Source organism: Pagrus pagrus (genome assembly GCF_965226575.1).
Source record: "Pagrus pagrus genome assembly, chromosome: 10".
NCBI lineage: Eukaryota > Metazoa > Chordata > Actinopteri > Spariformes > Sparidae > Pagrus > Pagrus pagrus.
The window spans coordinates 29,448,636-29,736,993 of record NC_140194.1 but is presented as its reverse complement, the minus strand read 5'-3'; the positions used below and the strand labels follow the sequence as shown (position 1 = coordinate 29,736,993).

At 40.3% G+C, this 288,358-nt stretch overlaps 5 protein-coding genes across 13 annotated transcripts; 1 reads left to right on the top strand and 4 right to left on the bottom strand.

The window, feature by feature from the left end:
* Positions 1-72,275: 72,275 nt before the first annotated feature.
* Positions 72,276-186,471, bottom strand: kiaa1549la (KIAA1549-like a). 6 transcript variants are annotated; one of them, XM_084364242.1, is made up of 26 exons: positions 186,376-186,471; positions 184,384-184,757; positions 139,873-140,613; positions 137,287-138,093; positions 136,473-136,588; positions 131,871-132,093; positions 128,104-128,237; positions 127,016-127,184; positions 119,390-119,449; positions 118,255-118,415; positions 116,258-116,429; positions 112,453-112,613; positions 110,172-110,207; positions 102,028-102,096; positions 100,917-101,110; positions 93,542-93,687; positions 87,812-87,936; positions 85,821-86,038; positions 84,561-84,693; positions 81,935-82,176; positions 81,508-81,676; positions 79,703-79,800; positions 77,637-77,782; positions 77,392-77,546; positions 77,208-77,280; positions 72,276-75,787 (listed from the first exon to the last, which is right to left on the bottom strand). In XM_084364242.1, exons 2-25 carry the CDS (start codon positions 184,634-184,636, stop codon positions 77,251-77,253), a joined length of 4,758 nt encoding a protein of 1,585 aa, XP_084220368.1. In that variant the 5' UTR covers positions 184,637-184,757; positions 186,376-186,471; the 3' UTR covers positions 72,276-75,787; positions 77,208-77,250. The 6 variants fall into 6 exon arrangements, with proteins under 6 accessions (XP_084220368.1, XP_084220367.1, XP_084220369.1 ...); XM_084364241.1 differs by lacking the exon at positions 186,376-186,471 and having other exon boundaries at positions 184,384-184,887; XM_084364243.1 differs by lacking the exon at positions 186,376-186,471 and having other exon boundaries at positions 81,508-81,673; positions 184,384-184,887.
* Positions 186,472-189,991: 3,520 nt separating this feature from the next.
* On the bottom strand, positions 189,992-223,345 carry hipk3a (homeodomain interacting protein kinase 3a). Its single transcript, XM_084364656.1, has 18 exons — positions 222,978-223,345; positions 218,352-219,388; positions 217,887-218,078; positions 217,598-217,779; positions 208,861-208,984; positions 206,344-206,463; positions 204,606-204,692; positions 204,181-204,365; positions 203,837-204,002; positions 203,095-203,218; positions 202,845-202,939; positions 202,220-202,374; positions 201,703-201,852; positions 201,251-201,616; positions 200,476-200,637; positions 200,113-200,387; positions 195,440-195,588; positions 189,992-194,570 (listed from the first exon to the last, which is right to left on the bottom strand). Exons 2-18 carry the CDS (start codon positions 219,384-219,386, stop codon positions 194,031-194,033), a joined length of 4,107 nt encoding a protein of 1,368 aa, XP_084220782.1. The 5' UTR covers positions 219,387-219,388; positions 222,978-223,345; the 3' UTR covers positions 189,992-194,030.
* Positions 223,346-226,232: 2,887 nt separating this feature from the next.
* tcp11l1 (t-complex 11, testis-specific-like 1) lies at positions 226,233-234,154 on the bottom strand. The gene is made up of 10 exons (XM_084365198.1): positions 233,714-234,154; positions 233,246-233,386; positions 231,344-231,476; positions 231,140-231,260; positions 230,719-230,939; positions 230,310-230,446; positions 229,679-229,857; positions 229,356-229,537; positions 229,007-229,179; positions 226,233-228,854 (listed from the first exon to the last, which is right to left on the bottom strand). The coding sequence occupies exons 2-10, from the start codon at positions 233,376-233,378 to the stop codon at positions 228,643-228,645; spliced, it is 1,491 nt and encodes a 496-aa protein (XP_084221324.1). The 5' UTR covers positions 233,379-233,386; positions 233,714-234,154; the 3' UTR covers positions 226,233-228,642.
* A 1,149-nt stretch (positions 234,155-235,303) lies between these two features.
* On the bottom strand, positions 235,304-242,766 carry LOC311263980 (DEP domain-containing protein 7-like). Of its 2 annotated transcripts, none has more exons than XM_084364452.1 (12): positions 242,681-242,766; positions 242,137-242,316; positions 241,846-241,987; positions 241,656-241,751; positions 239,889-240,073; positions 239,533-239,734; positions 239,080-239,231; positions 238,697-238,906; positions 238,377-238,519; positions 238,128-238,253; positions 236,851-236,926; positions 235,304-235,769 (listed from the first exon to the last, which is right to left on the bottom strand). In XM_084364452.1, exons 1-12 carry the CDS (start codon positions 242,745-242,747, stop codon positions 235,558-235,560), a joined length of 1,791 nt encoding a protein of 596 aa, XP_084220578.1. In that variant the 5' UTR covers positions 242,748-242,766; the 3' UTR covers positions 235,304-235,557. The 2 variants fall into 2 exon arrangements, with proteins under 2 accessions (XP_084220578.1, XP_084220579.1); XM_084364453.1 differs by having other exon boundaries at positions 238,697-238,888.
* Positions 242,705-264,827, top strand: ccdc73 (coiled-coil domain containing 73). 3 transcript variants are annotated; one of them, XM_084364448.1, is made up of 22 exons: positions 242,705-242,770; positions 243,251-243,402; positions 245,451-245,562; positions 246,026-246,166; positions 249,119-249,190; positions 249,330-249,401; positions 249,500-249,535; positions 249,725-249,799; positions 251,918-251,956; positions 253,103-253,238; positions 254,399-254,478; positions 255,640-255,762; positions 255,902-255,961; positions 256,178-256,282; positions 257,332-257,442; positions 257,566-257,706; positions 258,459-258,678; positions 258,871-260,618; positions 261,477-261,576; positions 261,766-261,917; positions 263,284-263,372; positions 264,146-264,827. In XM_084364448.1, the coding sequence occupies exons 3-22, from the start codon at positions 245,518-245,520 to the stop codon at positions 264,315-264,317; spliced, it is 3,717 nt and encodes a 1,238-aa protein (XP_084220574.1). In that variant the 5' UTR covers positions 242,705-242,770; positions 243,251-243,402; positions 245,451-245,517; the 3' UTR covers positions 264,318-264,827. The 3 variants fall into 3 exon arrangements, with proteins under 3 accessions (XP_084220574.1, XP_084220575.1, XP_084220573.1); XM_084364449.1 differs by having other exon boundaries at positions 242,706-242,770; positions 245,473-245,562; positions 261,766-261,893; XM_084364447.1 differs by having other exon boundaries at positions 242,706-242,770; positions 245,473-245,562.
* Positions 264,828-288,358: the final 23,531 nt, after the last annotated feature.

Here is a 288,358-nt window from a genome sequence, read left to right as displayed (position 1 = left end):
CAGTCAAACAGAGTTGTTGATGCGACAGATGATTGTTGAATGGTGAGGCGGAGGGTCCAACAGCAGAGGATCACATCCCTTTCCCTCAGGGAAGAGGAGCGCTACTGTTTAATACGTTTCAGGTTCTGGCACACCTGGCTCTTAAAGGGGATGGCAGGCGACACTCGGATTGGTTTGATTTATGTTCCGCCCAAAACACACACATGACTAATTCAGAATCTAAATACCACCTCTTTGCACCATGCGCCGCACTTTGCGGCCCAGGTTATTTAGCAAAATGGACTTTGACACCCTCCTCAACGCACTAGCGCCCTCTACTTTAGACCATCAAAATACGGCCCTCTATGTTTGAACTGCATCATCACAGATGCAGGTGTTAAACGTTTTTTCTGCTGTCCTCTGGACTGCTACTTCTTCATGTAACAGATGAGATGATGATTGGGGCGGATCAGATTTATTTCTAGAATCAGATCTTTAAGACTATCCACACTGTTGTTTGCAAGTGATCAGACTGGATTTTTGTATCCAGATGTCACCAAGCAAGTCAGTAATTTCATACGCTGGTGAAGTGGCTTTCCAACAGGGTCTTCCCTTCCAAGCAATCACCCTGTCATCCACAGACGGTTGTTCTCTGTGTCGTCTTCCATGGCGCTCTGCTAGTAGCAGCGTGGATTCTACTGAGTCGCACTTCCATGACTCTGGATTTGATGTTGTGGTTGTGTGTCATGCTGCAGATGACAAAAAAGACACTTTCAAATCAGATATGAGTGACATGAGTGGCATTTCATTCACATTTCATTCACATTTCATGTATTTTTTTGAGCCGGTCCTCATCCAGAAAATGACCTTATAGGTTCAAAATTAAAGCAGCTTATTATGACCCAAAATGACGGTTGTCGTTAGGTGGCGACCTCTAGCAGCTGTGCTAATTATTACAGCTGCAAAGGGGAAGTCAGGACAAGCAGTATAGAGGGCAAAAAATGATTCAGGAGACTGCTGTTTGAGTTATTTTAGGTGAAGCAATGTCACGTACATAACATAATGCACTTTCTGTTGTTTTCTACCTAACCAAGTCTTTGCAATTATACAATGCAGGTCGGGTACATGTGTTGCTGGTAAGCTGCAATGCTCATGTTATTTTGGTAGATGCGGACACATTATGCAGTTGTTAAGGTATGAGGACGTGTATTGTTTTTTGCCGTCTGGACCCCTAAAATCAATCTGGATACAATCTTACTATGCCCAAAAAAAATGGAAGGTGGTAAAGGTCTGAACATAGCCTGTGTGTGTGCTTTACTGAGAACTAGGAACAAGGCCGAAAAGAAACACAACAGGTCAAACAATCATGTCTCAAAGCCATACGGTTTTATATGTGGAAACCAAGGGAAATGGTCAAAACTACCCAGAAACTATTGGCTCATATACCACCAGGATCATCTGACTGCCTGTGTCTCTGCTACACTGTAGTGATGTCACCATGTTCCTGGATCTTGTATTTTCAAAAGGCCAAAACTACAAACTTATCTAATAAACAGCTCATCCTTTAAGTTTGCTACTCAAATAAATGATTACACAGCAATCCCTCTAAGGTATTTGATAAAGTTTGGGGTTCTTGGTTTTAAACGCATGAGCTTCATGCAAATGATTTGTTTTTAATTAGTGACAAACGCAGCAGGAAAATAAGGAGGGGAAACGAGGGGCCAAGAAAAAAGAAGCATGGAAGGAAGGCAGGAAATTAATTCAGCTTGATTTAATGATTGTTTATGTGCGACTAGAACGTTAAGTAGAATGTTATTTTCTCCACCATCCCTTTTAAATAGCTCTTGTCTTCACACATTGCTTCATATCCTGCTGCACAGCTGTGGTCTGTCACGTTGCTTCAAAAGCTTCCGTTTAAACAAGTGTGTGTTTGACTACGACTTGGATATCCAGTGCTACAGATGGGTCTCTTTAGAAATGTTCTTCCTCTGTCACAAGGCGAAAGCAAAAGACTTGATTTCAGCATTGCTCTGTCATGATGCTTGTTGTCCGTCTTCTGTTTGGATGATCACTCAACACACTCATCATCCAATAGAGGGGATCAGTATCAAGACTGTTTTGTTAAAGGTGATGAAGGCCTGTCTGACATCAGAGTATTCCCTGGTCTTCCTCAGTTCCCTCATTGTTCACCACATTACAATCTATGCAGGGATGTCTGTTGGCCTTTCTATTCTGGAAACAACTGATGTGATTTTTACATCAGGGAGTGAGATCATGTCAGAACCAGATTGTGTGATTTTTAGGATAAATGTAATGAGAGGAAAGAAAACCTGGCTATATTTCTACCTGTACTATTGGCAGCAGTTCATATTTGCTGTTTTTTAATGTGTGAAATTGTGTCCTGCAGGCCTCAAGTGTGAGTTACCTGTGAACAGATGGTGCCCTTTTTTCACACGACAAGTTTCCCACAGTACAATTTGTAACATGTGGTGTTTACATGTTAAACCACCGCGCTGAATTACTTGTAACTATACCTCCTTTTTTTTGTACACATATGGGCGAGCAACGTCAAGTCAATTAGGCTTTGATCATCCAGGAGACAGAAGAAGTGAACAGAAGGAACAGAACAGCCTAGAAGTATAAGACACTGACCAGTAACTGAAAGACGACTGAATGATAGTTGGTATCACATCTACCATGCCCTTCATCTCTGCCTAAAATGTTCTAGACCAAGGCACTGATCCCCAAAACTGCTGCATGGAGTTTGCACTTCATGCTACTCTAGGCTCTGACACAAATGCATATGTGTGAGGGACTGTAAGCATGTGTAACTACTGTAGGAGAGATATGTGAAACAGCAATTTTTAACCTGATAAATTGCCTCTAGTTATGTCACTTAGTAGTTAACTTGCATTTTGGGTAATGTAGGTGCTAGGTTTTTTGAAAAGCAGTCCACTGGTCTCACACTGGTGGACTCATTATGGACAGTTTATAAACAAATGATCAAAATCGATAAAGCAGAACCAGAGCTATTGTTACGGTGGGGAGTTCTCTTAGGACCCAAATGCAGACATCAGAGACAGGAAGTTGTGCAGAACGGCGACCAAGGGACAGGGACTGGATTCGGTCGTGCCTCAGACCGAGGGACTGGGACTGGACTCGGCCGTGCAGAGGCACCGGCAGGACCGCCGACTGGGGAGCAGGAACAGATGTCGACCAGGCCGCCGACTGGGAGCCCCCGGCAGATGTCGACCAGGCCGCCGACTGGGAGCCACTGGCAGATGTTGACCGGGCCGCTGATGAGGGAGCAGGAACAGGTGTCCGCCGGGATGTCAGCCATGCTATTAACGGAGCGAACCCAGCAAGCATCGGCTGGGCCGCCGACACTGGGGCTGGGGCTCTGGGCAGGCATGGCTCTGGGGCACTGGACAGCAGTGAAGACGAAGCCCCCGGATTCCCAAGAATGGATCCACTGGGGGCTTGTCTGGGGTTGGGGCTGAGGCATGGGTTTGGGCAGCAGCGAAGACAAAGCCCCGGTCAGTGGCGAGGAACAGCAAAACAGGGAGCCAGTCTTCATGGAGCCAGGACGCAGCCGGGAACGTAGCTTTCTTGTGGGGGTACCTTGTACGCCAGACGGGTTCCCAAGAAAGGAGATACCTGGGGACTGGTAGCCCCTGTAGCTGGCAGGAGGCTAGTAGAGGGGTGGCTAGCAGGCACCTGATGATCCATACAAGTGGGCTTCATCAACATGTCCTGAAATCAGTAGATCATTTCTAGGCCGGGGGAAAGCAGGTAGGGAGAACTGAACACAAAAAAACAACAGGACTGCCACAGTAGCACCGTGACAGATATCACCTTTTATTATTCAGCACATTCTTCTTTCTTTTCCAAACCTGGCGCCTACATTACCCACAATGCAATGCCATCACTGGGTGACATAAACTGAAATTCTTTTCCCACGGGTTGGTGGAGAACAAAACAGAGCAAAAACAACACGTTTTGGACTTCACACTCACCAAACAGATGCTAACGCTGCTCTTTGTCTGCTGGATATTTCATTGGCAAGTATTTGCAAATCTATTATTTATACCAACCTTATACAGTAAGGGCATAAGGCTGTATGGTTTTTCCAGGTTGTTGTAAAGTTCTTCTGCCCTCAAGTGTCTAAACCTATCAATAGTTGCAGTTGTCTGAAGGAAAAAAAAACCTTTAAAGCACCGACAAGTTGTTTGGAAGCAAGACTGAAAGCTACTGTAGCTCAGATTGTATTGAGGGGCAAAGTTTCTGTATCACCACAACTTTCTCTTCCACTCGGCAAATGGTTATTGTGTACTTACTGAGGATTTATCTGTATTGCAGAGAGAGATAGAGGCACAAGGATAGAGAAGAAAAGAGACAACACGATTACAGAAAGAGGAAACTTGAGGATGATACACAGCTGTAATCTGTCAACTTTTTTCAGTATCTTTATCTTAAATGTTTCTTGTGATGGTTTGAGATTTGGTTTCGTTATTTCCTGTTTTATTTTGAAGTTCTGTCCTCATGTGTCATGTTTTGCTTTTCATTTCCTCCCTTTGTCTGTTTTTCCTGCCCTTTTTTGCTCCTCACCTGTGTCATATTATTTATCACCCCCTGTGTATTTAAGCCCTTGTCTTCCCCTCTCTTAGTCAGTTTGTCTGTTCTGTTTTACCTTTGTGTTCCATTGTGTGTTTCCGGCTTTTGGTTCCTGATTCCTCACGTTATTATTGGTTTGTACTTTGCTTTTGGTTTGTGCTTTGTTTCGCTTTTGTTCCTTGGTTATCTCAGGTTTTGTTATTTTTCTTTTGCTGCAACATTTTTGGATTCTGGATTTGGATTTTTAGCTTTTTGTTATTATAGCTCCCTTTTTTTAATTTACTCGCCTGCCTGTGTGTCTGTGTTTGGGTCCCCTTTGTGTAAACCCGACAGATCTGACAAGTAATGCTTTTAATTGGTGCAGCTGTCATCCAGGAAGTGAATAATGCCATATGACTACATGTATGAAAATCACAGTGGTTCACTCCAGTTAGCTTGAAATCAAATGTGGAAATGGCTCCTGTAGTGACAAGATGTTTGTAACCTCACCAGCTGCCATTTGAGAGCAAAATATGAGTGGTTCAATTTAGTGACTGAGAATAGAATCACTATAGTGTAAGAAATCACAATGACAATCTTAATTACAGTTTCCTCATAGCACTGTATTCACATTTTTTTCTCCTCTACAAAGCATGTTGTCGAGGGCGATGGTATAAAAGTACACAACATGCAGCAGATTGCCTTGAAAAAAACTATTAAATAAATTAGTCTTGCAAACAAAATCAGAGGTAAACATTTATTATAAAAACGTATATAATTCTCCACATTCAGCACCTGATGAATGCATTAAAGCAGGAAAGTACTTTGGCAACAACAAAAACACTATTTGTCTGTCTCACACTTGACCCACAGTGACCGTGTATTCCTATTAAGTAAACCAAAAACCAATTACAGCTGCAATTATTCTTGTTTCTCATAAAAGCAGCAATGAACACACACACACACACACAGAGAGAGACACACAGAGAGAGAGAGACACTCTCACACACATACACAGAGGAATCTTACATAAATTCCCGTCAGTGTAATAATAAGACAGTGACACACAGTACACTTGTAAACGTCCCCATCCAGTGTTATTTTTTCCATTTCTTAATGATGCTTCTTGTGTTGCAGTAGAAACACGGTATATATACTGCAAGCAATTTGTCTTGGTTTGTTAATCCAGATTAATTATGTTAGGAAGAGACAGTGTTTTATTACCTTGTTTCAAAACAGGACTAAAGTATTTTTCATTCAGCCTCGGTTCAGAAATGACATTCTGTGTTGCTTCAGTATGTAGACTCCTGTGTTGTTTTTTAAAACAAGAGGGACTCTGTGGCAGTGGGCTGTGTAAGTGAATCTGTCATTCAGTCCCTGAATACCTGATGAAATGATAGTGTAGCTTGAATGTCTTTTTGAATGTGTGATAATGTCGGCTATCAGCCAACTGTTCTCAGTTTAATTCATATTGAAGCTCTCTCCATACGCTCAAGCAAAGACTCAACTGGGCATTTGGCAAAGTTTCAAACTACTCAACATTTCTTGCTGTACAGTATTCGATCAAGCGGGGTGTTGCTAGGTTACGGCACTGAGATGCTGGGAGTTAAGTGGACTTCCAGTGGTCACTTCTTACCCTAACCCTAACCCTTCTCATAAAGGATTTGTTACATTAAATTCTATATCTATGGAAATATGGTAATAGGACTTGAACATATGTGAGAAAAGAGCACCAGTGTCTGCATGGTTTCATCATCACAACATATCATTACTCACTTGGCCACTGCTGTCAATGATTGTGGATACAAAGGAGGATGGTATTAAAAAAAAAAAAATGTGAAGGAGGATCTGGATGAGAGGGTTGATACTGGAGAATGGGATCAGGCAGCAGCAATGCAAAGGATGGGTTTTGGAGGAAAGGGCTGTATCCAGACTTAGCTGCTCATGCAGACATCTGAACCGCAAGTTCGCAAGTGCTGAGGGCTGTCCAAACCCACAGTTCATCCAGTCCTCGAGGGCTAATAATAGTAATAATACTAATAGAATAATATGCGTGCGTTCTCTCCGGGTACTCCGGCTTCCTCCCACAATCCAAAGACATGCACAGTTAGGTTAAACAGTTACTCTAAATTGTCCGTAGGTGTGAATGTGAGTGTGAATGGTGTTTGTCCCTGTATTACAGCCCTGTGATGAACTGGAGACTTATCCAGGGTGTACCCCCCTGTCGCCCAATGTCAGCTGGGATCAGCTCCAGCCACCACCACCACTACCACCCCCCCCCCGTGTCCCTGAAAAGGATAAGCAGTTTCAGACAATGGATGGATGGATAATATTAATAATAACAATAATAATAATGATAATAATAATGCTCAAATGAAGAAAAAATTCGCGTCACACTACTCATGCAATTTTGATTGCGATGTCGCATCTAATCACGTCTTACCACTGACTTTGTATGTAATCTAATCGCACAAATTATTTACATAACGTTTGGTCTGAACACAGCATTACTTGTGGCAGTACCGAGGATCTCTCTGTAAGAAGTGATAGAGAGACAGACAGGCGAGGACTGGGAACACAGGGAAGGGAAAACAAGGAAACACTAGGGAATCCTTTTTAAAATACGGCCATGACAGTAGCAGGATTTCCTCATCGCGGGCAGCTGTGGTTCAGGAGGTACAGCTATTGTCCACTAGTCGGAGGACCTGCGGTCGATCCTTGGCCCCAGTCTGCATGTCGAAGTGTCCTTGCTGCTGGTGGCTGTTACCATCAAGTGTGTAATGTGAACAGTTACCGCTCCTGGTGAGCAAGTGGCGCCTTGTATAGCCTCATAGGTGGGCTGCATATGAATGTGTGTGAAGAATGTTGACTTGTATTGTAAAGTGCATTTACTATTCATGCTTTATAAAGCTAACTGTCAAAGTAAGTTTCTCTCTAAAGCTTTTTTCTTTTTATTTATTGATGTATTTCTCCCTCTCCTTTCATTTTGTTGGTTTCCTGCTGAGTTTACTTGACCCTACCATAGTAACCCTTAGTGTGAGGCCATGGTCAGCACAGATTGTTGGGCTGCAAACCAATAGTTCCCCTGCTGTTCAGCACTAAGCACCAGCAGCAGACTGTGCAACTGAATGTGTTTTTATAGAATAAACATAGTTTTTGCATTGATGTAAAGTGTTTAAAAAAGTGCTATTTCGATAAAGTTTTACTAATAAAAATAAACATTCAATAACATTGTAATTTATGTCATATAAGACCTACAGTGGGGTCCAAAAGTCTAACAAGTTAGTTCTGTTTTGCATTTGTTACGATATAATGATATTGTCTTCATTGTGATTGATAATATCAGCTTATCCATACAGTATGGGTGTTAGGTTGAGTCTTGTGTATCTGTGATGAAGTTGCTCTTATATCTCTCAGGGAGCTCAGCTTGATGTTGATCTTCTGATGGTGTGGTCACTTTTGGTCTGCATGATCGTGCTTTGGATACAACGCATCAAATTTCTGCAAAAAGTGCCAGACTTCCATGCACCGCCCTCTTACCCCTTGATCCCAATGGGCACCTCTCAGTTACCTGGCGTGTACCACGCTGTTTTGTTCTGAAGAACAAGAAGCCGAGCATCATGCCTGCCTGATGTTGATTTTTGTGCTTCTTATGTGGTTGAGGAGGCAATGTAGTTAAATCATTTAATTATTTGTCTGTTTTAAGTGTAAATATTTCTGACTTTGTTGTGCTGTGGAGCCCGAGTCTGCACACAGTGTTTTTGAATGCACGATGCCTTTCCGCTGTATGACTTCCTGGCCGACTCGATATGCTCTATGCAGATTGAAGTGGCTCCAGTCTGTTTCCATCAAAAATAGACTTTTCTACGCGGAGCAGAGCAAAGAGCTGCCTCTGGGAAGCTGCTGGAACGTGCCGTGGTGCAGCCGGTGGAAACACGAGCATTGTCTAGAGATCAGCTCGGGCGACCGTATTGTGATTTGATGCTGAGAAAGTGTGCTTAGAATAACAATTTTACTTCCGACACTTTCACTTACTCTCTGAATCCTCAAACTTTCTAATTATTTCAAGGTTTCTGTGACAATATCAGAGATTTTCAATGTGGTGTCAGACTTTTGGACCCCACTATATATTCTCTTTTAATATGACATACTACAACTGTGACTGCCTTCCAGAGTCCCTGTCACCTCCTCACTGAATTCTCATCTTGACTCCACTGTCCTTTCAGATTACTAGACTTTTATTAAGCTGTATTTAATGGTTGTTAAATTGTGTTTGGTCATGTAAATGTGGCCTGTAAAGCAGCTAGATATTTAAAAACAGACTTCTTCTTCTTTTCTTAATGATCAGTACCTCCGTCAGAGGGTGTATTGCACCGCTAATTACATAAATGGTTACACACTTTTAATTGGCAAAACATGTATGCTCCTTCAGCTGCTTCAGGGAATCCGAGCTGTAGCTCAGGGTTCAGTGGTGATCACAATAAACCTCCCCAGGGCTGAACAGAGACAAATATCACTCTGGTGTAAGATACAGAGAATGCACAAAGCAAGAGAGGCCGTCAGGAAGTATGACGGTAAGAAATAAGACCAGAAGGAACCAGGTTGGTGGACAGACATCAATCACAACAGCCAGAGCAGAGCTGGTGGTAGTATTTTAAATGTTTTTTTCATCATGCTTTAGACTTTCATGAAATAATGGCCTGTTAAGAAAAAATATAGTTATAATAGCTCATGGTTTATTATTGAACTATCCTGCATGTTTACTCTTTAAAAAGCAAGAAGATGATGTAGACTATATTATTAGGACTTGTACAGTACTGTGGTCACCGAAAATAATTCAACGACACTTCTGGACAACTCAAATCATAGTTAAAGCTATAGGTCTACGATCTGAGAAAGATTTGAAAAAAGCAACAATGCTAGCATAGAGGCTAACGTCTCCGTCGAACAAATAAAGAAGTGTTGACAATACTGCAGAGACAGAAATAGTCTCGACACCGTCTAATAACACAGAAACAAACTAACAGCAACTCTCACAGTCATAAGCCAGCATCGGCATGAAAGTTATCTGTGTCACAACATCCACAATAAAGACGAAAGATTACCTGTTCAACAGAAACTCCTCTGTATCAGCATCACTTTTCAGGTCCATATCTTCACGGAGCTTTGCCACCGTTCAAACGTTGACCCAATGTTTACTCGGGTTTGAGACCTCTTTATGTCACATCTCCGCTTTGTGTCTTTTCAGTGACAGACTTGCGCTTTCTTTCAGCCTTTGCCGGTGGGGCAAGCAGAGGCCGCTTGCTGCTGTCACTCTGTTTTCCCTCGTAGTTACAAATGCGGTAGTGGGTTGGGACGAGATGTGAGCAGGAGCAGGAGAGTGAGCGAGGGGATTGGATGGAAAAATTGACCAACAGGAGCCATGCGGGCCACGTGGCTCCTATTGGTCAATTTCTTTTCAGTTTTGCAGGCACTAGAGAGAATGGATTTATTTGGTTCCTTTTACTCTTCACATTGTGTAGGTCGTACTACTGGGCCATAACCACCATCAATCTTTCAAATCGTAGACCATAGCTTTAAGTCAATGTGCAAGGTATACTGTAATAGACTGCTGGTAACCATAGAAACCATTCCTCAGGTTCGTGGTAAGTTATCTCTTAACTCTCACCAACCCAAGAAATCAAAGCTCTCTCGCAACTTTACTTTATTTCAGTCTCACAGCTCTTGTCAGTCTTCTTTCCAGCTGCAGCAGGCACCTATCGTCTGACAACCCCACTGTACACTACCTGCCCAACACCAACAACCACTGACAATTCAGCAAATCACTGGAGAAAAGAGTGAAGCATTAAGCAGCTAAAGAAACGGATATATTTCCCTCAGGTGTTGATGTAGACACATGACACCAAATAAATGCCAATGCTGCTCCATGTCTGCTGAATGTTTAGGTCAAGCTACAAGGAATAGGGCCCGGGACCCAGGTCTCAAGCCAATTTAACAAAGTGGCCAACAATTGTAATCTAATTCACTTTCCTTTAAGATTACTAAACTTAAGCTTAATGCCGTATTGCACTATTAAATGATTTTATCCCCATTCAAGTTCAACCAGTCAATGGTTTTGGCTTCATGTGCCACCAAGCAACCTTTAAAGGTGACATATTATGCTCATTTCTGCTTGTTGACATGGGTCCTTGGTGTCTAAATGGAATGTTAGTAACATGGTTTGGTCAAAAAAAACGAAGGATTGAGCACAGCAGGGTTGTTTACACACCAGTTTCACAGCCCTGCTCTAAGCGGCCGGTTTGAGTGCCTTTCCCTTTTATGCTAATGAGCCACTGTTGTGCGCCGCCCACCTCTTCTTGCCGGGCGGAAGACGTGAGGACGGCATCGCATGACCAAGGCAACGAGCAATACACAGCAACTTTCAATAAAGTTGGAAAAAAAAAACAAAAAAAAAAAAAAAAAACAACAACAATGAGCAATACACAGCGCGACGCAACTTTTCTGCCCCTGTCTCCAGCTCCAAAACAAAGTAGTGATTGCTTTACTGCAGATAACGTTTTGGTACTCTCAGGTCTGGTCTCTCATGCCAGCAGCTAATGCTACACGTAGTTAGCTGTAGCGTTAGCTGTGTGTATACCAACACACAGTAAGTCGTACGACTGCCAAGTTACTCCTGGGCATCTAACACACTGTCCTTTAGCACAACATGCTAATTAATCATCGTAGCTCACTGGCCGTGAATAACAGACAATAACAGATTTCATACCGTCTCCTCTGCGTGTTCAACGTTGATAACTTCCCATGTAACGTTAGTTCAGCCTCATATTTACATTGACGGTTAGCGTTAGCTCATGTGCTAAACGGCCAAAGTAACACAAACTATACTGTTAAATAAATACTTACAGTTCCATCATCAGTGTTGTTGCCAGCGTTATACTGACCCTGGTTGCTGAAACAGTCCGGCGTGAAGAGACTGGCACAGACCATAACGCTTTTGCTCACTGAAGCTGGGACGTTTCCCTGATAAATGAAATGTAGCCACTTAGCTCTGATATCCTCTTTGGTAGGGAGGCGATGTAGCGAAACATGAGGATCCGTACATCCGACGACAGAGCAGCAGTGCTTGGCTTTCGGGTTGTACATGGTAGCGGTCAGGCTGTCGCGTACAAACGAAGCGAGAACGAGAAAATGTAGGATCCTCGTTCAGGTAGCTGGTGTAGTGTGGGAGGAGATAGCCAGCGCGAGGGCTGGAGTATTCAAATCACCCGGACTGTTACGTAACAATCAGGGTGAAATCCAAATGGCTCGTTTAGAGACTCAATTCCTGACTCTGGCAGGTACAAAATATTGACTTAGTTGTCGAAACTCATGCCTAAGGGGTGGGGAGGCACTCCGGATATGAAAATATACATACTAAAGCAAGGAAAAAGTGAGTTTTGCATAATATGTCCCCTTTAAAGGAATGGGGCCTCCACACCTCCCACACCACACCCAGATGTCCCTTAACAGATCCATTTAATTGGCAATTGATTGCTAATGTAAACCATAACAACTTAATAAGGTGATAATACCATATGTCAGAGTATTCACTATTTATTTCCGCTGCCACCAAGTGGCCAAAAATAAATAAATGCAGATTAAAAAAAAAAACTAAAAACAGTTCATTTGGCAAATGTTCATTTGAACTGCTTTCTTTCTGTTTTAAGTGTATGCATCCTTTTCATCATCAATTCATGATTCGAGAGCAGCTAATCTTTTTATGTTGTAAGAGAAGCAGAGTAGTGGTTTCTGGCACAACCTCCAAGATACATGGAGACAGAAATAAAGTCTAAAGAGGTCAAAAAACTGCAGCAACACGACACGTTCCTGCTTGTGGCCTTAACCAATACAAAGAATATTATATGCAAAAGCAAAAGACAAGGAGTTGTTGTAGTGTGTACAAACTAGTTAAATGATGGTAAAGTATAAAACAGAAATTGTGTATCAGTGAACTGATTTGCAGTTGAACTTCTTGAGGATTCTTTGTCCACTTTCAGAAAGTAATCAGAAGTAAAACTGGAAAAATGCCATTGTAAAAGTATTTTATTTTCAGACCCGCTCGCCAAATTGCAAATTTCATGCCTAGTTACAGCCTCCGTTAACAAGTTTTCTTTCTTTGTCTCTCTCTCCACACTCTTCCAGGCCTCATGTAGTGTATCTGTCCCGCTTCATCCACATTAATGAGCTCCTCCTGCTGTAAGCTCTGATTTACACACCACGTTGCTTAGGGCTGAGGCAGCACAATTCTTGCCCATCTCCACCGTTTCTGCTCAATAAAACAAGAATAACACTACAAATATTCATCCCAACAGTATTTTATCCATTATGGAAAAAGAGGGAGAGAAAGAAAGACAGAGGATGGGAGAGAGACAGTGAAAGAAAGATAAATGGGAGAGTTCATTATGCATTATGAATGACTACCTCGGTGCTTCCCTCTATTCAAAATCATTTTTATAGCATCACAGAGTGCTGATGCAGTAAAAGTGTACTGTGTGTCTTGAATGAGCAGGGCCAGTCTTGTGAGGTGGTGATGTCCTTTGTGTTCGCTCAGTAAGCCCTCTGAGCAGCCGCTTCCAATAGGTGCTGCGGGAGCAAACGGCAACTTAAGAGTCCAATAAACAAAAGGGGCGTTCGAGAGCGACTTGTTTTTGCCTGGTGAACACAGGTTGTAATGAGATGTGTAATGAATCATGTTGATATTACAAACTGGTTACTAACACATGGACACACTGTGTTAACACGCATACTCGTCCGCTGAGGTTGGCAGTCGGTACAGTAACCACAGGCAGAGGAATGATGATCTTTCAAAATAATGAACCTTATATGACAGTTGCTGGCAGCCTCACTGGAAACAGTGTGTGCATGTGTGTCTTTATGTGTTGAGATTTCATTAAGGCTAAAAAGACATATGAGACAAGTTTATGAATTTATAAATGTAATAATGTAAGGTGAGGTTTCATTGCCCCGAGGAAGCAGAAAGTCTTTCTGAACCCTCACAATTTCACATTTATAAATACTTACATTTTTCTGTAATATCTGAAGACATGTTTCTGATTATCCAAATAAGGAGCTGGAGAAGAAAGCCACAAGTGGCACAGAGCCAGGAACATGTCAGATAAATTTAAGTTAAATTATTCTATATTGATCCACGTAGGGAAATTCCTTCTCTTTGCATTTAACCCATCCTAACCCAAGTATTAGTGGGAGTGGACAGCTGCTGTGCAGTTCTGGACCAACTCCAGTTATAAACTGACAGGAGAATTAACATTACAGCATGTTTTCGATGGTAGGGGAAACCAGAACACCCGGAGACCACCACTCACCACCTCACATTTTTATCAAGAACATGTGCCGACCACCTCTGTTTCATGATATAAAGGAGCTGTTTTCTTTGGATCCACACAGTAGAGATAAGGCGAAGAGTATTCAGTCATGCTGGTGGCAGTGGGAGGCTGTAGTCAGGCACAGTGGTGCTTTGACCTGAATGCTAATGTCAGCACAATGTTAACAATGTTCACCATCTTATTTCAGTTTGTTTTGTGCTAATTTGACTACTTAGCACAAAACAAAGTACAGGTGAGGCTGATAGGACTTTCAGGTATTTTGTCATGAATCAAAGCATAATGTAAATTGAAACATTGACCTGATGATGTCGGTACATGAAGGGTCAGGACTGGGGTGGACTGTCAAATAAAGGCTACCCAGGAATTTGCTGTCAAGTGGCCCCAATGAGATGCACAACATGAAATGCATGAAACATGTTTGTCTGTCAACTTATCATTAACTATTAAAAAAAACAAAGCACAATCAGTTACTTTACAGTTTACTGTATTGTTTCTGATTGTCTATGCCTCAATTACTTTGAAACTCTGTTGTTCACGTCCCTGCAAACTTCCACAGCACTTTCTCTTTCTGTCGTAGGTTCATCTGTATGTTATAAAATGCATAAAACAGACATCACTTTGACTGTCCGAGCATCAAATATTGTTGTATTCTTTAAACACATAATAAATAGTCCAACCTTGACATAGTGAAATCCTTCACTTCCTGCCTGTGTGAGCCTCGGTCAGGAGATCATAGTTATCACAATTCATCCTCTGGGGAACATGAATGCATATAAGTAAACTTTCCAACATAAGGGTGACATATCTCACCAAAGAAAAAGAAAAAGCCTCATGTTGGTGCAAGTATGTGTGCACAAAATTTTATGCCAGTCCGTGTAGTAGTTGTTAACGTGTTTCACTGAATAAGTGAAAACGTAGACCTGATGGTGGTGATAGAGGAAACATCACGGGATCACCAAAGTCATAAGAATTGAACCTCAACTTATATTCGATTGACCTTGAATATCATGACAATCTCTCCAGCAGCTAGATAGTACACTCTGAACCACAGATGTTACCTCACAGTAGCACTCCAGGGATAAGTCCAGGACTCTCCAAAGTCTCTTTTTACTAAATTTCATGGCAATCCTATGAGTAGTTAGATATATGTAGGGCCAGGTGATCAACAGTTCTATTTCTAGAGCCACACCGCGAGCATGGCTAAAACCAGAACATTCATTTGAATTTGTTAAATACTTTGATGAAGTATTTATTCAGTAAGTTTATGTTACGTGCTATCACACTCACAATTATTCCATGGAAATTTGAATCTTCTTGTGTTTGTGCACATTTGGCACAAGGTTGTTCTGAGGCAACAAATGGCATCTGGTTGTGGTCAGTGTTATAGTGGGGTCTTTGTAGTAGGAGGAGGCTTTGGATCTTAATGCTTCCAGCACTCCTGACGGACCTAGTGTAACATCTTTTACTAACATTTGTGTTTGTCCCTTCGTCTCCTGTAGCTTGTAACTGTGCTCAGTGTTCATCTTATTGTCAGTGTATTTTTTTTGCATTAATGATGTTTTACAGACCTCAAACTCAAGTGTTGTTTTTATTATTTAGAGGGGACATGTCAAAGTGAGTGCTACACTGAGCTTAAGTGTTTTTTTTAGCTTTAGAAACCAGAAACGCTGGCCGTCAGTGGCCAGTTTATTACCTGCAGTGTACTAATCAGTTTCATGCGGGGCTCCATCCCGACACTGATTACAAATCTTTCAATAGACTGATGAAAGTACACTTTTTGCATCAAATATGAGGGGAGTGTGTTACGGCGGGCTTAGTTATTTGCATTTTATTGCAGAAGAGCAATCTTATTTCACGGCTGATGCTGGTGATGCATGTTAATGGAAGGTGTAAATCAGACATGGATGATGCCAAGGTGGATTAAATCTGGGTACAGGACTCATGTTATTGCAACACTCAGTCCTTCATAAACCCTTCAGGTTTTTTGTTGTTTTCTTGTCAGCATGTTGTTTCAGTCAACGAGTGCTATAAGAACTGACATATTGTACACCTGCATAGACACTCACACTCGCATAGAGACACATGTGACAAGAGACAAATTGGAAACTTCAGTCATGCATCTTCTTTTTGCCAGCGGGTTGTCATTCTCACCCTCTCTGGCTACTGCTGATATGTTGACAAGGAGCGAACTGCCTACGTGCAGCTCCTCAAACTCCAGAGCTGCAACAGAAAGGGCTACAGTCATGAACAAAGTATTTACTGAGACTGGATTTACATTTCTTCACTGTTGTCTTTCGACCTTCATTAACAGCGCTGTATAACATCAGAGTGTCCTCATTAGACAAATGACAGCATCAGTTGATGGTTGTTTACAGCAATTTATGATTCTTGTCCGTCAGAAGCAAAGGCAGAGGCAGCTCGATGTTGTCAGTGCTGCAGAATGTCGTACAGGAAAGCTCACGGTGAATGTTGGCATTCTGATTCTCAAGTTGTCACTCTGTCCGATCAGACAGCTTTACTTACTGCTTAGCTAGTTGGCTCAGTTAGCCGTGCAGCTAGCGAGCTCAGTAAAAACAGTCCTATTGATACTGCTCGGACTGGGAGAAGTTTTCACACCTCTAGCACTGGAGCTCTGAGCTTTTAGAAAGGGGGTTTGAGACCTTGGCCAACAAGTAAAGCTATCGCCATAAATCTCAGAGAGAGGTCATGCAGAGCAATCAGAGTCATGGTTGAAGTAAACACTGTAAATCTGCTTTAAATAACCTTGGTAAAAATAAAGCCGACTGAGCGTGTGGATGGGCGTATCCCTGCACTTTGTAAGTGCGTGGAGCAGATGTTGAATTAAAGGAGCCTTCGATTGTGAAAGTAGACAAATGCATAACCAGGAAATGTTGCATTCAGAGCAGCCTGAAATCTGAGACTTTTGCTCACAGGAATTACTTTTGGTATGCTCCGGAACAATAAAAAGGAACAGTGTTCAAGTCTTTGATTAGCTGAAGTAAAAGTAGGGACTGGATATGTGAAACACAGCTGTTAATACGCTAACTTTATTCTGTAAAACTCAGACAGCTTTAGCTTGCACAAAAAACATGATGCAAGAAAAGTTCTTTGTGTTGCCGCAATCTGCTGAGAACAGGTGGTGGGTTGATGATTTGATCAGTTTTCAATGTGTTTATTCAGTTATCATACTGCAATATGGAGGCACATGAATGCAATTAGCCAAAAATTGTTGGCAAAGATGAAAATACCCAACGCAGGTGCTCGTGCAGTCAGAGAGAAGGCAGGTGTTAGCTGGGCTCAGAATCACTTATTTTCTGCTTGATGGACAAATGTATATGTGGAGCCTATCATCAGTGTTGATGGAGTCATCGCTGTTACAAAGCACTGGCTTTTGCAGTAGCCATAATGGGTTTTTCCTTCTGAGCGTTTGGTTTCAATTATCTTGTTTTTCGCCTTTTTTGAAGCCAGAAGCGATTGTCCACTGTACGGAATGCCAAATTTATTAAAGTGCATTCAGGGAAAATCACTTGCAGCGCTTCCTGTTTTGTGTTTCACACATGAGATATTGGTTTACGACAATCTTTATTCCACCCCGCTTGGTTGTGGATTATTAGACTGCAGACTCTCCCTGTAAGAATAATTTCATTCTCATCCAAAAGGCCTGAACTCATTCTGCAACAGTGATCGTACTCTGAGAGGCATAATGAAAATACCAGCTGCCTCTGGCCTCACATGACATCTGTTTGAATCCAGCCTGCATACTAACAGCTGATTATGGTGTTGTGTTACTATGATCATAGTAAAACAAGTTAGGTGACAGAATTTCCAAAGAATTGCCGCTTGATTGAAAAGATTTAGACAAAAAGATTATATTACTGAAAACCAAGACTGATGTTAATGTAATGTGTAGCCTCTGTCATGCCTGGTAAACTGAAATAGTTGTTAATTATACCCATGATTGATTGCATTAATTAAAAAAACTAATTACCTCTTACCCCAGAGAGGTAACATTCCAGAAAATGGAGAGTTTTCCAGACATAAGTGATCTCTTTTTAAATAATAATAATAATAATAATAATAATAATAATAATAATAATAAAGATTTTGATACACTATAATTAAACTCAATAATCCCATTTCCAATTCTTTACCACAGCCCCATTTTGCCAAGAGCCTCTTTGCCACTCAGAGCAGAGTTACAAGGGGTGAAGGGGGACAACCCTTCAAGACGCTCATACATCACTAGTTGGTGTTGATGGCGATTCTGTAAACAGAAGCAACTGGATGTTTCCAACATGCTGTCTGCAGATGTGGAGATCTATTTTTTACTGTGGCAATGGTCATTTGTCTAATGAAGATTAAAAAAAACATTGAAATGCGTTAAAATGTCATGTCAATGTCATGTCATGCACAAATCAGTGATAACAATGTAACTTTAGCAGGCTAGTTGGCTACCAAGACATCAACAAAGCAGTAGTGATGTATGATGGTCCTCTTCTTTATAACAAGCACAAAACAGAGAGTTCTTTCTACCTTCTGAGGGCCCTGTAACCCTGACATTTCACCCTGCCCCCCTATCCCAACAAGAATCGGGACACCTTAGGCTAGCCGACAATAGCTGCAGGAGAGGCATGCTTAACCTGCTGTGGCAGAGGCATGACCAGAGATCAGAGGCAGAGCAAAACGGGTCAGTACGGGGGCATGTTCTTTAGCATGGATGAATGCTACAGAGGGAACACAACCAACATTTTTAGTGTAGCGTTATGTTTCACTTGTGATGGTTTGGTTTTGTTTAAAACACACAGTAATGATCTGTCATGCATCGCATGGGTGTATTGGGACGGGGCCTTAATGATTGCAGTGATTACATTCCCCACTCGCAGGACTTGAGTATATTCACTTCAATTATGGGAAAAAGCTACTTCAGTCTGTAGTCTTTAGCATGAACACAGCTTAATTAGTTAAATTTGCGTGTCAAAGTTTAATGTCCAAGAAAGCACGACAACAAGAATAATGTCTAGGACTTTTTCATGGCCTTACAGTATTATATGGTGAAAAGAGATTTTCCTCCAAGTCTATCAACAATCCCAGACAGTCGGTTTCTTAAGCTCAGAAACCAATAGGCCAATTAAACTCTTTTTTTCCCTTATATTAAAAGCTTTTCTCTAAGCTGAGAATCAATGGAATGAAAATTCTGCTGGTTCAAAGCAAGTCACAGCCTAAATGTTTCACCAAATCCCTCTGGCTCTGTGTGGGCCAGAGGATTTGTTTAAACACACACAAACCAAACTCAGTGACTCCTGAAAACAAGGGCTGAGCCTCAACTGATAATGAATATCATGCTACCCGGATGTCATCCTACTTGGCTGCATTAAGACAGAGATTTGGAAGCAGACTGGGATAGTTGACAAAACATGTCTTGGTCTGAATCCATCAATCAGCTGTCTCCTTCTTCGGATTTCCCTTCAGAGCACATGCTGATTGATTTAAATCTTTCATGGCCCTCTTCCTCTGCTGCTAACTCAATCGCTCTCTCCTCCTCCTCCTCCTCCTCCTCTCTTTACTTTCTTTATTAATCTTATGCTACAATATGATCCCAGGTAGGGAGCAGCTCTTATCCCTCTCCCTAATGCCAAATAAAGGTCTCGCTTGATGTACAGCGCTCCCTTAAAAGCCTCATCAGCTCTGGAAACAAAAGAGTAGAAACATCCCTCCGCAGTAATTGTGAAAGATGTTAACTTTTTTCTGAATCGTTAGAAGGTCTTTAGGTAACTTTTATTCTTCTTTCAAAGACAGAGAAAATAAAAGAGCATCTCCGGTTGAAAGATGTGATCAAAACAAATGTGAGACGAGAGCATGTGGGCTTTGATCTGCGACAGTATTAGAGCTCACTGTGTTTCATGAAACAGATCTCAACATTTTATCTGACAGACGCTGGAGAATGTTCAGGTACAGCAGAGGAACACTTCTGAGATGTGTGGAGGGTGTAAAAACTGCTGTCTCAAAGTTTATGTAGTGAGTAAGAACCAACCCTTAAAGTTGCACTAATCAATATTTTCATATTAATAATTAATAGATCTAGTATGTAATAAGGGATCGCCTGTAGACCCCATTTAAATCAGCCCATCCTCATCACAGAAGCGACCGTATAGGTCACCTCATTACAATCAATATTTACAGTTGATGTTAGGCGGCGACCTCTAGTGGTCGCAGTAATTATTACGACAGCAAAGGAGGAAGTCAGGTGACTTGGTATAAAGAGCAACAGGTCCACACAGGGAGGAGGTGGACAGATTGTTAAAACAAACACAGGACTTTCAATACATTATTTATTTAATGACAGTTATGTATATAACATACACATGTAACCTAAGTTAAATAAGTAAGTAGACCTCATTGACGTCCCTACTGATTAAAGTTAAGGGAGAAAACCCAGAACGTGCCACGGTGATACTGAAGACGTTGTTGCCACTCCCATCCACATACTTGTGTGAGGCCACATTCCCAGCTCTGATCATCATGATGTAAAAAAAAAGGCTGTTGTCACACACATTAGACCACTCTTTGACAACCTTGTGTCTGGAAATCAGACTCAGTTGTTACATTGATGGTGAGTTATTGTGTTTTGTCCAGTAGCTTGGGTTGCATTACACTTATGCTTTATGGAAAGAACAATATTACAAACCCCTCGCTGAGGGTTTTCATTTGATCACATAAAAACACATATTGTATCAACAACAGTGGTTGACACAAAAACTGACCTCATAATAAGATGTTGAAATTTGTGATCACTGGCTTGTGTCCGTCTGGTTCAAGAGCATGAGCTCAAAATAAACTTTGGCTGATGGAGAAAACCGCAAACAACAGAGTAAACACTTTTCAAAGTAAAAGGAATCCAATATCAACACATAATGCACTGTATTTTAAATCTGTTCTCTGCTTTTCAGCAAACTGCTGTGGGAAAAGCAATTCTGAGTAGAGCATGCATAAACTCATTGCAGCAGATCGATACGAATTACAGAGCAGGGCATCGCCGTCTAATAGTTCTCTTTTTAATGACCTAATTAATTGGGTACAGTACAGTGAGGAGTTTACAGAAAACAGTCAGCAGATTGTTACAAGCTTGATTTCTTGCTCAGCATTCATCTACGACATTAGTTTTCCATCGTCACTACCAGACTGCTCCAGTGCGGCTGACTTTATTGTTGGATGTACGCAACACACACGTATGCACGCATGTGAACACACATTGACACACACGCAGACTCTGTGCACTTGCACATTCACACACTCCGGGGTCGATTTATAATCTCCAAGATGACTTTCCTATAGTCCAGCGCTCCGGTTATTGCCCTTCCATGTAATTTCATTTCAGGGAAATTAAAAACTGATTGCATTGGGGTTTTGCTCCAGCCGAGCAACACACACCAGAACACACACACACACACATGGTGTTAACATTGAAATGTAATCAGCTGAGGAGATGATATGAAGGTATTCTGTATTTCTCTTCCCATCTCATCATGTGGCGGTGGCACGATGTAAACTAATCTGTCTAGTAAAGAAATCAGTTTTTTAACATGAAAGTGCCCCGTTTGATCATTCCATTAGTGTCATGTGTTTGTATATTGATAACTGTAACTGTACTTTCCCCCATCATGCACTGGTTTTCACTGATTGGACAGGGAGATGAGGAGGAAAACAAATTCCTAACGTACATCAATCAAAGTTTAATTATCTCAACTTTCTGCTTTGTAGTTGTTGTGCAGCTGTGGAACTTACAGTGTTGACAGACAGGATACATTACTTCAAGTGCTAAGCTGATGGATGCTAATGTATACCTGAATAACACCTCTGTGCTACCAATCGTCTCACATTCAAGCACAAAAAGAAAAGCATGTGTGTACTAACATTTATTCAAATGTCAGTTTATTTCCATCTGTGCAGATGTGACGCTGAGTTCAAAAGCCTGATGATTTGAAACAAGGTGTGTGGGTTCTGTACTGCATGAATATGTGCAGAGGATTTAGCATTTAATCTGGGGGGAAAAATCTATGCTATTATAAATTATTCATCTGGCAAGAAACTTGTTGATTTTATCCCCCTGAGCTGGTTGCACATTGTGTTTTGAGAGAATGAATGCTCATCTGTTCAGAGCTGTTTCTTTTAGGGAGTTATTGTGTGGAAATGATTCATTACACAACTATTTTGAAGACATCTGCTGAATGGAAATGGTGAAAGAACTGGATTGGTCAGATTTTTTTAATAATAGGTTGGGTAATGATGAAAAACACCATTTGTACTTCATATTATCAAAGTGTGCTCATGTCTTGTTGCTTGTTAATGTTCATCTCCAGCACAAAACAAAGCAGTAACATGATTTAAAAGGTAGAAGCCAGCAGCAGCTCAGGGTGTAGTTGATGCAGAGCCATGTACAATTAATAGGTTAAAGGTGACTGAACTTTTAACCCTTTAGGATGTGTGTCTTGGTGTTGTGCCACCTTTGCACTATTTTATTTATAAAACAATTACTCCACAGCTTTTGACACATTGAGTTTAATCAATTTTAGTATGAAGCTTGCAGGCAGGCTTTCTAGCTCTGCAAGTCGATCCTCTATTTGCAGCTTCACTGACAAATCTAATATTAATGCCATGCAATGTTCTGCCGTAGTGGGATTTACTATCCATGCAAAGTACTTATTGAATGTCAAAGTGAATATTGACTAATGCACACCTGGTAGCACTGAGAGGCTTTGCTCATCTCATTTTAAGTATAGTATGTATTAAAAAAGAACCAGTAGCTATGGAGCAAATGTTATGACGAGTTGACTGCTACGTTATATCAAGCTCAGGGAGGTCAACAATGTAGGTTTTCCAAATTCTTTGAATAAAATCTACTTTCCAAATGTTTGATGAGTAAGGACATGCTCCTTATGATATACACAGAGCTGTTTGGTACGAAAAACTGAATGTAAACAGAACTGTGGTTGTTTAGATGGAACTCAACAGGGTGCTGTTATCAAAGCATGAGCCTAATATAAATACATATACTGATGGTGATGTAATTGCCGTAGGTTGCATGTTGCAGTTTTGCTATGTAATGGATGTTGCTGTCAATGCTTGGTTTCATTACCCATGCCCATTTGTTTGTTGGTTTGTCAGCAACTTGGATGGAGGATGGTTGTCAGCCTAGAATAGACCCTGTTAACTTTTGGTGCAGATCTGGATAATCTAACTTTTCTGTAACATACCCCTATTCCACTGCATGGAATAGGGGTATGTAGGTGGCTAGTATCTATGAGTGAGTACAATCTGATCTGGATCCTAGATCTGGTGAGTTTAAATTATGGTTAATCAGTTAGGACAGGTGTTTTAAAATTTAGAGTGATCCAGGGCTATTGAGTGAGTGATAGCCTTGATTAAAATTTACATTTACATTTAGGGCATTTAGCAGACACTTTTGTCCAATGCGATTTACAGTAATTCATACATTCATACACTGATGGCAGTGGCTGCCATGCAAGGTGCCGACCAGCACATCAGGAGCAGTTTGGGGTTCAGGATCTTGCCCAAGGACACTTCAACATAAGTTGAACCACAGTCGCATCATTTTTAAATGAAGGGGACTGTTGGGCCTTGGCAGAGGTACGCGCTCTACTGAGTGCCATATTGTGAGTTTAATGCATGAAGAGAGTTTGTGACCGAAATTTGTCTTAAACTGTGTGCTAGTGGTGTTAAGAGGTTCACTACTGTTTCAATAAAAAATCATTCAAAAAGCGTGGACTTGTTATTTGTCTGTATTTTGTGTGGACATGGGCAGAAATTCAGACAGCATGCACCCTTGCAGCTGTGCAGAATGGGGATGTGTGATATGGGATTTCAGTTTTCTTTTTTCCAAATTTTCCAAATAGCGAAAATATTTATTTCTCCAATTTTCACATTTTGTGAGGATAATTTGTGTTTGCTGTATTCAACAAAGGGTTTTTCAAAATGTTTTTTTTAATGAACAACAAAAGGAAAGTGAAAATCAGCTTTTTTTTTTTTTAAAAATTGCTCTATCATTCACATTACTCACATGATTTCTAGTCATTTTTCGCTTGACTTTCTTTTGAAAGTGACTGAAATGTAATTATTCTGTTTACAACAACTGTTGCATGCGCTGAGGTGTAAAATAGGAGGTAAAGTGTAATCCAGTCCTCTGTTTTTACAACATTTTTTTTTCAGTTAAAAGCAATAAAAAACTAAAGCAATAAGCCTTTACCACAACACAACAAGATTGAAACCTACTGCCATTCATTATTGTTTAGACCGAGATGGTCTCAGAGACAACTAGCTCACTAAAACGGCAGCGCTGGAAGGATAACAGTATCTTGCTCAAAGGCACTTAAACTGACTGGATTGATAAACCCCATAAATATCCAGGTGATGCATTTCATCTGACTGAGATTTGATATTATATTTACTATCTTCTCATTCAAACCTGCTGGCTCTGACCTTCTTGACTGGTTTCTGTCATGAAAGCTTGGTTTTGGTATTTGAATGCCAGCATCAGATAAAATCAGTTTGATGCCTCAGTGAATACAGTGATAAAGATCAAATGTCAGCTGTTTATGACCGTTTGTTTACCTCCCTGACCACAAAAATGGTGGATCTACAGTAATCTTTCTGTTGCAGCCTGAGAAGGTTGATCACATAATGAAGAAGTAAATCACATCAGTTTATCGAAATACAACTTTGAATCTTTATTGTGCACCTTTATAAGTGCGCAATAATGTCCATGGCTTCATGGCCGGTGTAGGGAACCACTGAAGAGTAAGCAATCAAACCGATCTCCATATTATCACAAGATTTTACCCCAGAAGTTAACCATCTGTTAGGGCTGTACAGCTAGCACAGGTTGAATCCAGAGGATCTCCATTGCTGTAGTGCTCAAGTTTGATACATTAACCAATTAACTGTTGTGAATTCAGCCACTTTGTGAAGACAGTGTGTAATCCACAGAGCAGGAAGCAACATTGTTGAGTGAGAATATCAGGATGTGTGGGCGGAATCACCTTTAATGCACTCTTGTTGGTTATTGTTCTCTCATCAGGAAGGCTGGATCAAAAATAGCTAGACTCTGCCAGCAGTGAATGACAGTGATCCTTTAACTGTAATTGTGATGCTGTTTCTTGAAACTGTATTTTGCAGAAAACGTCCATAACGTCTGGACCCCGAGGAGGTGAAACAAATCTTCTGTCTGCAGTTTGAACACTTTTTAACCGCCAAGATGAAAGTTTATCTTGATGCTGACAACATAAGTAGTTAATTGGCACATTGTGCTATGAGGTATCTCTACAGGACATTTAGCATGACATGCAGTGTGCTCACTGAATTGCATTGCACTGCAGCCTTGACTAACTGTTCTGACAGTCTAAGAGTTTATTAGCGGACCAAAACCATGACAACCCAGAGATGAAACCAGGAGGCAGAGTTGCAGTCCTACATGCTTCTCTGCATTTCTATTAGAGTAGGTGACCCACCCAAACCCCCATCGAGACTTTGTCTGTCCCCCGACCACTTAAATCAATTAAATGAAAAGTGAGCAGAAGAGTAGTTTCACATAAAATCCTCATGAAAGTGAACACAACCTCTGAAATAGTACAACAAAATATGAGAATGAAATGTTGACCAGAAGATTTAATTGGCATTAAAAATAGTACACTCGACTGATTTAATTCCTATTTATCAGGTCGATCTCAGTTTATACATGTTAACAAAGAATATTCCAGTTATTCAGGGAGTTCCACACCAGTGAGCTAACCTGTCTACAAAATGTGTCCTATCACATTGACGGCACATGTTTTTTATCTGACTTTCATGTGCAGAGGCGGAGGGGATGGTGGTGGGGTTTAGGGGCCACACGGCTGCCAAGCCAGTGACCGTGGTTTGAGTCTGCATTTCAACATTTGTAAGTGTGTATCTGCTGGATGGTTTTTACAAAGGACCACAGTGTTTCAATATGTGTAAGTTGGACAGCACTGGATATTTTTAAGACAACCTCAGGACAATTTCCAGACGTGTTTGTGGTGACAACAGCCTGATATTTTTGACAAGTTGTCGGGACATCTACAGCTGTGTTTGTATTTTTGGCAAAAACATAATGTTTTCTTACCCTCACCAAGGGTTTTTGTGCCCCCAAACCTAACCAGAGCATGAGCACAGCATTGTGACAGGGGAAAATGTTGTGGTTTTAGATACACTGCCAACATTTGTATTGGCGATTGGGTCAGTTACAATATGATTATGAGTTTCTGAAATCTATGCTTGTGTCTCTCTCCCTGCCAACCCTGGCGCCAGGACGAAGTGCCTGGGGGGCTCTTAAAAATTCCAAGGGGGCGGGGTTTTTTTTTGTTAGAATATAAAATTCATTAAAGGTACAATCACCTGAAAATAGGAGTCTTGTTGTGAATTGGGAGTTGTGTTTTCATTACCTTAGAATGAGCCGTTTATATCTACATAGGGAGCAGATCTCCCTGCACGGAGGTTGCCGTGTTACACCGCCATGTTTCCACAGTAGCCCATAATGGACAAACCTGGCAGTACTGAGGGCCTTTTAAAGGGGGTTTTTAAATTTAGTGGGTGGCTGCCAGAAACACGCCGGTTGGAAGACGAAGAAGAAGAAGAGTGAGTGGCTGCTGTTTCCTGACAAAAATATGTATTGTGAGAAGTTTGAAACCACAATCTGATAAAGGATGGTGGATCATATTTATTTTGTACAAGAAAATCACAGGAGGAAAACTACGCATGTCTTAGGTGCGCTTCGGTACTTCAACAAATGGCACTACACCCCTGATTAAAACCAGCCATAATATGTATTTCCCCCCTGCTGCTAACCTAGATACTGTACAATGTATATAAGCAGTACATTAGTTTCACTGAAAAGGAATGAAACTCAGTATGACATTAAATATTAGCGCAACGTAGCCTCAGTTTGTGATTATGAGAGCTGGTGGTTACGTAGCGTTAGCAAGATTTATTTAGATTTATTCCTTGTCTGTTGCAGAAGACAACACATGGAGGGATAACTAAGATATTTAGGGCTGGGAGTGTGCCAAAGACAGTCAAAGTAATGACAAGTCCATATTTAGCAAATAAGTTTCTTGTCCTTGAGGGCCACCATAGCTTCTGGAGCTTCTCCAACATCTTCGGAAAAAGGGAGGGGTGAGATGCTGCCAAATACTCCATATATTACACACTGTACCTTTAATTTACCAAAAATGACAACACAATCGATACTGTTTCAAAATTAAAGAATGCATTTATTAATCAGAGCGTTTGAATGTAGAACAGGCTCAGTGCTACAGTAAATATTTTTTGAATGTATGAACATTGTCAAAATGATGCTATAGAAGGGGCAGGGGAGTAACACTCTGCAAGCAGAACTACACATAAATTACACGTTATACAGTCTCTACACCTGACTCAAACTGTTAACTGATAAGGTTACGTAACAGCACACACACACACACACACACACACACACACACACACACACACAACAAACAGCGCTGTCCATGGTCCCAAAACAACAGCTAAGCATTATCACTTGTATCTCAGAATAACATTTTGTTGTTTTTGGTATTTTTCTATGGATGTATGAGGCTCAAACAGAGGGGGCAAAAAATATAACTGAGGGGGCTAAGCCCCCTTGTGGCGTGGGGTCCACTCCTTGCCTGCATGTATGCACTCCCATGTGTCTGTGTGGATGCATGTTATGAGAGAAGCACCAATTGTGAGCCTTTGTGTATGAAGGAGGAGCTCAGAAGTCCTTTTTAACTGCCTGAGGATCGTTTACAAGTGGTCCAAAATGCTGCTGCTAAGTCGGTCCTCCCAAAGCTCCCATGTGACATCCATTTTGATTGTTCTTCATAGGATCCCCATCAAATACAGAATCCAGTTTCATTTAGTCTATAATGGAGATGTGAAAGCAGATAGAAGGCCAGCAGCCTTGCAGGATTGCCAGTAAGCCATCAGCTTCCACAGAGGTTTTGTGACCGTGGCAGAAAAAATAGCACAGTGAAAGCAAGGATTACAGGGACCAATCTAATGACCACGGTGTCTTGGGTTGAAACCCGGCTATTACAATCAAATTTTGCTATTGGCTGAGATGGAGACCGAAGACGTTTTGGAGGCAGCTTACATCACGAGCCACCACTGTTCGCCCCGCCCCTCTGTGTGTGTTTTTGCGTGTGTGAGTGTAGTGGTGGTGGTGTGGGAGGGGGGGGATCTCTGCTGGAGGCTGCACAGAGTGACTGGATGTGTCTTAACTGCTCCTGGAGCCCCGCCCACAATCAAGGCATTTTTTGAATTTCCAGCCCAGATGCACCTCAGCCAAAACCTAGGGGTTTAGTTACACTTTAAGCAAAAAAAAAAACACCTTACAAAAGTTTACAAACTGATTTACTAACAGTGCGCAAAAAGGGTTGCGTCTGTCAAAGGTGCAAAATAGCGCGTCTGCATTCAGTTAGTACGTTTGGAGCAATGAATATGCACAGGGCCGGCTCCAGCCCATTTGGTGCCCTAGGCGAGATTGCTCCCCGCCCCCCCCCCCCAAAAGAAAAGAACACCATCATACAATTGAATGACAAAATCTGAACCACCTGAACACTCACAACAGTTTTATTTGAACAAAAATGAACTTTCAAGTCACTCTTTCCAGCATGTGTTTCAACTAAATTTCAACTAAATTCTACACGCCTGGACTTCCTTGCAGCAAAGGCATCTATTGTGTCATTAAATGACAAGTGCCTTGACACCTATTAATCCTTCAGTAAGGTCACACAGTGATTTACAAATAACAGCACATCAGGCAATAAGCACATCTGAAGCATAAATTATGAATAACCATAGTATTGTTCAGTAATGTGACTGCAGCTGTAACATACAATTACATAACTCACCTGCTTCAAGCTGACTTTTCAGAGGTGGGTGGTGTGGTTGATGTGGTAGCGCTGCTGCTGCATGACGCCTGACTGTAGCTGTATTCAAACATAGAGTACATCCACACTGTAAAGTTTGTTGTGTCATTCTACTTCATTTAATAAATTAATGAATAAGGTTTGATATAAAGTAGGTACTGTACAAATAAACTTTATTTTATTTGCCTGAAACCTAAATTTACTGTAATTGCTAACAAGCTTGTGCCATTCAGTCACAACAACAACAACAACAACAACATAGCAGTGCATAAGAGACCACAAACAATAGGCTAAACTTACAGTCTTCAGAGAGTGGTGTGGATGCTGCATCAGAAGGCCCCTCTCCAGCAGCTGTTAGGGGCGTCTGGAAATATTTTTTTAGCACATCTATACCGATATAGAGTAGATTCACTTATTACTGTACAAGCAAAAAAAACAAACAAAGAAAAAAAAAAACTACAGCAGACAGAATAGGACAAACAGCTGTTGCAGCTTGCAGCAGATATTTAAGTGGTGTTCAACATAACATTTATAATTACCTTATAATAAAAGATTCACAACTATTTCACAATAAACAACACAGAGTACAACCTGCACTGGTGGCGCATCCGGACGGGTTGGCCTCTACTTTGATTCATGATTCATGTATCCTTCTTAGCTATCAGTGTCATTGTCTAGCGTGTTAAGCCAGCGTTGCTTTATTTCAACCTAGCTAGCAAGCTAATACAAATGAAACGTCTTCACACAAAACAGCATTTAAAAAAAGATGACATAATGTTACCTTTATATTGAGACTTCTTCTTCTCTTTTCTTCTCTTTCGGTATCGCGCACCAGAGGGCTTTGACGGCCGTTTCATCTCGCAACATATCAAAACATAACCTGTCTGTCACTTGACGTGACGTGACCTGAACTCTGTGACACCTGTCTGACCCTCTGAGGTGCGCAGCCAATGACCACACGTCACGTGACTCAGCACCACAAGTCAGAAACATGTTATTATCTGTTTCTTTATTTTGTTAATATTTATTATTTTCAAGACAGAACACGAGGGAGGGCGCCAATGGGCATCGAAAATTATTATTGTTTTTTTTTTTTTCTCCCTCTACGGTGACTGGCGGCGCCCCTCCAGCCTATATCGCGACCGCCTATATCGCCTATGCCTAGAGCCGGCCCTGAATATGCAACATGGGGCGTTTACACGCAATTGTGCGTATTGTGGGTGGAGAAAATGTAAATACAATAATTTAGCACACGCAAAGTGATTTAACAAACCTGAAAGCAATTTTGCCAATAGAAACTGTGTCTATATTAAACACGTCTCAAAGGGAGGTGCAAACGGTTTGCATGCGTAATTCCGCACACATGGCTGCAGTTATTGTTGCAAGAAGGAGACGCCGAGAACGCATTTTTCACCCTCGTGTCAACATTTTTGGGATGAATGAGGAAACTATCATTAGAACATATCGCCTATCCAGCCTTGCCATTTTGGAGCTGTTGGAGGAAGTCAGAGCGGATTTGGAGCCAGCTACGAGAAGAGTCACGCAGTACCTGCAATAACAAAACTCCTTGCAAGTTTACTATTATTATTATATTTATATTATTATACGCCAATTTTTCTTTTGTTCTTCTTCTGATGTCTTGGTATCGCCTTTTCACTTCATCCACTGTTCGCCTGTTTTTTCCAACAGCATTAACTTTTTCACCGATTTTCTCCCACACGGCGTTCCTTTGCGCGACCGTCAGATTCCTTTGCTGCAGCTCATTGAAATGTTTATTCGCTTCCTCTACCAACACTTCTAATTCCAAAGAGTCCAATTTCACTTTGCGCTTTCGCTCTCAAACTCGCCATGCTGAAAACCATGAAACACGCTAAACCCTCATTTAAATAGGCGTGTCTCCAACATGTTTGCACCTGTTGTCATTAACGCAATCACTCTTAGTAAACCGCGGTTCAACCCCACACGCAAATTTCTAGATTGCACACGCAGATTAGTACATGCAATTTGGGATCTTAGTAGATCCGGCCCTATGAACGTCCTGTCTTGTAAAGTTGCGGATTCCTTAGTTCATGCAGATAATCAGCTTAATTGTTGGAACAGTGTGATCGGGAGGTAACGTTAGCATGCTACTTAGCTACTGTTGTCGTACCTAGTTGGTTGTAGTTATTATGCCGAACACAACGTCAGCTTGCACGTTTTCATGTAGTGACTGTAAACGATGACTAACTTAATAAAACACTATGAACGTCTTGTCTTGTAAAGTTGCGGATTCCTTAGTTCATGCAGATAATCAACGTAATTGTTGAACAGTGTGATCGAGAGGTAACGTTAGCATGCTACTTACTGTTGTCATACCGAGTTGGTTGTAGTTATTACACAAAACACAACGTCAACTTGCGATTGTATTCAGTAACTCCCGAAAACATAGTTATATTTTCAGACGTTACTAAACACACTCACGCCCAAGCGTCGTGTTTTGGAAGTAACTTAGTCAGTGCAATAACTATAACCAACTTGGTATGAGAATAATTCTAGCATGCTAATGTGCTGTGCAGCCTATATGCTAACAAACTACCAACTGCTATCTCTGAATCTAGCTTGTTGTTGGCACTCGATTGAGGTTTCATGTTTTTGATGTTTCCAAACAAGGCTTCGTGATTCACCGGCTCCGTCAACAAATTCATGTGTATTAATTTTCCCCAGGGATACTAATACAGCGACAGTATTTACGACACTAGTAACAGATAATTGTGCTTCTCAACCAGCCGGGGGTAGTAATAAGTCCAAACTACCTAGTGTTGCTTTAAAGAAAGTCAGGTTTGAGTCTCAACTAAAAGTCAGTGCTGAATATACTTAGAAAGTCGTGTATGACTGAACAAGCTGTCCAAATGAAGGTTCTTCATGTACATCTTAATGTGCAGAGTAGCACTGTACACTATTGAAACCACTACTTTTTATATCACATCACATGCTGTATATAAAATTCCTTTCATCTATCTTTTTCAGCCTTTTTTGTTATTTAATGGAAACTGTGAATAGATGAGAACGCTCTTACATTAATACATTTAATACCAGACAGAATTTAAAATATGTCCTCTGCCTTGCTTTTTTGGCCCACAGGCCAAGTTGTAGGAACCCAGCAGGTCTTATCACATCCCCAGCTGTGAAATTACAATGGACTGTCCTGCTGGAATTAATTGGTTTCACATCACAAGCACACGCAGGCATAACAGACCTTTCCCACGGCGGATATTTGGACATGTCATGGCAGGGAGAGCACTGACGTTGATGATGGCTATGTTCCATTCAGCCGTGCCAGTAAGCCAGTATGCACAATAGCAGGGCCCTGGCACAGAGAACCTCACTAGATTCAGTTATAACGAAATGTTATTAGTAACACCTGTGTCTGAAAAGCCAGAAGGTTTTCTGTGAAACAGGTCTGTAACAACATGCTACATCATGAATGCCAGCAAAGCCAGCAAATATAATTACAAATCATACAAAATGTACAGGTTGGCGCTAAAGTGCATATGAAATATATGGACACACGGAAAAAAGCACAGGCCAGTGTGTGATAGAGCTGTAGGAAGGGCTTTAAGGCACTTTGACATGGAATATATCACAGTATAAATACAAGTCTACACATATGTAGGCCAGGGTTGAAATTACTTACCATCACAGACAAACCACATCTTCAGCTAGTCGCTAAACGGTTGCTGTTTTAAGCCTTATTGTGGAATGTATAGAAGAGTATTACACTTTAGCATACAGGTGGGAGCTTGAGACTCCTTTTCTGCATCTTGGAATACAGCCAGACCGTACCATGTACAGTCAGTTTTCATTTTAAGTCAACCGTCTTGTCTCTGTTGCAATTTGTTTAATTTTGCCTAATGTGATTAATTGTATACAGATAAGAGCAGGCTTACATTACTTTACTGTTACCAAAAAGACCACGCCCCCTTTTGGGTGAAAACAAACGCTGGTGCAACATTGACAAAGCTAGTAACCCCAATGCCTAAAAGTCGCTTTGCTGCATTTTAGACATTAAACCATAAAAAAACACCACATTTTACAATGTCTTCTACTTCCCTAAGAACAAAGGACACTAAAAGAATTGAACTGTGGCTTCAGGCCATCTGCAGGAAGGATGAAATACATGTTCGTCTGTGGCAAACACTTCATCACAGGTTAGTTAATGAGGTCTTTGTGATGGTGTAACTACAGGGAGAAAATATTCCATAAAACACCTGCTTTTTGAATGGAGTTTGGGATAACAGAGCAGCAGAGAGCAGAAGATATTTTAATGTCAATAATCCACATTTAACAAATGTCATTTCTCCAGTTAATCTGACCTTCTAATAATGGCTTATAAACAGCATAAAGTAACAGAGGAAGTGGGGTTAAAATCACTGTGCTCTCTACTCTTCTTGACTTGAAGTAAATGGTTGTGTAATTAGCACAAACAGCTATCAAAATGGGGACAGCAGTTCTGCTTTATATATATGTAATTAGTTTAAAGTAATGTCACATTTGACAAAATACCAAAACAGCAAAATAAAGTTTTGTAATGACAGAAAACTTGATAGATGACACACTGGATGTTCAGTAAGGTAGTTGTGTATGTCAGGTTAGTCCACCTTTGATGGACACAGACTGAAAGGACCCTCACCAACCCCTGTTTCTATACCCTTCTTTACCCCTATTTTATAATTGTTTCTATACAGTGAAGATTATCATAGAGCAACATAACATGCTTGTTTGCCTAGCTAGCCATAGGATCTGGGCTCCTAATAGCCATAAAGCAATTAGGTATTCTTATTTTAAGTTATTGAATTGGCAAAGACATCAGAATTTGCATTACAGCCATCAAATTAGAGAGGCTGCTTTCACCCAAGAAGAGGCGGGCGCGTGACGCCAAAGGCAAAGTGCCCCGGATGGGCTGCTTTCATCTCTTGTATGTTAGACCAGTCAGCAAACAGATAAGTGACAGCTTTTCTTTCTGCTGTTGCATGCTTGTATTTTATCTCCTCTATGAAGTAGTAGCAAAAGAAATAATTTGTTCATGAAGCCGCTTGCCAGAGGAAAAACTTTCTGGGTGCAATCTAAGAGAGAGAAAAAATGCTGCACAAGGCCTTTTGGGGAAAAGGCGAAACATCTCTAGAAAATAGTCAGCTACAGTGAATCATTGCGCATATATATAACCCGCTAGTGTGAAACTTTGAGTCTGTCATAGTGGTACATTTCATGACCTTTCAGGAGACATTGGATTTTTTCCAAGCAGATATCTGAATCGTGAGGCATAAAGTAAGACCTATGAACATTACTGTAAACTGCAAAGAGAGGCAGATGGGCAGGAATGGTGGAGAGGAACACATGAAGGGACAGAGGAGGAGGGAGGTGTGAGAGGGGAAGAAGAGAAGCTAGATGAGCGCAGCGAGATTATGGATGTCCACAGTGTGTTTACAGCTGTCTTTTCAAAGGAGCAGGCTTTTCTTCAGAGCACCAGTGTGTACAGGTTGGATTTATCTGGCATTAGGTACAGGCTGCCTTTCTCGTAACAGCGAGGACCGTTTCCTCGCAGTGATGAATCACATGTTTTGTCTGTTGCGGAGAGTTATGCTTCTTTAATTTCATTTGTTAAGAAATTCGTCTTTCATTTCAGCCCCTCAGGACATTCAAAGGCTGTGATTCATTTTTAAGGGCTGGCTTTTACTGGCATTCTGGCATCTGACAGAAAACGTGTTGCAGAAAGAAGCTATTTGTTTTCATGAAAACAGTGTGGATGTTTTGATTGCACAATAATTGATCGTGTAAACAAATGATGTAATCTTTGCGTGAGTGTAATGTAGATGTATGCGTGTGTTCTTTTCAGAGATTTATCATCCAAATGTCCTCTGCCGGAAGAACGTGGCTACTTACATCACGTCACGAATGACTCCTTGGATTTCAGTCTCAAAAGTAAGTGACCATTTGAAGGCCCTCAAGAAAAACTATGGTTAACCATCCAGCTAAATATAGGTCAAAGGAGGAAAGAAACACATGCAGTCAGATCCTCGTACAAGTTGTAAACAAGCATACACTACATGGTAGCTGGATCATCTAAACCTCTTCATTGGGAGTAAAATTAAAAGTCTGCGCACCATAAATGTCACTGATAATCCCGGACAAACCAGAGGTGACTGTGGAAAGACAAACCAGACTGTGTTGATGAGTTTTATTTTGTGTATGTCGAGTGTGAATGAAGTGTGTTACGATGAGTTAACGAGGCAATTCAAGCTGCTGTCAGCGTTGTTGTCACTTTAGCTAACTTCCTGTCCATTTTGCAGTCCTCCCTCCTCTCTACATCACCACAAACACACAACTCCTTTCTTTTTTTCCAAGCAGCTATCTTTGCTTCGTTCTCTCCTGCTTCTCAACAGGAGCGCTGGAATTGGCAGCTTTCCCTGTTCCGCCCTTGCAGACAAACTGGAGAATCCTGTTCCCTGCATGTTCCCCAATTGGATAAAGTGGGCAGGGATAACTGATTTTCTCTGTTACTGCATGGGCAGGGAGAGGAGAGACATGGGTTACTGATCAAATAATAGTCTATAACGGTGATTACTGTTGGAATATAGAGCTATTTAATCCTCAATTTAAATACAGTACAGTAAAAGTGAGAACGGTTGTATGTTTCTGTTTAGTAAGGAAAATAGAAATAACAGTACTTCATTTGCGATTGCGAGTTTTTGTGTTCATTTGTCACACTAGCTGGATATACCTCCCAGCTGAAACAGGGGGCTATCATCAGACTGTCGCCTGTTGCAGTACAAAGTAGCATTATGACACAGGATGGGCTGGGGCTAGCTGGTTAGCATGCTAACTCCTGTAGATATCTCTGCAGCACTATACACAGACAGCCTTCTCTTGATAATGTTAGTTCATTTTTTAATGTTTTTAAACCGAAATAGAAGGAAGAAGAATAGAAGGCTGAAAGTGTAAATTTTCTCTGCAGTCAGTGAAAATCTGATTTTAAGAGGCCGACCTATGAGAACTATTTGTGACGTCACAATTAGTGATGCCTCCTGTTCACATACACTGAGAATGAACTGTACTATGGAGGTGGGCGTGGTCGAGGTGCGGCTGCGGGAGAGAGAGAGAGGTGGAGAGGGCTCAGGAGAGCAGCGCCAGGTGAGTGATTGGCAAAGCTGGCACTGGTTTACTAATCACGGTCTCCTTTTAAATCCAGTAGCGTGCTGGACCTCAGATGGGAGATAGACAGGAGAACAGCTGGGTGAAGCTGCACACCGGCGCATGAAGACGTGATCGGACCTTTTTATTATATGGTTTATGTTGAGTGTTGGGAGCAAATGAAGATGGGCTCGAAAACCAGAACTGTGTGCATTATTCCTGCCGAGACTTCCCATGGTAGCACGGAAAAGGCTACATTTACATGGAAGTAGGAGACTGCTTGTGTCCAACAGATAAACTTGTTCAACTAAAAATAACTGCATATTCAGAGGAGAAGGGAGGAGAAGGAATAGGGGGCATTTTAAGGGTTTCATGTGATGATTATATTTTTTTCTGCAAAAACCATGTCAGACACACATTAGAGAATATTTTATATATGCCTTAATAGATGTGTGGAAGGGGTCTTTAAACTGGCAATAGACAAGTTTTCTGCTTCAACCTATTATACAATGTAATGGATACAGAATAATAAAACCATCCGTCTTTACATTGCTTTACATTGCAACCTTGCTATCACTATACAATTTTGTCTGCCACCAGGCACGCAGCCACCCAGAAAAAGGAAGGTTAACTGGTGATCCATTTCTGTTTTTGACTAAATCATTCAATAAAGTCACTTTTTGACCTGTATTGTTGTCATTTGCGAGTCTGGGGACACGGAAATGATCCAGCTTTCTTTGGGGCAGCGGTGCCAACATTAATACCTCTTGGAAATGCTGGCATCAGGAGGGGGGGGGGCTTGTCTGTTGCCACTTGAAGTTATCAGAATTATGTACTGTAAAACACCATATTCTGTCAAATTACTGCAATCCTATCTCATAATCTGTTCTGTCATTTTGTAATCAAGTGCCTCATGTAGTCTGTCAAGAGTGAGCTGTTGCTCTTCAGTCAGAATGGGACAATAGCGAAGGAGAGACAAGATGAAGTCATGAATCGAAGCGGAGCTCACAGTTTGAGATGCAGGAGATTCGACGACTCCACTATCTCTGGTCACGAAAATACATCAGTGTTTAATCAGTATGTCAGCCCACCACTACACCAACTTTGAATATCTCATCTTGGATCTTAATCTTATCTGTAATTGGGACAAAAATTGATTGTCTCTCTCCAGCAGTGAGCGCTGCCCTTTTTAAACTTTCGATCCGTACTGATTCAGATTAGGGCCGCCCGGTGGGAGAATGTTATCATCTCCTGACATATTGGATGCCAGAAAAAGCAGACTGATCAAACATGCTTTGAATCAGCATTGACAGCCTGGGACAAACTGGCTGTTTAAAATGCCATGGCATCAACACATGAAAGACCACACATACACATGGTCTTACATATTCACTGTAGGAAACACACAAATTTCACCTTCTTCACGGTCACTGTACTATTGATCTGACCTTTAGAAGAACTGTCTGGAAATTCAATACTCCCTGTGTGTGTGGAATATTTACTCCTGTGGGAACATCGTTTATCTGTTTCTAGTATGCCTCATTCAGAAGCTGAAAAAGTTCACACATCCCCAACAAACAATTCAATCAACCATTAATAATGAAGAAGACACATCTTTATTCATCACATACAACCATACAATGTTAAATATAGTGAAACTCACTCTCTGCATTTAACCATCCCTGAGGAGCAGTGGGCAGCCGGGGACAAACTCCAGATTTTTGCCAGCGCCTTGGTCAAGGGCACTGACTGCATAATTGACCTAATACACAAATTTTGATGGTAAGGGAAACCAGAGCACCCTGAGGAAACCCATTCAAGCACAGGGAGATCACGCAAACTCCACGCAGAAAGGCCCAGAAAGGAGCCGACCCAAGATCTTCTTCCTATGAGGCAATGGTGCGCCACCATGCATAAAAAAGGTTTCATTTAAGTGCCATAAAGGTCAGCATGATAGCATTAGCAAACTCTTCTAACTCTTGAATGTAACTTAAATCACATTCATTCAACTTAGTTTTACTCCATACTCTTTCCTCTGGTCATGAGCGCCAGTCCACTAATGTTAATTGGTCACTTATATGTAGATGTTCCTCACTGCTGATTAAAGCTCATGGGATGGACATGGACTGTCTGTCTGTCAGCTCCACTTTTTTGGTCTATCTGAAAAATCTCAACAGCTTAATATTAAGAAGAAAATATGAATTGGTAAGCGGTTATGACTCAAATTATAGTGTAATGTCCAACTTTTTTTGAGCCAACTAAAGTTATTAGCCATGGGCTAGCTAGCAACAGTGAAGTAGCCACCATCACTGCGAGAAAGAGGATGATGTCACTTGCAGCAAGGACGTATATGTAACAGAGAGGGCGTGCACATGTGTTGAAAGAGAAAAAACAGATCTTGGAGGGCCCATTTTCTGGACTTGGTCTTGTTTAATGGACTTTATATGGGCTCTATATAACAATGTGTCTCAATCTACATGTATTATTCACTTTTTAATTGGCCATATGTGAGTGGATTGTAACGTGAAGTGAAAAATGAAACCCTCCCTATCTCTCTCGGTTGCCCACACAAGCCTTTTTGTTTAAGTTGTTCAGTGCTGCTGGATTTTGGATTTCTTTGTGACGGACTCATTTGGATTTTCCACGACAGCCTTAAACCTGTGACTTTATGCACGTTCTTGAGGGCCTGTATAGGCCATGTATAGGCCATGTATAGGCTATGATATAACTTTGCATTCCCTGCAGCACATGTGAACACATACCAGGTACTGAGTGAAATTGATTTTTGCAAGAACAGAGGAGTTGCATACAAAGTGAAGCCTGATGTTTCCCTGACATACACTGTAGCATATTGATATTACACACTCAGCAGTCCATGAAGAACTTGCACGGACAGTTTTGCTGCCAAAAACAATGATATAGACCAAACCTAATATAGAAAGGTATTCCACTATGAGTAGTTTGTCACTTTCAGTACAATCATACCAAACAACTAAACACGGCTTATTTTGACACCGTGGTATTTACTTCTTACAAGGCTTCACCAAAGAAAGCTAATTGTAAATGGTTGTTAGCTGTCAGAGTTCCAGAAATTGTAATGTTGAAATTGAAATGTTTTTGTTTATTCTGTTTTTTTCTTGACACTTTGATATGGGAATGATTTAACTGAACCTCTGCCAGCAACTACACATAGAGAAGGGATCTTACCTGGTCACAGAAGCCAGAGAACCTGTAATATATGTAGATACATATTACATTTAGATGCTAATCTGAATTGAAATTTTCCAGATCAGCTTTGTTTATAGAGTGCTGCAGGGATGATGTATTTTTGTAGGCGAGCCCAGAAGTTAGCAGATGGGATTTTTCTATTGGATTTTAGATCACTGCAGAAAATACGCTCTGTGGCAAACACAAGTTTATGATACTGACACGTTTTGTCCAAGACTATAATCTTCACAGATGAACACCACTTTTATGTTTTTTAAAGTTTAAATGAAATCGCCAGAGTAAAAACTAATGTTAATGAACTACATCACGGTCGCAGGACTTTGATGTCATCACCACTACTCTTCTCACTACACTACACCACAGTATACACACTGTAGGACTTATTCCAGTGGCAATCTAAAGAGGCATTTTCAAAGCCAGTGTGAGATTCTGAGGTTACTAGCTTTATTTGCAGAATAAGTATAATAAATATAAACCATCAAATATGTATCAAATATCAACATCTGAACATTTTGTCCATTATGTAACATCTATATGTGACCAACACTACTTACAGCTAGGGTTGGTAAGACTGTAGAAACCAGCAAAAGCAAGCTAAAATTTCAAAGTACCAAACTGACGGCTCAGGAGCCGTGTTCTTTATGCTAACATTAGCTGCTACAGGACTGTGCTGCCGCAGCAGCTCTCTTATTGGGCTCAGTGGCTGTGTGCTTTGTGGGGCCTGGTTAGCAGCTGAACAACAGTTTGACACTGGCAGTGAACATGGCTATTGTTAGCACTCACTATTCGTCAGACGTTTCGTACAGACTGAATAAGACAGTTGGATGGGCTTATTAGAGGCCTTCAGCAGTTACTGGATTTATTTTCTTTTATCTGTCAGAGCATTTCAATTATTGATTGCTTTCAGGATGTGAAGGGATTTTCTACAAATATAACAAAAAAAATGCTTTTAAAATATTTAACCAACCCTTGCTTTAAGAGAATATGGTTGTTCATAGTGTCAGTAATTGTTGTATTAAAAGCATTTAACAAATGAAGATTTTTAACACCCGACTGCTTTCATTCACCTGCGTTAAATGTGTTGAAAGTCAGAGAGAGCAATAAATACCGTGTACAGCTTTCCCAGTCATTGCTAATTCAGATCATCCTGCTTTAAACTGTGGCAAGCTGTGACAGTTAAAACATTCCCCCCTCTTGGCAACTATCCCCTTTGAGTTGACTCTGCAAAGACGAGGCAGACAGCAAATAGACTCACAGTTCTGATGAAGAGCACACAGCTGATGCATTTATCAGCACGCAGCAGAGATGAGTTTTGCACTGACATGCTCACACACACACACACACACATATTCACGCACATCTATTGCAACTCAGTGCACTCTGATACGTACAGACGGGACATCAAAAGTACACGCACACACACACAGTTGCGTGATGAGCCATTAAAGTGCAGTGGATCATATCAGTCATGTTATTAGAAATGTCTCCCCTCTGGCTCTGTGTCTGTGTGCCTCTACAGCTGTCTGCTAGTTGTTGCCTGTAGATGTTCAGGAGTCTATTAACACAGGCTGTCATAGTGGTTCTCCATTTGCAGTTTGGGACTCTCCGAATTCTTTGTATGATTATTTTAGTCACACATATAGAATGAAGTAATGCATCTGGTGATTAAACATTGTAAATATTACTGTGAAATTAATTGTACTTCCAGCTGAGATTTTTTTTTGTTGGAACAACTAAAAAAACAACACAAAACCCAAATTAAGTTAGCACTTTTGCACTTGGTTCCCTAGAACAATGGGCAATTTAATAAGGTTTTCAGTTGCTAACAGGTGGCAATCGCAGTGCTTGTAGTGGCGTTTGGTTCCAGTGGGTCTGACTGGGTGGTCACAGAATGCTATGGGCAGTGATCGTTTGATGGTCCATGTATTACCCAGTCCCTGTGCTTTCTTTTCCAAAGTTGATGAGCGTATCTCTGTCGTAGGCCTACATGTCACGACTGAGTCCTGGACAAACTCTTACGATGCAATACGTGAATTTCCTTCCTCACTCTCCGACCATCCTGGAAGTCGCACCCTTACCTTCAATAAGATTACAGATTTATTGCAAACATCTAGGATAATGTTGGTACACAACTCAACAAAATATGTAACAAAGGTCCAGAGGTCTAGTTGTTTTTTGACAATGTCCAAATGTTACACATTGTTATAACTTGCCAATGCCAAAGCTGCTTAAGCTTAGTATGTCTGGTATATTATTTTTTTTTTATTGATTAATGGAAGTGGACGTGATTTAAAGTCAACAGATCAAATGGATGTCAGTGTTGACACAAATATATTTTCACTTGAAATGTGTGCCAGCAGCTCTTAAGAATCTTAACAACTGTTGATCCTCTTTCCAAACAGCGGCCCTAACTGCACTGGCACCATCATCTCACCTTGACATGTCTTGTTATGCAGGAATTGTCTGTATAATTATTTTTATTTTTTGCTGCCAATAACTTCCAAAGTAAGCCCTCACAAAATATATTTTCCTGCCCAAGAAAATGTCTCTGTCTGGTTGTTTTCGTAAACCCAGAAGTGTCATTCTGATCCACAACCCAACCCCGAGCTAAACTCTAAATGACATGACCAAATGAATTTGTATTGAACCAGCCCTGTGGGCAGTAAGGACCGGGTGAAAGCTGCTTATTTCTGAGCTGATACAAAGCCCACACAGAAAAGTAATAGTCAAACTCACGTAGTGAGGTAAATAGGTAAACACATCAGCACCTGCCCCAGGGGTAAGAAGATTGGTTCTGCGCCTTCTGCAAGTTTCCTCTTTAGCTTATAAGGAAGACTGTCACTAGATAGTAATTGTTCAGATTGAATCAATAAGGAGAATGTTGTCAGTAACAAATACAAGGTAGTGTCTCATGTATTATTTTTTATAAAAAGTGCGGGAGCATGTTTCCGTCTTTATCAATACTGAATTCCCAACACGACAAACTCCATAAATTATGCGTGACTGCTCCACTGGGATTATAACCATTTTTTTAAAATGAGTCAGCCTGCAGCCATTATCGCCTTGTTCTCTATTATTATGGAAAGTATAAACACATTCCTGATGTCACTGGACAATTCAAATAATTATTGTGTTTATTATGGAGGCCCCAGCAGCCTGCCAGGTCCCCTTTCATTCGAAACTGCTGAAACAACACTGAGCAAGAAAATCCAGCCAGACCAAATGGCTTAAACCAGCTGGCATTACTAATAGTGCCTTGCTACTGTGTGAGATAACGCAGTGCAGACAAGGAAGATGGATGCTCTGAACCCTCACAGCCGCTTTGACAAGACTGAAGCATAACTGATATCACAGCTGTTGTCAATTTCCTTCAGTGAGAGGAGAAGCAATGACGCTTCATTTTGCCCTGTTGCTGTTGGAAGGGATTAAATGGTGAGTTCAGCTGATGTGTTGATCAGTCAGTGCAGTGATTTGGTCCAGAGGAACATATCTCAATAAAATGGCCAGGTTTTGTATTTGATGATTATATATATTATTCTCTATTTTGACTGACCTTTTTATCAATGCCAATGGAAGTGAAAGGCCTAATCCCAGTGTCCACACTCACAGACTCACAGGCTTTGAAGCCATAGAAAAAGAGAGATTTGTCCCCCTAAATAACCTTTAACAGTGGAAACATATCATTCAAAAGTATATAATACTATCCAATGAAAACACTTGTGCTAATTAAAGATGCAGAACGATGTGTTTTTAAGTTTCCAAAGATTGGTTCCCCCCCCCTCCATATGCCTCACAGTGGTTTGGTCCACTGCCAATCAACCTGCACCCCACACACCTGTCTCTGTGGAGAGTCTGTCAGCGGGATGCTGGTGCTGCTGGTGGACCATAGTAAGTAGATATTTAGCAAAAGTTAACTTTAAAGAAAGATGACTTTTTCTCTCATCACAAAGTTTTAGGTTTAAGCACAAAAAAGGCGCGTGTTGGGTGAGAAAAACAGTGTTTTGGCTTCAAATAGCTCCCTGTTTGAGTCACCACAAACACCGCTGTGGGTGTCCTGAGGTCTCGGTAAAAACACCTGGGGCCAAATATATCAAACTCTGTGTATATTCAGGTGTAGAAAAATCAGTGTACACACATGCATATGCAGTCTTTTCGTCAGATTTATATTCACGTACCTCTTTTCCTCATATATCTCAGTCATCCTGAAATTGTAAGCACGAGCACGAGCTGCCTGACCGTCCCCACAATTCACCATAAATGGCTCTAAACACACCCCAAATGACCTGGGTTGCATATAAAGGGCCAGGATTGTGTTTAGTGTTAAGGGGGAAATGTTAGAAGCAAAGAAGCAGTTGAAGAACAGGAAGCGTAATTTTATTGACTGTGAACTTGAAGTAATGATTGATCAAACAGAAGAAAAAGGGTACTATCTGGGGGCTTCAGTTCTGAACACCCCGAGTTCAGAGCAACAGACTTTGGAGGAGTTAAAAGTGGTCTGATTTCAAGCGAGACACCAGAGATGCATCTCTGCGCACAATGAGCATGTGTGAGCTCCTGGAGAAGGAGAGAGGATCCCTGTGCTCTCAAGGTCATAGGCCAGAACATCAGTCTGGTCCCTGAAAACTCGCTCTAGCCTAAATTGTGCATTGGCAATGTCCTCTTGCAACACCAAAGCAGCTATTGTATCATGTGACACAGCAGTTAGGCACGGCTACGGCCCTTTATATAGTGCCGGTTACACGTGAAGGCAGTCTTAATCCCCTATAATACAGAAAAATAATATTTATTTACGTATATAAAGATCATGTATTTATTTGTTTATCATTATCATTACAATTATCATAATGCATACAGACAAACATATTTACAGAAGACAGTAAAAACAAGGGTAACAACTCGTGCATCACTGTGTAATCATAGTTTTTTAAACTATAGATGTAATCCTAACACAATTCAGTGGGAAAAAACCCCCAGCTCTTAATAAAACGTCACCATATATTTCACACTTTTCTTATCATTTTTGCCAACTCGCAACATCACAATAATCAGACTGAAAAGACTGCGTGCATGGTACGCATGGTGTTAAAGATGTGTACCAGTACACACAGTCTCTCCCTCCGTGGTTTTGTATACAATCAGAAATCTGCGTGGAAAGTGGCGGTGTAAAGAACATGTACCAGTACAGTCTCACTGCCTGTAGATTTTTATACATTTGGAAACCTGCGTGGAAAGTTGTATAAGTACATTTTTCATGTGTACGCATGGTTTATACATTCAGCCTCTGGTTTTGTCGCGACAAACAGGGCTAAAAAATGACCCAGGTTGTCCTTAAAAACATTCAGGTGTTTCCCCTTCAGGAATTGTTCTTCAGAATGTTTTCTGTTTACTGTCCCCCCCAACAGTGAAGTGAATTATCAGCCCTTGTTTGAGGCGAGTTCCCACTAAGTCGGCGAGGGTTTAGGGCTCATCCTACTGTCAAATCGTGGAGTGATCGAGGGCTCCCTCGCAGACATTTTGAGCCCTCCGTGGTCACTTTCTGTAAGTCTGCATGACTTTGCCCAAGGGAATTACCCATAGTTCATAGTGTTGTAACATTAAAAACAGGGTTGCCAGGGGACGCCCCCAAATGTTTAAAAAAACAACAATAATAATCTGGATTTATGCAATGTTTTTCATTCTCAGATGGAAACTTCCAAAATTACCACGTAACACCTGACGTTGTCTTCTTCTTCTTGAACTCATCCTCTACTTAAATCACTCAGTGTATTAGATAACAAAAAGTAAAGAGTCTTTGAAACATTATGGACTTTTTTCCCTGGAACCTCAAACTGTGTTTCTATTTTTGTTTATTTGTGCTCCAGGTTTTTGGATATCACAAACTGTTTTCCCATTCCTATTATACCATTTAGGCCCCTTGCAGACTCTCTCACTCAAACACTTACCAGGTGACATCAGCTAAGTCTCTAAGAGCTCAGGGTTTAAGGCCTGAGGGGCAACAATAGGATTGGGCCAAAGTGTCTCTGGTACTGTCTGTGCATGTACCCCTTGGCAGAGGTAAGCACTCTACTGAGTGCCATTCTAGTTGATTTAGCAAGACCCACAGGCCCTTTGTCCTTCCTAGTTCACCTGCTTCCTCTTCCCCTAGAGTGCTGGTTTGTAACAGTTACCCTCAGACCAAAAAGCCAACTTTGCACAAAATATCTTAAAGTCAGATGGCCAGATTACAGTTCAGTAAGAAGAGCACCTAGCTGATGATCCCATTTGATTGTAACAAGAGCATGGCCACAGAAATGCCACCCACATGACAAAATGTTTGTGTCTTTATTTTCAGCTACAGTCACTCGGTCAGGTTTAGAGAGTGTGAATCCTTATCATCAAGTTTCATGGCAATCCCACCACAAAAAAATCAGATATTTAAAATTGGCTTATTTCACCCTGTGTGTTGAGAAATGTCTTAAAAACCTTTGGTTTAATTGCCAGCCACAGACATAAATCCCAGGGTGAAATTGAACTTGTCCACTATTTTGGTTTTTGATCAAACATCAGTAAAACTAATGACATTCCCCTCAGTGTCAGCTACTGTATACTTTGTGAGGAGCACTAGTTAGCTAACCTTAGCATGCTAACATGCTATGCTAATATGGTTTATATGATAAACATTACCTGATGACACCAGCTGGTTAGCAAAGTGACTTTGTGCACGTTACATAAAGCGTGCTGAAGGGACAGCTGTAACGGTGGGTTAAAATTAACACAGACATTCAATAAGATGGTTAAATAATTTATCACATTACTCCCCACAGAGTGTGATATGCTATTTAATCGTTGCTAACATGAAGTGTGTATTACCTTGCGGAATGAGGTTGCTCTAATGCAAGTCACAGTGTCCCAGCACTGGCGTGTATGTGCCTTCATCCATCATCCTCTCTGACAACTACAATTATATCCTGAGCTATGCAGACAGCAGGTTCATACAGAAATGTGACAGCAGGCCACTGATATAATTGCATCCTCACATGTATTCATGTCTCGCTCTCCTTTGATCACATGGTCATCATTCCCCCTCTCAATACTCCAGGTGGTATCTGATCCGCGGTCCAGTTGGATGATGAAAAAACACAAACACAGTGAGATAATCCATCACAAACATGACACCTTTGTTTGGTTTGGACATGATTAAACTGAGCTGAATGTGCTGTTTTAACGTCAGTGTTAGATCACACCACACTATGGTAACTGTCAGTCACCTGACAGCAGCAACAAGTTGTTGGTGTCTGCAAGGAATCCCTCAAAAATATACCACGGTAGAAACCTTACTGTCACATTCATGTGATCTTCAGTGGGTTATCTTTTCAAGTCAAGATTTATAATGTAAGAGGCTTTGAAAAATGATGTGGTAAGCAGAAACTAGTCAGACTGTACAACAGCCAATGACACTGCACTTAACAAAACAACAAAAACTCCTCTCATAGTCATGGCCTTTCTTCATTAAATGTCTTCTCAGTGATACACAGCACTCCAGCTGTATGCTCACAAGATTTCTTTCTTTATGGTGAGATGACCTGCTGGAAACAGCAAGAATGTGGAGCAGCCAGCCAGTGCATCTCCTTTTCAATTACAGAGTTAATTAATTAATTGAATGGCAGGAGTATATGAACATCATGAAAAGTTAATGGTGTCGATGTTCTTGACAAGTCCTCATCTCTGTCATCATGTCATTAATGTAAAACATCATCAGGAAGCTCCTCAGTGTGTGATGTTCAGGGTATTCATGCAGCTATTTGGCTGTATTTTACCGTTTTGCCCACTTTTACCCGGCTTGTTAAGTAATTTTGTCAGTACGTTTTAATCCAAGTGTTTTCCTTAAAAATTGCAGGGATAGGGGTTGTTTGTTTAACTGTTTTCACATGCACACAGAAACCTTGGAGAAGGTGTCTAAAACTTAATGAAGAAAAACAAGAAATACTACAAATTACAAATAATTTTACACTTGCCTGAGGTGGAAAAGTTGGTAAATCACAAAGAAAAGGTTTTAAAGGCAGACAGAAACATTTTTTTCACTGTTCAACACGCACAAAGCATAATATTTTTACTATCACTCACTTGTAAATGTCTCCACTCCAGGAACACCAGGAAACACAAAAGTGTAAAGTATATACATGTATAAATATGCAGAGTGGCTTTTGGTTTTCTGAGGAGGTTTCGTAGAGAGAACCGTTTAATTTGTTTCTTACAGAAAAAAACAAAGATGGTATCCAAACATATTTTCCCTGAGAGAACTGGTCCATTTAGCAAAGTAAATAATAATTTCTCATTAAAAACATTTAAATTTTGCCTCACATTTGTGCATGTTAGGCTGACCTGCTGTGCACTGACTCTCTTGGTTAATTCCTTTGATTTAATGGATTGTACAAACTAACAAATCCTCCTCCCTATCTAACTACAGTATAAAGCAAGGTATCTCTGTCTGTCTGTCCTTCACATATCTCAATAACTGGTCCTTCAATCTACTTCCCACTCTGCAGATATGCTGCAGAGGACATTCAATATTAATATATCCTTTCTTCCTACATTTCCCCAAATGCTTTTTGGAAACCTGTAATCAGCCTGGTTTCATTCATTGCAAAAACTGCCATGTGTGTACAACTAAGCCTCTTACTACAATATGTCTTGCGGCTGAATTGCATTGTGGGTGGTGAGGTTGCTGAGAAATGTTCCTCAACTCTGTGATAGATTCCTCCGTGGTGACACTATAAAGAAGCTGTTCCTCTTTGATTTTTAGGGACTGACATCAAAAGCTGACATTTACATCAATGTTTGATGTTTGTTCACTGCCTGTGGCTGTTAAACATTATTGAGGTGTTTTAGGGGATTTTTCCTTTTAAGAATTATCAACAAGTGATAATCTCTGAGCAAGACGACACATCCTCCCTGTCAACACAGAAAACCCTGTATTTCATCTTTTGACATGAATATTTAAAGGCGTTACACAAAATCTTCACTATGAAGTTGTTTATTGACTTTATTTTACTTTACACACACACGCACACACACACACAGCTCAAAACGGAAGGACCCAAGCAGAAAACCTAAGGCTATGCTCAGTGATTTATTCATTCAATAACCAGCAGGACGATCGTTTTTCTCCATTTGGCTGCATTAGCCCTCAGAGGAAAAACTGTTCAAAATGCTACAGTAAATAAGAAATAGTGAATGGAGAAAAAAGAGAGTGGAACTACATTATTGAGTCTGACCTTCTACCAGCTGATGACATGATCGCCTGATGGTAAAATGCGCAGTGCACATAAATCATGCCAGACGAGAAAAAGCAGTGGGCTATGGAAATGAGGCAGGGGGAAGGCTTCCTGAAAACTGCTGAGTGAGATGCAGCTGAGTATATGTCACCTTTTTAGATTCAATTTCTGTCCTTCCTTCTTTCCTCGTTCCCTTTCCTTCCCTTCCATTCTTTTGCTCTTCTGTGTTCACCCCACTTTTCCTTCCTACCTTTGATCCATCTTCCCTACCTCACTTCTTCACACCTGTTAGAGGAAAATGTGGCACTCTGTCTTTCTCTTGCCTTCAGGCAGCTGCTTTAATACCTTCTGCTGACTTGTATGTACTTGTTTCCAGGTCATATAATGAAGTGCAGGGGGGACAGTTTGGGTTTCTGGTCTGAACCTTATTAACCTGACTGCATGGATTTAAATCTAAAAAAAAAAAACTGATTAGAACAGACTGAACACTGAATTCTCTGGTTAGAAGGTGATGAATGAAGTAAAAGGTCTTCGCTGAATCGCCAGTTCCTGTTCAGTCATAAATTGCAAAGGTTACATAGTTAAGAGATGACAATGAAAGTGATGGATTCTTAATGTCTTTGAAACTGAGTTACTCCTTCTTTAGTTAAGATGCGTGACAGTGAATCTGTTGCATGCAAAGGCACTTTTGGTTTTCATTATCTGTGGAAATTCAGGCTAAATTAGCCATGTTTTAAAATCATTCATGCAAGAATATTATTGGGTAGAACAAGATTGTTGTTTGTGTGTGTTTCCAAAACAGCGTGACCAGCGGAGGGAAAATGTTAAACTATTGTCACAAAAGCTTAAAATTATTTTGGGGGCAAATTATTATAGCGCCAAAAATGTTCAAAATGTAATGTCAACTTAAAGTGGCAATCTCGAAGATTTCTGGAAGAGGCAATTTCAGGTGCATTTTTGGACCTCACTGTTTCCCAGAGAACCAGTGTCGCATGTGTGGCGTCAGTCAGTTGTCAGTTGGCAGCTGTGCCACGCCTCCATTACAACACAGCATGAAAGCAAAAAGGGAATGAAGTCATCTGAGACAGTATTTATAACACTTACAGTGTTCTGAATAAAAAATGGTTGCTATAACAGTAACGGTATGTACATAATAGGGTAAGGAGATGTCTGAATTGGCATACAGTATGACGATGTCGACAGTGAAACATCATGATGGACGATGACATCGTTGTTTATGAAATTGAGGCAGCGTGTCCCCTCAGTGTTGTCGTAAGGCAGCAGTTCACCAGCTCACCACTGTAGCCGCCACTGTTTCCCACCGTTGCTCTGATATGAATCTCCAACTGTCTCACCCTGCAGAGGAAACTGTCTCCCGTTAACACCGACATACATCCCTATGCCAGGTTTAAAAGCATCCTTGTCCACAGGTCTGTACCTTAGCTTTGGTCAGCCTCATATGTATAAAACAACATTGGCCAACTAGCCAAAGCTGGCGGTCCATTGTGTCTGTGGCAGCAGATATATCTGCTAACTAGTTTATTCATAACAACACTAATGCTAAAACTCAGTGTATCAAATGCTCATGTCCGCTGCAGAGTACCTCTCTGTTCCCTGTCGTAAACAGCTGCAAAAATGGCAGCGCTAATAAGCTTTTCAAAAAGCAAAGAGGGAAATTAATTCAAGACACTCAACTCTTCAGCTCCTCAAAAAGTAGAACACCAGCTTCCTGCTCTGTATTCTTCTTCTACTTGTGCAGCCTTTCTGTTCTTTAGTTTTTATTTTACTGCTACATGTCAGCACTGTGTTATAATGGAAATAGTGAAGTGCACAGTGAGTCATAGTGCAAGTTAATTAGGTGACTACTTTTCTTACAGCTGCCACCCTTTCATTTATTTCTGGGTCTATTATTCTATTAAGGTTCTATTATCCTGTTAACATGTTCATGCTTTTCTTAGAAAGAATTACCAACCTGCAGCTTTTGTCAAATGCAGTCAACTTGTCAACCTCATTTCTGTGCGTTCCTCTGCTCAACCTCCAGCTGACCGCCACCAGTGTCAAGTGTCACTGATGCTATATTCACACAGCAACTTGGTCTGCTTTAATTAATGCTGGGAATACGACACTGCACGGAAAAACTGAACAATGATCAGGCAATGTGATGTTCCTATTTTTTGCAAATTATTTCAGTTTTTCTGAAATGCAAGTGAAAAAAACAGAAGTGAAGCAAATATGGTAATTAGGCTCAGTAGAGAGTGGGTGTGAGGCAGCGAGTCAGTAGAAAAACAACAGAGAAGTAAGTGAGTAAGTGAAAAGTAGGTGAGAAAGTCAGTGAAGCTACATTAACTATGGGAGGTAGTGAACTGTGAAGTCATTTTAAATCAAGGAGTGTGTAAGCACATTGACAAGTCTACAAGCAGAATATAGAATATATGCAAGAAACTGAAGGATGTAAGTGAAATGAGGAATTAGCAAGTGTATGGAGAGAGATAAGTCTCAAAATAATCCACAAACGACAAATAAGATTTACAAATGTCTAAAAATATGCGTTCTGACATTCTTTTGTATTTATTTACTGATTGTTAAATGTGTGTGTGCAAGAATACGCACAGATCAGGTTACATTTACATGAGTTTTGAGACATTTTTCACATCTCAAGATCCACAAATGCATGCTGCATTTAAGTACGGGTCAAAAACTGGGACATCTGGGCTTTCTGTGAATAGATGTGTAATTTCGAAGTGGGAAAGTCGTTTTTCTTCTCTATAGACACTAACACCTGTCATCTGCTTTTATTCCGGACTGGCTGTATTCTCATTAGTAGAACAAGTCCACCATCTAGAAGTTGCTTATTTAAAACATATACATTTATAGGCAACTGTCTAGATCCCTAGCAAACATGATTATTTTAAATCGTGGCATTCTGCCTAATTAGAAAAACACCTTTCCCCCTTTGAAATTACACACAAATTCACAGAAATCCCAGATGTCCCAGTTTTGGACCTGTAACTGCAGCATGAATTTGTGGATCTTGAGACGTGAAAAATGTCTCAAAACTCCACGTCAATCCAATCCACTTTATTTATATAGCACAATTTTAACAAACACAAGGTTTTCCAAAGTGTTGCACAACAAGATAAAACACAATAAATAGATAACACAATAGAAGCACAATAAAAAGATGAAGTACACAATAGAAAGATAAAAGTAATAAAATAAAATAAAATAAATAAAATGCCCTCCCCGCACAAGATAAAAATATGCACATACACACATAAAATCATAAAATCAACACCCTACATGGTGTCAAAAGCCAAAGAAAAGAGGTGGGTTTTAAGAAGAGTTTTAAAATGAGACAGTGAGGAGGCCTGTCTAATGTGCAGCGGCAATCCATTCCAAAGTTTTGGAGCTGCAACGGCAAATGCTCGCTCCCCTCTGAGCTTAAGCCTAGCTGTAGGCACTGTCAGGAGCAGCTGGTCAGCTGACCTGAGAGAGCGGCTGGGAGTGTAGGGGTGCAGCAGCTCAGAGAGGTAAGGTGGGGCAAGGCCATTCAAGGCTTTAAAAGCAAATAACAGAGTTTTAAAATGAATCTTTAAATGGACGGGCAGCCAGTGGAGTGAAGCTAAAATAGGTGAAATGTGCTCATACTTCTTGTGCCAGTTAAAAGACGTGCAGCAGCATTTTGTACCAGACGAGCAATGGAGGAACCACTAACCCCCATAGAAAGTGCATTACAGTAATCCAGCCGAGTGGTCACAAAGGCGTGGATTACTGTCTAAAGTGCTGTCTCTGAAGGACTGGTTTAATTTTTGCCAGCTGCCTCAACTGGAAAAAGCTCGACTTCACCACAGCTTTAATCTGGCTGAAGAATTTAAGGTCTGCGTCCACTTTTACCCCCAGAATGTTCACAATTGGCTTGTGATACTGTGCCAAAGATCCCAGATCAATTAGGGGGGTCACAGAAGTGCCACCCAAAGACCATGACTTCTGTCTTTTTTTCATTAAAATTTAGAAAATTTAAAGACATCCAAGCTTTAAGGTCATGTAAACACTTTTGCAGTGGCTTCACAGAGTAGGAGTCAGACTTTTTAAGGGGGACATAGATCTGACTGTCATCCGCATAACAGTGAAAAGAAATGTCATGTTTCCTGAGAATGGAACCAAGTGGGAGTAGATAGAGAGAAAATAAAAGAGGGCCAAGCACAGAGCCTTGTGGGACCCCACATGAGAGAGGAGCAGTGGAGGACACAGAGTCATCAAGGCTGACACAGAAAGTCCGATGTGACAGGTAGGACCTGAACCATTCAAGTGTTGTGCCACTGATGCCCACCGACTGCTCCAAACGAGCAATCAGGATGTCATGTTCCACTGTTTCAAATGCTGCAGTCAAATCTAAAAGTACAAGGACAACACAGTGACCAGAGTCAGTAGCTAAAAAGATATCATTAAAAACTATTAAAAGCGCTGATTCTGTGCTGTGCAATGTTTTAAAACTGGGTTGGAAAATCTTGAGAATATTTTGTTCATTTAAAAAGTCCCTGAGCTGAGAATAAACAATCTGATACATTCTTCTCTTTTAGAAAAGAAAGGCAATTTAGAGAGAGGCCTGAAATTTGCCAAAACAGTAGGAACCAGCCCAGGTTTTTTTTAACAAAGGCTGCACAACTGCATGTTTAAAATTTACAGGGACCACTCCAGAGGACAGACTGCTATTAATGACTGTGAGAAAAGATGGCCCAACAGTGGGGAAAACCTCCTTAAAAAGTCGGGGAGGGACAGTATCATCCGGAGAACCTGAGTGTCCTGCACAAAGGACAGGGTGACAGGCTCAAACGTGTCCAAAACAGCAGAGCAGGGGACAGACACTGAAGGATCAAAAGCAGGAGGTGAAATAAGTGCTCTGGTAGAAGTGACTTTATCAATGAAGAAGTGAATAAAGTTTTCACACACAGCAGGGGAGGCCTCAATTCCAACAGTCTGTGGTACATTCAGAGCAGAGTTGATAACTTTAAACAACACTCGAGGCTTGTGACAGTTTAACAGAACAATATCAGAAAAATATTTTCTTTTAGCCTCTTTCACAGTGGATCGGTAATGACGCCAGCAATCCCTCAACATTTGAAAAGACACTTACAGTTTGTCCTTTTTCCACATTCGCTCAGCTCTACGACACTCCTGTCTGGCAGTGCAGGTGTTTCATTCAGTCAGTGTAACCTGATCTGCGCACACACATGTAACAGTATGTAAATAAATACAAAAGAATGTCACACATATTTTCAAACATTTGTGTACAAAGGAAGCTTTTTGAAAGCGAAAATGATCACATTTTATTTTTCATCCATGGATCATTTTGAGACAAATCTCAAAGTAAAAGAACTAAGACTTTTTCTTTGCACACAAATTTGTTTAAATCCATGTTGCCAATATAATCTATCCACACAGGTGTGGCATATCAAGATGCTGATTTAACAGCACAGTTAGTGCACAGGTGTTCTTTGGTTTGCTCACAATAAAATCCCACTCTAAAGTGTGCTGTGTGATCACACAACACAATGACACAGATGTTCCAAGTTTTGAAGGAGTGTGCAGTTGGCATGCTGGATGGTGAATTGAGTGTTAATTTCACTACCATCAGCTGTCTCCATTGTCATTTCAGAACATTTGTCAGTACAGGCTTGTCCAACAGGCATCACAATCTCAGACCACGGGCTCAATGCCTCTGCATCCAGCTTCTTCACCACTGTGATTGTCTGATACCTGCCACTCAAACAGCTGATGCAACAGTTGGTCCAGAAAACCAAAACATTTCTGCACAAACTGTCAGCAAGTGTCCAGGATTATAAAGTCTTATCTGCGTGGTCGTCGTACTCACCAGGTACCCGACAGAGTGCCCCATGGTGGTGGTGGGGTTGTGATATGGGCAAGCATAAGCTACGAACACTGATCACAGGTGAATTTTATTGATGGCAATCTGCATGCACAAACATACTGTGAAGAGATCCTGAGGCCATTCATCACCACCATCCCATATTGCAGTATGATAGTGCATGGAACCATGTCGCAAGGATCTGTACACACGTCTTGCACAGCATGCAAACTTACCAGAGATGTCACCACTGAGCATGTTTGGGATTCTCTAGATTTAAGTGTATGACGTCATGATCCGATATCCAACAACTTTTCGTCCCTCAAACTGCACATTTTAGAGTGGCCTTTTATTGTGACCAGTCCATGGTGGCCCTGTGCACTAATCATGCTGTTTAGTCAGCATCTTCATATGCCACACCTGACAGATGGATGGATTAACTTAGCGAATCAGTGTTCACTAATTCGTGCTCAAAATTTGAATGAAATAATTGCTTGATTGCACATAAAGTCTTTTACTTCCACTCATAAAAGAAGAAGTGTTGCGTTAATATTTTAATTGAGAGTATACACATTGTTCTGGTGTGTTGTGTACAGTGGTGTGAATAAATGGACATGTTTGGTTGGTGGTTGCCAAGTGTCCGTATTTAGTAATCTTGGAGTTAGTCTCTAATCGACTATCTTTCTCCAGAATTACCAACATGTTTCCCAAGTGTAACCCATGTTAAAATATGACATAAATAAGAATAAATAGTTAAAAGCTGCATAAATAGTTTAAAAGTTAAAAGTGATTCATTTAATGTAAATTGATTCATCAGCGTTGATTAAAAATGTTAATACAACAATAATTTAATGTTGAAGATTAAAAGTATGTCGACCGAAAATTCATGTCGCTGCCCCTTTAAGAGACGAGTGAAGCTAGACGCGTCACCTCAGTGACGCTGCAGCAGAGACCTGAAGGAGAGAGCAGAGGAGAGATCGGACGGAACGAGCGGTGGTTAATTAGCAGAGGAAAGAGTGAAAAAGTTGATTTTGCGGTTGAAAAACATAACTTGCCTGGTCGGGAACTGACGGGGATTTTATGAAAACTAAGCCACACCGGTTTTGGTGAGTTTTGTGTTTATTGTCTTGCATATTTACCGTGTTTTCTCTGGCGGGAGCTAACGCTAAAACATAGCTGTTTACAGGGAAATGCTCCGCCATAAACAGTTAACCAGTTAGTATTGTGTGTTTATGAAGACTATGAATGTTATATAAGTGCATAAACTGTAAGTGAAAGACATGTGCAGTAGTTGTGTGGGAGACGGAGCCGTGAGTTAAGAGATCGCTCCGCCGCCATTTTGAGATGGAAAAGCACCGTAGCACTAATGTAACTCATGTAACTCAGAGACTGTGAAATAATTGTTTGTGTAATCTGAGGATTTAAAAGGAGATTTATTGTTTTTATGACCTGTTACACAGGTCAGGTTTTTTGCTTGGTTTGAAGCTCGGTCAGAGCGAGGATTGGTCTGCACTGTGCGGGCGCGCACATGCACAGACGGGATTCAAGATGGCGAGCTAGACCCAGACCTTCATCTCACCTTCTTCATCGCATCAGTGAGGAAATCTTCTGCGTATGGTGACTCGCTGCCAGAGTGGTAGGAGTATCAGGAATTATTTTTGAACTGAACCAAGAACTGATTGGATTATTATTTTTGGACTGAATCGAACTGAAACTTTTCATTGAACTGAACAATTGAAGTCACATTTGGACTTGAAATTTGATTGAAGGTGTCATACTTTTATTTGCATATTGAGTTCATATTTTGAATGTGATTTGAAATGATTGTGGTCCACTTTGATTGACTGTGTAATTGAATGGTATTCTCTTACCTGTGAAGAAAAGGAAAAAGAGTTAACTCAGGAAGAAAAATAGGAACTCTAAAATAGGTGTAACCTAAGGAAAAAAGACTGGTCTAATTGAGCTTAGATTAGCTGACTAAAATAACTTAGGTGAACTAAAGAACAAAAGAAGAGTGAAATACCTTTTCATTTATTATATTTACCTCAATATTAAGACTCTGCAGAGTATTGTTTTGTTTTGTGTACTGTATTATGTGTGTTTTTGCATTCAGTAAATTGCCGGCCTTTTGTATTTAAAGTCACGGTCTCTGGTGTAATTGTTTTTGCTCCCCACTCCTTAGAACCTAGAACTAGTCCAGTGGCGCAGTAAGTGGTGTGATACCGGTGCTACACAAGCAGGTTGTCAGATACTGACACTGCTTTGTCACAGCCCTTGACGTATCATACAGCATTTCTAACATGTGGTTGAAACAGCACTTTGGTTTGGGCTAGGTATAAAAACTAATGGGATAGCTGGGACAGGTTAGGGATACAGGACGCAAACCATGATTTCCTGGTTGAAGGTTATCAGTACTTGACACACTGGCAATGACACTGGGCTCAATTACTTACTGCACCTGGTGTGTTTACAAACAGCAACCAACAAATCCTGCAAAGTATATCTTTAAGGTTGTAGACATGAGGCTGGTAGATGGGACATGAAAAGACACTGTCATTAACTGGAGTTCAGGGTTTTGCAGAATCATCAGGGTGAAATACATTTAGGATTTTTCCCAAAAACTTCACCAATTAGTTCTTCTTTTAACAAGGGCCTCAAGCTTTCTCTAACCTTTTAGTGTTATAATCGTTGGATTATAAGCCAAAGAAGTATTTGCTTTTAATAATGCGTGCGGGTACTCATGAGGGCTGGCTCACGTATCCTGCATCTATTTGAAGCACAAATGGACCACATGAATGGTAGGAGCAGTGAAGTGCCAATGATGGGATGTGACAATCTCAGGAGTCAGTAAGCAAGTCAGCGACAACATGAGACACTCGCTAACGTGTGCCATCTACTGTTTTCCTCCAGTACTATGCTAGTATACAGGCAAGTATGTGAACAACTACGTTCACCACGCAGCTGGTTGTCTGCACGAACACGTAGCTCAACAGCATGTATATCTCCGGCCTAAGTCTTTGTGCCTAAGCAAACCTGGTAGAGGTGACAGAAATTACAAGAGCCATGTTACGTCACACATTTGGAGGACTTGCAACTATTCTGCATGAAATTGCTTTGTTTAAAAAAATTATTGACAGCTATGCATGCTTTGTTTTGCTTTTATACTAATAATAAAACTCACGTGTTTTTCTTAATTCTTATCATAAACTATCTCTTCCTCAGTGTGTTCTACTGTCTACTGAAACAACCATGAACCCACATGATAATGTCCCCCTCACCAAGGTAGCTGATGACTATAGATGGACAGAGAGGAAGGAGAGGCGACAGTAAAAGAGGTGTAGATGGAGCAGGAAAGTGAATTAGCGGCAGCCACACAGCCTGAGAAGCGGAGAGAAAGAGAAAAGAGCAGCAACACGAGAGGGGACAGAGGAAGCAGAAACAGAGTTCATGTGGTTCAGAGAGGAGCTGTGGCACTTGGATGTAATTCACTTTGCTCTCTCCAGGGGAATCCATTTACCCCCTTCCTGCAATTATGGGGCCTTGTTTTCTCTCTTAATCCATCTGAATGTTTGTTTGTGTTTGTTTCTTGTGACTATTAGAGCACACACATAAAGATGTACACACACACAGCACAAAGCCACTCTCTTCTGTAATAAATCCCTCATTACTGGCAGAAGTTGTTTTTCCTTTTCCTCTCCGCTGTGTTCTGGCAGGCGGAGTTGTTTTCCCTCGCTCTGCATTATTAGCTTTGTGTTGCGGGAACACAACATGGAGCCTTCTTCACCCCACAACACTGGGACACAGGGAGGACAGACAGAAGGGAATACAGACTCTAATTAGGAATATAATGCTACTGATGCCACAAATAATAGCTCTGATACAATAGTCACAACAACTGTTACTTAGTTGATCTTTTTCTCTGTCATACGGCGACATCAGTTCAAACATTTTACAGAGCAAGGGTCTGCTGGGAATTATGGGAGTTTTACAGACTTCAGAGAAACAGATGGCCTTTCCGCTATTTAAGAGTATTAATAGCTTTTTAACTACTTTGACAACTTTGCTGGCCATGTCAAAGGTTGGTTGGTATTTTTGCGGAGATTTTTTAGATCTCATCTCTGAGATGTCTGCCTACACAGCAGAACAATGGAGGTTGATGTCATTTGGTTTGTGGTGTTTCATTTCATTTACTTTCTGTCAGAAGAAGGCTCCCTATTAGGGCTTCAGCTATATTTTCACTCTTGATTAATCTGTCAATTATTTTCTGAATTAAAATGTCAAAAGCTGTCCCATTACAGTTGATGCTCGTTACCATTTCCCTAAAACCTGATGTACAATCTTCAAATTGCCTGTTTTGGGTGCACATTGGAGCTGTTGAGGGAAATACTTTGTCAAAGGACAACAATCAGTGTGGTCAATAAAATTAAAAGAGACATATTAGGGCTCATTTTCAGGTTTATAATTTTGTTTTGGGTTACTACTAGAATAGGTTTACATGCTTTAATACTCAAAGAACACATCCGTTTTCTCATTCTGTCCAGTGCTGCCTTCCCCCTCTGTCTGAAACACAATGTTTTAGCTCCTGTCTCTTTAAGGCCTGCCGTCCCAAATATCCAGTCTGCTCTGATTGGTCAGCTAACACACGCCTGACTCAGCACTGCTAGCAACAACAGAGCAGCTGTGTTAAATCAATTCTTACATGCCAAGATAGCTGCTAGGCATAAATTAGGTGTGATGTCACAAAGTCACAGGAGAGAGGAGCTTCTCTTGGTGCAAACTTGGTCAAGATCTTTTACATGCACAAGAAAACACTGAAGGAAGGGGAAAAAACAAAAAAGCATAATAGGTCTCCTTTACGGTGGTTAGAGATCTTAAAGTATCACTGTGAAGTTCTTCCTCTTTCTATATGGTCGTAAGACTGGTGCTGATGAGACGCTTTACTTCCTGTTTGAGTGACAACAGTACAAAGTTGACATGCTGTGCAGGTGACTTCTCCATTTAAAACACATCCAGAGTGATGAAAGAGTAAATGTCAGTTGTCAGTGTGTTTTAATTCTGCTACAGCTGTAACATGTTCAGGGTACACACACAGTAATATATCTCAGGTGAAAAGTGTTTTCTGTTTATTTTTCCAGCACTGAGCTGCTTAAAGCAGGTTCTGCTCCGATCAATGACAGCAGACTTCAGAAGGGAAAACAGAAAGACATGAGCACACTGGTTAGTTTGAAGCCTTTAGTAGTACAAATAGACTACCATTTGGTCACTATGTCTAAATTGCAGTAAACTCAATTTAGTTTTTGATCCAAAAAACAGGGAAAAAAACCTACACTGAAAAAAAATGTCTATGGCCTGTTTCAAAGGAATATCATTTAATCACACACTGACTGTTCTGTCTCTGCCTCTGTCTTTGGGGACTCAGAGTCTTATCTGACATGCCAAAGTATAATCTGCAGCTGCTCCACCAACAGTGAACACGAGACTGTGTCAACTTAAACTTTGTCTGAACTTCATGGGAACTATCAGCAGGCCTGGGCTGATATCTGACCACACAGATTTCTTGGCTGACATAAATTATTATCAGCTTTTCTTTGTGTCGTTTTGTTTTTTTAATCCTGATGCACAATTTACTTTTTTTAACGTTCAATTGTTTATGTGTCCAATAAATGATGAAGTATGGGTGGTTTCTATTTATATTCAGGCATTACAGGTTTTAGTTTCTGTTATTAATAATAGCAAGTAACTCATGTGGTTTATGCTACGTTATACCTCTACTCCACTGCATGTCAGAGGGACATATTGTACTTTTCACTACATTTATCTGACAGCTAGTTACTGGTTGCCTAACAGATTGAGATTCTACATTCATTTAGTTTATAAACAGTGATGCTTTGTAATGAATGAAACTAACCAGGACATGAATAAGCATGTAGCAGTTAAAATGTCAGATGTAATGTAGCTGCTAACTACAAACAAAACTCATTACATCATAACAGTGTTATGTGTTGAAAACTTGTATGTTGAAGATGTGTATGTAATGCTGTGATCCTCCCCTCTCGCTGAAGTTACATAGTGCAGAGACACCATTCACCCTGTTACAAGACACTGTATCAACATGTTTTGAGGCTGTTATTTTAAAGTAAAACAGTTACATAATGTTGCTGCAGCCCTCACCAGCTCTGTTGTAGATCTTCTTGAAGTGCAATTCTGGCAAGACAACATACAGTAGAGGCTGCCTTCAATCCTTCATATGAGTGTTCTAAGAGGCGATCCAGGAGCTCGCCGACTGCTCGCGGACATAACTGTCCGGCTGAGTTGCTGACTGGTTGGGGAGCCAGGAGAGCACTACAGCCAATGAGAGCAGACACTCGTCTCCCTTCTCCTTCTCCCTCTCTCCTCTGCTTGATAAACTTTTCAAGAAGGCCAGCTCCATCCTGGGATGCCCTCTTGACCCAGTGCAGGTGGTGGGAGAGAGCAGGATGATGGATAAGCTGTCATCGCTGCTGGTGAAGGAGTCCCACCCCCTGCAGGACACTATCACAGCACTGGGCAGCTCCTTCAGCGATAGACTCATACACCCCAAGTGTGTGAAGGAGAGGTATGGCAGGTCCTTCCTGCTGCTGTCAGACTCTACACCCAGCACTGCTCCCAGTAGACCTCACTGTGCACTGTGCAATATAAAAACTAAAATTTTTCATACCCATATTTATTATTTATTAATAACAACAGACTGCCACACTGTTCTAATACACTCTTCATATTGTAAATATTGTGTACATACGATGTATATATGAGCCTATTTCTATTTCTTACCTTTTTATTATATTGTTTATTTTTACTATTATTATTGTTTACTATTTGTTCTACTTGTTTACTGTCCTTTGGCTGCTGTGACACAGACATTTCCCCGTTTCGCAGGACAAATAAAGGAATTCTGATTCTGACTCTGTCATGTGTAGTAGCTCACTGAACCCAGTCTTAGCATGCATCTATTCATTTGGATACACACAAGCTTTCAATATTTGTAACTGTGTTGTCATTATTGTATTCCTTGTGTTTTCGCTGCCAATCAGCCAAACAACTTGTCGCATGTGTGATCTTGTAATGTTTGACCCCCTGTCGCTGACCAGGCATGAAGTGTGAAAACTACAACAGCTTCAAGACTCCTGATTACAAGGCAGAAAGTCGTGTTGTTTCACCAAGGCATAACTGAACGGCAGGGTGGCTAAGCCATGGCCTGCCCTCCTCTGCCTCTGATTGGCTCGTGTTGGTTAGGTTAAGGCATGGCAAATGAGATCGCCACGCCGTTTCACTCGTCATTGAAATTAATGCTGCTTCTCTGCTGTTGTGACACTCAGCCTAAAACAAATGACCCCCTTGGGTGCTACAACACCTCTTCCATCAGCTGTGAGTTTGTTGAATCAACGTTGTTTTATGTGATACAGATGTGCTGAAGATTTCAGATTGTAACTCAAATCTAAAATAAAAAAAGCTTCACAGAAGGAGTTCCTAAATTCTCGGCTGGCTCATGTTTCCTCCTGATAAGACAGTTTCCAGTTTCCTTGTGTGTGTGAACAGTTTACACAGTCTATCTTTTCATCAGGTCAGGAGGAATAATCTGAGTGTGAGTGAATGTCTGTGTGTGTTGGCTCTGCGGCGACATCTCCAGCGCCTCTTCCACACAATGCCTGCTGGAATAAACTCCATGACCCTGAAAATGATTAAGAGGGTAATGAAAATGAATGCTTGCTTTCAAATGGTATTAAATGGTTTCATAATTAGGCAGATATTTCTCTTAATTAACCCTCGACCTAATACAAGGTTACTGCCATTGATCTACTGTAAACACAGTCCTTCCGACTGAGCAACATATTCTTTAGTGTGTGTGAAGACATGCCGACCTGCCCGGGCCGGCAGTGACACCAATTAACATGATCACACCCCACGTTGATGTCAGAGCACCAGTCGACCTCCAGCTGAGGTTCACAGCTACAGAAATAGAAGAGGAAAAAATAAAATGTTACACCGATGCAAAGATTGATGGATGAAGAGAGGTGAAGGGATGGAGGAGTGACAAATGGAGGGATGATGGTGTTTGCGGTTGGAGGAGAGAGGCGGTGGAGTGGAAGGAGCTCCTCCGGGAGATCATGGGAAAATAGTGCTGGTTTATATGGTGCTGTCACAGGAGAGGATAGATTGACTGTAACATGTTGTCAGTCAGGGGGTGGGGTTGATGGTGTGGAAGTAAATGATGGCTTCACTTCACGATTTCTACTAAATGTTAGAGTTCCAGAGAAAGTAACGTTCACAGTCTCATCTTATAAGTCAAAATCAGCCTTGTATGTTTTATATCGTGTCCATGGACAGATGCGTGTACTCTCAAACGCTCTTCCTGTCTCCATTGAGCTATTTTGGAGTACGATGCAGCCTGTGTGATTGCTGTCAGTGTCTGGAGCCACTTATCTAACTCCAGGGAATTTTACACCCACTCAGAATCATTGGATAATGACACATGATGACACTGTTTCCCAAGACGGAGACCTTCTGGAGCCACACGTCTCTGCTGTTGTGTAACACGTAGACTGTATTTCTTTGTTTGTCACTTTTTTTACAGATTTGAAAAAAGAGGCAATAATGACATCTGGTATAATCAGATCTATTATAAACCACTGCATGTATTGTGTGACAGTATAAACAAGGGTTTGGGTTTGGAGCACTTTCTCAGTGGTTGATGTTGAGGTGCTGCAGGACATTTGTTACTTCTCAGGGTGTATCTCACAGTGCCATCTACTGGCAGTTTCCTGTACAAGTGAAACAGCTACCCTCAGCCCGTGACACAGGGTAAATGGAGCAGATGCCCTGAGGACCCTGAAACCCACAGTGTGTATGCAGGTACATTATAATTATAATCAAAAAGGAGCTGTTGAAATGAAAAAGGACCTCAGGGCCAGAATCGAGCAGGCCACTGGTTCCAGGAACAATGCAGAGTGTGGTCATTAAGTTACTGCTCCTGTGTGTGGTAGATTGTTCTGTATGTTCCAGTGTCGTTCTACCATCTGAGAGCATTTGTGTACTTCTGCTCTGAGGCTCTGAAGTACTTTACGAGGTACTTTACTACACTTAACAGGAGTAGGACTACTCCAACTAACGTTTTCTGTTTCTGTATGTGAGGCGATCCTCCATTTTGGCCATTGTGTCACAGATGTGACAGATTTGGATCCATCTGTAAAGCATTTTTATTCGTGTCATTTTTCCAAAGTGAATATTTTATCACAAGGGGAAAAAAGTTTCATTTATGTCATTGCACAGTCCTAAAATAAAAAAATAAGTCTCCCTCTCTAAAAACTATAACCAGGACATCTGGGTCAGCTTTTAGCTTGTCTTAATGCAGATCGTCTGTTTGGAATCATCTTTAGTTCATTTTATTGAAAATATTTGGCTTACCTCTCAGAAATGCATGAAATTTGCCGTCAGTCTTTTTTAAATGGGTTTATATATTTTTGTTTTATTTAATTTTTTAAATTATGCTAATTGATTTGCAGATTAACACGTGTCACAGTTGGAACAGTAGAGGTGATAATGGAAGTTGTCTTCTCAAGACATGAATTGTCAAAGATGGAGAAAGTGTGTGAGAAGCCTCGAGGCTGACATGTGAGGGGGAGGCCTGAAACACTGCAGCTGTGCATCCACCCATGGCATCTCACATCTCACACAGACCGCTGGTACTGTCTGAGGGGGACACAGAGTTGAGCTGACATGGGTGATTGCTGGCTGTGTCTTATTGTTATTCAGATCCTGTACTTAAGTAAAAGTACTTATACCATATTGTTAAAATCCTTCGCTACAAGTTTAGCGCTGAAGTAGACATAGAGAAGGAGGGGTGATTATTGAGTCTCATTCCCAGGTCCAACTGTCAACCTTAGCTTTAAGGCCTGCTTTCAAAACCTTTCTTAAGTCAAAGTAAGTAAATATTAACAGCTACATTTGCTTAATGTAAAGAAAAAGTAGTCATTGTGTCATAAAATCTTCCCCATTGGTGTTTTACTTTCATATCTGATCAAAAAAGCCTGTTTTCAGCTTTGTGACGATGCATTTTTCAGCTGATCCTGTAGGGTTTATAAACACCTTATATTGCCTAAAAAGTAGGGGAATCTTCTCAGCCCATTAAGGAACACTGAATCCTTCAGTTTATCACATAATTCCAACATCAACAGATCCAGAGATACGTGGTTTTCAGTGGACAGTGGTAAAAAATAGTAACCTGAAATGTAACTTAACCTGTCATAAGATATTTGCCTCTGAGATGTAGTGGAGTATAAGTATGAATATAAACTACTAAATATATTGTTGCATAAAATGGAAACACTCTAGTTGTACAGGTACTTCAAATTTGTACTTAAGTATGTGAGTAAATGTACTTAGTTACATTCCTCCCCATCGTGCCTGTGCCACTGTGGTTGTAACCCTAATAGTTCAAACCTGAGCAACTCCGTACTTCTTTGTAGAGTGTATTACAATAAGCCATTTTAATGTCGGGTCTCACCTCACAACGTGCAAAACAGTTGCTGCCACTATTTTGCGGGGGCACCGGTGCTGTACCCTGGGTTTAGCACTGCCCATCGTGATTGGTTTAAAGCGCTGACACAGCACTGTGGAGATAAGGCTGTCTATGTGAGACTAGAGCCCAGAGGGGAAACAAGAAGAGCAGCCACCATGTACCCACCAAGGCAACTGACACACATACTGGGCTGTCAGACTGGAAGCCACCCCCAAGGCTGACAGTAGGTATCTCTCTTTGCTGCCATGTCAGGTGTATTGTTGGGACATGGAGAGCAGGCTGGCAGCAGGGCCTGATAAAGATGCCAGTGGGAAAAAAAACAAGAAGCCTGTCCTGGTGTTTGGGTCATCGTATCAACACAGTCTGAATCCTCACGGCTACAGGAAAGGATGGTTTACTTCAGGCTGTGTGTGTGTGTGTGTGTGTGTGTGTGTGTGTGTGTGTGTGTGAGTGTGTGTGTGTGTGTGTGTGTGTGTGTGTGTGTGTGTGTGTGTGTGTGTGTGTGTGTGTGTGTGCCTCCCTCAGGACAGCAGAGGAGCAGAGGGCTGCTGCAAGACTCTCTGACCATCAGACTGTTGCCAAAGCAGCCTACACATGCTCAGAGTGAGGAGGAGGGAGGACGTTTGCCGGGCAGACACAGAGGATTACTGAGTTCACAGGAGTCTGAGGTGAGCGTTGGATCACCGAGTTTTATTTGTGGTGAGCATGCAGTCCTATTGTGCTTAAGCTGTGCATTCTCCATCTACACCAAATCAGTTCGTCACTGGACTTCATTCTGGACACATTTTTTGTCATTTTTGTGCCTTTGTTTGATAGAGACAACTGAGACACAGACAGTAGAGGTTAGAAGAGAGAGGGCTATGACTAAGTATGCTTTTCCGTTTATTGAAACAAAAATTCCCAGCCTGAATCAAAACCAGGGACATTTCAGTTAAATGGTTTAAAGCTTTATAAAATATGCATGTTCACTTTCTCTCCGAGAGTTGCATGGAAAGATTGATACCACTCTAATTCTCTCGTTGAGCCAGCAGACGATTAGCTCAGCAGCATAAAACAGACCTGAAGCCTCTAAAGTTCGATAGTTAACATGTCAGTATGCATCGTATTTGCTTAACCTGAAGTGCCAGATGGTTTGTTGTACAGAACCATCTGGGAAGTTGTTGAAAGAAACTGTTCAGTCACCTTTAAAAAAACAATGGTGATTGGATAAACCATCTGTTCACCATCACTGGTTAACTTCAACCAATCAGATCAACAGGAGGAGAGCACTGCCACCTGTTGGGACCCACAGATGAAGTCCTTCATTGTGGATTTCAAAATGGACTCTGAACTGAACTCAGTGTCCCAGAATTACCTATTCTTTACACCTAGGTGCAAAATTCAGCTTTGAGCTACTATTGGTCAGGGTGACAGACCCCCCACTGATCAGAGAGTCAAAAACTCCAGCGCCTTCCTTTGTTTTTCTCTTCTCTCTCTTCTCCTCAAGCCTCTCTTACTCTAAAGCCCTCCACTCCTTCGACTTCTTATCCTCAAGGGCTCCTCTCCATCTCCCCCCACGGGGCTGCCTGCCCTCAAGATCTCTTCTTCTGGGCCTAACAGCTGCGGAGAGCTGCAACCTGCATTTGCAGCAGGCCCAAAGAACTTCTCCTCACTGCAGCGACACGAGGTCCTGCCAGTATTCCTGATCAGTTAGCACCAGCAGCTGCGACGCAAAGCTTGCCAGCTAACTTCACAATCTGAGGAACATCAAGCAAGTTAGCACTGAGCTACTATTCTTGCAAAGGAAAGGAGCGAACCATTTCTTCCTCTGCTGACTTTCATCAGTCCTTGCACAGCAAGAATTGCATTCAACATTGGAATCCCAACGTTCTCCTGCAACCACCAGCACCTTTTCTTCAAAGACTGGTAACGTTGAACTGGGCTTAGACAGCATAGCATAGCACAGCTAAGCACAGGACTTTAAACTCTGGTTGATGTGATGCATATGTGTTCAATTTATGTGTGTCCACTGTTTGAGTGTTATTGTGATCTCAGGTCAGGTTATTGGTAGTTTGCTTTCCTAGACGGCTAATTTGACGTTAGTCGAATGATGCTTCACACAGACTCAGAGTCTTTGCATGCAACTGACCATCTTCTATAACCTGGCATCACATCACACACACACACACACACACACACACACACACACACACACACACACACACACACACTCCTTGAGCCTGGAGCATATCACACCCACATGTGATATCAGTGACCACCATTGTTTATTTGTTCTGCCAGACACACACACACACACACACACGCACGCACACACACACCTGTATATAGTACATGTTAGTTAGTGTGTTTTCATCTTTGTGTTGAATAAAAGACTTTTTAACCCACATGTTGTCTATTTAATATTGTACAAGAGTGAATGTTGCCAACCTCTACTCTGTCAAGAGCTCCAAAATCCTTCGACCATTACTAGCTGTTATGGTAATATTGGTTGTAGTTATTAAGTTAATTAACAGTTTAGTACCTTTTCTGAGACTGATTTGGTGAATTGGCTATCTTTTCCCTTCTTCAAGGGTGGTGCCCCGGGGTGATCTAATGTAAATTGGATCTTATTAGTAATCATAATTAATAATTATCCCTGATAATCATTAATTATTATTGATAGCCAAATTTAACCAAAAACTCCCTATTACTGTTGCATGAAGCACTACAGTATGGTGCCTCATGTGATGTGAGCACAACACACCTGTGGAGCCAGGTGGTAAATCGAACTCTGACCAAAGCCAGCCGAGTAAAGAGCAAAAATATGGTTGTTATGTGCAGGAGGCCAGGCTAGCTCACCCTCTCCTTGCTCTATCTTCATTTAGGGATGTAGGAGTGGTCTCAGTCTTCTTATATAATTCATCTTTAAAGGGATTCTGTGCAATTTGTAGCAATTTAGATGTATTAATCATGTTTTTATTGGCCATATGTGAGCGGATTGCAATCCGACGTGAGAAATGAGACCTTCCCTGTCTCTCTGTTGTCTAAACAAGCCTGTGGATGATTGTTGAAGTAGTTTAATGCTGCTGGACTGTGGATTTCTCTGTGAAGGACTCAGGTCGGATTTCCCACGACAGTCTAAAGGATGTGACTTCATGTACTTTTTTGAGTGCCTCATCTCAGTGCCTCTCTCTGCTCTGCTAACAGAGAGCAACAGTAGCTAACGTTAGATTAGCGTTGGAGTCCGCAAGGAGAAACCTTACAAAATAAGAGGCGTGACGCTGTTCCATGTTCAAGCGCCACAAGGCTGCAGGTGCAGGAAGAAAGTCAATAGCAACTGATTTTTTTTGTTGTGAGAGAAAGATGACGCATATTTTTCAAAATAATTATTCATAGTCATGGACAAATAAAAATAATTTTTAAAAAAGCTTAGCAATGATTTCTTTAAATGACATATTGCCACTGTATTGTAGTGGAGGAAGAAGTCTCAGAGGCAGATATAACACAGCCTTAGCAAATAAAAACAAAGTTATCTGCATGCTAAATGCCAGCAGAGATTAATGAGAAATCAAGTGTTTTTTCAATTTAGGTAACCCAACCCTTTAACATACAGTACATACAGAACACTGCACCTGTGGATTCCATTTTGTGTGATATGCTGGAAATACAACTCCTCTCCTCTCCTCTCCTCTCCTCTCATTTCATCTCCTCTCCTCTCATTTTCTCTCCTCTCCTCTCCTCTCCTCTCCTCTCCCCTCCTCTCCTCTCATTTTCTCTCCTCTCCTCTCCTCTCCTCTCCTCTCCTCTCCTCTCCCCTCCTCTCCTCTCCTCTCCTCTCCTCTCCTCCCTCTCCTCTCCTGTACTCTATATAGAACTGTAATTACAGTGTCTTCTTTTTCTTATTAGCAGATAAGACTTTCATAATGGCTCCCCGGAGAGCCTGTCCAAACTTAATTAACGCTGGCTAAACAGTCCCCTCTCTCCTTCTGTCTCACCCTCTTCCTCTTGCCCTCTATCTCTCATGCTCTCTCCCTCTCTCCTCCTCCTCCTCCTCACCCTCCCCTCTCTCTATTTGTCTCTCTCCTTCTTACTAGACAATGGCAGCTGCATGGATGAAGGAGCCCGCCCATCATTGATAAGTACTAGAAAGCCCTGCACAGGAAAATGAAAGCTGGACTTGACACAGGCTTGACTCAGACAACACTGAACAGCCATTGGGGGGTTATTGGTGTTGCCGCTGTGTGTGTTAATTTACACGCTGAACTGAATGGTGTGTCTGCGAGGCTCTTAATTCCTCTGAGCGGTGTAAGCCCTGAAATCGTGCTCTGATCTTCGGCTGAGTAGACCGATCTTTTTATTCCCATTTGTTTGACTTGGAGAGATTAGCCATTAATTACTGGCTAGAGAAATTGAGAACACACACACACACACACACACACATACACACACACCGGCACACAGAGTGCAGTGTAGAGCTGTTAAACAGTTCTCATTACATGGGCCTTACCACACAGGACAAAGGCACACAGAGCTGAAGCAGCATCGACTAACAGGACTCACACACACACACACACACACACACACACAGCTGGTGGGGAAACTGTTGGCCAAAAGATGCTGTTCTGGGCGAAATCTGGCAGCTTTTAGCTGAGTACAACATCAACCTCCCACATGAGAGCGCAGGGGATTAGCACCGGAGAGACAAGCTGACCAAAGCCAAGACAGGATGAAGAATATCACAAGCACAAGGTACCTGAGCAAGCACAAAGGCCGGCTGCTGTTCGGTGTTTGCTCAGAGCCCGTCAAAGCTTTCCAAAGGCCCTTACATCACGTCTCGCTTCTTTTCACACTGTCCAAATGAGTCCACTGACCCCCTGAGAACAGCAAACAATAGAACTCTGACACACAGGCGAAGACCAACTTAAAGCTGCACTTACAGTATTCATTTTATCATATTAACAAATGATAACGTGTAATGTAAAAGCAGTTGCGTGCTGTTGTTCCCCTCAGTCATACCTTTTAATGTTGTTCAGCTTGTTGTTGTAGTATTCTGGCTCGCAAATTAATCAAGCTTATTTCCAGCTGCAGCTGTGGTCATTGATGTTAAATCGACAACTTGTGTACGTATACCACCTGTTCATCACCAAATGATTGTAACTAGCTGAACATAGTGAACACAGTGGAGCTGCTAAACAGTCAGAGTCTAGAGTTACATATGTTAGGTAGCCAAAACTCAAAATGAACACCAGTGTTATTGTGTCTGCCAACAATTGTTAGCAAGGAAATTCGTCATGACAACTTTATCAGGTAATGATATGTTAACGGTTTGTTTTGAGCGCATTGCCCCGTGTTCTCCCAAGTGGCAAAAAATCAGTTTAAAGCTGCACTTACCAACATTAAAGCTGCTGTAAGGTTATTTTCTTATTGAAATTAGTGTTAAATGGCTCTACAGTATATTCCAACAGCAATCACTGTTAGTAACCTACGTCTCTCCTCCTCTTGCTCATGTAGTAAAAGAGAAAATGCATTTTCTGGTAGCCCTGCCCACTTTATCCAATCAGGACAGAGAACTCCATTAAGAGGCGTCAGAGTCCTGTCTGCTCCTCCTGTTTACCTGCAATGGCCGAACAGGGAAAGCTACCAGTTCCAGCTCTCCAGGTGACGGCTTGTACTGCCAAACAGGCCAAGTGATGAAGAACACTTGAAGAAAAGAAAGAGGCAAAGAGAGCTGCCTCAAATAAAAGAAAGGAGTGCAAGTGTGATGACGTAGACAGGAGGGAGGAGACTGCTAACTGCAAAACGGACAGTGGGAAAATAGTGGGCTGGAGGAGACCAAAACAAAGCTAAAAGGAGAGTATATTTAAACTTACATCATGCTTTGTTATTCATTTGAGGGATAGAAAAACAACTCCTAAAATCAACAAATGCAGCTTTAATTTGACAGATTTGAAAGATCCCATCCATGCAAGTGAGGTTAAGAAATAAAACAAAATACTCATTTAAGTTTAATTACTTTACCTTACTTTAATTACTGAGTCTTATTCTCATCTTGTCAAATACTGACGCTTTGGGATTGTAGGTCGGGTCGATCGCAATCCCAAAGTGTCAGCAATGGACGGGTTGAGACTCAAAAATCTATTTTTCTGATAAAGTGGACCTTTAAATTTCTTATTATATGGCGCACCATCCTCCTCCCTCACAGTTTATCCAGAATCTGTGAATATCAAACAGTTGAACTACTGATCACAAGATGTCCTGCATCAGTCAAAAATTATCATGCCAAGTTGCATACTGGACCATGATTGCTTGTGAACCAGTTGCGAAAAGCACAGAAAAACTGAAAAGTCTTCCAAAGTCAAACTCTGCACATCCATCATTCTGCACAATGACGCTCAAACATCCAACAATATCCACCAATGAGCAAAACACATTTTTGACTGCCTTTAAAAGGGATTGGCTGCTAGGTTTAATAGATTACTCTGCCCTTCAAGGTGAAGTTATCTCAGCTTGTGTTGATGAATGTACTTCATATTTATACAGCTGATTGCTTTTACACTCCAGATGTTTTCAAGCAACAAATTTGCACATTACTAACACATTCCTTTACTTTCAAATTTAGACTCTTTAGAAAGAACATCACATCACTTGAGCGATGGATTTACAAAAAGCAGTTCCTTCCTTCATTCTGAGTGCAGTAACAAAGACCAAACACATACTGTAACAACCTTTCTCTCCTCCTGAGTTATTTCCTTCATTTTATTCCAAAATTCTTGAAAGATTGAAGTATTATTCCACGAGGCTCCAGTCTGAGGCCGTGTTGTCCGTGCTGTGATTCGTGGCTGTGTCTGTTGCGATGCACAAGACTCAGTCCTCACCGCAGCCACATTTCATCCTGTTGACTAACAGTTTGCTTTTGTTTGAAGAGTCAAGGTCACTGATAGAAGGCTGTTGCCGCAGCTCAGCTCTCATCTCAGGGACGGAAATGATTCTCCAGACATGTTTTATTCATGATGCTACCGCCTCACCTTCAAACAAGATGTATTTTATTTCTTTTGCATGTGGGCGCTGGCACAAACTACACAAATATGAACAGACAAATACTTCTGATCACTTGCTGTAATAATTTACAGAAGGTGGAGGACACTCAAGGAGGGTGTGTGAAGGAGAGCTGAAGATGTACTGTATGTGTCTGCTGCCCTCTAGTGGTGTTAAAATGAGGATACTGTTCACACAGCAGTTCATTATTCATTGTAGCGCAAATGTATCTAAAAAGACTGAATGAAACACAGACAGAAAAAAAGCACGAGAGCAGAGAATTGTAATTTGTCTTTATTGTTTAAATTCACCAAAAAGTTTTCTGCATAACTACATCCAACAGCATTCATTGTTGTCATCACTGTGACCTCATCAACACCCGAGTGACAATAGTGTGACATCATCAGTGCCTGCATGACATCACAGCGTCATGCCATGGCTCAAACGGCAGAAAAAAACTACTGACAGTCAGTCCATCCCAGAGTCCGTCGTCAATAAAAGCATCTCGCCGCTACCCGTGTAAAGCACAAACATTGCACATCAACTTATAGCATAGCATCAAGTCTCCTTCTTTAAATCACTGCTTGGAAACCAAAACCCACCCACCCCTCTCTTTAACATGGAGTCAAATAAAACATGAGTGGAAGTGTTTTGTTTTTTACCATACATGGGTTTAAACACTGAGTACCATTTAAAATGTGATGGTTGCTGCAGGTCTGATGATGATGATGATTCAACACCAATAGCACCGTGTACGTTCATAATGCTCCAGTACTGTCATCTCATACCTTTTGCTTTCATTCCCCCAAATATCCACATCTAATATGAATCATGTGCAGGCCTAGATTTAAAAAGGGGAGGAATTTAAAAAAATGTCTGACCTGAAAAAGACTGTTACTTTTTACATACAGGCTTCTCTTGACAGGTTGTAAATGTTGAATGTTGCATTTGTATTTTAAATAGATGTAAATATATTGTACGTATCCATACGTTGTTTATTTTCTTTTAAATTTAAACTTTAAGTCATGAATATAGTGGCGGGGCCGTAGTCAGGATTTTAGAAATATTGAGGTCAAGAGTACAAAGTCCCCCATTGCAACTTCAAGAAAATTCTGATGAGCCACATTTCCTGTGTCAATTTAAAAGTCAAAATATATTTTCTGTAAATCTTATCTTTAGACATACAGTAACTATATGTTCTACGTGACCAAAAACCAGTCAAAGTTAAAGTATCTGACTCTTAAAATATAGCAGAATCAGGCTTTGGGGGCTTTTTCCTGTCAGATTGTGAAAGAAACTCCTCCTCAGGTCATTAAAACTAAACCACTAAACCTGCGTGGGGTCATTTGTAGCCACAGCCTTCTTGTTGCTGATCATTATTTAGCTGAAATGGGGCATTTACAATGTTTTACTTTGATTATGCATTTACAGTTTCAGGCTTGGTTGAAACTATGTCTTAAAAGTGTTTTGTAGATTTATATAATCTCAATATTTCATGCTATACAACAGCATCTTTGCATTGATTCTACTCATCTCTGTTTGGGCTCTTTATAAAAGTGCTCATTTTAAGTTAAACTATAATTTCTATCCCTGTTATACATATCTATCTATATTTCCTGCCTCATCTAATATACTCTCATTTGGTATCATCTGTCACTTTTAACACTGTATATCTTAGCTGTTTTATGTCCACTTGGTGAAGTTAATATATGGCTATAATCTCCTTTAGTACCATCTACATGATGAGGAGCCTTACATACAGTGTGCTCACAGATACCCATTTCTCCTCAGAAAAAATGAGGGTACACATATTTTAGACTGTGACATTCTCTGTACTAAAAAATTGCATTATTTCGACTATTATGGCTATATTAGCTTCGTTCAAACATAAAGAATAGTGTAAATGCAGGGTAAGATCTGCTAAACAAGTGCCCTTTTACTACATGTCACTCTAATCCATCTTTTTCTTTGTAAAATGTTATCTGTAATATTCTTTTTTTCTGTTTGTTGTGTGAGAAAAGATGATCCAGATGAGACTGAAATGTGTGCATCCCTCAGAAAGTTTCAGAAACAGTCTGACTGTCCTTAAACGCAGTGAAACTAAAAGAACGATGGCGCCAGAACAATGTCAAGCGAAGTATCCCTCCCACAGTACTTGCATAAATCTCTTCATTAAATCATCTGCTATATACAGAAATACATTTAATCATTACATATAGGGCTCATCTGAGCCCAGCGAGTCTCTTCAACAGTACTACATCATAGTCCAGTGATCAAATATTCATCCCTCTTCATCAAGACCAAAATAACCAAAAGTCAAAATTCCTTATACAGTAGAATACAGTAGACACCTTTCAAGTAAAATAACTGTTTTTCTAAGAATACTGGTGTGTTCACATAATTGTAACAGACCTGAGTCAAACCACAATTGAAATCAGTTCAAATCCAAGTCATCAAATGGTGAATGTTTTTGTCTTAAGTTTTTGCGTAGAGTCAAATCAAACCTGCAGCGACTGCAACGCTACAGAACAGAACTGCACGTGAGGAGGATTTCAATTATGTACATTTGACCCAGGTCTGCCTAATGGTTCGCAGACAAAAACTTCATAATCAGATGATGGACAGAACATAGTGACTAATTCTTGTTTTCATTTCTGAATCTGATGACGGAAAAAAGTAAATGAAGTAATTCTTTTTTAAAAGTACAGAAATGCCATCATAACCACAGACAACTAAGCCGCCGATTTCTGTTTTGAAGAATGTAACATTTTTTTTGCCTTGAAATAAAGTGAGTGAAAGGTAAACACTCACTACGTCTTTTTTGTACAGTAATCCATTGATAATAATCAATGCACAAAAATAAAAGACAAAAGCACACAAATATCCAAAAACTGAAATTGAGACAGCTCAAGACAAGAGATTTTTTTTCCTTAAATTTTTTTTTCTCACTTAAGTTTAAAATACACATATTAACCAGCTGTAGAAGGTTTACATAGGAATTTGGATTCATCAAAAAAGCACAGTTTTAAGTCAGTCCAGCTTTCCTGGCTTCATGGTTGACCTTAGGGGCAAGTCCAGGAGGGCCCAGTCCAGTCCAGCTCAGAAGAGGAGTAGACTACTGGCCATTGCTGGGGCACTACCGTCCTGTTAACGCAGCGCTGTGTGCCATCGTGTGCTGGGCAGATGGCAGTTACTGTACGATGATTGCTGGGACAGAGAACAAGTTGGAAGGTCACCCTTGTCACACTGTACTGTACTCACCCTGTTCATCCACACTGCATGTGTGTGTTATTACTCAGGGCAGCACAGTACAGCTTCACGCAGCTCAGCTCAGTTTAGTTCAGCAGTGTGAGGGGCCTCTTGCTGTACAGTGGTGGTCACCACAGAAGAGGCAGTCTACATAAATAGTGACGAGGGGCCCATGTGGACCAGTGAGGCCAGGGGCTCAGGGAGCAGAGAGAATACAGAAAGAGAGAGAATTATGGCTGAAGATTTTCACTGGTGAGGAGATTGAAGAAGAGCTTATACCAGGTGAAGGGGCTTATGGGGCACAGGAGTTCTGGAGGATGAGAATCGGTTTGAGCTGCAGATGAAGCAGGCTGTGAGAGAGGATAAACGGAGGCCAGGCCAGTGGAGAGAGGTGGAGCTGGGGATAATGTGGGGGCAGAGTGGGGTCCACTGGGGATGAATGAATCAGACAGGAGGATCGCTGGGCCGAAGTGAAGGAGAGGTGATTAAGCTCCAGAGAATTCCTCTGAGGGAGGTCATCTGCCCGTCCAAAGAGACACCTGGAGACAAACACAGTGAGCACATATGACTGAGCTGCCAATAGATCACATTAGAGATTTAGGTTGAGTTTTCACTCAGCAGTTGTGACTATTTGAGTGTCCTAAAGGTTTGGGCTCACCAGCTTTTAAAATTGCAAAATTCCCCAAAAATCCAACTTCCATGCAAATTTGTGCTGTTGACCAATAACAAGCTGTCTTGGCAGTGCTGACATTTGAACGGTGGGAGAACTAGAGGGTCCAAAATTGAGGGAGCTATCATAGCTTATTACTGTAGCTGTGATGCACCTTCTGCTGTTAGTATAAAAAAGACTCTGTTCCACCAAAGAGCAACGGTGTGCAAAGTATGTTTTTTGAATAAACTTGAACAAATGAGTTTACTAACCAACCAACCGTTATCAAGCTGATAAGCTCAGACTGCCCTATTGTCCATCTTCAATAACTCCTTATTGGATGAATTGGTGTGCAGTGATGAACAAAATGCCAATTAACAGCATACCAGCTACAGCAGTATACCAGCTAGTCTGTGAGCAGTCACTACGTCACCAATCTTCTGGCTCCACCCATTTTATGTGGACAAGTAAATGTCATTTTGTGGTGTGATTGTGGTTTAATGAAGTGTAAAATCTCATAATTCGGTCTAGAGGCTTTTTGATGCCTTGCTGACAGGAAAAGGTCAGCAGAATCAGTAAATTCATTTTAGAGACTGTTTTTTGTCAGATGCTGTCAATTTTAATCTTCTTTTCAATTACTTAGTATTTGTGAGCAAGTCCCCTTGATCTAATTTAAGGGATGCCTCGCCTGTAAATACAGTTTAATACTTTATTACTACATCAGCTTTTAATTAACCTGCACAGATTCAGTTTAAAAATCGTTGAAAGTGAATTCAAAAGGCATCTGTGCAGGTAAAGCGTTGCCTTCCGCTGAGCGCCACTGCAGACATTGGATCCTGTCAGCTTTCACCTGAAGGCTGGTCTGCAATCTGACCTCCAAAAGAGATAATGTTTTTGCTGTCTAGACAGAATAATTCACTGAGGGCATCTTTAAAAAAATATATAAAAACTGTGTGCTGTACTGAGGTGCTACTGTGCTACCATTGTGTCATGTCAACAGGAAATTTAGCTCACATGTTTGTAGAAATATTAGTCAACTTGTTAAATTTGATTATAGTAGAGGTAAAGGTTGTAGGTTGTATTACTTTATCAACATGTTAATAAGTATATAATAAGTATATCATTTCAGTATATATATTTGTTTGTTTGTTTTTATACAAAAGTAAAACATCAACACAGTCTATTGCATCTAACTCAGTGCAGGACAGATTCCAGTGAGAGGACACTCAAAAAGACAGATGACTTGTTTTCCTCTCTCACTAAACAAGCACGACAACATAACACAGCAGTGCTGAGCTGATCTGACCCACCAAGTTACTGGCTGTTTCCACTCAGTGTCACAGGCAGACGACTTCAGCAGATGGTTTCAAGATGACGTGAGTTCTGCAGGGAGAAGAGAAGGACTGCTTCACACACCGAAAAATACTGTTACAAAAAGCGTTTGCATCTTTTAATGTCTCAAACTACATGAAGTGGAAGCGGTGCGTGTCTCACCGGTGTGTCGTTCCACTGCCGCGGCAGGTCTTCTGGCTCAGGTGGGTAGGACATCCAGGACGGGCTACGGTATGAGGACGGCGGTGACATGACAAAGTAGTCTGAGTAACCCGGACGGTTGGCTGATATAGCGTACACTGCTGTTATTGGGTTTCCTGTGAGAGGTGGGAGAAGATGGATTTAGCCAATGACTTAACTTACTTTAGCTACTGTCTTCATTTCAACACACAACCTCTCTGTCTTACCTGAGTAGGTGGTGATGGACTGATCGACAGTGACAGCAGGGAAGGGGGTCCTGGACAGCGGCAGGTACGGGGCGCCATTGTGCTGCTGGGCCTGCAGGTCTGACGCCTCCGACACACGAGGCTTCAGGCTAACATCAGGGGTGGAACTGCCAGTGGAGAGGAGCGACACATGTTAACCTGATGTACAGTAGTTAGATAACCAATAAACAAATTAGCACTCAATTTACAGCACTTGTTTAATACAGCAGTACAAAACTAAATCAAGAAAATAAATAAATAGTGATAATAATAATTCTAGCTTACGTCACATAGGCTGAAACACACAATTGAGGGTCAATTACAGGTGGAGCACTGAAAGGGTGTGAAGTGTCTGAAGTATAATCACTGAAAGCATTTGAAGTTTGAGTTTTCAGTTTAAGCCCTCAAAGCAGTTGAGATGAGATTTTGTATGTGAGACCTGTTAGAGATGAAGCAGTCTGAATTTCATTAAAGAGGAGGAAATACAAGCAATTTCAGTTAAAGTTGAGGGGTGACATATTTTTGATAGTTGAAGTGTCAGTTGGTTTTTATGAGCAGTGGCAGCAGTTGAAGTGTTGGGTCAGTGGATGTGTTTCCATTCAAAACAGACACACCACCAGCAGACAGAAGACAAGACGTAGAGTACATCATGAATCATCATATTGCATTTTCCTTTTAACAAATGTGGACTAATTATACTAAAAACATTTAAGCCAAGGTCTGTAAGATTCTGCTGTATAACATGCAGTACTAATGCTTCATAAAGAAATACTGCAGTATTTATTCATATATTGTTTTCCAGCAGAAAGACAATGATCTACATTTGTTTTTTGTCCAATGACAGTAAAAAGTTTAATTGTATGAAAAGGTGTATTATTTTAAGGGTAAAAATATAACCACACACTGTACTCAAGTCAAAACTAAGGTTGATACCACTTTAATGTTATTGTTGTTAATGTTGTTAATTTTATTTTTTATTTTAAAATAAAATTAACGCAGAATTATTATATTAAAAAAAAGTATATAAATACTTTTTATATACTTATATTTTTATATAAATATAAAAGTGGTTTTATCGTTACACTTTACAACCTGTTCCACACTGCAGCATCCTGCTCTCACTATAGGCGTACTAACTGTAAATGTCACACCACAGTAAGAGACTGGAGGACAGATGATGACACTGCCAGGGCTCAAGACCATAATGCACTGTGCACACTAACGCCTCACAGTGCATACTGAAGAGGAATTAAAATGCTGCACTCGCTCTCCCCGAGACTACAGAGGTACTGATGTATGACGAGCTGACTGATTTACCAATAAAACATTTCTGAGTCTGGTTTTAAAGCAAGAACAATGGTCACACACCTATAGTTTCAAAATTTTAAATTCAAAATTTAAGTAGCCAGACAAAATACAAACATTCTGAATCTTTCATTATATCTAAGTAATTTAATAAATACATTATGTTTTTGTGTTTTTTCTTCTTGCAGTGTTGAGTTTGTCCCAGTCAGTCTGCAGTGCATCGCAGCTGGAACATGTTTACTCCTGAGTGGTATTTTCTCTCTATGTCCACTAGATGGCAAACGTGTCCCTCCACATGAGCCACAGCAGCTCAACAGTCATCACTCTCTGCAGTGCTAAAGTGCCCAGCAACATGGTGCACACAGCAACAGCATTTAAATGAAGAAGCTGCTCAGTTCAAATGATGCAGTCGAACATACGGGCCAGAGAGAGAGAAGTGAAAGGCGCAGATAGAGAGTGAATGTGGAGGGCAGTCAGTTCAAACGATGCTCATTAATATTCTGTAGCGTTTTTTCACTCTGTTCTCCTGCGTGTTCTCTGCTAGGAATTTATATATTTATCGGACACAGTGGTTAGCCGCAGAGCTGCATTTTGATTGGCTGAGAAGTCAAACAGGAATGCTTTTAAATGCCACATGTGAACATTTCCTTGAAATTTGATCATTTGATTTTATAAAAAATGTTTTTTATGTATTTTATGATTCAAGCACCTGTAGTCTGTATTTGTGTGAGTGTGGGTGTTACCGTCGTAGTGAGGTCCCAGGTGGCGGTCCTGGTCTTGAAGGGATCAGTGGCGGGGGAGACCCAATACCCATATCAGGAAGCTGTGTGAACCGGAAACCCTGCAGAAGTCACAAATGTCATTTAGACATATTTTTAGCTACCATCTGGACCCTGTAGTGTGAGTATAAAATATACTACTATATCGAGCGAAAGTCATAATTCCCAAAGTGTAAGGAAAAACAGGACAACATTGACAAATAAAGAGGGCTTCAGAATTCAGACGGGTGTCTGATCAGAGCAAAACAGAAGACACAGATTCAAGCTGCGCGAGGCAATTGTATTTGTTGGTGGGTGTTCAATCCTGTGTCGCTTTAATCTCTGCAAAGCTTCTCTCTGACTGATCAGCTGTTGGCAATGCACACACAGACAGCACTAACGACAGCTTTTCTGGATGTCCAACCTCTTTGTGCAAGTCTGTGTGCAAACATTTCACTGGATCTAGTGAGTGCTCAAACAATTTAAGGTTTTATGGAATGTTATGAATTTGCAGAACATTCAACATGTGTCTAGATACAGATAACAGGATGTGCCAAAATGCATTAAAACATATGCATGGGGACCTATATTTGCATGACTTAAACAGGCTCATAGAGGCTTTATTTTATTTTTTTGACAGTGCTATTTGACAACCTCTGACCTGCTCTGTATGGTTTTTACAAGCATAGTATTATGCTCTGGTCATTTAGTGTCCTCATGACATAAAAAGCTGTAGTGCGGATTACCTTAGCTACAAAACTTATTTGTACCTATTCACATTTTGTGCAACATTGTACTTCTACTCCAGTACTTTTTAAAAGTACAGTAAAGAAATACTGTAGAAATATTTGTACTTCTTTCATAACCTTTTAAAAACTTAGTGACAGCAACTTGGTTCCTAAAAATGAGGTACTTCACACACAAAACCTTTTATATGCTCATAAAATGTCACGAAAAGTTAAAGATAAAACTAAGCAGCATTAAAAGTTAAAAATGAGCCTGACATGGATCTCCTACATAATTTATTATATTATACAAGTTATTGTACTTTTTTTTCTTTTAAGATTATTTTTGGGGCTTTTGTCCTTTATAGTGATAGGACTGGTATGAGAGTTAGACAGGAAAGTGGTAGAGAGTAGATGAAGGCATACAGCAAAGGGCCACAGGCTGGAACCCAGGCCACCGCTGGGGACTTTTATTTTAATACTTTAAAGCTACTATAATATTTTGGTAAAAGGTGTCTGGGAAATGTGAACCTACAGAGAATCATTATCCAACTCTAAAATTCTCCTCAAATTGTTTTAGTACCTTTTAGTTAATCGTTTCAGTTTTACGACCTGCAACTTGGTTCAGTCTCACTGCTCTCATCAACCCTGTTTCCAGCAGCAGCATGCAGTTGTTTTTAGTCGGTTCTAATAAACTGTCTGTACATTACCTGCCAAGCGCCACACAGCAAAAAGACAAAGTAAGCACGTTTCTGTTGAACATAGTGGAGCATTTAGCCACTAAAGAGCCAAATACTTCCCTCTGGAATTGTTGGAGACCAAAGCAGAGCTAAAAGAGAGTGAATGTTGTTTTTATCCACCTGACAAATGTCAGGTGGATAAAAACACAACTCCAAATGAATGCTTATCTTCCTCCATTTCAACTTGAGACAACTGTTTGCTAAGACTTTAGCCACATACTGTAGACCATGTACAGCATGTATTGTTTGTATAATTTGACATAACTTCATGGATGATAATGTGAGTTTTTAAATTGTTCAGTGATCTCCTCCTCCAAGGGCTTACTGGTTTGGGCAGGCTACACTGGTGCATGTCCTCATAGCCTGTGCTCCTCTGCCTGCCTCCACAGGGATGGTTCATGGTCCCTGGGGCGCTGGTCACCCCGTCACTGTAGTGGCTGGTGTGGGATGGGTTGTAGGCTCTGTGGGCATGGTGGTGGTGATGGTGGTGACTGCTGAAGAGAAAGCCAAAAACAAAAAAGAAAAAGTTAAGTCAACAGATTCACACCTACTCTCTTTAGTTTCCCAGTGTACAGTGCATAATCAAGTCGACATGTTCAGAAAAATCTACTTTTTGAAAAACTGCTTGTGTGGGATGAACACTGGGATTTCAAATTGTGTTTCAGGGCACATCTCTTTTTTTCTTTCTTACACAACACTGTAATCATGCAGATGTGCTAAGAAATAAATATTATATGAAAACACAAGTTTACTTGGTTGGAGGAGAAGGAGGGTCATGGTCCGGGGGTGCCAGGCTGAAGGCGTTGCCTAGCAACATATGCATCTGCGTACGGACCTCGTCAATGGATGGCTGAGAGCTGAGTGTGGAGGAGTCGGAGCCGCGGTGAGCTTTCACCCCCAAGCTGCCGTTCCCAGTGCCAGTAGATCCACCTCCATAACCCAGAGAGCTCATCAGACGGTCCACGTTGGTCTCCTCAAACGGTTCTGGTTCACCCTGCAGAGCAAACACACACTCAGTTAGGGTGACAGGGATGCATTCATCATCTTGTAAATTAAGTGATAAGGACATGGAAAATGAAATCACACGTGCTCCTGACAGATCAATTCTCCATATCTGACCACTGTATCGAACTTCCGTTTTTCTAAGAATCAAATGCTCTGAGCAATATGTAACGGATTTTGGAATCGATGGTCTTATTAGTTCACGAATAAGCTTAAAAACAGACAGAAATCTCAAGAGTCAATATGTTCAGGAGCAGAAGGTCAGAGAAAACACATTACAGATCTGCAGTTTCCTGGTACATTTTTAAAAAGGGAGTTGAAACTGAACCAATTTTTTTTCCACCACTTTCTTTCTCTGATCACTAGGTAGAATCATCAGCCCTGAACCCTCTACAGAGCAGGTGCTCGTGAAATATGACTGCATGAGTATTTCAGTTACAATACAATGTAGTGCACACACATTTGCCAGTGCATTACATGTTAATGCAACTTAAACTGTATTGCATTATACAGAAATATTCTTCAGCTATTCAGCTTACTCTCACTGATGGAAACAGAGTGAAGAAAATAACTGAAACCCCTGTGAATACAAAACAATACATTCAACAGCACCTTAAACTACATCTCCAAATTGATTACAACGTTGAATCAAACGCAAAATCAATAAAACTGAACATTATAACCTCCACGAATGGAGGATTTATTGCAGGAAAGTTGTATTGGAGTGCATTCATTTGACCTAAATGTGCCATTTTACCAACTAGCAGCTGGGTGTTTTTTCATATATTCTATTGAATTAATCATGCGGCGTGTTTCCAACCTTTTTTTGTCTATAATTCAAGGACGCATGTTCAAAATGTTAACTGAATTTGATAAGTAGGTAATAGTGCTCAATCTTTAGGCTTGATGCTTCTTCTTTTTTTTGCATTACTAGTACCACATTGAGTGGCAGAAGTTTTTACCATTTATCCGCTACACACTATAGGTATTTATGTATCTTTGACTTGCCCACAAGGTGAAAATCACTGTTTGATAGGGAACGTGTAAAATGCAAAACACATTAAAGTTGTGAGCAGGTAGTACAGCTAAGTAAATACCACATTATTTTTAATCGAATATTTTCTAAAATTCCCAGATTAGATATGTTTAATGAAAACTTCAGAAACAGTTTTTCATTAAATTGCAAGGATTTATTTATTTGGAATCTGACCCTCTTATCACAAAAGGATTCCAATAAAAAATGATGTGGCAGCCTGAGCACATACCATACCCAAACATATACAATACAAAGCAGCGCACATTAACATGAAGCAGGCAATCCAGCTTTAGCCACAAACCAACATAAATATACTACTGTAAATACTGAGTATACTATAATAGGCTGCATATACAGTAGCAACGACCATAAAGCATGAAACCAAACTGAAGAAACTGAAGCTATGTACCTACAGTATGTATACACGCACACATTCATGCTCCTGCACAAACACACTCTGCTCTCCTTGTGCCGTTTCAAACAGTTTGCTGCATCCAAGGCTATTAACCGCTATCGAGCCTCCCATCTGAATCCATGAACAGGCTATAATCATATTCAGAGTCATTGACATTCAGCTAGGTAGCACGGTCGCTGCTGTTCCCGTGGTGCAGCAGAGAAACAGCATAAAGAGATTTTGCTCACACTCACTCTATCTGGCCCCATTTTATCTCCTTCTCTTCCACTCTTTCTTTCCCTTCTCCATCTTTATCTGTCGTTAAAATGAAGGAATCACTTTTTCTCTAATCTTTTTGTCATTTCCTCCCTTTCCATCTTACTTCCCCTGTCTTTATCTTTCTGTTTGCAGGTTTATAAAGTTCATCGAAAGGTGATTTGTTAATCTTCTATGTGTGAGCTGGGAGTATCAGAATGAGGGTAAAGGAAGGATTTAAATTATAAATGCTTTCAGAAGATTATTTTATTAGTTTGACAAAGTGGCAGAGCTTTACTTTGCCACAACCATCATCTATTTGGAAGAGGAAGATCCATCCATGGTTTCATCATCGCTCAGTATGACTCACCTGGTCAGAGGTCAGGCCTGAGCTGCTATATTACAGTTTATTACGGGATCCAACTCCACAATTCTTCAAAGCTTTGCATGGTCTTGCCGCTGGGTATCTTCCACAGTAAATCCCTCACATCTTCCACTCACACAACCTTGGCTCTCGTAAAACCCAAGGGTAATATAGGTCTTCAAATCATTTCTAAGACTCATCTTTAACCAGTTTTTATTCACTGTAGTTTTCCTGTATCTGACATGTGCTCCTGTATACTACTGAGTTAATTTCAGGCTCACTGACTCGCCTTTCATTAGAAGGTCCAAGATTCATCCAGTTACTCACATCATAGCCGTTGTTGCGGATGCCCCTCCTGGACCTTTCTCTCAGCACCAGCAGGTCCATCTCCGTCTCTACTGGGCTCGGGCTGCTCAGAGACTGTCGGCTCCAATAGGTAGGCTCTCGTGGGTGGGAGTACCTGAGGAGAAACACTTTAACACTAACTACAGCTCAGGGCCATACTGCAGTTATCCGTATCCAAGGACGCGCATTCAGCGTCATCTGAAGTCACGTTCGCAAGACTGCGCGGGAAATTCGGGCCCGAATTGCAGTGCATTATGCAGCGCACAGCCTGTTCAAGGCAATGGAGAGATACGTGGGTGGGCTCATTCTTTTTGGTTTTGAACGCTTCATCACCCATTAGCATTAAAACACTTAAAATGCATGTTTATTTTTTCACAAATCCTGCCCCAAGTTCCTTTAATGGACATTTAGGCAAATTATTATTTTACATTAAAATTCTGGCACTGCTTTAATGCTGTGGTGTTTCTGCAGGTTAAATCCCAGGCACCACTTGCTATGTTTACTGTGACATCCATGGATTTTCTAAGTTGAGTTTCTTCTGTGTCTGAACAGCAGATGTAAACGGATTTCATGATCTGTGCAAAGATTGAAAGTGTTTCATCAGCTAGTGACAAGGAGAAGCAAAACAGACTCTTATCAGTATGAAATGTAAAATACTAAAAATCACCCCTCACTACTCACTCACTCCTTATGTGTTGCTTAGCAACTATACTCTACTGCTACACATCTACAGTAATTCTTGGTGGAAAAGTGCAGTTTAAATATTACTGATTAAACAAAAAATGAATAATTAATTCATGAAACTATTTCATCAAAGTCAGATTCATTCTGCCAACACCAGTCAGCTGTACAGCACTCTTTTTCATAGTTTACTGTATAAATATGATTAAATGAAATTGGACAAAATTAGAATCATTTTAGACACCTCAATAATGAAATAGGATTTATCTCTGATCGTGAAATCCAATCCTCTAATTCTGTGATTGTTAAACATTTTCATTTAACTGTCATAACATCCAGTCAGATTTTGTCCCATGTCCGCCATCACCTGGACAGATGTCTCTGGTTGTTTTGATTTGTTGATTTTAACTATCTGCAGCGCAGTGAAGGCCAATGAAGCCTGTGATTAAAAGGACATTCAGACGCAGATTCTAAAAATCTATCCAGTCAATCAATATTATTTGTAATCATAAGGTACATTAACAGTGAAGTGTCGCTATTCCCACAACGTCTACTCCATACCTTTTGTGACATCCCGCGAAGGAGGCCCTCTTCTCCTCTGCAGTCATTGGCTCCTTGACCCCGTCATGGCGACTGTGCCTGGTGTCACGGTGACTATACCCATGGCTGCCGGTCTCAGACAGGGAGAATTCGCCGTACCCTTTCCTCCGAGCCTTCTGACGCAGTTTGTTCCTGTAGTGCTCGATGTCCGACTTTTGCTTCAACCCACCATGGTTTGCCTGCAAACAATCCATTCAAGTTCTGAACTCAAGAAATCATATTCTCCTGGCACCATACACTTACACTTACAGCCAATTAAGTGTTTGAATTTTTTCGTGATTAACTTTTTTATTTTTTTTGAATGTTCTTCGTTGTTTTCTTTCTCGCACTCATGCAGATCAACGTGTTTGAACAAACATTCCCTACAGCTCAATAATCAGAGAATGTGTCACACCCTGAACATGATATTTTCTGCTAATGTGCACCAATCAATTGCAGATGAACTGGAAAACTGGAGAGCCCCTGAGGGGATTTTCGGTCCTATATTAATAGATTGAGGGATAATTTATCATCAGGCTACAGTATGTATTGCTGTCTCCTCTGCAGATAGGTTCAGAGAGTTTGAGTTGGAATAAGGACAAAGAGGAAGAGAAGAGTGAGAGGTGACAGGCTGAGTGGGAGAAAAGTGAGGCGTGAGAGACTAGATGAGGAGAGGAGGCTTTGGATTGTGTTTGCAGCAACAACAGCTAAATTCAGTATCAGTGTCCCAGAGGAGATGTTATGATAATACTACAGTACAGGAAGGGCAGAATAAGCGACGCCTGAAACTGTAGAATGTAACATAAAGCAGTGGTGCACAAGCTTTTTGTCTGACAGCCTAGTCAGATGAACTGAAATACCCCTTCACCCTCACCACCCCTCATACTCCTAATGTGTTCAAGAGAATTGATGCTAGTGAATATATACAGATGGGTGTTTTTACAATTTGTTTGTCATACAATTAAACTGTCGATCTGCTTTTAGCTCACTATTTCAACCATTTACCCATTAGTTTTATCTATTACCTTGTCCGTTTGTTTGTTGGTTGGTTGGTTTGTCAGCAGAATTACATAAATACTACAGAACAAATTTCCATAAGACCTGGATGGAGGATGGGTCTCGGCCCAGAATAGACCCCATTAACTTTTGGTGTGTATCCCGAGAAAGGGACGGATCCAGGATTTTCTATCACGTTCTTTAACATTGCGAGATCAGGCATTTTTGGACATTGGTGTTAATTTCTCAGGGAATAATGCATGGATCTGAAAAATCAGTCGTGTTTAGGCCTAAAATTTGTAATATTTTTCAACAAGGACTGGCTCTGTGCCTTTCCATTAATTGATGTGAAGTTGTTGAATTGAATTGGTAATTTATTCAATACTAAAAAAAATTACCATTTATCCAATCATTTCCTAAAGTCTTTCAACCATTTCTCCATTACTTTGAATGTTTTCTCCATATATCCACTACTTTTAGTCAAATATTTGAACCATTTATCCATTATTATATTAACTACATATTTAAACTGTTACAGCTGACTCCATAACTGGATATCTTTCTCTTTATTCATTCATTTTTTTTTTTCAGACTAGTTGAGGCACAACACAATCTTTCCAAGTACCCCATGTCAACTGCAGGCGTATCCCTCTGTGGTTAAAGTCCCCATGTTTAGGAATCCCTGACACAAAGTATCAACAGTTCCCAATGAACCAAACAAGGTGACGAAAAATATCTACCACTGGAGTACCGAACTATAAAATGTTGCTATACTGTATGTATTTGTGACTCATGATGATGATGATGCTCTAGTTTTTGCTCTGCCCTTTACTGTCAACACTGTCAACTCACCTAACAGCTGAGTGTGCTACAGCCTTGAAAGTGTGTGTATAGTATTATGTATATACTGTGCGTGCGTGTGTGTGTGTGTGTGTGTGTGTGTGTGTGTGTGTGTGTGTGTGTGTGTGTAGACTCACCTCCCCGTTGATGACCACAGAGTCTTGGCTGTGGGATGAGGAGGAGGGGTAGGAGTAGGTTGGCTGGGCCGTCATGGGTTTGATGGTGATGAGACGCAGAGAGCCTGAATGGTCGTCATACGGGTCTGGTAGGAAGAGGAAGACAAGTAGGTTAGAAAGAATAAGACAGTCCTTACAGGAGGATGTGATGTTGTAATCATAGGAATTATTATATATTTGACCTGATCCTACATCATTCACAGAACAATTTCATTCAATCTTCTGAGTATAATTGCAAAATTGTGAGAAAAAGTGTGCAAATTTAGTTAATTACAGCAGTTTCTGACAAACTGGAAACTTGTGTCCAAGAAGCCCTAGAAGGGGTGTCCTACCCTCTGTTTGAATGCATGTAAGGTTGTGTTTTATGATTCCTAGAACTGTGTGTACTGCACCATTTTTATTCTTCAGAAGGGAAGTGCAGAGAATTCAGGGAAAAAAGGCTTATTCATTTTTTTCCTGAGAGTTAGTTGTGAAGATTGACTGTATAGTAACTATCAAGCTAGAGTTTTGTTTTTTAATTGGAATTATATTGTGTTTGTTATCAACCCATCTTTATGCTAAGCTAAGCTGACTGTAGCTTTATGAGAGTGGTATTAAGCCTCACATAACTCTCAGCAAGAAATCAAAAAAGTCAAACTATTCCTTTAAAGAGGGATGTTAGACAGAAGAGTGTAACTGCTATTTTGTTTTACCAAATTTTAGATGTAAGCAAAGTATGTTGCTGTAGTTTTTCAGAAAACTGAGTTTATAATTGAGCTTATTGAGGGCTGGTTGAGTGCTACAGTATGTGCATTTTCTGTTGTGGGTACGGATAATATTAAACACATGACAAGTTTGGCTCCCATTCTTAAATGAAAAAAAGAAAAACTCATACACAAAATAAGGTAAGGTAGCAGCAAAATATTTACACACTACCTGGCCTCAGTAAATGAAAAATGTGCTGAAAAGCTATCAAACAAATACAGCAAGTTCCTCAAAATGTAATAACATAATAGGACTGCACAGAGAGTGTGTATATACAGCAGGTTTGTGTGTGACAGAGAATTTCATATATCTGTACCAGGTTCATCATGCACAGTTCTGAAAGTCTGCTTTTGTCCAGGTATTGTGTCTTCTTTATGCGTATATTGGCCCTTGCTATGTTACCAAAACAATGATATTTGTGTCATAAGTCTAATGTAAGTTTTACTTGTCATGGCAAATTTAGATTACAGCAATACACTTGCAGTTTTATGTGTCTTGGTGAGGAAGCATCAGCTGTATGACGTGTCAGCTGCTTCTTACAGTATATGAGGCTCTCAGTATTTATGTTATTGTGGGGAGCAGCAGATGGACAGTGTTGTATTTTATTGGGTCCACCGTGACTCACTGCCTGACTGACATCATATGGCAGACTGCTTCGTTACTGCTTCGGCTACAACAGTCTGCCATTAACTCAGCTCCAAACCCACACTGTCACCATTCATCCTGGCTGCGGCTCAGTCTGCTGTATTTGTTGCTCTTCCTGACTGTGACAGTTGAGGGCAGGACAGGTGGCGTCACGAGCAGCAGAGGCTGTGGACCACATTGGAAATCACAGCACTGCATGTAAATAATGTATGCTCTCTGAGCACTGGTGGCTGCCATAAGGTCATTTCTACCACTGTCACAACAGATGCTGAACATCGGTCTGTTGTGTTAATTAAACATGTAAAATGTTTTTCTGAGATGGCTGAGTGGTGCTGGAATAGAGTCAACTCCTCGGGTTGCTACTAAATACATTGTACCATTACTGGAATATAATAACTTAATTTTGCAGCATCTGTTACTAAGGGCAACTTTAACTGTGCAGGAGGAGATAAACATCATGACTCATTTGACAATTTGTTTGTTGACAGTTTCTTGCTTTAAGTCTGCAGTGATGTACTTATTGCCTACAAGTATGGACATTTTTTATACACACTCATGGCTTGGGTATTATTTTTATTTAACCTTTACTATACCAGGCAACACATTAAGAACAATATCTCATTTACATTAATTCCCTGGCAAGTACCAGAAGACTCTTATAGAGGTATCGGGCTGGCATCGGGCGGCAAAGCCAGTCTTAAAAAAGAAAAAAAATGAAAATAAAAATACTTTAAATTGCATCTCACTAATTACAGAAAGGCCAGTGTCATTAACATTTAGCTGTACAGCAAAAGGCCAAGGATCAATCTGAGGATAAAGATCGAATTGAAGGTCAATGTGATCTATACTAGGACCTTTGCTGCATTTTATCCTCCTTTTCTCTCACCTTCACCATTTCTCTGTACAGTCAACTGTTAAAGGTCAAGTCCTCTGCAATGTAGCTATAATGAAAATTATATCCTGTAACACAGTTTGATTCAACTGTTGCCATCTTTTTATACTGAATTGACTTTTCAGGCTTGTCCATATCAGCATAAGGAAGGTGAGTAATAGAGACTAATCTGTCTGATTTAGGCTCACACCACCCTACAGCACTACATTACTTACTACATTATTCATAAATAATCTGACAAATAATGTGGAAGTGGGAATTAAAAACATTCAATTAAAAGTTGTTCTCAAACAGTTAAATGTGTTTCCCCCCTACAGTCTAACAGCCACCTTTATCAGCACCAAAATGCTGTTCAGAATAAAGAAAGAGAAAATGAAGCTGAAATATCATCATTAGGTTGATCTGATAGCACAGTGGAAGCACAGCTATGACATTCTCAATGTATCACAGAAACTAGCTGAAATAGATTTTATCCTTTACTGCACACACACACACACACACACACGCACACACACAAGTCTCTAGACTAACACTTGTGTACATGTGTAGAGACATGAGAATACTATCCTCTTTTTTTTTTTCATTCTCTGCTTTAAAGCAAGTAAGTGAATTTCTTGACATGTCAGGCTATATCTTTAAAAAGGTAGTTAAATGACTGATGCATCACCCCAGTTTTACCTTCAAGGACATACTGTAACAAACGCTGAAAATGTCAAACAAGACTTCACAAACAGGTGGAAGCATCTTTGTATCTGCAGGATATGCACTTGCACTGCTCTCCTGTTGTATTTCACAGGTGGTTGTTGGTACATCTTCACCTCCCCCTCCCTATTTTTTATCTATGTATCGGGTATTATTATTGCAGGTTTCCTGGATTTACACTTTTATCAAACTTTCATTTCCGTGAACAAAGCTCTAGTGTGCTCCAGACAATTTTTCTTCCGAGAAAGGTACTACTTCTGTCCATCTCTGATTCTCTGGTAACAGTAGTGAGAAAATGAAACAATTACTCATCCTCTTCTGCTCTCCTCTGGGTATTCATTCATTCGCTTGCATAAACACTATAAATCACGCAAATTACTGTGAACATTGTCTTGCTGATGCAAAAGAGATTGAAAATCACAGCGTCCTAGATTGTCACTGAACAGAAACAAGCTGCAGCGTGTGCAGAGCTGAAACAAGATCTGCCTGGTGATCTGTTAAACAAGTCGTATTGAGGATGCAGTACATTAACTGCTACCACTGATAGCAGGTACTGTAGATGAAAGCATGTGTAGCTCATAATCCTACATCTCAAGAGGAATCTTTATCAAAGTATGAATAGGGTTACAAAGTATATTCATTGGACCCTGGAGAGGGAGCTTGTAGATGAAGCAACAGCACTAGAAATTATTTTTGATTAACCAATTTATTGAACTGCTCTGACCTTTTAAGAAGACTGTTATTACAAATTAATGTTTTGCAGTAACGTGTTGTATAAATTCAGTCATTCATTTAAATCCTAGTCTTAGAGCTTATATTTCCCCAAATACCAAGTATCTAGCTGTGTGCAAAATTTCGATAATCCATTATCTTTAATGTAGCAGCCATCATAAATGGATACATTTTTCAATATATTATACATTTGATAACTTAAGTGATGCATGGACCATGCCATTCAGTGCTCCGCTGTTACTGTAACCACACCCTACAGTTTACTGACACACCCCAGACTTCAAAAATCACATCACTGCAGCAAAGTTTAACTACAACAGGTTTACTGCTGCTAAAGATACTATTTAAATCTTTCGATCGTTATCCACAACAATGGAAGCATCTCCTGCATGTTTGACATTTTCATAATAAGAATTAATTGTTGTTTTGTGTAGCTTAATTTTTCAGCTCAATATCAATTCAAGTATGCGGGGGAAAGGAAAAGGAAGACTTGAGTGACATATTAATCATGTTTCTTGCAGTATGGTCCCGGCAAGATGTGGTCCCACTTTCAAATTTGACTTCCTTTGTGAGGTTTATAAGTAATAAGTAATGAATTCGGTAGTGGTTAATAAAAAATTTAGCAATGCTTTCTCATGACCCACTATTAATGTCTTGCTAACATTCCGTCTTCTGAATAAATGGGTATGCTAGACAACTTAAGTGTCTGAAGGAGGATAAAGACCAGCTGAAACACACAAACTGGCCACCCAGATTTTACTCTCATCAATAAACTTCAGCAAGTAGCATCAGTGAGAAATGTATTCATCATTAATCAAGCTAGTAATTACAGATTAAAAGTCCTTTATAAAGAGCTTCTTATAAAAATTACCCATGCCTACCTGTAACATTTTCACTGCAGATCTGTCAAATCCTGGTGGTGTTTTTCTTTTTGATGTAATTAATATGTATCAATATGTGTTTTTCTGTGTGCTTTGTGTTTATGTTGGTTAGGATGGAAAATGTGTTTCTATATTTAAGTTGGACATAATTGGTAATATGATCCTCAATACATTTATTGAGGGGAAAAGTCATCCTTTTACTTTATTATATTGCTAATTTGATTTAAAAGGTACAAAGTGTATCAATATGTTATCTCCCAGGATGATGATTTGTCTGAGTGTCACTGATTAAACAGTGAGTACTTCTTCTAATGCATAAACCATATGCTGCAGGTTGTATGGATTACAACGACACCTAATTTGACAGTATGCTATCACAGCTTCACTTTCCACCCACGTGTCTGTCCTTCCTCTGTGATTATACTCAAAAGTAACTCGATGCGGTGCTTAAGGCACAGTTACTGTCAACTGCTGGCTTTTATCTTTATACATCATTTGAGTTTCGCATCCTAGAATGAGGTAATCTGACTTAAAACACTTGAAATACTGAAATACAAACACCTGAAACGTCTCTTTTGATTAAGAGCCGGTTGTCGACGGTTTGCGTGTACGAGTGTGTGTGAATAAAAAGACACGTGAGACTACGTGATATGAGTAACTGTGTCATCATGTGGCTGAGTCACTTTATGTGTGAGTGTGTTCACTCTAATGTGCACTTCATCAGCTCATATTAATTGTCCTTTGGTAAAATATAGTATACAGTAAGACAATGTGTGTCTATGTGTATGTGTGTATTGGGGTAACACAAGTTGTGTAAGAAATGTGTGTGCGTGAGGCAGGATGGTCCATGTGTGTTTCAGTATTTTGTGATGTACACTAGTTAATTACTGATGACAGATTTTGTGGTGGGCAAACATAAGGAGTGACAGATTTTCTGTCTTTGATCTATCCATCAGTGTGTCCGTCTGTCTGTTTTGTTCTTTACTTAATCATTTCTGTCCTCTCCCTCATTTACTCCTTCTCTCTTCTCTGTTTTCTTTTCTCTCTGATTCTCTCTTTTAACCCCTCTCTATATTTCTTCCTCATCCTCCTCACCATTGGTGCTTCTCTTGTGCAGCTCCTCCTTGCCGTTCTTGCTGCTGCTGCCGGTCGTCGTCCTTCGGGCCGAAGAGCTCTTGCTAGTGTTCAGCTTCCCAGAGCCATTGCTCGACATCGAGCCATCCTCCTCGCTTGGCAACCGCCTGTAGTATCCATGGCAACAGAGGGAGGCAACAGAGAGAGGCAAGGGAGTAAGAAGAGCGGGACGGCTTATGAGTCTCAGTCAGTACACAAACAGGCCATCACCTCACAGTTAATACTAGTGAAAAAATATCTATTAACTTTAGATATAAGTTAAGAAACTTATATTAATTGAGCTTCAAATTAACTCAGAGTGAGTGTGCATTTATGTAATGGACAAGCACATACAAATAATAGAAATTTGGCTAAAAAAAAATTTTAATTAATAAATTCAAACAATCAATTAAATTGTTGATTTGGTTTGTTAATTAAAATGCTGAAAAAACTGTGCGATCACAAACCATCGATAAATAACAGCAACTCAAAATTTTTAACAGTTTATTGAGGGGGCAATCAGGCCCATGCCACCTCTGGTGCCTCACCTCTGGTGGTCAGACAACAGAACAGGCACAAACAGTGATATGATTGTGGTTATTACCTGAAAATGAAGCAACCACATATCTTCTGTTCTACTGTAGCCTATGCTGTACTGTAGCTCAATGTCATATTTTGCCATGATAATAATTTGGGGTTGCAGTTATTTTGGGATGGATTCTTTTATTCACAGAATTCATCCCATGAAAAACATGTTACATCAAAGCATAGAAACGTTTGGAAATACAGGACAAATGTAAAGGACAAGTAAAGCAGAAACAACCCTGATTTATTTGGGCAGGTTGTTCAACAGCCAAGGGCTACATGTATGCAACTTATACACACACGCACACGCATGCACACACACACACACACACACACACACACACACACACACACACACACACACGCACACACACACACACACACACACACACACGCACGCACACACACACACACACACACACACACACACACACACGCACACACACACACACACACACACACACACACACACACACGCACACACACACACACACTTGACTACAGAAGAGTCAATAAACTCATGCAACAACATATATGTAGACCTATTTAATGTGTATTGTCTTGGTTATGTAAACCACATACAGGTCTCTCTCTCTCACACACACACACACACACACACACACACACACACACACACACACACACGCACACATACACACACACACACACACACACACACACACACAGCCTTGAGGCATGTAAGCCACAGCAGCTACACAATGTGACAGGCATGTCTACAGGTGGTGTGAGATGCACAGATCAGCAAGACCGGACATCACAGAGCCACAGGCAAGGCTAACGCCCTGTCTTTGTGAGCAGATACACAGGTTTACACACACACTGCAGCCTGAACCACGGTCAATGGCTGGCCAAGTCACAGCAAAAATTGTGGTATTAAGCAAAGAGCCGGAGGGATGGAGGTAAAAAAAACCAGTGTGTGTGTTCCAGGTAAATCTGTGTAGGAAGGCCAGAGAGAGGAGCAACAGAATCAATAATCACACTGCTGGAAATTCATGTTCGACTCCCTGCTTCTCTTTCTTCTTTGTGCCTCACACATTGTAGCTCTCTGGAGGATGCAGTGAGCAGAATAAATGCTCTACCTATAAACCATCTCTCCACCTCCCCACACGGTTAGCATTCAGTCTGCATCCGACTCTGTCCTCAGACGAGTGAACAATCTGTAGCTGAAATTATTGCTGTTGATTCTAACACTTGTTTTAGGTTTTCAGCAAACATCTTGAATCCTGCATCTTGAAACAGAATGTGCGAATCACGTCACCTATTGTGTCGAGACAATACTACAGTCTTCAGAACTGCCAACTACAATTATCTCAGTGTTTTCAGAAACAAGTTCAATCATTTTAAGAAAAAAACAAGACTAAACTGAAAAAACATTTAAGAAAAAATTGTTCCCTTGTTCACTCATTCACTGTATTAACGGTTCTTCCCTTCTCTATAAAATGCACAGCATTATACTGTGGGATGGTTAGCAGAAGGCAGCCATGTCACGGGCACTACTTTTTTTGTTCAGTTGTGGAATTTGTGAGGGCACTATATAGTGGATACATTTACACACTTAGGATTTGGACACTTTAGTTCAATTTCATGGAATGTGTATCATATATTTTTTAGATTACAGTAAATTTACGGGTAGGCCTATATTGGAAGTGTACACTGACGAGGCTTTAATAAACCATGATTTAAAATTTTTGAAAAAATTCACAGATGGAAAGTGAAATTTCTCAAGAATAAACAAATGTGGTGCAAACATTTATGTCCTGACTTGATGAATTGTTATCATGTTAATAACTGTTTGGGCTATATAAAATTAATTGACTTGACTTGACAGATTATGCCACAGTCTTCTAAAGCCAATCATATCGTTGCTGTCAACCTTTAAATCTGTTCTCCTTTCTGCTGCTGTCAGTTGTCATTTCAGTGCAATTTCACCTCTACTGTGATTCACCTCCAGCCCCACTGGTGCGAGCTCACCATAGCCCAATCCTCTTCACATTCATCCAGATCTCAGCCATTCTCTTCATCCAGTCACCACCACCACCAGTGACCCATCAGGGGAGGGTCAACATGCACGGCTTCACTGTCCCCTTAAAATATGATGACGTCATGATGGAATCCAATCGCCAAACACTATTCACATTTCTCATCTTCATTGCACACATTACTTGTTCACTCATATTACGTTTCCTTTGACTAAACTGCTTGAATGAGTCTGTCTGAAATCACTCCCTACTGTGCACTACACTGTATCTACTTGTATCTGAGTGTTTGAATCTTGAGAGTGAAATGTATGCACAATAGAGTTCCCTCACAAAGATTTCACAGTGGAACATAGCGGAAAGGAGTTTCTGCACTACTCTTTGCTAAAAACAAACTCTCACTTTTATAGATGTGGAAATAACAGTTGTACAAACTCTGTACTTGTCTGTGTTGAGTAATTTTACTCTCTTTACTCTACGTCTTCTTATAGAGTAACCTACTGAGTGTCAAATATATAAAGGGGATAATTACTGAGTAAATGAGGGAGTGATTTCAGACACAGCTTTAGGTTTGTTTTCTTGTCCGAGTCATCTGTCTTGCTCCTTTCTTATCTCCCTGTCTCCTCTGATGTCGCACACAGCGGCTGTACATTTAAAGAGAGAAAACACTTCAGAAGTCTTGTTCTCTGTTCAGTTACCACTATAAAGTCAGAGAATAATTGCTTTGTTGTTGTTTTGCTTTTGAAATTTCCCCTCTCAACCCTCGGCACTCCATACTGCACTGGTTAGCGGATGAGATACTGCCTCATTTTCTAATTAGTATACACCCTTCTTTGAAGAATGGCTCCCCATAAGATATACATGTGCTTATATACAGGTTGGTAAAGCTGATTATCACACTATGCCAGCTCCTCCAGGATTTTACACTGTCATCATTGTTACACTGAATGGCTCCCTCTGGCATGGCTATAGCCAGGGTTATAAATATACATGTGTTTATCATACTCAAGAAGCAGAGCACAACTAATCCTACCTCCATTCACTTCATTTAGTGGTGTGTAAATATGAGGCACTGTCTTGTGTGCGTGGTCCTGAATTAGCATTTCTGTGAGAAGAGGCATGATGCATCTCATTTATGACTTCCTTATGGAAAGGTGTCACCACTGAATGTGGGTGGGTGTGTGTGGGTGTAAACTGTAGTAGAGAAATGTCTGGGGAAGGAAAAGTTTGTTTAATCATTTTGTACTAAATGTTTTCTATGTTCATGTACAGAGCAGTTTATAACTCATAATCCTAGTGCAGTCTATTGGGAATAAGACTGTTTTCACATTTTGGTGAAGACATTTAAAACTGTGATTTTGACAGATGTTTACAAATCATATTCATTGCTCATGGATAAAATGTAGAAGACACTTACACCGAAGATTAGTGTAGAAAACAATGAAACAGTAAGAAAATCACAGATGAAATATATGGAAAAGACTCAACGCTCAGTTAGATGCTGAATTGAGACAGATAACAGGAAAAATGAAGATTAGCAGCAGCCAAATGCATCATCCATCTTTGTGACTTGTATTATCTCAGACATACAGAAAAATAGCAGCAAACCTGTCTAATCCACCACAGTTTATCAGTGCCTCTAATGAAAAATGACTGTCTATTAAGCTTAAGGGTTAGGTCATTACAAGGATTTAATTAGCTTTTTCATAAAATCAGAATAGAAATCAGAATGTGTCACTGATAACTGATCGGTTTGCTGGAATTTTGTCTGACGAAATGGGTGCATGTTTTCACAGACTATGAAAAAGAGTGGTACACTTTCTAATAAAGATCTCTTAGACAACGTGAATGTCCTTCACTTATCTTTGAAACTAAGTAGCAAAAAAATTCTGTGCTCTAGTCTTTATACGGCACTAACACTGGGTCAGAGGGACATCAAACTTGTTCCTTCTGAAATCTAAGACAAACTATTTTGCAGATCTTCTTAAAGATAATTATCTGCAAACTACCTAATGGTTTGTAAGTCTCCTGAAAGTCAGTCGGGGATGCAGAGTTTGGCACCAAGAATCTGTCTAATCCTATTTCATCCGCATCTTTAAAATTGTGTGGGCAGGAGTTGAGGCTGATATTCATTAGTGTGCAGGGTGTATTAAATCCAGTGCTGGTTATTCTTGCCAATCAGAGGATAGTTTCTTTTCATACTGAAAATGATGAGAAAAGATTAAAATGTTATTTAACCACAAAAATCACCTGGGCTTAAACAGGCAAATCTGGGGTTTCTACATTCCCAAATGAATTTTAACACAGCAATACTGGTGCATCTGTATTCTGATTTACACTGGAGGTGGGTGTGAAAGTTGTTGGACATAATCTAGACTGGTTTTTTATTCTTTGTTGAACTGTATCCACATGGCAAGATTGGAGGCTCGGATAAATGCAGAGTTGGTCTGAAGTGTCTTTCAAAAAAAAGTGAGAGATACTGAACAAAAAAAAGTCCCATAATCACTACGAGTGTAAAACCACCTGTGCAACATAAGTCAAGCTTTGTTCTGCCCAGTGCGACAACTTTGGTTAAAAGTTAGAGTAGAGGATAAACCTTCCTTAATGTTTGACCAATAAACCCTCTGGATCTTAATATTTACTACAATCTGTTCATCACAATCATTTACATTCATATACTCTTATAATTTGCAGGTCAAAGAAAACTTTTTCCAGCCCAGAAGAGCTATGAAACAAACAAAATTATGAATATCTCTTATGCAACATTAACAAGAACAGGACTTTCACCAATGAAGGCGCTGTGAGTGTCCAGTGTGAAAGCAAAAGTCAACAATAAGTTATTTCAATTTACTAACGGAGTTAAATTACATCACATACATGACACCACTTAGGTTTGTACCTAGCGTACCTATGTTTGTAACTGAAGTTACATAAGCAACATGGTTATTCAAACCCAAAACTCACAATGTTTTCCTGAACCTAACCAAACTGCGTAAGATGAAGATCTGGGTTGCCTGTCACTGTTACACTGCAACGGACATGTTGTTTTGGAAATGGTTACATACAGTATGTCCTCTTGGCTGTCACTGGCAATCGACCTATTCAGTCATTTATGTATGAGGTTGTGTTGGAAAAATAATAGTCATCTTTTATATTTTATAGAACAAAACTGAGAAAACAGTCATTTATAATTATTATATTCCCAGTGGAGTTTGCTGTTTCGGTGCAACAATGTAATTTTGGACAGTGTCTATGTCTGTATATATACGCATATACTGTATATGTGTGTATGTATACATGAATATATATAGTATATATAGAATATCTGCCAATATATCAATATCTGAATTTTTTACCCCCCAATATCGGTATCGGCCTCAAATCCGGCATCAGTTGAGCGCTAGATAAAATCTCCTTTTATTGTCTTCAAACAGCTCCTCGTTAACACTGGACTTATCTTTAGATCATGTCAATCTGTCAGACTCTGCGCTGCTTATTGCTGGCTTAACACTGTGATGCACAAACAAACACTGATGGCTCGTCCTGCTGAAAAGCTCGGGGTTTGTTTGTTGGCTTGCTCACTGACTGAAACAGATGCTTGAGAACTCTGTGGTTCTCCTTCACAAAGCTTCCAGCTGGGAACAGCATGTGTAATCAGCTCATTATTTCAACTCTTTACCTGTGCAGTATCACAGGCCACAGGGATGACTGGAATAAGCAGACTTGCAAAAACAGCTACATTTGTAATGAATTATATATTATGATATCAGCAGTGTGTTGGAGGCGATCTGTTCTATTGCTAACGTCTGTGAGTGGCACCTATTGCAGTTATGCATTAAAATAGTTTGCTGTAACACCCAAAAGCAAACCGTAAATCCCCAATTGGCTCCCATCCAACTGCTGTGCAGCTTGTTTTAAAGAAAAGGACCTGAATATATTGAAACAACTGACTCATTAGTTCTCTCTCTCACAGTTCCCATAACCCTTAATTTGAAGTTTGCCTCCGAAAAAACCTGGTCATGTACTCCTAACACCTCGCACTACATCTCTATCCCAACAAGGATCGCATACCTTATATATATTGCACTGTATATCTGTAAATACTTGGAGTTGTCATTGAACACTTGAGATTGTCTACTTTATTATTTTATGTTATTGTCTACTTTACTATTTTATTTATATCTTGTATTGTATTGTTGTATTATATATATCTCTTGTTTCCATTCATGCTATATTTCTATTTCTACTTTGCACAGAGCATCTGGAACAAAAACAATTTCCCCCCGGGGATTAATAAAGTATTCTGATTCTGATAATGAACGGGACACCCTACTCTTAGGCGTGGACACACAAAACGAAGGAGTAGGGCTAAGTGGTCAGGGGCAAGGGGTGTGTTGGGATTGGGCCTGAATATATGCAAATTGCTGTTCTGTAATGTTTGTAAACCAAATTAGTGAACTAGTTTTACTATCACTAATTAGTGATTGTGTTCTGTTTAACATAAGAGGTATCAGTCATAGTGAGGATCTCACAGAAAGTCATCACACAACGCTGCAGTTTCTATCAACTTGATGGGATGTTTTAGCATCTTTTAGCTAATTTTTGTTTTACTGCAGTACAACAAACCTATTTCTAGCAGCAGCAGGCAACCACTCACAGAGAATAGTGCTTTAAAACCTGCTGTACACTACCTGCCAAACACTAAACAACAACCAGTAAGAGTAAGAACACCATCAAGAAAACATGTGAACAAACAAAGTCAGTAACTGTCTTACCCTCCTTTGTGTATGTCAGCAGATGGAGGCCTCTTGCTGGCAGTCCCATCCTGGTGGACCTTCTTATCCAATGACATTGACAGTGGAGCATCTCGTACAGGCAGCCCTAGCACCAGCGTCTCCTTGGTAACAGAGACAGCCTCATCACCCGTTCTTCCCATGTGCTTCTTGGCATAGTCGAAGCCCTGGACAGGCTGGCAGAGAAAAAGATAATACAGCAGAGGTCAGAAACCCTTAAATTGATTTAAAGGTCAGAGATGCAGTATTGTTTCTTGTGCTTCGTTTTCAGTTTGCCTGTTGGATTGATTAACCAACAGCAACTTGATGCATTTATACAAGCATCGGTTTCCAGGACTAAAAGCACATGCAAAGACAGGAAAAAGGCAACACAAGATACAGCAGTATTCCACAGCACAGTAAAGTTTTACACCTTTACTACACATCACAGACTGATAGGCCAATGTAATTTATAATCAACAATAATGAGCAATGATGATAAAGCAGTCACAAAATATACAGCACTTACACCATGAAGCATGGTTTAAAGGATCGTAGCAGAGTAAAGCAAACTGCAGCTAATGTTTGCAAGAGAGTCTCGATTGTATGGAGTCACAAGAATAATTCCACAATCAAAGCACATGACAGCAGACAGATGCACATAGTGTGGATATTATTTCCCCAGACATTCTGAGGAAATACTAAATTACAATTTCTCCTGAAAATCTTCATCTTTATAGGAATTAAAGATGTATCAGGCATTATTTTACATACAAAACAACCCTATTTAATCAGCCTGAATCCCTAAGTGGTGATCCAGTTTAAGAAATGTGTCCCATTTCCCCAAAATAATACCCTGTAGATTCACAGTATTTGCCCCAACTCTGGTGTCAAGTATGATTATCAAAAAGAATCCAAAGAGGGAGAAAAGTAGGGACCAGACCAGCATCTATTCTGAACAAAATGACATTTGAATATAGGTTTTCTTATCTAAGCTTTTTTGATGTGCTGCAGCGAAACAATTAGTTAACTGGTCTGCTCTTTTCCCTAGATGTGTAAGCTTAATTGTGTATTCATATTTGTAAGTAATAATAAGAAAACTTAAGTAGAAAACCTTTGTTGTTGGGTTGTTGTTCAAAGTCTGTGGCTCTTGTTTTTCATAGCTGTTAGTAAGTGTGACCTTCTGCCAAAGATAGAACAATGAAGTTACCACAAGAAACAACTTGATTAGCTGTATGAAAGCAAGTTCTGAATAGTAACAGCATTCTGTCTGGTTGTCTGAATTTAAATAATATAAAATATACATTTCTGCCTCTTCTGCCTAATCTTTTTCACCAACAGCACAGAAAACAAACTTCCAAATTCATTTCAGTTGGACTTCAATCTAACCAAAAAAAATGTGAAAAATCAGCTTCAGAAGGAGAATCAATCTATCTATAGTTGGGGTTACATCCATCTCATCAAATACAGCAGCTTGGTCAGTGCACTTAAGCATCAAACTATGATGCTCTACCTATACCTCTAACACAAGTTTTGCATGTAAAGTGGTCAAGGTAGCAATAATATGTAAAATTATCAGAAATGTATTTTATTCAAAATAAAGCCGTTCTGACTGACTACGTTCAGTCACTGTAAGTTAGTTATTTCATTAACGTATGTTGACCTAGTTACAGACGATGACTTAATAACAAATCAATCTCAAGGCTTGGCCCCACTATATCGTGAACCCCAGTCAGATTCAGACTTTATACCACTGTACTAGAGAGGCACTTCAAGAAGTGAAGCTTGAGGGGTAACTACAGTGTCAAACTAAGAAGAGCAGGGCCACTGACCAGGCTGCTGTATTTGAAGTGCCGGGTGTGAGAACGGGCTGGGTTACACCATGATGTAATACCATCTCTCAACACAATTATGTGGTATATTAGAGAGAACTGTTGTGCATCTACCTGTGGCTATATTCATATTAAAACTATAAAACGATAAAGAAATAATTGCAAAAATACGTACTTTTGATCTTTTATGCATGTTTTGATGATTATACTTAAGTACTTTATTCTTGAATGTATTTGTACATTGATGTACTGTTAGTTTTACTCAAATAAAGACACAAAGTACTTCTTCCACCACTGGCAGTGAGTGAGTGCTCCATTTTCCAAAAGCTGTCTCCATCATAAAATCACTTGACTCTTTAACTATTTAATATATTTTGATAAAATTCACCACAGGCTGGTTGGGCTGATGAATATTAACCTGCTGCTTGGAGTTAATTGGCATCACAACACAGGTTTCCTGTTTATTGTAGTCTTAAATTCATAATGTAAATTCAGTTTTGGATTTTTATTTTCCTCTATATGTAAATTAAGATAGAGATAGATAAGCACAGTAGCGGCCATGAAGGTGAGATTTTAAAGCATAAAAATTGAAAATCTAAGTAGGGGATTGAACTGTCCTTGGTTGAACATCATATTGAGTCTATTGTTACTCTGATCTGATCAACAGCAGAAGTCCTTCAGGGTGTAGCACTGGACAGCCCAACACTGCTGAACAGATGTCAGAGTTGCTTACAGCTAACATGACACGGTCTCTTGAATATTAAAGAAAAACGTCCAGATAAGTGTTTCTTCCATTTTAGATAAAGGTAATTGGATGGACCTCCCTCCTCCGAACCAGATTTATCGGTCTCCAACCAACACAACTGGCATAAAGAAAAAAGTTGAAAAATAACTAAATATCAAAGCTGAACAGCACCTTTGAAGTCAGGGGTTTTGGCATAAACAGACAAAGAAAAAAAGGCATCAGAAGACGAGTTTTGCTAAGCCTCCCAGGCCTGGACACGTTCTTTGTAAAGCTAAATGCCTTTTAATTTACGGAATAGAGAACTAGAGAAAAAAAAGGAGAGAAAGACCCTTTTTAGGTTACACAACAAAGCAGATGAAACCCTGATTTTTTGCCTCCCCTTTTCTATTTTGAGCGGCTCTAAAATGGGACGCCTAATGCATCTGATGATGCATGCTAAATTCTGAGTGCATGTGAGGTTAGGCAGCAGCGTGGGCATCCGGCTGACGGCATTTTTAATAATTCATAGGTCATATACACCGCTGTGCCATCAGCTAGCTCCAACACACGTGGCTGCAGCCGTGGATGAGTGTTAGGAAACTGATACAATACATATAGAGAACACACAAATTAGGAGAGAGAGAGAGAGAGAGAGAGAGAGAGAGCGGGTAAAAACCATCTCCCCATGAATATATGGATTGAGTGTGCTTGTGTCTGCACACATCCTCTACCCGTTGAAGTGATGTACGATGACAGTTGTGACTCTATCGTGTGAAAGATGTATGGAGAGTGCAACAGTAATTTGCCTATGGCCACATGCTGTTCACAGGTTGAGGGGGAGTTTAGCCCTGTGTGTCACGGCAGCAGCCGAGGTTGGAGGGAGGGTTGTGAATTAAATGTGTTGTTCCAAACGTATCCCTCCACCAATATGCATTATGTGTATGGATTATTGAGAAGCCGTCATTAGATGTGCTTTCAGGGCTGTTGAACTGAGAGATGACCTGACGCATACTGCACATGGACTTTAAAAGATGTGTCATTCACTGGCTGATGGGTAATGGCTGTCGTGCATGGAGACAGTATGGATTCTCAGAAATGACAGAGCCGTGAGGCATAACCTTGAAAAGTGTGCCTGACATTTCACGACTCGCATTTTACTACACTTGCTCAAGGTCTTTCTCTCTCTTCTCTCTGTTCTTTTCACACACACATACTGTATCCTCACATTCCCTTCTTTCCCATTTGTCTCTGCCTCTTCTTCCTTTTTAATCCTCCTTTTCTTTTCCCTGTCTCCACCACCATCCCTCCCTCTCTTCCACTGTCCACTGACAGCATGTTGACTGAACAAATGGCCATCTTTCATCTTGCGCAAGCAGCTGAGTTTAATGAAGACTCTGGCTGTGGACAGGGCTTGTGGTAAAGCCTGAGCCTCTGATCAGTCTGTCAGAGATGGATGACAGTTTTCTCCACATCTATTTAGAACAGCAATGGAGGAAAAGAGCATGAGAGAAGTAAGAAAGGTGGTGACACAGGCTCAAGCTGTTTCTTTTACTTAAAGATGTCATGTGAAATGACATGAGCATGACCCCGTTGCAGCACCAAATTATCCGCTCTTATTTTCCTTGCATTCACTATCAAACAGAACCTTCTCCTCATGTCTAATTTTAACTCAGAGCAACAGCCAACAGCAGCTTGATGAGGTACAGCAGATGGATGAGATATGCTCTATTCCCCCTGCGGCCGTATTGATTTAAATTCAGCTCTAGCAGGGCGAATGGCGGAAGCACACCACAGAGCTGCATTGAAACAAAAATGTCCCCAAGAGTTGGTACAATGAGTAAAATGAGACACAAAGCAATAGACTGCGGTCAGCATGGTGCTGCACTGGTTAGGTAAACTCATGGCATGATGCAGCAAAATGCAAAATAGCTTGAGCCCTTTAAATGGCAGCCACTGCATTGTGCTTTCATTGAACACCTTACGAATGAAAAATGGATTGCTTCTGCTTTTGCTGATTCCACTTCCATTGTAGTCCAAACGGAAGCCTGCTATCTGAGGCTTTCACGCCTATACAAGAAGGCACAGAGGGAGTAAAAGCCATTTTGAAAAATGTTCCGGCTGCACACAAGACGTGCAGAGTGATGAAGTGAGCCGGACTCTGCAGAATCACTCACTGATGCTTAAACACACATGCAGACCTAGTCTAAACCTCAGTATCGATCAGCAGCTTTAGCCTGTCCTGCATGGTGACTGATGTCTGAGTGGGTTGGGAGCAGAACACACACAAACATGCACTGACACACAAACATACACACAGTAGATCAACTTGATGGAGTCTATTACACTGCTAAGGTCTGGTTAATATTTATAGAATTTTATAGTATACACGAGTCACTGCTGAGGGCTTCTGACATAGACCCTATTTACACCTGGCATTAACATGTAATCGGGATATTTGATCTGGTTAAGGAAAATTATACGCAAAAGCAGGTTTAAATACAGGCAGAATGCATTGTGATCAGAATGTAATCAATCATCCAGACCAGATCAGAGGTTTTCTGGCTCACATTCTGATTAGATCTCAGTCAAGTGTAAATGTAATCCATTCAGGGTGACCACAGTGAAGTAGTAGCACTATTTAGCAAGTCGTGCAAAAAGTGGTTTAAAAATAGACAATGCCTGTCCATGGCATTACTTCCATTGACTTGGGAGATGCTATATTTGTTCACAAGTCCTCTAATTTACATTTTGAGAATCTAATTAATATGCAGAATCAAGATAAACAAGCACAATCCAGATTACTTGTCCGGATCAGGGGCCTCATGTACTAAGACTTGCGTGGATTTCCTACTGAAACATGGCGTACGCTAGAATCCAGAAACTGTCGTACGCACAAAAAAAATCAGATGTATCAAAGTGTGCGTACGCGTCGATCCAAGCACTTTTCCTTTGTACATCCCAATCAACGTGGAATTGAGCGCACATGTAGACGTAAGAAACTCCTCCCTGTCCACGCCCGCATTTAAATATGCAAATCAATTTAAATAGGCGGGGATTCCCCTCTCTGCACCATCAGATTTACACCATGAGTAAAGGGAAGAAGCGCAACCGAGTCTGAGCTCGAAACGCTATTAAAAAAAGTCGAGATGCGAAGATCTGTATTATTTGGTCGCCTCTCGCCAGGGATAAATACCAAAAAAGAAAAAAAAGAAAAAAAGAAATGTGAGTGGGAGCGTGTGTGTGAGGCAATGAACGCTGTGGGGTCGGAGCAGCGCACACTCACTGAAATTAAAAATAAGAAATGGTCCGACGTGGCGGTGGAGGTGAAGCGGAGGATTTCTGCCCAATAGCATGTGAAATAGATTTCGTTTCCTTTGTTCGTGCACCGCTTGATTGAATCACTATTACTTTTTTCAAAAGGAATAATATATATTTATATATTTATTTTATAATATAAGTGCCACCGTTAGTGGGAAACAAACAGAAGGACAAAACAACTTCATTACAAGGATTGACGAGACGGATCACACTTATATTAATGACTGCAGAAGTGCGTCGTGGCTACTGCAGTGTGACATTTCCAACTTTACGCACACGTTTAATGACACAAATACTGAACACAAGGAGACAATAAAGGGCTTGTTAGATAGCTCTGCCGCTCTATTTTCACCAGGGAAAAACAAATGCACATATTTGAATGCACGTGCCCAAAGGCATTGTGCTGGTTTACATTCGGGGCGCAATTAAACGGATTTAGTCACCGAGAAGCCACCCATCGCGCACCGTGCCAGCCTCCAGCCTGTTACCAACCATGCTATTGGTAAGAATGAACGAGTCATGTTGAACCAGGCCACCTTGCCACGATGTTGGTGAGCTGCATTTGCGCATCACATATTTGAACATTAATTGAATGAAAATGTTTCCTGTTGACAAAAACAAATTATTCCTTTGATGGCGCTTTTATAGCAACATGTGTGCAGGGAAACCGGCTTTTGCTGCACATTGCGCTTTAATGTTGGCCTGTTCAACAGCATTGTATGGGAATTTGATGTACCGGGATGACATTCTTATGATCCCACACCTGTGTGGGCACGGACAACCCCTGGCTCCTGGCTGTGTTTCGTTCTAGGGCTGGCCGCAGCTCTGCGCACAGCTCCAGTAACACTGGCCTCGGCAACCTAAAACGACTCATGAGCCAGTTGTCGTCATTTGCCAACAGATCTTCCCGTTCTCTAAACACCCTCTCATGTCTGATATTACCATTTGCGATGTCTTCTAACAAGGCCAAGGCTGCCGTTGTTAATGGCATTTTTTCATCACTTTGCGCATGCTTTTATCATTTCTGATCCATATGATTGAAAACGTGTGTGTTAATTGTCCGTGTCTCTGATGTAATGTGCACACATTACTCTGAGGACAAATTGTTTAAACATAATTAACAGTTTCACAGCATCACCTCAGAGTGTCGCCAAAGGAACAATAGCTGTAGAAACGTGCGTACGCCAGCCATGAAGCTGGCGTGGGGCACCGCACATTTCCACGGTCATTTCACTTTTGATACATCTGAACGTTGGCGTGGAAAATGACGTACGCCACTTTTTTGTGCGTACGCAACATTGATACATGAGGCCCCTGGTCACTTAACACCAGGTTGAGAAGCAGTGTTTCACGCTCCTTCCTGGTTTTGACCACAACAGATCTTTTTTTTTTTATTACCTGGGGGTAGAGCATATAAGAATTGTGGCCAAAATCTTAGTACTCCTTCTGTGACTTCTAAAACTGGCCAAAGCCAAAGAAAGCCAAATGAATGAAACCAAATGGGTTTCTTACATTACACACATTACTTACATTACATTCTTTACAGCATAAATCGCTTTACTAACACTTCACTGCAGCTTGGCAAGGAAAACCTGACTAGCAAAACACAAAGGGGGAATTACGTACTAAAACAACCATTATTTTGGAACACATGTTGCGACAAATGGGAGCTGATGTGAGCCCCATCTCTTACACCTGAATCACCTTTAGGGAGGGATTGCTTTGAGAATCCTGGTGGCTTAGAGGTCTAAGATGATGATCATGTAATCACAATGTCCTCAGTTTGGGTATAGCTGCGGGCCTTTGTTCCCTGTCATTCCCTTTTTTACCTAATTTCCTGTCATCTTTCAGTTTAAAAAGCAAATGTTTCAAGGCCAGTACTGACTGTAGGGCCAATTACAGCAACCAGTAACTCTTTCAATGTAAGATGTGAGTCTCGTATTAAGATAGACTTGGGAAAAAAATTGACCTACGCTTTAAACAACTAGTAGTGTTTATCTCAAGTTTGCCACATTGCCACGAGCTCTTCCTAAATTAAATCCCTGTGTGAAATATTTATCTCATTTGCTCACGCATGCCACTGCTTGGGATTGGAAGAGGGTAAATACCACTGTGGATAAGAACAGTGATTGTAGTCTCAGGGCACCACTTGTGAAATCTCATTTCGGGGCGCTTTAATATTTGATGCGCTCGCGTAAAACAAAACACAAATGATATTAAATGTTTACAAACGATTGTGAAAGCAAATAAAACCTTTGATCTCAGAAATTAAAATGTTCATGTTATACCATTGTACAAGGAAATACGCTAAAGCAGGGACAACACACACACACACACACACACACACACACACACACACACTCATGTACTGTACACATTAGTGTATCTCCTACAGGGGTGTTTACTCTGTGCTGTGGTGTTACACCAGCTCCATTACCCACCAAAAATGTCCTGCTTACACCATTAATTCATCCCACCATTCTTCACTAGGCACACTTTGCTTCTCGAGGGATGATGTAAATAAAAATAACCTGTAAATCAGCTGACATGCTCCACCAAAGCCAAATCAACCACAGGGCCGGCCTCTGAATGATCCTTTGTAGTTTAAATCTTTTAAGCATTTTCTATCCATACTCTGTGGTCATTGCTGCTCTTTTCTGGGTCTAGCCATGATAAAATAGCTACCATAATCCAGTGGAGACCCTCATATAAAAAAAGAATTGGGTTGGGGGACCGTATAAGGTTCCTGCTGAGCCACTGAGGGATGAGAGTGGCTTCATCTGAGAGGATAAAACGACTGGCTTGAAAGGGAAGGGAACTGGCACAGAGGCAGTCTAGGCTGATGACACAAGCTCGGGTCACTTTTTTACGGATGCTACAATAAAAATAGATTTGTTCAGTTCACAGGTGTCGAGCTTCCTTTCTGTTATTCATGTTTATGAGCCCTGGTTAAATATGGCCTCTTCTGGCCGGCAGAACAGAGCTCATTTGCCTTTTTACGAGCTCTCTCCTTGGTAATTCAGCAAATCGACTCAAAGCTAAACAATTTAAATCTTAAGGAACGTGCTTGTGAATTTTACATGCCTATTATAGTTTTTTTCATCTTTCTCCACTGTCCCCCTCCTCGGTCCTCCTATTGATCTCCAAAAGCCAATGAAGACAGTGGAAAAAGTCATGTCCACAGCACAGCAGCTACATGCAAGAATTTGCCTAGCAACACCGACAGGCAGCACATACAGAAATATGCAGCCAACAAGGCAGTTGCACACGAGTTGATCAACACAGTCATACGTCATGTTCTGAAACAAAGCAGTAATTCATTCATTCATCAAAACAATAATTAACTGATTCAGTAATCCACCCAGCCAGTGTCTTAGTTAATACCTGGTGGTGGTAACTGCCCTCCCTTCGATATGAGGTCTAAACAGGGAGAGAGTCAGAGGGACAACGTCACGGAGGGGTTAGTATGATAAAAAAATAAGATAATAAAAAGAATAGAATAGATTAGAATAAGAAATGGGAGGATAGGATAGGATAGGATAGGATAGGATAGGATAGGACAGGACATGCCTAATTTTCATAGTTTGGCCATCATTCCAGTTACTCCTGTTACCAAATTAACTGGGAAGATCATGACATTGCTAAAAAGATGTGTGCATGGGCAAGAAACGGATGCAGTCAGATGATCAGAGAGGTTTTCAAGGCTCAGGCTTAAGTATGTTTTTTATTGTCAACATTCCCATGAACATTTTGTTAGTCTCAATTCGATGTGTGGATCTCTTGACTTCCTAACTCTGTTCAGAATGTCTGAGAGAAATATCAGATAAAGAAGACCACAGCTCAGTGTCACTGTTGTACAAAGACAATAAATATAAAATATAACATTTTCTCCAATGTAACGTTTCCTTAATAGATACTCATATAAGTAACATTATCAAAACCTTAACCAGTGTGGCTTACAGACTACAACTAGCAAAGCCAACAGTGGTCAGCCAGCTGAAAACAACAGTAACAGATTTGCTCACTAGTTGTGCTGGCTCGTTCATAATACCAAAAGTCTCCCCACAGTTTATAGACTTTTGTAGCTCGATAGACCTCCTCCTCAGTTAATTCTCACTGATGACTGGTTTAATTCATGTAATATTTAAAACAGACCTATGATTAATTAAGAGGCTAAATGAAACCTATTTGTGCCTTCCTTTGTGGCCAGATATTGCAATTAACTAGCAACTCAGTTGGACGCACCATAAATGCACTTACACCATGCAATTTAGACAATGTCGTATAGATCATTTAAATAGGGTCAACTATCTCTTCCCAGACAGCAACCTGGTGGATATCAAAACTGAAAAAAGGAAATGATGATCAAAACTACAAAAATGTAAATCAATATATATCAAATTTTGCCTACTTTGATGCAAATTTGACACAATTAACCTACAATGCAAATCAACCGTGTTCAATTGTTTCATTGAGGATAAGAGTGAATACTTTCCTGTTGATATCAGTAACTTTATCTTGGGCTGTTGGGCAGATGTTAACATCCTCGGGTTTGATCAAATTCAAGGTATCAGAAAGCTGATGCCCAGTTGCCCACTGTGGTACGAAACCATCTTATAGCTTATGGGTACATTTCTATATCAGCCTATAAGTATGATTGCTTGCTCCACCAGGATATTTGTCAGGAACATCAGAAACATTGTACAGATATTTGTAGAGCTAGTTTTTTTTCTACTACTGTTCTGTTGAGGAGGGAATATTTGCTGATAGTCAAACTTTTAAGTCGTCTTTGATCTGGAGACAGAAATATTCTGTGTATTGGTTTATTCATAGCATTAGGGAGATTCCTATGCTGGGTATCAAAAGTTTGACCTGAAAAAGACCAAAAGATGGTCAATATGTTATTCAGTGGATGTGCAGCCAATGACAGGAATTCTCGCTGCAGTGGAAGTCTCATCATGACATCAAATGTAAAACATAGTTCAAGATTATAAAATTTTGTACAAAGCGAAGCCTCATCATGAGCCTGTTTACCACTTGACTGACTGCAGTGACACAAGCAGCTGTTGTTCTGGCGTCAGGCACTGTACTGTGACCAGGATAACAACCTGAGCTGATCAAACCAGCTGCCAGCAATCTATTACACTCATGTTTATTTGAATTGATTATTCTTATTGAACCATTAATGAGTTGATGTTGAGTGAGCGCTATTATTGTGAAAGGGCCAACACTACCCTAAGGTTCACTTCCAGTACACTAAGCCCTGCCCATTTTTCCTCGGCCGATTAGCCTTCACAGCACGCATGATTAGAAATGACCACGGGCTACTGGGCAGCAACATAATAAATGATTGAGGCCCGCACATATGGGATTATATTTTTCTGACCTGAAGGAACAATTTAACACAATCGGTTTGCTGTGCAATGTGTCACTCATTCAGAGCCAAGTTATATCAGCTTATTGAAATTTCATTGTAGAGAACAGATAATATTTTGGGTTGAGACTTTACTTCGTAAGAGCGAGGCAAAAGCTGATTTGTATTAACAGTAAATGAAGAAAGAACAACTAGAAGACCAGCAAGTAGAAAGAGGAAAAAGAAGATGGTAAGGAAACAAAAGCTGGAGAAAGTAATACAGCATGATGGCATGAAGTTAAACAATCTTACCTTGGAGCGGGTTTTGAAGTTCCTGAAGGCGCCAGTTTTGAAAATGACCCTGTTCCTCTGACAAAGAATGAAGGCCACCATGCCGATCACCACAACCAACAGGAAGAGAGGCGTCAGAACGGCCATGATCCACAGGTTGCCAGGCGGCGTCTTTACCACAGCTATAAACATAGGGATATTATTCATCAGACTTTGACTGTGCATTCAATCATTCCTGAGCAGTTTAGCCACTAAGTGACCCTTCAGTGATTACAAAGACAGGCAGAAATAAATACACTACCACACATTTTTCAGGTCGGGCTGAATATGTTCAGTGTTTGTACACACTTGAAAGACTAGTGCAAGAAATATGGGAAATATGTTCATTTGCTTTCTTGCCAAGAGTTAGATGTGAAGACTGATACCACTCGCATGTTTGAACACTGTGTATGAAGCTAGTGCCAGCAGGCGGTTAACTTAGCTTAGGATAAAGTCTGGATACAAGGCAAAACAGTTTGCCTGGTCATGTCTGATCATTAAGAAAAATCCTTCTTGCCCTTCTAAAGCTCACTAATTAAAACTTTATATCTCATTTGTTAATTCGGTTCAAAAGGAGGGCGTAATTTCTGCTGGGATGGGGGGGGGCATGTTTCCCCTCACTTTTACAGTTCCGGTAGATTTAGAGAACTCACTTGAATCTTTCTACACAATATCTTCTTACTATCCATCTCTCAAAATCCAGGTGAGGAAAAAGAGGAGCTGATGAAAATCTGGTACACTCATCTGAGTTTAATTCTTCAATTATTGCTGTCCTTCAGTTATTACCGTGCACTCAAATCAATAAGCAGAGCAGCAGTGAGTGATTTCCAGACTTTAATTACCCCATGGTATCACCTCTTAGGCTACAGTCCCCTGTTTACTGACCCTTTCATTATGTGGGTACATTCCAATTCCCTTATTTGACATTTCCTCGCTTGAACCAGAAGTTGTGCTGATGCACCATCTTGCAGTCTGTCCAAGAGCTCTTATTTGTGCTCTGGGGAGCATGGAGGGATCTCCGCGGAGCGACGAGCAAGGATACATGAGAGCAGCCTTCACAGAAGTCTTTTAAACCAGCTAACATGCCCCTCTTATTGGATATCAGTTTCATAATGAAGTAAAGACAGATTAAACTCAAGTACATTTCTCCCAAGTTTTATATTCTGTTTTCTGTTTCAATATCTAGCCTAGTTCTGTGTTAACTGTAGCTCCGAACAACATTTTTCTTTTCATGATCTATGTTTTTATCGTATACGATTTTGTCATGTATGGTTTTTACTTTACTTTGTATTTTTATTTTTAAGCATACTCAGTCTATGCCTGTCGTATGAAATGTCCTACATAAACAAATGACTTGACTTGACTGTAATTTACCCCATTCACTTTAATAAGCTACGGATACAATTAAAGTCAGAGAGAGTAGGAAAGTCAGTCGGCAAGAAACACTCTAGTTATTGTAATTTCTTGGAGCACACCATTTTCATTCAGTCACATATGGGGCTGATAATGATAATGATTTGACATGTTTCATGTTAATTTCAATTCTCCCTGAAACATTTAGCACATTTAGCCAAGCAAATAATTGATATTTTTTAAAAGACATCCTAATCATATTCTGGGTTATACATTGAGATTTCACCATCAGAATATCAGTGGTTCCTGTGGCTCTGAGCAGGACACAGTGCACAGCTTCATGTGAAGTGATGTCCACTGCTGATGATGGCTGCAACTGATCACAGCTGGATAAGTTGTCAGTCGGCTTTAACAGCTGTCAAGACCTTTTGATAAATGTTGGTCTGCAAACTAATAAAGGCCCACAGTTATCAGCATCTGTGCTTTCTCTCTATAGCCTGATACCTGTTTAACAAACATCTGCACATTAATAACAGGTTTAATTTACAGTAGTATTTATACTTCAGAGGAAAGGACGTGCCATTTCTCTTAAAACATATTTCCTCGTTTCCTCTCTCCTCACACTGTTTCGATGCAATTTAGAGAAACGTGGATGCAATGTAAGGGAATTGAGATGTACTCTATGCCAGGCTGGCTATCAACTTCTTCAATACAAAAACTGCATTATAAAGACACAAATTATGATTAAAGATGGGATTTAGTGTACAACCTTAAAAAAAATTGGGACTAGAACCTGAAGTTTTTTTTCACTTGAATATCTTCTATGGAACATATGTCTCTGAGCTTGCCAAAGGGAAATGTTTTTCTCTTGAAGGACTAATTCAGTTTGTTTCCACTGAGCCTGTTACAGCAAACTAAATTAATTTTACAAGAACATTGTGTTCAGTTCTCGGCTTGAGGACTGCTAGGAGGAGCTGTGAAGGGTTGCGATGGTTCTTGGTATCTCTCCACTTTGTTAATTATAGATTCTGGGGAAATGTGAGGGAGAAAAGGTGAGAGGGAACACTTAGTGCTCTTCAGCAGCGACATTATGAACATCCGGCTGCATGGGGAAAATATTGTCTTAAGGCCTTCACAAAAAACAACAGACAACTACAATTTTCTGAACTTAACGTCATGTAAGTGTGGAAACAATTCTTCATTTTGAATTTTTGAATGTGTGGATATTTTAAAGCTTTATTGGATTCACTGGGAATTATGGAAATTGTAGAAATTTATGGAAAACCCAAATGCTAAACAATGCCACCGAAAGCCAAGATTGTTACGCTTGAGTTCAGCAAATAAACCCTAAAAAGTATTTAAAGTAGGAAAGTTTTTAGCAGACTGGCGTCTCTACATTGGTAGCTGAATGTATATTTTATGTAAACATATGTGCTGTTAGTTTAATGCAAAAAACATTGAAAATAATATAGAATATTTACAGAAAGGAATGCACATTCTGCACTATTCCTATTTTTATGCTGATTATTTCTATAGCTGGAGAAAATCAGCAAAAAATGTTAACAGTGCACAGTATATAAAGGAATAGCTCAACATTTTGGGGAATACCAGCCAGTAAGTTGAGCTTGGCCTTAAGACTAGAACCAAAGGAAAACAGCTTAGCTGGCACTGTCTAAAGCCAATCAATCCACCTACAGTACTAGCACCCCTTAGCCACACTAATTAATAGGTTGTTTGTTTAATCTGTACAAAAACCGAAGTGTTAAAATGATGATTGGCTATTTTACAGGGGATTGTGCCAAACAATTTCTTGGCCAAGAAATAAGGTTCTGGCACCTCTCATGTTTCGCATATTTCCCAAAATGGCAAAGTGGTCCTTTAAAGTATACTGTATATGACAATGATATTCTGATGTTTATCAGTTCTCCAGGTAGCACTTTTTCAAACTTTGGAAAGCTTAGCCCATCTGGAGACATGAAATTTCTTTCTAAGCGCTTGACCGATACTGAATTTGTTAATTTGCATTGTGTCTCTTGTGCCTTGTGACTTGCTCTGTTCTTCACAAAACGATACATACATGCATTTAGGGCTACAACTCACAATTATTTTTACGTTTCACTTAGTCTAAAAAAAATTGAAAACTGCTCATCACAGTTTCCCAGAGCCCAAAGCGATATCTTCCAATTGCTTGTTTTCCCCAACCAAGAGCCCAAAACCCAAAAAGCCTCTTTATTTACTTTCAGAAATGACGAAGCAGCAAATCCTCACATTTAAGAAGATAGAAACAGCAAATGTTTGAAAATGTTGCTTGAAAAATGACTGAAACAATCAAATATAAAAATGTTGGTAACAATGTTCTTTGATTGACTGATTGAATAATTGTTGCAGCTCTACCTGTATTATGTAACACTGCACAGTAAGAAAACAAGCTTACGTTCAGCCTGCACTTGCACAAAGTATCCCAGCGTCAGAGCCATGGTCTGGGAGTCCAGGCTGCTGAGGGTCTTGGCAGCATTGGTTCCAGTGATAGGTGCTCCATTCAGCTGGACGTAGTATGTCATCTCTGCTGGGTTCTTGGGACCAGGCAGTCGACGCATGCTCACCATCTGGAAAAGTCAAATAAAGTGTCCAACATCTCAAGTTGATAATAGTTTTTCTTCGAGACAGACAACATCAGCACAACATACCAACTACAGCCAGATTGAATAGAAAGTTCTTTATCTCTCCAAACCAACACTTTTATAGTCCCTGCTATATCAGTGGCCCAGTCAAAATTCTGAATTGGCTAGGCTGCTTTGATCATAACGAGCCATTTACTGCAAGATAACTGCACTTGTGGAAGACACTCGAGGATAACTGAGTCACTTGAAATCTCAATTTCCTTTCATCATACATCAAACACCTTTTTTAATTTGATGAACACATCAGACAGTTTAATCAAGTCTGGTAATTTGATTTTGTCATGAAAAAAAAAGGAGGGATGCGTCGAATTAAATGGTTGGATGATTTTTCCCCTCACGACAACCCCCCCCTCCCCCTCTCTGTCCCTCCCTCCTACATTTCTGTAGCCATAAAACTGGTCATGTGTGACTTCCCATAAAACCATGAGGCTGTGTAAAGGATAAAGCCCAGGAGGAGTCACTCGTCTTAATTTGCACAACATGGAACACATTAAATTACAAGAAAAAAACATATAAGCTTTTGTACATCTGTGCTTTTGAGTACCTTTAGCTGAAATATACTCAATTCTGTACCTTTATTCCTCTATCTGACTACTTCAATCTGATGCGAACATTGCCTTATTTTAAAAGACCATACTTTAAGAACAATACAAACTATTCAAATACAAGCTTAAGCTGAGTTAATCCATGGTTTTCATTTGACAGCCATCTGTTATATTTCAATGCTCAATGGAAATCTACTTGCATAGTCTTGAGACCTGTTTCACATGTATTAAACATTATTTTCATAATTATTATTGATTAATTTTCCTATTTAAAACCAGGGGCAGTTTAAATTGGAGTCTGCTCCCACACAGCACAGCACAGCACACAAATGTATTATATTTGGACTACAGTTAAAAATTATTATTATTATGAATTATTTAAACAGATATTTGTGATCTATCAATTATCACAATAGTTCAATAGTTTAATGGTTTAGTCAATCAACTGATTATTCCAGGTCTATTTCCAACTATCAATGTAAATAATGTTTCTGACAGTTACTTTATGAGCACTCAATTACCAAAATAATATTCTAGACCTTGAAACTTTATGCAAGACACCCACGAGAAGAGGGTGCTATCTAGGGTCCTGAATGTGGAGCTTTTTGGCACTGACAATCACAAGTTAGCCTTCAAAACAGGCTCATCATTTACTCACTGTATACATGTACATGTACATACAGACTGTATATCCGCGCTCCACCAGACATTTAGGGTCCTCAAAGGATGAATCATACTGACCTGGTGATCCCCTGACTTTTAATCCAGCACCACCAACGAGTCAAAAGCATGTGCTTTGTTTGAATTTGCTTATAACCAACTGTCTGAAAAGCCAATGACATTCACATGAATATCACTTGTACTTTCAATGAGACTTTCATGCGTGTAAGCATGCTAACACGCTAAACTAGGCTGATGACCATGGTAAACATTACACCTGCTTCAACATCAGCATGTTAACATTGTCAATGTGAGCATGCTGCCACTCTGCCATTAGTATTCAGCTAAAATCGTGCCGCTAGCATCGTTGAAGATGGTCATATTTTGTATTTTTGCCTGTGTCAACTAGTGCTGTGTGCTCTATAGAACCCTTGAAAATCAAAGTTGATCCTAATCCACTTAGTCCTAGAAAATTAAAATAGTGTAACTATTACTGTAATGTGAATGATTGATTCATTGATTCATTTTAAGTGAATGCCACCAACCTGTACGGTGTAGCCCCCCACGGTGGTGGCCCGCCGAGAACGCACCGTCCGAGTGCCCTGCCTGCCGGCCACCAAGAACAGCTCAGCCAGCCGCTGCTCCATCAAGCTGGCAAAGCTCTGATAGTTGGCCTCCAGGGAGGAGCTGTCCACGTCCTGGATCACTGTGAGGAAAGACGAAAGAGGACAGAGAAGGGATTTAGGGTGTAAAGAGGCGTTCAGGCAGGCAAAGAGGGGCGAAAGAGGACATGGCCGAGGGGATGGAGGATGGTTTGGGAACGACAACATGAGGCAGGAGAAGAGAAGAGGGAGGGACGGAGAAAATGGGTGAGAGGAGAGAATAAGTGAAGGGAAGCAGAGTGTGTAGGTGGCGTAGGTAAGAAAAGGGAGATCATTTCAGGACAGTATTGATATTGAGGAGAAAGGGAAAGAGAAAAAACAGACAGGAGATGAGTGGGATATGGAAGAGGACGGGATGATCGTCCCTTCCATTTAAAAGCTGCTCATTCAGAAACTTCTATTACAGCTGCAGCGACACACACTGTGTGTCTCATCCAGAAATAAACACAAACACATATTAGTGCAGGCACACACACACAACCACACAGGTGCTTGCATCAATCTTGTTGCTGAGTGCGTCTCTTACCAGAGGCTATAAGTGAGAAAGATACACAAACACACACGCGCGCGCACACACACACACACACACACACACACACACACACTCACACTCACACTCACACACACACACACACACACACACACACACACACAATTCAGCATCATTCACACCCGGCTGTGATGTGATGTGAAGTGATCTCTCCCTCTGCCCCAGTCAGGAAGCTGTGAATTATACATCAATAGGTTTTCCCAGGAACAGAGCGGCTAAAGACACTCTGAGCACTGAGAGCTAGCAGGCGAGAGGAGGAAGGGGTAGGAGGGAAGAGGGGGAAGAGCCAATACTATTCTGCTGAATCGGACAACAGCGAGCGCTGGGACATTTAACTAACTGCTGTTTTGTCCGATCAATGCGGCTCCTGATTACCGCTGATCACCCAGCAGCACTTCTGTATGTGTGTGTGTGTGTGTGTGCATATGTGCGTGTTCGTGCGTGTGAGCCCGTACAAGAGCAATTTACCTGTCTTCACCCAATAGTTCTTGGTTGCCATCGATGTGTTGAGATTATGGTATTCAAGGGCTGAAGAGAGAAAGAGAGAGAAGTAAAGTTACAGGTATTTGCAGCTTTTTGAAAGCCTAATTTAAGAGTTTTTGTAAGACAACCTGGATTCGCAGGACCAGACAAGTTTATAATGCATTTCCTAAACCGCACACATGCTCCCTTACTCTCCTCAGTTGAGCATAATATTCTAAAAAAGTATTTAACGTATATAAAAAAAGTTTTTTATTTTTTATTAAAGAAAACATGCATTAATGTATATCTACATAACTAGTAACAATTTAAATAAATCTATCTGCCAAGTGGCAAAACGTTAGTAAATCACATATCTGCAAAACATTTACTGACAACTTTACAATATCTGCTCACAACTAAAGCAAGATTTACAGTTTGTTTGCTGTTATGTTTAGGCACTCAGATTTAAAACCCTGAACCACACATGGGATGCAAAGCTTAATATTGGATGTCAAAGTGCTGTGCTCTCCATCCACCCTGACCAGCTTTCTACAAGTTTTGTGTGATACAAAACACATTTTCTTTATTGGAAATAAATGTTGCTTCTAAACATAATCCATTGAACGGCTACATTTTTCTCAAAAGGCAGACTACACATCACAGTCATTAAATACCCAGAGACCAAGAAACCATGCAGTACTACTGTGCTAAAATAATACCTGGCCCCAGGTTTTTGGTGTGTTAGGGCTGCCCCCTAAATGTCACTCCTTCATCAAGCCACTGAGTCAAATCCCTGTACTTTTATTCATAGGAAGCATCCTTATACACAGAACAACATAAGGATAACCAGCAGAGCAGCACCTATTACAAACTGAGTCTTTTCTCAAAACTATCCAACTACAAATCTGACGGGAAAGGGAACAGAAGTGCGAGAAGTGAATCGGAGGGCAACAAGACTTGTTTCTGCTTGCTGTGACAATGCTCTCAGCTCCAGTACTCAGTGCAGTGAAGTTGGCTAAACGTCTCATAACCTTGATGGTACCATACACTGTGACCGACTTAGGCTGACAGCCTGTCAGCAACTAGGTTGGAGAGACCCTCTGTAAGAATTTTATAACTGATCACAATTCTTTCTACAGTATTTAAGGAAAGACAAAAAACAAATCAAAATCAAATAAAACCAAAATAGATGAGTAAATGAATAAAATAAAGTGTGAATAAATCAGAAATGGATTCATTAATAAAACCCTGCCAGAGCCTGTTTGTCCTGACCTGTCCCAGTTATACCCTAATGCTGCTTAGTCCATGACCAGAAAGGTCAACCAGAGAGGCCTACCTTATCACTCTCCTTCCCCTGTATCCTTACACACACACACACACACACACACACACGGTTAATTCCTTAACTTAAGCTTATCTACATAATTTCTCCCCTTTTTGTTTTGTGGTGGTTGTCATGCCTCTGTCTGACCTTGTTATGTCTCATATGACGAAACAAAAAGATCTAAAGAGGAGGAGATTTGAAACATTGGCCCTTGGCACGGATGATAAGAATCAGATTAAATACTCCTTTTTAGGTCTCGTTATCAGCCCTTGCTTCCTCTATCCATCCACACAGGCTCTCTCCTTTACTTTCTGCCTGCATGTTTCTGTACCCACCTCATTCTCTACCTGTTTACCTGTCAGCCTATTCATTTCCTGCAATGCCTGTTCCTTTCCGTCCAGACAACTGTCTCCTTCTGTCTTTATCCAGCCATCATCACTCTCTCAGTCTGTCGACCTCTTTCTGTGTGCTATTCATCCGTCAACCTATCTATCCTTATTTCCCATCTGCCTGTTTCACCATCTGTCTTCACCTAACTCCTTCGAGCTGGCTGTCTGCCGAGAATAGTGTTTAGCTCGAGTCAATGGCATTGCAGCAGTGGTAGCTGCTAATACCAGCGAGTGTTTCTGCTCTGCACCCTGCCTGCTGCCGCCTTCCTGATGCCTCTGGACGTGAGCGAATCTACATTCACTGAGCTCGTCTGCAACTTCAACAAGCTCACATAAACACTTAAGACAAACAGCACTGAAGTGTTAAGATTCAGATGTGTTCGGTGCCCTTTACAGAATCAGTTCAACGGGCCGACAAATTCAAAGGCTTCATTTCATTAACACAGCAGCTGGAAAATGTTGTTGCATAATTCCAAAAAAATAGAGGAGAGAAAAAGCTCTTACATGCCTCTCTAACAAAAGCATGTAAGATGATAGATTTACATGATAAGGCAAATGTCATCCTATTTCTGTCCCACTCTCATCAAATACAGAGAAAAGACCGAGATCAAAAATGAACTGTCTGTCTCTCAACACTGAATGACTTCCCTGCTGTGTCTGTGGCGCTCGGCTACAACAAAAATATAGTTTCTTTTAAGAAAAAAAGGCTCCTACATGTCTTCCATCAGCTGGGCATTACATTTTACAAGTCAAGAAGGAGTAAGTATTGCATTGGTGTTTAGTTTTCAGACAACAATATCAGGCTTTAGCAACACAGGAGTACTGGAATCAGACTCATTACCTGTTAGTTTTTGTCTTTTTATATCTTTCATTAGTGGACATACTGCCAGCTGCATTCTTCTTCCATCATTGATGAAGGTAAACACTCACCTCTTGCAAGATTTCAGAGCGAGACATCTCCTTGAGCAAGACTGTTTCAGCTCACTCTTCCCAATGTTGTTGAACACTTAATCTCAGCCTTTGAGCGGCAAAACAAGCACTTTTAGCGAATGTAACTTTGACAGTCCAAGTTGCCCCAAAGGACTATGTTGCAGCCATTGCAGCTGTGTCGCAGCTGCCCGCTGAGGCAATCTACTCGAACAGTTCCAAAACTTTTGGTACGTATTTTTTACAATTATGATTAATTTACACGTGTGAAAATGTGAACATGGGGCCCAGATTAAAAAATACTGGAATACCCCTTTAGTTCTTAAAATAAGAGAATATGACTCTCTTTAATCACCCTTTTTGTAGTTTATAAATGTGTTATATTGTTGGATGGGAAGTGAGAAAGGACTGTACTGTTTGTCCTCCAAAGTACAGATGGTGAATGAATCTCTAGATCACTTTGGTACGGAGTACTAAACGGGTACATGCTGTAGGCATAGAGGGAGCTGTCCACATAGACTTGTTTGCATGTAAATTGATAGTGAAGGTCAATATTCAGGCTGCTTTGATCACATGAGAATCGATTATCCATTTGCGCTCTCATGTGTCTCTACCAGTACACGTCTGGACTATTCAGTGTAATCACTGAAGCGTCTATGTCTATTTACAGCCATTTTCCGGCCTATCATTAATCCACTTCATCATTTTAAATGATTCTATAATCATTCGCTCATTGTTTCATGATGAGTAAGTAATTGTGTCTTTTTTTAGGGAACAGACAGGGTTTCTGTGGTGACATTAAGTGGGTTTGGATGTGACCATGTGAAGTGTGATGTTTTAGCCCTATGGGTGTTGAGAGCACGCACAAATAGATACTAATCTAATCTCACCAGGCTAAAATTAGCTCATTCAGGGGGCATGGACAACAGATTGCCCATGGCATGATTCAGATGATAGGAGCTGTACAGCTGTTTGCCCTTTTAAAATCTCACAGATGGCATTAAAGGCTGGAGTGGAATACAAACAGAGCTCAAGTGGCTCCTCTATGGAGTCTATGGTCTTTTCATTGCTCATTAGGCATATGATGTAATAATGGTAAAGAAAAAAAACCTAAGCCTATAACTACTGTAGGTAACCCTCATAGCACATTACCTTAACCATTCTATATGTTGCCAACATGAAGTATTCAGGAGAACATTTTCTGCCTCTCATAAATTACATATTTATATACAATTAATATGCATTACCAAGTACTGTATGTTTATTATGCTGCCTTGGTCTCATTGTTTATCAGCATAAAAAGGGGAACTGTTTTTACTGAACTCACCTGCGATGTATTCACTATCACTTTATTTCTAAAGTCTATTGTTTTGTTTAGTCAACTCAATGCACTTGGTTAAGGTTAGGGAGTGATTGCGATTTTAAACATTGACAATGCTTTTTTGAAGCACAAGATATGTTGCTCCAATATTTAACTAAGCTCTTGATCTTTCCCTGACCTTAAAGCAGCACTTTTTGTATTGTGGACTTAAAGTTGATATGGTAAACTTAAAAATAGTTGCCTATTTACACATCCAGCAGACGTGGAGCTCCATTAGCGTTCATTTGGAGTTGTGTTTTACCTCCAACTGATGTATTGAAGTCCAATGGCAAAGTTTGATTATACTGTACAGCCTACTTGGTGTGGTAGGACAAGTGGTTGGCATATCACAAATTAATATGGCGATGCCATTAAAGCAAGGAGAAGCTTGGGAAATACAGCAAATTCAATGTGTCTTTCTCTTGCAAATAAGTCTGATGGTCAGCAAAGGCACAGTAGTATCACATTAACTCTCATTTGAGCTCATTTTTGGGCCCCACCAATTCCCGAGAAAACAATCTGAATCTTTAGCTGCTGAATACTCCACTAAGTTCATGACAATCTGTGACCTCTTGCAAACATAACAGCTAGATATTTAGTCAAGTGCTGACCTCTTCCCTATAATTTCCATGGAGCAAAATGGTGTCACAATTCATCTACTGAAAAGAGAAGATGCCAGTGAATTTAATCCATCCAATCAATCCTTTCAAATGTATTTGGAAAAGTAAATTAGCAGTACGGAAATGTATTTTGTAGGAGACATGGTTGAAATCTGAGGCTCCTTCTACGCTGGAAGCCATAGTATAGTCTGACATCTTCCTTTACCGACACAATATAGAATAATCATGAATTCCTCCTATGAGAAGCAGGTCAAACATAGGGTAGGTCATGAATCATGCATTGCCCTGCAGTGGACTCAATGGTTCTCAGTGGGCAGTGTTCATGAGGGCACCATACATATGGCTATGTAAGTCTGTCTCAGCCCAGCAGCACACTGCTACAGAGAACAAGCAGGACAACAGTTATGCAATGACTGTACCAGTCTCTTTCTGAAGTCTAGTTCTGTGGTAAGAGAAGTCCAAACCAAGGCTTGCTGGGACAGGTTAAGTCATTTTCTGTCGCCTATTCAGCTCAAAATATCTTTGTTCCTCTTGTGTCGATACTGTAATCTTTTACTGCTGGCAGTCCTCCATCCTACCTCCAACCTCTGTCTGCTAAGTCTTTCAAGACTGAAATAAAGCTCTGAATGCAAAAATCTTTTTTTAGGATTCAAGCTCAGCTCTGTACACTTGTTCCTTTCCAGCTTCTGAAAAGCTCATAAGACACACAGTATGAATGTGGGCACAGTTTCTATCCTTGTTGTTTTTTCAAGTTAACCTCCACAGCCTGAGTTTCTAAAACATAAGGCACTCTCACATAAGCTCATTAGTGGTTTAAGATTTTTTGCTATAACATTATCTTGATGCAAGACATACATCAGCAAGTCCAGGTCTATAAGTGTGGTCCTTACCTTGGAGGTGTGAAAAAATGAAGCAAATGAGGAAGAAGATTAGCTAATGTAAGTTAAAGAGATGATCAAAATTCTGTGCAAGATTTCTATGTCTTAAAAGTCACCCGTATAACCAAAAATGAATGCTGACTGTAATGAAGAGAGCATCAATCTGGGTTGTATGTGAGAGTGAGCTAAAATAGCAGCCATTAGGACAACATAATGTCAAGTAAGTAGAATGTCAACACCAATTGTGTGTTGAATTGTACTTCAGTGCACTTAAATGTCAGCTCAGATAAAACTCTTAAAATTGCAGCTGTACATAATGGGTTTTTTTCATAATTTCATGAAAATAAGCTCTTGCATGGTGCAGTGACTCAAAAAGTTGGTGTGTTACTACAGCATTAAGCTAAACAGCACAAACTGGATATTTGTGTTACACATTGCTGTCAGAGCCACGTGCTCCTCCCACAGACAAATTGCTCATTTTCACTTACAGCCCTCTGCAAATAATTAGAAATGCATTATAATTGTCCAGTAGTGCCTCTGATACGATGGCTTGGGGGAAGATCAAGTGAATGAGTATTAAGCACCCTGACTGAACTCTTAATTTCTTGGCTAGACACCATTAATTCTGAGTTAAGCAATGCTAGCCAAGTCTTTATATGTAGCCGTAAGAGCAAAGCAAGTCTTGGTTACTGTGATTGCTGAGAAATTAGCAGTGAGTGAGGGAGAAAATGCCCACAAGCGAAGATGCCAACTCATGTTGCTGCTGGCTGCTCAAAAAATCCCGACAAGTTGCCAGATGACCTCACTTGCTCATTTGCATATGAATGTGTGACCTTTCATTGTGTGGAAAGCCTGTTTGGATTAATCATAGAATTACATTTTAGGAATACATGAATCAAGTGGATTCTTGATAGCAAATCAAACATTTTCAAGAGAAGCATGTTTTTACACAAACAATACCCCCATTACCTTAAATCAGTGTTTTTAAATCTTCAAACATCTCAAACATGCAGGGCAGAGGGCCCTCGGGCCAATCCACAGGGCATTTTTGCTTGAAAGTATTTCCAAATTAAATTTTATTCACTGCCATTTTATTATTTTGGATGAAGAATAGGCCTACTATGTCTGTAAACCTGGGAAAACAAAACAAAAAGTATCTGCATAGCTAGATACCAAAAAAACACTTTTGAGTTGTTAAAACTGCAAGGAATGGGTAATCATGTGAATGAAGAATATGTACAGTGTTGAGATTTGGTGTCTTGGCTCTGACCTAGTCGCTCCCCACAGGGAAACATCAAGTTCAGCTCTGCAGGTAGTTGGGAGTGACAATTGCTTTCAGGTGAGGCAGCAAAAGTGTTTGGACAGCACTGGCAGCTTAAGTACATAGTTTGCCATGTTAATGTAACAGCATACTCGAGCTGGCTACCTAGACTGATCACAGGTTTAGCTTAATTTATTTGTTAATTTGTAAAGAGACAACTTTAGCTTGGAAAACTGTCTGCCCTCAAAGGATTGCAAGCTGCCACTTTCATGACTCAGGATTAAGAAACTTCCTCACTGAATGATAAACATCACTGACTAGAAGAACTGTTCTTTATTTAGCTGCACATTCATACTACATGTTGGTTGAAGTTATTCTGTGTTTTTCTGTTTTAAGGACAATAAGGACAATAGACTGTATTTGAGTCGGGTGAATTGATACAGATTCCTGCTGTCGGTTTCACATCATTCTACTGATCAACAGCTGTTGATATAAACATACAAAAGAACTAAGTAAAAGGTAAGGAAGAGGAAGACTGGAAGACAGCAAATATAGATTTAATCACTGCATGATTGAAAATGTAAAAAAATGTGCCTTGCATCTGTTTTATGATGAAAGAAATACATTAAACATGTTTGTTAGACCTCTAGGATAGAAACACTGAATGTAAAAGTATTTTTGGTTAAAAAACAAGAAACGTCCACAGGGCACTTATAATACGAACTCTTTTGTAAGTAACCTAGACCAGCTTAAGATTGACTGCACAGAGGGATGAAGGCAGCAGATTAACTGGAGAGCTGAGACCACACTCAAATATGTGTCATAACCAAAGCTGTCACTCATGACCTTAGGGCGCAATGTGGTTTTACTTACGCTCAGCAATGACCAGGGGTGGGTAGAACAGGAAGTATCCCACCAGCTCTGCGGTCAGCTGGTTGAGGAGGCCACTGGAAATCGTCCCATTAAGAATTGCGTCCTGATTCTTCACCACGTACACCAGAGAGACTGATGGAGTGCCCGGCTCCTGGGACACACTCTGGATCTGAAGATAATTGCAGAGATACATCATTTTTCTTTTGAATCAAGTCAGTTACTATGAGATCCAAAGGTGCAATATTAGAATATTCTTTTAATTCTTTATTTATAGCAAATAAATACAGTACTGTATACAGGCACAATGGGCACATGTATTATTCAACCATTCACACACAAATATCTCATGGTATCATACCAAATGTCCAAGATGCCTATGAAGAATGCATTACAGCACTCTAGACACAGTATGACACTTTGAATGAACAATGCTTCTTTTCATTCTATAACAAGACCTGAGTGGCACTCTTAAAATAATGTGACTGAGTAACTATAGTAAAGTGGATGATGATACGAGACACCAGGAATTCCCATCACATTCCTCCATGAGTGTTAATATTTCAGAGGATGAATTATGAATGGACCCTATATCTGCCTCTTCTTGCTGAGACCTACTTTATGATTATGATGGTGTGTGCATGTATATCCCGCAGTCATAAGAGTACCTTCACAACCAGAAAGAGAGAAAGGAGCAGAGAACAAACGGCAGAGAAACAACTGAAAGGATTGAAACCGTTAAAGCATTGTAGAAGAATGAAGACATAAACCATTAAAAGGCCACTAAAGTATCCCCTTCCTTTAAGTGTAAATTGTAATCAAGCCTCTCTGACTTTTGTGACCTTTCACTGAATAAGTTACAGAACCATTTTCTGTGTTTTGTGTGTTCATTTGCAGTAAAGCACTTGCACAATGGAGCAGTGTGTCCATAATGTAGTGAACATGTAAAAAGTGTATGGTTGTAAGTGTCCAAAATATCATTTTGAGCGTTATTATTCACATTAGCCCGATTAGCATGCCACATGCAAATATGACACAATTGGCTATCTGCACTTTGCACTAAAAAGAGCCTCCATGAGCCCATGTAGTACCTCCACAGTGAGTCTGTTGTAGGTCTCCAGCACTTTGTCCTGAGCTTCTTCAAAGGCATTTTCCAGCCTCTGCTCCAACATCTGGACAAAACTGCAGGAGTAGATGTTATCTGTCGGGCCGACGAACCTCAACACTGAGGACAAAACAAAGAACATTTTATTTAATTGATACTGAAATAGAACTTTATTTCAGACAGAATACATGACAATAACTCCCTACAAATGAGCAATTTATGATTTGTGCGGTTTTATATCTACAAATCTTAAAATATAAGTGCCTTAACTTAATAGTGGTTTGTTAGTTGTTGATAAGATACAATTCTTACAACTCTCTTTTGAAGCATATAAATTGTACTTGTTTTATACTTCCCATACTTCCACACAGTAAGTTATTTTCATGAATAATAAAGTGTTATTATCCACAATATCCAAATGTTATTTCAAATGCTTACACTGACAACTAACAAAATGGTTTAATCTGCATACAAATATAAAATGACTTTCCATATGTCATTTATGTATCTGTTATGTATAACATAGACAATAATGGGCCAAACATCGAGCCTGGAGGAACACTTAAGTTACATGCAACGATTTTTTTATTTTAATTCTAATTCATATTATTTTTTGCAACATGTTAATACCGATTTTCCAATTAGCTACTTAATCATGATTGTGCAACTCCTCTAATGCCATATCTTTCCCATTTCTTCAGCAGTGAGCCATGGTCAACAGTATCAAATGCTTTTTTCCAATGATGCCAGTGATGTTGTTCTCCAAGCTCTAAAACCAGATTGCTGTTCTCAATAAATATTATCATTATTTACAGTTCAAGTAGTTTAATACATGCATCTACAGCACCAACAACAGTAAGCTGATGTCAGAACTACTAACTGAAGCAGCTGGAAAAGAGCTGAGGAAAGAGAAATTGTTTAAAAACTCCTCAACAATCTACTTCAAGCTGTATCTGGAATGTGTATCTGGGGCTGTGTTTGTGGTATTATTGAAAGTGGCGCTCTAGATAAAGGCTGTCTCTGTGTGACTGATAAACCTAAGCAGTGAGACAAAGAAAGAGGATTATTGCCACTATCTAGAATGAGAACAATGAAAGGGTAGTTGGCTGTCAGCGTCACGCAGCGCCGCACTGGGAATGAACAGGGTAAACAATATTGAGTCCATCAGCAGATTATGGAGGATGTTATTAATGTTGTCTCAGTCCTTTTACCGTGGTCGCCCTCCATTCTCTCCCTGCACTCTGTCTTTCTCTGTTCTTTTTAAAAACCTCTAAAAGGACTGGGACACGATAGGTGGAATAATATTCTGACCTAAATTCAGACATGGTGGTGCTTATGAGTGCAGGCTACATCTCCGAAAAAAGGCAAAGAAGACTGCATCCTCCACTGGTCTCATAGTCTGCAAAACATTGCAGGCACAAACAGCGTTGACCCAGTTGGTAATCTTATGCAAATTGTGCGCTGGATGGTAAATTGGCATATACAGTGTATTATGGTTTATGAGCTGAACAAGCCAGAAATGGATTTTTGTTCTTGCCTCAAGTGCCTACTTCATACACAGCTGCACACTAACATGGGATGACTCTACTGCAGTAAACATCACACTACAAGCAATAAAATATGTAATTAGAGAGCACAGCACAGATATTAGTAGTTTCCATTTGGTGATTAAACCAAGTATGTGTAGGACTTGAAAATGTTCCACTATGACACCTACAATTGACAGTTTGTTGTTATCAGAAAGTATACTATCCCTTCACATGGATCTAAAAAACAGTAAGCTGAACTGATTGGTCAACCAAACATTTAGAGCGTGTTCAAATCAGCCCGACAGCACACCTTGCTCATCACTAAAAATATTACTCTTGCCATTTCCATGGCAACATTGGAACTGCCAGAGCTGGAGCAAAAACCAATATATACATTTTTATACACAGGGTGTGATTTGGGAAAAAAATCAAAGAGTCGAAAAGGTTTTACTCATTGAAATAAATCAAACCACAGTGGGCCTCTACAGATGTTGACCTCCTGTTTGGCTAATTCTCGTAGCTGTTAAAGTTACATTTATAGAATAATTATGAACTTAATTATAAAACTGTTACTGGTACTTGAACTTACAGGGTTACTTGACCTATAGTGTGTTTACAGGTCTTGAGGAGCACTGCTGCATATGTGAAAATGTAGTATAATAAAGCCTTTTGTGGCTCAAGAGGAAGCTGCATGTAATTTGATAAAATGTCTCCAGCGATGTCACTCAGGTTGCATTATGGGTAAAGTAGAATCCAGGTTTAAAAAAAGCAATCCACTGGTCTGCGTGCAACTCTTAGAACACTGTTGGACTCAAAAACGCTACAGCAAAATCAGAGATATCTCCATTTTTATTCCACCCATTATTCTTCATATTCAAAACCTGGTGCCAATATTACCCACAATGCAACTTAAGCATTGATTGACATCACTGGAAGCAATTGATCAGATTACATTTAGCTTCCTCTGGAGTCACAAAAAGCTTTATACTACAAATTTTCCACATATGCAGTAAATACTGAAATAAATGTTTTCAACATGTAAATGTTGAAATAAAGGAGTTAGTCTTATTTTTTCATTCAATCAACATTCTTTAATGAATATCATTTATGGTGCTGTTTGATTACTACTAGACCGCCCTGTTAATGCAGGTCAGCTTTGTGACAGTGGTAAAAATGTTGTGAAAGTGAAATGTGAAAGGCTAAATGACAACAAATATGGATTGAAGCAGCATATTTTGTTAGATTAAAACATGTGATTTTTTTTCAATAAATTTTGACTTTTGGACTTTACAACGCTTTGGAGTGATTGGAAGACAGGTAAGGATTTTTGTGTGTATATGTGTGGTTCTTATTCAGGCTGGGAAATTCCAAGATTTCTAAAAAGCATCAATGTCAGTTAAAGGATTACTCGATAGGGACTGGAACTCATCTCTGTTGCTAGGTCCTTACTAAGGGTTGGTCCACTTGCTGGAGTAGTAAACTAGGTTTCATTTCATATAGTCTATAGTTTAGTCTGCTCGCATGACTGATTGTCAGAAATAAAAGTTTTGTTATTTTGAGAGGCAATCACCTCTGTCCTGACCGCATCACTGTCGTGCCACAAGTAATGGCAAGGCTCATCCTCTCGTGTAATATTGCTTAAAAGAACAACAGAGCAAAATTAAACACTGGACCAACAATTCAAAAAATATCTTTGTTGAGAAAAGTATAGGGTTTCATATCTGCACCTGTATCTTTTAAATGACAATGTGTTAATTGCGCTGATTCTTTTCTACCCTTGTTCACACAAGACTCGATGTTGATGTGTGCCTGCGTGTGTGTGTCTGTGTGTGTGCATGAGCTCAAATGTGTTTTTTCAAAGAGGCTTAAGAGGCTGACTAAATGAATGGACCAATTTGCCTTTGCTCTGCAATCATGGGAGTTTGTATGGGATTTAGGGTATCAGAGAAGAGTAAAGGAGAACAGACATGTAATCAGAATTTTCTAATTTTGTCTCTGCTCTACTCTTCCCCTGTGTCTCCCTCCCTGTACTCTCATTGCATTTTCTATCTCTCTGCTCTCCCTCTACTCCTATTCTCCCCCTCCTCCCCTCTGCACATCTCTAACCTCTGCTTATTCTTTATCCTTTTGCACTCCAACTCCAGAATGAACATTATCAGACCCTTTTGATTCTATCACGTAAAGGTTGATCTATCTTATCTTATTTTCCATTAGCTTTCATCACCTGTTTTCAGCTGCAGGTGAATGCTTGGAATGGGCACCCAGGTTGCCACGGGAACAAGAACTGCCTTGACCAACGGAGTGTGCTGCCTGATGTCTGACAGCAGCTTGTCAAAACCATAAACATTCAGCGCCTCAACCACCAAGGAGGAAACATAGACAGTTTTGCCGCTGGTCACGTAGTAACCCAGCGTCACGTTGTTGGGGCTGCAATCATCACGCTCCACCTGTGACAGAGAAATAGAGAAGGAAATTCAAGTTGCAGCCTTGTTTTTACCGCACTTACACCTGTATTTCAAATGAGGCTGTGTAGATATATCCTAAAAACATGGTGTTGCTAGTATGTCTACATGATTTGTGTTCTTATTTCAAAGTACACACACTGTAAAGAAGAACCAGACAAACAGAATCAGGTAAACAAATCAGAGCTACCAGGTGAAACAAGCTCAGAAGCAACACTAAAGACAAGGTGTAAAGCACATTTTTCTAACACATGTTGTGCTTCAGCTATAGGTTTAGAATACAAATGCACCAGACTAAGAATATTTATGATCCTTGTTTTTTTAAAGCCAAATCTGCCTCGAGGGAATATTTCAGTATGAGCCTTCAACAGTCATAAATCTGACTAACTGTGTCCTGGAAAAACACATACAGACAACAATCGGTGGTGAGTCAAGGCTCGTATTTCTGGAACTATACGCCGCCCACCTTCCTCTACCCTCCACCTTCAACCAGACTGAGCAGCTGTGGCTGTTGTTACTATGGCTCTCTCCTCTGTCCTCATCCTTCTTTTCCTCTCCTCTCCTTTGTAAGCTAGCTGCCCCGAGCTAGTCTTTCTATAAAAAAAAAAACACATCCCTCTTCATGAAACTGTATCTCATTACCTCCCCTCTCCTCTCCTCCCCTCTCCTTTTCCCTCCACTCCTCTCCTCTCATCTTTGATTCAACAAAAATTCAACAAAACTCAGCCTGTTTTTCAAACGATACCTACCTGCCATCTTTACTTTGCCCAATTCCTGTAGCAAGCATTGAAGCTTTAGCCCCAGTTTACCAAGCATCCCTTTACTTCTTAATTATAATCAGCAACATTCTTTTATTCCAACACCTCACCTTTGGGTTTTGCATTTAATCAGAAAACAAAAAGAGAGAGCTTTCAGAGTTTTTTCATTTCAGTCTTAATTCAAATGCAATATGCAAGGAATTTTAACTATTTCTTTGTGTTTTCTTTCCATGTTTAGGTAGTGCATTATTTCTGGAAGGGACTTGGGATTTTATCCTAAAATAATATCTCCTAAAATAGTTGTACCAATCATAGTTAAAATAGCTATATCCATCATATGTAATCATAAATCTTTTTATCATTTTAAATATTTATAAACGTGCCTGGGAGTGATTTAGTCATGTGTATATGTATAAATAGTTAATGAATCTGTTACAGCCCTATAATAATAGAAATAGAAATATCATATCATTGATTATTCAAGTTTATTTAAAGGCATGCTTACCTTAATGTTTCTTTTTCCGACTAATACATAAGCAGGTATGTCTATACAATATACAACAATACATCATTATTGAATATTTGTTTGTGACCCTTCCAATATAAAGAACAGACTTACATTAAGAAATATGTATCATTATGTATCAGGTTCTGCATGAGATGCACATTAATTATCGGCATTTAAAAACATCATGTAGTGTATTAACTATAATGTCCAATCACATACTCCTGACAAGTCCTCCATAGTTAACATTATATAAGCATTTATCAGTATAAACACAGCATACATAGTGCACTTACTTAGCTATGTTACTACGACACTGTGCATTTATTAGAGCATAAAGCTGGTTTACTGAGTTATCTGAATAACTTAGCTGAGTCATCCCCAGAAAAGGCCTTTTTACATGCTTCAGTATTTTTCAGCTTCCAGGTTTTAATCTGCAAAGTTATCCAGAGTACATCTGCTTCCTGTAACAGACCTTTGTTCTAAATATACGTTTAAGTACATATACAAATTAAGTATATAAGTACACAATTGTGCTCAGCAGAAAACAACACAGCAACTTTGTTATATGAATTGGCGATTGTCCAACTTCACACCCCTGACATTCATTAAAAGTTACAGAAGGTGAAAGAATCAGTGGGTGGGTGGACAAATATAGTTGATCAATGTTTGAATTGTTTATACAAATGCCATATTTCAGGATATCCTTATCATAGCTTACTCTTAATAGTAGTAGTGTGTATTAAACATTTAATAAGTGATTCAATGTACAAATCCTTTGAAGTTTAGGGTTTGAATTTTTAATTCATAAAAAATTTATTTATAAATGAATACCAATCATAAAATTTCTATTGTATGTACTGTATTTGTTTGGAATAGTTTTAACTGATGTAGAGCACACATTTCTAAACATATACAGCAAGTTTTATAATGCATTTGACCTGTATTTAAAGCTAATGAAGATATATGATTATACGTATATAACTATACTGTGTTAACAAGCATATATCAGCTGTTTATATACCAGCTGGATACCTCATGTGAAGGAAACATACTTGTTGAAAGATAAATTACTAACACTAAATTGTTGTATATTTAATATTCTTTCATACTACCCCTGCACCCTGCAGAAGCTGCAAGGTTTTTATTTCACTTTGTTTTACATAGTTAAAAAGCAGCGGTGTACCTAATGAAGCCGACCAGACCCTGTCCTTGCCCCCTGCTGTCACTACTTTCTCCCTGCCAACATTTTAAAGCTGTAAAACTGGCAGATTTTGCAAGCAATTATGGTTAACCACGTTGCTCAATGATGCAAAACATTAAATACTGCTGCATGCTAATTTCATGCTGTTTGACTATCCCTGTCTCTGCTAAGGGCGATATTTGCCCTCTAACAATGCCTCAAAACACTGCCTACATATCATGGCTTTTTAAGCTCTGGCCAGTTTTATACCTTGTTGGTGCTGCTGCTGTGTCTCGATAGACTGATCCAGATCCCCAAATAATAGCCTACGCTATCTGATGGAGAGGCTGAAAACAGAAGAGTGTATATGTGTGTGTATGTGTGTGTGTGTGTGGCAGGGGGTAGATGAAAGTGGACTGGAGCTTAGAGACTCTTAGTCACTCTCTGTGCAGGCTCACAAACAACTGGATAAAAATAGAAAAAGCAGGCAGATGAAGACAGAAGACAGACAGACAGCGAGATGAAGGGAGGCAGGTGGACAGACAGGAAGGCGGGCAGGCACAACACGCAGACCAACAGAAAGGAGAGACAGACAGGTTGGCAGAAAATCAATCGACTTGAACCGAGGGAGCAATCGGATAGGAGGAATGGTGAAGGGAGCAATATGAGAAATGTAAATATTGAGAAACACGAAGGACGAGGGTGAACATTTCAGAGAAAGAAGAGAAACAGAGAAGATAAAGAAGAAATACAAATAGTCTCAGTTGAAAAGGAACATAAGAGAGGTTGGACAAACAAAACAGAGACAAAAACACTTCAACCGCACTGCTATGATCCAGGCAAAAGAATTTATTCTGGACTTCTTCTCCATTAGCAATGTTTGTAAGAGTGTGTGTATGTGTGTGTGTGTGTGTGTGTGTGTGTGTGTGTGTGTGTGTGTGTGTCTGTGTGTGTGTGTAACCTCTCTGAGCAATTATTATTATTCAACAGGTTATTTCTATTCACAATCAAACGCTGTCTGCATTAGTCACCTCTCTCAGTTTGTCTCTAGCACCACTCAGATCAGTCCTTGTGAGGTGAATGAGCAGGACGGGAAAATGATGAATAATTTAATGAAGGCTGTCAAATGATGACACACTCAAAAATAGGATATCTGCACATATGAAGAGCAAACACTGTGGCAAAATTAAAATGTAAAATTCAGATTATCTTATTTGCATTAGATAGAAAAGTACTTTAACTCAGTGTAATGAAGCCGAAAGACACTTGTGGTCATCTAATTTACCCCAAGAGTGTATAGACCTGTTGGAGTTGAGTATATTGAACGCAAAGGTAAAAATTGTATACTATATTCAAAAGCTCTGAAAACTATTTTACATCTGCAAATGTTCTTCTGGTGAGACAACTTTATACTAGTACAAAATGAATGTCCTCTGCACCCCTATTTACAAGCCACTGGCTGTGACCTTTATTTACATGCCGCTGACCCATATTTTCTAGCCACCGACATCCGCTTACTAGCCTGCAACCTTTATTTACATTCCATTGACAACTGAGACCGGTACTACAAAGCAGGATTTGTGCACTAAAAGGTAACTTACCCTTGGTTTTCAGAGCTATGACGTTGGTTCACTTCTTACCAGGGTAAACTGCCATGGCAACTTTTGCTGCACACCTAGCCTCACCTAGGTGTGCACTGGTGTATGTGACAAGTGTTGTAGCCCTTTCAGCTGTCAGTAGACTGGAACAGCACTATAGAAAAGCAAGTCCATCTACTAGTAAACAGTTTTTATTCCCCCTGTACCTGTTTACTTGTCACTGACCTGTCGTTATTGGCTATCGACCTGTGGTTATGAGCTAGTGAGCTGCGCTAACAAGCCACTAACCTGTAGTTACTGAACCTGTAAGAAACGCTGACCTGTGCTGAGGCTGTGGAGTCATTCAGAGCTCTCTGCAGGGCGTGGCTCAGTCCTTTAGAGAGGTTCTGTTTCAGGATCAGGTCCAGGCGGTTCCTACGCATCTCAATGGACAGAACTGTGAATCGAAAATAAAATTAAAAATGAAAATCAAAGCTTGGCGATTGTGTACAGTGTTCATATTCAGCTTGTTAAATATCTGTGACAAATTCCACATCCACCAAACCAGACTTGTTGCCTCAAATAAAAAAATATAAAGCTATACTTTACTGATCCACCCCAAGCACCACGGAGCTGGTAGGCATTCATATATCTTGCCTAAGGACATTTAAGGACACGGGAGCTTGGACTTTGGTCTCTGGCTAATTGTCTCCTTTGCCACTTTGCGAAGCTGCAGCCAACTCCAGTAAAGGCCTAAATACTCTGGTAAATGTAATCAAAGGTTACAGTCTCCAGCTTCCTATTAATCTAAGTGTTCATGCTTGAGGAAAATCTGCTCACTTTGTGCAAGTTTTAATTAATTTGTGAGCATGTAATTACATTGTGGACATATAATAGGTACATTGTGCCTGAGCTTCTGAAATGGCATTTCATGATTATTCATCATTTCTTTGTAATAATTCTTTTTTTTTTTTGACTGAGCCTGCCTGTAAATAATGTACAGTATGTTGTAGGTAATTTGATAAGGGACATGCAGGAAGTGAGGTAACAGGTTACTCGTTTCAATCTCTGTTCTTTATCTCCCACACATGTCTAAATGTCTGAGAAATACATCATTATTCTATCAATCATAGTGATGGGGTTTCAGTCTCATACCTGTTCTGACCCAGTACTTTTCGGTCACGTTGCATGGTAGAGGACCTTCCTCTGCACTGGTACTGGATGGAGGTTCTGTGGTCGTGGTTGGAGGTGGCGTGGTTTGGACGGGGATGAACACAGTGGTGGCAGGTACCTTTGTTGTTGTGGTTGTAGTGGTAGTAGTTGTGGTGGTGGCAGCAGTAGTAGTAGTAGTAGTTGTTGCAGGTGTAGTAGTTGTAGTAGTAGTGGGTGGAGTAGTGGTGGTGCTGGTGGTTGGGGCAACAGTAGTAGTGGTGGTAGTCGTGGGAGGTGTGGTTGTTGTGGTGGTTGTAGGCTGAGTTGTAGCTGCTGTGGTCGATTTGAGGCTCATGGTTTGCTGTAGGGTTGTAGCAGCAGTGGTGTTTGTTGGTGCTGTTATGTCGCTCCTAGTGGTCATCGCCTGGGTCATCATTTCAGTAGCAGTCACAGTAAGAGTGGTCGTTGAGGGCGTCGTCGTGGTTACTGTCGTCAGCTGAAGATTGTCATTGGTCACAGTGTCCTGGCTTGTGGTGTTAGAGACTGTGGTGGCTGTTGATGGTGTTTGTGCTCTTGCTGTGCTGGATAACGATAAAGTTGAGGTGGTGGTGGGTGATAGAGTGGTGGCTGATGTGGTCGTGTGCCGTGAGGTGTTTCTGGTGTGCACGGGCACAGTGGTGTTCCACTGGTGGGTGGAGAAAGGGCTGGTGACATTGGCAGGAAGTGTGACATCGTGGTCACCCACTGTGGACAGGAGCGACTCGGGGACAGTGGGGAGATCCCAGGCTGGCAAGCTGCTCACCGAATCCTCTGCAGGGAGAAAAGTAGAAAAACATTGGAAATCATGATATTAAAGGATGTCTATTGACATTCCAAAAGTTGGTCAACTACTCCCTTGAAAGACCAAAACTAACAATGAATATATCCTCTTAAGACTGTTCAACCTGTGAAGCCTGATGTATCTTGTTGATCTGTCACAGTGCTCCATTGTTATCCAAAATGTTTCTTCATTACCATGAAAACACATGCAGTAGTTATTTTGAGTCAATCCCAGATACACCAACCTGCTGACAAAACTCACTAGACCAAATGTGCATTAATCATTGGCTTAAAATAGTCCCCGACAAATAATCCAGTTTGAGTAACGTTTGCTACAAACCACAGCGTCCAGCTGTTTTCAGAAATAATTCAGCCTTTTTAAAAAAATCGAAACACTATATCTTTAGTAAGAACATGCCTGGGGATGACTGCCTCAGGCAGGGTAGGAAAGATAAAATGTAGAGAGTTGAACTAATGCATTGGTGTTTGTGGTCTTTTTATGGCATTTGTTGATAAAAACAAGATTACAGAATATTGCAAGCCATATCCTTGAACATATAAAGTATAATATCAGACTATTAGGAGACCTGGACACGTGCATTTTACCTCTGAACAACAAAATGCAATGCATCTAAAATCCACTTAAAGCAACAATGCAAAGGGATCCCAATATGAAGAAAGTAATGCAAATGAGACAGTTGGCCGGTTAATAAAAAACATGTCAAAACTGAATTGTCAGATTTATCCCCAATGATGAACAAGAAGGATCAGGAGGATTTTGTCAATAAGAAGTAGTTTGCATGAAATAGAGAGCCAATTTCAATGTGCAAAAGAGAGAAGCATTTTAATGTCAGGGGTTCATTTAATCCATCCAAATCATCTCTAGACAACACAATGAAAAATCAGATACATGTCGATGAGAGGTGTAAAGGAGGCTGGAGTGAACGAGAGAGGCAATCAATCCTTTCAGACTGAGAAAGATTCAGTTTCCTGCTTATCCTCTCCTTGTATCACTGCATGAGGACGTGTTGTATTGTGACTATGATGTGAATCGATGTGATAGGAGATACTGAGAACGGAATATTATCTTTTGTTCATTCTTGTGTCGGCAGCTAAACTATATGTGAAAGAAATACCTGATTGATGATGTCATTTTTATTCACTGGAATGACAGGAAGTCGGGAGACATGAAGGAAGTGGCATGGGACAGGACATGGTGGTGGTCATGATGATGACAAAGGGGATGCTGTTGATGAAGATGATGATGACAAAGGTGGTGATATAATGATGATGGCAATATGACAAAGGTGATGACAAAATGATGATGCTGGCGGTGGGATGATGAAGATGGTTGTTTAGGTTGCCATGCTGAAAATTACATTGTGATGACAATGGTTATTAGAAATGAAGACTGATGCAGAACAATATCATGACTAATTTCATTGCATAAAGTTGTGCTGAAGTACTGAAAACAACTGACCATTTGATATGTCCCACCCCCTTACCTACTGTTGCTACGCCTGTCAGGCTTTCTGTTCTTAGTTTCAGGTTATAAGAAACTAATGAAAATATAGTTATGAATATTACTTTTCCATAATTATAGTATAGCTCTTCTCAGGGCCCCATGCACATCCTTTGGACATGTGTTATGGATGCTAAGCCATGATTGGCCAATTGTTGTTCAGGGGAGGGGTTTGGTGAATAATTAATTACACTGTAAAAGGCAAAAGTTGAAATATCTTTAAATGACAAAACAGCCCTGAACCATACCCAAAGTGGAGCTAATGTTGCTGTTGGAGGAGTTGCTGTTGACATCAACCAGAGAGACGTTGCCTGATGCTGCTGTCTGACTCTCTCTGTTACTAGCTGAAGAGGAGGAGGAAGAAGAGGAGGAAGAGGGAGAGGAAGAGGAGGAGGATGGCAAAGAAGATGCTTTTGTTGTAGAGGAGGAGGCGGAAGAGGAGGAGGTCTTGGATGATGATGAAGAGGAGCTTTTGGTCCAAGCAGCTTTAGACAGCAGTCCTAAAGGTTTTCGTAACACTGGTGCCTGCAGCTCTACTGTCTCTGCCAGCATGGTGGGGACTGATAAAAAGGCTGCCGTCTCTCTTTGGCCCACTCGACGCGTCTGCTGCCCCAGCCAGGCAGCCGGCTCCCTGGGCATGCTTGGCAGGTCACCACCCTCTGTGGCCCTCGGTCTCCATTCAGCCCCGACTTCTGCCCAGGCGCCGGTTCCCCTCATAATCTCAGTCTCCGCAAAGACTTTGCCACCTGCCCCAGCACGAACTTCGGCTTCTGTTTCAGTCCAAACTGCTGCTCTGGCCCCAGCAAACACTTTACCCTCAGACCAAGCTCTGGGTCCAGCTCCAAGATCGACATCAGTCCCAACTATCGCATCTTTGTCTTTAGCCCCAGCTCTGTCTCCAGTCTCAGGGGTAGCTGTGAGGTGGGAGGGCACTGCGGGGTCTAGAGGAAAGACAACCCGTCTCATTGACTCATGGTGACCTCCATCAGCTGTAGAAAACATAAGGGAGAGGGAAATGGAGAAAGGAAAGCAGAAATAGTGTTTAATAATTAGGAGTTCTGGCCAGCATAAACATTGTGAACAGTCTTTGAGTCATCCACCCCACAGGCTGGACAATGACTTTAGTTTCTTTTCTTTGTGCAATTCATCGAATATGAGCCTCCATACACACAAACACATGCACTCGCACTCACACACACCGTGCACACACACACACACACACACACACACACACACACACACAGCTGAATTTCTCGAATCATTAGTCCTCATAATGCCACGACAACTGTCCAGCTGCCGGGTGATTTAAAACTGCCCTGCTTGCACTCACACACATTGAGAATGAGAGCATACGCACTTCACTTTTACTCTCGGGCAAATACACACACATATGCATATTCTTCTTCTTTCTCCCCTCTGTCTCACACACGTATCCAAAGGGATTGTGGTACAATAGTAATAATGTCTAAAGTAGGTCACTTGTGTTTTTAGAGGATAAAGCATAGGGAATTAATTTAGATGTTCCAGACAGCATAAATTAGGACACACACACACTCACATACACCCTAATCAGAGCTGTAATTTCACAGATACTAATCTGATCTGTTGGGTTAGCCATGCTAGCCTGTGGATTTATTATTCCTAGAACATACACAATCACTCAGGCTCCAGCTCAGCTAATAACTCAGACCAGTACTGATGACACAGAAATATGGCTCCTACGCAAAGTTCTGTGTGAGTTATATGTATGTAATGACAGTATTGTGAAGTCATTTTTCATTTTTTTAAATTTGACACCAAATGACTCAGATTATGGAAATGAAGTAGCAAAGATAGCATCCAGTCAAAGCATTTAGCCTCGGTCTTTATCTCCATTCTGTGAACTGTCTTCATCTTCTCTGTAGCTCAACAAAGCCTGAAGGTTTGGCAGACTTAGGCGATTATCCTGCCTAATACATTCAGTCTCAAAGGCACCTTGCTTTAGTGGGACTGAATGATGAGAAATAACAAGGCTGACCGTCTGACTGGCTCTCTGGCTGCCTCACTGGGTGGCACAGTTTGTTCCATCTGCTCATTTGTTCTGAAGTAGAAAGGTTTGGTTTTGGCGTTGCTCCATGCTGATGTTGAGTTTATCCTGTACTTGACGTAAATATCATAAGAGGGAAGTGAGTCCAAGGCAGAGTTGTTTTTGTTTTTTTCTTTTTGCTCAAGCGCACACTCATTTCATCCTGCAAATGTGTTCAGCGTGCATGTGTGTCGCACACTTCCCACGCTCACAATGTCTCTGTGGAGGATCGGTTAATTAAAAGACAGTGGTTGTGAGCAAGAGAGGCTTTATAGAACCAGCTCGAGGCTTAGCTGCTGGATATCCTCTGGACACCTGCTATAAAGCATTTAAACTACCCTGCTATTAACTACCACCACTGAGCAATCTGTCCCTTGTTATAGGATGTCATATCATATATGTCATTAAAAGAGGTAATTCATTTATTGACAGTTTATATTTCATCTTATCCACCATCTAGGTTTGTGTCAGCAGTGCTCCTTTGGTCAATTTAGGCCCAGTGGCCCAGTGTCTTGGTCAGGGAAGCAGCTTGTCGCTCAAATGAGAACAGCATGTACACTTTAGGTGAGCCTGGGTTGAAGTTGTTGCTAACTATATATACAAACAGTACAACACCCTTCATTTTAATCAGCAGTGGGCAAACATGACACTGGAAATTGGCTGTAGCATTTATTCACCAACAACCTATGCTACGTTATTCCTTAAAGGGGTTTGCTACTTATTCCACACATTTCAGTTTAAAAAGCATCCTTAAAAAAGATAACAAAAAAGTCCCCGATACTTAGGCACTGCAGGGTGTCAAATTAGGCCTGGTGGGCCACCAGTCTTGCAATCCACTGGCGGAAACCCTGCAGTTTGAGAGAGTAGAGAACGGCAAAGCTAGAAAAGGCAGGGGTAATTACTTGTACACTGCAGGGAGAGTACAGGAACATGATTGTTAAAATTAGCTGAAAATACATACATATATTTACACACATATATATATATATATATATATATGCAAAGATTGCTGCAGTTAAAGACAACCTGTTTGATATCCTGCAGCAGTATCTTCCTGACATAGTTTGGACCTCTCAGCCAGATAAAGTCTGCTTACACAGTCAACAAGATATGTACAGTCTAACTTCAAAAGCCCTCAATTAAAGCTGCACTGAAATTAGTGTACATAGTAATTACCAAACAATACCAACTCTGTTATTTATCATCAATTGGATATTAAAGCTACATTAATCAATATTTGAATGATGCATTGGAGGACTATGTGTAATGAGAATTATCAACCAATTCTGTGATTCCCCTCAGCTATGGAAGGCCCACTGTTTTTCTGGCCCACAGATACCGCTCTTTTCAGGAATCTGTTTTAGCAAGAAAGTTCTGATCAGCAAATTGTTCACTACCTGCCCAGCACCAAACACTTGTCAGGTAGACAGAAACATGACTCCAAATGAATAAATGCTAATGCTGTTCTGTGGCTGCTGAATGTTTGAAAAGGGAATCTGTAGGTACGTTTGTGACAACTAAATGGTGGTAACATGTCAATGTGGCAAAGGAAATTGCACTTTTTTAAGTGTAACTCTCGCCAAAATGCAACCTAGGCTTTTTTTGTGAACATACCCAAGTCAAACCTACGTGTAAAAGCATAATTACGATGAAAAAGCCACTTTTAAGATTTACCGTAGTTTCGTTTTCAATTGCGTGCTAGGGGCAATTGTATGGTAGCATCAAAATCGTTATTTTTAAAACACTAAGAAGACTCGACACAACATGAAACTTTGCTCGTAGTATCACCAGGGTCTCTACACATGAACACGAGCATTGAGAACATTGTTTGTGTACACAGACTTTACTAAAAACAAGGTTTTTGAACAACTCTCGTTAGCAGTAGCTTGCTCCGCTCGCCACCGTCCTGCCAGTTGAGATGCGTCGATCCCCGAGTGTGGCGTAACATGGCGCTTTCTCCTCTATGTTACGCCACACTCAGGGATCGACTCTTCTCGACTGGCAGGACGGCTACTGCTACTGATAAGGTGAGTTGTTCAAAAACCTTCTTTTTAGTAAACTCTGTGTACTCTGTGCCCCTAGCATGCAATTGAAAATGATTTTGACCCGAAAACGAAACTACGGTAAATCTTAAAAGTGGCTTTTTCTTCGTAATTATGCTTTTACACGAAGGTTTGACTCAGGTACATTCACAAAAAAAGCCTAGGTTGCATTTTGGCGAGAGTTACACTTTAAATGAAGGTCTTGCCTGCTCTGACTTGGGTATATATTTACACTACATATTCATTCAAATGTTTCTTTTCTTTTTTTCTTGGATGTGTTTTTATGTCCTAAGTGACAATGTACCAGTGATTCTCACCTTTAGTGTTTAAGTTAAGTGTGTTAAGTTTCTTCTTAAAAATTGTTCCAGCACCAATCCATGCCCTACCAAAATAATACCATAGCATACCATTACTACAATAGAAATTGGTTGATAATAGAACATATTGTCAATTTGTTTGAGCGGAGTGATGGAAGGATGAATGGATAGACGAAGGGATTACTGAATGGATTGATGGATGGTGGGATGGATAGAAGGACTGTACCATATGCATAACTGTTAGCAGTGTTTTGAGTGTTTTCTCCTCTAACAGCTAGCCACCTGCTCTGGCTGAGAGCAACATATGTGACTCTACTATCAGACCTCTGTCAAAACGCTAGGATAGAAGAACCTCCACTGAGAACAAATATGGACAGGATGGATGGTGGATGGTTGGTAGAACAGAAAGTGTGGATTAAAGATGGATAAATGTGGATCAGAGCAGGACTGACCTGCTTTATCTATTTGGACAAAACACACAGGGCATTTATTTGCCTATTTCTGTGTGAGAACATTCAGCTTACAGCAGATTATGAAAATCATCACATGGAAATGGTGTACAAAGCACTACTGGCCATTTACAAGGCTTTAGACTAGTGTCATGTTATTTATTGACCATAGTGCATTGCCAGTTGGCTTTGTGTCACCACTGAATTTCTGTAGATGCCAACACAACCCTGTAAAGCCTTGCCAGGTCACTACAAGCTTTCTGACCATTCAGATTAGCTGTTCCCAGGTGCCAGCAATAGCATAATGCTAGATGCCTACAGTCTATGGCCATGGCTTTGCCCTCCACAGTGCTGTGTAGTTTACTTGGAGCTGAGGGCCAAGCAGAGATGATCCATGTTGTGAGCAGGACAGGTGGTTAGGAAGTGGGCAAATGGTACTGAGCCAGCTGGTTCTCAGTTTTATGAAGCTCAGAGGGAAAAATGAGGGGGGGGAGTCTGGTTAGCTGAATCTGCCAACAAGCCAAGTGGTGGCAAGTTTTCATTATAGTTATAATTAAACAGGACAGATGAAAAATAATACATCTTAATCTCCATCTTAGAGCTGTTCTGGGCGCAATTTTTCTACAGAACCACACCAGACTGTCTTGTCTAATTTATATGACTGGGCTGCAGTACAGAGTCTCATGAAACACAATAATGAAGACGATGTAGATTCACCTCATTAGTCAAAGCAAAATAGTGGTGTGAGTTACAGTCACTGGCAGAAAATCGTGCAGCCTCTGAAAGTGATGAAACAAAAGAACACAATGTGCTGAAAGCTGGGCAGAAAAACAATGCCTTCACAATCTCCACTCACACCCTGTATGTTACCGTGAACACAGAATAATGTCTGTACAGATTGTTGCCATTATATTCCAAGATTTAGTGGCAGTGAGAGTCTGTCAAACTTTCAGAAATCAGGTTAACAGTTACAACCAACTTGCACTTAGGTAGCAGAAGTTGCATATCTTATCTCAAAGAAACACCAGAAAACTTTATGAGTTTGCAGCCCCAAATGACAACAAGGACTAACCAAGTGTTTTTATACTTACATTTGAATGTATCATATGAGTAACAGTGGTAAATTGTACACAGCACACTCGTCTTTTGTAACCTGTCCAGTGCTTCATACTGCTGTGTAGGATAAATTCAAGTCTCTCTCACAGTTAAATTTGTCATTTTCTGTCGGAATAAATGTGACTTCACCCAAAACAAAATGTTATTTGTAAGATATTTGACCACACTAGCATGATAGCTCTATGGATGGCAATTTTGGTCAGTTGGTCCAAACAGAAATATTGGACTTTGATATACAGTATGACCAAATACCGGAAAAACTAGTTACATTACTTTGTGCTTACTACTGAACGTTAACAAGCTATACTAATGCCATGGTCATGTAATACCTGTCATACCATGTAATAGCATTGTCATTGCAAACATGTTTGCATGATGACCCATTTGTATTTTGCCCAAAGTACAGCCTCACAGAGCTCCTAGCATGACTGCAGACTCTTAATACTGTTGACTCGAACAACTTTACTTACTTAAATCTCCGGCTGACACTGAGCGACATTGGCATCCTATTGGACTTGTGTTTTAAACATGTCCAAGTCTGATATTCACTCTATGTTTAACATTGGTTTGGTAAACACATTCCTTAGACAAATATTTAGTTTAGTTTAGTATAGCTTAGCCCAACTATAATCATCGCTAGGCTGTTATGGGGACTAAAATATGCATATAATGGCACATCAGTTATTATCTCTGAGTGAGCCCAGCTCTACAAATAATAATTTTGTCTTACAGTCATTTGACTCATTGACAATATTTCCTAACAAATAGATAGGCAAGTATATTTTTTTACATAAAATACTTGCCAATGTGTTGAAGTTCAGTAGTTGTGGGTTTTGAGTTGAGTTCATTTCTAAAAGGCAAGAAAAATAGCGGGCATACGTCCCAACCACGTGTGTAAGGTCCCTGATGAGAAGAGTGATTCGTATGAGGATGAGAAAACAGGATTCTTTTTTTCAGTGCCAATGTGTTTAAATGACTGATTGATTTTCCCTCAAGCCTTTGTGGTTAGAGTGGGAGTGCTGGTAGCCAGTCAAAGCGCAGATATACTCGATGTAGTACGAGACTCAGTGGGAGTAATGATGGTCCTAAGCCAGTAGGCCTTGTCCAACAGAGTGAGGCCATCCAACAGGATGGACATGTAACCATTTCCTGGAACTATTCAAGGCATCCATCTGTCTGTGTGGAGGCGAAAACAGGGAACAATTTAGATGGATTGTCAAACAGATGGATGGCCAGGTAAACACATCAATGGATGACAATGGAAGGAGGATCAATGTAATGTCAATACTGAAAAAATGACCAGATATTTTTCATGTTAATTTTTTTTTCTTTAGTCAGGCATTGTGGGTTTTCATATTTGCCAACAAATTAGAGTGACCAGGGCTGCTGCTTTGACAGGAACTGACAACACCAAAGTGATCCAGATTGTCCATCTGTTTGTGTGAGATGGAGCACAAGAATTTGTGTCAGGATGGATGGATGGCACGATATCATGGCAAGGCGACGTGTGACATCTATCATCATTATTATGATACCCAGGTATCAAAAACATTGTGTTTCAACTAATTTCTCCCGCTGCATGTAGAGAAGTTTTGATTCTCTGAGCAGTTGATAGTGAGAAGAGTTAAGGGGAAGTGTGCCATCTTCTCTCAGTAATGCTCAAAAGAATTGCCAAAGTGTGAGAAAAACTGCCTGACGACAACAGCTACGAAATGTGTGAACTGAATGCAACAGAACATTATGACAGTGAATATAAAAGGGAAGTACATTTTTAGGTGAAATAAGTTATATAAAATCAGAAAGTAGGTCATTTGAAGATTACACTCATAAATTTCTCTCTCATTATTTCTTTTTTTTCCACTTTTTCCTCAAAGCAAAGCCAGGGTGTGTCCTCTGCCACACCTCGTCAGCCAACGTAGCCAATTCACACACAGTTGTGTGAGTCTAAGTTGCATCATAAGCATCAGTAATGTATCCAGTTTCCTCTTCAGAGATCAATAAAGTATTTCTGATTCTGTTTCAGCATTTGAAAAGGACACACACACATACAGAAACACACACACACACACACAGAGAGATTCTGTAAATACCTGTACACTGTCACCAGACATGGTCATGCAGAAAAAACTACTGTCTTTCAGCAGGTACAGTGCGTACAGGTGTATTCATCTAAAATAATCGAGGCCCTATAGTGTGGGCTTTTGAAAACACAGGAGAAACAGGAGGAAGAGAAGGAGGAAATCTGTAGCTCAGATACGTAATATAGAAAACAAAAAGGGAAGAATTAATTTTATCTCACAAATATTTTTGAAAGATATTTGGATTTAAATATCAATTTAAAGATTTAAATTAGGGATGCACCGATACCGATACTGTCATCGGGCCGATACTGCGCTCATATACTTGTATTCGCAAAAATTCACCGAAACCACTTTATTGCATTAGGCCTTACATTGCATGAAACTGAAGACCGCGATCAGAGGGCAGCTTGTCAGTGTCTAGGGGGAGATGTCGAGCGAACCGGAATCAGCGTGGGTTAGGAGAAAGTTGAACTGACGACATAGGAAAGCAAGCATCATGTCAACAGTGTGGACCTATTTCCAGATAAGGGACGACGACAGAAGTAAGGCAGACTACAAGCTATGTGCTGCTAAGGTGTCGAGGGGAGGAAAGGAAAATACGTCTTTTAATACCAGTAATTTGATAAAACATCTGAAGATGCATCATAAAGCTCAGTATACAGAGTTCGCTAACAAATATGGGCTCCCTGATACTCTCACGGCTCACCAGTGGACACTGCTGGAGAAGACACTAACTGTTTTGGGTCTGTTCGAGGAGTTAACATGAGAAGTTAACTCTTCAGATGCCATGGCCGCAGACGTCAATCCAGCCGTCACTGTGCTGCACAGATTTCTACAAAGGAGACTGATAAGGACCATGAGGTCAAAACCATGAAGGAAACCTTAGGAAGCAATTTTCTGATGTGGAGGAAAACCCACTCTACAGCATCACAACGCTACTCAATCCCAGGTGTGTGTGTGTGTGTGTGTGTGTGTGTTAACTGTGTAATAAGTTTCATTGTTTAATTTGTCAAATTTCATTGATATTTTGTTTCATTTTGTCAAATGTGAAGACAGTGCCAATGTGGAGGCCTTTTGTTGACACAGGAAATGATGATTATTTATATTCATTTTTATTTAGTTTATTATCATTTGTTGTAACAAGCAGAGAAGAAAATAAATCCTATCTTCCAATTCAGTGCATCTGTAACCTAATAGTTATTTTTGTGGTAGAAATATTGGTATCGGTACTCGGTATCGGCAAGTACACAAATGGAGATACCTGTACTGGATTTTAAAAAAAATGGTATCGGTGCACACCTAATTTAAATAGTATATTTCTGTAATATTCTCCTAATCTTTTCATATTTAATGAGAGAAAGTTGTTAGTGCGTTCTACTCGTCTAATCTATTCAATAATAAAGCATAAACCAGAAACATTCATAAACTTAATTGTTATGAGGAGGACTTAACCTTGGCTTTAAACAAAGACTTACTAATTATTACCAATTATTCTAAACCTGACTTGATGTTATTTCTCCTGGGACATCAGATAGGAGCTGCTTTGCCTTGACTTGGCAGCTGACTTAATATTAACAACTGATGTAATACTATAATATGATGTCAAATTGAGCTCAGTGGAATGTAAATGTAAGTCAAACACTGTATGGTGCCAATTATTTCAATTTATGTGCACTAACCTCTCAGTGAAGATCCATTGTCACAACATGTAGCTAATGATGATAAACTCAGTCTGATGCCCATTTGTTTGTTTCATGAGTAACACTACAGCAACGCTGCTTCACCTGTCAATTACTATTAGCTTCTGTTAGGAATTTCTAGCTGAACCATCAGGCCTACAGTTCTTCAGTTTATGTACTGTTGACCCGTTTCTGTTTGTTAGAGCTATCAAAACAAGTACAGTTACATTAGCAGCTCAACTGCATCATGCCATCAAGGTTTTGGTCTTTTTTTTTTTGTTTGAAATTTATAGTTTTCATGAATTTGTTTATTTTTCCTGCTTAAGGTTCTGGGTTTACATCATGGTATTGATTAGAATTGATTTTTCCATTTATGATACATTTTTTTACATTTCCATTGTACCAAGCTTAACCTGATGCAATATACGATTAATGTTAGAATGTCCTACTTTGGTATGAGTTAATTTGCATGGAAGAAATGTTTATGATATAATACTGCAACAGTTTAAAAATGATTTAAAAATAATTAAATCCTGCAGCATTACAGAATATTGTCCCTTTACATGGGGCTGAGTAAATTTCTACTTCTGTGTGTGTGTGTGTGTGTGTGTGTGTGTGTGTGTGTGTGTGTGTGTGTGTTCTTTGGACTGGTATGGGGATGGGAAAGCACAAAAAGTCACAAAATGTCAAGCTGAAATGTCATTTTTCACAGCTGTTTAAGTCGAACATTCTGGGTGCTTGGGTCAATTCTGGCCCTAACATGAAAGAATTGCTGTGTCAAGCTCTGTGTCATGCAGTTTGTACCTACTGGATATTGCTAGGAGGACTGAAAATTATTGCCCCTTTTTCAGTTTCAGACATGTATTATAGTGAACAAACAGAGAGAGCTTTTTGAACCAAACATGTCCAGTTTCTACTCCAGGACACTTTCAGCATAGCAAGGCTTTAATAGCCCAATGTCTTCCAAATCAAAGAGTTAGGGAAAAAAAGTATAATGTATAATTATAATGTTCTAATCATCTGAGATTTCCAGTCTGTACCTGGATGCATTACCTGAGTCGTGCTGTGTGGGTTTTTTCCGTGCTTGGTGTTTGTTTTCCTGTGTGTGTTTCAGGGGTGCGTTCCGAGGCTGGGTGTGGTTTCCCCTAGAGGTCTTGAGCTCCTGCCTCACACACCTGCAGTGCATCTCATCATTATCTCTTGCTTAAAAACCCTGTGCCGTTTCTCAATACCCAGTACGCCAAGTTCGAACTTGTGAACTCCCAGGGGACGGGAGGACGGGAGAACGGGAGGACGGTCCGCTCCGCTTCTCGGCCACAGCTATCACGAAATGCATTCTGGGATACGTAACTTCCCAAAGTCCACACAAGTCTCCACCGATGCATCCTCGATGAAACGGGTGGGGCAAGAACACATCCGGGGTATTCGACCGTACTTGGCCAGATGCGAACTTTGAATTGGAACAGTACTTGGTCCGGCGCTGATGACGTTTCTCAAGTCCACAAGAACAGAAGTACAGAGAAGAACGCATATTGAGAAACGGCTCTGGTCTACTTCTCACTCGCTGCCAGATTGTACTCATCATGGTAGATGAATTATTTCGAGCCCAGCCTTAGTCTTTTTGCCCGCTTGTATTTTGTGACCGAATTAACTTTTGTTTATCCTCGGCCTTAACCACAAGCACCAGCCTCAAGCCACCAGCCTCACGCACCTCTGCCAACAGCCTCGAATCACCCTGGATCTCTTTGAGCCTAGCCACCAGCACCTCCTCTCCTTCACACACAGACTCCTCCGCTACATCTCCACCCTGCCAGCTCCTACACTACTCAATGCTCACCTGAGCCTCATCTCCTGAGTGAATCTACGGAGCCGCTATTCAACTCAGCCTGAGCCAACTAATTATTGCCGGCCCTTCCACTGAGTTTGTCAATAAATTCCCTTAGACCTTCTCCCACTCTGATTGGCTGCTTTTGGGTCCTGTTAAAAAGACTAACTGTCACAAGTTGCTTTCAATAAAAGATGTCAACCTATTACATCATAACAACAAATGCCATTAAAATGCCCCGCCTATCATTAGATGAAAAGAGTCAGTGCAGAGCCTGAACCTATTTGCGGTAACAGTAAATCAACAGCCTCGTTCAGCTTGACAGCAGGGCTGCTTCTGCTGCTGGGTCTCTACAGCAACCGCAGGGATGCTGTCACCAGGGTAACCATTACCATAGATAAAGAAGGAAACAGAGTGACGTCTGTCCTGTGTGTCGTGTATCGCCTCGAAATACAGCTGTAACGACAAGGTGCCATGATATTATCAAAACAATATCAATTTCACGCAACAACTTTTGTCTTTGCAAGCGAGCAGAGCACAAAATGAATTCATGTCATTTAAAAACTAGGGAGAAAATTACACTGTCATGGATTTATGGACCGAAAATATGTGCTGATAAAGTAAAGGAAACTGCAAAGATATTCTTTTTGGCTTCAAGTCAGAATAAACCACAAGATGACAATCACCCTCAGCATTTTTTCAGAAATCCGATCAGACCAACCTGTAGTCGCCTCAGTGCCCTGCATTCACACAGCTTATGATAAGAGGCAGCATTACACATCATTTTTAATGGCAGGATGAAAACGCATGCGAGGGCTTAACAGACTGTGGCAACATTTCAAAGACAAATGATAAATTGACCCATAAATTGCTTATTATTCTGTCATAATAAAATTATTATGACTGGGGAATTATGAGGATTAGTTGGCTGCATGATCACTGAACACTACAGAAAGAAAACAGACGAAATCAAAATGCAGCATTATAGCTATAGAGGACATATATTATTAGACAGGATCAGTGGTGATGTAAACTAAACTGATAGGAGTTAACTGGAGATTATATTAAGACTTCAGGCTGTATGGTCGTCTGTTTGATGTGGGCTCAGTAGCTTTGCCCCCCTACTGAGTGACCTACATCAAAATACCCAACCCTCTATCCTCTACACAGCAAGCCATCATCACACACTACTTTTCCACACATGGATTTGTTTTACTGCCCCTGAGAAATGTTTAAACATTATTAGTGAGATTAGATTTCATTATTTTTCTGCCCTGACATGTTAGCTTTCAGGCTGATTCTTGACTGGACAAAATGCTGTGTTATGGTAAAGATAATCAACAATACAACCAAACACAACAAACGGACAACATTGTGTAATTTCATGGCAATTTGGATTCAGCTGTGGTATGTACAGTACTGACCTTTTTTTTTAATGACCTGTGTTAACAAATGTTTTGGGGCAATCCATCTGACCTTGGGTTAAACACTAAGCACTTAAAATGAAAAACACAACATATTAGTTAAAAAGAAATGACCAGGCAGTGAGTGAAAGTGAATATTTGGTTTGGGTAAATGATACAGATCAGACTCGCTCTCTATACAAACTGTATGTTGCTGTGGTGAATTCCTTGATCTAGACTGCAGGGCCGATCAATGACCAGGTGTTTTATTTGAAAATTGACAGGATAGTATAATGCCGTTCCACAATCTGACTTCCTGTCTGGCTCAATCTGCTCTGTGCAGATTGATGGGGCTGCGGTCCACTTCCATCAACACTAGACTCAAATATACTAAATACTTAAATATGGCTGGACACAAGACGGGAACCAGACACAGCCTCCATGACAGACAGGTAATTTATACAGGCTCTGACCAGGACTACATCTTCAGAGACAAGAAGATAAGGCAGTCAGTGAGAATATTTTCACATCTTACTCGGTAAATTGATGATTTGTTCAACCAAACCAGTGGTGAAACACAAACCAAGACCGTTTTGGTCAGTTATATGTAATTTCTGTGTATTTTGAATATAGCAACTTGAACTCAGAGGGTGTATAATTGTTTGTTCGTGTTTAGGAAGGAAATGGGTGTAAGAATATACTGTATCCTTCCTTGTCATTCTATTTATATTGAGTTTATTTTGTTTACTAATTAGACTAAGTAGCAAACTAGCCAGCCCACACCCAGCTGAAACCACGGGGACTATTGGACTGTCATCTCTTAAGGTACAAAGCGGTTTAACAAGACAGGACGGGCCAGGTTAGCTAGTTAGCATACTAGCTTCAGTCACTCATCTCTGCAACACAGTACACAGACATCTTTGACAGATGGTCAACACTATTATTTCTTTACATGCTGTTGATAATGTGAGTTCATTTTTTTAATGTTTAGACATCATCGTTGTGTAAGTTTATATACATCAACATCATTTCACATTGCACCTTTAAAGGAGAACAGCAGTGTTGGAGGTCAAAAATAACCACAGGTATCAAACAGCTAGTGGCAGATTATTATTTCACTGCTTTCCAGGGATGTCAGAAAGTTGGCAGCAATGTAATAAGAATACCGCCTTGTAGGCTGCTGGAAACTGCCCGGTGCCTAACAGGAAGCAAACTAATACATGGCAGTCCATTGGGATATCTATTATTGCCTGGTTGGTATCTAACTGCCTGGCAGACTGCTTTGCTTCTTATCAGGCATCTGGCAGTGTCTGGCATTTTTTTTTAGGCTGCCTGGCTGCTGCCTGTTTTTGCCTGGCTCCCGGGGAAGCTTTAACATGTCTTCCTGCTGTCTGGCTGATATTGCTAAGAAACCTGTAGTTTCTCAGTGTGCTAGTTGCCTAGCTGTGGGGACCAACCGTCATGGTGTCATGTTTTGATCACCAGTGCTTGGCTCATTGCAGGAGAAATGTCCAGCAATCATCAGCTGTGTAGGAGGCTGCTGTCTGACAGGCAACTCAGAGGGAACAACAGCCTAATATGCGCTACGCACTTGTTGCTATTCATGCTTTTATTGAAGGCTAATAGAGGTCATAGATTAATTAACAGTCTCCATCTGGCTGATGTCACATTTATTTCCTGCAGTAAACACTTATTTCAACAGTGATTACCACAAATCACACTTATTTTGTCAGAACAACTATTTCAAAGATATAAGTTTGTATCTGAGAAAATGTTGAAATCTTGTTTCATAAAAATGTAAATCAAATTGCTGTACACTGAAGCAAGACTGTCTACAATTTGCAGTGGTGACTCAGTAGCTTTAAAAACTTCATTTGCCGATCTTACATAGAACAAGCAGACAGGACCACAAGCAGGAAAGAACAAATATGTGCCTATTTCTGACATGATAAAACATAGTGCAGCAGTAGCAAAAGTAGAGGTCAGTGCAACCCAGTAATCTCAGTTACATAGCAATATCTCACCAAATTTGGCGAGAACAGAATTTAAAAACAGTTCACCATTTGACCAGGAGCGGTCAAACCAGATCAGCAAAAGCCTGTAGTGTAGAGTTAAGCAAGAGCTTGTTTAATTTCTATTGAATTAAATTTTCCATTTTTAAAGGAGGAGGAAGGTGTTTTTCTTTCAAACAGTTCATTGTCTCGCTTTAAAATCGAATTATAAAATTGATTTTAGTTTCCTGTGAAGGTGCTAGTGCTGGACGAAATTTTATATCTTGATATAGCTAATTTTATATCCCGATAACGATATATATCCCGCACCAAATCTTCTTGGGGTTCTGCTTCTGTATCCGCGTCTGATGTAACGTTACTAGTAACGTTATTTTCGTCTTCCATTGTGCTCTCCTCCGTCTCCGCCATGCTGCTTTGCCTCTGTTTACTCCCGAGCGACCAGTGCCGTAAACGAGTCCTTGCGGGTGATGTAAAAATGCTACCACAAAGCAGTAGAGTTGCTGCAGTTACATTCGCCTTCATACAATGAACTTGTTTTGAACTTAAAATTAGGATACCCAACGGTCCTTCCGACGTTGAGTTGTGCTTTACACGGCGTATTAAATCACAGCCGTAGTGTACAGTACGTTAACGTTAGAGTAGCAACAGTGCTAAACAAGTAGCCTACACGTTGAAATTACGATATAAACAACAGAGGGTTATATCCTACGGTAGACATTTTTATATCACACTACGATATATATCGTAATATCGCACAGCTCTAGAAGGTGCTATCACTTAGTGCACATTGTCACTGTCCACACATATTTAAAAAAACAAAAAATCTCTCCACACAACCCTTGTTTTAGAAAGCTGTCTGTACAAATGAGAATCCAAAAATTATTCCAAGTGCTGAAACGCATCGCAAAACACATCCTCAAATGTCTGGCAAGTAGGTGGCAATAAAGTCTACATTAACGATACGTCAAATACCAGAGAAAAACATTCTGAGCATGCATGATGAGCTTATTGTTTTTAATTACACACACACACACACACACACACACACACACACACACACATATATATAAATGTATTACTATAACAAATTGTGTTTTTTAGTATGCAACAAATGAGAGATTTTTTGTATAATTGTGAGAAACAACAACCTTCTCAGACTGAGAGTCCAGATATTAGATAGGTCTAAAGTCTGCTACACCACTCCACACAACAGGATAGGTCATTTTATGGTCAGTAATAGCAAATTATGACAGACTGCTGTACCCTTCAATTTTTAAATTAGATTTTGTATTAACATATTCACAACCCTGTGGATGATGAGAAACGATCCGCACCAGTACACAAAAATGAAGCCAGGGTTTCTGTGAACAACCTGAATTTCTAGGAGGAAGTTTACCTTTAGGATTCAGTTGGATGATTTTGTGAAAACACACCGTCTACACACACTTGAACCAACAGAGCCTGATCTGAGAAGTTCAGTGAGTGGAGAATGCACATTGCTACACAGACACAGACACACACACACACACACACACGAGTAAGAAATACAACAGTATCCAGTCATGCAATAATTAAGACAAGCACACACAGGCAGGCAGAAGGCAGCATGGCGCCTCATCTGCGCTGCTCTGTCGCAGGGTCCCATGTGACTGGCTGACACAGTCATGTGACAGCTCTGGGGCACTTGGTAGGTCAGCCAGTCTAGCATAAACAAAACTGGGGAGACATCCTGGGCTGCTTTGATGTGCACGTACACACACACATGCACATGAGCACACAGACCTTAACTGACACATGCACACCCAACACACACACACACACATATAAACTTGTACAAGCCAGCAGATATTTATTCTGAGGCGTAGAAGGAGACTTCAGCACAGGAACAGTTGGCCACTCACAAACACTCAGACAGACTCACATTTTTATTGGCAAAAATAGACTTATACTGGGCACACACACTCTATCCCTGCCTTCATACACAGTTTTAAGTAGTCAAGTACACAAAACACCACTCTATCTCCACTTATTCCTCTGTCTTTCCATCTGTCACACACACATTGTAAGGTTTAAAGTATTTTTAAAATTGTGCTATAAGTCTCAAATACTTCTCAAAACAGTTTGGATTATGTTAAAACCTTTTTCAGAGAGATTCAATGCAGAAAGGGCAGTGTGTGGCAAAAGTCACATGCCAAATCTCGGCAGATGAAGATGCCTACCGATGGATAGCCACGAACAACAACTTCCAAAAAAAAACATCAAAATGTGGAAGCTTGACTCAAACATATTTGAAAGCAACATCTCTGATCTCCAGCAGGGTTGGAGATTAGCTGTAGCTGTGTAGAGACAAGCTCAGACTGAGCTGGGGCTGTGATGCAGGAGGCGACAGATTCTGCATCCATTCCTAAACACTTCTCAACACACTCCAGCTGGCTGAAGCTACTGCTGGAGCTGTGCTCAACAACCTCCCATCTGGCCAGTGTTGTAGCTGCTGTGGGAGGGAGGTGACCACCTGAAACTCAGCTCGATGCTGAACAGCCAGCATGTCACTGACAGTAGGGAGGATATTTACTGTCGGAGATGATTATCCATATTCCTCCCCAGTTCGTTGGCAGCTTTTCAGTCATTTTGTGTCTTGTTGTTGATATCTGATACACAGGTCCAACAGCACTAATAACACCACAGATGGAAACATTCAATCGACCATACACACTACACAGTCTGTTTTACTATGTATATTCAAGTATCATGAAGAAATTAAATGTGACCTTTCCTGTTACATATAAGCTGGCAATTTTCTTGAGCCAAAAAACCAAGACTATGTAAATTGGAAAGAGAAATAACTTGATCTTGGTCTTCCAGCTGAGAAATCAACTAATACAGTATTAAACACATTCCAGCTCAGTTCAACACACTCAGAGGTTTTGCTGCTAGAGTTTTACTTGACCATGACCAGTAGCTTATGGTGGCTAATGTTAGCTAATGTTAGCCAGTTTACACACATGACTTGATGAAACCTTTCATTTGTATTATTGCCAGACCATGTTTTATTTTAGCATTGGCTAATGTCTCACTATAGTACCTATACATTATTGTAACAGTCAACGCTTGTTCAGAAAACTGTTACGTTTGCTTCAATGTAATTACTGTTTCTGATTTTTTTTCCCCCCAAACCCTTCATATAGAGTACTGTTACACTTGCTTTGTCTATGCATTTACCCTGCACCCTTTGAAGCTTAGATGTGTGCATCCAATGCCTACACAAGACGGACTTAGGGACATGAACAGCGGGGGCAGTATTTGATGCAAGGACAGCACAGACTGAACAGAGGATTGCAACAAAGGCAGATCTCTTATTAAAACACTCTTCTCTGATGCCTTTTTTTTTTTTTGGCTTAGTTATGTTATAAATTGGAAGTTTTCAAAGAAAATATTCTGAATTTAGCCACATTCATCCCGGATCGAATTTTAATTTTCCAGGTACACATGCAGGCATGTAAAAAACGGCCATCTCACATTGAATCCACTTTTCAACATGTGCATGTCAGTAAACAGCAACAAGCCACAAACATGCCACAATCCTGTCAATCTCTTTTTAATAGTGAGTTCATTCTTGACCTTGGAAACGATAAAACAATCCCCACTCAAAGTCCACTTGCTCACTTGTTCTGGAGCTTGACATTTGAGCTTTACAGCTCATTCCTGACCTTGGAAAAATCAAAATTCCTAAGCCAGAAAAAGCACTAAAAGATCTACAAGTGCTCAGAATGTTCAGAGGGTTTGAACATCTACAGTTTTGTGACAGTTGCTGATGAAATCTATGTGCCACAATCAGAAAGTGGCTTGAGTAGAGACTTGTCAACTTTCAGATATTAATTTATTTAGAGTTTTTATTCTTTTTTTTTTATTCCTTATTTTATCTCAAACAACAACAACAACAAATAGCCATCAAAATGATATGTCAGACAAACAAAAAATTCTGTTCGAGAGGGAACAGGAGGAAGCAGAAAGCTTATTTAGTCCTGTCCCTTTTTTAAAATCTACCTTTTGAGAAAAGTAAAAATACCACTATTGGTTGACTCCTATTTCAGGCTTTATTATCAGCTATACTAGAAGAAATTTAGTTAAGCTCAAATCAATGTTTCACACATATAGAGCTGCCTCCATCCTAAAGGCAGACTAAGATAAAAGTTTGCAGGAATTCTGAATTTGTTTTCTACACACTGAGACTGAGCAGTCTTGGCAATGACTGTGGAGATTTTCGTTTTAAATTTATCACAGTTTTTGTGTACTTTTTCCTTTCTCATATCTTAAAAGACTCAAAAAAAACTCAATAAACCCAAAATATCAAACAACACAGATTAAAACCAAAAAAATTCAAGCATCCATGCTTATTGCTATTCATTGGATTTTAGAGACATCTCTGGCACACATGGCATATACACACAAGCTGTGGAGGCTCATGAACCACTGCCTGCCAGCGTGATCGTCTATAGTCCTGGACACCATGGGGGCCTTAACACTCGCTGTCCTGAGCAGATTCCCCCAGCGGGAGGGGCTGGATGGTGTTGAAAGCATTTAGAGGAAGCAAAAACAATTCTCTTTTTTAAAATGTTGGCATGGCCCATGGAGCAGGGAGATTATGGCACCGTCACTCTGGACATGAGTCTGCAGATAAACTGCAGGAGGTCAGAGAAGACTTTTAAGAGAAGTTTGTCCGAGACAAGTCTTTATGGTGTGTGATGTTACCTTTCTCCACCACTATCACCACACCTGTTGTTTTTCATCCTTTCAATAACAAATGTTCTTTCTATGAGTCTTGCTCTTTAGATTCATCAAATTCTCTTGCCTGTTGTTAAACTTATTATTCCTTTCTTTTCAACTTAATAAATGTCACCTGTTCATGACCAGGTGCACCTTGGTGCATGCATTAATACCATGTGTTGTGAGTGAGAGACAATTCCTCACAACTATGGAATTTTCTAAGTTGCCATGCCAAATAGGCCTACAGTATAACACCTTAAAGGGTCTACAGCCAAAGCAGCAGCTCTGTGAGACTATGCTTAGGCACAGTGCTGCTTCAGCGAATTGCTTACATCAGTATGCTAACATCCTCAAAATGATATGCTATAAAGGTGCTATACGGCTTTGGTACTTGTAATGATTACCATGGTCACCATCTTAGTTTAACATGCTATCATTTACTGCAGAGCACATAAAGGGTAATCCAAGATTACACATTATAGGTCTTGGGGAGTTTTACTGCATGTGAGAAAAAAAGTACTTTCAAGCCTTTTGTGGCTCCAGAGAAAGCTGCATGTAATCTGATAAAATACATTTTGAAAAGCAGTCCCCTGGTCTAGCACTGCACTCCTACAACACTGTTGGACTCATTATGGACAATTCTTCTTCCTTTTTAAAACTTGACACCTACATTACTCTCAATGCAATTTAGCCACTGAGTGACATCACTGGAGGCAATTTATCAGATTACATGCAGCTTCCTCTGAAGCAACAAAAAGGCTTTATACTACTCCCCAACTATGCAAAACCTGTAAATACACTTTAATGTGTAAAATTGGTGGAGTTACCCTTTAAAACAAGTCTAGCTGAGGCTGATGGGAATGTCATTAGTTTTGCAAGTACTTTGTTAGACAAAATTATATTGAATTAACTGAAAATTTGACCTGATGATGGCACCAGATGAGAAGTTAATGGATCACATTAGTCTTCATTCTGAGTGGGCAAGAATTTGTGTACTCAATCGGTGGGTACCTATGGTGATCCATCTGCTAGTTATTAAGACACTTCACTCAACACCACAAATGTAAAATTGATGGTGGAGCTAGAGAAAAGTCAGAGGATCACCAAAAGTCACTGGGATTTATCCTTTGGGAATGATGAATGTCTGCACATACAAACCTCTCATTAAACTTGCAAATCATGAAGAGGGTGATACATTATTCATTTTATAGATTAGCTTCATTTTAGTTTTGTATTTTAGTTGATTTTAATATATTTAAACTCAAAAATGAATTAATTTAGATTGACACATTTTTACTATGGGAAAATTAGTGAATGCTACGAATTCTCTTAAATCACTCACACATGCCACGTAAGAACAAACCTGTTTTGTTCTTGCACGAGGCCCATTATACTCACTGCAGGATTTGATATTTCAGATACAACAAGAGATTGAGTAAAATAAGGTCATCCGTCGATAACAGAAACAATTTATTTTGTTTTCCACGAAGATCAACTCATGCATGTGTCAACCCACAGGCGCACAAAGACACAGAGGCACAAAGAGCGGAAGGTTCTTCTACGTCATAAGCTTTCACTTTTATCATTCCATTATTAATTTACCATGTGAGGCACATCCATTTTGAATTTCATTTTCTCAAACCGCTGCTAAAAAGCCCTCGTCACTTACAATACCGTACAGCCTCTCTTCATCATGGAAATACTGTTGCTCACTGTGCTGTAGATAATGGGAGCAGAAAAGGTCAATTGATTCTCTCTGTTATCTAATATGTTCTAATCCACTCCCTAAACTGGTCATTCTGCACAACATGTGGAGACTGTGGATCATATGCATTAGAGTCTGGTACAGAAACAGAAAGCTAAATGAATTGAAAAGAATAAAAAGACTGTATTTAGCCTCTATGCTACACATTTCTGTTGTCCTTTCAGCTAAAATTATGCAAGTTGACGAAATACTGCAGCTCAGTGACTGCAGAGCAGCAGAACAATAAACCTGATGAAGGTTCAGGATGAATGATTTCACCTCTTTTCTCCAGACCAGTAAGTGATGTCAGCCTCAATTATGCAAATGTATGTTTTATTTATTGGCTGTAATGGTTGTTAAAATACACACCACTTGGCCTCGTAAATAGCTGTAAACATATTAAAATCCATCTTCAATATTGGGTGCAGCTTTCCCTTTGAGTTCACACACATTCTTTCAAAGAATAAACTAAAAAAAAAACATCTAGCTACATCATTCTACGTCAACATGAGATTCAGAATTTTTAATACTGCACTTCAAACAATTAGGGATTATGGTTTCGCTAAGCTGAGTACCTTCCTGTCGTTTTTAACAAGATGCATCTAGTGAAATTGCCTGACACAAACGCATACACACACGCACAGGCATGCACACACAAACACACACTGTACATCAGTGTGTGTTTATGTGCCACACACTGAACTCCAAAGCCTTTAGCTCATGTGGAGCAACACACAAGGGGACAAAAACTATTACATCATCTGCCTAAATCCATTTACTCAGGCACACACACACACACACACACACACACACACACACACGCACACAAAGACAATGACAAATCCAGACACATACACACACATAGAAACCCAGACACCCATGTGCGCAAACATAAACAGAGCTGGGATGGAGCGACACACACAGATGCAGACACACAAACATGGAAAATAGAGGACCACTCACACAGGAGCACAGAGACTTACAGAAGTCTCAGAACAGGAAACACATTCAAATCTAAGAAAAACACACACACATACGCGTACTCATGCATATACGCCAGCTCTGATCCCATCTCTTGCTTCATTTACCAAAGCCAACCTGCTGCTGCTGAGGCCTCGCTTGCGTGACAGCAACTCTATGATGACAGATGATGACGGATCGTTGTGGAAGTGCTCATATATGTGTGGGTGTGTGTGTGGGTGGGTGGGTGAGTGTGGGCATAGTATAAGGTGAATAAATGGATGAGGCCTTGTTTGTTTCTCTGATGGTTTCAAAGGCTTTGTCTTTTTCAGCCTTCACCTTTGCGGTCTCAGCAGCATCACAACTAAAACACTGGAGTTTTCTCAGGTTTTTAAAGAATCTTAGCAGAGTAGAATAAAACAGATGTTTGAGAGAGGAGGAAAGCACACTTGTTAAGGTGTTGATTAATCTACAGCCTGAACACAATTTTTAATCTTTTTTAAAACAAACAGGAAGCATATGAAAATACCAGGAAGGAAACAAGTCGCACATTTGGATTTAGCCAACAATCTCACAGTAGAACTGTGGACTATGTGAATCCAATTAAGTGCTGTGTACCAATAAATCTGTCAGGCAACCTGGCACTGCAGACAAAATTCATCACAACCCCAGTAGGCAAAGATTTGGATTAAAAAATGGATTTAAGCAAATGTAACTTAAAACCAAAGTGTAAACAGGGTATAATTAAAGCAGAAGGCAAGAGTTATGTGAGAAAGGCTGAGAAATTGAACTTGCTGTGGAGCAGAGCAAAGATTTTTAATTAACAGTCTGTGAAAAAAGTAAAGAAGTTTTGACATTAAAGACTGTAGAGAAAATGGAGCAGTTTTTGAAGCAGAACAGAGAACTTTGTACTGCTAACTAAAAAGGAAAGAGGAGCCCAGTGCATCATGGGTCAGTGCTGCTCATCCTCTGAAACAGTATTTTCCAGCACCAGGACCAATCCCTGAGGCTCAACAAAGCAACTGTTCAAACTAAAAAAGAATGTGGTTAAAAAGAGAAGCAGAGTAAGTAAAATAGAACAATTGTATCTGAAAAGTCTGGACAAACCGAGATTCACTCGCGTCAACAACATAAACATGCACAAAACATTCAAACAGTTAAAAAAAGAAAGAGTTTCCAAAGTTTCATCAGTGACCTAAGACCTTTCTGCCACACTGGTCAGTAAGAAGAGCACATTTTTGTGAGAAAAATCGAAAGCTGGATTGTCTCCAGTCAAATTTGAGTGTATGTTCGAGTATCGTTTGCTGCTGCACATTTGCATTTGATAGTGTAGCAGTAGTGAAGTGTTGTCTTAGTGAAGAAGAGTTTGTGGATTTATCAGAATTTTATGCTCCCTACGGAAATGAAGCCAAGTTTTGAGGGAAGTTGCTGAAAGTTGTTGATGTCAAGCTTACACTCTTTTATTTGAAGATATAGTAACTGAAGTGATGTTTCGCTTCCACTGGAGGTCTGAAGGCTACTATATAAATAATAACAATTGATGTAATGACAATGATGTGTCAAAGAAGTCAATTGAAGTGACAAACTTGACCTAACTGCACCATTAATTCTGTAGCACATTTTCTTGTTTTGGTTTAACAACCCTCAATGTTTTTGTGCACTCTTCACACTCTAATCAGGTTTGTTTTCAGATGAAGCAGGCAGCTGCTTCCTGGGAGGAAGCTCCAAAAATCCATTGGGAACTACCTGCCCGGCAACAAGCTAGTTCACCAGCTGGTTAGCACCTAGCTTGCAAAAATTGTCAAGCATTTTGCACCTAAGCAGTGTGATATTTCCCTCAGTAGTTGGAGGATTCCAAAATAGAGTTAATACAAGAATAAATCTAAGAGTTCACTAGTTGGACAGAAACGTGACTATGATGTGTGACTTGTGATATGCAATTAAGTAACTGTCTTTAGAACTTAAAATTGATAATATGTCAGCTGTTTTTTACGCTGTCCCGGAGTGACCAAAAAAACCCAAGACAAGCCACTGGGAAGATTTTCCAAGTTGGGAATCATCCCTGCCTATCACACAGCCCACAGTGTTGCCTGTTTGCTGGGTATGGTCACTGGTAGGAAATCTTCTCCGCCCACACAAAGTGACAAGTCCAATTTGTCAACTGTACTGCAGGGAGAACTGCTCTGTCCAGGCAGAACTGGGCTCCTTTATAGTCCCCTTTGGTATACACTGTTTATATCCCAGAGGAAGACAGTTTTACAGCTGTATGTCAGAAAGTGATGAATGAAGAAAGGTCCTGATGATGTGAACATAGCAAAAGCATCAAAGACTAATAAGCTATGATGGTAAACTTGAACATACTGGATGCGACTGATTGGCATCACTTTACAGAATTTCTGGGTATTGGAGTTTAAATGTCAAAAAGTTATTCCACTTGAAGTGCACATTGTCCAAAGTCGATGAACTGCTACTGTTGGTTCGGACAAACTTTGATAAGTTTGGGAAACAGCTGGCGATGTTTCCCAATACACCACACGGGTCATTGAACGCTCCAAAATACCTCTTAGTGGCTTTTAGTGGTGCTCTGCCTCCACACAACAGCACACAGTGCAGTTTGTTTTATTTTAAGGTTTCAATTTTCAACCCTGGTAAAGGTAAAATGGAGAGCCAGAGTCTGTTAGATTAAGTAGTGTCTGTTTTTGGAGCAGGGATCTGTCACTGGGGGGAAATTCAATATTGTTTTATTGAATCCGGACAGCAATATCAGAGACACACTGATAAAATAGTGTGAGAGCCTCAGTTTTACCTCATCAAAGGATTGTGCTTTAATGTTGTCTCATAAAAACAAACTGAGACCGAAAGTTGCATAAAAAAGGTTTGGATTATTGCTTGACATGCAGGTGATTTCAGGTAGAAAATTAATTTTAAATTCCATTATGTATGTGGAGATTTTAAATGTGTAAATAGAAAATGAGTGAATTTATACGATAAAAACCTATAACTTTTTATAACACATCTGTTTCTGAGACAAAATAACAGAACAAGCATACAGCATAACAAGATGTAAAAAACAGTTCCCTATATACAGATGAATGATGAATATAATTCCTATTGTTTACTCTCCTTTTAGCTCTGTTTTAGTCTCCACCAGCCCCTAAGAAAAAAAACTGGCTCTCTACCATCTAAATGCTGCAACCATGCCGGTCAGTCGTTTGGTGCTGTTCAGGTAGCATTCTGAGCTTTTATTCTGAGCTTTCTTGCTCTAAAAGGTCTCCTAAGTGCAGTGGAACCAAAACAACAAGCTACAAGGTGCTAAAACACTCCTTAGAGCTGAGGGGAACTGCAGAATTGGGTAATGAATCTCTGTATACTATGTGTATGTGTTACACATGGTCATGATCCATTGTTTGAACAAAAATATCCACACTGCCGAAGCATGAATAGAACTATAATTAATTAAAATCAGTATGCCATTACATAAACACATGCAGCCAGCAGTATTCAAAAGGCAGATCACACTATCTCAAACTCAACAATGAATGACACAAGTTTGTTTAGGGTTCAAATTCTAATTCTGGTGAAGATAATCTAACTCAGTTTTATAGATTTTCCAATTCTTAGTGTTTTTCTGTCCGAATTAACGTAACTATAATGTACAACACAAAACAAAGTACACAAAATCCACAAAATTATGTCTGTGATTTCACTCCTACCATGTCAGCCATTCATTTTTATATGGAGAGCAGATTTCAAATTACTTTAAAATCCAGTCACATCTGGTTTTGCCTTCACACAGCTGTCATGTGTTTGTCAGCTGGAAAGTGCTGCTTTTCTAAGAACATCAGAATCAGAATCAGAATCAGAATTCCTTTATTTGTCCCGCAAATGGGGAAATTTCTTTGGAAGCTGTCAAATTATCGAAGATCACCATTTCCTCTGAGGAATGTCTGAAAGGAGGACAGGCCTCTTTGTAGTGTGACACACAAAGACATCACACACACACACACACACACACACACATATACACGTCAATATTGCTAACAGGGCACTAAATTTCTCCACTATCTAAGAGGGGGCCTCTGTTTCTGGTCATTTTGAAAAAACTTAAATAGAAAAGAAAAGCTTCTTTTAAGGTCTTTTACCACAATATTACTTCAAATGTGTTCTTTTAATTTTTTTAAAGACGGGACTTGCCTTCTTCAGCGATATCTATCTATCAAAGAGGACACACACACATACACACACGCAACACCTGTACAGTCTGTATCCATGCATCAAGTCCTGCAGAGTCCGGCCCTAACACATGCTACAGTTAAAGGGAACCATCCATCATGGCTGTAACTAGACAGAGACGCAGCGGCAGAGCGTGAGACAACATTCAAAACAATCAGTCGACAGCGTGTGTGTCGTCTATCTTAGAGGAAGCAGAGGGGCTCAATTTGGAAAAAGCCTGGTAGCCTGGTAGCCCTAAACTGGGGGATTCGCTGAGGAAATGAGTCTTGTTTTCATGTTGTTTTTGCTGTTAATGATGCAGCTGGTCAAGAAAGTGCTGATTTTAAAAAAACACGTTTCACTGGCGGTAATGTCACATTCAGTGGTTTTATTTCATCAGTGTATATTTTTACAGTGTTGACTTCAAGGTTTTTATCTGTATGATACCTGTTGAGTCTGTTTTTCATTGGGTTTTGGAAATTTGCATCTCACAACTTGAAATGACCAAACTTTTAACATCCATAACTTAAAAAGTATAGAGTACAGCTGTAGGATTATACAAGGTCCCATGAATTTAATAGTTTCAACATGAAGCTTCTGAAGAAAATCCACAACATGACCAGGGTGAGCTGGCACGGAGTGACCCAAATGCCTTTTTCAGCAAACAGAAAAAACAATTATTTCTTCAGTAGCACATAATAACATCAATGGAGTATTGTAGTAAAAAGTGTTGGATGGATATAAATACTAATACCAATTTGACACTCTCCCCTCTGTCAGGAGGCTGCGGTCCATCAGGACCAAAACCGCCCGCCACATGAACAGTTTTTTCCACTCTGCAGTTGGGATCCTCAATAAGTTCCGGATCCCCCACCCCCACCCCCACTGACACTGACACTGTCTCTTGCACTCCTGCACTCAAACCCACCTCTGCCCTTGAATCTTTGCATTACATTAATGCAGAATTTTATCTTCCGTCATTCATTTATCAGCCATCCCACACTATTATAGTCACTGTTTGTTTGTTTATTGTTTATTGTCTTCAATGCATGCACCTTATTCACCAAGAAAAAATCCTCGTCGGTGTAAAATCCCTCTTGGCAATAAATCTGTTTCTGATTCTGATTCGGATTCTGATTCTAATATTTGGATGCATTTCACGAGAGTATTAAAGGGGACATATTATGCAAAACTCACTTTTTCCTTGCTTTAGTATGTATATTTTCGTATCCGGAGTGCCTCCCCACCCCTTAAGCGTGATTTTCGACCACTAAGTCAGTGTTTTGTAAACTACCGGAGTCAGGAATTGAGTCTCTAAACGAGCCGTTGGCTTGGAGCCGTTTTTTCTGTTATGTAACAGTCCAGGTGATTTGAATACTCCAGCCCTCGCGCTGGGTATCTCCTCCCACACTACGCCAGCTACCTGAACGAGGATCCACCATTTTCTCGTTCTCGCTTCGTTTGTACGCGACAGCCTGACCGCTACCATGTACAACCCGAAAGCCAAGCACTGCTGCTCTGTCGTGGGATGTACGGATCCTCATGTTTTGCTACATCGCCTCCCTACCAAAGAGGATATCAGAGCTAAGTGGCTACATTTCATTTATCAGGGAAACGTCCCAGCTTCAGTGAGCAAAAGCGTTATGGTCTGTGCCAGTCTCTTCACGCCGGACTGTTTCAGCAACCAGGGTCAGTATAACGCTGGCAACAACACTGATGATGGAACTGTAAGTATTTATTTAACAGTATAGTTTGTGTTACTTTGGCCGTTTAGCACATGAGCTAACGCTAACCGTCGATGTAAATATGAGGCTGAACTAACGTTACATGTGAAGTTATCAACGTTGAACACGCAGAGGAGATGGTATGAAATTGTCTCAGTTGTTAGTGGACGGTGAGCTGCTGTTCCGCCATGAACACGCAGAGGAGACAGTATGAAATGGTCTGTTATTCACGGCCAGTGAGCTACGATGATTAATTAGCATGTTGTGCTAAAGGACAGTGTGTTAGATGCCCAGGAGTAACTTGGCAGTCGTACGACTTACTGTTTGTTGGTATACACACAGCTAACGCTACAGCTAACTACGTGTAGCATTAGCTGCTGGCATGAGAGACCAGACCTGAGAGTACCAAAACGTTATCTGCAGTAAAGCAATCATGCAGTAGCTCATTAGCATTAAAGGGAAAGGCACTCAAACCGGCCGCTTAGAGCAGGGCTGTGAAACTGGTGTGTAAACAGCGCTGCTGTGCTCAATCCTTCGGTTTTTTCGAAGCATGTTACTAACATTCCATTTAGACACCAAGGACCCATGTCAACAAGCAGAAATGAGCATAATATGTCACCTTTAAAGGGGAACTTTAATTTACTCACTTCAGACAGACGGTGAACATAAACAGATAAATACTGATGTGAGGGGACTTTCCACATGTTTTAAGATAGATGAGTAGTTTGGCTCTAAGGATGCCGATGTCGGTCTGCCAATTGTTCATTCCACCACTTGGGTCCACACTGAGATATCTCAACAAACTGTGGTTGGATTGTCAGTAAATTTTGTACATTCGTGTTCTCCAGAGGATTCATCTTTCCTGTATTTGGTGAAGCCCTGACTCTTCACCTCGAGCCAACAAGTGAAATATCTCAACATCTCCATGATTCTGAAAAATATTGTACAGACATTGATGGTTCCCAGAGGATGGATCCTAATGACTTAAGTGATCCTTGTGTGTGAAGAGGAACGTATGTCTGGGGAAAACTGCACGGAGGGAAGCAAATCTGTGTGGCACAACAAGCCCCCTCCACAGACTGAGCCCCTCCCCCTTCAAAACAATGTAAGCATGGCGAAGCGGCCGCCCACGGCTCTGTCTAGCTAGCGGACACAACTAAACAGCTAGTAGCTGCTGTCAGCTTGTTGTGTGTAGCGGCAAGCTACGAACGGTCGCTACTTTTAAATTAAAAGCCCCCCGCTAAGAACCCAGTTCTAAAATCCAATGGGGTGCAATGTAGAGCTCTTATTTTGAAGACAAATTCGTTGTCACTGTTCACTGCCCAACTTCGTGCTTCACGTCACGTCACATGTTTACGCCTACCCCAGTGGCGGCCAAGTGGCGACTTTTGGAAAAGGAGGAATATTACGCCTCCCTTTTAGAAAGACAAGGCGGCAGATTGCCGCCCTTACCTTTGAGCAAATGTGCCACCTTTTCTATCTAAAAAGGGCTTCTGATAGGTGGGAAACTTGAAGAGAGAGTAGCTCACAATGACTAACTAGTCCTACAGCTTAAATAACTTGTTTAAGTTGCTTTTGAAGAAGTTTAAAATGTTTGGTGGTTGTTTTATGACAAGTCAACTAAAGTTTCATTACTTGCTGCTTGTTTTTGATGGTACAGTATTGAAGAAATGTGTTGTTTGTCACCTCAATAAATTTAAGTTATTTCTATTTAATTTGTGTACATTTTAGTCATTTACATTAAAACACACTGTTTTTGGTTGTAAAATAAGAGTAAAAGGTAAAAAAACGGGATTCCCAAAAATGAAAACGGAAAAAATGGAATTCCCAAAAATTAAAACGGAAAAAACGGAATTTGGGAAAAAATTTAACGGAATTTGGGAAAAAATAAAACGAATTTTATAGGGCCCTACTAGCCATACGGGCTACAGCTGCAGGTAGGCTGCCTCAGATCATCACTTTACTTCAAAATAATCATATTTACAGATACATATATAACCAATATATCCTGTTCTTTCCTTTTTCCCCAGGAATTCACCAAACTAATGGTCCAGGAGGAGGGGAAAATGAAAGAGGAGGAGGAGATTGAGAAGAAAAGGGAGGAAGAGAGAAAAAAGATGGACAATGACGAGAAGGAGATTAAGGAGGAGGGTAAGAGTGGAGAGAGAGAAATAAAACATACAAAGAGGGGGAGCAAAGGAAGAGCGAGAGGAAGGAATTACTGAAATGTTCAGTAGCAAGGAAGAACCTGAGACAGAGAGAAAGATTAAAAGAAAGAGGAGGGGAAGGAGTAAGGTTGAGGTAGATTAGAGGTAGATGAAGTAAGGGATGGATGGATGGATGGATGGATGGATAGAGAAAGTATTTCAGCAGCCAGATGGGGTTCCTGATGAGAGGTGAGCCATATGGGGATGATTCAGCACAGCAGCCTGGCAACCTCTGGTTTAACCCCCTTTACACACACACATACACACACACACACACACACACATATGCCCATACGCACACATACTTACTGCTCTATACACGTTAAACACGCAGGGAGGTTGAAATCACTAATTTGCTTATGAATTCCTATTAACTGAAGTACACCCTCAAAACAGAACACATCACACTCTCGTGTCGTCACACAAGTGAACACTCATACACACTCAGACACTCACTCACTCAGATACACACGCGCTTATGCAAAAGCAATAATCATAGTGGGTTGTTCTAGCACTTTGGCTGATGATTTTTAAACATTTGTGTGTGTGTGTGTGTGTGTGTGTGTGTGTGTGTGTGTGTGTGTGTGTGTGTGTGTGTGCGTGTGTGTGTGTGTATACAGTATTTGTGGCTGTGTGTACACAGTATTGATTTTTCAGTAAAACACATGCCAAAACTGCTGCAGGATGCACCATGTGACTGTGCACAAGCCAATAAGTGCGCTGAGTGAATTTGATTGGCCCTGAGCATCTGATGTGTGTTTGCCCTTACTGTGTCCCCTGTGGTGGCACACTCTCTATGTGTGTGTACTAGTGTGTGTGTGTGTGTGTGTGTGTGTTTTATAAAGGCACATATGGTGTGAGTACAAAGTGCCATTTCATTACTGGCTGTAGACATTAATCTGATTTAGCGTAGTCGTCGTTATCCCTAACCTGACTCATACTGTGTCATTGCTGCCTCCTCCCTATGATGATGTTAAGATGTTGAAGAGGGGGATGTTGATGAAAATAAAGTCTCTGCAGTTCTTTAAACTACAGTAAAGAGAATAAAGTCGACACTAATTAGTCTCTACCCGTTATGTAACTGTCTGAACCATAAAATCATGCACATACACAGTGTGTGACAGAGTTCAACATCCTCACTGACAGTTTTTGCCTGTTAAGAAGACATCACAGACTTCTAAAGTCTCTAAAAAAAAGTGATTTTACTGCAGAACTCAGAAACAGTACTTTACTTCATTCCTAGCATAGAAAAATTCAACCAAAGACACTGTTCTCCACTGTTTTCACCTTTCATCTTAAGGCTCTCAGTGCTTAAACTCAGGCCCAGGCTTCATAATGCCTCTGTAGCTAACTGCCTATGATCTTCACTCTGAATTTCATGCAGCCATCTGAACCAACGGGCATACTGTTTTGTTTTTTTGTGTTTCTTTTTTTCAACATTTCTCTATCACAAACCCACAATCTAATCTGGGTTGTTGAGTGCATTGGCATCTTACAGCTTCTTCACACCTAAACTAGGTCTTGAACAGCATGTATGATTATGCACAGTTATGAATATTCAGAGAAGATTTTTTTCTGCGGGCTGGTCTGTAGACAGCAGTGTGTGGGGAGGTCAGAACTATACGGGTTGACTTTGATTAAGCCAGGGGAAATAATTACCTTCCTCATCGAAAGCAATTGTTCTGTTTAAACAGCAATGCAACCTCGGTCCAGCAAACAGACATAATGAGGAAAACAAGCTGCCATGTGGAAATGGATTCACTTAATTGCTGCTGATTGCAGGACTTTGATTTTAACCTCAAATGAAATGCATTGAAACGTAATATAATTTTTTAATGATTCGACTGACATTTAAGCTCAATATAATTTCTGGATATTACCGTTTATCTGCCATCCAAACATGTTGTGGCCTGAATTACCCCGGTTTTGAAGGCGCTTAGATTTTGCTGCTATTTACATGCACTGAGTGTGCAGGATAATACACAAAATCCTGGCAGAGGTCAAATTTGGGATAAGCTGTTTATATGCATCTTCATATTCCCATCACAGAGAGAGAATATTTCAAACATCACCATGGAAACAGAAGAGACATATTGAAATAAACATGAGCTTATCTAATGAAAAAAGTAAAGTAATTTTAGGCTAATATCACCACACTGCAGCTGTTATATCATCATATTCAGATGGGTCTTTTGAGCTGAAATATGGTGTTCACGCCCTGTCCCAATCCAATAATTCATTATTGTTGTTTTGTTCTTATTATATTAGCTATGATCATAACCTTACCCAACACATACTTTGTTTGATATAGCCATAATCTATGGGACAAATACAACAGTGCTGGCCCATCCTTCAATACCAGCACGGAGGTGCTCTTGAGCAAGGCTTTTAATCCACAACTGCTCCAGAGTTGCACTGGGAAGCTTCCAGGTGTGAATGTGTGTAACTGTGTGAGTGTGATCAGGGCACTCCTGTCTAAACAGAGAGGTTGGCTCTAGAGCCGGACCGATACCGATATTAGGGATTAAACATTCCGATATCAATATATCGGCCAATTTACACACATCATGCAATGATACCTCAGATCAAACGTCACATATCTTTGTGCCTCCTTCACAAAGATATATGGAGGCAGGATCTTATCCACCATTACTGATATATCTGTGATAGGACTAATATATCTGTGAGGCTCTAGTTGGCTCTAAGCGAACATCTTTAAATTTCATTAGAAATTTTTCAGAGCCGTTTAATATTAACATTCTGTCGGGGGATAGGTTTGTGTTAAATTATGTTGATAATGACTGAATTTTGATTTTGGGGTGAATTTACTTTTTAAGCCAACAGTTTATCTAGACTACATGTTTAAACTGAAAGTGAGCACACCAAAAATGTCAATAATAATCCAACAGGAAAAATGCAACAATTTTTCCACAAGAGTTTATATTATTTTATATATTATATATATTATTTTACATTATTTTTATATTATAAAAACGGTTGTGATGTTGATAGTTTGTAGGTGACAGGAAAGAAGCATCGGCCTACCATGTCAACAACAGCTGCTTCCAAGCCCAACCATCCACCTCAACCATCAGCATTTGTCAAACCACCAATTATGCCAGCCCATAAACTGCTACACATTTTTCAGTTTGCCTTTGTTTTCTCTTCTTGAGTAGTTTGGTTTCCTACTGTGTTGGTTAAAATTTGCCTCATCGTCCAACCTTTTGTGTTTCTTGACCTGCCTGACGTATTTTTTAGTGATGTCTCCCTGTTCTCTCCCTGTTATTCAGCAAATAACTTAGTGAGTGCCTAGTTATTACAGTTAGGAACAATGACAAATACTACAGACCCAGGTTCTCTTTCTCTGAAACCAATGCAGCCGCAGTGAATGAAGCTCACTCCTGAATAGCATACTGAGAAAGGAGAAAGAAATGTAGCTGTTACACACACGCAACTGTGAGTTCAAGGCCACATGACACATCACGCACACTGATGGAAAGACACTTGGACAGACGGGTGCACACAGTGAAGGAGTAAAGGAGGGAGGTGAGCAGCTGCACTGATACATGGTGAGTTGAAGGAGAGGAGGCCAAGCAACTATAAATCCTTCTCGCTCCCAGTCAACCCTTAAGAAGCGAGGGCTGATTAAATTTTCATTCTGTCTCTCGCTTTCCTTCCCTCTCCCCCTTCTTTTTCTTTCAGATGCTACAGCAGAAACAAATCCCTGCTGCCTGTCTGTTGGCCTGTTTGGAGGCTGAAACAACCTCCTGCGGGAATGAGGAACTCTTCAATGTCTAGCTAAAAAAAAAGCCTCATCTGAAAAGGATTCATCTGAACAAATTGATTTTTCTCACAGTCATCACATGCTGGATTGAATTTCCTGTGTCCTGGAAGATTTTCTAAAGCGGCAGATTTTGAATTGAATAGCAGAACGACTTGAGACTAGGCTCAAATGAATGATACAAACACACCTTGAAGACAGGATGGCAGAGTGAGTAGCGTTGCAAAAACACAGAAGCTTTTGAAGGCGCACTCCACAATCAGTCTGATTTTATACAGTAAAAGCTTCACAAGTACAGCAGGGACTTCAGACAGAAGCAATGTATCTCGTTTTCATTTAATTTTATTTCAGGGACAGACGAAAAATTATATTTTTTCAGGGTCCGCTGGCTGAAGGCAAAAGTGTGGAAAAAAACTCTCAAGGAGTCTCAAATTCTGCTTTTATAGGCTTCGACTAAGGCCACATTGTATGAAAAGCAACATCCAGACTCTGAAGGGCGAAAAAGGACTGAGTCTTTCTTCATCTCTTACCTATTTTATGTGACTAAAATCTGCAGTTTTCATTTCTTTGAATAGATATGGCAATGAGAGGACTGATGATGACAACAGTGCTAATGATGGTGATGATGACACTGGTGTGGAGTGATGGAATTAAGTCAGGAAGTCAGCTTCTTTTACTCCATTTTCTGTTTTTGTCTCATGTTGTCAGTCTTTTCCACATTTGGCATTTGTCTCTTCACTTCCTATTTAACCAATCAGGATATGAAACTCTTACGGCGCTGTCATTCAGGCTTCGCACGTCCACCCCGACTCCTCCAAAAGGACATTTCCAATTCCAGGGTTGACACTTCATCTCTCAAGTTGTTATTACCAGGGACAGTGTGTGCTCTCTATCATTCTCCATCTATTATCTGTTGCCTGTACAGGTGGGTTCACCACCTCATGAAAATCATTTCAGGATGGGGTCATGCCTAAACCTTTTCATGTCAATTCAATCACGCACCTAGACAAAACTCCTAAAAGCAAAAAATCTCCACCAGCACTGAACAATTCTCTCAACTTGCTGGTACAAAATTGATTTTCTGACCTGATTTTTATGAAACTGACTTCTGACTTGAAGATTTATGAATAATGTCCAAATGTCCATTAGTTTCTTTTCACCTGGATCTAAAAACCTGCAGCCACCTCAATCTTGTAATTATTAGTCCATCTCGAACAATCCTTTTCTCTTATACATGTCAGCATTTTGTAATATCATGAACATGTCAGTTTATATGATAATTTATAATGTGTTAAATCAATAATATTAGCAATCAATACAGGACAAACATGATCAATCAATCTCTGCATGGGAAGATTGAACATATAGCACACTGAGCTATACACACAAAACAAAGTTCATTTTAAGTAAAATTTTACGTACTTAAATTTTAATTACCAAAAAAAGGAATGTAAATATATCGTCTTTTAAAATCTATGTATCTTTGAATTTGTTAATTCAGATTCAGATTAACTGAAAACAATAGAAAATTCTCCAATTACTCAACCATAAAAAATAATTAGACAATTTCAAAAGATGTGTTGTTCAAAAGGCACTGCAGACTCTGCAGGTGTTGTGAATTTTACTGGATGATTGGACCTCTGTTCATGAGGTGACCACACATTGTGTAGCCTACTTATTGGTCTTTATCACAGCAGACATTTGGACTCGTCACAGTAGGAAAATCACAGGTGTTACTCTGCACCACGTGATGAAAGTGTTACCGAGAGTCAGCATGAACAACACTAGGACCGTGTTCTACACTAGAACACTAGTTTTCATGGCACGTTCATTACTTTGTGCCAACAATCCCATAATGCCAATCCGGTCTATTTTATGGACGTCCTTTTATTGTAAAGTGAGTGGTGCATGAGTGAACAAGGGAGGAATTTTGCACACAGCCATAATGTAAATATATCCATATATAAATGGTTTTCACAAGATTGCAATAATATGCAGGAGGTGTTAAAAGCTGTCATACAGCTGTTAATTTAGTCTCGAAAGGATTATCAAAAAGAAACAAAACAAAAAAACCTTTGCCATCACTGTTTACCTTTTCTGTAGCACATAAGCAACCTGAAAGGTCTGGGTATCTCAAAACCTCTGCAAATAAACGTTAAACTAAAGTTATGTAAGAAATTATATTTTCTTTGCGCCAACGTGTGTGTGTGTGTGTGTGTGTGTGTGTGTGTGTGTGTGTCAGTGCCTAATTGGTGTGAACTGACCCTCTAAGAAATATCAATTTTACTCTTTTTCCTTGTTACACACACTGCAGAGGTTCACTGGTCAACAAACAGAGCAATGGAAATGCAGCACCTGTCTAACATGACACAACATCTGGAGGGAAACATGAAGCATGCACACACGCAGATGTCTCTAGTTTACTAAAAAACCTGCACACTTCTACATGTAGAAGTCCATGCTGTGAACTCTCTCTGGACACACTTTACAAACTGCATCGCCTGACTCCACATTGTGTACTGTGTGCACACATGAATGAGTTTTGAACATGAGAAGTGTTCTCATGTATAGACGCCTTTGTACATCAAAGTGCTTCTCGCATGAGACTGTCGGAAAATAATTAACCTTCCAAAAACACACCAGCGAGGAAACACGCAACCTCTTGCAGCCCCCACAGATTAGAAAAATACAAAGTGTGGCTAATTGGGATTATAAAAATCAATTTATCCAAAAGAGCTTCTGCCTACCCGTATGATTTGTAACAGGGCCCTGCCATGCATAATGTATTAAATGTACAAGCTGGGGAAATATGATCTGCATATGAAACCTCTCTCTCCCCCCTCTGACTTCCAGTCTCTCTCCATATTCCTCACTCAAACACACACACACACACGTTCCAGAAATTATTTGCTCCACAATGCAGCAGAGAGGAGATGTCTGTTACACTGATGAAAGTGAGTGCTTTGAGTTGAGAGTGTGTGTGTGTGTGTGTGTGTGTGTGTGTGTGTGTGTGTGTGTGTGTATGGGCGCGCGCATTTCATGCAGTTATGTGTGTGAAAGAGGGTAAAAGGCTGAGGTGCATAACACCTCAGATAAGGACTCTCTGTTAGACATTCAGCCTGGCTCACTTGGTCACAAGCACAAAAACAAGTCGTAACTAGAGCAGAGTCCTATCATCAGAGTTTATCTTCCTTGTATAATAAAGCTGCTTCTCTGTGTTTCTGCCTGGCAACAGTGGGAGAAATGACTGTCACCTGCAGTGACGAAGACCTCTGAGGTACAGATGTGTCATGAACGAGAACATAAGACTGACAACACTATGAGAAAATAGGAGTGTTTGGCAAAAAAAGTATCAAGCATCTTATTCTAAAACATTTTTCTTATTCAGCATCATTAACATTTATAATTTAATTAAGTTTCTACTGCATTCTGATGAATGCCTTCAAAATACTCTCACAGTTCTGCCTTGTATGTTTGCAGTAGAATGTAATAGGCAAAACTTCCATCCGATTTCTATTTCCTTGTTGGTTTGAAAAGCTCCAGCAGTGTATAATCAGAGCGGCACAAAGAAGTACAGAGTAGAGATCAGCCAAGCGGAGCGATGCAAAAAGAGCCACTGCTGCTTTAATGCCGAGAACATGTGCAGGGATGATGCAGTGCTCGCGCCCCCCGCCTCTGGGACCACATGCAGGGTCTTTGGCCTTGGATCAATTCCAACTGCAATCCTCCTCTTAGATGCACTGCTACACCTCTGATCACCTGAGCTCTTTCAGACATGGGAAACAATGGAGCAGTATGATGAGGAAAAGAAGGACAGCTGGGGTCTGAGTTTGAGTAGCTGGCATAAATTAAAGCTGCAACATGAAACTTTTATCCTTGAGGCAGTAACTATTGATCGTGCTGTTCTCCTCCCTCTCTTGTCAGGTTTCTGCTCCAACTCTTGTCACTCATCTTGATGAAATGTCTGCCAACATCTAGCATGAGGCTGAGGTAATGATACTGAGTGTGTGGAAACATTTAGCCTCGGTCTCCTCCTGTTTGCTTTCTTGATTCACATGTGGAAAGACATAGGATACAAATGACAAAGATACAAAATATTTGCTTACAAAGGGCTTTCAGGTGTTTATTGAATGAAATAGAGATTGTGGCCATGGTTTAAATGTGATACTTAATAAAAATATAAGACTTCTCATCTATAGGGACACACAATATGGATTTTTTTCAGCTGATACCAATAATGGATAATTATCTGCTTCTCATGGCGATACCGATAACCAGTAATATTTTAAAAAGAAGGGCCTAACTTTTAGTTTTTGCACACCTGAGGGTAAGAAAGGCTAAGTTGTAGTGAGCAGAAATTGATGATTTTATTCCACAGCTCTTTGTTGTGTTAAAACTTGGAGATTTTTCCCTTCTTTTTCCAAGGGTTAAGAACCCTTGCAGAACATGTATTACAAATTGCAGTCGTTGTCTTCCTCTGATACTATAAATAACATCTGCCCATTGTATCGAAATGTGTAGATGCTGCACTTATTAAGTAAATAAAAGCAATTTGGCTTCATTGGCTCTATTAATGGGCTAGAATTTAACCAGTACCAATTTCGCCGACAATATAAATTCTCAATATAAGGTAGATAATGTATCGGTCTGATATAGATCCGTGTCGTCAATTATTTTCGTTATTGATTAATCTGTCAATTATTTTCTCTCTTTTCTCTTTATTTAGTGTGAAAACTTCTTGTTCTTCTGAATAATGATCAGAACCGTACTTAACTCTTATGATTACATCTCTATGAAACTGATATTTATAGCGTATCCACAGAAAAACTTGAAGTCCCTTAAAATTGTACATCAGGAGACATCCACTCCACTACAATCCTGATTCTTTAAGGTATGAAGGATGGTTTTGTGTCTATGGTACACAAAAATGTATAACAGAATAAAAAATAGGAGAGTGAGGATCCTATGTACGGATCCTGAGTGTTGCCATTATAGCCTGGAAAACATCTCTTAGCTTTTACCAAACTAACCACAGCACTGTGCTTTATTTTCCAATTTTCAGTGACATATCCTTCTTAATACATTTAAGAGACAAGGTTTGACACAAGTGAAATTGAGCAGAAGTGAACTGTGGCTTCAGGGAACTTTGTGGAATGAATATCGGAAATGTTATTTACTTCATTGCTGAGGAGGACAGAACGGAGTGTGCTGCCATTCATTCAATTTGTCAGGGTTTCTAAACCGATGAACTGAGCGATGGTGTGTGAGTGAGAATCCTTATGAAGCAAAGTAGCTGACATCAAATAAAGCTGGTTGTAGCACAGCAAGCGTTCTCATCTGTCAACCGTCATCAAAGTTTCCACATCTGACAGTCTCCATGCATTAAGCACGAGCTCTGCACTTAAGTGCTCCATGAACCTTCGGGAAATCACCACACTTATGAGTCAAAACTACTGAAAACTGACATATGCAGAAGAATACACAGTAAAGTCATTTTCCTGTCACATTTAATAAAGCTCCGCCAAGATAAATATTTACAGATTATATTGTTTTAATCATTCAATGCAACCCCAGATTGGGTATGAGTCGTTGTTACAACATTTTTGTTTCCAAATCAGCTTTAAACACCCTGATCTCACTGTTGACTGTGTGTGTGTGTGTGTGTGTGTGTGTGTGTGTGTGTGTGTGTGTGTGTGTGTGTGTGATTGAATGGATGTGGTACAGCAGCATGCTCAAAGACCACCTCAGTGCCAATCTTTTCTTTGAGCTGAAATAGTATCGACCATGCAATCACATTTAAATTCACCCTCAGAGCGTGTCTGAATGTGACTGATTACCGGCTCTCTTTCTTTCTTTCCATCTCTCTTGTATATGCAGGTAACACAACAGCTAACAGTCACGTTTCTCACATTGCTTTTCTTTTGACCAGATGCATCACAAGAAACTTTGGGGTCTGTGTACAGACACTAAACTTTTAATCAGGTTTGTGAGAGTGCAGACTCTAAAGAGCTCTGATCCTCGGCCAACTCCTTCACTCTCAGAATCCACAGGAAACAGACAGGAGCCAGGCTACACCATACACAAACAGCACAATCGACCATTTTCATTGTTGACAGCAGATAAATTATTATAAGCAGAAGATTAAGCAATGTCGCCAGCTATTCAATACCTCACTGTCCCTTACTCAGCCAGTAAGCGAATTGCACCGTCCTTCCCAATATCATGAAAATCAAGTGAGGTAGGCGTTTGGTTTTAAACATCTTAAACTGAATTGCAGTTACAGCATCAGAGCAGTCACTGTGTTTTTTTGATGAAACACATAAGACGTGTCATCGCTTCAGGTTTCTCCAAACTCAAACAGATATTTAAGGCTGGAAGTCAAACTGAAATACTTTTCTGCTACTGACTGAAATGTGTCCGTACATTAATAGGTGCAGAAAATGTATACTTTAACTGGCAAGTGCCAAAAGATGCCATGGAGTTGGAGGGCTTGTCAGTTGCCAAAACACTGCAGGTGGCGGTTTAAAATACCAAAAATAATCACTTAGTCAATCATATAATCTTCCCTCTCGATTGGAAGGAAAAGAGGTACAATTGCAGGACACAGTAATCTAATAGGAATGTTCAAAGGTACATACACAAATGACTAGCCAATGCTTTGCCTTGCTGGATGCTATTGCATTGCATTGTGGCAAAGCTCTGAGTCAGGTTAAACTTTATATTTTGCTATTTTAAGCTCACTACAATAAATGAGGGGGGGGGGGGGGGGTACATTTTCACCAAGAGCTGTTTGTTTGAACACAGCCTTTTGTGAAAAGCCATTTTGAGCTGCAACATTTAATCGATTTGTCGTTTATGTTAAATTAATCGCCAACTATTTTGATAATTGGCTTGAGTAATTTTCAGATTCCAGCTTCTTAAATGTGAATATTTTCTGATTTTCTGCCAGCAAACTAAAAGACTTCATTTTGTGCTTTTTTGTAAAAACCTGTATTTTTCAACATTTTATAGACAGATATAAACAGATTAATCGACAATGAAAATAATAATTTAGTTCAGCCCTAAAGCCATTCATAGACTTAAATCATAATTTTAGACTGTATTTTACTCAGGCACAGTTTTTATATTGGAGAACTTTTGCTTCTTGTTAATCAAGAGTAGTTTGTAAAGAAAGTTAAAATGAAGTAACGAAAAAAGTTTTGTCAACCAGATGAAAAATTTTGATATCATATTGGCAATACCAAACATTTGTGAATAATACCCAGACTTATTTGTTTTAGTTTTACCATTACTTGCATGATCTTTTGGTTTGATGTATGTCTTTATAATTCAGCAACTGTAACATTAGATTTTTCAGATATTTATAAAAAAGCTGCCCTCCTGTAATTCCTTGAATTACAGATTTATGGGAGGAAATGTATGAAAAGAAAAGATGATCTCCCATCCTGCGACATGCTCTTGTTAATTTTTAACAAATTAGTTACTGGCTGCCAATTGTTGTTATCTTCCTATAGTCCCCAGAGCCATCTGGAAATCACTGGTAAATCTAAATTGTGGCAAGAAATGCTGTTATGCTACTGGTTTAACTTGAACTGTCTTTAGCAGATTTTGAGTATAGAAAGATGTGAGAAAAGGGTCACATACACAAATGATGTTTAATTCTAAGAAAACAACAGCACTGGATGACTCAGATGACCAGAGAGTCGGATGTTTAACAGCTGGAAGGGTTTGAGCTCGAATCTCCCTGTGCTTCAGAGAGCGCTGATTATTAGGTAACAGACTTGACACTTACTCAGATGTTATTTCAATCCCTGGCTGACAAACACAGACACACTGTGAGTAAAGCACTAGCTGCTGATCTGTTCCCATGGTAACACGGACCAATAGATCTCAGCTATTGACTGAGGATGAAGATCTCTGTAGACCTATTAAAGAAAACACCTACACACACACACACTCACACATATTCTGTGTGTGCCCGCAGACACAAATGCTCTCGCACATGTACACACACACCAGCTAGGAATCAGCCTCCAAAACATCTCTTTTTTTGTTATAAATGGAGATGCAGAATACAAAAATACATTGGGAACGTTTTCTCTACGAAGACCTGAAACAGCTGAATGCTTGAGTAACCAGGTAAGAGAGAAAAAGTCAAATCTCCCCAAGCCATACTGTGGAAAAGCTCGCTCTTAAGTGGCACAGCAGCATGATATAAAAGAGGATATGTTGAGAGTGAGTGGGCGATTTGCTCTGATTTAAACGGGTAGGCTGGGCAGATAAACTGTCTTTTTCCAAATACTTTGGCAATCTTCTCCATATTCTGTATTGCTGCTTTCATTGTCAAACCAGAGCCTCACAAGGAGACATGCGTTCAGTGCATTTGTGCTAATCATAGGGGCGCAGACATTACCCTCAAATGACACAGTGAGGAGCAGTGGCAGGAGGAGTCAGTATTTCATTATTTTCCAATTTGAGAGTTAATAAGAGAGATTGCTACGGTGGTACTGAGAGAGTGTTCTTCTGACTTTCAGACTCCCAGTGCGCAAGTTAAGCCAGTCAATCACTTAAATGCTTATCAAAATATGAAGCAAACCTGCAGAGCTGCCACTAAACCATTCAACAATTTAACCAGACTTATGATGTCAGTGTAAAACAGAAACGGGCCATTTGCTCAGCTTTTGTCCACATATTACTGTAAGAAAAATGAGGAGGATGATGTCAAAGGCTTTTTATTTTATAAAGTATTGTGGGACTGCTGGGTGGTTGTGCGCGGTGTGTTTAAGCATGATACATTGTTGTGTGGTGCCAAATTTTGTTTGCCTACGAAGGTATTATTTTGTTGTCCATGGAAGTAAATCATTTCAATAGAGCAGTCGCTTTCAGTTTATCCGTGACACTACAAGATCTTCAAATACCTCCCAATGAATAGATCTCAAGTGACATTTAGGGCCTAGTAGTAAGGAGAAGGGTATTATGGGGACCTGAGGGCCACTGCATTGCAAATTTGCCATCACAAATGGTAAACAGTCAAAGGTTTCGTTCAGGTCAGTTGAAATACAATTATTATCAAAGATGACATGAACCGTATTCACTCTGTGTGAAATGTGATGAAGCAGAGCAGAGCTTCAGCAGGAGCTGACTTATCCTCTTTGTATTTGTACATAGTGTACTTTAGAATGTAGAGTGACAGCTAACATACATACAGACTTATATTTTTCTTTTGGTTTGGTTTTTTTGGGTCATTATGATTGAGAAAAGCTGATAGATATTTTTTACTTTACTTCAGCCGCTTGATATTCATTTGTTATTGAAGAACTTGTCACAAACACAATCAGTTCAAACTTGAACCGTCCCAGATTTAACCAAGTCAAAACGGAATGCTAATGAAAAAACAGTGACGCCTGGAGGTTGTTGGAGTTCAGGTTTAAGCTGCCAGAGAGCTCAGTCAAGCACATTGCAGTTCTTTAAAAAAAAATGTGTCCCTTTAATTAAACATGTTTGTAGAGTTTAAATAATAATACATAATGACACAATAATGTCAAAGTAGGGATCAAAACTATATATATTCTGTTTTATTGTCAATATTATAAAGACCACAAACGTGTCTGTTTACTGAGGTTTAAAAATGTCTTGTCCTCTTTAAGAGCCTTAGTCAAAGCAGTATGACTCAAATATGTAAACGTCTTTGATGCTATTTTTGTGTTTTCCTTGGATGGCTGTGAGAAACGGAGATCATCAATTATTTATCCGTGCCGACTATGAAACGTCCCCTATGGATGTTGTTCGAGGTTGGCGACCTCGGGGCTCAATGCTTCATGAATGAATAAAAAGTTTCCTCCTGAATGCAAAGACACGGCCGCGGACAGTGTGTAGTGGCGGCGCGGAGCGGCGCGGCGGTCCACCGTGCGCTCCGGCTGCGTGTTTGGGGACGTGACATCGGTTAGGGCCTTTGTGCGACCACACCGATGTTTTACATGAATGACAACCATATTTAAAAGCAGTAAGAGCAATACATCGAATAACAAAAAAATATATAGGCCATAAAAACAACAACAAAGCCGTCAGAGATCACGAAAACACGCTCGGGACGCATCAAAATGACCCCCATATCTTGTACAACCCAGCTGTTGTTTTCAGCGGTTATCATTTACATCTAGGCTAACAGAGTCTGATGAAATCTTCCACACACGTATATTTTTCCTCAACTGCCTAATAAATAACTGCATTAATAATATAATATGAGGATATCAAGCCCTCTTGAGACTGAAATGGGAGTCAGAGTATTCAGCACATTGGTGTTTATGACTGGTTTGATAATAGGGAATAAAAGGACCACTCTTACAGGTTGAAAGACAAAACAGCATCAGTTTCTTACCGTCAGCGGCCAATGAGCTCTGCATCATCAGCATCAGCACCGCGCCGATGGTCACAATCCACCGGGCCAGCATCCCATCCAGTGCCCGCGTCCTCCTCCCGTTCCTCGGCGAACAGACGGCCACCATCCCCGCATTCATGATCCATGGCGCCGGAGAAGAAGAGCAGGAGGCTCCTTTATTCGGCCTATATACACCTCCAACCCGGGGGCCACTGGTGCCGCTGCTGGAGAGGGGCGCATGTTTGGGAGCCATTGGTCAACCAATTAATCCTGAATGGAAATCATCTAACGGCGCTGCTGTGGTGAAAGGCATCCGATCAACGTGTGCCCGGTGCGGACAAGCAGGGCTCCCCTCTCCATGAGCCGGCTGGAGGCTGTGGGGATCGATGAGAAGACAAAGAGATTTTTATTTTTCCTTCTCACTGTGTCTGTTTCTGTGTGTACGCGCGCTGTGAAGTCTGATGTCCCTACTGCGACCGCAGAGCGCTCTCCATCTCTGCTGGCAGCTGCATCAATACACTGAGACAGGACCGGAAACAAGCTTCTGCTGCCTTCAAAATAAACACGTTCAAGTTGTTTGAAGTGCATGGTGTGGTTAAAGAGGCACTTCACTGTCTGTCTAGTATAGGTAGCCTACAAATCAGCCTTTTCAACAAGTTGGCTCAGAGGCTGACAGATTTATAGGTCGGCCCATATTGGCCTGTCAGAACAGGTATCCATGTATGTTGTCTGAAAACTTATGTGCAGAAACTTTTTTTTGTTTTGACAGAACAAATGAAAAATAAGATGCTTAGGTAATTTAAAATGAGTAAATGACCAGCTAACTGCTTCAGTCCAGTGATGTAATTTTGGACAATAAAGTCGATTGTTTATTTGTAAGTTATCCTGCCTTCATTATGTAGCTATGTATCTTTCACACAAATGTTTGATAACCACATTTGAGGGATCATTGGAAAAAATATCTATACCAGAATACTGGCCAATATATCAATACTGGATTACTTTTTAGTCCCCAATGTCGGTATCGACATCAGCCCCAAAAATCCAGTATTGGTCAGGCTAGGAAATGGCTCTGGCATAGCTGGGAAGATCATGATGATGTCATTAGGATTGTCTGGGTTTGGAGACAACATATTTAAACGTTATCAAGCGGCCTTATGGATGTAATGTAGGAATCAGCATTTTCAGTGCACCCATATCTTAGTTTCTACTCATGTCATTTTACCCATTCTGTTTTAAATCTGGCTCTTCGGAGCACCTCAACTTTATGGAAGCACAATAACTGGAGTACTCGTTCAAGCATGATCAACAAAGATGATGGTGTATGTTTTCTGTGTGGAATATTCATGATCTAATCAGCTTACCCTCAGTGGTGCTGTCCCAAGGGAATTATTCTTAACACATCTGGATCTGATAATCTTTATGATTAAAGTAGGGCTACAATATAGATTAGCTTGTGGAATGCTGGGTGTATAGTAAGGTAAAAAGGGCACATGTGAGTTGGAGCACTAACAAGAAATGTTTGTACCCTGGCAGAAACCTTCCAACATAAATACCGTGACACTTGACTTTCTGGTGGCTTCTCACAAGAGCTCTATATGAAGCTAAAGCCTGTGAGGACAGTTACCTTTGGTCCAAGTTGTCTTTAGCACTGATTGTTAAAGGTGCACTGTGTAGTTTTGGGGAAGACACTTTAATCAAGAGAAAGATCTTCATTGACTGTTTTTTTATGCCTTAACAAACTAAATAATCAACCTGACCATAAAGGACATCACAATTTTGACCTTTACTTTTTTTATGTATCATTACCTCATTAGAATTGTAAACATATATATATTTCTATATATAGGCCTATTGTAAAATTCTGAGTTTGAATTCCTTACCAAAAACTACATTTTGCCACTTTAGATCATATATTTTTGTTCTGTAAATGACAATCTTTACTTTGTGGAAAGATAAATGGATAGCTTTCACTTTTAATAGGTAACATACCCAACTTCCGGTCTTGTTATGACTAACTGGCGGTTAGCTTGACGCACTTCCTAGCAGGTAGAGACAGCTTGCGTGTTTGGTGTAATTATGTTGAAAATGGCAGGAACAGGCTGGTCGTAACGCTCAAAGTAATTACTCCACCTCTAAAAAAAAAAAAAATTAAAAAAAAAACAGAGAAGGGAGATGAGACAACTCGCTTGAATCCGTGCTTCCTCTGTAATAAACCGTACATAAAGCCCGCTGCATCATTAAGGGACCAAGGCTCAAGACACGCAGTGACGCCAGCGCTGCTCTGCTGTAAGATTTGTTCCGGCACATCTGAGTCCAGCAGGAGACAGGCGGCCCCTGGTGGGAGCTCAGAGCACAGTCACACTGCCTGGACACCGTCACGAAAGTAGGATGACAACCATCCCCGGGGAGAAACACAAACAAATCATTGTTAGTCCTCTTCTTGTTGTGGCCTATTTACTGTAAAATAAAATAATGGTGTGATCATTATTTTGTGGCTGGGACACTCTCTGTAGGACCCTACATTCAAACACTGTGTTGTGTAATCACAATGCATTAGCCTTAAACTGCCTATGAGAAGTTATCTGACCAGCTTGTCTATAGCATCACAAAAAAGGTTAGCATACGACTAACCTTTGCCGACCTTAACAAAATGCAACAGACTAATTATAATAGGGACACACACGGACACGGACACACACACACACACACACACACACACACACACAAACAAACAATAATAGTAACAATAATAACAAGGCCCGGACAACAGGACCTGAGGCCCTGTCAGCAAAAAGCTAGCTAGAAGTTCTCCCTGGACAGTAGCCTAATCAGCTTTTATGACATTCACAACAACAGCCTGTAAAATAAATTGCTTGTTTAGTAGCCTACTTTGTCACAGACTATGCTTTTCATGGGAGACTGACAGCAATTGCTCACTGGAATGAAAATATTAAGGTTAATGTGTGATATTCAGGCCCTAGGTAAAGCAAATGTCTTACCAGCCTGTTGTTTATCTGTGTGGAGAACTTGATTGTGAGTTGACTGACGGCAGCAGAGACGTTGGTTTTGGCGCCACACGCTGTCCGCTCTCGTGCTGCAGGTGGAGCTAATGAGCCTGCATGAGATAATGCACCGCAGCTAGTCACATTAGCCTGTGAGTTACACCTGCAGATGTCTGCAGTGAAAAAAGTGTATTTAAGTGACATATCATGTCACTTAACCATGCATTCATACATTTTATTTCCTCCGTTTTCCGTGATAACAAGTTAATTTCATTTGTTTTCTCGAGATCTCGAGTTATTATCTCGAAATAAAGATAACGGGGTAATCTCGAGATAACGATATAATTAATTCGAGATCTCAACATAATGACTGTGATATGATAGGCCTGAGATTATGGAGACGCCCGGAACCTCGTAGCTGGTCAGCTATGTAGTTAACGACGACATTAGTCTCACTTGGATTGCGCCACCGATATAGCTGAAGCCTTGCTAACTGTCTTTTTAGATATACGCACACTAATGTGTATATTATCTGTAATAGCTATGCATAATGCTATTTCAGCCTGCGTCAGGCCTTGATTGAAAAGATATGTGACGCGGTGATCAATATGCTCCTGCTCCTCTGACATTGCTGCACTGAATGATGTTTCCTGCAATGATTTAATATACTACACTATCGTTTTGTTTTCTCAAGATCTCAAATTAATTATGTCGTTATCTTGGGAAAACAAAGTTTCGTTATCTCGAGAAAATTATCCCGTTATCTCGGGAAAACGGCAGTTGTTATTTCGAGATAATAACTCGAGATCTCGAGAAAACAAATGAAATTAAATCATTATCACGGGAAAATGGAGGAAATAAAATGTATGACTGCGTGGCGCTTTAGGGCTTCCGTACTTATTTGCCTATATTGTTAGATATATGTTACAGCAGCTCATAGCAGGTGTATTGGTATCAGCAGGTGGCCAACAAGTGACACGATATTGCATTAAAGACATTTAAAGGTGTACTATGTAGTTATGGGAAAGACATTCAAACTCAGAAGGGTAATATTTACAATATTGTTAAGGTAATAATACAAACTCAAAAATCTTTGTCATGAATATCTTTCCATCACTGAATAACCAAGTCCTAAGAGCGAGATCAGGCCCCCAGAACAGCGTTTGAAGCTAGAAAGGTGGCAACTTAAATGGGTCCTGCAAATGTGAACATATTACAGTATGAAATTGTGTTGTCCTTGAGGACAGTTTGTTTATTAAGTCATTCAAATCAATCAATGAAGATTTTTTTTTCTTTTCTGATGTTTAAATGTCCTTCCCTTTAACACCCTCAAATATCAAGGTCAGTATGAGCCAGAGATGTGGACTCTAGTCACTGTTCTGATGACTTACAGCTTAACTTGACAGAAAATACATGACTTGAGATTCAACTTGACTTTGATGTTTAAGACTTGTGTCTTGACTTGAGATAAGATGGCATGTTTTCATTTAAGTTTTCAGTTTAGTTTTTTTAAGTGTTTTATTTTTTTTGGTTTACCACTTTTGAAGCGATTGGTTATATGATTGAGAAGAATTAGGAAATAAATACGCTTTTATGAAATATTGATAAAATACAATTATTTTCCAAATTTTCAATGATTATATACTCTATAAGAACATAAGAATAAGAATTACATTTTTTCATAATTATAGTACAGATTAAATAAATCAGTCAATATAATCATTACTAGACAGGAACTAATACCTTGTCCTTTCTCCTTATTAACAGCAGAAACTGCAGGTGAGACTGCTGTATCCCAGGTGGGGAAAAAGTGACTTGACTTGCGACTTGTTTGAGACAAAGTCTTGAGTCACATATCTGCTATCAGCACACAAATAGAGCATCTGTAGCAAGCTTACACTCAAGAAAACAAATACTATAAATAATATGCAGACCTTTGTATTGTAGTAGCACCGTGTGCTTCTCTCGCATTTAATAGTGTTCAGTTCTGTTGTTTGTTTTTTAAGGCACATAACTGTAAATAAAACTATAGATTAAATATTAAACTGAAAACAAGGTTGGCAGTGCCTTTTCAAGCCAAGTTCTGCGTACAGCCCCAGCCTTTATAATTGTTATTGTAGTGCAGCCTGAGCAGTGAACCCCAAGGCAAAGCAGTCTTGCATTGCTCACTGGGCAACTCAGACATGTACCTAACATTATTAGCATCTCAGATCTTCTCTTCTCTGGACTTCGCCGGCTTGGCAGTAAGAGGACAAAGTTCAAAGAGATTTGAGTACGAAAAACAACCCGAAACAATAAAAGTGAGGGGACAAATGTACAATTTTGAAAAGCAATCTCTTTTAGAAATTACACCATTGACCAGTAGAACCAAAGAGGTTTTCTATGTTAATATATTACTGTACTTTCCACAAAAAGAATGTGGCAGCTTCATTTAGGGAAATAGCTACATGGACAGAAACCTTGGTGATCAATGTGTAAATATTATTGAAATAAAATTATTGACATTTAAATATACAAACATACATAACGTCTGTTAACCTCTGCCATTACTACCACATGGCAGCGGCAATCAAGAAAGTATCATCAAGAAAGACAACAGTGACTGAAGCAAAAGATCTTTTTTAATTCAAAGTGAATCTTGACATAGTACACCATCAATTCATAATTTGACACTCACCAATAAGAGTCACCAAGAAGGAACCCGCTTTTTGTGACAAAGTACATAAGGCTTGGTCACATTGAAACTCACTGAGAACTAGAGGGGGGAAAATTAAACGACCGCAAACTGGTAAGACACACATTATTACATCCAAACAATAATCATTTTCCCAGTCCTCATATTGTTGTATATTGCACAGTGCAGTTGCTACATGTCAAACTAGTGTAGCATTTAAGAAAAATCAAAACATAAAATCATAAAGCCACACAGATCTACACATATTTAGAACAGTAACAGTTTCAATTTAGCAATCATGTCTACATATTTGTGTCTAAATACAATAAATGTCAACCAGATAATTAGATAGTTGTGGTACAAAATCTACCTCAAAAGGTGTCTTAGGAGTCAAATGTCGCACTTTTTATTTTTCAGCCCAGTACCCAAATGAGATGCCCAGACCCATGTTTGTTGAGCTGGTAATCGTCATGTGAGGTCCCAGTAAAAGCAGGCTGACAGGGACTAGAAAAATATTTTCTGACAGCAGATTACAGCCTACCCTGTTAAGAATTGATGAATGTAGACTGGACCCCAATCCTTGTTTATTGCCATATCCCAAAAAATGATTCCCGTTTATTTTTTAGAGAACAGTAAGCTGAATTTCCCCCTAATGATTTACATTTATTTAACAGTCATCAGGCCTGCTTTGTTACTTAAGGCTGCTGGGCTCCATGTGCTTTTTGAGCTTTGGATCTGGGACTGTGATCTACTGGTGACTTTAAGAATGTCAGCGTAAAGGCCCCAGGGAGGCAGGATTATCTATCCCAAGCCCTCAATCCAAAGTGGAGGCGGGATCACAGCGTGGGACATGTGTTCATCTCATCACAGGTGCTGAGCTGACATAAAGTACATAGACGTATGGGAATAGAGGAGAGATGCCACACCACAGGGTGAAAAAAAATGCACATTTTCCTCAAAGTAGAGATTACTGTTCCGTGACACACACCTATCAGTTATAATTCTAGGCTGCACTCCAAGCCAAACAGTGCAGCCTCTTGTTTGTCTAAGGATCATCAACACAGTAGCATATTAGACGAGTACACAAAATACACCAACCATTACAAGCAACAAAGCAAAACCATTACAATGTAATACATTACGTAAATGAGTACGGCAGCGTACTGCTGCCACCATGACAAATTTTTTTTTACTTAAAATGAGAAACGTTAATAGTTTTTCCCAAGATCCTTTTCATGTTCTAACAAGATATTTTTCATGTTACTATGACAGATTTTCTCCTTATTACTAGATGCCAAATTACTTAAATCGTTTCTTGTAGGATCTTGGAAAAACAAGAATAGTTTCTCATGACAAGACACTGAACAAATATCTTTGTCACAGTGGCAGCAGTATGCTTTTGAAGATAAGGATGGGACAGCTTTGGACCTAAACTTTGAGTATGACTGATGGATAAAGCATTTGGAAAAAAAACCCTGACTGAAACACATAACTACCTATGGTAATAGCTGCATACAGGAACTATCAACAACCCAATCACAAAATTAGAGGAAACTCTGTGTAGCCATCAGAAATGCAACAAATAACTCATTTGCAAACCAAAAACCGTCTCGATTTCCACAAATACATTCAAGGTGTGAGAATAAAGCTTTGCATTTGTGTATATTGAGGCCCTATGTTCTTGAGTACTGCACGGTGTTCTTGGTGAGCGCAATAAAACATTCCCTGACTTGTACTTTTCTTAGGATTCTGTAAAAAAAGATTGCTTTCAGACCTCATTTTAGTCTAACAAACAAAGAACTTTGGGGTTTTGTGATGTGAAAATAGGAGTTGATCCCCTTGTAAGGAACTAGTCTACAAATTTTTCCGACTGCTTTGATATCAATGCAAGACGTCATCTGTCAGCCACATGTTTGAAGAAAGGCACTAGTTGTACAGTACGAAGAGCTGCGAATACAGTCCATGACAGAAAAAAAAGCCACATCATCAGAAGAAAACGATAATACATCAACGACACACCGGTTACAGAATCCAAGAGTGAACCCAGCCTACGTTTGAAATACTGATGCTAAATGCACACGCACATAAACAAACACACACACACCAAAAAGCAACAAAATTTAAAAGAAAAGAAACTCATAACTTCCATTACAGCAGTTTACAATCACTTCAAAACAAACAAAGCCAATATACAGAGGCACTAGCATATAGGAATAGCATTCAATATATTTTAAAATAAAACCCACTTCTATTGTATCTAGTCGTCGTGAAAACTACAATACAAAAGAAAGAATGCAGGCTAGAATCAGATTAATCCTCTAAATTCACAGCTACGAAGTGGCAGATAATCAGTACATAGCAGCTTATTATCTATACATTCCAAATACAATTTGCCAAACATAGCTCAGAAAAATAAAACCTCAACCTCATTTTTAAAATAGAGATCTCACAATATATTCCAATGTTGATAACTGCAACAGTATGCTGGAGGTGAAAGGAGAAATAGTATCGACCATGCTTCAGAAATGATTAATAAACAGTCTTTGGTGCTGATTGGAGTAAAATACCAGCTGATATGACAGGTAAAGACGCAGCTCTACTACACACTGGAAATCAAACAAAACCAAGAAAATCAAGGCTATGCATCCACCCTGAAGGAATGTATCAAAACTGAGAAACAGGCTTCAATACATGAACAAAAGGTAATCGTCACACACGAATATTTGAAACAATTATTGATACACCTCTAACACTCATAGCCCAGCAATGATACTGTAGGTTGATAGGTTATTTCAAACACTGAGAAGCATTTAGAAGTAAAAACACAACAATTTTTTTTTAGTCTATGCCACTCCCAAAAACTAAAACATAAATGCATTAATGCAGGTCTAGCCTAAATGCAAAACGATAAAAACACAGCAACCCAGAGGCTATCTAGATTGTATTGCAGTTACAGTAAACAGTGACAATACTGTTATGAATTAAGTACTATAGTGAATAGAAATCGATTATCAAAATATCAAATCACTCTTTATGTACATAAAAAGCTCATTCAGTCAAAGCCCTAAATGTGCAGCCTGTAGCTAAAGTAAATCCATTCTCTGAGTTAGAAAGCAAACTGAGTCCAACAATATTAAAACATAACCACAAGCATTATCCTCATATCCATCCAATAAGCCCGTTGTATTCAGAGTCTGAAAGTTAAGTGCTGCAAGCCCATTTAAATTTACAATCTATTAGCTCCTGAAGTAACGTCATATACTCTGGTTTTAAGGCACTAGGAGACGGCAGCAGTAAAGACTGCCTCTAACAAAGACAGGAGCGTTCAATCCTGGTTAATACAGACTGGGATGGCTTAAGAAACAGATCTGATCGGCTAGTACATGCTACAAGGCAACAAAGATAAAGGGAAGGGGAGGCTGAACGCCCTGACAGCAACACCAACAAAAATGATTTCCAGCCCCTAATTAGATCATTCTCTGAACACTACTCAAACAACAAATGACGGGAGGTAATGTGCACAGGACACATTCTTAATTAAAATTTCCTTATCGTCCTCATTTGTGAATTCATTCACTCTTGTGATGCACGCTTGTAAAGCTTTGCAGTTTGAATCAATCATCATTTCCTCTGTTGGCTGATGTGATTTTGCAAGGGAGGTCCCTCAGATCTCATGTTGCTCTGACAACCAAACACCATCAATGACTTTTGACCTGAACCTCCAGATTACAGAGGCTGTGTGTCGCCAGAAAACATTATCTTCAGCATTGTTACTTTTCGTTCTCAATCCCCTATGATGCATCGTTATCCATCCTCCTCTTTTTAACCACAATGTCATCTTCTTCTTCTCCATCACAAGTGTCCGTTATGTGCTCTGCTGCTAGCTCTACCTGCCCAGGTCGCAGCCCCACTCCATTTCCCGTTGCCTTTCCTCACCAGAAGGTACTGCTGCGGCCCCGACCTGCTCCTCAGATATAAGAGAACTGGGGGTGGTGGCTGAGCTTGGTGGGGCTCAGAGGGAAGCCTGTGTATGCTGCGGGAGAGGCCATGTAAGGATGAGGAGGGGGAAAGGGAGGCTTGAACTGGTGGGGGTGGGGGGCATAGCCAGGCTGGGGATGTGGGTGAATGGTTGGGGAGGGGAGGAGCCTGTGTGGGTGGGGAGCGGGGTGTCCAGGGTGGTGGGGGTGGGTGCTGATGCCCAGGGTCACCTGGTGAACTATAGCGCCTCCTTGGGGGTGGGAGAGACTGTAGCTGTGCTGGAGGAGAGGGGGAGGAGGGCGAGAGGGCAGGATGGGGTGAGGGTGGGGAGCAGCGGTGAGGGGGCCACTGGGTGGGTAGGACAGCAGGGTGTGTGTGTGCGGGGCGGCCGAAGTGTGCGTGGGGCTGCTGTGCTGCAGGTGTGTGAAGGCGTGTGTGTGGACAGTAGGGGGGATGTAGGCGTGCGGTCGCAGAGGCCCATAGTTGCCGTTCCACTCTTTGTTGCTGTGGTTTGAACCGTATGGCTGCACCTGCAAGACAGAATGAAGGAGCACAACGACAATCTGTGAACACACAGGTCCTACACAGTCTGATAAAGTATTGGTTTGACATACAGGTGAAACTCGAATTACTTTATTTCAGTAATTCGACTTAAAACGTGAAACTAATATATTATAAGACTATAATGTGCTTTGATACAGCACTTTGAGAACATCCAACTTCTTTTGCAATGACCTTTTGAGGCTTTCCCTCCTTGTGGAGGGTGTCAATGATGGTTTTCTGCACTGTCAGGTCAGCAGTCTTCCCCATGATTGTGAATTCTACTGAACCAGACTGAGAGACCATTTAAAGGCTCAGGAACCCTTTGCAGGTGTTTTGGTTTAATTGTAATTTTCTGAGATTTTGATTTTGGGGTTTTCATAAGCTGTAAGCCATAGTCATCAAAATTATAACAAATAAAGGCTTGAAATATCTCACTTTGCATGTAATGAGTCTATGTAATATATTAGTTTCACCTTTTAAGTTAAATTACTGAAATAAATGAACTTTTGCACGATACTCACATTTTTAGAGTTTCACCTGTACGCTTATTCACTTTCTTGCTAAGAGTAAGAGTTAGGTTTCTTTACCTCTGTGTGACAGTAAACTGACTAGCTTTGGGTTGTGGAGAAAACAAAACATTTGAGGACATCATCCTGGGCTTTGGGAAACACTGATCGACGTTTTTCACCATTTTCTCATTTTAAAGACCAAACAACTAAAAGATTAATTGACAGTGAAAAGTTAGATGCTGCCTTAAATATCCCACCTATTAATATTCGTTAATATATTATGAAGCAGTTAGCTCCAGCATAATCCCTCATCTAATATAAAGAGAAAAGAGAAGACCTGAACTGACCTGTCCAAAGCCCAGAGGGTGCTGCTGCCCGTTCACCTGCTGCTGTCGGGACAGGGGGGGCACGGATTGGAGGAGGGGGACGGAGGAGTGAGTACTGTGTTGTCCTATGAGGCTGCAGCGCCCTTTGGACCGGGACCAAGACTCTGAGACTGGAACAGAGAGAAGACAGAATTGAGTCAGGCAAGGACGAATATACTGTAAAAATACATGGCAGGCTTAGTCCACATGACCTGCAAGAGTAAAGACAGTGAAACAGACCAATGACTTCAAACACAAACAGCATGCATACCAGAGAGGAAAAAGATTCAGATATGAAAGACAAACATTCCAAGTCAAAACTCTAATCGAGGTTTTAAATCTGAGAATGTTTGTCTCTACCAAGGATTGACAGTTAATTAACATACTTTAAAATTCAAGATGTTCCGTAGCTATGGTTATTAATACGCTGTTTAAGCAAAAGTATGTTTAAATTAAGTCAAGCCCAAGAAAGTTTAATTGCCTTAATAAGGCCAATGTATAGCACTTCACAATGCCAAATATTTGTTGAAGTTAAATGTTTGTATGCTTGTGGTGACCTCTAGGAACTATTGCAAAATCACACTGAAATGGTGGGAGTCTCTGTCTACCGGTCCTTTGATTATCTCAACAACCGTTAATCCAAATGACTTCACACTTGGTGGATATATTAGGAGGGCCACGAAGTGCAGTGTCAAGTGAAATGTTGTTTGGATGAGCAGTTCTTGAGAAAGCTGCAAGAAGCAATATTTTTAACCAAGTCATGCGTCTCTTTCAAACAGTAACATTCAGAAATCACACTACCGCACTAATGATTTCAAAATTGGACAAGCACAGAATACTCATGTGTGTGCAGAGTGGCTTTACAAGGTAAAAAAAAAGTGCCTTAGAGGAAGACTCAAGAGAAGCATATGATGTGGCTGGTCCTAGTTGGTCCCAAAAGTCTGAGCACTGTTCCCAAAACAAAATATGAGTAGATAGCGGAGAAATACAAAAGTGAATTTGAAGAAAAGAAGCCAAATTGTTCTCCTTAGTGCTGATGAAGGACAACAAATGCAGCAGCACCAAACTGCAGTCAAATTGAACATTTCTGATAGGGCTGTGTATTACACAGGGCACACTTCAACAAACAAAATTTGCATTCAAAGCAAAAGCAGGAAAGGCTGAAGGGAAAACAACATCCTAACACCAGCACATCAAGCTAATCTTTATGAGACACAGCAGCACCTCCAACCGAACAAGAGCAGTCTTCTTAGTTTGAGTGCAGTCACAGGAAAACTGAAATGTAAACTTTATCCAAGAGTTTATTCCATAGAGTGGTTGCAACAGAAGTTATTAATTAACAAGGTAAATGCAACACTAGATAAACCCAACAAATAAAGTGATGGACATCATTCACTCATTCTACGAGATGTCCAAACAGAAATACCACTAAATAGTAGGGATGTAATGATACCAAAAACTCACATTACAATATCATCACGATATATAGTCCATTGCCTTTTATCACAATATTAAAAAAAGAAGAAGAAAGATGACCTTTAATAATCAATGTGATGTGTACGGCATTTATTATTTGTTTTTACTTTGACCAAAGGTCCTTCTGCTTTTCTTGCGTTCTATAGTAAAACAAAAGTAGCCAACCATGACCTACGCATGTGTAAAAAGTAGCCATGAATTGTTTTTGGCAATGAATGATTGAACTATGCAAAACAATACAGCAGCCAGCTGCCAGTAGCAATCCCTCCCTCTGGTTGTACAGCAGAACTACCAAGACACCCAGGGGGGTGGTGACACGGGCAGACAGCTGAGAGCACGCTGTTGGCCGTGGGTCCCACCGATCTCCCTCCCTCTTGTTTCCAGCAGACTACCAAAGCCACGAAAATCTCTGTCAGCGTAAATGACACGTTGTTATTTCCTAACTGTATGTTCAGGGGTTGTCTGTATGTGTTAATGGGTTGACGTTGTGTTTTTCTCAGGGTTGTCTTGAAAAAATAAACAGCCAGCGGCGGAGCTGATGCAGATGTAGTTTCCCCGCTGCTAAACACACCACCGGGGTGTCACAGCTGCAGCGTCTTTGGGCTCATTAGGTGAAGCAGATATGCTGGGTGGCAGAGCAGCCGGTCTGCTTTCTCCACCTAACAAACCTAGAGACACTCTTGCAGTGAAAAGCAGCTCTGGAGAACGAGTGAAGAGGTCTGTGTGAAGAGGTCGGAGTTACTACAGCTCAAATATCGCCGAAAACAGACATTACAAGAGCTACTGTGCGAGTTAAAAGTTTGAGTGAGGCATAGGGAATGCAACCAACAAAGCCAACCAATCAGAGACAGAGTAGGGCAGATCTTAAGCCGTTTTTCCATAACATCTGCTGTCCTGGCTCTACTCGGCCGGGGTTTTGCTTTTCCATGACAACTGGGCTACCTGCTTGAATGTGTGTCTTAAAACAATGACACACTTGTCCTGATCCCAGCAGTACTATCGAATAATCATCGCTAACAAAGTGGCTCCACTAATTCAGTTACAAACATGTTTCATTTACTATAACTTCTTCACAATAAAAGCCCCCCGTTATTTAGTAATTTAAAGGCTTTAATTATGAATGCAGCATTACAGGAAACGTTGCGTTTTTTACCAGCAGTAACTAAACATGGCTCCTGAATGATGTTTGAAAGTACAAACAGGACCTGAGAGAAAGATTTAGTTAGAAATGAAAAAAGTACTTAAAAAAGTCTTTCTCTCAGGTTTCCTGTACAGACACGAGTTGAGTATCAATTTTAGGGGGGACAGGTGCTTGTTACGGGTTGGCTGCAATCGTGAGACGTCACCGCAGCCAACTTAGAGGCGGGGCGGCCGTGGTTTGGCCCTACTCCGGAACAGGTCCATCGCCGGCTCAACTCGGTGCAGTAAAACTGGTGATGGAAAAGCAAATCAGCGCGGCTCGGTTTGACTCAGTGCAGCAAAAGTGCTAGTGGAAAAATGGCATTAGTAGAACGAGTCAGTATGATTGCGCCCTCTGCTGTTCAAACATAACAATACAACAGATAATAGAAAGCATTCATACAGATTTCCCTGATGATTTACAAGTAAACTAGCCACTTGATAGGTTGGTAGATACTGTCACAGTCCCACGACTGTATTGCAGCAATTTTTTTAATCGCAAAATTCAGTATATCATTACAGCCCTACTAAATAGTGCATTAAGCATCCCACTGCTTCTAGGTTAAAGTCGGTGTGGAAGAGGTGTTATAGGAGGACAGTGACCCTACAAAACAAAAGAAATGACCTGCTTCAGATTAAATGTAAGTTAATGGTGTAGAGGAATGATCATTTTTCAGTTTATGGTCAGAGTAACTGTAATTTCTGCAGCTAACAAAGAATCAACAAATGTGTCTTTTACTTTTAACAGGTGGGACTTCCCCATAAAACACAGCACCATAAAACATATGATAAAATCCATTCAGCTGAGGAAAGAGAAAGAAACAGACTTGTTGGCACTCAGAAAAGGCACCTGAGGAGCAAAGTTGATCCTTCGACTCTGATCTGCATCAGTTTTAAACTCACATCACCATTAATAAAAATTACCATATGGGTAGAACAGAATGGTGAAACTGATCTCAGATCAGTGCCTGAGGGCAACTTTTGCTACGAGGCGAGAACCAGCAGAGAAAACATGGGGGTCTGACTCAATACCAAATAAAATGCATCCACTTTTTCCTCCACTTCTAGAGGAAAACAGACAGACTTCTGTTCAGAAAATATATTAGCTGTACTCCAGTTGAAGTAAACTCTCTCTCTTCTAATGTAAAACATTCTGGATCACTGATGGAGGCATAACTTGGTGTTGTCAAACAAGGAGGGATTTGTTTTAGATACTTAAGCTGCAGTTAAGATTTTCTTTTGAAGGGCTGTTGAGAGTTACTTAAGGGATTAAAATGGAAAAAAAACAAGCAAAAGTGACTGCTCAGATGAGCAGAGCTTCCATCATTTTACTCTTTCTGCACAGCATCCAAATTAATAAAATGTGTTTTGCCTTGGGATATCTGGTTCACTGAAGCGTACAAAGATGTTTGAATTTCAAATAAATGATGCACACACGTACATATTTAAAGTGTAAAAGGTGAGGAATGAACACAACACCTCTGCAATTATCCCAAAAATGTTCTCTTTCTTCCTTAGAAACTTTCCCTACAGAAAACTGCTGGTTAGAGGGGGTGAAGCCATAAAGGAAGCCTGAGGGTAATGTTAGCATTGCCTCCTATGGATGCATCTCTGAGGTATTGGTACAATGTGGCCAGTTCTCCGCTGGTGTCTCTTGATCACCTGTTAAAGCCTCTATGACCCACTAGGGGGTGGTAAGCCCCAACTGCTTCCATTTGACCTGCAACGCAGACACCGCCAAAGCACAGGTGACAGACCACATCACAGGTGGCAAGAGGACTCATTTGGGAAAAAAAAAAAACTTTTCAGGGTGTTAGTATACAAATTATGTTTTAATGAGAGCATCAGTGACTCTTAGCTTGTAATAGAAACAAAAATGGTTAGGACCTACCACTCTCCTTTTCTTCTCACCCATTATTTGTATAAATCCGTTATACAGTACATTAGCATACAAACAGAAATATTTGTTCCCTATTGGAAAGGTAAACATTTGCACTGACCCGTTCTCAGGACACGCTCCTCTGCCCCTTGAGTGTTGTTGTTCTGCACTCTCATTGGTGGAACCACCATTGTCCTGACGCCACGGGGACTCCTGCCCTGCACTGCAGGGGAAGGCATTGGCGCTATCATGGCAGCCAAAGGTGGGCGGTTGTTGTGGTTATTGTTGTCAAGGTACCGGTAGGTACTGTTGTCACGTGGGGAGGTGGATGTGTCGGATGCTGGGGAGCCTTCCACTGTGTCACAGCCACTCTCATGGCCGTCGTCCTCAGACATGCTGAATATATTAAGATGAGTTTATTTCTTTGTGGAACATTACTTTGTTAGTTATTTGGACATAAGAACACACATCCACTGACAACTACCTGTTAGGTCTCTTGCACGGTGAGACAGAGGGGCTGGACTGGAGTGAGTTGGAGGCAAAAGAACTGGTGCTAAGGCTGCTGTCGGGGCTGCTGAGGGAACACACTCTCTCCATAGACACACTGGTGTTTCTGCAAGCCTCACACACGCACTCCTCTTTACACCTACAGACAGAGAAATGCAGGTTAGCATTACTGTAGCTCAAATCAAGTTTAAATCATTTGTTAGTAGAATGGATTAGGGACAAGCGAGTACACCGTTGTCTGTATTTATTCAACAAACTAAATTATCTGTATCCGTACTCAGAATAGGCAGACCCACCAGAAGTTGTTAATTAGAGCCTGAAATTGACATGTGTTGATCAGAAGTTGCTATATTTATTATTTATTAGAAAACTATTTATAGAACAGCTTCAGAATTGAGCTTCTGGTCATTGTTTTTGATCACAAGAGCTACCAAATGTGGCTTTTACTTCATCACAGGTATGGAAACTGACACATTTTAATCAGTACCGGATACTCATATCAGCCAAGTACTCATACGACCCTAATATGGATCATATGCAAGTTTTAGATCTACAATCAGTATTCCATATTTTGCTTAAAGCAGACACCGTTAAAGGCTCATTCAGCTGCTGAAAACCAACAGGTATTCTGAATTTCTACAGCAGGTGATGGTCACTATTCTCTGTTCAGCATTAGTGAGCTCTTCCCTATGTCTTTAGGAGATTTGAACACATTGACTTTGATAATTCGATTTACATTATATGTTACTCACTCGTTCAGACGACATCTCTGAGGGTGTTCATCACCCCCCTCATCCTCTCCGTCAGTCAGTTCACTGTGGATGCTGATCACACTGGGAGCAGGGCTTGGTGTGTCGCCCATAAGAACTGCCACATCTCGCTGTTGCTGACCTGACCGGTCCAGCTGGCTGTTTGGTACCACCTCTTTAAAGTAGCTCACTTCCTCCTCTACGTCATCTACCTCTTCTCCAGTGTTGTGAACTTCTGGTTGCCTGGTTTCCACCAGAGGCACCTCCCTCTGTGGCGGCTCCCTTTGTGCCGCTGCCTGGTCAACAACATCAGCCATCTTGGGGGTCCGACATGCTGATATGTGGATGTTGTTGAGGTGTGACAAGTTCCTTTGAACAGGACAGTTGATATGTTAGATATAAATAATGGCAGAGCAGTTCAACTTCAAAGGCATGACTTGGAAGCAGGAACTCACCTGTTGTGACTGTATCTGTTCCTTTTATTGGCTGGCTGTGGCCACACAACATGAGCTATGCCAATGTTGATTGGCTGATGGGCGGAGAGGGCTGACATCTGATTAGTCAGGAGAGGCTGTTGCATCACTGAACTGTAGGGACGCACTTTCCTGTTAAAAGGTAACATTAGAAAAAACTAAATGGAGGTGCAAGAGAATCGAAATGCATCATGGTACCTTGGCTAAAAATAAGTGACAGGAATAGATAACATGCCGTAAAACATGTTATACACATTTTTAAGTCCTAAACATGTTGTTAGAATCCTTGTCCTTGTCCACATGGACAAGAAATTGTATTTATCCTGCAGGATTCTGGATATGTTGACATTATATTTAAAAAAAATTGTGTCACAACAGAAAGCTTACAGTAACCAAGTTACTTTATTGCATGTTGAATGCAACACACATCTTTTTAGTAGTCTTTAAAGCAGGGAATTTCCCCGACTAAGTTTGGGTGACTCAGAGTAGAGTGACTCACCCCCAGTCACCGATCCTTTGTGGTCCGGCTGTGGCATCATTGGTAAGGGAGGATGGGGGTGGTGGAGGGGGGTGAGAGGGAGGGGGACCCACTGGAGTCATCTGCTGCCAGGCTGCTGGTACGAGGAGCTGCTGCCCACGGCTAGACCAGGCCTGCTACAGGGATAAAGCAGAGAAATTTGGGATGTTATACAACCATCTCTTGATCCCCATTGCTATGATCAGTTTCAACTCCCCAGGACCTAGGACTGATGTCGAGGTTTAGGGCTTTGCCTTTGGCACTTTCAGCCAAGGCTGTGTGTAAACCATGACGTGCAGACTTGGATTTTTAATACCAGTTTAAACGTGCAATGTTTTACTGAGCTGCGCCCAAGATGGGTAAAAAGACACCCAACCCGCCTCCAAAACAGTTTCTGTTAAAGACACACCTTCAAGCAGGTAGCCCTGCTGTAATAAAGACGCAAATTCTTGACATGCTGGGTTGACGTACATTGTCAAACTGAGTGAAGCCAGGCCAACACATGTATATGAATAAGGGCTTGTTATGATGGGGCCTCGAGAAAAGTCTATTCCAAAGACACACCCATGGAGAATCCGTATTTGACTTTGAGTTTGTTGTGTCTTACCTGAGCAATTACACCAGGCCTCACTGGCAAGGGCTGTATGGGAGGCGCCTGAGTTACCATGGGAACAGAATACCCTGCTGGTTGGTTAAGGTTTCCTTTTAGAAAAAAAAGGATATAACATCATTTGTTATATCATCATCAACGTCATTTATGCACTTCAAAAAAGCTTGGTTAAGCTATGAAGTCACTCATTAACATTTTACTAAAAAATTGTTACAGAATCACCATAAGCACTGTGCAGTCTACATACCTTGCATGGTGGGAGGACAAAGAAGAAGGGCAGGTGGGAACGAGTCACTGCAACCAAACTGACCATTCCCAGTTGCTAGAGCTATCCCAGGATGCAACACTGAGGGAGCTGACTGGGTTATAGTCTGCATCAGAAAAGAACACAAGGAGTAGGTGGCAGAGAAAAGAATATAGAGGAGAAAGGAAACATGTGAAAAGTATAGTGTTGAGGTGGTTTTAAAGGAAATTAAGTGAGTGACAAAGAAGAGAAACAAAATGGAAGTACACACGGCAAGAAGATTAGCAATAACTCCTCACAATGATTGACAGAGTCACATGTGACAGACACATAAAGACCAATATTCTGAGATGATCTGTCATAGCACCTTCTCCCCTGAAGAGGGCAACATTAGGTCAACAGTACAGACACATTCCACAGAAATATTACATAACCAAGGATTGGTCATATTTATATGTGCTTATTTATGTTCTGTCTGGAAAGAATGGGGTGTCATCAAGAGACACTGTGTGGAGGTGTAATTTTAAACTGAAAAAATCTGCCCACTGCCATGTGGAGCGAAGTTGACTTAACTGGCATTGTTAGTGATTTAAAAACAACTCACGGTGGTATATGTGAATCAAGATCTATGTCAGATTGGTTTAAAAGATTACTGAAGCAATGAAAATATAGTAAGGAGGGAAAACATGCCCTGATCCAGTAAGACAGAAAATCTGCTGGTAGGAAACACACACATTGCTCTCACCTGAGTGTGGACTGGTATGTTGCTGTAGCCCAGAGGGAGGCCAGAGGAGGCAGTGGGGGCTACAGGAGGTCTTGAGAAATGAATGGTGTTCTGATTCAGAGCGTCAAAAACTGCATTGGTGGGCCGACTGTGGCACATGTCCATGATGCGGAAAGATGACTGCACACTGGAGGGGGTCAGAGGCGATACAAGGGTGAGAAGGAATGTCTCATGACTCGAGTTCATAGATATTCAACAATACAGCATGCCATCTCTTTGTACACTGGTAGTTACTACAGAGAAGAAAAACAAAACGGAAGACAAGCCAACACATTTTGTATGAATGGCAGTTGTAGCAGCCTTACTGGTTACTGTGTGGGTAGTCCAGCAGATGAGTCATAGTGAGGAAGGGGTGATTGAGGACACTGGAGGGAACAGTCCTTTCCTCAGCAGTGATCAGCAGCATGCTCTTTAGCAGAGACACAAACTCCCTCCTGTCAGCCTTTTCTGCTTGCATGTCACTGTTATCAGGACTCAGCACCAGGTTCACCTGATAGATAGAGGTAGAGGAGCACACGCACACACAGAGGAAACACCGAATATTACAACCACACAGTTAATTAAGAAACCGGTCAGCTGATTTCACTGTTTTACAGCCACACAACCAGATAACAATGCTGTGTGTCCAAACATGAACCTGAAGCTGTCTGTTATCTCTTACACCTGCTATGTTGGATTACTTCAGCATGCTTTGAAGTTGCACAAAGTCATTTGTGTTGGTTGGACTCACGTGTGCTATGTCTTCCAGACAGCTGAAGATGTACTTTCTGGCCTCTTTGGATTTAAGTCCCGTCTCTTTCTCATGCTCCTCTGTCGTCTGGAGGAACAGAAATATCAAGTTAATAAAAACCGACAGTATGTAGATGCAGTGTGTTAACAATTTTGTATAAACATGTTTTTGCCACCGCAACGAAGGCTCGCCTTTACTTGTTCACACTGAAACAAGCATTTCATACAGCATGCTGGAGCTGCTGAACAAAAAGAGGCGTGATGGCACACCTCTTGATGTTGACATCCGTGTGTTTTTTTTTTTTTGTGTATTTTGCCCAGTTTCCACCTGTTAATCTAAACATGCATCGGCCGACTGTTTATAATCATATGGATGCTGTTATAATGTGTTGTGATTGAGATCCTGACCCACCATATGTACCAGTTAGAAATAATCTCAGTCAGTGCCCACTTTTGTTGTGGAGAATTAACAGGATGATCTGATTGTTGGCTCAATGTCATCAGGCATTTAGTCTGCCAGTTCAAGAACAATGCAAGCTACTGGGAAGCTGCGTCAGCGTCTGGTTCAGGCAACCAAGAACTTGAACAGTTCCTCTCTCTACTCGCTAGCCTGGAACGTTGGGCTGGTGTCGGTTGGGAGGGCTCACAGTCGCTGTGTTTTTTTTACAATACAAGTTGCCAGAGACAGTAACTACAACAACACAATAGTGGAAGGCGAAAGACATGGTTTTTGCTCTGAATTGCGTCACATAATCACCGCCATTCAACTGTGGGAGTCGCCTGGCTCGCGCTACCGAGAAGAGATTCTGTTTTTCGGGCAGAAGTGTGACAAAGAGTCGATAGGACAGACAGGATGACAGACACTTTTCCACGTATGAATGCTGTATATTTTTCCTCATACAAGTTGCAAAAGACACTACCAGTTACCACATTACTGTTGTTTGGTCTTGTAACGTTGCTTTGTGGGACAGTTTTCTCTTATTTGATGAGTAAAGGATCTGTTTAGTTGTCAGACTCCAACTTCATCAGAACGACACACCCCTGTTCTGAGCTGCCGGCTTTTCCATTCACACAGGTGCAGTCTCACACCTGCTGCGGCTCTGATACCAACTCCGAAGGCGGATCAGAGCCGGAGCGTGCATCTGTAACTTTCACACAGACTGCGAGGCGGAGTACAGGTGCATGATTCCTATATTGAAAGGGCAGTGTGAATGGGGCTTATGTGTTTAATTCGACCACCGGATTCATCGTGTTTAAATAATAAGGAATGAAAGGTCAAAGTATTAGATGAAATATGCACAAGCAGTGGGAACAAACCATGTAAATCTACATGGTCTAATTGTTTGGCTGTTGGGTTTTGCTGAGAAGTACATGGACAGATAAATATTAGGCTCACATTCATTTCAAATTATTTAGAGTCAGCTCAGGTAGTCTAAACACAGTTTCACATTTCCTAGAGCTTTCCTCAGGGTGTGCTGGCTTTGTCCTGTTTTGAAAAGCTTATGCAGTCCTTTCCTATAGAGAAAGTACTGCCACTTCATGCTTTCCCACACTGCAAAGATATTCTCTTGAATTTCCAGTCTCACCTTCCCACTTAATTTGTTTACATTTGCCCACCAGCACAAGAAACACGGGATGTATGTTTGACTGAAGGGTGTGTACTTTGCAGGTCTATTACACATTTGCTTATAAGATGCATGTTATCTGTATGTATATTGGTGTAACTTGTGTGCAGGTACTTTTAATCTCCAGGTGGCATAGGGAGAGTCAGACTCTTTGGAGAAGAAACGAGATGTCTTGGTCCCCTTGTTGAGCAGCTGCTCGGCGGGCAGGCCCTGAGTCTGAGATATGTACCGGATCTGAGCAGAGAGACAAAAGAAGGGGAGAGAAGAGGAAAATTACAAGCAAAAGTAAAATAAAGACATCAAAGTACAGAGGAAAGAAGTGACAGTGTATTTCATTCACTGAATTTTCAGTTTGTGATAAGAGATTTTTAAACCTGTATTACTTAAAAAATCGTCCTTAGAGAATGCAACCAAGAACACAGTACTTCGGCTTTGAAATTCATGCTTAACCCACACAAAGTTTCCTCAAAGCCTCATGTCTTCAATTTCTTTATTTGAACTTTAAGTTACAGATTAAAATGTTACATCAAGGTCCTAAAGAACTCATCAAGGCATTAAAAGCCAACCAAGGACAAGTTTGGAGTTTTTTCACCAGTATGGCAACGAAAAAGAATCCTCCATATGTACACATGGACAGTGAGTGAGTAGCGCTGTCAGGCCAACACTCAGTCACACTGGATGGCAGTAGAGGAGGTTGTACCAGCATCTGGTTCAAAAGAGGTTAAGGTGACTTCACTGACAGTCAGCAGAGTGGAGAGTATTGGAGCAGAATGGAGTTGAGCTGTCTGGCCTATGTTGCCATGACTTCTCTACTACCACCACAGTTCATTTTGTGGTTAGGATATTTCGAGACTTGGTTTGTGAAGTTTACAGCCTGCCACGCTGTTATCATTTACTGCACTATCAAAAAAGTGAATAACTAGGGGTAGCCCTAGCTCAGAGTAACTCCATCACTCACACTCAACTTGAAACTTCCTCAGGAAACGTAGCCAGGAAAATCTACCGCACAAAGAGTGTTTGTTGTAGTTACCTTAACAACATTATACAACTGAATCATGCAAATTGATCACATGGGTCACCAAGTTCTAAACATGGCCTGTTCTTGACCAAGTTGGACGGCTCCACTGACCATAAAAATGTATTTTTACTGATAATGTCATTCTTTTTGCCATCACTCTTTATTTTTTGGTTCAGTGGTTTCCAGGAGCGTTTGATTTGCAAGTTCTAAAATACCTCTGGCAAACTCCTGTGAAATTAGCAGCATGAAATTTCCCAGATATGTGCTGACTTTCCCCAAGAATTCATTCAACTCTCTGGTCTGTCTCAATTGCCCCTCTCAAAGTTTCATGATACTCCAAAAACCCCATGACCAGAGGATATCCTACAGTGATTCTTTTACAGCCTGTATGTGTGCGTGCATGAGTGCACATGCACGTGTCTACGGCCCAGAACAAACACACTCACCAGCCAGAGGGCACTGGACTGAGAACCTGCTGATAGTGCAGTGAACGCTCACCACAGTGCGGGGTGTGTGTGTGTGTGTGTGTGTGTGTGTGTGTGTGTGTGCGCACATGTCTACCATCAGGCTTATGTTTATAAATACATTTTGCTGTGTAGAGTGGAACTGCAGTGAGCCTTGGCATAGCACAGCATACTTTTGGGGGCTCAATGTGCACGCGTGAGTGTGTGTCCTGGCATGGCCCACTGGTACAACAGAGCTGTCACTGCACAGTAAAGCTCCATCAGCCACAGTCTCTGACTGATGATTGTCCAAACTGCTGGTTGCTGCTGGAGGCACATCTTACAAAAAAGAAAAACCTTCCAAAAACCGGTCTCACCAAAAAAGCTGTCAATTCTTTAAAATAAATTTGATGAACAAGAATGTCCTGGCATGTACTACAGAAGTCCAACACATTTCAAACATTTGGTTTGGCAAAAAAGTCAAGTAAGTTGAGAGCTTCCCATAATAGGTCAAATATTTATATTCTCCTGAAATAATAAATGCCAAGAGATGACAATACCACAGTGTTCAAGCTTTTCTTTTTCAAAATTTCTAAACTCATACACTTAAAACATGATGGTTGTCATTCTGGTCTTCACAGAGTTGCCTATAGTCAAACACTGGGTAATCCTGTACTGGTCTGTGAATTTCATCTGGGCCTTTTCCCATGCTCCCTCTCCCTCGCCGGGGGACTCCATTTAAAGTCCCAGTTGTGTAGTTTAGACCACACAACCCTGTGGGAAGATCATCACACAGTGCCAAGAACAATTTCCTGATTCACTCAGCTCAGATTAGTATTAGGTGGATTTCATGCTGGATTTGTTGGACTTCGTCATACAGCGAGAGAGAGATCAAGGAGCAACAACAAATAAAGGTTTAACTATATAATGAACATACTGTTGAATTATGGCTGGAGTGAAAGCAGATACCTAAGAATTATAAGCATTAAATAAGTATTCTGTAATCTGTGAAAAACTGTTTCTTTGTGTTTATTTTGTCCCCTTTACTCCCTCTCCCTCAGCAGGAGAAAGTGATATACCTTCAGGGTCTATCCTTCCCTTCTTTGGAGAGTGTGCGCATGTGATACAGTAGCTTGTAGTTCTTGCATATGTGCGTGTGAGAAATGTTACCTGGTCGTACTCCAGTGCTCCGGGGTAGAGTGGCCAGCCCAAGAAGAGCTCAGCTATCACACAGCCCAGTGACCACATGTCTATGGCCTCACAAAATGGCAGTCCCAAAATAATCTCTGGAGCCCTACAGAGAGAAAGGAGAGGCAGAAAAGGTTACGTCCAGGAGCTGATCACCATGTAAAATAAAAAACATTCACAAGTGTGGCAGGACTAGAGTCTTTGCAGCTTTTGTTAGATGGATGGAGCTCAAAACAAGAAGCTCAATAGAAACTGTTTCTGGTGAACCAAAATCTGAGAAAGTTTAGTGGATGGTGCAAACCCTGCCAACCATATAAAAGCACTATAAGGGGTGAATAAAATGGTTACAATGACTTCACATTGTGTTTCTTGATATGGGAACAAGATATCTTTTAGTATAATGCAAGCTAATACAACTTCACCACATACTACAGCCTCTGAAATTATCACAGATTTGAGTACAAACATCTTTGTATTTAATGCATCAAGTTTATATGTATATTAATGCATTTTACAATAATACACCATAGCTCTGTATCGGGTGTCATTCTCGACCATATTAAAATGATCTGTACAGATTTTTGAGAAACCCTGAGAAATCTTTCATGATTTAAATAAAAGAAATAAACTCCAACACACTGTTCACCTCACTTGCAATGAATTTTAGTAACAACGTTTCGGCACTCAGACCTTCATCGGGTTATCTTACAAGACAATAGGGGAGACCAGAGGTTTTGCATTTAATATGACCCGATTGGACCTATCAAATGTTAGGACTAAAAATACCACAAAGTATGGTACATGACTGTCACTGCGCGAGAAATAAAGCTATCACCAGCAACGGTTATTCAGGAACCTCAATTGAGCATTACACCCTTATGATGTGCATGCAGTGTTACTGCAACAGAGAATTAAATCCATTCCAATGAATGGACTTTGTCACTTATACAATTCAAATGGGACTTGTAATCTTGCAACAGTAGTGTGAGACGGTGCAAGAAAACAATGGGCTATTAGGCCTGGACACAGCAGCTGAGCAACAGTGCTGCAAATAGCAACCACTGCTGTGACGACCACTGGGGAAATGACTGTTGCCAAGCAACAACCGGACGCAAGACCATAATGTAACAGTATTACAGGGTGATAAATGGGGCCATAACTCATCGTTCTGTGTGTATGACTGTGAGCATTTGTGTGTTTCTATGTGCAGTCTCACAACTGCAGATGTCACGTCTATCACATTTACAGCACAGCTCATGCTTTCTGCCCTCCTTAGCCCCGAGAAGGAAATTACACTTTGCCATTTCCTATTGCTCCTTAAAGAGGAAGACGTCCAGTTATGCAACACTAAAACTAGCCTTGGGGGAGACTGCCTCAAACATTTTACAGAACAATCCTGTGAAGCTGGGAATGAGACACTGCTTGTGGTTTTCCTAGTTTTAAGTGATACAGTCAACAAAGTTGGATTTGCCTAGAGGCAAAGACAAAAAACTGATTTTTTGAACTGATTCAAATGTTGAACTGACTCAAATGTTGTTAAATTACATTTAAACACATCATCAAAAGAAAATCACATAAAAAATTAATCCACACTCATTTAAGGGCCAAAAAAAAGAAAAAAAAATACATATGTGGACAAGCTACACACTGGCAATACAAAAGAATCAATCATTACAAAATAAGAACTACTTACACAGTCTTGATATCACTTTTCTTAGATAGATTTCAGTTCTGCTTATCCCACACTGCACAAACTGAGGTGAAGTTAGGCCAAATAAGGTAACTTCTCAAGATTTTAAAAGCCTCCAGCCAATTTACTATACTGACAAGGAAACAGATGGGAATCTTCTGGTTATAGTTAAACTTTGGCATCTCATCCATGGCCTCTGCTGTTGCCTAATGTTTGAGGTGAAAAGGGATTGCGACAAATAGTTTTACAGCCTTCTTTTGACATCACTTCTGCTAATTACAGTCTTTAAAAAAATTCTGTATCTGTAATGTACTTTCTTTTCTTTTTTTATCTCAAAAGGGAACTAAGCTTGATGTTTAGAAGTCCCTGCAACACATTTTAGAATTCCATGCATGGGGTTAAAGGGGACACAGAAATAAACCTAAAATAAAGGAGGTGTATGTGTTTTTGCCTGCGGTTATACCGCCAGACTGATAAAAGCTGCAGCAATGGCCCCAGCTTTCCAGAGCCGTAACAGCTCATCACATAACACACGTATAACACACACGCATTCACACACACCCACACCCACACCCACAGGTGTTTGGCAGCCAGACCAGGTTCCAGAACTAACTAGTCACACTAGAGAGCAGCAGTTAGGACAAGAACAAACACTGCAGATGACTGTATGGCAGCACACCGCTGCTGTGTTCAGAGAACTGGGATAACACACTTCAGGCACCTACAGTAGCTCAGTGTGTTAAAAGTGATGAGATAGGACTCAGTACAGGACATACGAACCCACTGTGCTTTAACACGTGTAGACAAAGCTCATCCATGATTACATTTCAAGCACAGCTCACTGCTTTACTAAGGCTTAATGTGAGGGACAACAGATCAAGTTACATGTCAGTGAACATGATGTGCAGCTACCAGAAGAATACAGACTGAGGGCAAAGAGCGCCTGAAAAACATCTCTAGAATAATAAACATGTGGTAACTTTCTCTTCCATTTTCAAAATGCTTGTACCAAGTCCCTTCTCGGTAAAGGGTGGAAACGGAAAATTAAAAGTCTCTATTAATACAGCTGTTCTTTAAGACTAATTAACTGATCTTTGATTTTATTTTGGAAAAAAGAAAGGTTTTTGATGACTTAACCTTCCACCCATCGAATTCTTCCATGAAAATGCTGCTGTTAACCAGGAAAAATCGGCGGAGAAGGGCCACAAGGCAAAATTCAAAGAGATAAAGCAACAAATTAAAAATAAAAATAAAAATACAATACAGGCCACAAGACCATAGAACATTGAACTATGACTTTAAGGAAACTTCTCCAGCCTTAAAGACAATGAGAGTTGTTCCAATACCAATACCAGTATCGCAAATGCTGCCGATACTTCCAAAAAGGCAGGTATCTGTATCGGCGAGTATGTGAGTCTATGCACCGATCCAATACCACGAAATTTAGAAACGGGACCCTGCTATTTCCCAGGTAGCTCTGTTAGCTCTGCTTAACATTATACGCCCGAAAACAATTCTTCTTCGCTGCACTAAAAGCTAACACACGAAGTTAAGCTGTGCTGCCCCTGGCGACTACTGTTTTGAGAGCGATGAAGAAGAAGTTGATTTCACATGAGTCAGACGGAGCCAGCAACATGTTGGCTATTTTGTAACATTTTACTCTGGATAACCCCACAACTAAAACGGGTTAGTTGTATGGCAATCATTCTCTGCATGTGTTTTTTCCTGTTTTACAAAGGATTTAACCTGAGCCAGGCCATACAACAATGATAGCAATCTTATCACATCCATACAGGGTTAGCAGTATACAAAAAAAATATATTTTAAAAACACTAGTATCGGATCAGTACTCTGTATCGGCCGATATCCAAAGCCCAAGTATAGGAATCGGTATAGGGAAGGAAAAAATGGTATTGGAACATATAGATAATCAGGCTTAATCAAAGACAATTATGACAATAACAAAAGCAATACCATAATGCAGCCCAAATTAAAAGGAAAAATAAGAACAGACCAAATACAGCATGTCTTAACTGCTTATAAGGAAGAGAGGAGGGTGAGAGGAGGGTGATGGAAAGCTGTGTTTCCTCATGTTTAACTGTGGCTCTGGACAACATCAGTTTCTCTTTTTGTATACTTGCTGGTTTATACCACAGTAGCAACTACTCTTTCTGGAGTCCATATGAAGACCATAAATAAGCTGCCTGGATACATGCATGAACACATGCACAAACAAATGTGGAAAGAGCTTTATAAGAAAAAAAAGGGGGAAAAAAATCAAGGTTAAACAGGGATATGGGTATCAACACACGCTGTAATTATTTCTTTGATAGGAAAAAAGAGCCCGCAGGTAAGAAAAGGGGATCTAGCAACAGGTTTACACAAATACAGCACTCACTGTGAGTGATCATGTATTATTCATAATGAACTATTTACAAGTCCTAGCAGCAGGTATGGGGTCCACCGTCACGCATGGCTTCCCACCAGAACAAACTAGGACAGACAACATGAACCACACACACTGCTCAACTTTGCTACATGTCTTTCCACTGTGTAACATCCCAAACCAATAACAAGTCCCTTGTCATGTCAAAACCACTCTTCTTCTAGCATGGAAACTGTGGAGTGAAATTGACAGTGTGAGCCAGTCAGCAAAACTCATACGAACATATGCTTCTTATCAAGAAGGCCCTGGGCTACTTGTCAGGGCCTACCGAGGATTAGACTGTCCTGCTCCTTCCAAGGAGAACTCAGCAAAGACACACATCTGAAATCCACATAAAATACTTGACAACAACATGTACCATTTCAATGCAACAAGGTGCTAGTGTAAAACAACACCTGTGCGACAAAGAAATCACACTTAGGTGAGGGAGGCCAAGCACAACCTGCCCAAATCTGAAAGCACGCTAAGATGATAGCTAGCTTTCCTTCCACCTGATCTGCCTAGCTGAATAATTCACGTAGCCCAGTGATCCATTTTCATTGTGGGAGGTTGTTTTACGTCACCAGCACCCACAGGACACAACAGTCACCTCACCAGGCCCTGCTGTGTCATGCTACCATGGCAACAGCACATTAGAGCATGACAAGCACTGAAAAGCTTCTGCCAGAGACTTCTATCTGCAGAGTTATGCTCATAAAATTAACAAAATTCAAGTTTATATTACGACCTGATTGGATTTTCAAAAACTATCCAGATTACTAAGCGAGACAGAAAGTTGTACCTGTTTGCTGAAGGTGAATTAAAACACCAAGGGCCCACCATGGCATAAGGTAAAATCCTGTTTGCCTGACTGTGGATTTAAGCCACTTAACTGTGGACCCAGTTGATGAACGAAATTGTAGACCGTTTCAGCTTTTCTTTACAGAATATGAGGGGTGCATCTTTTAAAGAACCTATTCATTAATATAATTAATGACAGTATAAAACCAGAGTAATTTGAATAAGCATTCACATTAGGGCAAAAAGGATGATTCGGTGATCAAAACACCACCCTACAATGACGTATCCAGTCTAAAACAAAATCAAATTGTCATACTGCTGCCAAAAAGCAATCATTTAATTGAACGACTAAAATCTAAAATACACCAGAGCAACCATCAACCAAGCTACTAATCTAAGACAGTGGCATGCTACAGAATTAAGATGGATCTCAGGCAAGTAGCATTAACAGAACTGCACACTGCCCTCCCAACTCCTCTTGGTCAACAATAACTGAAACTATAAGCTGTTTTATATTGAAGTGTATGAATCCAGGTTTAGATAGACAACACTGACACAGAAAGTAAAGGTGAACAGTGGGTCTATGGCACAGCTTTATTAGCATTAATGTCAATAACGACAATGTCAGTGAAATAAGTCACATAAGCATTTCAAATAAGGCCATATTTTTCTCTATAACAAAGGTGTGTAGGCTGGTAAAAGAACATTTATTAGCGTCAAAAAACATGAATAACTTCGACTAACGTATTCAAGTGTTTTCTGTGTATTACAGATTGTGCCTTTAATGAGAGAGTTAAAACAACCTCAACTTCACTGCCACTTTCAGGCTTTTCTTTTTGTCTTTAAAAACTGACTTTTGCATCAAAGCCACACTGCTGGCAATGCTACAACCTATGGTTCTGGAAAATCCAGGGAAAACCCCAAAGCTGTAAAAAACCTCCTCCTACCCGCTGTGGTGAGGCTAGAATTTCTTCACAGCTCCACTGTGGTAACAATACAGTACAGCCATTATGCAACATGAAGACTAGAGATGAGGAAACACTATGTCCTGAAAACCACTCTCCTGATAACCTGATGACATACACACAGACGCCACCCTGGGGTTCAAATTACATAATCATCATATAGATATGAAAATTAGTACAGAGCAGTGGGGTGACTTGTCCCTATGAACACAAGTATTTATCTACCTAAGCTAACATACAGGCCTACGGATGCAAAAAGTAAACTCGAAGTGCGTATGCACTACCAGTTGTCGTCTGGGCTGAACCAACTCACACAGAAATATACAGTAGAAGGGAGATGAAAAGACAGAATGGAATCACTGCTGTACCGTTGTAAGCCAAAAAGTTATGGCGTCTGCACTTGTTAAATTACCTTACAACCCATTGGTCTGGCGAAAGGCACAAAAGGGATGCTTTGCAAAGAGCAAAGTAATCAAAAAAATTGATTGAAACTGTTGCACAATGCTGGTGTTCAGAGCAAAATATGGCCAGATGTTACACTTCACAAGCTTTCATGTCATTTCATCTTTGTGGCTCCAGCAAGTTAACAATCTAGACACACCACTTTTCCATCCTCAGAGAGCCTCTTTATCTGAACTGAGTTATTGTGAAGCATGTTGAGGGTACATTGTGTAACCTACATGATTTACCCAGCATGGGAGCTGTTGCATGGACTAAGAACACACCCAGACACACACAGGAATGTCCGAATGTTTTTTCCTGGATCTAAATGTGGGTTTTAACATACCACATTCTTCCCTGGCCTTCTGTGTCCTGGGTGACCTCCCTAAAATTCACTGCCAGCCCATTTTAACTGCACTATGATCTCAGCATTGCCGCCGCTGCTAAAAGACAAAACACACACAAGCACACATGAACGCACATTCGTACACACTTAACCAGGTCAACTGCAGAGCAAAGCCTTTATGTTATGCAACAGCTCCACTCTCCCTCGTGTGTGAGAGGGGGGCCAAGGAAGTGGCTTGCTTTCACAAAAACAGGGAAGTTGCAGGGTTAATGCTAGCACTTTAGCACTCCTATGAGGTTTGTCATTTTACATTTGGTCTAAAGAAGTTTGCTTCAACATAAGAGGCCCACACTTTATAGTCCAGATTTATACACCCTTGATAAAAATTACAGGTGAAATAACTGAGAAAATGTTGTGCTCCTTACAAGGCAACAAAATCAGGAGTGCATGGATTGGAATGGAGGGTGTGTGCAGTGCATTAGGTACAGACATACCCAGTATCTCAGGAGCATTTGTCATAGATTGTGCAATGTTTAAAGAGTTTGTAATAGTTTACCCAACCTGATCTACCTTGCTAAAACTTGCGTAGGTGAGTGTCGGTGAATGAAACTTCCTGCCAACAAGTCATCCAGTGGTTATTGAAGCAGAAATATTTTGCCTTGCAAACAGGTGTGAACGTCAAATCCACGAGTCATCAACAATTTACAGTGCATTACAAGTGAATAAAATGGGTTTTCATCTTTCACAGATGTTATACTTTATATCTGTTTTTTTTTTTTAACTACAGCAGGTACTTACTGAACTGTGTGGCATAATGTGAGTTTACAGCTTAATTACTTACTAATTTTTTGCACAAGTCTTTAAGTTCACAATCCTTGCTGCGTTTCATAAGCACACTCACCCTAGGCTACAAGACATGCCAAATATTTCATGACGCTGTTCCTCATATAAACATCTCAGTTCCTCTGCATGTTACGCAAGAGCAGCAGAGTTAAGGGCGTGACGCGCTGAACACAGATCAGACATACATTCACTCAGGCATGGGTCCAAACGTGCCACAGTGCAGGAAAGAGTGAGGGGCCAGGGGAAATAGAAAGACAGCAGGCCAAGAGGACATAAAGTTAAAAGACAGAAACCAGGAAGGCTGTGCATGTCATGGAGCTCCCACTGAGAGTGTGCAGGTTAATACAGAGCACTTCACATTACGTAAGAAGAGAGAAGGACCTAAACACATAAAGCCGGGGCAAGACTTTGCTAAGCCTTGTGGGAAACAAACAGACACACACATAAACAACTATTACCCATTGGGACTCAGTCAGCTAACTATGTTGGCAAATAATGATGACAAACGACTTGACATTTTACTTCATGACATGTCTGATCTCCCTAAAATACCCAGTGGATCTCTTTTCTGAACATTTTGTACTATTTGAAAGGGACAGAGTTTCTTCTGAGGTGTGAATCATTCTTCTTTTGACTTTTTTTGGTTTCTCTCAAAACAAAACCAGACTAGAAGTAAAAATGAAATACATTTCACTTTCACCTGCAGGGAATTTCTTGTTTCAGTGGTGTAATGTGACATATGGCTTCAGTCCAAGAGTTTCAGAACAACATTTGGCCAAAATTCAACACTATGCTTAAGCCCTGCGTATGGGATAAATAACTCAACAATGCAATTCCTCATTATAAACATGGTATCTGAGTTGTCATGTTAATTGATCACAAGAATTCATTATAAACACCAAATCTATAGTAATTTCTCAGACTGACAAAAGACAATCGAAAGATATTTCCTGATCACAGCAAATGATTTTTGGGGGATTTAAAAACAGCTTTGAGAAGTAGCAGAGCATAACACTAACAAGTGTTTAAAGGTGTGAATAGGTCTGTCAGTGAACTTAAGCCTCACCCACTGCAAGATAACTCCCTTGCAGTGCTTTCAAAGTGTTTGCAAGCAGAAAATACCCTGAGGTAAAGACATTTCTACATGTTTTTGAACTCAGGTGAGTGATGGATTACACAGAGCTTTGACTGAATGTGGGATTCCTCACCTGTAGTATCTGGACTGCAGGTAAGTGGAGCAAACAGCCTTGGAGACATGGCTGGCTGAGCCAAAGTCAATGACTTTTACTCTGTAGGGCTGTCTGGTTGGATCCACCAGCATGATGTTCTCTGGCTTCAGGTCAGCATGGATCAAACCCAGAGACTTCAGCTTCTTTAAGGCTGTTGCAACCTGCAAAGATTTACAGAAATAAAGAAGTATTATGAATACGTTTGAGATTCTGGGCCAATAACCGGAAGTGGGCATTGTCAAGCCTCAACCATCAGACATCACTTCACCTGCTGCAGAATAGGCCTGATGATTTTGAGTGGCAGTGGACTGAATTTGTTCTGTTTGAGGAAGTCGTAGAGGTTTTGCTCCAACATCTCAAACACAAGGCAGGTGTGGCTGCGGTGCTGAAAGCACTCCAGAGCACGCACCACATTGTGATCATCTGCATTCTCGCTGCTCAACCGCGCCAGGATCTCCACCTGGGGGGTTCAAAAACAGGGAAGATAATAAGACAGGTGCAGTTAAGAAAAAAACTGTAGCAAATAGACTTTTTAAGCATCTTGAAAGAACAAACAACACAATTTGACAACAGAGGCAGTGTGTCTCTTGTCATTCACTGGTGTGCTGCCCCAACAAAATTGCAGTTACAAACACCTAATTCACCACACCAGCAGACTTAGTTATTCGACAGTTTCAACTAAAATAATGACGATACAGGCTCTACTCGCAAACAAAAACACACAAATCCTCACCTCAATCTGTCCCTGACGTGCATAGGATGGGTGGTTCTTCAGTATTTTGACGGCCACCACTTCATTAGTTCCCCTCTTCCAGCACTTCACCACCTGTCCAAACGTGCCACGGCCAAGAAACTCCAATACCTCATAGCTGTTCTTTAGGGAGCATAAAACCTCATGCTGAACTAACTGATAGTCACCATCTCCTGATCCAGTTCTGCTCACTGGAGCTCCTGCTGCTGCCTCAGTACTGCCATTAGGGCCAGTTTCAGTCCCATCCACCCCGACTCTCATGCCTGTCACCGCCTCAACCCTGCTATGTTGAGTTGGCAGTGCCCCTCCATCCCCTACTCTGAGTGTGTCTGCATTGTTCCCTTTGCTGGTTTGCAACATGGCCACAGGGAGAGGAAGTGAAGGTAGGGCAGAAACCTCCTCCACTATCTGCATGGTTCCGACACAGTTGTTGTCCCGCGGATGCTCTCCACCTTCACCTGCTTTCTGTTCACATCTCTGGGTGGCAGCTGTGTCTACAAGGTTGACGTATCGTCCTCTAGCCTGTATTCTTCTGCTTCTACCTGCTTCCTCCTCTGCTTGGATACAGGCCCTCCTCAATAGGCCACAGTCCAGGCCTCCTCCTGATGGGCTACCAACACTGTCTCTACGAAGCCTCACTTCCTGTGGGGCTCTACTCTGGCTATGAGACTCTTCAATCCCAGAAGGAGCCTCTGCTCGTCTCTCCCAGCTCTCCTCTCTCTGTAATCGTGCAGTCGGCAACGCCCACTCCTCCCTCTTTCCAAGCTGCAGTCCCCTGTGCAGTCTCCCCGAATCAGCACCTGTTGAGGATGGGATGACGTTGTTGGGATAGGCAATACCGTAGTTGACTCCGATCACATAGGTCTTGGGTGGGGGTCGGTGCTGGAAGGCTCTGCTGGTGTTATTACTGCGGTGAGCTTCGTCTTTGTGTCTGCTGGTACCACTGCTGCTGGTTCCTAAGGCACTTGTCTGAGCTGAGTGCAGGTGTGATGGGTAGACCAAGACTTGTGAGGCCATACCTAGAAAATAGAGATAAATAAAACAAAAGGACATTTAGTTACAGACATAGTTAAGAGAACAAATCAAGTGTTTAACATTAAAGACTAGGATTTACATAGCCTACACTAACCTGTGAATACTGAAGCTAGACACTGTTCAAAGTCACTGTACAAAAACTATTGATTACATTTCTGACCGCAGAGAGGTGAATTTGTTAATCGTAAAAATAGTACCTTCCCATCACCTACCACGAAAGATTGCATTCTAAAAAAAAGCAGTCATAAAAGCTGCTCAAGTGAATACACATCTAAGCCTCCATGTCACCCTTAGTGGAAAGGGGAAATGGCCTGCTGTAATGGGAGATGGGGGAAGCCCGTTGCATCTCTGGCCTGTCCCTGCACGCTACACGGAGGGTCAGTTTCACAAAAAGTAGAACCGCAAAGCAAGCAGTACCTTGAAGGAAATGATATATGATAAGGCATGATGAGCATTCTGTAACTCACTGACATACACCTGATCCTACTAATTGATAAACCTTTCTGTCTGAGATGTTACTGAAATATTGTTTTTATGTGATCCTTTATACAATCTGCTTCAAGACCTAAAGCTGCTGTTTTAGTTTATGGCCTGTTCAATGCTACACTTCATCTGCACAAACTCAATAACAGTTCATACAGACACAATCAGGCAGGTCCCACTCTATGCCCAGATTTTGTAAGATCTTGGAAGACAACTTTTTGCCTACATTAAACATTTTGGACTATATCTTTAGATCTACTTTTAAGTGACTTACATCTGAGTTAACACTGGAAAAAAACAAGTAATGTTGAAATGTCCCACTGTCCTACAAACACAGTCAGATCAATATCTGCATGGACAAATTAGACAGCATTATCCATTCCTTATGTCTTGGTAATGACCTACCTACCCTCTCTAGTCGTTGAGGGAACGACTAGAGGGAAAAAGACAAGCACTGCAACTGTACCATGGCTCACAATAAAGCTTGTCTGCTTGCTCAGCACAGGTGGACTTTTTTTTTAAAGGGCAATCAGAAGAGACATTTATTGCCTCATCAGACAAGTTAAAACCCATAAACAAAAAAGAAAACTATGTGTCTTCATTGACATTTATGACATTAAATTAATACATTAAAAATATCGATTTGAAACAAACAGGAAGGGGTAATGTTCTGCAGCTTTACCTTACTGTAAAGCAGGAGAGCTAGCTTGCTAGCCATGTCTGACATGACCTAAAAACAACGCATATGTTGTTGATGTTAAAAATACTGTTGAATAAAATAATCGCAGCAGGCTAGACCATTGATTCTCAAACTATGTGCCTGACTAAAACATTTGTACACACAAATACGCTTTCTTTTCGTTGGATGTAAAAACCCGCTGGTACGTCTGGTTCTGTTTTATAAACCTCAACCATTATGGAATCTGCCGCATGTGCACAAGCTTCATTTCCACTCAAGCAGTTATGCATAAATGGATGAAAAAACACTTTAAACATCAGCTTGCATATTGAAACTTCCCTTTAAGTTCGTCTGGATTTTACATTGGTAAACAAATGAGAAAAGTAAGTTATTGTCATTTTTACATGCACATGTTACTTTTATGCCTTGAACAAGTGAAGGGTAAATTCAACCCTGACTTTAATGACGGGAAAACCCAGATCTTTACATTTATATTAAAGTTGCTTTAATAAATATCTGATTGGTGATGCATTTATTACCACACGCCCAGAGCTGCCCAGACCAGAGCTTAAAAATCAAAACCCATGCGTTTTTTTAACTAACACATTCAATACAACCTGGTCAGTTTCACTAACGGCAGACATGTCCGTTTGTGAAGCAACTACCCTCTGCTTAACTGCTGACACTACTAAATGAAGTATCAAACAATTTTCAAATCTATTTTGCAATTTGAAACAGTATTTTAAAGTTCAGGCTATTTTAACCTTTTAAATCAACATTCCTCTCCTTGCAACAGGTCATGATGACAACATGATAACAGGCAGAAAACAGGCGGAGGCCAAGCCTGTCAGCCAAACTTCCTGAATATTTCCAAACCAAGGCATAGAATTGTGCCTTACTGGGTTTCCACTCAGACTCTGGAGATTCCAGTTTTAAGGCTACATCACACATGTTATACAAACACACTCGTGAAGCTGGTTATATTAAGTTTTGTTCGACAAGAAAGGCTGGCTGAGTGCCAGTTGCCTTCCCAACTACTGAAGCTGTCACACACAGGCTCAGACAAGCAGAGAGGTGTGCCTTTAACTCAACATGACAATACAGTTTAACACACTTCACTTCTTATGACTTGTATTACTGGTGAGTTTTACCACATACACTGCTGACAAAAACTGACACCCACTGTTATCATGACCAAACTTTTCTTTCACCCAAAGAACAACCTAGATGGAAAAAACATACACACTTAGTCAGAATAATATTACTCAGAGTGCAAAACTGAGCTAAGGACTACTGATTCACGGGTGAATAAATGAGTCCTTCTTGTCATAGCCTACTGACAGAAAATTAGAGGTTGTAATTAAAATTAATGCAACCAGAGAGGTTATCCAAAAAGATCATAATAATGTGCCACTGATAAGTAGAGATCACTGCATACATGATAGAAAACCACTTTCTCCATTCACCACACACAGCTGCCAGTCTGGCAAAGACTGATAATAACTTGATGGTGCAACTGACTAAAGTTAGCAAATGAACCACCACTATATGGCTGGTGTTGTGCAAATATTTCACGCTGAGTAGGCTTGCCAAGGTGCCATACTCATCAGTTTTTGAGGGACTCTGGCACAGACACAGCTGTGATACTGGCTACTCTATCTTCTCACTGCCAAACTAGGTAGCCTGATATCCCACAGGGCGACACGATCCAAGCCTGAAATGGAGAGCCATGAAACAGAGGTGTGTGTGTGTGTGTGTGTGTGTGTGTGTGTGTGTGTTAGTTGTGTATTGCACTGTTGTAAAGAATGCCAGCTGTACACACAATTTGTTACTGATCAATCTAGGAGACAGCTAACATATGGGAGGTGTGTGTGTGTGTGTGTGTGTGTGTGTGTGTGTGTTTGGGGGAAGGGCAACACCAACCTAAACACCTGTTGAAACTTATGCTGCAAGTGACAGGCAGCTAAATAACGTGTGTTAGTGATATACTATATGGAATGGGTGACAGCTTCGTTTTTAATAACCAAACTGGCCAATTTATACGCACTGTAAGCCAAATATTGCGCGTTTCATTATGTTTTTAACTAATGAACTCTACTCCAGTACTTTTTACATGTTTAAAAGTTACCTCAACGTCTTCACACAGCTGAGAGTGCTCAAAATAAAAAAAACAAACAAGTGCGTGCTCTCGAATAAGTACCATTCGTCGTTAGCTCCAACTAATTAGCTTTCGGTGCTAGCGTTGACACTTGTCTGCCAAAGGGAGCAAACTCGAGTTGGCTAGCTTAACAGTTAGCAAACAAGCTAGCTGTGACTGAGTCCTCTCAACGTTTAATTGATAAGACAGACAAACCCGACCGTCACATAGAACATATAATTGACAGCCACTTCAGAAGAAAAAGGTGACGTACCTTCAGTAAGACCTGTAAATCATATCACCCAGAGCGTCAAGGAACAGGCTAGCAACGAAGACCCGCACCACAGTCAAATCCTGCAACGATGCTGCTGCTGCTGCTGCTGCTGCTGCCATCTTGTTCAACGACGAGAACCGAGCGACTTTTCACACATTTGAAGCTTTCAAATAACGCAGATAACTAGCTATAACGAACGCCAGCTATTGCCCATGGTCTCTACAGCCGTCTGAGGTTTCACTAAGCGTTGCTCTTGTCTCTACTCAGGGCGAGGATTTCTGTTTCTAAACTTTTGCATGTTAATACGCCGCGTCCCCGACAGAGCTAGCTGCTGGCTGCTAGCTGTTGCTGCTGGTTCGGTAGCTTGTTGCTTCCCCGCATGTGTGGAATGTTGGGGAGGGGAGGAGAGAGAGACACACACAGAGCGAGCGAGAGAGAGAGAGAGAGAGAGAGAGAGAGACACACACACATACATACACACACACACACAGAGAGAGAGAGAGAGAGTCTATACACTGTGTCTATAAATGTCACACTGTGACAGCTGAGTTAAAACATTTAACTTCCGTGATATTTTTACTCCACTGCATACATTTAGATGTTATGAATGTTTCTTATGGTGTGTATATTGAATCATCTGTTGAACTTTTTTAAATATAATATTCCATATCTATTAACAGAGCTCCTTCCGAACCTGCCTACATATCCCCTATTGTAAAATTGTGAATCATCTTATCATCACATGGCTGGAGAATCAACCAGGCAAAGTGGGCATCTGCCATGTGCCCCATTTTCACTCCATGTCAGCTGGCTTTGGTAATCTGATCATTGCAAATGCACAGGCTCAGGGGTTCTGCATGAAACACAATATCAACAAGAGAGAGTCCTGCAATATTACCTAATGTTCTGGCTGTGTCTTTAAGAGGGGCTGGTTCTAAGACCTTTATTTGTGTTTATTTTGTGATGGCATGGTGCATAATCTCAATAAAACTGTGTGGGGTGTTTTTTTTAAACCAAATTCATCCAAAGAGAACCTGGTGCCAGGCAGTACTCCAGCACATGGAAACAGTTTTTTTCTCTGTCTCTGGTCATATACAAAGCTGTCATGTGTTGCCTGTTTTGTTGACTGTGCCTAATGGGAACTCGGGAGGCAACAGGGTTCATACATTGTGCATAGCATGTCAGCTGGAAGGTCAATAAAACCCCATTCACATTTTTTAATCAGGTTAATCCAGCCATGATCATATCTTTTTATTATTATTATTATTATTATTATTATTATTATTATTATTTGATTACAACAACTTGTATTTTTCTCATTATAGAACAATACTGTTTATTATGAAGTAATGTGAAAAACATATAAATGTATGTTTCAGTTTATTGTACCTGCCTTTAGTTCTGTAGACCCAGACCACTGGCACACCTCCTCTTTTCCCTTTTTCTTTTTGACATTCTCAGTTTCTGTCCTTACATTGTAAATCTTGTATAGCCAGCTTTGACAATACTTTTGGTCATGCTATTGCTGCAAATTTTAGGTATATAGACAGAAAGTGAGATTATTTATTAATCCTACTAACCTTTAAGGCATGATTTACTGAGGGTAAAGGTATGATGTCAAACCATTCAATGAAACTGAAATTTAAGTATGGACATGGGGAACAGACCTTTATATACCATTAAAATGGTCTATCTTCTGATAATGTATATTTGCTTATTGTAAATTGTACATCTTCTCCAGTATAGCTTTTTAGCTTTTAATTTTTTAATGTTTTTTTTGTATTTTTTATATTTTAACTTATACTTTTTGTTTTGTAGTAACGGAGAGGAAAACAAAGGAGATAAAGGAGAAATTTCCTTGTGCAGGGAATCTGTTCATTAACTATGCATTTGAACAATAAACACTTGGACTTTGACTTTCCTTTGGGTCTATTTCACAATAGATATTTTGACTGCTCCCAGGTATCACTAATACTTATACGATGACTGTGTTCTATTCGAGTAGAAGTCTGCCATGATTACTTTTATTTTCCTACTGTGAAATGTAACTTTTGAAAAATGGCTATTCCATTAAACAAATATACAAACTTATAGCCATGCATGTGCCCTTGAACCACACACTGTCCTGTCCTCAGAGCTGCAGTTGGTTCCTGCTGTGTAACTGACTGGGTCACATGCAGTGGAGGGATCTTGCCGATAATCATTAAATTAGACCGTCCTCTAATACTGCGTAGGACACACATCACCAAAGACTGCACTGCTGAACTGGGCCAGTTTTGCCTTTGAATTGGATTTCACAAAAAACATTTTAATTCATCAATCATTTCAAGCAAGCGTCTCAGAGGAGACAGTTGCCACAGTCAGCTTGTGACAACGCTCACAGACATGCTGCCACAACTATTACTATAACCAAAGACAATACTACATTTAATTAGACGTCTGGCATCTCAGACTCAAGCAAACATGTCAGTAGAACAACAGACCATATTATAATGTAATACTGTTCCTCATTCTCATTGCATACGCTGTTTTCCTCAGCCTGTCTCATCACATTGTTACTTATTGCTCTAATTGTAAAATGGCTCGTTACAGACATGTTCAAACACACCAGACATTTTAGTCAGTCCATCATCTATGCAATGTCACTGCCAGTAAAACTCAGTAATTTCAACATTTTGGTCAGACTAAGGGCTGCTGTGCCATCAGGGCACACAAATAACACCAGCCACCAGCCACATAATGGTGAAATACGCCAGTGACGTCAGCCAAAAAACTGTAGTGATCTATTGACTGGCTGGTAAAATCTAAACATTCACTAACCATTTTGCCATTGGACAAAAAAGTTAATTTTGCACTCTGTATGTAAATTATTGTATATTCTGCTTCTATTATATTAATGACAAAACTGTTTTAATATTATAAACTGGAGTTCTGGCTCCACCTAGTGTTTCATATGTAAACTAAATACAGGAAGATAATTATGATGCGTCATCCCAGTTGTTTTTGACATTCAGAGTGTTCTTTGGACTGAGAACCAGCAATGAAGGTAGAGTACAATGTCAGACTGATAGTTAGTCACCATTAACTGGCTGTCATATTTTGTAACATAAAGTGATCTAGTCTTTTATTTAAGAAACAAGCCCTTCACCCTGCTCTGCAAAAAATCCCATCAGACCCCTCTCTAAAATCTGATACCAGCACACCAACAGAAAGACAAACCAACAAGTTGTAGAGGGATGACAAATGACTCTGCTGTGTGGGACGAACAATGCTTTATTTGCATGTTGAATGAACACTTGAGGACAAATATCAGTGTTACTGAAGTGATCAGTCGGTGAACACGTGTTATTCATTTAGGGAACAGGTGACGGACGCCATTCTGCCAGGAAGGGATGAAGAAATGTCACAACCACTGTCAGTATTCTGTGGCAAGTTGTAAAATATGGATGCAAAGCAAAGTGTTTGTTGAAAGTAAATATTCTAAACATCTTATAAACCATCAGAAATGTTATAAATAAGTGGACATAATTTGAAATAACATGTAACAATTAAAAGAACAACAGTTCAAGTTGGTCCATAACACCAGTCTGGCTTCCCTTCAGTGCACAACAATTTATTCTGGTCATTTTCCTTTGATTTAATAACCTGTAAAATATCTTATAAGAATCATCCTAGTGCACATACAGTGGATACAAAAAGTCTACATTTCAGATCCTTGAGTTCCCTATGAACCAGTACCAGATTCAGATTTCAAGCTGACCATTTCAAGCTATGGCTTGTGAAACCAATGGTTCATTCACTTATTCCCTTTCTTGCTGAGAGCTAGATGAGAGCTAGATGAGAAGATTTATACTGCTTTCATACCTACATGCTAAATATAAAGCTGCAGCCAGGAGTCTATTAGCTTAACTTAGCACAAAGATTGGAGGCAGAGGGAAACAACTAGCCTGGTCCACATTTACAGAATTGTAGAAAGAGGAAGAACTGCTTCAATGAAAAGCTGAACACATTTCACAAAGAAATTAAATAATTGCACTTCAAAATGTTCTCTTCTTATTTTAATTTAGCCTGCTAGAGACTCCAGACTTAGTGATGCCAAAAGATGATCCATGTTCAATCCAAATACAAGGTAACTTTTTCATCTTCAACACGCTGCAAGAAAAGCGTACGCAAATATTTTGACCATTAAGTAAATCTGGAATGCCTGAATAAGAATTATTTGATTTCAAGTCTAACGAAGAGGAAATTTCACAAGATGTAACAGTAACTGTGTAATGGTGAAAAGAGTTTTTGTATCCACTGTAATTCCTAGTAGTCGTAGCGTAAAGTCAGCATGCAGTCATCTGTTGTCTTGTCAAGCTATATGATTACTTAATCGCTTTAGGTAATTGATTAAACTGTGTCAGTAGAACTGAGTTTGAACACTGTCAAGTCCTGAAAGCCGTTACTGAATACTTAGCCAAAGTTTATATTTAACAAATGTCTGAGTTTGGGGAATCAGTCCCAGTCAAAAGCTCTGAGTGTTGCATATTTGGTCCGATGTTCTCCAGAGTTAAAGCACTTTATTAACATTCAGAATTTGATAAATGATTTCCATCTCTGTTAGTATGTAAAAGCTCCGTGGGTGTTTTACTCATAATGAGTTGACAGGAAATGTTGGTTAGGCAGAGACACACGTTCTGTTGAGAAGATTGGTTTAGGGAATAGTTGACAACCTGGTCACCAAGTTACCATGGTTATAAGCTACTGCCCTTTCAATCAACTCCTTTGTAAATAGAAAGGGAGAAAATGTCACCATTTGTTAGGGAGATGCATGTCTCACAATTATAATGTCATTACCATATCAAACACACAAATAAATAAATATATTAATAAATTAAACCAGTAATTTGCATTATTACAACTTGTTTTGCCATCACCTCAAGCTGAGTGATGGGGGAATTAATATGTCTGTGTATTACTGTATCTGAGGCGATGCTAATCAAATCAAATTGTGCATTACTGATTCATCAAGGTGCCATCAAGCATTCACAAGACTTTTCTCCTTCCATTGAATGTGCCTGCATGTCTCTGTCTGTGCGCCATCTCTTGACAACTTGAGACATCTCTGGAGCTCGCCTATATATGGCAGAGATAAGGGACATCTACTAGGTTAAGAACATCGTAAAATGCTTGCAGGCCTAAACACAGGACCAAATATGTGCCAATCTGAGAACTGTTGGCCATTTAAGGACTGATTACCTACTGAGACACATTTATATCTATAATTAGATATTTAAGTTATACTCTACCAAGCCATAATTTTTTTGTATGACTGAGGTCTAAATATTGTTTATTATGGGTTTTAAAACATGGTTATTTTATTAGCTCTGATATCGAATGATACACAACCCAGCTAATAATACTGAGCACAACTTAATGTGAGATGGCTACTGTAAGGTCACACTTAGGAGGCCTGAGGTTTTCTCAAATAAGCAACACTGTGAGTTAATGCAGCTGGGATGTTAGCCAGTGTTTTGTGATTATGTCTGCATAAGGTGCATGTATAGCTGGCTCTATCTGCTGAATACAGATCAGCTTCCTTAACTCCTTTCTCTAAAATCTTAACCGTTACTAGTGGGGGAAAATGGTTAAACTACAGACCACTCTCTCCACACTTTAGTGTTTAGGGGCTCTCCCCTCCTGCCAGTATTTTATGGAGAATCTTTTGGTAGAACGGGGAGAAGACCAGCTTGTTGAAGTTAACGAGACGACTGAAGCGAACAGCGAGCTCCTTCAGCTCCCTGCCGACTGGAGCCAGACCCCCTGGGAGAGGAGGAGGGGTCTTATGTTGACTGGACTCCAGGGCAGCCAGAAGGTAGCTCTGAACCCGAGAGTCTGAGAGGAGAGGAGAGGAGAGGAGAGGAGAGGAGAGGAGAGGAGAGGAGAGGAGATTCGTTATTGCTAAATAAATCTGTACATAAACCATACAGTCAACCACACACTGTTGGCTGTGCCGTGAAAATCATCATATATTTCACTGTTCTTACCCATCAGCTTGCGGACTGTGTTGTCTGGCTGGATGGTAGCTGAGATTTGTCCCCTCAGAGTGCTCTTTCTGTCAGCCGAAAATGGAGAGTAGCCATGTTGGCTTAGACACTGACTCAGCTCCACACACAGTTTCTCCCCGATGGTCGCTAAGGCCTCCTGTGCACCAAAAGACCTTTGAAGAGGCAAAAAGGAAGTATTTAAGCAAAGCAACACAACTTGCCTTAATCACTCATTCCTGCCAGTCAGTGGCAGTGAACGTGGTCTGAAGCATAACAGATTGAAAGGTATCCCTCATCAACTAGCAAAGCTGTCCACTGTAATTTGATAAACCAAAGTACTGGTACTCACGGTGCATGCATGTCTGCAAGCAGGACATTGACAGTGTTTTTAAGAGTCTCCATCAGCCCTGGCAGGCCTGAGATAGCCTCCCCTGTGGTGGTGTAGACGACGAGGAGCACGGAGGAGAGCAGAACTAACTGCTCGGCCTCCTGCTGCATCTCCTGGAACCGAACCTGATCCATTAACACCGTCTATGGAGAGGAGAATAAGAGGAGTAGAGTTAATGATGGCAGAAACAAACACAAGAGAACCACGAGGGACAGAATTAATAAAGAAAGATATTTAACTGGCAGAGAGACACAATGACAGGCTACAGGATTGACAGCATTTACCTCTGGGAAGGGGTCTGAGGCGTGGTCCCACCTCAGCAGGCGTAGATAGGCATGATTATGGACATTAAGGGGAAGGAGTGAGGGAGGGTCGGATGAGGCAGCACTAGAACCATCGGTTCCAGCCTCTCTCAGGCATCTCACCGTTTCCTCAAGCCACTTCTCAGTGTAGTCTAAGGCATCTAAAGGAGAACAGATCGATTCATTTTTTCAGCTTTCCCTTGACGCAGCCGATCCTCAATCACTGTCAATGTCAAAACAAACCTAACCAACATCCATCCATTTACAGCTTTATGAAGAAGCAGGCCAAGTTAGCTAGAACACTAATCAAAGTTCCTTCAAGTAGGACATTCCATCAATTATGCATAACAGTAGTCATCAGAAGATATTTTTGTGTTAAGAAAGAGAAAAAAAAGGGACACAGTTCTATTTTTTCAGATGATTCACCAACACAAGTCATAACAGCTGAACTTCTCAATTCAAACCTGCATGTGACATGTGGTCTGCAATGGGTTTCAGCCTAAACTGTCCGGCATGCAGTTTTTGATCTACCTTCACATGCCAGTCCAATATGTAATGTTTTAGCATGAATAATTAATGATGTGGCTCCTTTCATGTTAGAGTGTTTGCTTACTCGGTTGTTTCTCCAGAAACTCCTGGAACTTGCTTCTCTCATACTCAACCGATTGCTGCATGAGATGAGGCCTGATGCTGCTGACGGCGAAGTTAGCCATGTCCACCTTCATCAGGTCCAAGACAGAGAATATCGCCCTGAGAGGGAGGGAGGACAGAAGAAGACAGAGAGAAACAGAGAGGTTATATGTTAAAATACACTGTAGAGGTTTGGAATCCATGTCTTGTTATTCACTTTTATTAAATCTGGAGATCTACTCATCTCTTGGCTTCCTCTATGTTACCATCATGCCAGAGCAACTTGACCTCTGCACTTTAATGCACTGGAATGAAATTACACAATCTAAAAATAAACTATGACCTGGAACATACAGAACTATTAATAGTCTGTCTCTTGTCTCTTGGCTTACTTGAGCAGAGGCACAATATCGGTGATCTCTTTTAGCTTATTGATGTCCTCGTCTCTGCAGGGGGCGCACAGCGAGCCCATCATCCCGACGATGAACTGGGACAGTTGACTGATGTCAAGAGAGCCGTTCTCAGCCTGCTGCTGGATGAGAGGCAGGTCGAGAACCTCGTCGATACGGGAGCGCAGACGGCCGTGGCCAGGCAGCAAGAAGGACAGCAGTGTCTGTATGAGCAGGGAAGGCGAGGAAGATTGAAGGAAGGTGAGAAAGGTAAGACAGAATGATTGAGACAGATAGATATTGTAATCCATATATGATGAAGCAGCCATGACCATTGCAAAATACAAAAAGACGTCACTTTTGCAGAGTTATGGAGTCATCTGGTCCAGACTATTTCCTGAATAAAATAAAAACCTCTGCTCACCTCTTTGATCTCAGCCAGCAGTTTGATGGCATGTCCGTAAGTCGGCGGTTCCTCCTTCAACTGATCTTCCAAACAATCCCAGAATGCTTTGTGCATTATCTCCTTCACTCTGCGCTCCAAACTGCACAGGGCAACACAAGGGACTTTAATTTCTACAGCGAGAAAGAACTCACTCAAAGGACAATTATCTGATTAAACTCTCACCTCCCCTCAGGAAGCTCTGCAGGTTTGACTTGAAAAGCATGGTTCACCAGTATTTCATGTGCCAAGGCCATGTTGGTGACTCCTTTAGCCGTCTCCATCAGCTCCTCCACAGAGACAAACCTGGGAGGGCTGGCTGTGAGGGAAGAAAATACATGATTCAAATGATCCACTCCTACAAAATTACACATCAGAGCACACTTTACACCAAAAGCTACCAACCAGAATGTTGAGGAAAAAAACAAAAACAAACATGAGCTATTCCACTGCCAACAAACTGCATTTGAACTCACTTGCAAGCGGATTTAGTGTGACTGTAGTGAAAGCAGGCACACCAAGTAATCCTCTCAAGAAATCCTCCTGTCAGTGTTTCCACAAAGCACTCTGTTCAGAACACCTGCCTGAAAGCAAAGTTTCTATTCTTGCCCCTGAAGTATAATCCAATTTAAAACTATGAGCATGAACAACAAGTGTCATGTCTTCATCTGTCATGTGCAGCGATGTGCAAATCCAATATTTGGAAGACATGATAAAACTCACAGTGGGAACAATCAGATCATGTAGCATTTTTCTAAATCAGAACTGACAATGCTAAATTTGGGAATATTTGTGTATGGCACTGTTTCCAGCTGATTCTATCTATCGCGTTTCTGGCTTGGTGGTAGGGCTGCGCAATGTTACAATATTATATCATAAGTGACTATATTGACTTAGATTTTATATATCCTTACATCATGACATGACATAAATGTTGTATTTCCTGGTTTAAAAGGCTGCATTACAGTAAAGTGATGTCATTTTCTGAACTTACCAGACTGTTCTACTTGTTATAATGCTTGTCTTTATCCACCTAGTCATTACATACACATTACTGATGATTATTTATCAACAATCCCTTTGTGCATCCTGTCTTGTAGGATTGTTTTTATATTAATATAGTATTCCAGGAGCCAGCAACCTTAGGCAGATGTGACAACTCCTGCATTAAACTATGATCCCAACTGAGACAAAGAAAGCTAAACTTGCTGTCATACTAGAACTCGTGTCATGGACAGAGATTTATTTTCAGAGGGTTTGCCACAGTACTGTGTGTGCTTTGTCTGCCGAACATGGTACAAACCACGCACTAGAGATGGGACAATATAAGGTTTTAAACGCGGATCAAGATAATAAACACTAAGCTGCCTAATGTACTGTCCTATATAGGATTTATTTTGAAATGCCAGAAGGGGAAGGTTGAATCTTTTCAGTCATTCCAAGATCCTAAGCCTGTCACCATGGCTGAAGGCTCAGCTTGACCACTGCATCCCCCACAAAACAATAATTACAGAAGCTCTTTTGTTGAGTTAAAGAATTAAGACTGGCGAGCACTACAGACAGGAGGAGTCTACTTGCCAGCCCCTGAAGGAACGAGCTTGTGAGGCTGATACATTCCCTCACATGAATGTTTCTCCACCTCCATACAAAAGCTGTGTTGTTTGTGTTCACATCAGAGACCTTCAGAGACTGAAGAATTAAGATGGAAGTTATAGTCTGAGAGGGAGCAGATTAGATCCCAGCTGAAGACAAGAACTTGGCCACTAGCAACACTAACTTGGAATAAGTAAGGTTCTGTTTATCCAGGACGCTGGTCACCTTGACAACATGTCTATGAGCAGATATTCATGAAGCAGGCGTTTTGCCTTTCTCATTGCTGTTCTGGGTTTATACGTCCCAGAAAACAGAGCTCAGCAAAAGGAAAAAGCACCAGGGATCACACCGACCAATGGCACTCTATTAAACAGTATTCCCACCATGTACATGATACATAGGGAAAGGTTGCTGCCTCCTGTCAATCGATACAGAATCGTCCCTATCTTTAATCAGGTCTGTTACTCTGTGGAGCTGGAAATCCCTGTGTCTCACCTTGAGGAGTGTTCCCTCTGTGCGGGCTCGGAGTATTTGCCCGGACCCTCTTCCTCACCGTCTGCTCTGGGGCATCCTGCGTCCTCTCCTCCTTCGACTCCTTGTCTCCTCCACCCTCTGCCTCTTTTGGCATGCTGATGTCTGCAAGATGACAGATGATGTTTGAGGCTTCAAGTTGCAACCTGAACTTCTTTCAAATGCTGTAAAGTGCTGAGAGGTCAGTAAAGCAGTGATTTGTCTAGCTCGACGTGCAGTACTGCTACATCAGTGCTGGTAATGTGAGATTTCATGTTTCAATAGAAGCAAAAGGAGAGACGCAGGTGTTTTTGTTGTGGTCCACAGATGATGACATCACCTACATTGGGAGGGGGAGGGGGGCGAGGAGGTGAACACGACAGATGTAAACAGAACAAAGCCTCATGGTACCGTGTCTGTCCTCACAGTCCAGCCTGGGGTGATGTTACTAACCTTTTAGTCGGCAGCACGGAGGACAGAAATGGGTCAGACGTGAAGCTCAACTTATCTGACGTTAGCTTTAGTCAGCGCGAACACGACTGCCAACAACAACAAAGGAGCCAGCTACTCCTTCATAACCCGGCCATGGCGGCAGTATCACTGATATAAATGTATTCACAGCTTCACCGCTGCCGGACACCGTCTTCGACAGGAGGAAGCCTTTGTTTCATCCTAAAAAACTGGAGCTTATTAACGTCGTAGCCCTCCTCTGATGGGCTGCCGCTAACCGAGCGGCTCTTCCTGTATTGGGTGGGGCTAACGTGACGTAACAGCCGAGCCCTCCGCGCGCGCATACGTTGGTAGGGGTCCCACAACAGAAGGTGCTAGAAATCCTCTGTGATCTCTCTGCTGCCAGTCTTCATCTTCTCTGGTAGCTCAGAAGTATCTACACTACTGCATTTACAGCAACCAGTCTCACTCTGGATCATAGTGTCATACTGCGAGGCCTCGGCAACACACAGTCTAGCAGCTGACCGCGTGGCGGCGCTATAACTGCAACTACAGTCCAGGCAACTTCTACCTTTACACTCATACATTTACTTCCCCCATATTCCTTTTCATCAGCATTTTGAGTTAGTTATAATTTTGATTCTATAGTCACTAAATTCAGAAAAGGTTTGGACCAAACAAGTAAAAAGTTACCAGAATATGGACATTTTCAAATGACTTACCTTTTACTAATCATGTTTTCTGGTACAGTTTGCAAATGCTCTAGAGCAGGCCTATTCAAAAGATTTATAGGAGGGCCAGATTTGGAAAAAAAAAAAGTGCCAAAACAATGCATTATTTTGTTCTCCCTTGTTTATAAGTTTTCACAACTGAAAAATAAACGTTATACACAAAAGTACAGGCAATAAATGCACCTTTCAATAGAAGTAGGTTGTCAGTTTAATGCTCGTAATTTCCCTCTGCTTTTAAACAGCCTGGGTTATGATTTTTAATGACATGAGTATTTTTGTGCTTTGCTACCGACATAACTGATGATAAATGTGCTAATAAGCTTACTAAAAAAATGATCAAAGGGCCACCAGTTGAATAGGTCTGCGATAAAGGGTTTCATCTACATGAATTTTCTGAAATTATGTTAAGATCTAAAATATGTCCAATTGAAATGAAATGTGGTTGTGATTCAAGTGAATTGGGTTTCCAAATAAGCTCAATTTTTGCAATGTTGCACTCAAAATTTCTTGAATATTTTAAAGATCCCCATTATATCTAAGAGAATTCAGTAGCATTTTCACAACATTGCAAGAAGACACTTTTTTGCTGTGCTGTAACGAATTGTCAGTGAAATTGATCGCTCCATATTTTTTTCAAAATTCCCTACACATATTTAAATATACACAACATATTAACAGAGATAAATGGAATACGAAGAATTGCCTTCACACAAGACACCCTTAGTTGCAGCGCATCTTGGATTTAGCTGTTTTTTTGTTGTTGTTGTTGTTGTTGACATTGTACCAGGCTGCTCTATTCTATTCCATTTTTTTGCATTAAAAAAACACATTAATCTTAATCATGAAAAAAAAAAGCAAAGAGTATATATCAACAGTTTATTTATTTTGTTCAATAATAAAGCAAATACACACATGCAAATGTAATCATATGCCGTAGGTATCTTTCTCATAAATATCTTTACAATCTCCACTATGATTTATTGTCTGCCACAAACATTTCCTTTCAGTCATTTAGCTCGTTTCTAACTGAGCAAATATTAACCAAAACCAGATAATGGTGAAAGTGACTGTAGAAGACATCAGAGATAGACAGGCTATGTCATTGTCTTCACAAATCTACAGCACCCCAACAGCAGATTCACCAAAGTACTGGTGATATATCTGTGGGTGGGCTTGGTAAAACTGTCCCAGTAGACGCTTCCTCTCCTTGACAGAAATCTTGGTGTCCAGGTGGATGCTGTTAAGAAGAGCCCACAGCTCCTGGTGGGTGGTGTTCTTTGTAGAGTCTGTATAGGACCTGCTGAAGGGCGGCTGACAGAATATGGAGCCTGAAGGAACGAAGACAAAAAATATGGTGTTGACAGGGAGGGAACTTAGAGTTACAGTGATGCCGTAATCAAAAACTAACACTGACAACAACAACCAACAACAAAAAAAGGATTTTCAAGCTGCGTCATAGTTTTTGCCACTCTGGAGCAGCGTAACATGCTGTAAAAACAACATTGACATATTTATACCTTACAACATTGTTAGAGGAAATGTGTTACAAGCAACTGCCTACACATACGTATCACACAAACAGAGAAACATCTGTACTGAGAACTGGAAAAGTTTGTTTGACATCATTTCATAATGAGTCTGTTCAAGATCTATGCTGTGCATACAGTAAATTTTGTTTGTGATTTCTAAAAATTTGTTTTATACATTTCTAGTAAGTTTTCACTTGTGGCAACAATGACAGTTTGCATCTTACATGAGAAGCTCCTAAGGATCCACGTTGTAGGAAAATATTAAAAACAACACAAAGTCATGCAAAGAAAACCATTGGAAGTATTATGTACTCTCTGCTTCAGTGATTACAGAGTCAGTGTCAGTGCAGTCGGTGTAAAAAGTAAGAAATCATGACAATGAATGATTAGGCTGTAACTAGACACAAGGTGGTATTGCAATGAGATGAAAAATATCAGTACCATTATCAGCTGAATTACCACATAAATTATGTGTTATCAGATATCATCAGGAATTTAAATTATATACATTCCTAAATGTAATGCGCACACTTAAGACCACTATGATCTGTTAAATTCCTGATGCTTGAGTGGAGCCAAAGCCTCAGGCACAGATGTGAAAATTAAGTTTATCTCTGAGACGTTCCAGGTAATAAAATGTGTAATGTTGATGTTGTACATTAAAGTTTATTGTGAATTGGTGAAGAGTTGTTTTTTTCTTCTTATGAAAGGGATACCGTATCCGTCTTTGAGTGCTGCTGTACAACAACAAACTGATGAGGGGCAGGATTTCTACCCATCTATTCTGACTTTTAAGGCACAATGTTGTTTTGATCCATCTATTATCAAGGTGTACTGTGTTGGACATTGCTGTTGGATTATCACTTATAAAGTCATTTACCAGTCACATCGGGCTGCTTCCGCTGTACGAGGCTGACCAGCTTGTCGCTCACTCCTTTGTGTAGAGCCCCTGGTATCTGGAGCAAAGAGAATAATATAGAAAATAAATTGAAGTCTTCATGAAAATTGTCTTGTCCATTAAATTACACTTGGCAGTCTATTTGAAACTGCATTTCAGCTTCCCTTTATTCCCTTTCACTGACAGCCTTACACAAATGTCTGCAACTAAACTATATTTTGCAACTCAATTTGGGCAATTTGCTTACACAACGAGTTACAGCACCACTTAATGGCAAAGTTCAGACAAACATGTCACAGATTTCAGCCTCAAACCAATACAGCATATTGTGGGTTGACGTTTGGTAACAGTCAGTCAGGGCCAGAAATTGGATTGCAGATGTAACACATGTGAATGTTGGTCCTCATACTTGAAGGAGAACGTCACTTGATTTTACACATAAAGTGGATTTGTGATGTGTTGAGGAGCCTTGTCAAGTCTGAGAAATACAGTTATTGTCTTGTCTAGATCTCTTCTCTGCATGCTTGAGCTCAGGCTTTGCATACATGCGAAGCGTGCTTCATAAAAATAATTTAAAAAATGCTATTCAGTTACATTATGGGACATGTCGGACCCAGTGTTTTGAGGATACTAGGCACAAAGAGTTGGGACAACACAATCTCTGCTACTTAAATTTGGGGTGTTTTTATCTTTTAGGCATACTACAGCTGTGGCTTTACAGAAGGCAATGCTTGGCTGTAAGTCGGTCCAACACTTTGGTCCAGACAAAAAACTCATAATTAACAGATGCTCTGCAGTGAGATTTTGTAGAGACATTTGTGATTGTAGAGGATGAATCACAATGACTGTTCCCTGAGATAGGGAACATTATATCTGCTAAACATCAGCATGATGAGCACGTTAGCACTTAGCTCAAAGAACCACTGTAACCAAATGCAGCCTCACAGAGACACTAGCATGACTGTAGTCTGTGACTGAAATTACTTCCTCATTTACCATTTCGCTTCTCCCCTACATAGTAGAAACTATTTAGTTTATTATATACTGAGTAGTAGATCGAGATTTCTCACTCACTTTTAGGGAAATTTCAGACACAGCCTCGGGTTGTTCATGTGAGTCTTTAGAGTCTCTTTATAACTTTATATAAGTGCAATACAAAATCTTCACCTTCAAGGAACCCATGGATTATTTGATGAGTTGAGGTATAGACCCAAAAAGACTAGAAATTTAATTTCCTCTGTCTGACGGCATTTCCTTACCTTAAAAATTTCCTTTATGTTGCTGAGCATGAACACCACCATCAGATCCTCTTTTTCCTTTGGAAAAGACTTGTTGTGGAGGATTGCCCTTGAGAAAGACCTCCTCACTGTCAGTCTGTTCTCTATCTGCAGGTCCAACAGCACATCTTTAATGTCAACTTGCCACAGCGATGACTTTCAATGTTGAGACATTCTTTAACTGGACATTTTAAAAATGCATTATCCCAGGAGTTAGTCACCAGCTCTCACCTCCTTGTCCAGTTTTATCTCTTGTGGATCAGCTGCCAGAGCCATGAATATAAGCAGCCTGTGCAGCTCGTCTCTGCAGGCGGGAGGCAGCAGCTTCAGACACAGCTGCAGAGCCTCAAGAGCTGTGCCCAACTTCGCATTCACTAGCGAGACAAGAGAGATAAATGTAAGTCACACTGAGGTTATTGACATCTAAGAAGAGTCGGGCAACTACGGCAGAGAAACAGGCTTGGTTACAATTCCTGGCTGACTTATTCTGGGACAATGTGAATCTACATAAATGACAAAATCAGTTTCTTGGTCCCAACCCTAGCTCTTACCCAGCAGGTCAGTGATGGCTATGTAGATGTCCACCATGTATTGGGGCAGCAGGGGAGGCCTGTCTGTGTGGCTGTAGTGTTTCACCAGGGTCCTATACAGCAGCAGCTTACACTCGGCCAGACCACTCTGGGAGAGACGAGGCTGCTCATCACTGCTGTTGGCTGGGCTGGACACAGACGCCAGAGACTGCACTGGAGCCGGAAATTGAACTATATATTGTTATAATATTAACAGTTAGCAGTGTCATACAGTATCAAACTGTAACAAAAACTTCCTGAGATCTCACATTACGTAAAGGAATGGAAGCATTCTGTATTTTAGAAGTGACAACACCAAACTCAAGGACCAACCCCGCTGTTCTGGTACTCATCCAAGAACTTGCCTCCATCCTGTGAGCTGCTACCAGCTGCTACTTGCACACAGCTGTCCTGATCTTGCAGGAAACAGTGAGGCAGCTCTCTGCTCAGCTCCACCACTGGCTGATCAGGGAGGAAGTCCAGACAGTCCAGAGCTGCAAGGAGCCACTCATCTTCCCTGAAGGTTAGGAGCAATACAAGAAAATAAACAGGGATTTACTTTTATTCGAGACAAAAACTTAGATTTTCTGTTTACATATTAAAAAAATATATATATATTTTGAATATTTAAAGAATAGTTAACAATGCAGGCATACTTCTTTAATCCACTACTTTGAGACAAAAATTACATTTAGCCACCCAAGGAAGGGGTTTCAGGTGTACGTGAAAATGTATACTTCCTTAGTACTGCACTTTACATCACTAAAAACTTTTAAGATTAAGCTAGAAATTAACAGCCGAAGCAAAGCCAAACCCACTGAGAGACCCTGAAGGCCTTGAGGATCTGTCTGTCCAGGTGGTTGCTGCTGTAGATCAGGTCTGGGTTATTGTGAGCCAGCAGGTTTAATGGAGGAGGAGAGGATGGGGCCTGGCTGCACTGAAGCACTCCTTCCAGCAGGGGGAGCTCCACCACATTTAACAGCCTGAGCAGGGTCTGCTCCTGCCACACCTCGTCTACCACTGGGGACAGAAGCGCAACCAATATTGGGAGAAAAAGAGAATGAATTAACGTTTGTTACAATAATGCATGTCTTTGTCTGTCTAAATACCTGTGCTTTAACTAAGGAAAAGTGGCACAACAGGCTGAAACACACATGGTAACATGGCACCTTACATGATTGTGGTAAGGCAGTGTCCGTCCACACTCTGCTGGGACTCACACTGTCCACCAGAGGCTCCAGTGACAGGCTGGCGGTGGCAGGAAGGTCCAGCTGGTTGGATTTTGTGGACGTCTGAGTACATTTGACAGGGGTGGACACCTGAACGTGGGGTCCAGTGGGACAGGTCTTCTCTTCCTGCCTGGAATACAAAACAGAGACAGCTGGGAGCTCATGTTGGTGACATACTGAATAGTATGTTTTAGGATTCTAGTACAGGTTAGGCAATATGAAGACGATAAAGATGTGACTTTCTGTAGAGATTCTGCAGTATTGTTTATACAGCTCTGCCTTTAATATGTCTGCTTGTATCAGACCGTTGTGGGCCATGTTCCAAATCAATGAACAGGTGTTCATATGGCAACACTGGAATAACAGGGTTTTTGCATTGATCCGATGAAGTACTTTGATTGGCAGGTATTTAATTCACTTGAAAATCAACACATTCCTGTATGAGTATGTATGCTTATGAGAAAAACAGAGGTTGTATAAAACCTTTGGTGTATCCAAAGGGAGCTGTGAGAAGTCTAATAAATTGTCTCAAGTGATGCAACTTGAGTGAGTTTCAGAAAATGAGAAAAATCTTGGGCTGTGAAGTTAGAAAGATGTGAGCCATCGGACCTCTGTGGCTCTCTCCTCATCTCAGTTTGAGGCTGCTGGCTTGAGCCCACATTAATCATTAGTAGCAAAACACACAAATCTCCAGCTTGGTGGTTTGGTTGCATTGTGGGTAATGTAGGAGCCAGGTTTTGACACAGAAGAAGAATCCATCGAGAAAAAAAAAGAACATATCTCTGGTTCTGCAGCATTGGTCTTGATTCTTTTACTTTTAGCCACACATTGTGAGTCAAACAAATTTATCATGCAGTTCTCAGTGAAGTACCCTTTCACTTTTTTTCTTCTTCAAAAAAATCCTCCATCATGATACGAATCAAATTTCCGTGCCGTGCCTAAAAGACAATGATGATATATTCCACTATTATGATATAAAATGCTGTATACTGTGATGGAGGATGTTCTTTTTATGTGCCAATTATGGTTACAGTCCAGCAGAGCTAAGATGGGTGATACATAATAGATGCAGACTACTTACAAATGTCAAACCCAGCCAGTTATCTGCCTCAAACTGTGCTCACAATTTTCAGATTAAGTGCAACAGATTCTTAGAAGACATTTCAATCAGGGTTCCTGACTAAACAATAGCAGAATAAAACGGTCTCAAGATAATGTCACATGGAATAACTGTATTTCACAACTACACCAATCTCAACAGGCCTTAATTATAGGTCAAGCATTAGACTTCTGGCTTTAACTGGAGAGATTTGTCCTCAATCATTTCTCACTATAAATTAAAATGAAACAATGAAAAAATTCTTCTTGGAAACTGACAAAATACAATAGAGTCATCTCACAGAATTAACTGCTCAGCAAGGGATGTGTCATAAGAACCTGGGCAGTTCACAGTTCAGGATCCTACATAAATATCCACACTTGACAGCGAGCAGTTTGCTGTACATACGGACCATTTGTGCAATTAAGTCCAATAGTCTTTAAATGTGCAGTTTAAGAAGATGTGTGAAACTCTGTGGTCATTTTGAAAGCTGTAGTTAGTGTTAGTGTTGTTCTGGACACCATTACAATATATGATTTTTTTTGTTCAAACAGACGAGTGACTAATAAACTTGCTTGTCAGTGTATGTAACTGAATGATTCAGACTTCCTACCTGTCTGAAGGAGCACTGCAGAAGAGTTTTTGGATCCCATTCACAAGCGCACCTCTCTCCAACTCATCGACTGAAGGAGCACACACACTTACAAATCTGTGTTAAATAAGGCAAATGACAATTGCGGATAGAATTGTTCAACAGAAAATAAAAAGGGTGGCTTTCGTGAGTGTGTTTGTGTGTATCTAACCTGTAAAGAGCACTCTTGCTGTCCTGAAACACAACCTGCTTCCTGTCTTTGCCAAACACTTTGGTTCCCACTGCCTCAAACACATTACAGTCCAGCAGAGCCTGGCACACACACACCACTTTGTCCTGGGACACAGCGGCACCTTAAAGTCAAGCCAAACAAAGCTGCAATTTGTGAATGTCTTTTGGTTTATAAATGAAAAGAGAGAATGATGATCAGATAGTTTGGGTGAAACAGAACTTAGATGATATATTAAACCCATTAGATGATGTAAAATGTGAGATTATACACCCTCAGAGCCTTTGACCCGATTAATATGTTCTGCCACCACATCGACAGCCTCTGAGCCCAGGAAACAGTCGCTGTGAGACTTGAGGTGGACTCGTCGACGCTTCACTGTCACTGAGGACCTGAGGTGGGAGATGAGACCACTCCACATGGAGGATGACTGGACCGTGGACACGCCATGTGCTGAGACAAAGACACAGGGGGGACAACAAACAAACAAACAAACTGAGTCATGTTTTACAGATGAGCTGTGCAGGGTTTGAGTACAGACATACAGGAGGGTGTATGAGACAATTTGAGGAGGACAAAGCCTGGAGAAGAGGAAAGGCTGGTGGAGGAATATGAAGGTCTGTCTGAGGAAACTGGTCAAACTAAAGGCAGCAGCAGTGAACTGGGGTTGGTTATTAATCAGTGAAGGTTGAGCACAACAACTTGAAGAGGTTTTGCGTGTGTAGCTTATCCTAGCTGGTTAGGAGAGACACATGAACAGGCCTGTGGGCTGCAGGTATCCCAACAGCTCGTTGAAATGCGTGTCTGATTAACTCACCTTGAGGACGAACACACAACTTTTCTGCAAGATTCAACGCCGCGGCTCTTTCTTTTATTGATGCCATGCCTGGCAGATGAGGGAAAAGCAGTTGAGTAACACTTCTTTAGTTGTTAATAGGTGGTTAGGTCAGCAGGAGAGACCACTGAAGCGAACCACGTCCAAGCAGAAGCTCCTGTAGTTTGTGTGTGCAATTTTAAAACTCAACCTCTAGGTGGCGCCAATTGCTAAGTCAGCGGCGTCTCTGATCCATCTCTTGTAGATGCCGCTGTGTTCACTGTCTTGATAGGAAATGCTGTAAAAAATAAATAAATAATAACATTGTAGACATTGTATTTAGGTACTCAGAGGAGCTCTTTTCAGCATCAGCTTGTGTTTGTTTGTTTTGTGTGATGTTAATAAAGTTTAACAGACATCTTCCCTCTGTCTGGGCTGCTGGTGTCTGTCACATCAGGCACACATCCTGTCCAATTTTATCACTTTAATATCTATTGTGCGTCTTGACTAATTCAAGCACTATTAAGCAAATTGTGTTTATGAACAATGCTCAAGTGTCCTCTCTGCCAACAGCTAACGCTAACCGCTAGGTCTTCTCAATGGCAGCCTGCCACAGTAAGTTGAGCTTCCTCTGAGTGGGCGCCATCTTGTTGTTTCCCTGGAGGCAGGAGGGCGCACAGTCTGCTGCCGGTCCATGTTCGTTGCTTGCTGGGCTAATATCAAAGGTAATGTAGCTGAGCTATATCAACGAACCACAATCGTATGAGATTATTTCACTTAAAAAAACAAATATTGTAATTCCTACTCATTCCTTATTCGGTGTTTTTAAGGATATATCTTAAAATGAATGGCCATAGTTAGCCATTAGCAAGTTTTATGGTACCGTTAGCTAACATTTCACTGAAAATTAGCTTTTGGTTAAAGCTACATTTTTTGGCTTATGTTTAATTCTAGTGTTGATTCAATAGTAAACTGTATGATAATAATTTTTTCTTTAATTTCTGTCATAATTTTGATGGTTGAAGTCAAACTGAAAAGCGTAATATTAGAATTATAGCTACCAAATGTATATGGGAAGAAATTGATTGTGATTAAATAGGGTTTCACTAGCTATCTATCTAGCTAAAACTGTTAGCTGCTCGACATTAAGAAAAATCAAAGTGGGAGAAGAAAAGGTAATGTTAATTTTGAAAATGTCTGTAGAGTAACTTCACCTGATAAAGGAGCCGAATACGTATGAATTACAATAAACAATGGCTAACCTAATGTTAAAAGAGAATTGCAGCTTACAGTTAATTTACCAGATAACTTGCCCCAGATTTAAAGAAAAAAAAGAAGCATTTACAAAGAGCTTGTTATTTTGCTTTTAGTTACAATATCAATAGAGAATGGAGCAAAATTAGTATATCACTAGTCTTTATCGATAGATTGTCAAAAAACTACCATCATTAGACATTAGATCTGTGTAATACTGTAGATATTTTCCACAGCAGACATTTAGACTTGTCACAGTAGGAACAGCACGGGTGTTACTAATAACATTAACGATATCTCTATTCTATTCCTGTAAGCCACCATGACAGTGCTATAGTTAGACATTGTGAACAAAATCAGCACCCTGAAAATGAAGCAGCTAAATGGAATTCAGCCATCATTAATTTTATTTCGTTCACCTGTGCCTTTACTTTGACATGACAAGATGTCTTCTGGAAAAAGGAAATTTTTTAGTACATGTTTACACCAGTACTGCAGTATTTTAGTTATTGTATTGCTGTAAGCTATACTGCGATTACTTGTAATACAATCTCATGGCTTCGGTTTAACTTTCTTTTCCGCTGTGCATTACAGAACATTAACTAACATAACTCATCCAAAGCTAATACAGACATCATGTTGCTTGATAGAAATGTTCCCGTTTAATGGATAGCAGTTCTTTTAATTTGTCTTTTTCATGGCTTAGAGATGGTGGTTAATACCTGCTCAAGTGAATCACAGGAGAAACAAATAAAGACATTGTGGACTACTCCCTCACTCACAGTCACATGCACATTCACAGTGTGCACATAAGACACACGCACACTATCACTTTGACACACTAACGCCCATTTACACACCCCCTGCCTCCCTCCTCAGCCTGGGGTCACACTGTCATTTTACGATAGTAGCCAATTCTAGCAGGGATCATTTAATTCTCCAACATGATTGATACCAGTGCAGGTTAAATGGGAGAAAAAAGGTCTGTTCTATTAAGAGATCAGTGGCTAGTGGAGACCTCCCACTTAAATAGTCATATCTCTCCATAGGTGTGTGTTTGCACGTATGCAGTGTGTGTCTCACTCAGTTTCTTGGTTACGTTGAGGGGACAGAGACAGTTGCACAGGACCATCCACAGGTCAAATTAAATAACCTAGATAATTTAAAAAGCATTGACAGCGCAATTTGTCCATTCAGTGTTATTGCTATGACCCCTATTAGTGTCAATGGGCTGGTTCATGTGAACCTAGATGGCTTATCAAGGTGTTATCTCCTCACTGCAATGGAAGTGGTGTAAAACAAAGAAAGAAAAAACCCTAATGTTCATTTCAAAGCCATTAGGTTAGATTGTAGTGATTGAGAAACATTACGAGGCTTTAATGTGCTAGCCTATTATTTCTAATAAAATCATTTGGCAGTAAAAATTGCAGATGAGGAAGTAATTAGAAGCTTATAAGTGGAAAAGCAGAGTGTTACTGCTTATTAAACAGCCAATTCTATTAACCTTTTTCAACAAAAGGTTTTTTTGTCTTGATTAACAGGCAGCAGAGGCCAAGTGGGACCTTGGGCTGCCCTCAAACAACATCATGGATCTCAGTGCAGACTCTGGGACACTCCCCACCCACACCGCTGTAAGTTACAACGTCTGACAGTAGAAGACAAAGCAAAAACATTTATTAACATTTGTTTATTCATTTGAAGATTTGATTTAAATAAAAAATCTTTTGATATGAGTAATTATAAGGTCTTCTCTTCTCAGTTTTTTTCTCAGCACAAAACATGGAATATTTTCTTTTAATTTTGCATATCAATTAAAAGCTTCAGGACATCTATATTAGTTACACTGCTAAGCTGATGAATCACTCACTAAAGTTGTTAAACGTTTTGTTTTTTATTAAGTTAGGCTGTGTACTCTTTCTTATTGTATGCTGGTGTAAATGACTTTGAACAAACACTGTCTTTGTACTACAGCTGCTGCATTTCTCTGACAATCTTAAATGAACTTTGAAATGAAATGAAATTTATTTTTTGTGTCTTTTGGATTATGTAAGTGTTTGAATACTTCAGTAAGAAGCTCTATCTTTTCTTATGCAGGTAGGAGGACTTGCGTTGGAGCAGGAACTGTCTCTGTCAAGAGCTTGCTGTCAAACAGAAGGCGGAGGCACCATCTTACTGCAGCTGTTGGAATTTAAAATGCATCTACTTGAGGTCGTAGAGGAGCTGCATATACGGAGGGTATAGTAACTATTGTTTATTCTTTAACATAAAATATTATTTTTTTATTAATTTTTCAACGTAAAATGTCTATTTCTTAGTTGTTCTGACCAAATGTTGAATGAGTGTAGAGCTGAGTGTTCACTTAACTCATTTAATTGAGTTGCTAATGAAGTTTGAGAGTTAAAACTATTCAGAGACCATTCTTTTTGTAGTTAAAAATAAACTACAAAAACTTTTCACAATACTGAAGACATAGTTAAGGTTAGTATTACATTTTCTTAATTTCAATTAATTTAACTTTTAAGTAATTATTTAACTTAAAGGCGTATTTCAGTATTTTTAAACCTGTGCCCTATATTTACATGTTTTGGTGTGAAATTATTTATAGTTACTAGAAAATTCTGAATTGGTCCAGCAGATCCCCTTAGCTGGCAGCACGGCTGCAGTGGCAACAATGTAATCCTTTGGGGCAACTCCAACCGAGAAAGTTTTGTCCACTTAAAGTGCTTGTTTTTGTTACTGACAGACTGAGGTTGTTATTCTAAGTGTCCCACAACATTACAGAAATAATTCCTACAGAGATAGACTTTTTAAAAATATAATAAGATCTGTTTTCTTACCAGAAACACAAGTCTCATTCAAGGAGTCTCTCTCTGAAGTCTCGCAAGCCGAGTGGTTATTGTTGTTGGATCATCCAGATTGTCAAAACCGGTTAAATATGCAGCAATGACTTAAATAAATAAATAATAAAAATTGTGCTGGCAGTTCATCTTGGTAAAGTCCAAACTCCTCTCTCCAACTCTGACTCATGTTTCTACCGTTGTCTTCTTGCAACAACTCATCTCGCCAGATTTCAGAACGATACTTCTCTTTAAATGATACTTGTTTGTTGGCAACAAAACAGATCTAATTATTTAACAAACAGGTCTGTCTCTGTAGGAATTCTTTCCGAAATGTTGTCAGACACTTAGACTAACATCCTCAGCCTGTCAGTGGCAAAACAAACACTTTCAGAGGACATAACTTTGATGGTCAGAGTTACCCCAAAGGATTACATTGCAGCTGCTGCAGCGGTGCCACGGCTGCCAGCTAAGGCAATCTACTGGACTGATTTCAAAATCTTTGGTAAGTATGAATTATTTACACAACAAAACACAATACAAAAAACAAAAATACTGAAATTTCCCCTTTAGCTCAGTTCACTGACATTTTTAAGTTTGTAAATTGAAACCTTAAAATGATTTATAGTGTATCTTCTAAAAAAGGACAAAATATCTGTATTGTTTTCAGAATTGCTTATTTCCTCTCTACCTCTGCGTCATATCACTATTTACTGAGTAGAACTTAGACACCAATGGCTCTTTGGCTAAAGAGCAGTGTAATTTCATAGAAACAGTAGGGGAGTTGCTATCATACGTCCTTACAGGAAGTCAACTGCCCCTTTTGGCCATCTGGACAATAAGAGCCATTCGGTTTGATGCACATTGTGTCAAAATGGGGGTCATATAAACCATCTGGCCCCTGACCAATAAGTAGAGAGGAAATTTGTTTGCAAAAATAACAAAAATAAATAATGCTTTCTACCCTCCAGCAAGGACTTTAAACCAGACTACACACTCTGAGAGTGCTTAAAGGTTAGGGGAGCAAAAATGGGATGTTGGTCGTTTGTTGCCATTATGTTTTTATTGTTATAGTCATGTTAACTGGGACACAAACATAAGATGGTATATCAGTCTTATCCTCCTCAGGCGCTGCCGCTATCAAAGTAGCACTTTGTAGTTGTGTCATTCATTGGGGAGGGGGTTGAGGTTGAGAAGTGAGAGGATGTCATGATGGTGCCGGACATTCCTGAGCAGGTCAAATTCCAATGGGTTTGTTTTCTTTTTTAATAGAGTGCAACCCACTGCTGTAGTTGGTGAGAATGTGGTGTACTGATATACTGTATGTAGAAAAAGATGTTGTTAAAGGTGAGTGCTGTAGTGGAATAATACTGCACATCTTTTAAGTGTGCATATGATACTTAGTGTGAGCTGAGAAGCCTTTTGCAATATTCAAATAAAGACTGTTTATTCTCGGTGAGATGTAAATGAAGACTTACTATCACATTAACAGATATAATGGAAAACTTTAAGATGAACTATGTCAAACTTTTCTCACTAAACTATTACATAAAACATCACTTTTCCAGGCCAAGATACTTTATTTCCCTTTTTAATGTCCAGTAAAAACCAGCCATTCAGAACAGCAATAAAACAGTAAAGACATGAATGGCAAGTATATAATGTTAACAACCATGAATTTTCACATAATAAGTAAACTCACATATTATGAGATATTGTTTAGCAAAATATAAATTAAAAAGTTTTAGTGCCCTGAGTTGATCTGCAGCTGCCTATTTTGATTTACATGGATTACCAGGCCAGCATCTAGTGTCTTTCCTTTTAACACATTTACACACTCTCTCTCTATAACACACACACACAATTATTTCTCTGTGGAAAAATAACAGCTTTATCTCCTGTGCACTCCTTTGTTTTTAAAGTGCAGTGGCACGCTGGTAGCATAGTTTAATAGGAACTTATAAAATAAACTCAGTGAGTTAACCAGCTCCCACGTGCACATAAAAAAGTCCCATGGATATAGAGAGCAATTGACTTTTACCTGCCTTCTCTGGGGGAAGAGGGAGGATAGGGATGGCTTTCCACAAATATCACCTCCCCTCTAATGTTCCTTTTTCTCTGTGTGCATCTGCAAAAGATACGCAGGAATGAACCAGAAAAACTTAGTGCAGTTTGTAGTTCTGGCGCAACTCCACAGTGTGATGTGCCCACACAATGGAAGAGATAATGGATTTTCAGTTTGTACCATGCTTGCTGAGATAACATTGTACCAGCCATCACCCCATCTGATTTCATAGCTTGGATGGGTGATTTTCAGCTTTTACGTAAATTATGTCTTTCCATGGTTCAGCATGCAGAGACACGCTTCGAGGATCAGATCAGTAAACTGGTGTTGGAGAAACAGGAGCTGGAGTGGGAGAAGGTACGGCTGGGCCTAGCTTGCTTTACATCAACATCTCTAATAGCTATATTTAGGTACTTTACTAAAGACCATGTGTTCTTGTATTCTTATTTAGCAAATAGTACATTTTTGATTGGTGTCGTCTTTTCCTGTATAACAGGAATCCCGACAGCATCAAAGTGAAACCATGGCTAACCAGCACACAGAGTCACTCATGAATGTTAGGAAGCAGGTATGTTGTCACTGCATGTTACAGTTTTTATATCTAAACATCTGAGACTTTCAACAAAGCATTAAACCCTTGAGAACAATTTCTTTTCTTTTCTCAAGTTTCAGGCCAAAATAAGACACATTGAGGAGGAGAAGGTATGAAGAGCGTATTTCCAAACACGTCAACTTGATACTCGGAGTATTTTATTCAATTAATGTTTTTAGTGGAGTAGTAAATTCACTCATCTCAGTTGCACAATCTTGGCCCTTGGAGTGGATTCTTCTCTGCTGTGCTTAGGTATTTATTGCTTTTTTGACACTCGCAATAATAATCTAACATTTCAGGGCAAATACCAGGTCAGTGCTGAGTTAAAAGACAAGGAGATTAACAACTTGAAAGGAGAGTTGAAGTCGCTACAGGTACTGAGTTGTGCAGCACTCTTCTCTCCGTCTCTATCTCTCACAAACACACTCCCACTCATCCCATCACCTTCCTTCCTTCTGTCTCTCACTTTCTTTAAAATCAGGAGGGAAAAAAAAAAGAATTTGACTGGTCATAGAGGTAAGTAAAGAAATTTGGCTCATGCCCGACCAGAGTCAAGGGCATAGGGTGTTAGTGCAGAGGCCTGACACAGTCTGGCTCCCAGAGTGTTCATCTTCAATCTTGACACCACTAAGGTGATATACAGCCGTCCCCATGGTTCGCTGCACTTTAACAGCCCAGCCATGTTACAGAGACAATAGAGACTGTTTTTGATATTCTATCTGGGAGACACTGACTGCCGTATTTGGCCAAAGTGAGGCCCAGTTGTTTTCATTCCTGGGACACGGTCTGGTGGACTCCTTTAATTTAACACATTTTCACATCAATGGCAGTTGGGATTGAAGGGATTTAATTGCCATACATGGACGATCTGCTAAATAACTAAATTTAGCTCCATTGGAACAGTATGGTTCAATTAATCTATAATTTAATCTAAATAAATCATGGCAGCAGTTGTTTTAATCTCAGTGAATAACCTAGCTGATGAATATCCCTAGTAATATACTTCAGTATTTATAAGTCAATCAAACAAATAATAGGGCTATAACTGCCCACTAATACATTTATATAAAAGGCAAATCTAATCTTAATATAGACAATAGGTAAGGACCCTTTTGTGTTTCCCTACTTAATTATTTATTAATAATTAAGACTTTATTTTTCAATGGTCATGAATAACACATGAAGTGTATTTTAAAACACTGATGTAACTAAAATCAACAAGCTGCTGCATTCTCTCCTGGAGTCTTTGTAAACAGGCTGGTAGATGTAGACTGAGCTTCTCAATATGACCCATTTAACACAAAACAAAACCTTTGTGACTGACTGCATAAGCATATGGCAAAAGAATATGAACTTTTGTGTTGCTTCATTTGATGTATCATTACAAAATGTAATTCAATATTTTGAATCCTGACCCAGCATTTGACAGAAATCCAAAAACCCATAACCCTCCTGACCCATAAATCAGTTGCAACCCTTAATCTGTCAATCTGTTGACCCCCCTGATGGGGGTCTGAATCCCCAGAATGAGAGCCCCACTGATACACTTAATAAAGTGCTGGTTGTATAATAAATGATCCCCAAAATCTGATGCTGTTATGGTAGCCTGTAAACACAAAGGTTACTTTGATAACTATATGAAATGATGATTATATGAATATAATCATAGAGCTCTTACAGAAACTGAATCTGCAACATTTTTAAAAATCAAGTAATTGTTTCAGTATTTTCTGATTTTCTATTATTAATGATTTTTTGATCTTTTGGTTGTTTGGATAAACCATGGTCTTTGAAGATGTCATCTGGGACGCAGAGTAATCAATAGTGAAGATAATCATTAGTCATCCTATATCAATACAAAAGAAGCAGATTCTGTCAAATATGTTACATATTTGTATGTAGATAATTAACAATACCAAAATATGCATACAGTTATAAATATATATCATAATAATTATATACAGATACATTATACAGAATTTTTGTGTTCAGGTTTTATAAAATATGACTTATTACAAATTAATATACTTTAAAGTTGATAAATGTAAACAATAGTGTATGTTGAGAAAACTCTAACTAAAAAACTCCAATCTAACTTTTTTGGAGCTTTCAGTCATATCAAATGATCTTCTTCATTTGATAGAAGTTGCCCAGTTCTTATAAAATTGCTGATGTTTAAAAAAATATCCGTGAACACTTAAAGGATCAGAGTTCATTCTCGACCTTGGAAATAACAGCTGCCAAATCTAACCCGAAGCTCCATTCAACAGCGGTTTTATGTGTGTGTTGTATAATTATGTGGCATTTTGATGTAATGTGTACACAAATGTGGTATATTTGTTTAATGTACAGAAAATCTTGTCACTGGTGATTGTAATATCTCAGTCTTTCATTTTTTGAGTGATGAGATGAAGGTTAGTAACACATATTGCTCTTATCATCAGAGCTGAAACCCTTTATCTTGTCGATTTTCTTTTACTGCTGTTTTGCAGTTGCTGAAGTATAACTTGGAGAAGAAATCAAGTGAGCTGGTAAGGAAGTATTTTCCTCTTGTACAAATTGTTGACAGTGGATAGGTGGGAGGGAGAAAAATTAAAAGAGGAGGATGAGAGACTGGTGCTAAGGAGAGATGGGTTTTGAGGGAAGAGCTCATCAGAGTAACGGATAGGGAGTGTGTGACACTTTGAACTGCCAGCACAGCAGAGAAAATATCTCTATTAAAATATTTTATAACTGGGCCTCGCTCGGTTTAACCTTCTTCACATAACAGTGGCTCAGCAGAGTGAGAGGGAGTCGAAGCAAGCTGGTGTATTGGAGAGAGGGACGGGGGCAGTGAGAATGAGAGTGAAGGGAGTGAGGGGGACAACGAGATAGAAGAAAAGAATCTGCTCAGCTTGATACAGACAATCAAACAGTAATGGCAGTCTGAGGAGCGATAAAGCGCTCTGAGGCATGAGCTGAGTTGATTCCTTCACTCCACAGAGAGAGACAGACACGATCTGTGTTAAAACATGATCCTCTCATTCAATTGACAGCTGTTTTAGTAGTAGTATTCTATGTCTGACAAAATGAGTACAGACACAGAGCCAGCAGTAATTTACTCAGCTTAACAGATGGACTGAAGTTAAAAGAAATCCACCTACCAGATCCTCTAAAACTCACTAATTTACATTTGACATCTCGTATGTTGAATCAAAACCAGCATGTGAAAATTTGGGTTTTACAGGGGGTTATGTGTGAGACTATTCCTTGGCAGGATAGGTGACTTCCTGGAGCCTTGTTATCACTGTAGCAGGTGGATTTTGTTACCTGTGGACAGAGCCAGACTAGTTGTTTCCCTCTGCTTCTAGTCTTAATGCTTGACCAAGTTAACCAGCAGCTGGCTTCATATTTAACACATGATACATGAGAGTGGTATTGAACCTGTCACTGTTGGCAAGAAAGTGAATATCTGTATTTCCCAAAATGTTGAAACGCACATCTTACATTTTAACCACTCTTTTCATTAACTTGTACCGGCAGTATTTTTCTGTTTAGCTTGGAACATGTTTTGTTGTGGTGTTTCTTAACTCTACTTGCACAGATCTGTGTGTCAAACAGTAAACAGACAATTGCAACTTTTCTCTCTGTAGAGAGCACTCATTTCTCTGTCCGCTTTAACTGTACCCCTACCACAGGAACAGAAACTGGTGTTGCAGAACAGGTCGAAAGACAGTCACTTGAACCAGCTGGGGGAGATTGAGAAACGGTTCAGCGCTCTGTCGAGACAATGTGCCATGGTCAAGCAGGCCCACGAGAAACTAGAGCAGAATGGTAATGAACATATGAATAAATGGATCCATACACAGAGAGATAGATAAATAGTTGTTCTTTTTTTTGTTAATGCCTGTAGGTTTACAAATTATACTATGCTGCGATGACACAACTGTGGCAACTACAATCTACATAGATCAGGATGCATACAGTATGTGTATGAGAATGTGCTACTGATAGTTACTTGAGGCAGTGTGTGTGTGTTCAGTTTATTAGATCTTACCAGAATGGGCTCTGTTTCGCCCCAGAGCAGCCTGAATTCTTTAGGGTATGAATGTAACAAGGTGCTGGAAACAATTCACAGGGATGTTGGTCTGTGCTGATTTGATACAGTGCTGTGACTCAGCTCTTTCAGTATTTTCAGCACCACACTAATTCCTGCAAATATCTAGTTTCACTTCATCTCAAAGATATTATTTCAGGGTCGAGATCTGGGTAATGAGCAAACGTCACTGTCCTTTTAAATGAATTCTTTTAAATGGTATATTTTTAGTCTAAACATAGCTATAGACAGTTGTTGCCACAGAGCTTTTTTTAACCCAACACAATATCCCCACAACACTAATATCAGCAGGCCAGGATCCGTGGATCCATGCTTTTGACAGCAAATATGCATCCTGCTGTTAAATGATACATTTTGCTGCTCTTAAGCTATCCACTTACACAACAATGTGTCCAATGTAGCTTACTGTACTTGCCAGCTGACAATAAAAGGAAACAGGCACTATTTTATGCTGCTGAGTGTTCTGAGAAGACCTTCTCAAAGCACACAACTTGGTGATTTTATTAAAATGAAATGGTAAGCCCTAGATGGTTAAGTGCCAAATCTCAGCTTTCACATCAACTTACATCATGTGTCTTTGCCATCATATGGTTCAGTCAAAGACTACAAAAAACTCTACACTCTGTTTGTAAATGTATGTGGGATCCATCTTTTAGAAGAGCATTTATTTATAAAAAGAGGCCGATTATATGTCGTGCTTACATATTGTATATGTCATGTGAATGTTGACAATAGTAGACAAGTGCTTCTCTGGAGGCAAACATTTACACATACATCACTGTATATGCTGTTGAAGTACATTAGCTTGCTGTTGTTGTCAATTAGTTACGTCGTAGCATTATTAATTCTGGCGTCTTACCGTTTGTAATTGTTACAGTTGATGAGGCCATGAAAACAAATAAGAAACTGACTTCTGCAAATGAAAAACAAGAAGCAACTATTGTATCACTGAAGAAGGTATGTGGGGAAGTGGCCGAACATTTTGAAATATTTTAAACAAAATTAATATGTATAAATGTCTGTCGCACAAAATGCTTTTGCTCCTGAAGTTGTTGTATTTGTCATCCTGTATCAAAGCCAGTCAAAATCCATATTTTCCCAAGAAATAGTATTAAACGAATGATATTGTAAGAAAAAGTATTGTAAGTAATAAAAGGTGCAACAAGCAGTTCTGGAGTTTGTTGATTGTTGTCTCATTCCCTCATAACCAACACTTTGGGTTGTTGAGTCAGGCAGGCCACCAAACCAAGCATTGGTATTTGATGACCTGGGCAATGAGTCAACAATCAACTATCTCACACATTGCACCTTTAAAGGTATAGTTGGTAATGTTGGAGAGCTAGCAAGATTTGAAAGTGGCACCTCGTCTAAGCTCCACCCCCTTCTCCCCCTCCCGTCAGTGCTCCGTCCAAAGCCCCGCCCCCACAAACTTGAACGTGCATCAGACAGTCCGTCAGCAGGGCAGAGGAGAGCCGTTAGCATTGGGCTAATACAAGCTACAAAAGTAGCTAAGTTGGCTAATGTTACATATTTCATGAAAATAACAAATCCCCCCGAAGCAAAACAACTAATTACCTGTCCAACAGAAAGACAGCAACCTCTGCACTCTCTTCAACTCTTCTTCTTCTACTGTTGTTTTATGGCTGTTGGCAAACAACTGTTAGGTGTGCATTACCGCCACCTTCTGACCTGGAGTGTGTATCTCCTGCTAACTCCATATGCAGTGTGCTGAATATATCCGGCAACACGTGACACGTGATGAGTGCGCGCAGGGAGGAGGGGGGGACAGAGGGGGGTGCAGGCAGGATGAGACATGAAGGCATCTGATTGGTTCTTTCAACTCGGACCGAGAGGGAGGGATTGGTCAGAGTTTTTACCGGCCTGCAGCTGCCACAGAGGTCTGATTTATTTCAGTCCTTTTTCTGAACACATTATGTATGGACTACTCTCAGGGAGGAAAGACCATTTCACCCAGTATAACAAAAAGTGTTTCTGAACAGGATTACCAACTATACCTTTAAACAAAAGTAATCAACTTGAATAATTTCAGAGAAAGCAACTGGAATAGTTTTGTACCTTTTGATGATGATGATGATTGAATGTATGGTGCTTTTTCAGGAGTTGGAGGAGGTCAGTAGCAAGCTGATCAAGGTCAAGATGTCCTCAGTTACACTTGATAAGAACCACAGTCTGACAGGCAGAGAGCAGCGTATACAGCAGCTGCACCAGAAACTGAACATGGTAAATGACTTAATAGTTTATGCTAGTCCCAAAACTAGTTAACACTGACACTGATCTCAATCATATAAAAATCAAACTATAGTTTTGACAGTTCAGACTATGATGATGTGCTATTTTTCTATTTCTTTTGCATGTTTAGGAAACTGAAATGAACAAGCAACTCATGGAGGAAAATGTAGCTGTGCGAGCAGAAAAACAGGTAAACTAGAAATTAGGAAGGGACCCATGTGACCACTACCTCAACCTTGACCTTCTTTTCCACTGATACTTTTTCACATTTGAAAGTGCTAATATGCCAGCTTCATTTTGACACTGAATAGTGTGTGTGTGTGTGTGTGTGTGTGTGTGTGTGTGTGTGTGTGTGTGTGTGTGTGTGTGTGTGTGTGTGTGTGCGCACACGTGTGTGTGTGTTTAGGAGGTGATGACGTCTCTGCAGCATACCCAGCAGCTGTTGTTGACTCAGACACAGACAGTAAGGAGAGTTGAGCTGGAGCTGCAGATGCAAAGAGAGCAGTACCAGGTCAGAATTTGACTCTTCATATTGTACACATGTACATGTCTCATATTTGTAAATTAAATTGACTTATTTTGGATAATTCTTTCTTTCCACCGGAGCACAGATTTATACCATATTTCCCTGTCTTCCACTATACCATTTATTGATGTGTTTGTATGGATAACATTTAGATTAAAATGTAATTTAAAATGAGATTTTAGATAAATTCCATCAATTTCAATCAAAATTTAATTTAGATTTTGAGCTGAAAGTCCAGTTGGCCAGAAAAGAAGAGAAACAGTCCTTGAAAGTCAGTACCGAGCACTCATACATAATTTTATTAAAAAATTAAGTGTAACTTTTTACATTTTTGCAGTTTGATGTAAAAGTTTGAAAGTAGCTACAGTAGCTGCAGCTACAGCTGCAATACTAGATGAAGAGGGACGAAGGAAATCTCATAGATACAACTGTCTATAATGAATGATATTATTCTATTATACTGCCATGTTAAACAGAAAAACAACAGCTCCTTGAAAACAAAAAAGCTAAACTCATATGGTGATACTTTTGTTGCTTAACTGATGTACATAAATGTACTTCAGAATGGTTTTGAATGATAGAGGACATGTAGTATTTCTCCTGGTAAAACCCTGCACCACCTATTGTTCCCGCACACATCAGGAATTTTTCAGGGTCTATTTAAATGATTATAGTGTGAATTTACACAAGGACAGAAATAAATGACGACCATCGTTTCTTCTCATAAATATGATTAATGTATACATAAGTGAATATGGTCCCTTCCGCAACTGAATGATAGTGTGTTTATTCTCCATTTATGGCTTTACAGTTTATTATTCTCTTTTCATCGCTCTCTACCCCCTTCTCATTTTTAATTCACCTATTCATTAATTTATTAAAATCATTATCAAAATGACACAAGCCAACTGATTTGTATTAGCAAGAAGCCCTCTCTCTCCCTGCCCTGTTTAAGACCTTCTGTTCAAGTTAAATAAACACATAAAAATTTATTATTGCATTAAAAATCCTATGGGTGATTAATTTTATTGCAGGCCCTTAAGCAGGAACATGAGATGATGCGAGAGAAAAGCAAGGCAACGGAAGACAAGGTGGTCCAACTGATGGAGAGCTACACTGCTTCCAAGACCAGCTGGGACAAAGAGGTAGAAGAAAAACTAGACCAGTATGATGGGGACATTTTTATACAACAAAAGCACTCATCAGAAAAATCTGACACTAGTGATAGTATCTTTTTAAATTTGTCTCTGTACCTTTTTATTAAACAGAAGGAGGTGTTTCTGGATCGCATCAAGAGTGAGCAACAGGAACTTCAAGCATTGAAGGAAGCTTACGACGAGCTTCATCAGAAACACACTGAACTGTCCTCACAGGCCAAAGTGCAGACTCAGCATATTTATGAACTAGAGGTACAGACACAGGCAGAAACACATGTACAGTTGTACATAGTAGTAATGTTACCACAAATACTCTAATCAGTCTACTGCATAATACAACAAGCACTTCCTCAATAGTCTTATGGATCAAAAAGTTAAAAAAAAGGTTGTCTTAAGTAAATATTTCAAAGAAAAAAATGTTAACAGACCAGACCAAACTGCCTTTGAAGGGCTGTTTTTCAGCATGGTGCTTAGAAATAACACTGAAATACAACAAAAATGAGCGTGTACCTGTGCAATTTAATAAATCCATAAACTTCTTACAATTATGTAGCTTATCAAGTTTTTGGTGAAATTGATTTTCAGTTTGTAGGCTATGGTACCATTACCATTAACACTTGAAAGTGTTTTTAACAAAATATTTGAAAAGAACTGTTTGAAATACACAAAAGAAATCCCAGATGAACTGATGAACAACATTATTTTATTAACAGTAGAGACAATAAAAGCAAGTGTAGTTGAATGTGACATCCAACACATGTTGTTAGTAACACCAGCACTTATTAGCAAAATAATAACATTGCTAACTGAGTAAAAGGTTGTAATGTCAGCGAAAACTTGCCTCAGTTCATACAACTAGCTCAGGCAAGTGCTATTTAACATCCTTGCACCGTAGTGTGAGTGAGTGAATGAGTTTGGTCACAGCTGCAGGTGTTGTGGTAAAAAGGTGAAATATAAGCAATTGTCAATCCTAAGCATTTAACTGTTTATTTTTCTCTACACAGCGGAGGGACAGCAGCAAGAGCCTCAGTGTTTCTACCCAACTCTTTCCCACTTTAGTGGAGGAAACAAGAGGAGAGGAAACCTATAATGAACACATCTCCAGCTCTGAGCCACCTGGCTTTGGCAGCCTGCAGCACTTGGCCTCCAGTCAGACCAAAAAGCCAGACTGTCTGGAGGACACCGAAGCTTTGACTCAGCCAGTTGCCTCTGGATCACCTGGAGGTCAGACAGATAAAAATAAACATACAGAAAAAAAACATATGTTATGACTTGTTATGTCATGACATTGCTATGACTTTTATAATATTTTTACATTGTTTTGTTGATATTTATGAAGCTAGCGTATTTTTATGACCAGTACAATTGAACAGTGGTTGAAAACCAACTCAACATGAATGTTGTGTTCTTTTTTAGAACAAGAAACCCCAACCCCCCATCAACAGTCTCAATTTAAACAGCCCCTAAACACATCAAACCTTCCCACCTGCCTGCCTAACAACAACAACCTTTTCGAACTCCGTAGTCTACCTGGAACAACAGGCAGTGACAACAACGTGTCAAACAAATACATCAAAAACTCTAACACAAGTCAGAGTGATCCTGATGTAGTTTCATATTTAATTGATACTGCTTCCTCTGCGTCTGATAATGGTATGCTGATTAGCAGAGGTAGCAATGTGAGCACCACCTCAGGTGCGTCAATTTCTGGCCACATGTCTGCTGATGGATTTGGAGACTTACTGAGCAAAGAAAAGAGTGATGGAGGTGAGAAAGAACTGGGATGGAAAGATGAAGTGGAACAAGGAAAAAGCAACAGAGAAGAGGAGAAAAGAAATGAGGTGCAACAGTGGAATAAAGAAAAAGTCCAAGGGGAACATGTAAAGTTGGGAAGAAGCACTACAGAAACAAGAGGAATGCTCATGGCCAAAACAACAGATAGAAGAGAGGATATCCAGCGGTCAACAGAGGATTCAGGGGACACCAAACAGCCTGAAACAGAAACAAAAGATAGAACAGAAGGAGAAGGGACAGATGGAGTGGAGGAGAGAGAAAAGACAGGGCCACACACTCCAGAAATGCAGATATGGGCCCAGACGACTACTGATACGACTACTGAGAAGAGCGACACACAACAGGTCATTGACTTCATGGACACTGAGTCACCACTGGCTGCCTCTGAGCCCCCAGACTTCTCAAAGTGTCTGTCTCACGATGTCAGTAAGATGGTTGCTGACTACAGGCTTGTGAACAAAGTATATGAGTTGAGGAGAGAAGTACATGCCTTCTGTTCTGATGAACACCAAAGTGTCAATGATGGACCGAACATTCAAGAGGTTCAAGGCCGCTGTCATGATGAGCCCCAAACCTTTGCTCAAGATTTACTTCAAGTGAATGAGAAAACCATGCAAGAGATGCCATCTGACAAATCCATAGCCAACATCCCCACTGAAGTTTTTGAACCTCTGAATCAGTCAAGTGTTGGTAGCTCACAGACCAATACTGCGGCATTACCTACTCAGTCAGATAATATTGTCAGTATCCAAGGGTTAGAAATAGATGCAACACAAACACAACCTAGTAATCCGTCCATCATAACCAGAAACATGGAGCAAACAGATGAAATGTGTGATGCACATGTGAGGGAAGATTGTGTATTAGTGACAAGAATGATTGAACCACGAGCATTACCTCAAAGTCAGGAGACGTCAGAGCGGGAGTATGGACAGTTGAGGTCTCTGGTAACTGATGATGAGGATGGTGATTCCAGTGCGTCTATGAAGAGGGAAGGTCAGTCAACTGTAGACACACGTGAAAACGATACCTGTGAGACTGTCCCAGAACATGTGAAGAAATCTGACTTGAAGGATGCCTGTGTTGATGCCACAATTGATAGTGAGACCATTGAGTCTGAGGTTGAGACTGGCAGCTGTCAGGAGCACATGAAACATGAAAACTTTGAAAACACAGGAGATGAAAAGAAGACTAAAAGAGATGTCTGTCCAAGTCATGTGAGTGATGCCATGCCTGAGACCAGCAGTGAGATATACTATGTGCATTCTACAGCAAAAGAAATGCTGCTTGAAGACACTAATGAGTCATCTCTACCCAGCAACAAAACTTACAAGTCGTCATTAGACTGGAGCTGCGCTCAGAGAAAAACAGTAAGCTGAGGCTGATGTCTCTGTTTTGCATCAGTTTATTCAAATATTACAATTTAAAATGCTAACATAACCATTAAGTGGCCTTCAAAACAGCCTCAACGGTACATTTGTGTTGGTTAAGATAACAGATTACTGACCACTTTGTGGAGATATGGACATGTAACCTAACACAGATGTTAAAAAAAGTTGTGTCTTAAAGCTCGAATAATGGTCAAATGAACATTGAAGTTATCACCCCAAAATGTCAGATGTAAACTTCCAGTAAGTATTGCAGCACTCATTGGGCTTCAAAACGTCTGTGTATGCACACAATGTTCTACAGGACAGTTTTAATCAACATTTTCAATTGATGGTTTTATTTTCAAATAAGTGGTTTCGATACATGTGGTCAGTTAGGGATATTTACAATAACATCTGATTGTCTAATTGCTTATGTTGCTTATCTTCACTAGATTATCAATTATCTAATCAACTTTTCAAGTTCTTTTTCTTATATGTATTTTTGTTTATCCATCTATTCTTTGTTTTGTATGTTCCACTTTGTTAAGTGTCCTTGGGTACCCTGAAAGGCGTTATTTGAATTAAATGTATCATTATCATTATTATTATTATTATCATTATTATTATTAGATTATGAAATTGTGACTTAAGGTATCAACATTGTTACCTAACCCTAACAATATTACATTTTCATGTAGTAAGAGCAGAACCGCTGGGACTGATATTGAGGTCCACCAGAGGTTATAAAAATCTAAATTTATGTGCCATTTAGACTTACAAATGTGTTAAAGCACAAAAAGACGCTTGATGCGGTATCAGTACTTTTAAAGTGGTTATAAGAATACATTGTTTTTTCAGGGATCTATTGCATCTGAGCAGAATCAAAGTGGTCCTGGTGGACTCCTCAGTCATCCTTCCATTACAATGCCCAAGTTCCTCAAAAGCAAGCATAACAAAGGTGATGGTTGTGCTTATATGATCCATTCAATTTAAAAAGCATTATGCCCTTGAAGTAGAGCTGAACTGTTGCTCCACTGGTAACCTCTTACAGACTGAATTCAGAGTGCATCTGCAGTTCATACCATCTCTAATGATCATTCATTCTTACCTTCTTGCTGTTCTTGCTGTCTCACCTCATTCTTCCTAGTCCCCTTGGTGATTGCCAGTGCGTCAGATCTGTTGAATGCCTCCAGTGTCTGTGGGACTGCGGCTTCCTGGAGGAGACACCAGCAGGGAGAGTTGAAGGCCATGGGAGAGACAGCAACAGCAGACATGGTCAGTTACAGAAGCTGTTATGAAGTAAGAAGCTGCTTTTTTATGACTTCCCCACCAACTGATACTCAAAAATGACATGAAGCTCCACACACTATAAACTGACACACTGATCCTAATGTTACAGGTAACAGAGTTAAAACAGCACTGATGATTAAAAGGCCCCTACAGTACATCTCATATGATGTATTAATGATTCCTCACTGTATGAACTCAACTCACAGCTATGTGGAAAATTTAATTTCAGCTGTTGAAGCCAGTGTCCAGGTATATTTCACCACAGTAAAGCCACAGCATTGTTCTGCATTACAACTTGATGCTGAACAGCAGGAAATGACCACAGTGTGATGTTCACATAGAAACATATGAGCCTCCTCAGAGGAAGTTAGAATGGCCCTTATAAAATATTTTCTCTATCAAATAAATTGGTCAGGTCGTTTATGTTCCACAGATTCTGAGCTTCATCACTTTATAAAATATGTGTGAGTCGACCTCAGGGGAAATTTGTGCTAGAGCTTAGTGAATATGTGTTCTATATCAACCTGACATGCCCTCGTAATAACTACACAATATAATGCTTTTTCAACATTTTTGTGGTACAAAAAGCTCAGAATGTGAGAGCAAGCAAATATGAGTTCAGGCCAACACATTGAACAGAATGTACAGAATATCTGAGGAAGACTTTAGACATATAAAACTTTGACAAATGTAAAGTCAGGTGTTGAGTGAAAGGACATAGCTGATACAGTATATGCTGAACTCATAGACGTCCTGTAGACAGCCAGACAGACAGAGAATGAACGACCTGTGGAAGAAAATCGAGCTAATGATGCTTGGGTACCTCTCCTCTCTCACTTACTCAGTCATTATCCATCTCCTCACTCTCTCACTTCATCATTTGTCTCTCACTCACTCACTTTCTCCATCCTCTTGCTAATTCTCTTTTTCATTCTCTGCTTCACTTTTTCACTCTCACACACTCACATGCTCTCTTTTGTCACCATCACCGCAAACTGTCACTCTCTGTTTTATAAGATCCAGGTGCTGGCAATTGAGGGAGATAGAGTACAACATGACTTTAAAAAAACTGCTCTGATAGTTAAACAAATTGTAGTGAGGGCCAGAGTCTTTATTTTCTGCAGACTCTGAACACTGGGAACGTCACACAGAGTTCAGTCCAGCTTTCTCTGGCCTGGATACTGTTACATCTCAATTGCCACTGGTTATTGTCTCCCCTGTATTTGTTTATCAGTTAATGTTCCCGAAGAGGCACTGAAGCTCGACAACAAATGAATCCTTTAACTGCTTTCTCCACAGCTAACTACAGACAAACTGTTTCTCTGTAGATGTTTGAGTTCTACTGTTTGTACTTTTTGGTGTCACTTGCACACAGGAGAGCAGAGCTTCTCTGCCCATCAGTTCTTTTCCAGTCTCCACATCCACCGTCACAGTCACTAGACTGCCATGGCAGAACACCCCAGGGTAAGTCCACTTACCCTACATAAAGGGGACCTCGTAGTGTCAACTAGAAGAAAATGCTCTGCCTTGTACTAGAGTTCAAACTCGTTTTTGGTGGTCATACAAACATCAGAGAAAGTTGATGAAGGTTCTCAGTCATCTAGGTCATGGCAATTCTAAGTGCTATATCGTAGGCAACTGTTGTATTCAAGAAACTGAAAAAGTCCAGTTGCCCACAATATAACACTTACAATCAAAGAAAGTTGTGTTTCAAAGTAGATTTGACTGTTGTTGCAGATCATCCACAGTCACACTTGTTGTTTTACCATGATGTGGTCTCATTTCTAGCCAGCAGAATAAAAACATCCTTGAATTGTCCTTGATAATTTATCATTTATTAATTAAATGATGGAATGATGGAATTAAACACCAAATTAATATAGGACAAGGATATAGATTTTGCATTATTATATATTTGACAAACAGTAATATTTCTGCAGAGAAAACCTGCCAAAAAGGTAGCCTGATGCTATTGCCCCCTTCCAAGAGTAGTGAAAGTGGAGTGAAGCGCACAGATAGTGAGGACAAACACAAATTAACGCAGAAGCACCATGAAGTTACAAAAAGTATGATATGTTGACACAATAAGTTATAAATATCAGTCTTAACTCATTATTTTAACATAATATGAAGGTGCTTCATATTATTCTGTCAAGTGTTTTTCTCTAGGAGTTCTGTCATTGGAACGATGGTATTATAATTTCTAGAATAGCTAATGTAGTTTGTCTTTACACCAGGTGTAGCAGAGCTCAAGCTCCAGGTCCAAGTTCAGCTTTAGACTTGGAACTATCTTGCTCCCAGGAGAGGGAAGACCAACAGTCATTATTCAGAGCCCAGATCTCCAAAATTGAACAGTTTCTCAACACAGAGAGGCTCCGTCTGCCCAAAAGACGAAGAACTGACAACTAAAAACATTAAAACTTACTGTTCTATTAAGGGATGCTACTGTATCTGTAGTTACATGACAAAGGTCTTCTTCTGTAGCACATATTTAGTAACTACTGGTAGTCCAGGTTGAAATGTTCTGTAAGCTGTCACTCTTATATCAATGCATTAATTATTCCTTTGGACCTCAATGATTCAATTCTGATTACCTTTCAATGAGTACAGTTTATAAATGTAAAGCTTGTCTGTTTTTTGGCTTAAATCATTTCCTGTTCGCTTTACTGTTAACATTTCAATGTTTTATTTGACTGGAAAACTGCACTATTCATTTGTTGTTGTGGCATGTCATTGTATAACTATAGCTAGGCAGGAGAAGAGGGGATTGATTATTCCATTCGACATTTATATGACTAAACTATATTTTCAACATTTCAACATACAGTTGTATGTGTATAAAGCAGTATTGAAATGTATACATTATCATATATACTTTTAATAAAACGTTTGTGTTACATTTATGATTTGATAACTTCATGAAGTTGTCCATTGTGTCAGTTGTTTTCCCAATAATCTTGGCAGTGAATTTGGTTCTAATATAATATGTTGCTCCCTTCACAAGTACATTTTGACCAACAAATACAGTACAGCTAACTCTGTACTGCCTCACTGACCAAAGCAACAACACTTGGCACAGCAGACTCTACAGATAGCTGGCAGTTTTTATAGACAAGGAAACAACAAAACAAGTGTGTTACATTTGGTTTACTGGTGTCATGTATTCACAGTCATGCATGTCACGGCAAACAGCCAGACAAATAAACAGCAAAGGCCAAGCACTGTTGTCAAAGGCCTGCAACTGTTAACATGCTAATTAACATTAATTAGCATCATGGCCAATCAGGGTTGCATGTCTCAGAGGAGCTCTAATTGTGGAGGCACCTTTGGTCCACACCATGTTGTTTCTCCTGCTGCTGCTCCTGCTGCTGCTTTTGAAGACACAACTGGTTTAAATCTGTTAACATGTATTGACATAAATTAAGAGATAACAATTAGCACAACCACCCCCAGCCCCTCCCGAACCTAATTAACAAATATCAATTAGCAAGCATTCTCTAATTAACACATGCTAACACATGCCTCTCATTAACTTTATGTTCCTTGTAAGGATGATGGAGAAAAGAACATATGGCCTGATGTGAGCATTAAAGCAGCTGACCACAGGGTTATATGTGTTTGCACTTTAAGCCAATATTTCTCTGAAGTGAGTAGTAAAGGCAGAAATTATTTTGGGTGACAGTAAATTGATGGTGTCTCCAGTCTGATTCCAGGTGAGTAGGACACTTATCCTGCAAACAGATAAATTTTAAGCCCAATGAGATTCTGAAATCCCAGATGGGTGGAGACAACAACTACAGGTTTTCAGCCATTGAAAACATGAACATTTAGCTCAAATATGAAGTTAAAACATACTTGTATTAAAAACCCCTTTTTATTCATATCGACTTTTATCTATCATATTACAATTTTTCTTTTTCATAAGTGATGGTATTGTTTTTTATTATATAATCTGAATTTATCTTGTTTTATTTATTTTTTCCTGAGTTTATTAAAGCAAATGTTAAATAAATGTTTTTGAAAGGTGCTATTTACATAAAGTTATAAGTTGGCAAGTTAGCTAACTTTGATAGCTATATTGATGAGACTGCGCGCGTTTAACTTGAGAAGCACAAAGTGCTTATTCACCCACAAACTCACGCACCAAAAAAGTCAGTCTGGTCATGTATATTTAATAATTTCATCATTTATCAACATTTGCACTTTACTTGAGCTAAGAAATAAGGAGTAAAACAGCTGCGCAATTAACTTGAAAAACTCACCTGTACCCTAAAATGCAGGGAAGCAAACAGTTGGGCCATTTTGACTTTTCATTGTTTTTTGTGTGATTGATTTGGCTGACAGCATGGGTGGCAGTATTGGTTGCTCATGTGGCTAGTTTGAACCTTACCAATGATAGCACCAGTGCAAGGCGACATAATATTAGCTACTTTCTCTCTTAAAACTTGCTACTTGTCATTGGAACCTGCAGGATTAATTTACATTAAATAGACAACCTTTGACATCATCACTTTAAAGAAAATAATCACCTTGATGGCTGTGTGCAAAAGCACTGCAGCCTTTTGTGTTTTCAGGTTCACCACTCAGCTGTGGTGGTTTCCACTTGTTTTGTTACCTCCTGTGGCAGAAAATGTATAGAGGGTCTTACCAGTGGGGTTTCAGTCAGTTGTAAGTGAGAACAGCAATAAAAAGGAACTATGAAAAGTCTAAAAGTCTACTATTAGTAATAGTAGTAAACTATTTTCATGTTTTCTTCGCAGAACCACTAGATTTCTTTGTCCTTATGCAGGACAGGTTCATGGATAGAGAAGTTTAAGTTTCTGTCACTGGCTAAAGACCAAAAACTGTCCCTGTTGACTTGATAAAGAAAAGAGGCTTCTTCTCTCTTGAGCTCTCACAAATATTCTGCTCACGTACAAAAAATTAACAGCGCACATTTTGATGGTGGCACAAGGTCTCCGCTTGGTCCATCTTACTACACTTACTGATAATGAATACGCCTGAATGTTAATGCGCTCATAAAGAAATCTGGAGCGTTTGAGTGGCTCTGCCCACCTCCGCTGACCCTTATCCTTACTGGGAGGAAGGGAGGGGAGAGGAGGAGAAGTGGGGGAGGTGCAGAATATAAAGGAGTTAATTTTAATACACTCATGCCCACAAACGCGTTCGGTTTCTCTCTCACATACAGTTTCTGTCTTACATACACACACACACGCACACAGCCTGGGTTATGAAGTGTTGGCGCTTTGAAACAGTCAATTACCCTCTGCCTAGGGAGGATACCTGCTGTTAATTACTGCTCAGTGTTTTATATGGAGAGTAAATAAAGAGCCCGCTGACATTCACATTCCATCATTGTGTCCCTGAGCACACACTATATTGTGTATGTGTGTGTTATTTGATGTTAAGTCAACCCCTAAGACATTTTTGTGAAAACACTTCAGACAGGACTTGTCCAAAGATTCTCTCTGTCTATATCACCCACTGTATCACTTCCTTTTTCTGTAGAACAATAGAATAGGTTGAATGTAAATGTTTTACATGTGCCTAATGATCTATCGCGTGTGTACCGCTTTATTTCATGTAAACTTTAACATAGGTTGAACCCTTGCACTGATAAAATGCAAATAATAATAGTAATAGACAGCACACAGACACTAAAAAACCACAACACCCTCTGCCCTCAGCTCAAATTTAGAGGCCTGTACTGTAAAAGAGCAGTCACAAGTTTGAATTCAAGCCTGATTTACTGCCCCATTTTATTGAAATTCTGTACACGAGAAGGGAGGAAAGCAATATATTTGCCAATCGTCCAGCTAAATGGGTCTCACTGCTAAACATTGTTGAATATCCTGGGGTTATGGGGCCATGTTTTGTCATATTATACCTCTTTGCCTCAAAAGCCATCACAGTAAATCTGGTCGGGAAGTCGTATTAAATGGTGCAGTAGATGTCTGCTGAGACGGAGGCTGAGTGCAATCCTGGCACTTTGAGTGTACTCTGCAGTCTTAAAGTGAAGAAGTGCAGCTGCTCCTTTGGCCCTGTAAAAATACTTAAATGAGCAGATTATTATGGAGAGAGCGGATCCTGCTCCTCTTAACTCATCTCTTTTCTTTTTCTCTTTGTGGCAAATCTTCAAACATATAGCAATTTAACAATTATAATTGATTTAAATCTAAAAGATTTACCCGTTCATATTTTGGTAGAGACGATTAAGATTTGTATTAAAAGGTGCCTTTCGAGCAATGAAAAGACATCTCCCTCAAATCTTTAAATCAATCTTGGTGTTGTGTTTGTGTTGTTATTTGTTGTGTTCTGTCCAAGTGTTTGGACATATGCTTTGGCAAAATTGTTGTTAAACTTTCATGCCAATAAAGCCATCTTTGAATTTGATTTTGAATTTGAAAATTCTTCAGTTTCTTGTTTAAATATACCGACTCTTCAAAGACCATATACTGTTTGAATTCTATAATTATCAACTACAAATTATGGATAATTGCACAAGTTGTTGCATAAAAAATTGGATATTGTTGATTGTAAAGTTTGAGTTCAGACTGATTCGACCAAAAATCTGCACTGGATTACCCCAACAAACAATAAATAACGGGACTTTGACAAAAATGAATGCAGACATAAAGTTCACTGGATAAATTACACAAGATTTGTTTATTTCCTCCAGTAAGGAATTAAATGTTAACTACCTGGGATAAAAGAAAAAGTACATCAAAATGTTTAAAATGCAGCAGCATAAAAAAAGGATTTTGTAAAGGCCCTCTTTAAATTCAGAGATAATAACACAACCGACATCTGCTCACATCTTTTCATTTACCACTACACTGTCCTGTGGCTACATTCATTGTGCGATGTGCAGTTAAACAACAAACTCAATTATAGAAAATATTTACAATAACAATATTATCATTTTATGGAAATATTCTTGTTTTTCCACCATTTCACTAAGCTAAATTTAGTCATGGAAGACCTGTCTTAATCCATTCCTCCCAAACCAAATCTCTCATCAGCTACAGGATGTGTGTGAGTTTATACACACAGTAAATCAGTTAACTACCCCTTTAACAGTTGAACTCATCAGTAGAATTAAAAGGAAAAAAAAACAAAAAACATCCAAACTAAAACTTCTCAGTGTTTTACTGTTTTCTTCACATAGCATTTCTTAGTCTCAGCTTTGAAATATTGTTGTGCCGTTTGTCTTCTGTGGTTTCTATCTCTGCACATTTTTACTGCGGTGAAACCTCACGACGCTGATAAATAACAGGCTTCACCTTTTCCTTAGCGGGGCTCAGCATGACTGACTGCACTCCTAGTCTCTCTGAGAGTGTGTCCTCAGCTGTGAATCACTTGTGTTCAACACACACCTAGGCTCACAAGCGCACACACAGTCCACTCGTCTTTCACCCACGAGGAGAGAGCGAAGTGGAGAAGATAATCTCTGAGACATCGCCCTGCTGTCAAAGGTCAGCGGAGTTGAAAGGTCACCCTCCACATCATTTATAGGCTCTTAAATAAGCCCAGGCCTTATGCTTCAGCCAACTCTCCCTTTTCAAGCAGTTATCAGACTCTACAAGTTATGAATTATCTTTGCCGATGAGCATGTCTGCATATTGAGTGATCATAGAAACCGTGAAAGAGACAAGAGACAATTAAGGGAAGAAGAGACATGGGAGAAAAATATTGAAAATAAATACAGCAAAAGAAGGAGACAAATATTGGAGATGCAGGCCAGTGTTTCTTAAAGTGTTCTTCGGAATTTTACCATAACATTAATCATTACTACGTGAGCTTTTAGACATTTGTGTAAATGTCATAAACAACACGATTAATTTCTAAAAATATAGAGAAGGAACTAAATGGATGATGGGCTCAGATGCACTCTCCCTGTTCACTTTAACTTACCTCTGCTCCTGCACACTGTTGACCACGAGCAGCTGTAACTATAGTAACAAAACATGTTGATGAAGTTGAGCGATAAGGGGGTTCATTACAACCTGAAGTCATTCTGTTTATTACTTCTTAGCACTGATCCTTTAACCTTTTAATATTGTCCAGCTACACTGTCAACATCTGTATGACAGACTCTTGAACTGTGTGTGATAGACAGATGTTCCAGACTGTTGTTTTCACAACATTAGAAATACAATAGCAACTACGAGCTTTAAAAATTGAAACAATGGGATAAAGAAAGATGTTGAAAGGTTCTTCCTGATATTCTCTTTTTAAAAGAAAGTCAATTAACTTAGATTATAAGTCAGCAAATAAAGGTGTTTAGGAAAGATACAGGTACTGAAATGGCTTCATATTTTCCACATCAGTGTGTCTGCCAATGACTGGCTAGTTATGTAACCAAGTTTCAACAATAGCACAACCACAAAAAGCATTTTACATGGTGCATGACTATTGCCTGGCAATGCACCAAAGGTCAGTGTGTTTGTGTGGCAGTTTAGCCTCTGACCGATTGCAGAACTCACCAGGAATTTCAGTTCTATTGTTTGTTACCTTTTTTCTCATGTTTCCTTTATTTAGTAGATTTATAAAGTCCTGGGATAAGTGACAATGTTTGATTCAAGCTGAAAGCTGTCGAGCTGATTTTCATTTTCTATGGACACATGTTCACCTCAGTTTGCATAGCCTCAAGATTATTTTGTGGCACCTGCACATTATGTCAATCATTTGTACTCACTTCATTAACATGTTTCTGTCCTGAGACTTTTATTAAAATGGATGAATTAATAATGACTTTAAAGTGAGTACAAAGTAATGCATGATTCTGAGGTTTATGCTTTGAGGTTCGAAAACTGAAAAGTGTTGATCTTTTAGAATAAAAGATCCTGCAGTGTCAAGAGGTTTTCAGTAAGGTAGAACGTTTAAAAGGAATATGCTAAATAATGTTCATCATTTCCATTAAACCCACAGAAGGAAGCAACAGCTCCTCTGTGACAGTTAACAGAGAACTTGAAAAATGTGATACTTTTGATATTAACGACCATTAGCAACATTGGCTCAAGATGGTGGCTACCAGTTATCTTAGCATTATCTCAACTTGGGTTCCAACTACATTAATCTTTTCTTCACATAACTTGAGAAAGCCAACAGTTGCTGGGCTGTCATTGGCCATTGCTTCTAATTTGCGAGCTGTAGAAAATGGCAGCTTTTGTACGATTTTTTTCTGAACTATTCAATGAAATCAAAGCTCAGAAGCATGTTACAGTATTACCCGAACTACTGGCCATAACTTGCTGATTGAGTTAGCTTTCAGCAGCTAGGTTTTTTTTCTTTTTTATTGTATGACTTTGCAAGGCAAGTCCCTGAGGCAAAATATGTAAAAGTGCTCTGTGACCTAATTAGAGTAGGGTCTTTGCCATAAACATCTTTGTGAACCCTTAAAAATGTGTTATAGACATAGGCAGAGAAAGGATAAGAGAGGTAAAGATAGGATGAAGTGAGCGATAGAGGAGCCGGTCTGCTCTGTGATACTCTGTGGACTGTGGCTGTGACAGAATTATCCTCCACGGAGGACCACCTTGGCAGCAGACATACGTTTCTGATTTCCTGGGAAGGCTTTAACTTCTTATGGGTACATGGTCCTCCCACAGACCAACAATGTCACTGATGCCTATATATCTGCAGGAATGTGTGTGTTACAGTGTGTGTGTATGTGTGTGGTTGTCTTTGCATATGCACTCCACTCCAGAAGATGAAGCCATTTTGTTATTGATGGAGTTGGGGGCCTACAGCTCAGGTCTGGGTCATACAGACACTGACAAACACGTGCACACACACACAGACTACAAGAGGTGTCGGTCTGTGAGTTCCTCCCTCAGTGGGTTGCTCACGGTCGGTATGATGGAGAACTCTTTCTCACTCCAGGGGATCCTATAAACCTGTCACAACCGTGATCTTTATCTCTCTGTCTCTCTACGACTCGCTCTTTCTCTCTCTGGTGTTCTTTCTCTTGTTTCAAGGTGCAAGTTTTGCATTTGTGAGTGCATGTTCCATTTCCAGCAGTATGAAGCCTCACATGAGCTCAGAAGTATGTCTCTCTCAGTCTCACACACGCATGCACTACCCTCTAAATCACAGGCCCAGAACGACCTGCCATGGTCCATTATGCTACAAATGTATTTGGTTACCAGTTTGGAAATGTCAGAGATTGGAGGCCTTTCTGTCCATAACAACACTGTTGTGTTCTTCTTGTTTTGATGTTGAACCGCAGCTTGAACTCACAGATAACGGCTGCTATGTTTGACCTTGTTTTCATAGATTTTGTTTCAAATAGATGGGACCTGTGAGGCTGAAACAATAAACTGAGGGTTTTGGGTAACATGTGATTTGTGTGTAACTCCTGACTTTGAAAAATGTTTATGAATTTAACAGCGCACGTTGAGCGCAGCAGTAATAACCGTTAATAAATTTAAAGCATTAAGAGGAGAATGTGACGGCAAAAGGTGAAGCTATTCAGACTTCCTGAGCAGGAGGTAAATGTCTCAAATAGAGCTAGTGTTGCTGGATCTTTTAAAAACATGGCATCATGTCTCTCCTTCTGACTACAACCTACAGGGATAAGTGAATTATTACTCAATGACCACTTGAGGCTGCAGACAAGATTAAAGCATCTGCGTACCAAACCCTCACCAATCACATTTATATATGATATATGTATATAATAATATATTTATTATATTATGCTTTGTGTGTGCATATGTGATAGAACAGCTGTGTCAGAGTGTCAGATTGCCTCTCATGGTGTTTATTTTCTCACGGTGAGTTAGCTAGTCTTCTCTGTAAATCTGTTGCAGTGGAAACTGTTTTTTAACATCATCCAGTATTGAAATTTGTTGCCAGCAACTGACTCATTGCTGGCTAGAGAGGGTGTACCTGGTGGCTGACTCTAGTAGCTCTCATGGCACAAGTAGGGAGACTATACTGCTTTATGGCTCTGCAGCTACTGTGGACCAGTTCCCAAACTTTTTTGCACCGCAGACTGTCCTAGCACAGACTTCATGTACTGCTGAAATCTGAAAATAGGCGACAACAGATCCTTGACGCTAGATCATCAGACCTAGTATAGTGAAAATCTAGTTAGTTAAAAATCTGTATATTGTTGTCAGTTGAGGGGTCATGGAATGATGAGGAAAAAATGCAGACTGCACTAAGTTCAAGGTAATAAAGCAAAAACAGTCTATTATTGGCTTGAAAGTTACATAATATTTTATTCAGGAGTACCAGAGATAGGAGAGCAGAGAGATGATTACAAATGAACAAGTAATCCCACTGACTGGCCCATTAACCACTCTGATACATCTCAGGTCTGTTTGTTTTGATAGTTCAGCAGCGAGGACACAGATGAATGTCTTTCTCTATTATGATTCCATTAGCAGAGCCAGTGTCATTTTCTCTCGCCTCTGTGGTTTTCCATGGACTGGTCTGCTTAGAGACCAACTGCCCTCTGCCCAGAGAGAGCCTTCCCAACAAGGGACACGTCTGGATGACCCCCTGGTATTCTGGAGGGGCAAGACCCAGGAGATAAAGAGTGAATAAAAGGACAAAGCAAATACAACCAAAATGGACATTTTACGAACTCACTAGAGGGTAGTAATTTGTCCTCACTTGCCACAGTTTTGGTTTGGACAAGGTCAAAGATATAAATATAAAAATGACAAGGAAGTAGGCCCCATGAGACAATGTTTGAATTCCCTCTGTGTATGTGACCAAGTACTAGTGTTGTAATTTCAATCCTGAGTTTTCTGTCCATATTCCAAAGGGTGATGGAATCAGTAACAACACTTCTTACTTCCTCTCACATTGGCATTACAGCGAGTGAAGTAGCATTCAGCAAGTGACACTAGTTTGTTTCTACATATATATTGCTGGTTGGAACAAGATGGCGGGATGTGACATAATACAGATCACAGTAGATAAACTGAACCCAGGAGACAAAAACTGTGACCAAGCACATTATTTCACACCAAACCATATTCTTAAAAGTGATCATGATCCAGCCAGCTGTGTGTTCTTCATAAATCCAAAAGGGTGGGTCAAGTTAATTGTTTTACAAGGTGCAAGTAAGTATCAAATCAAGTCCCAAACCAAGACGTTTTTTAAGATCAAGTCCAAAGCCAAGCCCCAGTTCAAGAACTACAAGTCCCAAGAAAAAACCCTGGAGTCACACTAACAATAACTGAGTCAAGCTTCTATTCAAGAACAACATGTCCCAAGTCCAGTCCAGAACAATTCACTATATGAAATTTAAGCCCATTTAATTCAATAGAGTAACAGTACTGTAAAATACAGGAATCGTGAATTTGGATAAACTATGTAACATTTAAAAGCACAATGATCAGCTGTGTCTATGTTATTCCTGTAGCTACAGCCATTTCTAACTTCCAAGCCAAAACTTTCACATATTGCAGTACAGTGTTTATCCATCTGTTGATTGCTGCCAAAGGCATTTCACACTCCAGCAAGTGTTCACTGCTGCTATCAGATTGATTTTAAATCTTTGCGGAGGACATCAGGTCATTCCAAGTTGAAACGCTTCCATCCACGCAGAGTAAAAGGAAATTATGTTTGTAATGGTTGGCCTTCAAAATACACCAGCATGATATGTTATTTTCACTTAGAAAAATATAAGCATGCAGGTTTAAAAATCGAGTTTGATAGAGTAAGATATCTAGAGTGATTAGTGGGCTGTTTTTCATTCATTGTTAAGAGTTATGATGTGGACGATCACTGAGGTGCAGCGGTCATTTTTCATTTCTTTGTTACTTCCAAAATAGTTTGACCTCAGACACTTACTGTGGGTTGTTATGGTTGCATATTGTCCACCACAGCACTGCATATTTAGCAAAGGGGAGCCACAACAGTGGACAAACCAAATAATGCAAACCTGCTAACCCCCAGCCTCATGGGTCCACAATTCCAACAAAATCCAACCGTTGGTCTCTTATCAGTGTCCTGCTGTATTTAAATTCACAATTCCTCCTCCAGCCTACAGTTTACAGACGTATACTTCACTCCTGTGTGGGAGATCAAGTTGAAGATGGAGTCTGCAGCTTGCATGGTCACAGTGTGCCAAACCGTGCTTTTATTTTAGAAAGTTGTAAATATATCTCTCTACAGGTTGTGTTTTACTGTTACAAAGCCAAGGCTGATTTTTCTATTTTGAGCCTTAACATTCACATTCTGTGGCCAGTAATTTTAGAAACAGCTCCAATGGCTGATTTACTGATACACAGAGGTCAGAGCTGTGATTTACTCACTTCCTGTAGTGCCTATCTGTTATTTGTTCTCATGTTTTTTCCTCTCTTAATCTTTTTTCATAACTGGTAAACATTTTTCTTTTGCAGATAACTCTTTTCCCTGTTTTAGGTGATTAGATAACTAGACATTCATGTCACCTTAGTTCCTTTTTTAATCATTTGCTGCGGACTAATTGGAGGTCAATTTCCTTTTTTTTTCTGAAAATAGCCTTGATAACTAATTGATCAAATGATGGATCAAGTGTTTTTGCTTTCAAATAACTATTTGGAGGGAGGCAATAATGCGAGTCGATAGTATCTGTTAGTCGTTGATTGATGGCGTTCAGTCCAGCCCTTAATGACCTGTCAGATGGCGGGAAAAATGAGGTCAAAGGTCCTCGGATTCAGATCAGCGGAGCTCCTGCCCACTGCCACTGTGGTCATCTCTCTGTGTGTCTCTGATAAAGAAGAACAGTGTTTGTTTTTTCTTGTGGTTCTTCATGTCGGAAGTGAAGTCGGGCCGTCCTCCAACAGCAACATGTGGAACTAGAAATAGAAGGTTGAGATTTGCAAGGGAGCCCTGATGGAAAGAAAACAGATGGAAGATAGAAATGTTAAGACAACTGCAAGAAAGCAGAGCAGTCTCCTACTGGTCTACATGGGCTCTAATTATTATCTGAGCTCAATTATCAGGAACTGTAGTCTGAAATGAACACGCTAAATGTTCCAAATCTTTTTCAAACTTTTCCAAACTCTAATTTCCCATCATTGTCTCAGCATGAGATACTTTCAGACTGTAGCACCAAGGCACAATGTTAAAATAATCTATTATAACACTTGATGACTGAGCCCATACCCCACCATCATCATTCCCTGTCAGCCCATTTGTTATTAAAGTGCTGGAATGTGTCTGGTACTTCATCATGGTGAGCAGTGCTGAGCGGTCACTCTGCAGCAGGAGGCCACATGACTGAGCTACGTCCTTACCCCCCATTCAACACACACACACACACGCTATGATAAAAACCCCAGGTATACACATTCCTCCTTCCAGTGACAACAAGACATTAAATTAAATGAGTCCACACACACATACTGTGCTGTAGAGACACATACATACACAGAGCTGATGATGGCAGACTGGTTAAGCTGATGGATGGTCTGAGAGCTAAGAGGTGTTTGTCTGGCAGGTCACCATGGGTGTCGAATCCAGCTATTCTTTGTTTTTATACTTGCGGCTCAGCTGTTTTCACCTTCTTGAAATGAACTATAACAAAACAAAACAAAACAGAGGGCCACGTTTCTGTGACTGTGCAGGCTGAACATAGTGTCGCACCAACTGAACCAGGGCGCACTGATCTTATTTCCCTGACTGTGCCAGTTTGGTGTCTTTGTTATCTATCTTCTAGTGACTCACCATGCGCCCCAGCGTGAGGAGAGGCTTGGTAGAAAGTGTGGCAGTGCCCATCCAGTAGGGCTGTCCCTAATCTGAGCAAGTCAACAATATCAAGCAGGCACAATGCTTAGATTCTGAAACACTCCCAGTGGGGTTTAAAGCCATGAGGCAGACGCAACAAAACTGTGTTGCACATGCAAGACCATAAAGACGTGCCCAGTGGAATCAAGGCATCAGAAATGAAGATGACGACTTGGCCATAACATTAGCCTATAGGATTCTGACACAAGTCTGTAAGTGAGGATGTCTTTTTAAATAAAGTTACACTTTACCAGCCGCACATTTGATATTGTATACGTAGAGACAAAATGAAAGAATACACCTTAAAAAGGTAATGCTGTGTCCTGGGTATCCTAAAATATATTCCGAAGACAGCAATGACTTAACCTGAGAATTTGACAGAGCTGGTTGTAAATTGAAATAAACCTTCTGGCTAAAGGTGATCACTGAAAACTACACCGGATGATAACAGGCTAGAGGCTTTAAACACGGCAGTTGTTTAAATTAAGCAGAATATTTACAGCTTCAATTTTGCTGAGAAAAAAGTAGGGAGCAAATGAAAGGACAACGTTTCATTGGTTTACAAGTACAAACCTTATCTTGTAGTGAAACCACTTTTTTATGCGGGGACAAGCCAAGAATGTTGCTTTTTTTGTCCTTTTTGTGAAACACTTTCAGTTGACCAGACGGTGAACCCAACACACAAACATACGCAGTCCTTCCTCTGGCTGATATCTGTTTCAGTGCTTTTCTCAGTTTTCTTGCCAGCAGGGTCATCTGCCCCGCTCTGTCTCGCTGTCAGCTACTTTATTGTGCTGGTTGGCTGACTGACTCTGGCTCATTATGAGCAGGTGACAAGGACAAGATGAAGATGGAGGGCAATGTTAGATCACTGAAGCCTGAGAGTCAAGTACTTAGTCCACTGTGGAAGAGTGGGAGGAAACAGACTTCACAAGTGTTTTTTCTTTGCTTTTTTTGCAAAAGAGCCTTACTCTTTGTATTTATACTGCACGTAAGTGTGCATGTTTCTGTCTATGCTTGAGGGAGATATACATTGTTATATGCCCAGTAAAGGGCAAACATGTTTTGTTGTTTATTGATTTACTGTAGCTCAACATTTGAATGAGGAACTATTTCCCTGTGGCGTCAATTAAGGTTGGCCTTTTCTAGGAAAAGACTTTACATTTTTTGGGGGGGGTGAAATTTGCTTATCCTTTTTTTTTGCTAAAAAGAGGATTGATACCTCTCTAATGTCTGTATGCTAAATTTGAAGATAAAGGAGAAGACTGTTAGCTTAGCTTAGCTTAAAGACTGTAAGCCAAGGGGAACAGCTAGCCTGGCTCTGTCTGAAAAGTAACATAATCCATCTGCAGGCACATCTAATTAACAGGTTATATCTTGCTTGAAATCCATCCAAAAATGTAAGTGTAGTTAATTGTTATAATGGAAAGTTATGTGATGGCACTATTCTCGGAGCTGTGACTTCTGGGAATGTCCTCTTGTTGCCTGGCAACCTTGACAACAAGACAGCAGGAAGTCAGTAAGGCTGGCCACAATACCTTAACTTTACCTAATTAGTGTGCAAAAGATTGCAATGTGATTGGTTCCACACATGCAAGACTTGTATTTCCATTTCCTCTGACAACATGGGATATTTAAGAAAAGGGAAATTAATCATGTTTTGGGTTAAAATAACTGTTTTCACACAAAATGAACCCTTGTCTCCCATGTGAAAGTCCTGTGGGTGACCCATTCATCCACCTAGCCCTATCCCATGTCTTTTGTTTACTGGTACTCACATATGTATGTATGTAACTTAATTTAAATAACTACATTGTTAATATATTCATTTATTTTAAGTATTTTTGGGGCAACAAAGGGTTGTGGTCACAGTCAGACTCTGGGCCGCTGCAGCGAGGACAAAGCCTCTGTACATGGGATGTATGATGTACCAACTAAACTACTGGGGTGCCCTAATATATTTATGTTAACCAAAACCATGATGTTTTCCTAAACCTATCCAAGTAGTTTTGGTGCCTAAACCAAGCTGCGACTGTCTCACAACGTTAACTATGCAATGTCATATACTGTACGTAAGCTCCGTTCTTATCAAGTTGTCAGGTACCATGTTGCCAGCAACAGAAATACTTTGCACATAGCCCAAGTTAAAACCACAACTTCCGTTTTACACGAGTACACAAATGTTTTTATTTCCAAAGATTTCAAACTTGTTACGTGCAATGATATACTGTAATATTATTGCACTACAGCCAACATTCTAGTATACTTATTCTTTATAGATAGACTTATACATCATCTAGTGACGTTTTCCACCTCCCAAGTTATCACTTTATCATCATTCCTACTGAGAGCATCCGAGTGAGTGTGAGTCAGATGTTACTTTGACAGCCTGCAGAGTTTGTAGCACAACATCAAAGCAGCACCCTCCGTCACCACCCAGCCATCAGATCCTGCTGTAGCCTTGACTGGGATACTTTCTCTGTTCACACTTAATTGCATTTCACTTTTGTCTCAAGTCCTTTATCTTTACTTTTTCTGATCCTCCATGCTTACAGTGGTCTGATAAGTTGGTATGGCTTAGAGCTGGTTAGATAAGATTTCTTAGTGCACAGACATAATTCATCAGAGCCTGTAACACCACATGAGGACATTTAGGTAGGCAGAAAGAGGTTAATCTCAGTCTTTTCCTTCCTCCTATTTATAACTTGTGTTTTACCAGTAGACTATCCTTATCAGACAAGAGTCAGTTCTGGTTTTGTGTGTTTATATAAAGTCTGTTTTGTATTTTTTTTCCATCCCAATATCTGCACTTCCTCTGAACACGACCTACACAAAGGCCAAACACCAGCTACACATGCATCCCCACAGTTCAAGGCTGAAATAACCGTTGTCATGTGGATTCATAGCATACATGATCCAAAACTGATGTAAGTTGCATGAGGATAAGGTCTCCACAGGCTGCATTCTTGTTTTAATTGATGGATGGTATGATGAGGACCAACACGAGGCTGTAGTTAACAAAATATTTTACAGGAGACTGATGAATCACCAGTTCTTTGCAGGCTGTTTTAGCATCAGACAATTCCAAGTGTCTGTGGAGTTAAATCAAAGGCATCTCAAGTGGGTCAGATGTTTGGATCTATTTTCAGATGTATATTAACTCATGTCTGCAGCTTCAGATTGTGTCTGTGGATTTGGCTGGATATTAAGGAGAGAGCTGTGATTTGTTGCTGCAGTATTCAACTGAAAATATATATACGTACTGATTTAGACGTTCTTTCTTCAGCCATCCGCTCAGAGACAGAGATAGTATCTTTGAAGAATTGTCTGCAACAACCAGAGCATAACTTACTTCACACAGCCTGCTGAAACTGATAGTAAGCCCACATCTGTGTGTGTGTTTGGCTGTGTCTGTGTTTGGCCGTCTCTGTATTTCTTCCTCTCCCTTTGTCCCCTTTTTCACATCTTCCTAGACAAAATTATCTGTTAAGTCTCCTAATTTTTTCTTGGAAATCAACACTTCCACAAGAACACAGGAAAAATCTCTCATGTACATTACTACTGGGTTATTGCTGTCCTTTGTAGGAGGACATCTGTTTATTCCATTACATGTGTTAAGATAACCTTCATAAGAAAATGGGATATCTTCCACTTGATGGAAAAATAGATGTAAAAGCATCATTTACAAATGGTTAGTATCTTATAGGACAAATGATGTCATTTGCAGTGAAATAGTTGTACATTTTTGGAATATGCTCATTTGCTTTCTTTCTGAGAGTGAGATGAGATGATCTGTCATTTTCATGTCTATACTTTAAATATTGAATGAATTCTACTACTATTTTCTTTCAGCTGTATGCAGGTATTGTAGCTTTTGTTGTGCTATAAATGAATTGAACTTGTCCAAAATGTTATAGTATGCAGAATGAGAGTTCACCCAAAAATGAAAGGAAAAATATTCAGTCATTATCTACTCACCTTCTAGTCCACAGAACATTGCTGGATCTTTACAGCAAAACAGTGCTGTAGCTTTCTCCTAAGCAACTGACGGAGATGGAGACTTAGCATCATCTGGTGTAATCCAAATCTCTGGAAGTCCCAAGACACCAAATTGATTTGAAAAGTGGATAAAATAAGATAGAAATCTCTACTGCAGCTGCTGAGCTAGAAGCGTTTAGCACGCACCCCATCTGCAGTGGGTGCACAAGCTCGACCGCATGTCGAGGATATAAATAACATCATTTCAAATCAATTTGGAATCTCGATGCTTCTGGAGACGAGTTGTATGGAGTTTTATTATATTTTTATATTTTTAAACTAGTCCTTGTCTAGTAGTTGTTTTGGATAATGTTTTTCTGTGAACCCCCAGAAATGTTGTGCGGAGTACAGGACTCTCCATAGGCATGAGCAAATAATGACTAGATTTGTATTTTTGGGTGAACTATTTCTTTAATGATTCTCAATTTCAGCAGGTGAAAGTTATTTCAAGCCATAACATTTTTGGGTATTTGTGTTCTTGCATGCGTGCGTGTGTGTAGTGGACTCAAGGTTGCTTGAATAAAAGTGTGTATTAATATCTGAAACCACACTGGTAGTACCACTCCCTCAGTATCTCTCACTCTTGGATAAAGTCCCATATCCGCTGAGTAAGACCAAGCCCTAAGTGCTCCCTTTTATAATATTTGCAAGGTGGCTGGTGTTTACTCAAACATCTTCAGATAGTCCAGTGCAGTCCGGCTCACCACCTGTGTTTGTAGGGAGAGTTTATCCGCTGCAGGTTTTAAATTTGGGATCAACATTGACCAAAGAAAACATTATTCAGAGGTTGAAGGTCACATAGTTCAACCATCAATCACCTTTGTCACTGAAAAAAAAATGTCTGAAAGCTTAAAGAATGTTAATACCAGCTTTGGATTCTGACTTCATACGTTTGTAGAGAGCTGCTTTTATCCAGTTTTCTGCCTGTCACTGGAAATGATGCATCTGTCGTCACCTGTGTTTTCTGTGTGTGACCAGAGTATAACCTCTCCTCATCCTCACTCTCAGTACCTCTTATCTGTGAGTCATCAAACCTAGGGGAGTGTAACAGTGGAAATGTGCACACTTTGAGCCAACTTTAATATGCAAAGTGTCCAACCGCCTCAAAAAGTCGTTGTTCATTCAGTTTCGTAACACCGGTAGCTCATCTTTCTTCATAATCATGGCTCCCTCCTGACACCCCCTTTTTGGACGGTTTATGTATTTTTCTTCTCTGTCCTCTGAGAATTAAAACATTAAACAAGATGAGCTTTTTCCCGTCTGTTGGATCCTCTTTGGTGTTGTAACTGTTTGTATTCATTTCTTGCACTATCTTCTGATAGCCAAATGTAATGGTACAATAGAAGTGTGTCATTGAGAGAGTTTCTTTCCATTGTTCAACTAAAGGTCTGATGTGCAATCTGTCCATGGCTAATATCATAGCATGAGAAGGAGAGCAGCTACAAACTGTAGAATAAAGTAATAGACCAAAAGGAACTAATTTCTATTCCTCCTGCTATCTCTTTTTGTCTTTCTCAGTCATTTAGTTTCAATCCACAATACAGAAAAGGTGATCTTTGTTGCCATATCGTTAGCCAGCTGTAGGTAGAAGAGCTCATCCATCCTTCCTCATAATCAACAAAGAGCTCAGAGTGGAGGATCCGGGATGGACTCACACACACACACACACAGCTTGTCTGCATAGAAAGAAGGGAGTATCCATCTGGGCTCCGACTGATTCAGACACAAGCTGCTGAAACAAAGGAGGGCTTCACACATAAAAATATTATATACAGAAGAACCAAATACCCCAGGGATCACACGAACATTCTCACATTAGAATACACTGATCTTTGACTTTAAAATAAATGAGTTACAAATGGAAATGTTTTTCTTTAGTGTGCTTTCCCAGTGTGCCAAAAACTTCCAGAAATTAAGAAATGAATTAAGAAAAAAGAAACTAAATGCTACTTTATGATACTACTTGTACAATAGGAGGGGTTGTTTTGTTTCAGTCTGTATGTGTGGAATTAAAAAGTTAAAGGGGTAAAAGAGACAGAGGCGAGGCTTTGTGACAGTGATGTAGTCGTTAATTTAAAGGTGCTCCACGTTAGCATGAGCCTGCTGCGTATAGAAAAACAAAATATTCCCGGGTCACTGGGATCTTTGTGTTTCTAGAGAAAGCACTGGGGTTAAGGTAGTCGAGTTTTCATTTGAAGATAATTTGTTGTTCATTGAGCAGGAATGTGTTCCATTGGCCGTGGGGGCCATCAATCTTTGAACCAGATTGGTCGACTGGTCACATGTCTGAGCGCTCCTCTGGGACAGAAGGCAGCCGCGTTAATATGGAGAGTGGAGGGACGTGTGATTGTCTTTCTTTCTGTATCTTTGTTTATGTGTTCCTGAAGAACAAATAAGAAAAGATGGGATAAAAAGAGGAGTGGAAAAAGGAGCAGCACACTGACTTTGACATGTCCCTGTGCTGCTGGCTTATTTCTCAGCCTCGGTCCTATCAGAGATCACAAGGCTTATCATGATGGATCAGTGTACATTTATCAGCAAAACACAGAACAAAAGACACAAACACGTCTTTGTGTTCAACAGTCAATCCTTCTGAAGCTGAGAGGAGTGTTAGATTGTTAGGACATTACATAATTACAATACTCACCCTTTGATTAGTAGCATCTCGGCTTTTGGATTTGGTTAAACTAACATTCAATATTTATGTTTAACAAGTTACTGAATAATTAAATAAGCACGCTGTTACAGAATAACATTGAGGATGGCTCTTGCTCCTTGCTACAGTATATCATCAAAAAGGCCTTCATGAAAAAGGTCCATTATTACGAATGCTGAATATCAGTTTCTTCAGATTATACCGCACTTGGTTACAAGTCACACTTGGGATTCCTTTCTTACAACGCAAGCAAAGAAATGCCCTTTAAGTCACAGCTGCGAGCTCAGATGTTGCATGTTTATCCAAACCGATATGATGATGTGAGAACAGAGGGCAAAAAACCTGAATGCTTCCAGTTTTAACTTTTTTTTTTAGGCCAAAATAGAAGATTGACATACTATAATATTATATATTATAACCTTATTTCGTTGTTATGGCAACTATTTACACATCCAGCAGACTCAGAGCAATTAGGATTCATTTAGAGTTGTGTTTCTTTTCATGTGACGAGTGTAAGTCCAATATACAATCTCAAATGCTCCACTATGTTCAACAGCTAGTTGCTCACTCTGTCTGCTGTCTGTTGCTGAGCGGGCAGCAGGCAGCCAGCTGAAAGCAAGGTTTGATGAGCGCAGTGTGAGCAAACCAAAACAGTTAACTTAAAGGGCAACGTTGGTATTTTTTAACCCAGAACATATTTTCCCCTGAGTTTGTGACTAATGAGGACAACAGTTTTTGAAATTGGAAAACGAGTGAGAGTGCTGCCGGCAGCAGCCACAAAATGGTTTACAGTGTAATCCTTCAGGGCAATTGCACATTGTCAATGTACATCCACTTAAAGCTTGTTTTTTCCACTGAAAGGACCCTAAAGAGACATAAAATGCTCTTTTCACCTTTCTTCTTTTACCTTTCACTTCATCCGGTCTGTTTTTTATTATGTCAAACTGAGTGATACTGAATCAGCTGGCGAACAGAGAGGAAGATAAGTCATCACGCTTGTCGTTCAGACCGAAGGATTTTATCAACTTAGTTGCGTTGGTCAGTATTTCCTCTCAAACGCTCCACAGAACATATGCTGCATTCATCTACTACATGTGGACATACTGTAAGTTTTACACAGTATATTGTGCAGAGAGAATAGTACGTCAGTCATACAAGCTCACACGTCATTATAACAACATCCATTTTATTCCCTGCATGTCAGCCACTGTCTGGCTCTGAAGGGAGCTGCATAAGTCATGTGCACGAGTAAAACGGCAAGCCGACTGTGTTTGTGTGTGTGTGTGTGTCTGCCTGTCTCTGCGTGTGTGTGTGTGTGTGTGCGCATATGTGCACATGTACTCTTATTTCCAGGACTCTTGTTGATGGCTGAACAAAGTAGTCTGACACACTGATTCCTCTCCTCATGACAAGCACTTTTAACACAGCGTTCCTCCTGCCTCCCTCGCTCTCTCCTCCTTACCTCTCTCTCTCTCTCTCTCTCTCTGTTCCTTGTGGAGTTGAAGAGTTGAATCATAGGTCAGCAGATCTTTGCGCATAGTGAGCCAGACTAGATTTCCAGATGGTGAAGTCACCATTTATCTCTGCTCATCAGTTTAACACCGATACACCCAAACTCACACTTGCCTGCACACATACACAGAGTAAATACCCACACGGTGACTGTAATTTCATTTAACGCATGCAGAAACAGTACCAACACACACACTGCTGCCATCAATGGAGACATGTCAGTGGTGTAATTGGTTCCAGGGGAAGAGCATGATGGGAAGAAAAGCGCTGAGTGGACACTTCCGTTAAGAGGGGGAAAACCCACTTTGACTGTGATACTTGAATGCTTGAGTGTGCGTTTGTGTCCACCAGTGGCAGATTGCCAGTGACTTTGGCCTGCTGAACATCCATTTGTCTTGAATGGGAAGCACACAGGCTCAGGAAAATACAAATGTGTCTCGAAATCAAGACATCATCTTCAAGCTGGAGAACTTGTTTGAGAAAGTTTCAGTTAATAATGTTGAAGACTAACTGTGTCCAGCTGTTTGACACTGAAACATCTGTCCCAGTGGCTTTATAGATCGTGTTTCCATCTCAGTCTGGTACTTTTGCACTGATGTTGTCTCGTGTTTGTTTTCCAAATATCATCTGTTTCACAAAAGATGACAAGAAAATCATTTAGGTTCTGGAGATGGTTGGTGTTTGCGTGTGTCTAAGTTTGTTCTTGCTTGTTTGTTTGTTGCCATGGCAACAAGACAGCTGGTAAAACCAGAAGCATCGTCAGAGATAAGAGAGAAGGACATATGAAAGTAAGATAGTGCTGCCTCCGCCCACGAGTTCCTGCTTGCCCCGTAGACTTCACTTTGTGATGACGTCACAGCTTTTTAAATCACTTTTCTTGCCTGAAGGAACGTTTTACAAATGTACGACCTCCATGGATGAAAAAAGGTAGTTGGACTTATTTGCACATCGAGGTTTGCTGTAAACAGTTTTACAGATGTGGGGAAAATGCTTTTTGGGCCGCAGGGCAATTTTTCACTGCAATACCGGCAAGAGAGCTGGGTGCCAAGGCAGACCTTCTGGAGGAGTAAACACCTGGAAACACATTGATTCTACTCTGATTCAGAGCCCTTTACAAATGGGAGGAGATCTCAGAGATTGCTTTTTAACTTTTTGGATTAAAAAGTGGATTTATCTTCAGTCCTATCAACGTGACTGCAGCAGCGATCCACGAAGGTGACTTCCATTGTCGGGTGTTTATGTACTGTAATGTTGACAGCTGATTGAAGACACAACGGAGAGGAGGGGGGAATGGAGCGAGAGAACGGAGTCTTTGGTGAGTGCTGAGTTCAGTAGGTATTGACCTGAATTTAAACACAGTTTGTCATAGTGTGTGATGTATGTAGTGTGGGGATAAGTGTTCTCTATTTACTGCTGTGAAAGGGAAAGTTTGGGTGTCGAGGTCAGAGGTCAAGTCCCATCACAGTCCATGGATTGATTATTTTCACTGTAACCATGATCTTAACCATAACCTTGACCATACTGCAGTCGCCATACATCCATGATTTAGAAATACATAATTTTGTAAATGTTGATTTTCAATATTGGTTTTCTTTGACTCTTTCCTGCCTGCTGTCTGGGATTGGGGTCGAACAGTTTGGTCTGAGTGGGATGTGCTTTAAGCTGCAGTTCATGTAATGACCACTAGGTGGTGAATTTGAGAAATAGCAGTGTAAATTTTTAACTTAATTTCCAGAAAATCTGCTAAAGAAAATGCGAATTGACCTATGTTTCCATCCAAAACTGTTATATTAGGAGTAAAGTGCATTAAGATAAACAGTCAGTGGCACTAATTCTTCAGTCAGTTGACTTTAAACCTTTGCAAAAGAACACAACAAGACGACATTAAAAAGTTGCTGGTCAAACCTCACACGATGGGAAGTAATGCACAAAAGATGATGTCGGTAAGTCTTTTCTCTTTGTTTCATGTATTAATGTGAGGAACAGTCACTCCAAATGCTATTTGTCATCTCATTGCTGAGCTAATTCACATGCTTCATGTACAATACATCATGACTGTCTGGCTTAATCTGTTTCCATTGCACTTTGTTGCATTTTGTTTCTACTGATGCAGCAACTTTTCTACCTCAGCCAAGCATAAAAACCTTTTTGCAATATATCCACTTGACGGCGTTTCCACTTTGTTTTTTTATGTTAAAACTGAAAATGCACATAAAGCGGGTGGATTGACACGCTCTTTAAGACTGTAGTTTGTCTTGGAAATAATAAGGCTTAAATAAAGTATGTTCGGGGACAGTATGGCCTTGATTGGCAGGTGTCTCAGCTTACCCCACAGCTGTGCTGGCTGCTACTTGCTCCAACTCATCTCCATTCATCCAACTCCTCCTCTGACCATATTTGGATGTATTGTCTGCAGAAAGTGATGAAGATGGCAACAAGCAGTAAACCATTATCTCAGCTATAAAATCGCCCTTGACATCAGAAAACATTACATCATTGTTTTTCTGTCCAAGGAGCTGACTCGTCTCAAGCTACAGAGTGCTGTGTCACAGTAACCTTCCTTAAGAAACAAGTCTTATCAGGCCTGTCAATTCTGCTCAAAACATTTCTAAACCTGCACACAGCCAATCAGAGGGACTGCCTCTCTTCTCTGCTTCTTATTCATCTGGACCTTTTGTATTATTCATTTGTTTTTTATACATCCTTATGATGTTCAACCTGACGTCTCTGAGCAGGTTGATGTGGAAAAAATACCTGAACTTTACCCATACAGTAATTCTTGTTTAATGAAACGTGTGGTGACTCATTAAACATACAATTAATAATTAATGAATTTACTAATTAATTAGCTGTATTAGAAAATTATCTGAAAATATCACAGAATTAAATGGCCAAGAAAATCAATGCACAAATTAATTTGGAGCTTTTCTGAGGGGAAATAAGAAAAAAAACAAGTGGCAGTGTGAAATGTGTTTGCTCCTGTGAGAGTCCGTGTCGCTGGTGGAGGAAGGCAGCCTGAAGATGCTTCATCATAGCTGTCTCATCCTCTCCCCATGTGAACTTATGTCAGCAGGGTCATCCGGCCTGTTCCTTGCGGGTCGGCTCTGACTGTAACGCGATGAGGTTGGTACAGAGAAAGGCTGACGGAGAACGAGAAGGGACACATCTCCTTACAGACTGAACGGGACAGCTCAAAAAACGCTAAACACACGGAAGCCTTCCCGTTAATTAACGTGTTTAAAAGGCACAAATAGCTAAATGCCGACTGATTATTTTAAAACAGTATTTATTAGCTGAATGAATCACTACATTTGTTACAAAATGACTTCATGCAGCGTGATTAATGGAGCTGAAACCTTTTGTTTAATGTGTGTTTGATTTTTTTTCTGTGTGCGTTAAATGAAGTCCACACACTTGGTGTGAAAAAAGAAGGAGACTTTTTCGTTTTTGTGTTATCGGAGGCTGTTATTTAGAAGATGAACTGGACGTTAAAGTCTGTCTGCATTATTAT

Excerpts from the sequence above, each read along its gene's own strand:
- hipk3a (XM_084364656.1), bottom strand. The coding sequence starts at position 219,386 with ATGGCCTCACAAGTCTTGGTCTACCCATCACACCTGCACTCAGCTCAG. Across the intron at positions 202,375-202,844 it reads GGCCTGGTGTAATTGCTCAG|CAGGCCTGGTCTAGCCGTGG; the intron begins GTAAGACACAAC and ends TTATCCCTGTAG. Across the intron at positions 201,853-202,219 it reads CAAAGGATCGGTGACTGGGG|GAAAGTGCGTCCCTACAGTT; the intron begins GTGAGTCACTCT and ends ACCTTTTAACAG.
- ccdc73 (XM_084364448.1), top strand. The coding sequence starts at position 245,518 with ATGGATCTCAGTGCAGACTCTGGGACACTCCCCACCCACACCGCT. Across the intron at positions 255,962-256,177 it reads CTGTGCGAGCAGAAAAACAG|GAGGTGATGACGTCTCTGCA; the intron begins GTAAACTAGAAA and ends GTGTGTGTTTAG. Across the intron at positions 261,918-263,283 it reads GTTACAGAAGCTGTTATGAA|GAGAGCAGAGCTTCTCTGCC; the intron begins GTAAGAAGCTGC and ends ACTTGCACACAG.
- LOC311263980 (XM_084364452.1), bottom strand. The coding sequence starts at position 242,747 with ATGGCATCAATAAAAGAAAGAGCCGCGGCGTTGAATCTTGCAGAAAAG. Across the intron at positions 242,317-242,680 it reads GTTGTGTGTTCGTCCTCAAG|CACATGGCGTGTCCACGGTC; the intron begins GTGAGTTAATCA and ends TCTTTGTCTCAG. Across the intron at positions 238,520-238,696 it reads AGCCATCACTGACCTGCTGG|TGAATGCGAAGTTGGGCACA; the intron begins GTAAGAGCTAGG and ends TTGTCTCGCTAG.
- kiaa1549la (XM_084364242.1), bottom strand. The coding sequence starts at position 184,636 with ATGGCTCCCAAACATGCGCCCCTCTCCAGCAGCGGCACCAGTGGCCCC. Across the intron at positions 132,094-136,472 it reads ACTCCACAGCCTCAGCACAG|GTGGAGCGTGATGATTGCAG; the intron begins GTCAGCGTTTCT and ends TCTCTGTCACAG. Across the intron at positions 116,430-118,254 it reads TGGGGGGCTACACCGTACAG|ATGGTGAGCATGCGTCGACT; the intron begins GTTGGTGGCATT and ends TGACTTTTCCAG.
- tcp11l1 (XM_084365198.1), bottom strand. The coding sequence starts at position 233,378 with ATGCCAAAAGAGGCAGAGGGTGGAGGAGACAAGGAGTCGAAGGAGGAG. Across the intron at positions 229,180-229,355 it reads CTTGCAGACATGCATGCACC|GTCTTTTGGTGCACAGGAGG; the intron begins GTGAGTACCAGT and ends GCCTCTTCAAAG. Across the intron at positions 228,855-229,006 it reads CACAGTCCGCAAGCTGATGG|ACTCTCGGGTTCAGAGCTAC; the intron begins GTAAGAACAGTG and ends CTCTCCTCTCAG.